The sequence below is a fragment of the Sceloporus occidentalis genome, unplaced genomic scaffold, assembly GCF_023333645.1.
Source record: "Sceloporus occidentalis isolate IW3139 unplaced genomic scaffold, rSceOcc1.0.p SCAF_1, whole genome shotgun sequence".
In the NCBI taxonomy this organism is placed as follows: Eukaryota; Metazoa; Chordata; class Lepidosauria; order Squamata; family Phrynosomatidae; genus Sceloporus; species Sceloporus occidentalis.
Window position 1 is genome coordinate 286863023 of NW_028316981.1, and position 288358 is coordinate 287151380.

The 288358-nt window shown below is 40.0% G+C and overlaps 4 protein-coding genes and 1 long non-coding RNA gene across 13 annotated transcripts; 1 reads left to right on the plus strand and 4 right to left on the minus strand.

The window, feature by feature from the left end:
- Positions 1-13432: 13432 nt before the first annotated feature.
- On the minus strand, positions 13433-52571 carry GPBP1 (GC-rich promoter binding protein 1). 2 transcript variants are annotated; one of them, XM_089495465.1, is made up of 13 exons: positions 52482-52571; positions 51119-52039; positions 48922-48976; positions 31108-31227; positions 24245-24368; positions 23732-23955; positions 21650-21716; positions 20780-20964; positions 20281-20418; positions 19902-20063; positions 19204-19400; positions 15076-15178; positions 13433-14328 (listed from the first exon to the last, which is right to left on the minus strand). In XM_089495465.1, exons 4-13 carry the CDS (start codon positions 31168-31170, stop codon positions 14170-14172), a joined length of 1422 nt encoding a protein of 473 aa, XP_089351591.1. In that variant the 5' UTR covers positions 31171-31227; positions 48922-48976; positions 51119-52039; positions 52482-52571; the 3' UTR covers positions 13433-14169. The 2 variants fall into 2 exon arrangements, with proteins under 2 accessions (XP_089351591.1, XP_089351600.1); XM_089495474.1 differs by lacking the exon at positions 48922-48976.
- Positions 52572-76782: 24211 nt separating this feature from the next.
- Positions 76783-78596, minus strand: LOC149324018 (uncharacterized). Its single transcript, XR_016280291.1, has 3 exons — positions 78174-78596; positions 76987-77093; positions 76783-76858 (listed from the first exon to the last, which is right to left on the minus strand). It is a non-coding gene; the product is annotated as an uncharacterized LOC149324018 (long non-coding RNA).
- A 1075-nt stretch (positions 78597-79671) lies between these two features.
- On the plus strand, positions 79672-103519 carry MIER3 (MIER family member 3). 4 transcript variants are annotated; one of them, XM_089495503.1, is made up of 13 exons: positions 79672-79732; positions 81817-81894; positions 85281-85426; positions 86293-86427; positions 87272-87392; positions 89022-89107; positions 89970-90042; positions 94270-94421; positions 95384-95465; positions 96495-96586; positions 99134-99261; positions 99427-99572; positions 99677-103519. In XM_089495503.1, the coding sequence occupies exons 3-13, from the start codon at positions 85328-85330 to the stop codon at positions 100132-100134; spliced, it is 1572 nt and encodes a 523-aa protein (XP_089351629.1). In that variant the 5' UTR covers positions 79672-79732; positions 81817-81894; positions 85281-85327; the 3' UTR covers positions 100135-103519. The 4 variants fall into 4 exon arrangements, with proteins under 4 accessions (XP_089351629.1, XP_089351624.1, XP_089351620.1 ...); XM_089495494.1 differs by lacking the exon at positions 79672-79732 and adding an exon at positions 80099-80106 and having other exon boundaries at positions 81817-81841; XM_089495498.1 differs by lacking the exon at positions 81817-81894 and having other exon boundaries at positions 79711-79732.
- Positions 103520-106074: 2555 nt separating this feature from the next.
- On the minus strand, positions 106075-119559 carry SETD9 (SET domain containing 9). Of its 5 annotated transcripts, none has more exons than XM_089495525.1 (7): positions 119323-119552; positions 111626-111990; positions 110600-110723; positions 108144-108259; positions 107249-107354; positions 106956-107083; positions 106075-106518 (listed from the first exon to the last, which is right to left on the minus strand). In XM_089495525.1, the coding sequence occupies exons 1-6, from the start codon at positions 119406-119408 to the stop codon at positions 106996-106998; spliced, it is 885 nt and encodes a 294-aa protein (XP_089351651.1). In that variant the 5' UTR covers positions 119409-119552; the 3' UTR covers positions 106075-106518; positions 106956-106995. The 5 variants fall into 5 exon arrangements, with proteins under 5 accessions (XP_089351651.1, XP_089351643.1, XP_089351635.1 ...); XM_089495517.1 differs by having other exon boundaries at positions 106084-106846; XM_089495509.1 differs by having other exon boundaries at positions 106086-106861; positions 119323-119551.
- Positions 119560-123289: 3730 nt separating this feature from the next.
- LOC149324021 (mitogen-activated protein kinase kinase kinase 1-like) lies at positions 123290-237705 on the minus strand. The gene is made up of 23 exons (XM_089485554.1): positions 237637-237705; positions 235783-235817; positions 233076-233256; positions 212817-213082; positions 158964-159114; positions 158096-158302; positions 157231-157431; positions 156656-156772; positions 155144-155292; positions 150561-150682; positions 148927-149008; positions 148210-148387; positions 145874-146164; positions 144205-144326; positions 140288-140379; positions 138228-138417; positions 136751-138038; positions 133975-134127; positions 132576-132738; positions 129928-130059; positions 127933-128075; positions 126486-126617; positions 123290-126221 (listed from the first exon to the last, which is right to left on the minus strand). Exons 1-23 carry the CDS (start codon positions 237703-237705, stop codon positions 126072-126074), a joined length of 4614 nt encoding a protein of 1537 aa, XP_089341680.1. The 3' UTR covers positions 123290-126071.
- Positions 237706-288358: the final 50653 nt, after the last annotated feature.

Consider the following 288358-nt stretch of genomic DNA (forward strand, 5'->3'; position numbering starts at 1 on the left):
TGCAGTTTAAGAGCCGTTTATAGAAATCTTGTATCTTTCAGTAGAAGGAACAGGAAATCCATCTGTGAGTATTCCTTGCCTAAGAAAACCCTGTCAAATCCATGGGGTCACTTGAAGATGCATACACAAACACACACATTTCAGCAAGGAATTAAAGAGGCAACTTCACTATCTGCTGGTAGGGATATCTTTGCAAAGCAGACTGTAGAGAAGGAGCACTACAAAAGAAAAAGCATTGGGCAGCTATCCTATCTTTTCCTCTTTAATGGGTTGTTTTTGGTGATAAAACAAGAAAGAAGCAACAACAGGAAAATCTGAGAGGGTTACCAATAAAAGGCTGCAACGTTTGGATCAGAACTTGGGAAAAGTCACTTTTCAGACACTACAGCCTCCCAAATCTACTGCTCATCATGCTATAGACCAAAAAGTAACTTTTCCAGATTCTGGCGGGTTACAGACCGCCATTTAGGACGCGCTCTGCACGTACTAGGGTTAGGAAGGGGCGTGCTAGGGTTAGGAAGGGTTGCCCCTTCCTAACTGGCCCCATTCCCAACACGCGAGGAGCGCATCCTAAATGGCAGCGCCCATCCACATGGGCGCTGCCATTTTTACGTCATGGACGCTGTGCATCCAGACATGGCGGGGCAGAAGTGACGCCGCGAGTGCATGCCTCGTGCCTCATGGCACCACTTCCGGGGGCCAAAAAGGAGCGCCATTTCAGCGCTCCTTTTTCACTGCAGCCGGAAGCCTCGCGGTCTGGCTGCTGGGGCTTCCCGCCGCAGCTAATGGCGGCGGCAGGAGAACGGCCGCTTGAGGGTGGTCTGTAAACGCACCTCTCATTCTGTAAAATTCCACATTAGAAGTAGAGTAACTACACAATAAAATCCTTCCTTGGAAGCACCCCTTAACTAGCATGAAAGGAGAACAGCAGTGGCAAGTTACCTCCCAAAAGCAAATGAAATGGATAATTTTTAAAATATTTCTTAGAATTTAGCCAAGATGTGGCATGGTACAGGGACTCCAGAACTGCTTTTAAGGTGTGTAAGAAGGGGATCAACATTGGTAAGCTGAGATTTTTTAAAATTTCCCCTGCTTGACAATATTTGAAGGGGGACGGCAAATTACTTTTCCCATTTATTATCACTGAAGCCTTCTTAGATATGAAGGTTTTTTTTCAAGTACAGTGTCACTTAGAAGTACTTTCCATATGTTCAGTGTAGCTTACTACCAAGTAAGGATGTACATGATAGATTGCAAGTTGCCTTGAAATTTTCAAGCTTTAACTTTTTCATCCCTGCTTGCACAGAAAAGAGAAATATACACTTTTTTTTACCATTCATATCGAGAAGCAGCAGGGGTGAGGAGGAGAGAGGTTCTGAATGTCTGCCAAGGGGAAAATATAAGTGATTGAGCATCCTGTGTTGCTTGGGCCCAACAGTGCCCTCCTGTGCATGCCTTCTCAAATGTAGGCCCTGCTGTGTTCAATGGGACTCACTCACAAAAAGAAGTATGCATTGGGTTGCAGCCTAAGTCAGCAGATTGGTTCTTTTCCTTTTAGTTAAAACACATCATTAAAATATATCCTTTTGGTCCAGTTAGTCTTTTGATGCATTCCTGCCTACAGGGTACTTTGTATCAGCATCCTGTTTGCCGAGAAAACTGGCTGCTTGATAATAAAAAGGGAAAACCTAGCCAACATGATATCATTTTTGGCTAGCTTCATGCTTATGTTGCCTTTTGAAGAGCTTTTGGCTGCAACATATTCCTTTGCTGTCAGATTAAGATTGTATAAATGCTATATAGAGCAACAGAAATATTCTCTAACCATGGTATGGTTCATAGCGGGATATTTTATTTCTGTCAGCCAGAAATGTGCTGCAGGTGAAATATGCTGCAGATTAACAGACCATGGTGTGAAAAACAGTCAAGAATGTTTCCAGATCATGAGCTGTTAATCTGCAACACATGTCATCTGCAGAATGGAACAGAGTGAATCAAGATAATCAAATCCAGGTAAAGTTAGTTCCACTGAACAAGTTAGCTGCAACTAACTTATCAAGTTTGCTGGATCAGAACTAAACATCTAACTGAATGCCCATTAATTCTAAGAAGCATGACTGAAAATATCTGGACAAGTCAAAAGGTGTTTAATACTCAGTTTTATGCAATGGATCCCATTCAATGGCAATGATAAGCACACTTCCAACACTTAAGTCTGGAGATTGATAATATCCCAGAGCATGGAATAATGGGTTGTTGTTTTTTGGAGGGAGTTGTTTTGTCTTTTGAGGGGAGTCCTACAATTCTCAGAATCCACAGTTGCCAAGGTCTTTGGGGATTTCTGGAACTATAATCCAAAAACACATCATTCCAGGCTCTGGCTGCCCTATTGAAATAAGTTTGGTAACAAATATGCTACTACTTATAAGTACACTATTATTACTAGTCTGCTACTATGTTAGACTGTGACTCTGGAGACCAGGGCTTGATCCCCCACTTGGCCATGAGACCCACTGGGTGACTTTGGGCAACTCTCAAACTCTCAGCCACAAAGGAAGTCAATGGCAAACCTCCTCTGAATAAATCTAGCCACCTTGAATCATATTATCAGGAGAAATGTGGGATAAAAATAAATACTGCTTATCATAACTTTGTACCTCTTTTAACTAGTACTACCAGTGGAGGTAAAATGGGGACATCTCCCCCAAAAGAAGAATTCTGCCCCTCCCCAATAATTTTCTTTCAATCCCCAAATTTCTAGCACTGCAGACAGTGAGACACTGGAAAATGTTCTCACCTGGAATTCTTCTATTTGCTCTGTTCACACTTTGATAACTTTGCCTGCCCCTTTTCTTTCACTGCCTAAACTTTGAATGCCTAAAAAGTTCAACTCATATTTTAAATTACTGCAATGCTAGGAATTTTGGGACTAAGGGAAAATTTCATTTGTGGGGACAGAATTTTTATTATTATTATTATTAAGGCAATTCCTTCACCCCTGAAGACAGATTATTTTTATTTCTGCTTCCATTGATTCTAATGAGAAAGAATCTGTGTGTCCAGGCAAAAAATGATCATCTATAATTTTAAGTTCCCAAATCAGTGCAGTATAGACTATCTGAAATAGTTTGTGCTCTCAGCCTCAGTGGATGGCAATGGCAAACCTCCTTTGAATAAATCTTGCCAAGAAAAATCCATGATAGGATTGCCACAAGTCGGAAATGACTTGAAGGCACACAACAACAACAACAACAACTCCCATTAGATTAGAACTTGCCCAGTAGATTTTACTAAAGAAGTCCACTAATTTATTAAAATCACATTGTCTCAAACTATTAACAGGAAAGCTGATGAAAGCAGATCATTGTGGAGAGATCAATGATATCCTTGAAGCCAGTATTTCCCAGCTCCTTAAACTCAGGCCTGTTACAGACTGCCAAAATAAAGCTGCTTCGGGTCTTTTTGGAGGTATGCTCTTTAAATGATGCATGGGTCCTAAGAGTCTGGAGGTTGCACCAAAGCCACACTCCAGTCCTAAGCACTGAAGTGCAGCTTTGGTGCAGCTTCCGGATTCTTCTGATGCATGCATCATTTAAACAGCATACCTCCAAAGAGACTCGAAGCAGCTTTATTTTGGCAGTCTGTAACAGGCCTTAGAATCCTTGCCATGGGGGTGACAATTTATTGTTACTGTTATTCAATTGAACTATCTATAGCATTAAAAACCATTCAAAAACATCATGAACAAATATAAACAATACAAAAATAAGTTTTAAAAAAAGCAGCACAACACACTGCTAAAGGCAGACAGTTCCCAACAGCCTGTGGCATTTTTGTTTCAAAGTCTCTGCTTGCCAAGATAGAAACAACAAAGAGGGTGGCAGTTTAATCTCCTTAAGAAAACGGTTCAAGACCCTAGGAGCAATCATTGAGGAGAATACTAGGCAGATCTCCCCTCCTATTAGCTTTAAATCTCGGCTATCCTTAATCCTTATTTTTGTTCTCCTAGTGTAGGGGCCACATCCCTTTCTGTGGACAGTGGCACTCATATGGGTTCATCTGGACCTTCAACACTAGGATACCTTCCATAAATCCTCTGAAATTGACTTAGCAGGGGGATGGGGGGAGATGCTTGAGATAGCATCCCCTAAAAGGCTAATTTAGCAAAGAGAAATTGGGCTTGCTGGACAGAGGACAAGATTTTGACCAAAGCTGCTACAGATCAGTCAGAAGTTTGTTAGAGCATTGGATTATGACTCTGGAGACTAGGGCCTGTTACAGACTGCCAAAATAAAGCTGCTTCGGGTCTCTTTGGAGGTATGCTATTTAAATGATGCATGGGTCCTAAGAGTCCGGAGGTCACACCAAGGCCACACTCCATTCCTAAGCACTGGAGTGCAGCTTTGGTGCCGCTTCCGGATTCTTAGGATCCATGCATCATTTAAACAGCATACCTCCAAAGAGACCTGAAGCAGCTTTATTTTTGCAGTCTGTAACAGGCCTAGGGTTCAAATCCCTGCTCAGCCATTGAAACCCACTGTTTCTTTCTGAACAAATCTTGCCAGGAAAACTCTGTGAAAGGCTTGCCTTAGGGTCACCGTAAGTCAGAACTTGAAGGCACACAACAACAACAGGCCAGAGATCATGATTTGCTCCTATATTGCATAAGAGTTTTCTTTCTTTCTCTTTTATTTTGCACTAAAAGAGCTCTCATCTGCGTCAAAGACCTGATTTCCAGGGAAGTTTATAACTGCAAGGGCAGATTGTGTCAACAACAGATTTGCCTAAACTAAACACACACCAGCAATACATAAGAGCTGTGTTGTAGGGTTATAGAAACTGCCACAGGATCATAAATGAATCACATTGCTTCAGAGTATAAACAGGACATAGCTGTTTCAACCACAACACTATTTACTAACATGCATATAAGTAAACTATGCAGTAGTTTAAGGTTATCTTAGGCAGCAGTGATAACTGTAGTTCTATCAGTCCTGAATTCGCTTACACCAAGTTCTCACCATTGATACCTACAGCTTCAGCTTTACCCATACATTTTTGTGCTAGAAAGAGCCATCTGCCATGTGACTTTCACTCAGTGAGACTCCTGCTGAATCTACATTGCAGAATTAATGTACTTTGATACCATTTTAAATGCCATAGCTAAATGATATGGAATTTTGGGATTTGTAGTTTTATGAGATATTTAGCCTTCTCTGTCAGAGAGCTGAGTGCCACAACAATCTACAAATCCCAGGGTTCCATAGAATGGAGCCATGACTGTTATAGCAGTGTCAAACTGCATTAACTACAGATGTTCCTTTCTTCATATTATTCGCAGACTCAAAATCTAAGTCCAGTTTCCTGGGCATGATACTTAAATCCTTAAATCCTTTGTTCACACACACCCAGTACTTGAAGATGCACTTCTCCCTGTACAGTAAGCAAAGGGATCTTGTAACACCTTTGAGACTCTGTGAGGAAGATGTTGACATTAAGCCTTTTTGTTTACCAAAGCTTTTAGAAACATTGAGTTGGAAGAAACTGCAAGAGTCATCCACTTGAACCCGGTGCCATGCAGGAATACACAATCAAAGCACCCCCAGCAGATGGCAATTCAGCCTCTGTTGAAAAACCTCCAAAAGGAGACTCTACCACTCTCTGATGTTCCACTGTCGAACCACTGTTACCATCTGGAAGTTCTTCATAATATTTATAATGAATTAGTTTTTCCTGAACCCATTGCTCCATGTCCTAGTCTTTGGATGTTATCCTAAAAGGTGGAGGGGCATTGGGGGTCCCTCATCAGTAGTGTCAATATCTCCTTGCAATTTTGGGGAAATTACACCTCAAAAAGAGGTCAGCTAGAGGAGGGTAACTTTGGTGATCTTTTCACCTAAATATACCAGTACTAACCGCAGAGAGATTCCACTTTGGTCCTAAACACACTGCAGAAGTAATCCTGTTTGAGACTACTTTAACTGCCCTGGCTCAGTGCTAGGGAATTCTGAGAACTGTAGTTTATTGTGGCACCAGAGCTCTCTGTCAGAGAAGGCTAAATGTCTCACAAAAATGGAGTTCCCCAAATTACCTAGCATTGAACCAGGGCAGTTAAAGCAGACTCAAACAGGATTATTTCCACCGTGTGTTTTGGACCTTTCAATGAATATGAGGGTTTTTATTTAGGAGTGTGCAAAGTTGCATGCACACATACAAAACTAGTGCAGCCTTCAGAACCATGCAAGGCTAACAGAAAGAAAAGTATGGAAAGTTGAATAGGATGGCCCTTGTGGTCTCTTCCAACTCTATTATTCTATGATTCTATGACAAATCTGGAGGGTGATAATTACCATCCTGAAGATAAGGTTCTATGGAAGATGGAAAGTGGCCCACACAACCTCTGAGGGCTACAGAGAGGGTGCACAGGACCTTCTGTGTACACAATTTGTGAGCAAAATAGACATGGTAGGGGCAGATATTTTTATCCTATTTGATACCCTCAAGGGGTGCTTGATGTACCACATGGTGTAACAAGGCTTTAATGGTTTTCTATGGACTTGGCAAAGAGTCCAGATTGGCTGATGGCTTTAACTCCAGAGGGGTCAAACATTGATTGGATTTGAAACAATCCCTGGATGGAACATAGAAACACAACATGGAAGATATGGTTTTTGACTGCTTTTGCAATGGCACTCTTTTTGTTTCCATTGTGAGAAGAAATGTGAAGAGCCTGGGAGAGGGACAGTGATCAGCACACCCACTTAGTGTTTATATTACTCCTATCTAGGTCTCCCACATAGCCTTAGATCAGCATGACTCCTTGCATGCATAGTGTCCTAGTTTTCCAGAGGTCATCATGACATCTCTAAAAAATGCTCAACGACAGATATTAATTCAGAAACCCCATATCCAGCAGGAAGGGTGTATTGTATGCTAACATGGAGCAGCAGAAATCAAGCTTGCTCCATCCTTTTTGAGATCTAATAGTTTATACTTAGGGCTGAAAATACTCTAAAGGCAATGAACAATGAATATCAGCTGCCATAGGATATTTTTCAAAGGAAGGAACTGGCAAAACCACCTCTGTTTCTTGCCTAAGAAAATCCTCAATCAACCCATGGTTGAAATACTTTTAAACTATTGCAACCAGTTTAGTCAGTCTTCCTTTAACATGTTACATTGTTTAATTCATTTTTAGACTTTGAGAATATTTTTATTGTTTACATCATTAAAATCAGTCAAGATGTTTTTATTGTGCTCTACCCTGAAACCTCTAAATCGTTGATGGGATAAAAACATTTCAGTAAATAAATATATAAGTAAATAGTGTGAATCTCACATATTTTAAAATAGCTCTATATCCCCGAAGTGTCTCATTTTTTAGCGCTCCAATGCATGAGGTATAAACCAGGTTAAGATTACTGCTTAAACACTGCAGAATAAGGGTGAGGGAAATAAAACTAGAGCTGAAGAAAAAAATTAATTGAGGACAAAGAAATAACTGTATAAAAATTGGTGGGGAGATCAGTTTTTCAAAATCTGATTTTCCATAGAGCATGTTGTCAAATACAACTAAAATTGTTCCTGTATTTTCATTCCTATGAAGAAGCTGTTATGCTTATTTCTATGGGTTGCTTTGTGGTCAGCTGGGGAGGGCCTATATTTATTAATCTGGTCAAATTAGCACATATTTAATCTTTTGTTGGAAAGACTGAAATGCAGCATCACACCCACAAAATGAAGACCTCATAGGATCTTTGTTTTACAGAAAACAGGGCTGAGGCATTACCAAAACTAACAATTTACCACTTAACGGATTCCGATCAATCTGCCTGCACTGGCTCACAGTGTGTACCCAGTGCAGTCCTGTAATTAGTGAAAAAAATATAGCTGTTCAAAAAGTAGCATTAATAATGGCAGCAATTTTTGTACAGAAATACAACATCAGAACTGTCAGAGGAGATGTATTTTATAGAATAACATTAGTACCACCTAGTGGCTATTGGCACTCATTTACCAATTAATTGTCCTTGATTTTTCTGCCACGATGTCACAGTGGAAAGACATCATGCTAACACCTAGCACTGGGTAAGATCCTTTCTCTCAAGAGTTTGAACAGGAAAAAAAGGAGGCCATGCTGCCCTCACCATTTTTTTCTATCTTGCGTAGATGAAACTGTCTACTCTTGAACTTTCGATTTCAACTCATGTAGTGGGGGTGTACATACTGTACATATTGCAAGGAAAGCAGGCTTGGACATGGAAGAGGGAGGAGTGAAAATTGGAGGAGGAAATCTCAATAATCTGAGATATGCTGATGACACCATAATACTAGCAGAGAACTTCACAGACCTGGAACAACTACTAAGGAAGATCAAAGAAAAAAGTGCAAAGGCAGGCTTACTGCTGAACATAAAGAAAGCAAAAATAATGACCAATCTACCCAAATTCAATCTAGATAATGAAGAAATAGAAATAGTAAAAGAATTCTCATACCTTGGATCAAATATTGATAGAAACAGGGACTGCAGCCAGGAAATCAGAAGAAGATTAAGAATGGAGAGGGCAGCTATGAAAGAACTAGAAAAGGTTCTAAAATGCAAAAATTTACAACTGAGCACAAAAGCTAAAATCATATAAGCCATTGTATTCCCTATTACCATGTATGGATGTAAGAGCTGGACAGTCAAGAAAGAAGATAGGAGTAAAATCACCTCATTTGAAATGTGGTGCTGGAGAAGAGTGCTGAGGAATCCATGGACAGCCAAAAGGACAAACAAATGGGTCCTCGAACAGATCAAGCCAGAAATATCCCTAGAAGTCAAGATTACAAGACTTAAACTGTCATACTTCGGACACATCATGAAAAGGCATGAATCGTTGGAAAAAACAATAATGTTAGGAAAGATGGGGGGGAAGTAGAAAGAGAGGAAGGCCACATGATAGATGGGTGGACTTTATAAAAGAGACCACAAATGTGAGTTTGTAGGAGCTGGGCAGAACAGTAGGGGACAGGGGGGCCTGGAGAGGACTCATCCATAGGGTCGCCATAGGTTAAGACTGTCGCGAAGGCAGTTAACAACAAAGTGGGGTGTACTTTGGTATTTTAGCCATTTCCTTGCCACCAATGTCATAGCATCTTTGCACTGTGGCTCCTACCCAGTAGGGTGCTGCAGCTGAGAATGAGCTTCTCAGACTGGGGCTGCTTCTGCCATTGTGATGTCTTCCAAATCCCCCTTTACCCTACTTCCCTACCCTATGCCCTACCCAGCCTTTGGATTTTTTGGTTTTTGGTTGTTGTTTGTTTGTTTTACTTTTTAATACAGTTCCAGAGTTCTGGTAACATTATTTAAGTTTCAAAAAAAAAATAGAAATAGGGGGGAAGTAAGTGAATCAGGCTGCTTGGAAATAATGAGGGGGAAGGGGAACAGGTGGAGAGGAGGAAATACTGACACCACAACTGCCACTATTGCAACTGTTCCAGCAGCCATATTTCGCACCTAAGATCTAATGAGACAGCAGTGTGATTGGGAACTTATTGACAAGTTTCCCCCAATAGTGAAAAAGGGACCCCTAACCATGCTTTGCAGACACGGCAGCTATGGGTCAGAGGCAATGTTGTGTGGTAAGTATCAAACAGTGAGGAGACAAGCTCTACGTGCTCCAGGATGGTCAACTCTTTATTCAGTGTTTAAAAAGCCCAACAATTTTTATGAATTGAATGGAGTTGGAAACACTCTCCGAAATATGTCCTACAACTGAAACACAATTTTCTCATGAAGAGGAATTTAAGGTGGAATCTGACTTGCTGTCCAAATAACTAAGAGAAAACAGTTATCCACAACATGTGATATCCAAAGGGTTGGTAAAAGCGGCGGACAAAACTAGACAGCAGCTGCTACAAAAGCCTCAAACTAATTGCCTACACTGTCCTCTGAGGTTTAATCATAACACTAAAAATATACAAAATGTCATACACAAACTCTGATACTTGTTAGAGAATATTCCAAGTTGTAAACAAAAACCAATGATTTTCATTCAAAAGAACAAAAAACATCAGGGACTTAGTAATGCATGCCAATTGCAAAGTCAAAACAAACTGCTGAGAACACTATGATGGGCCTGTCTAAACCAATAAGACACCATCCATGTGGTCATTGCACATATTGCACCTAAAAAACTAAATGACAGAATTTATAAATTGTATTGTCCAATGATATAAACTATCCCACTTTAGCACATGTAATACTAGTCATGTGGTCTATGCTATTCAATGCACATGTAAGAAACTTTATGTGGGAAAGAATTCAAGAGCCATAAAATGCAGAATAGGAGAACATCTCTCCCATCTAAAGAATATAAGGGTGCTCCTTTTAGTTGGTTATTTTGTAGAAATGCAACATTCTACAGCAGATTTCCAATTCAGGGTAACAGAAAGAATTTACAATAACAAAGACCATATTATAAAGAAAAAAGGTGGAATGGATTCTAGAACTGAAATTCCTGGTGCCTTCAGGACTAAATGAAAATTTTGACCTACGATCTTTAATTTGAATGCAACAGAGAAAGATTGTAATAGAACATAGGTGTATATATTATTGAAATACAGTGCGGGTGCATTATACGCTGCTTTCAGCATACACTGAAAGCAGTACCGGAAGAAGGGCGCCATGCGCCAGAAAGAGTAATGATGTGGCCATTGTGCTGCCGCTGCCGCAAACATGAGCCCCATTACTTCTAATGGGGCCCAAGCGTACACAGAATTTCTTTTACGCGGGGGGAAGGTCCGGAACACATCCCACACATAAAAGAAGGGACCACCGTATAATGATGTGAATGGCCTGAGTAATCACCTGGAGAGATTGCATCAGATGTCTGTGTCTCATTCCAAGACCCATCATTGGTTATGCCTTTTCAAGGTCTATCTGGAAAATCTGTATCTAAAGAAATGCTGTAGATTCTGATCTCTTTAAGCTTTATGGTCCTGTATTTTGGTGTTTACAACTCCAGGTATGTATAATTTTGATATGAATAATACGGGTATTTTTATAATACATTGAGTGTTCTCCTGTCTTTTTAATATTTATAATGTATATGTATTTGTATTTGTTTCCAGCCTCTGAAGGTGGTCTTTTCTGTGGCTGAAACACGCTGAGCTTTTTTAACACTGAATAAACCATCCTAGACCACGTGCAGCTTGTCTCCTGTTTTCTGCTTTATGACATGCTTTTCAGTACTCTTTTAATTAGTGTCCTAAGTATCACCAAAGGTACTATTTTATAATTATAATTGTGGTTTAAAAGCCCTGTGTGATCATCTCCATAAAGGGAGAAAGTATTTGAATGACTTTTGAGTTCTTAACTTACGTATACATTGAGCTGGAACTTGGCATTTTCAGGGGAGAAGACAAGCAAGTTATGAGCAGCTGGAAAAGAAATTCAGGCCTGATTGAATGTGGCACAACCCAAATGTTACACAGCAGGAAAAGAAACTTGAGCTAGAGGCCCATTTTGAATGTTGTGCAGCTTAAAAGGGGAAGGTAGATCCTTGGTCCATGTGGGAAAGGCTGCTTCATCCAATTGCATTTCAGAGTGGAAAACCAGGAAAGTAAAGATATACAGGGAGCCCCCTTGGTATCCACTGGAGTTGCTTCCAAGACCCCGCGTGAATACTCAAATCCGATTAAATACAAAGTCATAGTAAAATGGTGTCCCTTTTATAAATTGACAAAATCAAGGTTTCCTTTTTTGGAATATATGTATTTTCAAGCCATGGATGGTTGAATCCATGGATACGAAGGGCCAACTGTATTGTAACAGAAACATATCAAGACAGTGGCTAGGCACAACCTAAATGTTATGTGAAGAAAGGGGCAGTGTGAACCACTCTTGGTCAGGGTCAGGAAGGATGACCACAAATCACATTGCTGTCCAGTGAACAGAAAGGGTATTATGTATTAAACTTCACATGTAAACAACCCGGGCCTGTGTACACATCCTCAGCATGTCTACAACTTTGTTTCATATTAGACAGAAAAAGAACAAATCTGCTCAACTTTTTTTTCCTGTCAAAGGAGTCTTCTTTCTACTCATTGGCATCTTTCTGTGTTAAATGCTGCAGCGTTTTCAGAGTCTTACGGTATATACTCATGTATAAGTCATGAAATTTAATGAAAAAATTGACCCAAAAACCTGAGTCAACTTATCCATAGGTCAATGTAAATACTGTACTTTAAGTCTTATTTAAAAAGGAACCCTCCCCTGGTGATAGGCAAGAGTGTAATCTGTCTTGGAAGCACTGATCCTCCTCTACTCTCTCATCTATCCAGCCTTTAGTGTGAGCATAGTTATGCCTGCTGGAATTTTGTAAATTGGGATTGTTTTCCTTTGCTTCATTCTTTAGATCCTTTGTTACACGCAGCTAGGTTTTACCCTCAACTTATCCACGGGTCATATCAAAATCCATAATTTTGGCCCAAAACCTACCCTCAACTTACACTTGAGGTTGACTTATATAGTCGAATATATATGGTAGTTCTCAAGAGAAGCTGTGTGGTTTCTAGAAAACTGTGCGGTTAACTGGGCAAACTGTGCAGCTTCTTGTCATTGCAGGAGGGGAATAATCTCAACTGTCTCAACAGCTACAAAATTAAAAAAAACTTGTTATTGTTCTCCTTGTCTGTCAAAAACTGGGAAAACTAAATTTTAACATCACTATATATCAATGACTTTTTGAGCAAAATAGCAACTGCGTATTTTTTTCAGCTCCAGAATCCAGAAGAGATCCAGAAACTTTATTTTCTTGGTCCAAAATTGTCTTCAATTTTCATGGCTGTAAGAACATGTTAAGTGGCAAGATAGCCACTTTAGTCTGTGTGAAAGCAAATGTTTAGTTAGACATTCATACTGATTTATCTGTACAAAAATCATAGAGCTGTCTGTTCCAAAAATCTTGTTCCTCTCAAGTATTTATTAGTCAGCTATAAAGTAAGGTTTCTAAAGACTATACTTGCTTCCAATTTAAAGCTGATTCTGGGATAGTATAGAGGTAATGAATAATATAGGAAGCAAGGCATACAATTCTGACATCTGTGCATGTCTATACTGACTCTACAACTGCTTTGGTGGGAATAGGCCATTATTGTGAACAAGGAATACCTTTATGAACTACCATACTTGTGGTCATTGCCAAATTCCTTTTCATTTTATCTTCCGTAATACATTGAATAACATTTCAGATTCAACAGTGAAATTCTTGTGTAGTAGCAGAAGCCAACTATAAGGATTCATTCTCAGAAGTGTAAATGCAGCAATCTTAGCTAATTAAGGAAATATATCTTCACAGCTCAATGTTTCAAGGTATTATTTAAAGACATTTTATTTTGCATGTGCCATATGGCAGTCAATCAGAGAAATAAGCTCTCTGCATCTGAATAATTTATCAAAATAATGTTTATTTTCCCACAAGAATCAGTGCCCATTGGGGAGGATCCAGATTCCTGGGTCTTGCAGCATCCAAATAAAGCTTTTCATTTACACCATTTCTGTGAGTTTTGGAATTGAAGCAAGTATTTTCCATAATTACTGTAGTACAAACTGCTGGATAATTACTGGTATGTTTCAAGAAGTGGAACAATTATAACAGTTCAGGAAATGGATGTTTTAGTGCACTTTTGTCATATTTGCCAACATGCTACACTGTCTATTGTCTGTGCACAAAGTGAACATTGGAGAATTCCACTGTAAAATAAATTGGTTTCAGTAAGTAACAAACTGTGTCAGTAAGTAACAAACTTTTCTCCTGTAGACCTGCACAGTTTTTAGACAAAAATTTTGCCAAACATTACATAATCTTTTTTTATTATTAAATGAGAAAATCTCATTCTCTTACATTGTGACATTGCTAGTCAGAGAAATGCTGCAGTGATGAAGAAAGTCTATGTTGGAGCAAAGTCCTCATTTTCTATAACATCCACTTACAAAGAAAAGGTCATGTTTAGAAAACAGTTCATCAGCACAACATTCTTAGGTTCCTTCACGAAGAGTCCCAAAGATCCTTCCTCTAATGGGGCATATCACTATGAAAAATTATAGTTCTCCCCTCTTCTGAACAATTCATTCTCAAATTGTATGAGATGCAAGATAGAAATCCTTAAGTTCTCAAGCAATTTTCACACATCATCATCGTCTGATGTGTCACTGCTGCTAGTCTCCGTGTCTTCATTTTCAAGCGTTGGTTGGAAAGTGCTGTTTTTCCATGGACTAAATTTGAAGTCACAGATGAGGCCATTTTTTAGAATACCATTTTTCCTAAGGCCATTCTTTTGTAGCTGAAATTTTAAACACAGAGTTAGCAGTGTGAATATTACAACCAAAATCATTTAGTTTAGACGGAGCCCTGGTGGCGCAGTGGTTAAATGCCTATACTGCAGCCATTCACTCAAAACCACAAGGTTGCGAGTTCAAGACCAGCAAAAGGGCCCAAGCTCGACTCAGGCTTGCATCCTTCCAAGGTCGCTAAAATGAGTACCCAGACTGTTGGGGGCAAATTAGCTTACTTGCTAATTAGCTTACTTGCTGTTCACCGCTATGATCTTTGGAATAGCGGTATATAAATAAAACAAATTATTATTAATTATTATTAGTTTACCACAAAATATCATGTTTATTTGACAACAGAAGTATTTTGCACTTTGTTTAGCAAGTGAATTGCACACAATGGCAAACCAGGAATTGGGCCAAATGAAACTGAATCCATTTATTCTTCCTCCCAGTTACACAAGAGAAAGAGGGATAGATGGGCACATGTGAGACCTTGTCACCTAGCCTTTGCTTTGGTTCCTTTCTGCTTGGTACTGGTTAAATTCTGGTGTAGCTATATTCTCACCAATACACCACTTATAGCTTCTAACTAAAAAAGAAAAATAAAGGATTCAAGTATCTGAATTTTGCATCACTTAAATTTTATGGAGCCATTAGAACATTGAAATCCTTTTCCTTAGTTTGAAGCATAAGATGTTCCTTCTCTTTTTTTGATCAAAAGAAAACATACACTTTGTTATAGGTTTGTCTCTTACCTGTTCGCTAATGACCTGAAATTCCCTCATTTCATCCTCAGTTAGTGGAGCACACGTTTCATCATTTTCACTGTCTTCCTGCCAACCCATTTCTTTTAGCAATCTGTATTAAAAAGAGAAATATGGATTGTCATTTATTTGTCAATACATCTCTTGAAAAATCATCAGCCAATAAAATCTGGTATCTCTGAAGGGGGTCATTTCAGTCAACTACTTCACAGCTTTCTCTGCTCAACACCCTTCAATTCTTCTTAAAACTGCTTGGAGAAACTTAAAGAAATAACAAAATACTAATGAATGTATTTCTTTTTCTTGATGGGCTATTTTCCCTCCTTCATGCCATTCCTTTTTTCCAGGTAAGAGACACCAAAGCATCCACAAGAAGTACCTTTGTAAGCATATTTAATTCTCTACAAACTATTTCTATTTTATTCATAGCTTCACTACAAAATATGAAGCTTTGTTTGGTTCTCTTTTTGCACTGTATATAATTTCAGACAAAGAAAATACAGATTAAACAATTAAAATGAAAAACAGTACTCTAACAACTGCTCATCCCAGAGCAGATCTGTTCAATCCATGGAAAATCAACACATACTGTATATACTCTATATAAGCCAGCCTTTCTCAAATAGTGGGGCGGGCCCCCCAGGGGGGGCGCGAGGCTCCGTAAAGGGGGGCGCGAGGCTCTGTTATGCAGAGGTGTACTTATAACAATTTTATAGACAAATGATACTATTTACAGTCGTGCGGGGGGCGCGAAATGTTTTCTTCTTCCTAGGGGGGGCATGACAGAAAATAATTGAGAAGCACTGATATAAGCCAACCTCATGTATAAGTAGAGGGCAGTTTTTGGGGCCAAAATCATGGATTTTGATATGACCCATGGATAAGTCGAGGGTCAAACACTGGGGCATGTTACAAAAGATCTAAATGGGAAAACAAAGCACCACTTTTCTCCCTACTTCTCCTTCTCTGGATCTCTTCCAAGGGTCACAATCTCAGCATGGAAAATGGGAAAACAAACCTTGGCGCACGCACACACATTCTCTCCCTCCCTTTACCACCAGGTTTTCTAAGACTCATGGCTTGCAAAATGAGGTACAACTCCCCCTCTCTCTTCACCCCCAGGATTTCCAAGGCTCATGGCTTGCAAAACAGGGTACAAGCCTTGACATTCTCTCTCTCTCTCTCTCTCTCCTCTTTGCCTCAGCAGCTGTTTGTGAGCTCTAGCTATGAAGGAAGGCTGAGGGGTAACACACACACAGAGGAGAGCATGTGTGGGGGACTCAAATGGGGAGATGTTTAAAGATCCCTGACTATGAAGAATGGGTGCGCACTTCTTTAGGAACTTTATAAGCAGTATTAACTTAATGCCCTATATATAAGTTGACCCATAATTTTGGAGTCCATTTTGGGGCATAATTTTCCCGACTTGTTGTCAAGTATCTATGGTATATTAGTTCCATTTACTTAGAAGATCTGCTTTGAGACAAACAATTGAACTTAGCCCATCTATATTAATCCTTCTGTAAATGGGACAAATATGGCTTAGGGGTTGTCTGCACGAGCCAAAAGAAGTCGTTTTCTCCCAGCTTCATGCTACTACCCTGGCCCAATTTAGGAAGGACCTTAAAACCTTCCTATTCCAACAGGCATTCCCCGAATAAATATCCTGTGGGCCTCCCTCCTCTTTCGTGGCCAAGAGGTTGGGCTATGGGGCTTTTTACTGTTGGTTTATGTGTATTTTAATCTGTTGTTTTTAACATGTTGTAAGCCGCCCTGATCGAAGGAAGGGCGGCATATAAATAAAAAGTTTATTATTATTATTATTATGTTGTCTAATTCAGAATCCCAGGATAAAATATCTGTTTTTATGCTTTTTCCTAGAAACTCTGTGGGAAAGCCTGGCTGTTTACACCATCACCCACACTCCTTACCTTGCCATGCTATTGTTTTCATTCAGAAGCCCCATCACCGTGTCCGATGTGGAAACAGGGTGCCTGGCTGCACCCACATGGCCAGGTGCCCCATTTCCGTATCAAACAAAGTGATGGGGAGTTTCTGAGTGACAGTGATGGCATGGCAAAGTAAAACATGCGGTGTTCATGGGGAAGGGCTGGATGTGTGAACACCTGCCCATTTCCACACCAACTCAGGGACCGATCTGGCCCATGTGCTCAACCCCTTAGTTGGCTTAAGACAGACAAAAGAACACTGAAGAGACCAGACCAGAATGCAGTTATCTTTTAGACCCATTAAAATTGAGAAAACAAGCACATTTTCTTCATCCGAGTCTGGCTCATCTTTGTTCAATGTTCAAAGTAATGTATATCCTAAAAATATCTAAGTATACATACGAAACTTTTAAGGCCAATATTTTGTTCTTGCTGATTTACTTTTGTTCTGTGGGCTCATTAACCTGCCATATTTATAAGCCTAACACAGTTGTGAATATGGCAATGCATGTATAATACAGCAATGCATTTAAGAGTGGCCTAGCAAACTACATTTTCTGTGCAGTCATGCATTAAAAAAAAAAGCAATAGGCACATTTGTTAGAAAGATGAGTAATCAAACTATGCCCTAGACTATGGAAATGAAATATGCAATAGCAATCACTTGAAAGTCACAGCTGTAAATGGTGAGGTTCTCCCACTGAGTAGCAAAAAGACTGAAATGGAAGAGTTCTCCTTTATCAGTTTCCCCCACCTGGTACCCTAGAGATATTTTGAACAGCAATTCATCAGCCTGAACTCACATAGCCACTAGTGAAGGAAGTAAGTCTAAAATATCTTGAAAACAGGTAACAGAAACAGACTGTCCTAGACCCTACAGTCCCTTCCAACATTCAATTCTTCTCCATTTCTTTGCTGAATTTATAAACACACTAAAGAAAAAATTGTTAGCCATGTTGACATCTACCTGCACAATAGGATTTCCCTCTCACCCACAAATATCACCCATAATCTATTTTGTATGAACTCACCATCTTCTGGATTAAATTTCAGAACATATAGAGACAAGAAGGTTAGGCTCTCATCTACCAACAGAATCCATACCACTGATAAAATACAACTGGATTTCCTCATTTATGTAGAACAATAGAATCATAGAATTGTAGAGTTGGAAGAGACCACAAGAGCCATCCAAGTCCAACCTCCTGCCATGCAGGAAATCACAATCAAAGCATCCCCTACAAATGGCCATCCAGCCTCTGTTTAAAGACCTCCAAGGAAGGAGATCCCACCAAGCTCCAAGTGAGTGTGTTCCACTGTTGAACAGCTCTTACTGTCAAAAAGTTCCTCCTAATGTTGAGGTAGAATCTTTGTTCCTGGAGATTGCATCCTTTGTTCTGTGTTCTAGTCTCTGGAGCAGCAGAAAACAAGCTTGCTCCATCCTCAATGTGACACCCCTTCAAATACTTAAACAGGGCTATCATATCACCCCTTAACTGTCTCTTTTCCAGGTTATAACCAGTCTTTCCTCATAAGGCATGGTTTCCAGAGCCTTTACCATTTTAATTGCCCTCCTCTGGACACGCTCCAATTTGTTAACATCCCCTTTGAACTGCCGTGCCCAGAACTGGACACAGTATTCTAGGTGAGGCCTGACCAAGGCAGAATAGAGTGGCACTATTACTTCCCTTGATCCAGACACTATACTTCTATTGATGCTGCCTAGAATCACACTGGCCTTTTTAGCTGCCGCATCACACTGCTGACTCATGTTCAACTTGTGGTCTATTAGGACTCCTAGATCCTTTTCATATGCAGTCTTTAAGCCAGGTGTCCCCCAACCTATATTTATGCATTTCATTTTTTTCCCCTAAGTGCAGTATCTTAAATTTCTGTGTTGAGAATTGACCTATTAAGGTCATTTTGAATTTTGATCCTGTCCTCTGGGGTATTAGCTATTCCTGTAATTAAAATGTAGGTATGTTCTCTGCTATAAATATATGCAAGCCTTCTGAATATTCCAGTGAGACACATAAATTCTAAAACCAAAATGATAATGGTTATCTATATTGGAAAACAACATAATATTATGTATCAACTCATATATATAAATTAATCTTTATTCCAACAAGATTTTTTTTAAAGGCAAGAACAATTTTAAAGTACATACCGATGCTCTGCTTCAAGCGAGCTTGAAAGGACATCAGTCTCAGGAAATGCTGAAGATTGGATGAGCTGCTGAGACATCATTGCAGCATTTCTATTCTCTTGGGGAATTTCATTTTCAAAATTCCGGTTTATGTCCCTCTCTTGGTGACCATTGTTGCTGTTATGTAAATTAAAGTCATCATCATCATCATCATCATCCTGTTAAAGAAGTCACATATCTGAGTAAATTCCAAACAAGATTTATACATAAAACTCATGTATGCAGAAATGATGCAACAAACTGTAATGTATTTCATTAGAAATTAACAATAATAGTCCCTGCTGAACTAGAACAGAAGCCCATCTAATTCACCCTTACCGCTTCCCGCCACACCAGTTTACTGATACCTCTGGGAGGCAGGGCATGAGGGTGAAAGCCGTCTTTCCCTATTATTCCTCAACAGTTAGAATTCAGAGACACAATGCCTGTGTAGCCACCAGTACTAGCTAAGAAAATTATCTTTGAAGTATGAAGTCAAAAATTCTTTTGCTAACTTCTAGCATGTGGCACAAGGCTGATTTAAAATTAAACCCCATAGGCTAAGATTGATAGATATAATAAAAATCTATGAACAACCATAATACATTGGGTTTCTCTGAGCAAGAGCTGGGACAGAAATAAGCTATTAATTAAAAAAAAACTGTGCAAACACACAGTACCTTCTCTTGCCCTACACAGTTCTCATCGTGTTCCTCTTCCACTCGATCACGTTTCAGCGTCTTCAAAAATTCACTCTTCTTATCTGTGCGCATTCGTGTCAATTTGGTTAAGCGAGGCTGGCCAAGTTTATCAACAGGGGATGAAGAATTTGACCGATTATACTAAGAAAAAGAGAAAATATACACTAAGATGGAGAAAAGTTTTATTTGAGGGACGTTTTCACTTTTTTTCAACTAGTGAGGCTCTTGTTTTATTTCAACCATACAGTGTCAGATTTCCATTTACTTAAAAAGTTAGCAGGCACACAACATGCCCCAATTAGAAATACCCAAAATGAAAGTTGAAAAGGAAAAAAAAAAAACCCCAAATTTATGATACCTCTTTCACTGAACTCTGTGATCCAACAGCCTTTGAAGTAGATTTGAAAGCACTAAAGTTTCCAATACCATACGGGGAATCATGAGGAAAAGGAGGCCCATGTTTGTTTTCTTTTGTTTGGCTTTTCCACTGAGTAGTCTAAATAAAATGGAAGAGTATTTTTAATACAGGAATATTAACCAGTTTGCAAAATTAATAGTTCTACAAATGACCGTAACATTTATGATGTACCATCCATCTACACAACATTATAGGCTGATAAAGAAATAATGAGTGGTTCCCTGTCCAAAGGAGCTTACAATACAAATTTTGACAGGTGACGACAAAAACAAAGATAAGGTACAAGAGAAACTCCATTAAGGGATAAATATGATCAAATGGATTCATATCTTTTTCATATGCAATGTTGTAGGTAACTTTTTCACTTTCAACAAAAATGAAATGAAAAAGAAAAATTATGGAATTCCAACATCTCAAACACATTATTTTCACGATTTACCTTTGCTGATGGAATGACAGGTTTAGGGACTAAACCTTTGTACACACTTGCACCAGTTCCATTCTTGACTGACTGTGAATGAATATTTCCTCCCACAGGGAATCCAGATATCTGTAAATCTTTTGTACTGCCCTTTTTAATAACTAGCATTCGTGGAGATCTAGATTTAGGATTCAGAGGATATTCTGTAAAAAAAAAAAAAAAAAAAGGGGGGGGGGTTCATCATGGATTGCATGGCTATATTCAAGTCAGAAGTAAAACACCTGAGAATCAAATAATACAGTTCTCGTTATAAATTTCTAGATCATATCAAAGCATTTGTAGCACCATGAAGAGTGTCAGAAAATAAAAATGAAATAGGGAGGGAAATGGGATGGGTTGGCTTATCTTGGAAGGTAGCATAATGGCATCTGAACAGAAGCACTCTTCTTAGGGCATGAAAAAAAGACTGCAATATTTTGCTGCACGTCTCACTTGTATAAGGAATTTCCCACATCAATGGATAGCCATCTTAGCTTCAGGTCAGGGTGGGAATCATGTGGCTCTCTAGATGTTGGACTGCAACTTCCATAAAGTTTTAACCAGCACAGCCAATGATGATGACTGCTAGGAGCTTCAACCCATCATTATCAGGATGGTCACATGATTCTCACCTCTACTTTAGGCAAATACTGTACATGGCAGTTGTTTTCAGTGGGGGCAAGTACATATAATAATATATCCTCACTATGGTTGTCTTCTGTCCCACAGAGGTGAACATCTAATCTCTCTCTCTCTCTCTCACACACACACACACACACAAATCATGCTATGAGGAATACAAGTACTTGTACAACAATGCTGTTGTACATTCACATCCAATGCACTTACCCCAAACACCTGCAGTTAATGATTTATTCTGGTTTGGTTCTCTCTCATATTCAGGGTTCAGGGATGGCTAAAAAGAGATAAACATAGTACATCATTTGATTACTGCTAGAAATCATTTAAAGTTTAAAATCTCAACATGCAAGACAGTAAAAGTGATTTGCTAAGAGACATTTCAGAAGTTATGTGAGAACAAATGGGAAAATCAGCAGTTTGGAGAGGAGAATTGAAGAGACATGATCACTCTACTCATTATCTGGTATATAAATACAAAGCCAATGGGAGGTATCATCTAGGGATTTGGAATTCACTGTAATCTGTGTAGAAATGATACCCAATTCTATGCTTCCAGGCAAATATCTGGAAGCAAATAATGGACTGGTTATGGGAAAACTGAATCCAGAAAAGGCAGAGTAGCTGAGCAACCAGTGTTAGATTGGAAAATGCAGGTTCACAGTTTGGAGGATCTTCAAAACCCAGCTATGACCCTCCAAACAGGTGTGACCAGGGCGGGATACAAACCGCCATATAGTACGTCTTCTATACGTACTAGGGTTAGGAAGGGGCGGTGCTTCCGCACCCCCCTAACCCTAGTACGTATAGAATACGTACAACATGGCGGCGCCCCTTCCACACGGGGGGCCGCCATGTTTACGTACTGGACGCATAGCGTCCAGGCGTGTCGCGGCGCCTATGACGTCGCGAATGCGCCAGAGGCGCCTCGCGACATCATAAAGGCGCCGCAAAAAGAAGCTCCGAAATGGAGCTTCTTTTTTGCTCTGCGCGGGAGCCGTGCGGTTTGGCTGCTGCGGCTCCCTCGCAGAGCAAATGGCGCCGGCGGGAGACCGCTGCAAAGCGGCAGTCTATATCCCACCCAGGACTGTCTATCCACCTTAGTTTGGGGCACCAAGACATTGATTTCTGGAGACTACAGACTTGGGCCACAGATATATCACATCTGGATCACCACCATCTGCTCCGTACAAAGCTGCAGTACATCTACAATTCATCTAGAATGCAGCAGCCAGACTATTAACAAAGGCCAGGTCCAGGAAAAAAATTCTCTTCACAACAGCTACATTAGTTACAAAGCCTGATTCGAATAGTGTTGTATGATGATGATCCTTAATGCCCTTTAATGACAGTTTTATAGTAACTGCTATCCGGTACAGGACCAGGTTTATCTGGAGGACTGTTCTCTCCTGTATGAATCCACCCATTCATTGAGATAATTATGGGCCTTCATGAACATCCCCTGAAACATGTGAAGTTGCACGAGAGAGGGTTCTTCTCCTGTGGGTGCACTTGGGCTCATCAACTGACTCCTGATGGAGGTTCATCTGATCCCTTCTCTAAGGTGATCAACATTTCTTTCCCTTTTGGATAGCTTTTCAATCATAAAATAACTACTTCCTTTTTGAAGTCACTTTAATTGCTATGCTTGAATTATTTTTATGCTTATTTGTCTGTTTTATCTATTTTGCTTTGGTTTTCTTACTTAATGGCATCTTGTCATCATCCATCTGTTTTTAAAATTACTAAACTATTCTTTTAACTTAGGGCTAAAATAGATTACATGACATGGCTTCTTGTATGCAAGATTTTTCTTCCAAATAGCCAGCACACAAGCCATGATCTGAATTCTGATGCAAGGATAGTTAGACCACAACCCCTGCATGCATACATCTGCTACTAGAACTCTGATAGAGAAGATGCTTGTGAAACAAGGCAAGTGGAAACCACGTGATTAACATAACATGGAGTTTTGCCTTATATTCTTAACCACCTTGGGTAAGCAGAGGCAGGACAGGGCATAAATATTTTAAATAAATAAATATTAAACTGAGCAGAAATAACAGTAGTACCCATTCAGGTCAGAAAAATGAGCTTTGAACTAAATATACAGAGATATCACATAGCAACAATAATTCCCAAACATTAACATTTATGTTACAGTGGATTTTCACAATAATCCTGCATATGAAAGAATGAACACTTGAAAAGCCCAACGGCTTTTTCTCAAAATAACTGAAGTGGTAAATTGTTCCCTTCTGCAAGTGCTTGAATATACTGTAGCTAACTTACAAAGTCTTCAGCTTCAAATTGTTTGGGCTCTCCCTTGTCTTCTTTTTTCATAATCTCACATTCAGATGCATTGCTTTCATGCAAACCTTGGCTTTTTCCAGACTGAAAGCTGCTGGTTCGAGCACGTGAACTTCCACTATGGTATCCCACTCTGTGGTTTGTATTTTCAGTGCCATTTCTACCTTGGAAACGCCAACCATTTCTCTCTTTTCTTCCTAAATGACCTTGGATCATAAAAGATTAAACACAAAATTACAAGCAGTTTTGTATTTTACTTTGCAGGACTACAAAAGCAAGAACAGTGTGCTCCCGTTTGCCAAAAAATAGTTCTATAACTGAACTGAACAGATTTTAGATCTTTACTCAATATAATGTATTAAGACTCTTTCAGTGAAACATTCAAAACGCTCACACAATGTCTAAGAGCAGATGGGTTAAAATTATAGGTACTTAAATTCTAAAATCAAATTTAAAAAGATCAACACTTTATCTGGAGACTAAATATATACAAACCTCCATTTGAACGGCCACTACTAGGATCAAATCCATCAGAAGAGTTGTGCCGCCTACGATTAACTTCGTAACGATTCTCTGTCCATGAAAAGCTTTCAGAATGCTTTTCAAAATTCAGTGATGACTAAACAGGAAAACAAACAATAAGTGAGGACAACAGGAACTCTAAACCATTCATTAATTTATAAATACTGTAATCCAAGAGTAAAAAGACCTGATGCACTCTTCAAAGTTTTCTAAATTTGAAATGAAGGCCCTAAAATTCTGCAAGCCTCTTTTCAAAAAATGAATTCTGCTCAAGAGGAAGGCAATGGAGAAGGCCTGGCCAACAACTAACTGCAACTCCCTTACCCATCATAATTGGTTGTGCTGGCTAGACCTGATGAGAGTTAGTTTAATAACATCTTGAGGACAAAATTTTCTGCCTCCCTGGATTAAAGTAATTAAGAGCACAACTCACTTATAGTTAAATCTCTAGTAGTTCCCACATAAACATTCAAAGGAGCCACAGCTACTGCTTATTTCTGGTTTTATCTATACAGATAGGCTGCCTTAAAAGCAGAGTGTATATAGCACATATTCCATTAACACAATACATACATTAAAAAATTGAGCATCAAAAACAGAGCTTCACCTATAATTTACACACACATTTCTCTAAATTACTGCTTCATGTGCAATCATACGCTCTACCTTTTCAGCACATGGTGGAGCTAGAGTTCTACTAAGCTTGATAGTGTAGCAACCAATGAGTTGTTAAAACTTTCACTGATTCATTACATTTCAAGATATTATTAATCTCTCCATTACTGTGAGATGGAAAGCAACTTGATACTGTACTCAAAAGAACAAAAGCAGGTAAGTATTATTACTTATTAACAGAATCGTCTTCACCTGAAAAAAATTTTTTACAGCCAACAAACCATACATCACTCTTATTACGAGTGAAGGCTTCCAGCTCCAAAAGAGCAATTTAAAATTAGACTGGTTCACAACTTTCTTTCATCTTACTTCTTCCATCTCCATCCAGTACAATTTTAGGTTACCGGTAATGTTTAACAAAATTAGTGAAAAATATTAATATGCCCATTACAAAGACATTTATACTGAACATATTTACTTAAATGATAATAAAAATGTAGCTCACGATCAGAAGCTGTTTAAGAGACAAATTGAAAACAGTCAATGTCAAATATATAAGAGGCTAAATAGCCTATTCAAATCATAGTGATTTACATCAAAATTAACCTTACCACAAAAAGACAAATTAAGCAAAACATAGCTTCTCATTATGAAATTCTTATACAGATGTTAGCTAATTGCTATAATAATAAAAGCATCTTTAATGGTTATTTTATGCTTCTTAGGTTTTACAATTGATAGTAATATTTTTATTGGGTTGGATTAGCATTTAACTCAGTAATTCCCAAACTTTTTGCCCTCAAGGTATTTTAGACTTCAACTCCCAGAAGCCCTATCCAGCTTGATCAACACTCAAGAGTTCTGGGAGCTGAAGTCCAAAACATCTGAGGAACAAAGTTTAGGAACCACTGATTAACAGAATCTTCGACATTTCTCTTTGCCCTGCAGGCAACTGTGTCTCCTGAAAACCTGCTCTAGAATGTAAGCCTCACTGGGTTTCTGATCGGAATCGGTTCAGCAGCAGAGCATGGTTCACAGTACATTTGTAGTGATCAAAGCAGCTACTTCTCCCCCAGTCAAACCCCGACTCTCCCAGTACAGGACAAGGGGTCAGGGAAGGGGCAAGAGGCTGCAGCGGCAAAGGTTCCCTCCTTGCGCCTGATCCTCCATGGCGCAGGCGAGACATGCAGCTGCAGAAGGTGGCAACGCAGCAGCTCGACAAAGGGGGACCACCAGCCTTCTCCAGAGGGAGGCTGGACCATCGGTGCCACGCCACCACCTGTCCCTTGGGAGTGTTCAGGGGGCTCCCCAGTGAGTACAGAGGGGAACCCTGGGAGGAAGAAATGGGGGTTAGGGAAGCGGAGGTGGCAGCCATGGCCAGAAAGCTTGGGAAGAGGGGCAAGCCACATCACAGGGAGTGGATTCGAATCTGCACTTGGTTCACACGGGCTGAATCATGTTATTGCAAAATAAATCGATTCATCAAAAAACAAGCGGAAAAATGAGTGTCAAAATAACACAATTTAAATGGGTCTAGAGCATGCCCCCCCCCCCCCCGGAATCGCTTCAGCAATTCAAATTAAGTGGGAACCAGGGTCTTTTGAACCGGTTCCAACCGATTCGTGATCTGGTTCAAAAGGTAGTGGAAATGAGGCCATAAAGGGTACCCTCCATATCATTATGGGTGCTGACACAGGCCTTTTCGGGGGGGAAACAAGAACAAAAGATGAAGACCACCACCCCACCTCCTTGTACAGTAAGTCTTGAGGGGAAGGAAACCCTGCTTCTAATACTAACTATCTTGGCTTTTTTCAAAAGGAAAATAGATGTGTTATATAAAAACAACATTTTGCAACTATATGAAGCCCTGATATTATTTATCAGCACCACCTGAAATCTCTAATCTATTCTAGCAGTTCCCAAACTGTGTGCTCCAATGGCCCAGAAATATCAAGGGCACTATGGAAATATTTTGAATTTTCACTTCCTGGAGGCACTAAACCAAGAGGTAGACTCCAAGACGAGTGGCTTGGTTGAAGCTGTTCCCACTCCCAGGTCCCAAATGAAGGTGGTAACAGCACAGCACTGGAACATACGTGTACATTTCAGATAAAGTAAAGTGGGATGGAGCATGCACTCATGGGGAGTGGGAACAGTGGTTGGGGGAAAAGGGCAACATATTAAATTACAGCAATTGTTTTAATGTTTTGTTTCAAGCCTCCTAGCCTGTGGAAACTCCACCACCTCATTCAAAGCCCCCTGAGCCCAAGGGACATCAGCACTGTCTCTTGCAGCATGCTGAATGTATGACATGATTTGTTTGACACAGAAACTTTCTCTTCCCATCCCATTGGTTCACTGTTCACTTGTGCTTTTTTCTTCTAACTGCAAAAACTCTATTAAACTCCCATACACATCATTTTTCTTTCTCTTGCCTCCACCATAAAAATGTTGCTGCTTTCTCTTTCTCTTCATCTCATTCCCAGACTCTCTGTGCATTGCCTCTCTGCTTATCTTCCCTCTCCTCCTCTCTTTCTATGATTTTGTTTCCCCTCCTCCACCATATATTCCAAGTTTCCCAAGGGGTTTCCTCTTCTCATGTGATTCTCTGTTTATATTCCTTCGTCTCAGACCCACTCCCCCACCCAATGATAGCACACTCAGGAACTAGACTGTGAATGCAAGTTAGAAAAACCCAGACCGCTACAAAGTGATCACGAGAAATGAAGAATGAAAGAAAGACAGGAAAGAAGGAAGAGCAAGATGAGAAAAGAGAGAAGGCAAGATGAAAAAATGCAGATTGGTACATGGGGCGTAGGGAGGAAGGGATGTCCCCCTCCTCTTCTGTCAAACCATGAGCCCAGCTACTGGACTGTTTCCTTGAGTGAATCAATCACACCTCCTAGACAGGCAGCGTCTATACTCTGTGGCTGATGGACTATCAGTCCACCAAGGAATAAAAAATGCCATAGTGTGCCTGCTGCTATGAAATTAAATCCAACAATTAAATCAGAAGTTAGAGATTCAATTGAAACTAAAATTAATTAAGTGGCTACTGTTAGTAAGAAAAGGATTTGTTTGTATTTTGGAGTAGAATTCCATTTCCTTTCTGCTATCTCCTCCCCCCACCCCCCACCCCCCACCAGGCCATCTATGCAGATTTGAGGGAAGTGGGAGAACGCCGTTCCAAAATAAAATAGGGTTAACATGAATTAGAATTAGTAGACTAGCTTTCCAACAGTTCTGGGTACTCTCATTCATTAATGGAATCTTCCTTTCTCAAAGAGCTTTTGTACATGCAAAGCTTGAGGTGCATGCCTCAAAAATGTTTTAAGTGGGCTTCTGAAAACAGAAAGTGCAGTTGGGACAGACATGTATACAAACATAGATATGCTGATCATACAGCTGTGATGTACTGTAGTTTCTGTTGAGGATAAGTGTAGTGTAATGTGTGGTGCTGGAGAAGAGTTATACAGCTATGAGGAAGGGCAAAAAGACTATCATGTTAGTAGAAAAAAAAGGTGATGCCCACCACCATCAGGGAGTGGGGAAAGAGGAAGACTGCATTACAGATTGATTTATTCAATAAAAGAAACCATAGCACAGAGCTTGAAAGACCTGGCTATTAACAACAGGATCTCTTGGAAGTCTCTCATAGGGTTACCATAATTGAAGCCAATTTGACAGCATATAACAACCAATCTTGAGAAGCAGGGACAGATGCTTAATTCTTTTCAATTGCAACTGCTTTCCACACTAAAAACCAAATCTTAAATATTAAGTTGTTTGGACTTCACTAAATATGAAGAGTGGTGACACTCTTTATCAGTTGTAATGACAGCAAAAAGATACTGGTTATTACTGATGGAGTGCTACAGTCATAGTTTTGAATATATCATTTCTATCCTTTTGCAATGTATAGGATTGTTTAATTTTGTCCTGGCTTGTTGACGGAATAAACTATGCAATGCAATTCTCAGAAATAAGGGAAAAAAATTCTGTTTGACTTTCTAAACATAAAAGGATACCAAGCGCTAGAATCCCATACATATTTATTTAGAAAGAGCTAAGTGAAAGATTTATCTAGAAAACAGACTGACAATCAAAGTGTAAGTAGTAATAAGAATATTTTCAAAAGTGAGGATCCATAGTTACTGGTCAAGCTAACATTTCACTGCTTACTGATTAGTGCCCATATTAATAGTCATGAACACTCACAGTTTCAAAAACAAAATATTCCAAGGCTCAAGCAGCACAGAATAAAATTATATAATGAGTAGACATGATATGGCAAAGATCCATCTATTATAGAGATGCAAAAGATGGAATCCTCTAGTCCAGAGAAAGGAAACATGCAGCCCTTGAGATGCTGTACCACAACTTTCAACATTCCTTCTCATTATGTCTGCTGTCAACAGTTGGAGACCAGCAACCTATGGAAAGTTGCATGATTTCCCTTCCTTTCTAGATCTTCAAAGGTCCACTAACCCTTATCTCCAGTACAATACAAAGTATTCTTTATTTATGCTTACTCAACAACAAAATATATTTCTAATGTTAAATGTCCCATTTCTACAACTTTGTAATATTAATTGCTGTCTAAATCCAGAAGCCTTTGGTCATAATTTTTTAAAAGAAATACATTATACGATGATCAACAGATCTGACATACGCCAATGACAAAAATAAATTAGATCACTGTTACCATAAAACAGAAACATTAGCTTTTGAAAAAGAACAATTCATGGGTTTATATTCTATAACTATTGTTTTAACTTGCACCTTTCCCCCAAGGAACTTAGGGTGGCATCCACACTCCCTCCATTTTAATCTCATAAGCAAAGGAGTGTGTTCATTCCTTTGCTTATGAGCTTTATGACTAAATAAGGATTTCAATCTGGGTTGCTTTGGTCTTAGTCCTACAACTCTGTCACTAATGATACCTTGTATTCTTGTTTGAAGATGCCTGAAGTTACAACAGGCAAGCACTGGCAGAAGCAATGCTATGATCCTTACTGTTGCTGCGTTAATGGGACTGTTACTTTAATTTCCAATGAACAACAAACTGCTGTTTATTGTCCATAAACAGCAGTACAATATAGTCTGTCAAAGATACTGTGGCATTTTTAAAATAATATTTGGTCACAGTAAAATAATGAACAGTCAACTGCAAAGTCTGCCTTATTTAAAAATCATAGGCCTGTTACAGACTGCCAAAATAAAGCTGCTTTGGGTCTCTTTGGAGGCATGCTGTTTAAATGATGCATGGGTCCTAAGAGTCCGGAGGTCGTGCCAAAGCCACACTCCATTCCTAAGCACTGGAGTGCAGCTTTAGTGCAGCTTCCAGATTCTTAGGATGCATGCATCATTTAAACAGCATACCTCCAAAGAGACCCGAAGCAGCTTTATTTTGGCAGTCTGTAACGGGCCATAGTTACAGGCTTTAGTATGTTTATTTAGACTTCCTTTCTTTAAAAAAAACACACCTATCTTAAAGAGATGCTTAATGTAATGGACATTTCTGAGCATCCAATTTAAAAGCCCTTCCCCCCTAAAATCTATGTTCAAAAAATACTCAAACTTTTTAGTTAACACTATTACCTCACTTAACAAAGCCTCATGCAAAGAAATTTCTTTTTACAAAAGGCTTTTTATGCGCCCCCCCCCCCTTTTTTCTTCCTTGTCTCTCTCTAGCTGGAAGTTTCTTAGCAGCATTAGTGGTGGGAGGCTGGTGAAAGAAGCTGGGCATGAACTTGAGTGTTGGAATCCCTTACTAAGCATGCATGAACAATAAAACAAGAGAGAAAAAGGGAGAGCTGATAAGCCTGTGTCACCTGCTATCCCCAGCATTTTAGCAACAGAAAAAACATAGATCTATAATGTTAGCCACCAAAATGGAAATCATAAGAAGCTGATGCAAAGTCATTCCTGCACGCATTTTTGGAAGCATATGTGTTTCACATGTGTTTCAAAGTTTGCTGAAACACTAGCTTTTTATTTTGATCTTTTGGTGGTATAGGAACGTATCCGTATTCTTTCTATGTTATTTCTGCCTCTGGTACTAAATTTTCTGTTAAAGTAATGCTCAGGAACACATCTATTTCATTGTGAGGTATACCTGTATTAGTAACTATAGAATGGTTATGTAGCTTGTGCTAATCTGAAAAGGAAATGGCAAGATGTTTCTGGTACTTGGCATTTATTGAGAATTAAAGACACACCTTTGATGATGATGGTGGAGTAGGAAAATTAAGCCAGGCTGGAGCAAAGTCATGCTGCGCCATTTAGGTCCAATCTCTCCAAACCAGTGAAACAAGGCTTCAACACCTCATGGCAAATACCTGTCAGGGAAATAACACATATCATTTGGTAGGAGAAATGTGTGTATCTTGTATTTATACTTCAATGGCACACAAGGTAATTAAGAAGTGAAAAGAACAATTATAATACAATTCAATAATCACAGCTAAAACAGAACACCAAGTGCTATAAATAGGCTGTCACCAAAGTGCTCTCTTGCCCTGGTAGAACAGAAACAAAACTGGAAGCTCTTGAAAATTTTTAACCAATCCTGATTTTAGTGCCCAACTTGCCTTTAAATTATATTTATTTGTATCCCATCTTTCTTCCTAAGTTAATGTTTCCCTGCTTAAAATATTACCATGCATTGATATCAAAGGGAGGGGTTTTTTTGAGGGGGGGAGTAATCTCTACAAATGAGAAGGCACATGAATGGCTTAACTTTCTGTCCCTATATGGAGGTTTCTATGCAAAGATCACATAGTTGTTGTTGTTATGTGCCTTCAAGCAGTTTCCAACTTACGGCGCCTCTAAGATGAGCCTATCATGGGGTTTTCTTGGCAAGACTAGTTCTCCACTGTAATCCGGAGGCTGAAAGAGTGTGATTTACCCAAGGTCACCCAGTGGGTTTCATGGCCAATTTGAACCCTGGTCTCTGGAGTTGCAGTTCAACACACAAACAGCTACACTACACTGGCTCTCTAAAGATTACATTATGAAAGTGAAAACTGCCCAAAATTTTGCTTGGGTCTTCAACACACACATGACACAAAATATAGCTGCCTTAAAACATGTTAGAATTAAGAAAATATGCAATCCAATGCACCCTTTCCAAGACTAAGGCCCAATGAATTCAGCCAGACTAAAAAGTCAGGAAGGACTGTTCTATGTGAATGATTGCAGAAAGCTGAGCACAAACATCCTACTCACAATGAAGGTTAGTATGGTGCAGTGGTTTGAGCATTGGACTAGAACTCTGGAGATAGCCTCAAAGGAAGGCAAAGGCAAAACTCTCTGAACAAACCTTGTCAAGAATACTCCTCGATAGCAAACGGATATGCAAATGGACTTTAAATTTCCTGGTCTTTGCCCAACTGCCACATAGCCAGAAGAGGAGGGGCCAGCCTGCTAAAGATACCCTCCCCATACCATCTTGACTAAGGAGAGAAACAACAAAATGCAGGCATGTTACTAACATCTCTAATTTTTCTCCGGTTTGGTATGTAACAACTTTCCTGCTGAAGAAGTGGAGCTTCGAAAGCTTGCAACAAGTATATTGTGCATTTCAGTTGGCCAATAAAGGTTCCGTGGGTTTTTGTTTGAACTTCCCTATAGGTTCACCTCAGGGTAGCCATAAGCCAGAAATGACTTGAAGGCACACAACAGCAAAAACATTAGAAAAGAAATCTTGGGCAGTACCAGAAGAACCAAACACTATTCTTAGAAGAAACAGTCCAAATGGTGTATACCTACAAAAACTATTCACATCAAAGCCTTTAGGTTTTTTTAACATTCTTTGAGGTTTGCAGCATATTATAAATTGCCTAGGCATGGAGGTTTCTCATTCATAGGGTTGCCTTAAGTCAAACTCAACCTGATGGCAGTTAAAAGGAAGACATCAAAACTGCTCCCTTCTGACATCCAATTTCTTGAATGTCTCGGAGAAAATGATTCTTAACCTGGTGGAAAAAACATCTTTGTGACGCCAGACCGGCCTTGCAGAGAACATGCCACAAACAAGTGCCCCAACAAAAAAGACCCTTGCTTTTTCCACTCTGAGGAAAATCTCTACTGGTGTGGGTAGGTTCATGACAGGAATTCCAACAAGTATTGAGGCCCTGAGTCATATAACGCACATAAATAAGCAGCTCTCTGAATTTTTCCAGAAATATATCAGCAGCAGTGCAGCTGGGATAGAATAGCTTTTTTATGATCAACTCTTCTGGCCCCTGTCATCAATCTGGTTGCTACATTCTGTGCCGGCTGTATTTTCAAAAGCAACCTGACATATAGTGCACTGCAGTAATTTAACCAAGAGGCTACCAAGGCACAGGGTACTGATGCTAGATAATCATGCTTCAGATGCAGGAGCCAGACATCAAAGCTGGAGGAAATTACTCCATGCCACTGAGGGCTGTGTGACAAGAATGGATCCAGCAGGTCCTCCAAACCACAAACTGCTCCTTTAAGGGGTGTGCAACGCTGTCTAAAGCAGACTGAAAAACAACCAGTCTGATCAGGTCAAAAGAACAATTTACTAACTCTCAAATTTCTTCTGGATTAAGCCTCTTTACTGGTCCTCATGCAATTCACTGTCATGACCAGAACCCTATTCAGCACATTCACTCCATCACCTGTTGAGAATGTAAAGGAGAAATAGAGCTGTGGTGTCATGGGTGTAGTAACAATCCACTGAAAAATTCTGCATCACTCCACATGACAGTTCTATGTAGACTTTAAATACAAAGATAGACAATTCTTGACTCCTACAGAAACCCTAACTGAACAGTCCATGAGGCCAAGAACACATTAACACATTGTTCTTTTTAAGGGCCATACCTGTACAACATGCTGGATTTTCAATCTGTTAATCTGTTGCATTTTTTATGGCTTATGTTCTTAATACATACAGTGTGCCCTTGTTTTATGCAGGGGGGTCCGTTCCGGATCCCTCCCCACGTAAAACAAAAAACGCATATGCTTGAGCCCCATTACAAGTAATGTGGCTCGTGCTTGCAATGGCACGTGGCAGTGGCGGTGTGTGCGTGTGCCATTGTTTCTTCTGGTGCACAGCACTAGAAGAAGCGTCGCGTATGCTGAAAGCAGTGTATAATGCGCCCATGTATGACGCGGGCGCACTGTAGTTTAAAAACTTAACTTTTGTATGTTGTGAATTCTTAACTATTTTAAAAAAAAAACTACTGTAAGCCACTTTGACTCTCGAATTGGGTTAAATGCACAACATAACTAAATGTTGTTGTAGTCAAAGTAAAGCAGTACCCCTTGCCTAGTCCCAGTTTGAACAATCATTCCAACTAGGAGGACATCACTTTTGACAATACTGAAAGCTACTAGGAGAACAAGGAGAACCAAAAAGGACATCCTCCCCCATGTATCCCCTGAAATAAGTTATAGAATGAATAAAACAGTTTCTATACAAAAACAAGAGAGAAACTCAGACTGACACAGATCTAAACGTTGGTTTCATCTAAAAGTGCCTGGAGGTGACTGGCAATCATCTAGCCTAAAGTTACTAAACTGTTCCAGGTCTAGGAACTGTTTCTTCAGAAACTGTTTTAATCACTGTTCATTAAAATAGTCCAGGATATCTCTCTCTCCCTCTCTTTCTGTGCTCATGTGTATGCATGAATGAATGAGAGAGAGCACCAAAAAGTATTTATTAATCACCTCCTTGACCCACTCTACATATTTTAAGAAACCATGGGGTACAGATCCAGAACATAAGTAAGTACACACAGGTGACTGAACACCATTACACATATCATTAGGTCTCACCAACTCAAATATCATCAACAAATTTGGAGAAGACAGCACTGTGGAAGCATGACTCAATTCACCTGCTATAATAACAGAGCACAAATCCCAGCAAATGCAAATGTTTTGCCCTAAAAATGATGCTGCAAGCAAGTCACAGTAAGCATAATGTCCTTTGGGGACAGGCATGCAACAGACCCTAGAACACCTGGAAAAGCTCTGAAACGGATGCAAGTGAGGTAGCTTTGTTTGTAGGATTTGTTTGTAACATTAATCAATTTGTCAAATTCAAACTGTGATTAAAGCACACATTTTCAAACAACTCTTTGTTGTGACACCAGAAAAAGGAAGAGTGGAGGCATCTATAACTCAATACAGTTCATCATCATCATGCTTATCATAGTTTACTATGCACAAAAATCTAGAAAACAAAGCTGATCATATTCACATTTTTATTTATATTTTCACGTTTCACAAGTCACAGTTCACTACAAATATGAGCCCATACAGCTGGCCAACACACACTTTCATTACTCTGGCAATTTTTTCTGCCATATAAGTGTGAAGATACAAAGCTGTCCAGCTAACATGTTTTCCTTAGCAAAAAGTAATAATAATTGTGAAGCAACTGTTAACTGACATTTGAGGACAATTAAATCATTCAAATTAACCCTCTTAATGGATTGATGCTGTGTCTTTTCTTTTTGCTATGATTTTAGCTGCTTTTAAATTCAATTCGGTAGTTCTGACAGCATACAGTTGGCCCTTCTTATACACTGATTTTTTATACACGAATTCAAGCATAAACGGTTTGAAAATGTTCCAAAAAAGTATAAATTTCAAATATCAAACCTTGATTTTCCATTTTTTATAAGAGACACCATTTTGCTATGTCATTATATTTAATGCATACACGAATTTTGTTATACACGGGGGATCTTGGAACCAAACCCCAGCGTATAACAAGGGTCCACTGTATTTCATTTTTAATGTTACAACCTTTGTGTAATTTTACCTATGCCTGTTTCTCTAGTTTCATCTCTATCTGCTTCAATCTTATGGTGAGCTGCCCTTGGCTTCAGTTCTGGAGCAAAGGATATAAATTAAATAAGTAAACTGTAATGGAACAGCAGATGCATCTCAGCCATTCCAAGAAAAGAAATTCAGCAAGCGTTTCACTATTGTCTACATACAATGAGAACTCTACTGACCTGAAGTGAATGGTCTACAGTACTCCAATTCAGACTAACACCAGATAGAGCCTCATGTGCACATTTTGCTACACAGGCATAGAACACCCTATTTCAGGCTGAATTTATAACATAAAAACCATACCTACACTATCTAGTTGGACTACAGTGTGAGAAATTACTAGACTGTTAAACATTATATGCAATAACTATCATTATAGGCTCAATACAATTTGAGCCACAGAATTAGAGCCCACATGATCAGAGCAATACAACAGAAAGGCATACAGCAAAAAAAAAAAAGGGGGGGGCATACTCTGAAAGCATACTGTGCAGTTCTGCTGCTGAACCAAAGTGCTTTTGGGTGGGGTTTCTTTTGGAAACCCTATGCAAGCTGCATGAGGCAGTTCAAAGAAAGAGTATACTATGAATATAATAAAGTAATTAAATAAATCAGCAACATATAAAAGGAAGCCCTGGTTTTCTACATCCCTAATGAATTTCTTGTGGGCATTCCAAGAAGAAAGCCTCTACAGCCATTTCTATTCCCTGGACATACTTTTTGCCATTTAAAAAAGACATGCTACTATTTGCTAAGAAATTAGTACTTTCTGAGTAAACAAAATAATACTACTAGTTTGTCTAAGGATCCCCATCACTTCTTAGATTAGGAATCCCTAAGACTGCATGCTGTATAATAGGTAAATTGACAACATTAAAATGTTTAAATTCAGAAGGTCTACACATCTTACTGATGGGGAAAGGGACAGCAACCTAACTTAAGACATCTCTATATCATGTGATGTCTGACAAATATGTGAGCCCAGTTTTAACCAGGTGTTCCAACACATTTATTTTGTTTTTAATTACTTAACACATTTATATAGCATTCTTCAAGCACTGCTTAAAAGGCAGTTTAAAAAAATAAGACAAAATATGTAAGTCAAGACAAAGCAAGTAAAACAGAAACACATTAAAAGCCTTAAAAAAATTCAACTGATGTCAAAGGGATGGTGAGTTTAGTGCCAGGCAAAATTAACAGGGAAGTAAACACCACAAACAGGGTGCCACAGCTTAGTTGGCCTTCTGTGATTGCCACCCCTTTTGCTTGACGTGTTAGAGGAAGCAAGAAGAGCAAAACCAGCAGAAATGACCAATAAATGCACAGGTTGCAAAGAGATCCTTAAAAATATAGTGCCAAAAACAAACCCTGCAAGAGGAAATGGTGATGAAGGTATTCAGGCCACATTTCTAAAGGCAATTATAATTCTCCAAAGAACAAAGGATTTTCAAAAGCCAATACCAGTTCCTGGCTATCACAGGTTATAAGAGAATACATTGTATCTATGATTTATACCATGACACCATCTCCTGAACAGTGCAAATTTGACCGATTAACCATGACTTGTATCAATCTGTTCTATGGAGTGAACCCACATGAACCAAGGATCTGCAGCAACCCTGATCTATTCATGTATAAGTTGGATTCTTGGTTTGTTGTGCTGTACAGCGCGCCTGTGCCAACCACAGGTTTGCCATCCACATTTTGATCTTCTGGAGACAGCAAACGCCAGCTTTTTCAATGGGTGTGTGCGCACACAGTGGCACAAACTGTAGTGTGTACCCATTGAAAAGAATGGGACTTAAGGTCTCACATTTTTTGCTATCAGGGGGGAGGGTGTCCAGAATGGATCCCCTGCAGATAGCAAGGGTGCACTGTACTAACATTTTGTAACCTTCCATTTTAGCCATAACCATCATTTAAAAAATATCCCCAATTAAGGTTTCATATGATGAGAGACTATGACCATCTGTCGGGATGGCACAAAAATAAAGGAATGTGTACATTAGAAAAATTCATCTTTTTTTAGCAATGTTCTATTATCGTTTTGCCTTGACAAAATCCCAGCCACACAAAAAAAAAAACAAAATGTTCACAACAGGTAAGTCACAAGGACTTACAGTTACTGAATAAAACAGAATAGTCTATTGTCATGATGTAAAAATTAAATGCCTACATTAGAAATGACTTGAGGGCACATAAGAACACACATTTACTAGGTCAAGTATACATTTTCAGAGTTGTGAAAACTATTCAATTTGGTCTTCATTTAAAGAAATTGTTTTATTGACTGTATATGATAAAAGGCATGAACTCTTAACACAACTGTAGCTGGATTATTTACTACTAATCAAATTATTATTTAAGATAAACTATTTGCCATTTGAAAAAAAAACTTAAAATGGATTTAACCATTAGCACAGCTTGTTGAGTCCTAATTATGTGTGATGTTCAACAGTGAACAAGCTGCTTAGCCCTATCACAATCTTCTATCTCACTACCATGTCACAAAAATGTTTTTATTCAATGTACAGTGTTTGATATTAGACTCCAACCAGGAGTCTTTATCACTTTAGCACTACAGATTTCATATTTAATATGTGTTCTGCATTCAAGTGATAGAAGCTTTACTAATTTTCACTAGACCACATCTCTCTAGTTTATAACCTCCCAAGAACAAACTTATGTTGTAGCTGAAGCATATCCAAGCCAAACACTCATACCTACTACATATTCTTAGTTCTCACCTCCATACACATCAGCATTAAAGTCAGAGGACTGAATGCTGATGCCATGTGAATGGGACTACATTCATGACACTCCCATCACAAGAAATGAGAATAGGCAATTTGCAATTATTCCTCCCACGCCATTTAGCCTCCTGTACCTCCTGAAAACATGTTCTGGAAGTAAACAAAGGAAAATTTGGGAGGGTAAAAATAAGCTTCCTTGACTTTCCTGAGCAGGGACATCAGCTGAATCCTAAATTTCTTGAACAAAGTAACCAAGTATAAATGACATCTATCACAAACTAATTTGTTGCTTTTATTCCTGGTTTAACAGATCTTGGCACTTTCACAGCTGTCTTATCTTCTTTGCTTTCCACATTGTCATTATGCCTTTTTGCATCCTAGGGTGCATCTTACACTGTAGAAATAATGCATTTTGGCACCACTTTAACTGCCATGGCTCCATCTTAGAGAATCCTGGGATTTATAGTTTTGTGAAGCACCAGCACTCTTCAGCAGAGAAGGCTAAAGACCTTGTAAATCTGCAAATCTCAGGATTCTATAGGCTAAGACTACAACACTTAAAATGGTGTCAAACTGCATTATTTCTATGGTGTAGATGCACCCCAATCGCACAAGCAAAGTTTTCCTTCAATTTTCTCCACTCAGAGCGTTAATCCCAGCATCATTTTAAAAAAATAATCCAAAGAGGGTTGCAGTATTTTCGTATGGCCTGAAATACCAATTTTAAGAGATTATAACTATACAAAACTCAGAAGTAAGTGCCTAAACAGTGTACAATCGCAGCAGCAGCAATATATGACAGCATTTGTAAAATGGTTTATATGTGAAGAATTCTGGGCAAATGATATGTAAAGCTGGAGTGGCAACTATACTTTTTATCTTTAAGTGACATTTTTTCTATTAGGCAATTCCTTCACTTACAAAGAAAGACCAACTCCTTGATATCTAAGGCTTTGGTCTTATGACATGAACAAAAATCTCTCATACAAGGCACCCACCCCACAGACCTGAGACCTTCAAGAAATACAGAGTAATAAAAGCAACAGGAAGAGCAACTGACAAAAATGAAAGGGGAACATGCTCATGTGAACAGAAGTGCCTTCTTTTTGCCCAGTTCTGATGGCATCTCCTGTGCCTTCACAAAATACGTTTGGAGTCTTCTAGAGCAGAGTGGTGGCTTTTGGCATGAGCCATGAGCTGTGCCCCCGAGCCGCCCATGCACACCTAATGGTACCTTCCATAGTCCCTGAGTTTTATCATCTCCCACTGCATCACTTTGAACATTTGTTGCCAGGATGTCTAACTGAGCAAAGATATTTTGACAATTGTTTCATTCTATCTATTCTCTTAGTTAATCCAGTTGTTGTTGCCATGTGCCTTCAAGTCGTTTCTGATTTATGGAGTCCCTAAGGTCCAAACTATCATGAGATTTTCTTGTTCCTTCAGAGGGAATTTGCCACTGCCATCCTCTGAGGCTGAGAAAGTGTGACTTGCCCAAAGCTACCAGTATACCACAATTAATGAAGTAGATGTCTTCCTGGGCATTACTTCTTTAACAGAAAATTTGCTACCAGAGGCTGAAATAACATGGAAAGAATAAGGACAGGTTTTCACACCACAAAGAAAGAGTAGTTTTCAATGTTTTCCAATAGTTTTTTCCCAACCATCCTTCCAATAGTGATGCTGCTATAAAGAAAAACTTCCAGCTGAGCAGGGAATGAGGAAAAGGGGCTGGATGGATAAAAAGACTCTAAAAACATTGAGAGAGCCTTTTTTAACAGAGGTCTGCCTTGTTTTCAGGGTCAGCTTTTGGCATTATCCTATTTTTAAAGTGTGTGCCACCTTCAAATCCAAGCATTACATTTATGGACTTGATCTCTGTGGCAGCATTTACAAACAGGTACTTTTTAAAAAAAACGGTACAAAAAGAGTATCAAACAACAATAAAGAGTCAAGAAGGAGTCAGGAAGGCAAGTTTACATTAGCTATTCACCTGGTCTCCCATAGTTAATCTAAATGCTACTAGACAACGATCTCTGCACAAAACTGCCATCTTATTTGCACAGGACTATGTGCTGCACATACGAGTTCTTGTTATTCTTGATAGCAGTAAAAAACAAATGCCTCTAGGGACAAAAGACAAGGATCTTATATCAGCTTCCCTTAAAACAAACCTGTGTGAACAGAGAACAGCACGATTCTAATCAGTAAGAATGTTTTAGCACCCACATCAGAATAAATCCTCCAGAGAAGACAGTATGAACATCCCAGCAAGCAAAGAGTCTCTCTACATCCTTATCCTTCCAAATTCCTGCTCAGCAGAAGCCCTCTGGAAAACTTAGCAGGAAGAAATTCAGCTATAAGGTCCAAAACACATATCAGTAATAATTCAGTTTCAAACCGCTCTAAATGCCTTAACTCACACTAGGGAACCCTGGGAATAGCAGTTTATTGTGGCACCAGAGCTCTCTGACAGAGAAGGCTAAATAATAATAATAATAATAATAGGTTTTATTTATATACCGCCCAATCACTGGGAATCTGAGCGGTTTACAACAGAGGGGATAACAGACAGTTCCCTGCCCACAGGCTTACAATCTAAAAGACACGACACAAAAGGAGAAGGGAATGGTGAGGGAGGGAGGGAATCAGGTCCAGCATTCTTCTCTCCCTGAGTCCTGGACCAAGGCAGATGGAACGGAGGGAGGGCTCTTCTTCTTCAGGCTAACCTGATGGTACTGGGCCAGCCTTCTCTCTCCCCCAGAGGCCGAAAGATGACAGTTAGGGAGGGAGGAGCCTCTTTCTTCAGGCTAGCCCCTGGTGGTACTGGGCCAGCCTTCTTTCTCCCTCAGAGGCCGAAAGATGACAGTTAGGGAGGGAGGAGCCTCTTTCTTCAGGCTAGCCTCTGGTGGTACTGGGCCAGCCTTCTCTCTCCCTCAGAGGCCAAAAGATGACAGTTAGGGAGGGAGGAGCCTCTTTCTTCAGGCTAGCCCCTGGTGGTACTGGGCCAGCCTTCTCTCTCCCCCAGAGGTCGAAAGATGACAGTTAGGGAGGGAGGAGCCTCTTTCTTCAGGCTAGCCTCTGGTGGTACTGGGCCAGCCTTCTCTCTCCCCCAGAGGTCGAAAGATGACAGTTAGGGAGGGAGGAGCCTCTTTCTTCAGGCTAGCCCCTGATGGTACTGGGCCAGCCTTCTCTCTCCCTCAGAGGCCGAAAGATGACAGTTAGGGAGGGAGGAGCCTCTTTCTTCAGGCTAGCCCCTGGTGGAACTGGGCCAGCCTACTCTCTCCCTCAGAGGCCGAAAGATGACATTTAGGGAGGGAGGAGCCTCTTTCTTCAGGCTAGCCCCTGGTGGTACTGGGCCAGCCTTCTCTCTCCCTCAGAGGCCGAAAGATGACAGTTAGGGAGGGAGGAGCCTCTTTCTTCAGGCTAGCCCCTGGTGGAACTGGGCCAGCCTACTCTCTCCCTCAGAGGCCGAAAGATGACAGTTAGGGAGGGAGGAGCCTCTTTCTTCAGGCTAGCCCCTGGTGGAATTGGGCCAGCCTTCTCTCTCCCTCAGAGGCCGAAAGATGACAGTTAGGGAGGGAGGAGCCTCTTTCTTCAGGCTAGCCCCTGGTGGAACTGGGCCAGCCTACTCTCTCCCTCAGAGGCCGAAAGATGACAGTTAGGGAGGGAGGAGCCTCTTTCTTCAGGCTAGCCCATGGTGGTACTGGGCCAGCCTTCTCTCTCCCTCAGAGGCCGAAAGATGACAATGGCTCACAAAACTACTGTTCTCAGAATTCCCTAGCATTGAGCCAGGGCAGTTAAAGCAGTCTCAAACTGGATAATTCTGCAGTGTGTTTTGGATCTAAGCTGCACAAGAATGAGAAAGCAGTCACTTTGCTTCAAACATAGCCAGTTTCTTCAACACAAGTTCCAATAAGAGCAAACTGGGGTAGTAACAAACGTGCTGAAATGGGTTCACATACAAGTCGGTTTCAACTTCAAGTCTTCAAGTGTTGCTAATTGAATGACAGAAAGATGTCAGAAGAGATTTTCTCAGTTATTTTGAAACGGTATGTTGTTATTCTTCATAATTGTGCTTCCCAAATATTTGATCCCCTTTTCCTCCATTTTGAAATTAGATAAAGCAATTCATTTATTCTCTTCTTCCAAAGACATATTTCTAGTCAACAATTTTGTTTTCTCACAGTTCACTTCAAATCCAGCCAAAAAAGCTTCCACTGAGTATAGTGGGTTTCTTTAAAAAAAATCATTATCACAAGATCATCTGCATAAGGCCTCAATTAACAAGTTTTTTTATTCTTACTCCACTTGTTCAATCATCTTGTCTAATATTTCTCAATAAAGCCTCCAAACAATGCCAAAATAAAAATAAAAAGGTCAAAGGAGATATCCTTGTCTAACTCCTTTTTGTATCTGAATCTGTGATGTAACATTGCTATTTACTTCAATCTGGAAACAAATTTTAAAGATTTAGAAAAATTGGGAAGTTAAATTTATCCTTTATGGGGAAAACTGCAGTGATAAATGCAACTGTCTTCCAATCCCATAACGGATCCTCAAAATGGAATACCATTTGTGAAATCGCAGAAAGACATTTCCAGATTTGTTTGGTAGAGAAAGAAACCAGAATCAAATTTTAGATACTGTGTAATGTTTTTTTAAAAAGGGGTGATCTAGGACTACCTACAGCTATGATGTAGTGGTCTGAGTGTTGGACTATGTTTCAAATCCCGACTCAGCCATGAAAACCCACTAGTTGACCTTGGGCAAGTCACATGCTTTCAGCCTAAGGGAAGGCAATGGCAAACTTCCACTGAACAAATCTTGCCAAGTAAACTCCATGTCAGGTTTGCCTTAGGGTCACCATATGTTGGAAGGCACAACTAGGATTACCTAATATTAAACTGTATTATGAGGCCTATTTTGTATGGTTGAAAGAATGGATTTGCTTAGAGATGTTACACTTTTGGATCTTAAAGGTCATGATTTAAGATTTGTCTGGCAAAATCATCTTTGGTAAAGTTAAAGTGCATGCTGGATTTGAAAATCATGTATTAATAAGGCTCCTCTGAAAGTTATGTATAAATATAAGCCAAGGGTTTTCTCTCAAGATAATAATAATGTAGTATATATATTTATTTCATACCCACCTCTCCCCACAAAGTGAAGGCAGGGAAGAACAATTGACAGACACACCACATCAATTAAAACATATCAGTTAAAACATACTACTAGTTACCTCATCACAGGAAGTTTTCTTTATGAAAACGTTAAAAAATGGAAATGGTTCTAAGATCTTTTGTTTTTGAACCAAGGTAACTGGAAAATAAAGTCAAGAGAGGCACTTTTTAAGGTGGATATTGATCTTAACTGTTCTGGTAATTCACAATTTTGGGAAAGATTTAAGATGATAAGAAAGAATGAGGCCGAAAACATATGGGCCAAATTAGGTGGATTCCAGCTGCTTTAGGGGTGTGTTGCTTATATGACGCATGCTCCCAAAGCAGCCAGAAGCTGCTACAAAGTTGTGCTAAATGGGGAAAAGCCAGCCCAAAAAGGAGCAGATATAATAATAAGACGGCTTGCTTGGGACAGTTCCCCCCCCCCCCCCCCCGGTCTTTCCCTTTCTATATATTAAGCATTTTGTTGTGATTTACTTTGTATCTTTTAAAATTAAAAAATATGAACTTATGGGGGTGGGGAAGAAAGATGACAGAAGAGGAAACATTCAGTCAAGTAAATACAAAGATGAGCATAATGAAGAAGGTCAAAGGAATGGTACAAGTAGACTGTGTCCTCACTCCTAATTAAATACAAGGCCTCACATTATGTGCAGCATTTTGAGTAATACTTGTAACGCCTGTGTGCATCTGGTCTAACCTGATTATAATTAAAATAAATGATAATGTAATTAAATACGAAAGTTAAACATGAACCCTCTAGAACTGCACTCAAAAGTCTACCAAGTATTCTACAGTGGACCCTTGTTATACGCTGGGGTTTGGTTCCAAGTTCTCCCGTGTAAAACAAAATCCGTGTATGCTCAAGTCCCATTGCATATAATGACATAGCAAAATGGTGTCCCTTATAAAAAATGGAAAATCAAGGTAAATTTATACTTTTTTGTAACATTTTCAAACCGTGTATGCTTAAATCCGTGTATAAAAAATCCGTGTATAAGAAGGGCCTACTGTACATGCAATCTAAAGCAAGTGATTCTTTTACATAATGCAAATAGTTTTATCCCACAAAGGAACATTGATCCAGCCATCAGCCCATTATTGATAAATTGTTTAAACAGTACTGAAATAATACTAAAGCAGTAGCAACAGCAAGTACATTTCTACACCACTTATCAGTGCACAGAAGTGCTCCCTAAGCAGTTTACACTGTGTTAGCTACTGGTAATTGCCCCTAACAAGATGAGTACTCAGTAGTTGTTTAAATCAAGAAAAGAGACCCTTTGGCTCTCTCTGTGTTTTTGAACTTCAATTTCCCCAAAGTCCTAGCTGGCATAGTCAGTGACAAGAAATAATGCCATAGACCATAACAACTAGACATGAAAGTTTCACTAATTCTACTTCAGTCAAAAATCAATGTATAAGATACATATTTGAAATGTTAAGTTTTGAAGCAATTCTAAAAATTAACATGAAATAGATATGGTTTTAATTTTCAGATGTTAAACTTGTTAAATATCAGATTTGAGCCTCTGCACCAAAGTGTGCAATTTGTGGCTCTCAATTTTGCAAGACTGCATCTCCATCAGCCCTATCTAGCTTGAGGTTGCAGTCCAGTAAGAACTATGGTCAGAAGCCAAGAACATAATCAAGGAAGAATGCAGGAAGACACTATCAGTGGCCAAAAAGAAAGAAAAGAAACAATGGACAATAGATTAAATGCTTCAAGCAGTAAAGGAAAAATGAGAAGCAAAAGAAACCGCTGCAAGGATAAAGAGAATGATTACAATGGTCAATGCAGAGGGGGGAAAGATGATAAAGAGAATGATTACAATGGTCAATGCAGAGGGGAAAAAGACGATAACAACAACAACAAAAGAAAAACAGACACTGCTTCCACATGATCCAGGAACTCAAAGGAAAGTTCAAACCAAGGGCCATAAAAGGAACAAACTACAGGATCATGAAGAAATAAAAAGATGTTGGAAATAATACATAGAAGAACTATATAAAAGAGATGAAAAAGTGAATGACACATGGAATGGTAACTCCATGGATAAGACATGTCCAAGCATCCTTATCCCCTGCTGCTCTGCTTAGGTTCTGCAAACTCAGACTTGTGACCTCCTTGTTGAATCTATCCATGTGAGGTGTCCTCTCCTTCTATTATCCTCTACCTTTCCCAGTATTATTATCTTATCTAATGGGTTGTGCCTTCTCATGATGTAGCCAAAGTATGACAGCCTCAATTTAATCATCTTAGGGAAGGTACAGACTGGCATGAAAAACTGGCATCCACAGCACATGCCCCCAAGATGCCCAGAAGCCAGCTTCATGCCGCATGGCAGCCAGTTTCAGGGCACTCCAGCAGTGCAGTGATTAGACAGCGCACACTGCCAGAGTGCCACAAAGCCACGGTGGGGCAGGAAGTCAGCTTTCTGCTGGCTTTTGGGTCAGCAAAAAGGCAAATTGGGGCTGCGGCATGGGGTTGCCACGGCCCCAATCCAGCTTCAAGCCACCTTCAGGGTGGTCTGTTTCACCTCCAAGAAGAGTTCAGGCTTTATCTGTTCAAGGACCCATTTGTTTGTCTTCTTGGCCATCCACAGTATCTTCAGCACTCTTCTCCCATACCAAATCTTAAGTGAGTTAATTTTCCTCCTATCCACCTTCTTCACTGTGCAGCTATCACATCCATACATGGTAATGGGGAATAAAATGGCTTAGATGATTCTAACTTTATTGCTTAGGTCCACTCTTAGATTGTTGATGTTTGTTCCTCCTACCTTCACTCCTCCTCCTTCTGAATCTAAACCTGATCTTCGTACATTTTCTGCATACAAGTTAAATAAGTAGCATAACAAAATGAATCCTCGCCTGACCCCTTTACTAATTAGGAACCATTCTGTTTCTCCATTTCTATGTAAAGAAGGCTAATATTTCACAAAAATTACAAATCCCAGATTTCTTTAGCATTGAGCCATGGCAGTTAAACTGCATTATTTCTGCAGTGCAGATGCAGCCCTGCAAACTGTTACAGCCTGGTAGTCAATGGCTTGCACGACAGCACCAGTCTACAGATCACCACTCCAAGTAACACTGCTGTATGGAGTTTCACATAAAAGCTACCCATTACTTACTCTTCTGAAATAATAGAGGAGGAATAATACATTAATACCTTGCCTTAAAACATTTTTTCATTCTAAAAGAAAACATTCCATAATGCTTTTCTTCAATTTTCCCAGAAAAATAAAGGTTGGCTTTTCTTTCTGAATTTTTCCATTTTTCTCCCAAGCGTTCACATCTCTACCCTTATTCACAAAGGAGTAAATCTCTTATGCTTTAATAACTGAACAGAAGAAGGCAACCTACTGGATAAAGTTTGTCATGTGGGGTTAAGTGAGCCTTCACCTGCTGCAATTCTATTTTATATAACTACTCAAAAGTACAGTATGCTGAAGTTATATCCAAAAAAAATGGGGGCCTCATGACATCAGACACACCTAAATTAGGTCATAATTGAATTGATGGCCAGTTGTGTAGAAGACTGACTACTATTGAAGATATCCAAGGTGGAATACTTTCCTAACAATAAAGATTACACAGAAGGGGCTTTGGAAAATAACTTTTTCCCCAACTAATGCATTGCATAGTGCTGCTGTGAAGTTGAGTTGAGATGATATGGTAAACCAGGATGGACAAATTGTAGCCTATGCCCCTTCGACTCTCACACTCACCATATATTGGGATTCTTTTTGAACCAGAAATACTTGCCTATGTCTGCTATGGTACATAGCAGCTGGACACAGCCTCTGAATGGTTCAGGAGGTCTGTCACACAAACATCCAGGTCACCTACCTGACCATAAACAATGCCATACGTTTCTCAGGAAGAAAGGAAGGATATAAATGTGATAAAAAATATTAAGAATAATAGTTATAAGAATATATGTGAAAGGCAGCTTGTGAGAAAAATACCACCTGACTTTTAAAGATTGCTGGGTAGGCCCAGAACAGTTAGAAACAATTGTTAATTTTTATGTAGAGGATGCTAAAGAAGGTAGAGACTTCTTCCCACAAACCGTCAAGAATTCAGTGAACTGAATTATCCCTAGCAAAAGGATAATTCATTCTCAGTGAAATTCCTCATTGCATTTATTTTTATATATTTATATCTGTTTTCTCCCAAAAATGAGGTTGAAGACGGCTCACTCCTTATCACCCACATTCAACTCTACCTTAGTTCCTGTGATTTGTGTGCATGTGTGTGTGTGTGTGCACGCAAGACCTGTTCTACTCCTTAGTGCATGATATTCTGACTTATAATGAATGAATTCACAGGCTACCATTTTTGGAGAATGGTATGTTTCTGTTTCAACATATAATTTGTCATCATACTGAAATGCAGAACACCTTCCCTCCTAAGAACATCCAATCAACATTTTATGAGCAGTTGAGGTGTACTTTCTAATGCTTACTCAGACAGAAAACAACATACATGATTGTTTGGTTCTGGCCTCCACCTATATATTTGAATCTACTTCAAGGTGCAATTAAAACTGAAGTTCATGTGCCTTTTTCCTGAGCATGTAATTCACATCTTACCAACTCTTTCTAATTACTTCACCCTGTCTCAGATGTTCAAGTATGACACAGAGAAAAAAGACATACTTTTAAGACATTTGGACACCCATCCAGAAATCTACAAGATCAGTTGGAAATCTTACAGAAGGAAAGGACAAATTGTGGCACTCCAGATGTTGCTAGGTTGCACCTCCTATCATCCCTCTCCATTAGGTGTACTGCCTAAAGGGGACATGGGTTACAGTCCAGCAACATCTGAAGGTGAAAGGTTGCACACTCCTGCCTTACAAGTAGTGATGGGAAGGGAGCAAAATGCATGAATTCAACAATCATTCTTCCAACACACAAGACAAGGAAAATGGAGATTCACTTTCACAGGTCCACAAAGAAGCAGCTATATGTAAATCAATGATAGAAAGCTAAATGTGGACAGAACTTTTGCAAGATAAGCGCTTCAATTCAAAACATCAACATTACCAAAACCACATTTTATTTACTAAAGAGGCTTGCCTACTTATTTCCTAAGTTAAGGATTTTAAACAGGCTGAGCATGGGATCAGTGGTGGAGGGGGAGACTATTATCATATGTAAAAACATCAAAGGTTAAATGATTCATATTACAATTATATTGTTAAAGCCAACACAATCTTTATGAAGAAAACATGTAAAAGTTCAGACAACTTGTTACTTACTTCTGAACTAGGTTGTTTTGTCCATCTTACATATTCTTTGAGGCAGCACTGGATTCTGTTCAAAACAAACATGCCAGCAGATTTTAGACCTTATATTTTACTAGTTAGTCCACCACATTTGCAGTGTTGACTTTTGCAGATCTGATTATTTGCAGTTTTGATTAATATGTTCCCTTTAGGAATCTCTAGGTCCTCCAGTGCAACTCTGCCAGAAATTGAGCGTAGAGTCATGCTGGAGAAACTAGAAGTTCCTAGAGAAAACATTTCTCTAGACATATGTAGGTCCTCCAGCATGATTCTATGATCAACTTCTGGTAGATGTTTACCATAGAGTTGCACTGGAAGACCTGGAGATCCCTAGAGAGGTGTTCTCTCAAGTAAAAAGAATAGTGTTGTTGTTGTTTATTTGTGGTTTTTCCAACCCTAACCCCAGCAAATGTGGAGGGACCATTGTACAATTAGAGCAAAGAGGAGCTCGCTGTCTTAATAAAATAACTCCATTTTCCCTTAGAATGAAGCAGGGAACAAGGCAATCCATCTATTTTTCTGCATGTACCACTCTTCTGAAGAGAAAACTTTTTAAAGGCTGTTCTAAAGACCAACTAAAACTCTGGGCCCGAACAGACAGGCCAAAATAAAGATGCTTCAGATCACTTAGGAGGTATGCTGTTTAAATGACACACGCAACTTAAGAGGCCAGAAGCTACGCCAAAGCTGAACTCCAGTCCTTAAGACTGGAGCATGGCTTTAGCAGTTTCTGGCCTCTTAGGATGCATGCATCATTTAAACAGCATACCTTCAAAGTGACCCGAAGCAGCTTTATTTTGGCCTGTCTGTTCAGGCCCTAAGTCACCCAATTCTAAGGTACAAGGCTCCAAGAACAGACATGGTGAGAATCCCTGCTAGTGTTCAAATGAAACATCAAACATCAACAATATTGCACAAGTATTACGAAAACCTACTTCACCAATGAAACTCAAGTATATCTCAAACAGGCTTTTTCAGGGCAAGGCCAAAATGGAGAGGGACAGAGATCTCCACATTTTTTCTGCATAAATACACTAGCAAAAAAAGTGAAAGATTTCAATGAACATCTGAAAGCAAGTGGAACAAAGCCCTGTGTATCTGCAGCACCTGCTGTGGATCAGGTTGGTGTTAGTCTCTTGTACAGCAACTACTGATACTAAGTGAAAGCAGGAACAAAAGTTTCATTCTAGGACTGTTGTCACACTACAGAAATATTGCAGTTAGATGCCACTTTATTAGTTATGGCTCCATCTTATGGAATCCTGGGATTTGTAGTTTGTTGTGCCATCAGAGTTAAATAGATCCCAGAACTGCAAATCCCAGAATTCCATAGCATTGAGCCATGGCAGCCAAAACTGTGCCAAACTGCTTTACTTCTGCAGTGGAGATGCAGCCTGATAATCTGAAATTGTTCTCTGTGACCTATTACTAGCATGTTTCATGTCCACAAAAACCTTTCCATGCTATTACAACATCTAACAGCTTATCACTACGTGCAGATGAGATACTGAGCAGAACAAAGTCCCTACCTAGAAGGTTTATAGGCAAAATTTGTTCTCAAAAGCCAGGTTCATACGTTATGGTCAACTAGACTGAAAAAAGGGGCCTGTGCCTGCACAAAAGGCTTGGCTCACACAACCAGTTTCAAACCTCCTATCACAGCTTGTTAAACCTGCTCCCGAAAAACACAGGAAATTGTGGTTTAACAACCCAGGACAGAAGCAATAAAGCCAAGTGGGAGAAGGGGTAAAACAAGGCAAAGAAATGGCACAAAAGGAAAAAGGTTGCTCCTGGTCCAATAAACCAGAGCTTATAGGAGTAGAACTATGTCAGATGGATCTGACCAACCAGGATCACTTTTACTTTTCCACTTTACAGTTGCTGAAATTCCAGGGATGATGTAAATTCATCTGGAGTGCAATAAGTTTTAAATTATGGAAGTAATGCATCAAATCAACCTATAAATTAAGTACACTGTCAAGTACAACTTTATAGAATTCAAACTAATACAAATATGAATGTTGGAAGCAATTTTCAAATGTTAAAATACTATTCCCTTTACATGCAGCATCAAGAATACCCATGATATTATAACTCAAGTAAAAAACTAAACATCTTGAACCTTTACCAAACACATATTTAGACCAAAAGAATGTTATGTTATACTTACAAAATCCAAGAGAACTGCACAGATTGGCATTAATTCTCTTTGATTTGTGTTTTCCAGTTTGTTTCCTTTGTAATATATCCCGAGTTCCTTAAAGATACTACATCCGTAGTTATGCAGTATGAGACTGACTCTCGGAAATCAGCTACCCATTCTTCACATTGAAGGACTCCACAAAGTTATTTCCAGAAATCAAACAAATCTAATTTTAACAACTTTTCTTATCTTCTGAAACGTTGTCACTTTCCTATTCCATGTATATCTCACTGTCACGAACATCAGTTTTAGAAGAAATACTTTTTATGACACAAAGAACAGAACTCAAAAGTCAGATGCTGAATTTGAATTGAAGTACATTTCTATGAGTCAATTCAGTCATCTGCACATTGCAGCTATCTTGATATTCCCATATTGCTTCTTTACAAGGTGAAAAAAAATCCAAAAATGTAAATGAGAAATAAAGACCTCAATCTCTTCATTTAGAAATCAGTTTTCATTGAAGGGGGAAAACAGGTTTCCTAAAAATGAAAATAGTAAAAGTTGTCAGGAACTCTCAGTCACTACAATCTTGTAGTTGGCAAATTAAGTAAATCCCCCTAGAAATTCTTGAACTAAAAAGTAAAAATACTTTTTGAAAGCAACATGCAATGCCTAATACGTTTACGCGATTATCCATTCCATATGGGCAAAATTAGTCCAAGTCGGAAGAAGGCAGTTTCAAAAGTTCATGAGTTGTTCAACCTGGTTTTGAAGGCTTCAAAACTGTTTGAAGTGAAAAGTCACCAAATAGGTTTGAATCTCAATTCCGCTTTTTTTAGTCAACAATCTTCTGTTTGACCAAATCAGAAGCTGCGCATAAACATAACCCCAAGTTGAGGCAATGGGCTGCGAGTTGTCCAGGCTCACATTCAGAATACAAATCACCTAGAAGTGAGGAACAGAGAGAAAACACATAGCAATCAGTTCTCTTCTCTATATATTGTATTTGTTCTCACCCAATTAAATTTATATCTGTTTTTTTTCCAACACAGAACCCCAAGTTTTCCCTAAAACCTAATTTTTATTCTTTAAAAAATTTAACTAAACACTCCCATTTAAAACACTAGTAAGAACTAAAGAGAAATGCTAGGTTACTTATTCCTAGAATAGCACCCAAACTGCGTTCTCCCTGCTGAAAAGACTTGGGGGGGGGCCTACACTCTTGGGTGCAACCCTAACTGAATGTAACAACACTGTACAACTGAAACGCCAATGCTAGGTGCCTCTATGCAGTTTACTACAAAAAAGTGACACTGAAACCAAACAAACAAAAGGAACAGCTGGAAAAACAAGAAGAGGTACTGAAAGCAATCTTCTCCATGTTTACCTGGGAGTAAGTGACATTGCAGCGACTTTCTTAAGCCGTCAGGATCAGCAACTCTAAGGAGTTCAGATCACCCAGTGAGAAGAAGCAAGACTGGCAAAGAAAGAAAGAAAGAAAAAGAAAAAGTGACTTTGTTTTTCTATGCACCTTCAGGGACCTGAGAGCGTTTCCTGCAAAGGTTTCACTCTTCCCCTCCCATCCTACAACCAGTTAAGGCCTCCTTTGATCAAGATGCTGAACAAAGGGGGCTATATTCTCTCTCCTTCGCAGTTAAACCCAAAGCTACCTCCAACTGAAGCTGGGCCAAAAAAGCCTTGTGCCTGTTAATTTATATAGGCACGTGAATTGAGGGGTGTGTGTGTGTGTGTGTGTGTGTGTATGTATGTATGTATTTACACAAAGACAAATATATATATAGAAAGAGAGAGAGAGAGGCAGGCTTTAGGGAAGGAAGGAGCAGCTGCCAGGCTGGAAGCCTTCAGTCTTGGAAAGAGTGCTTCACCTCAAAGCAGCTTCTTTAGTCACAACCTTTTCCTCAGTCCTGCCAGTCTCCAGTCCAGAATGTGTGGCCCATTTAACTCCCCCATACAGATATATTCCCTATATAAACGTATATGAATGTGCACAAACATACGCACATCTTTATATTTCCCTATGTATTCTCTCTCTCTCCATATATATATATATATTTCTACACACACAAAACACACGTGTGTGTATATTTACTTTATATTAAATATAGATTAACTTTCCCATGTAAAAAGAGAGAAAGAGAGGGAATATTTACACATATATGCATCCCTATATATTGTCTCTCTATATATTCCCCCCTCTAAGTATGTGTGTGTGTATATATATTGAATATATACATATGCACATACACGTGTATATGCATGTGATATATATATATATATATATATATACACACACACACACACTTTGCATTAAATATATATTATAGATTAACTCCCCCATATATATAGAGCGAGAGAAAGAAATATATATACATTTCCCTGTGTCTCTTCTCTTTATATTTCCCCTCTCTATATATGCACACACACATGTGTGTACGTATATATAGAGAATGTGTATGTATATAACACATATGGAATATATATATATACACACACACATGCATATTTGTATACACTTTATATTAATTATAGACTACCTCCCCCATATGTACTGTTTATATGGAGACAGAGAAAGGGAGGGAATATATCCTTATGGGTTGCCATAATTGTCCACTAAAACCTGGGACAAAATGTAGGACAAAATCTAGACCAAACTGTAGGAGAACTGTAGGACAAAACTCAGCCCAAAATGTAGGGCATTTAAGGCCCTCCATTTTTCTTAAATGTCCTACATTTTGGGCTGAGTTTTGACCTACAGTTTGTTCTAGATTTTGTTCCACATTTTGTCCCTGGTAATAGTGGACAATCTTCTCTGTATACATCCCCCTGTCTGTATACAGCTATAGAAACACACACACGTGTGTAGGTTTGTGTGCAAGTGTGTGTATATACATACATACATACATATATATATATATATATAGAGAGAGAGAGAGAGAGAGAGAAATGAATATATACACATATATATAGGGAACATAAAGGTTAATATATATATATATATATATGCACAGTCATGTGTGTATACAAATTATATACACGTGTGTGTGTATATATATATATACACACATATACGCTATATACACACACACACTTTATATTAAACGCATATTTTAAATTAACTCCCCCATATATATAGAGAGAGAGGGGGGATATATATATATATATACATATATATATGTGGATGCTATCTGTCTGGAGGGTGCAGTTGCAGAGGCCAGGCGCTCTGGGGAAAGGAAGGAGGCGCCGCTCTGAGGCGGCGAAGGGCTCTTTCCCAGAGCGAGGGCCCCTCAACACCTTCAAGGCGTCGGCGTCGTCATCGTCGTGCCCCCTCCACCATCACAGCTGTAGACCTAGACCCGCTCCACCTGGGCTCCTTCCGTACCTCTCTCTCTCTCTCTCTCCGCTCGCCCTTTCCGTCCCACGAAGAGCGGCAGGAACAACAAAAGCAAAAGCGCGCGCACAAACTGCCGCTGGAGTCCCGGGAAAAACAAAACGCTCCCGAGTCCGAAAGCCGCCCTTCCCTCCTTTCCTTCTTCTCTTCTTTCGCCGCCTCCGCCGCGCGAACAAACTCCTCTCTCGCTGAGTCGCTCCGCTCAGTCAGTCCGTCCCAAAATGGCGCCGCTCCGAGCCGCAGAAGCGATATGCTGCCCCGCGCCCAAGCCTCGCGAGACTTCCCCTGAGAACGGGAAGGAAGGGAGCCAGCGCGAGCTCGACCACAACGCTGGCTTAAGCACGCACGCACGCGCGCGAGGGAGGGAGGGAGGGAGGGGGTATGCTACGTGGGAGTCAGCCGAGGGATCTCAAACAAAACCAGCGGAAGACACCAGATACAGTACACAGAGCTGCGCAGCGGTTTCAAGGAACCCCCTCCCCTCCTCCAACAGAAAGAGCGGTTTCAAGTAACCCTCGCATCTCCCGTGGTCCTAAAACCCGCCGGTTTCTCACGCTCCCTTTTTGACTCGGCGTGACGTCACTCGGAACAATCCCGAACGTTCTGAGAGTGGTGGAAAAAAGGGGAATCCCCCGTGAACGAGAGCAAGCGAGCAAGCGCCAGCGGCGGGCGCATGCGCACTCAGATTTCCCTATTGGGAATCCCCCCGCCTTCTCTTACTGGAGCCTGGAGAGGGAGGGAGGGAGGCTGGGGTTGAAAGTTGCAATAAAGGACGGGAAGGGAGAACGTCTGCCTGGTTTTCATTGCTCCCAGGAACTTTGGCTGTTGCCATCAGAGAGAGAGATATATATATGGATAGAGAGTGTGTGTGTGTATTTTATATATATATATATATATATATATATATACACACAAACATATATATAAACAGAGATGTATATATAACATATATACGCGCATGCATGTATATATATGGGTATATGTTTATATAACGTAGCGATGTGTGTGTATATATATATACAGAGAGAGAGAGATGCATTTATATATACACACATGCATGTGTGTGTGTGTGTACACTCCCCTCCCTCTATATTCGAGGCTTTGAATTTTGTGGATTTGATTATTCAGGGATTTTATATTTATTTATTTACGTTATTTATGCCCCTCCCTTCAGCCCTAATGGCTCTCAGAGCTTATTATTTTTAAGACGGTTCCCTGCCCTCAGGCTTACTATCTAAAAGACAGGACACAAAAGGAGAAGGGAATGGTGGTGGGGAAGGGGATGAAGTCCAGTGGTTGTTCTCTCCCTCTGAGGCCTGGACCAAGGCAGATGGACCGGAGATTCGGCTGTATTGTTTATGATGCTGCTTTTCGTCAGCATGCAACCCAAAACTCCAAGGAGTGCTGGGACCAACTTCACTCATCCTATGTGACCAACTCCCAGTTTTTGCTGCTTTCATTATTGCCTTTTCTGGAGCTTTTACTTTGGGAGAATTGGTCTCTTCTTCTAAGAGTGATGTGTCTCTTAGAGCGTTACAAGCAGATGATTTTATTTTGCTAACTATGCTGTTTCAGTAGTTATCTGCAGGTCCACATGTGATCGGCTTGGTCGTGCGAAACCATTGTGATCAGGCAGCTGAGGGGTTCCCAGATATGCCCAGTCTGGGCCCTTCGCGGATTCTGGGATCACTGACCTGTGTGGTTGATGGCTATCTGTTTATCCATCTTGATGGAGCCCCTTTGACATGTCACCAGATTGTGCTGGTGCTACAAATGGCTGTCAGTCGTTTGGGACTGCCTCCTGCAGACTTGGTGATCATTTTGGTGCAGGGCAGCTGCAGCGGCGTCTCAGGCCAGTCTTGCGGATGACTCTATCAAGAGAGTTGGCAGGTGGAAGTTGAATACCTTTGCTGGATACATGTGGCCACACTTGGACTCTTGTGCTGGACATTAGTTTGCTTGGTTAGGGTTGGCGGAAGGCGTTCCGGGGGGAACGGCCTTTTGTGGTGGCAGCATAGGTCATGGATCTGGTTGGTGGGGTTACCAGGGCTACGGAGCACTGGTGTGAGAGTCATTTGGTACCCGGGGGCGATGGGGGCATACGTTGTGGCCATTGCGGGGGCCACAACGCAGTAGCGCCTCCCGGTGACTAGGGGCTTAGAGAACTTGTGAGCGGCTGGTGGCATGGCTGCGAGATGGCGTTCCTTAGCCCCTACGTCATCCCATTGCCTGGTGGTCACCAGGCAGGCAGCTTATCGAACAACCGGGGGGTTGTTCAATGCTACAGATCCTGACCTCATGCTTTGGGCCAACCCTACCAATTTTATTTGCTTGCTGAATAAAGTTGTGGTCTTTCCTCCAGCTTTGTCTCATGTGTTCACTTGCGGCGGCCTCCTAGGCAACAAGCGGCTGCCCGACTCACCAGGCAGGCCGCTTTGCCGCCGGGAGCCGCACGACAAGGCTCCTAGGCTCGCCCTGGCATGCCTTACTGGGGCAAGCTGTGCTGCTATTGAGCTGGTGTGGGGAGGAAAAGTCCTTCCACCTCAGTGGACTGCTCTGGGAGGCAGGAGGTCCTCTCTATGGTGTGTCATGGTCCTCCAGGGCAGCCTATTGGCTGGGCTGCCTTGGGGGAGGGGCCACCATGCCTGCTATGCATGCTGGGGCCTGGTCTATATAACAGCTTTGTGCTTTGGCCCCAGTGCCATTTGCTGCTCAGAGCTGGGCCTGCATCTCTCACTCCATGACCAACTGGCACTCTATGGTCAAATTTAACTAAAAGTTGCACTGAAGGACCTAGGGGATGTTCCCATTAGGTGAAACCCCGTGTTCTGAATCGAATCCAAGGAGTGGCGTTCCTATTAGGATCCGATTTAAACCTAGAACGGTTCTAGAGCAACCCGCAATCGTCCCCACTACAAATCGAATCGTAGAGCGGTTTAAAATTTTGAATCGATTTTTCGTCATTTAACGCGCGTTAAAAAAGACGAAGGGTCTGACCTTTGTTTTTCCCTTGATTCGAGTTAGGAACCGGAGCATTTAAATAGGAACGACAACCTTTGAAATCGGGTTAGATGGATGGGAGGAACCGAGTGCGATGGGGCTGGCCTTGGGGGAGTTGCCCTTTCTGTCCCCATCCGTCATGGCTGTCGCCATTTTTGCTTCCCTCACCCCTTTGTCCGCTGTGGTCTTTCAATAAGAGATAAGGATTATTTTTATTTTTTATTTTAATGGTTTACAGGCGTTTAATCTCTTCAGCACTTTAAGCGCCTGAAGTCCCGGCTGCTCAAGCGCCTGCATCTGCCAGTGGATTGCAACCTCCCCTCTGTCTGGGGAGAGCCCATTTCTAACGGAGGAGAGGCAGGAAGGGAAGGCTCCTCTCGAAGAGGCATTCCCTGCCCGCTTGGGCTCTGATCTCACCCAGACAGGGAAGGGAAGGCTCCTCGGGAGGAGGCATCTGATCTCGCCCAGGCAAGGAAGGGCTCTGATCAATTGGGGGGGGGGGGGGAAATAGAGCCTTTCTCCCTCCCTTTCTCAAATGGAATCTGCCTTCTCCTCCAACCCTGGAAAGAGAATCTTTGGGAAGAGTGCTCCCTCCCTGCTTTTCCAGCAGCCTCCTTCATTGATCTCTGTGCTCTCTGAAGGGATTCTCCCTGGCTGTCTTTTGGGAGACATGAAGAGGGGATGCTGTCATGGAAAACCTATCCCATAGTTCCTCTGGAAAGAGCTTGGGTTTCTTAAATTCGCTTTCCTAAATTTGCTAAATTCACAAACAGTCAATGAAATGGAAACGATGCCAAAAGATAAATCGCTTCCAAATATTCCGGATTAACGTTACGTCATTCTGACGTACTATTGATTGACAGCTCCAAATAAGGTATGGAGGAGAAGAATCGCTTTATTTAAACACCGATTTCATGCCAAGTAGGAACGCTTGCAGGTAAAAACTTCGATTTAAAAAACCAGATGGGAACGAAGAATAAAAGCGATTCGGAACGCGGGATAAGACCAGGGTTATTTTGAATTGGATCTATTAAAAACGTTATATTTTAAATCGTTTCAAATCTTAAGTGGGAACATCCCCCTAGAGATTCCTAGAGAGGTGTTCTCTCAGGTAAAAACATAAGTGTTTTTGTTATTTGCGGTTTTTCCATATTTGTGGGGTTCTTGTGCCCCTAACCCTAGCAAATATGGAGGAACAAGTGTATAACATATATATATATATATATATATATATATATATATATATAACGTAGATATAGATAAAAAGGCACACATATATATGTGTATATATTATACACACACACACACACACACATAGTACAGTATATGGATTGGTTTGATTTGCAGTTTGCTTTCTTAATAATTACACTTTGGTGGGTTTGCTGTTCTCTTAGGAATCCTCCTGGAATTTTCTATTAAGTTATATCCTGCCTTTTTCCCAACAGAGGAACCCAAGGTGGCAAATAGCAGATTTAAAACAATACAGATTTTGAAATTATTTTCAGGAGGAATCCTTGTAATAATGCATTGTAGCAATCCAGATGGAAGGTTTCAAGGGCACTGGATCACTGACTGTCTGGAATTTACTATCACTGTCAAACCAACCAAACTTCTAAAGGTGCTCCCAGAGGATGAGCACACCTGAACATCTAATAACAACACTGAATCTACAAACATTTCCCAAACTGTGAAGCAGTTCTTCCAGCAAAGTGTAACCCCACCCAGAATAAACATGAGAACCATTTATTCAGAACGCTTTCAGATTCCCGCTGTTCTAAGTTTATTGGCTCTTATACAGGCAATTGACAAGTCCAGACACTGATTCAGCAACTCCACAGCCTCACCCAGCTCAGATGATAAATGGAAGTACATCTAAGTTTCATCAGCATCTCTCATTCCATATCCCTAGCTCACCTTGCCAAGAGGTTTCTTTTAGATATTACACAATCTTTAGAGATATGTCTTGAGGAGGGGGGGGGTCTTTATGCCTCCATCACCCTCTCCATTTCACAGGGTCAAAAACAGTGGATTGTTCCTACTAAAATTTGCCTTGTGCTGAACATCATGGTCGATCCTTGTTCTAGATAAGTGATTCTGACATTCCTCATTTGCAGCGTTATTGTTGTTGTGTACCTTCAAGTTGTTTCTAGGATTTGTAGTGGCTGAACACCTCAGCAAACTACAAATCCCAGAATTCCACAGGATAGAATCATTTTTCTTTGGATTTATTTATATAAACTTTCCTGATAACATTTCTTTTTAATACTATTTAATACTATATTTAGAAACTTAAATCTTAAGGATAAACTTAATTGTCTCATTAAATTTATATCTTAAACTGTAATGTCCAATTTTACCCAGTTTTGAGATATGTACTCTAACACAATTTCCCAGTCCTCTAAGTATTTATTTGATAATTATTTTGAAGATTTTGCATCGATTTGTCCATTTCTAGAATTTTCAATAACCATTCTTCCATTGAGGGTATGTTTTGTTGTTTCCAGTATCTCACATATGCCATTTTGCTACCGAGAGCATTTTTTCTTCCAGTTGGAGGACAGTCATGACAGTTAAAGCTGTGTCAAATGGCGATATTTCTGCAGTGCTGTGTGTAAGCCAGGAAGGATATTCTCTAGAGAGTGTGAGGGGAAGTGGCCATGCTAGATAGGGAATTCTGAAATGTGCAGTCCAAAAAGTTACATCTCAAAGCACTATCCTTTAGGAGCCCTGGTGGCACAATGGTTAAATGCTGGTACTGAGTTCGATCCCAGGACTCCAAGGTCCACTCAGCCTTCCATCCTTTCATAGGTTGATAAAATACACAGCTTGTTGGGGACAATTGGCTTACACATTGCGAAACACTCAAGAGTGCTGAGTTCACTGATAAGTGGTATAGAAATGTACTTGCTATTGCTATAGATAATGCCCCCCCCCCCCCATTGAATGGGATTACATTACTTTTACGGTCCTTTCCAGCTCTATGATTCTCTGAAAGTGCTTCCAGACAGACTCAGACTACATCATCTTGCTTTCCTAGAAAGCACTGGGTAAGCTGTTTTGATATGGAAATACAGGATACAAGGCTAGACTTCCTTGCATGCCTTGCACTGAACATTGCCATAGCAACAGTGGCGCTCAACAAACGGTGTAGTATCACAGCTATTTCTGAGCACTATGATGGGAGGAAGGTCCAGAGACGTCTCTCAGCTTTTCTTGCCAATTAGTTTGCATAGTGAGAATCTGATGTGTAATCATCGCTCTTTTTGTTTTGTTTTGCTCAGCTTATTAAGGCACATGATCTTTCTATCATGCTTTGCATTCTTGTTGAACAAGAATTCCTTCATCACCTTGCATGCTGTACAAACATGACACATGCTTCCTTGACATCTGATTTTCCTAAAAGCAGAACAGTTGCACCTGTCTCTGAAGTCAATCACTGTCAACTACTACAAAGACAACAACGTTCTTTGCCAACTATGAAAGCCAACTATTAGTCATACCATGGCCAAATATGGCCCCATTGTTTAATTCTAGTGTGCCAAATGAAATCATTGTCATGTACAAAAGTGTGGATGGATGTTGTGGATTATTAAAAAGAGGTGCATACAGCAGTTTTTGACAGTCACAATCACAACTACATTAGTCATCCAGAGGACCCAAAATTGGATGTACTGTATTATACCTTTTTTCCTGCAAACAACAGGACTACTGTGGCCTTCTTTCTCAGAAGAGACCCTTCTGCCACCATAAAAGCAGCTCTGTAAATAGAATATACAGTAATCTTAAGAGTTGGATGGGACCACAAGGGCCATCTGTTGTAACCCCCTATCATGCAGGAATTTACAAAGAAAGGAGTCTTGAACAAGACTGCTTCTAAAGTATGGCAATATAGGTGCATTCTAGCAGCACCAAATTGGGATACACCTGCCATTTTCTGTTATTTCCCAAATCTCAATAAGCCATCATGAGGGCATAGGTATGACAGTGTTATTGAAAGAACAGGCAATAGTCTTTCTTAAGAATTACTGAAGGATAAAAGTTTAAGATAACACTGCTCGGTTCAACCATGAAAGAATGAGTAGAATCATATTCTATACACATTCTCTAAAAAGTTCACAGTGTCACATTTTATCCTACACTCCTGCAACTGTCAAATGTAACAAAAACTAACACAGTAAAAGAATATTACTGCAGATCTGGTGTAGATACAAAAGTATTTGGGGATATGCAATGAAATCTTCAGATATAGTCAAATTTTACATTATTCTCTTCTGCGTATCTGGAGAGCAGCAAGACTTACAATGGGTCTAACAATGTATGTAAAGTACTGTCATGTCTGTGTTTGTAGGAAAGCTGGATTCTCAGGAACAGGACCAGCTAGCACATTGTTTCTCTCCTATTTCAGACACAAAATGAAATTTAGTGATTGTCAATCATTCAGTGGGCCCTTTAGTTTATTTTTCTAAGAAACTAATTGGATTCTTCATGGTCTCACATGAATCTATGCAAATGCAGGGTTCACTTTGTACCATGCTGCCTTAACAACAGTTTGTGCAATCACAAGTAGTGTAATGTTGAGGAAGCTGGACTGTACCATTTCAAGCTGCAGGTTTCTGAAGTGTGTGTTATGACAAATAGGCTCCATCATTAGGCAAAGTGAGGTGGTTTCTTCAGGCTGATTTTGATTATCATGGAAGGGTAGCAAATAGCCAGTTACTGAATTCATTCCTTTATTTTTACTGATAAGGAGGACTGGTGTGTGTGTGTTAAAAAACAAAACAAAAAAATGTGTCCATTCCCACTTTGGCTATTGGGAGTTTCATTTAACACTACCAGGAGCAACAAAACATTTTGCACGGGCTCTGGTGTTATGTCTCTGGCATTATGTCTTTGAATGTCTAATGATGACAAAGACCCTACACTTTTGAAAACTTATGCTGAGATATGAATTGGGAGACATACATGCTTCACACAGAAATTATTGTTGTTAACTACCTTCAAGTCAACCCCGACTCATAGCAACCCTGTTAATGAGACATCTCCAAGACACCCCACTCTCAACCACTAGGCTCAGGTCCTGCAGACTCAGGGATGTGTTCTCCTTGATTAAGTCTGTCTATCTGGTTATGTACAGGGTGACCAGATGTTCTAACCACAAAAGAGGACAAGACATCACAAAATGTAGAACACGCAAAAAATGTAAGGAATTACCAATTAAATCTAAAAACACTAATATAAATATAAATTCATTTCATATGGGTTTATTTATGGCTATATTACATATAGGTAAAGGTAAAGATTTCCCTTGACATGAATGTCTAGTCGCGTCCGACACTAGGGGCGATGCTCATCTCTTTTACTAAGCCGAAGAGCCAGCATTGTCTGAGGACTGCTCTGGTGGGCATGACTTCAAAGAATACCTTCCCAACAAAGTGGTACCTATTTATTTACTTGCACTTTTACATGCTTTCAAACTGCTAAGTTTGCAGAAGCTGGGACTAATGATGGGAACTCACCCTCAACCATCTTTTTTCTGATGAGCTTATCTTTGTTAAAATGCCCTGTGAACTTGCAATATACTTATAGAACTCTTTGTAAAACAATCACTTAAAATTGTACTTTACTAGCAACAAAGCCTTGACTGAATCTACATTTAAATTATTACTTTTATTTGCAGTTTTCCCATTTGCTCTCTCATCCCACCTGCTTGTTCCTCAACCCAAACTTCACACTTTTGACCCCCCTCCCTGATCTGCTTCAACCACCCAGATCATCTGTTAATTTCCACACCTCTGTCAGAAAAAAAAAAAACACACCACATGGTTGGTGACAAGTCACAGCCCCTTACAGCAGCCAAGGCAGTAATAAATCTGTTCAGCTAGAGGCATCAGCAGACACAATACAATAATATTTTAATAAGTAAGAAAGTTGGAACTGGAAACAGTGGTAATCAGGTAAAGGCATGGAATACCTCTTTTCAAAAGTAACTAATTACACTACTTGTTGAGGAACATGGGTACACCTTGTTATTGTTCTTTAACTTATTACATTGGAGTATGTTACATTCATTAACAATTTAATTACAGAGATATACCACAGTTAACAAAGCCTCTGACAAAGAAGTTCCTTTTTACAAAGCCTGTTTATACTTGCCCACCCCCTCTCTTCCTTGTCCTCTGTCGAGGTAAAAGGGTTTTTTTAGCACTGGGAAGATGGTAAATGAGGGCAACAGAAACACAGACTTTCTTTTCTGGGTTGCAGCAGCACACATGCAATAAACAATACAATAAAGCTTGAGCTGAGGAAGAATGGGATGCTACTCTACTTCTTATAGCTGTGCCTGCCTTCCTACAACAGGCAACATAGACAGCATCTGCAGAATCCCACACTGAGCACGAAGAGCAAAACAGAGAGAAAAGGAGGGAACAAGTAAGTCTGACTCACCAGCTATGGTTAAAAACCCATAAATCTATAAATCTGGCCACTAAAATAGTCATCCTAAGAAAAATGAAAGCTGGTAAAAGAAAATTTCATTCTGGGTGTATTTTGGAAGAATTTTTTAAGTAGTTTCTGGAACATTCAACTTTTTAAATTTTTTACTTATATAAGGCTGTATTGATGGTTGTTTAATTTCATGTGTGCACACCATTACTGATCTTGAATAAATAGTTTGCTGTAACATGTTGCTTTTCTTTTTTCTTCTTTTTTCTTTTTTGTTTTTATTTTTGTTTGTTTTTGTTTTTTGTGGTGTAGGAGTCTAACCATGTTCTTCCTATGTCACTTCTGTCTCTGGTACCAACATGTCTGTCAAAGGAATAATCTGCTTCACTAGCTGAGGTATACCTGTGTAATATCTCCAATATTCCATTTTTATACAAGGTCCTGGACATGGGGCAGCCTCCCAGCTCCAGGGTTTTCCTGGATGAAACAGTCTCTAGAGCCATTTCAATCTGGATTCGGGCTTGGCTATGGGATAGAGATAGTTTTGGCTGTCTTAATGGATGATCTGTGCAAGGAACTGGAAAGGGGGGGTATGTCCCTGTTGGTTCTGCTGGATCTTTCAGTGTCTTTCAGTACTATTTGTCTGAGCTGCCTCTCTGTGATGGGACTTATTCCATGCTCAAATAAACATGGAACTGATCATGCAAATGTATTTGAAATACGTTCAAGGCATGCAGAGTTTAATCTTGGGTCTATTTGCATCCGTTATTCGCACTGTCAATGATATGAATCTTTTTTAAAACTGCTATTGAGTACCCTGGGTTAAGTAAATTTTTTGGCAGTGCCATCCCCCAAACTTAATTGAGTGTTTTTAGGATGCACATGAACAATGGAGATTCAATCTGAATTCATCCTGGATTATTTTCATCATCTGAATAACCCCTAGGAGAAGTTATCTGGAGGTTTGGAGTTAGATGTCACCAGTATACATGACACCCAACATTATCTCTCCTTTTCATCCAATTCCAAGAGAGCTGTCTCTGTAACAAACCAATGTCTTCTGTCAGTAATGGACTGGATGAGGACAAACAAATTGAAATTTAACCCAGACAAGCAGAGGTGCTCCTGGTAAGATGAAAAACAGAGGGAATAGGGATACAGCCTATGGGGCAAAGCAGACTTCAAGGCATCTTGAAGAGAGGCCCAATCTGCCTTTTTGCCAGTCCAAAAAGAAGCAGAAAATGCAGCTACTTTTTGAGCTGGCAAAAAGCTGGCTTTTCTGCCCCACCGCAGCTTTACAGCGCTCCTGTGGTGTGCAGTGTGTAAACGCCGTGCTGCCAGAGCACCCTGAAGCTGGCTGCCAAATAGGCAGCCAGGCGGCGTAAAGCTGGCTTCTGGGCATCTTGAGGGCATGCATCATGCGTATGCCATGCCCTCAAGCCAGCTGGAAGCTGGTTTTTCATGCCGGTCTGTTGAAGATGCCTTGAAGTCTGCTTGGCATATTTTGAAGGCCCTGGCTGGCTGAAGGCCTTGGTCTCCTACTAAGCAAATAAATTGTCCCCTCCCAACTCTATCCCCATTCTATTCCAGGTCTCACATTTTTCTTCTTTGTCAATTCTTTTTTCTTTTTCCTGCCAACCCAGCTGTCCCCTCCTAAAAGTTCTCTCTCACCCACTCTCTTCCTATCTTCCTAAAGAAATTGCATAGATTATGAAAATCTAGCCTATCAAACAACAGATCCATGTGATGCAGCATGGAATGGGGACAGAGAGATTTTAATCCTTTTCTTGTTTCGATTGGGAACCTGCAGCTGCTACTCACCCTGGAAAAACCGTCATTTTAAATATGGATGGCAGCATCAGGTGTCATGGGATGCAGCCCATGCTGCTAAAGAAATGAAGATGCCTAAAAAGATGAAGAAAGGTTAAATAATGTATTTGTTGTGCTTAGATTTTTTCCCCAGCTGTCTTATTTTTCCAGAAGCAGCATATGTATTTAAATTCCTTAGGCAAAATTCAAACTCACATAAGGTAACTTGAAGTAGGAAGAAGGAAAACTAATAATTCAGCATTACTGTTGCCAGATGAAGAGCCACAGGTTATTAGGAATGGAAGTCATAGGGAACAGGATGTACAAGGCTATTGAATAGAACAGTAGAAATCTCAATATTCCATGTGTGTTTGAAATGTACCCACTTCTTTTCTACTGTGCATTTTAACCAGGGAGCTGTTTTATAATACACAATTATATCATTATGGTTCCACTTCAACTGCCATGGCAATGTCCCTAAACTGCACATCTCAACCCAAAGAAACTGTACTTGTTCTGTTGTCAGGGCAGTTAAAATGAAATCATACTCTGTAACTATGAAGTGTGAAAGTGCCTTTAGTTTGGATTCTATAGTTTTTGATGGTAAACTACTTAGCATACCTTATTACTATATAGCTTTTAAAACTATGGCTTAGATAAAGGTGACAATCTCTGTATACAAAGCAGGGGCAAAAAAAAAAAAAATCCAAAACATGGTTTGGCAACTCAGGCTGGGTAGCTAATGTAGGTGCCATCCGAACAGTGTAACAATAATGATTTATTACAGTCCAGCAAAGGACCCAAAAGTATATTTTCTTCCAAGTTAAAGTGAAATCTTAGCACTACAATTGTGTTGTGTGAATGAGCCCAAGTATTTTAAATAATAATTTGTTTCAAAGCCATCTCTGGCTCTTCCTGATCCACCCATTTCGCTCCCTGTTTAGCTCATTGGAGATTTAAAGAACCGGTTTTTAAAATGACATTCAGTGTCACCTAAACACTGAACAAGTTTGGTTATGAAATGAAACTGAACCTTAACATCCTACAGATGTTACAATACGTTCTGCTGCTGGCAAATCAGAGGCTCTGCCAAGGTGTAGGCAGCAAAGAAATCATGGCACTGACCTATTTTTGCCATTGTAAAGTAAGACAAGTGACAAGCAAGCTCTCAAACTTTACTGATTATCTATATCTACTGTCAACAATTTAGTATGCCAGCTCTAAATAAGCATTTGTTATTTTTAATGCCATGATCTGTGTGCTTTCATTAAAAAGCTTTATTTATAATAATGAGTATTAAGGTTTACACCATGTTATGAAAGAGCTCTGCAGTTGCTCAGATTCTTGGTTGTATTTTTAAAAGTTCCTTCAAGTTTCCTCATTGAACAGGAACCTATAACATAGGATAGTACAGATAGAGAGGATTGAGCCTGGAGTACATAACTCAACATGCATCATACTCCAAGGTGACCAGAGCTTGGAAATTTTTCCTTTTTGTGGACTACAGCTCCCAAAACCATGGCTAGTAAGGCTGGGAAACTGAAACATTCTGATAGCTGTTATCCCCAAAATAGATTTTTCCAAGTTCTGCAGGTGTCAGACTGGAATTACCATTATTTGTCAGACCAAAAACTGAATTTGAAGGCCCATAGATATATATCCATATTTGAGACAGCAGATATTTAGGGAAGGGGAGAAAATAGTGATTTTTTTAAAAGTTGTTTTTATTGCTGCTGTTCTTGTTATTTCTTAAATATATCTTTCATTTTGCCACATAAATGCAAGTTCCAGGGAGAAAGTAGTTTAAATTACCCAGTAACTATGTGATTTTGAAGGAAGATATATTTATGATACATTCTAAGTACAGAGTAATATTAATTCAAATTTGACACATTCAGTCTGAGGAAAGAATTCATGGCCAGTTATAGGGCCCATTATTCCACTTTAACTGCTATCCCTGTGGAATTTGGATTCTGTGCAAACTGTTTCGGTCCTATAGAATTTGGGGACTGAAAGTTTAAGGAGGGGCAAGCATTGGACTAAAGACACTAGGGAACCAGAGTCTAAATCAGCCATGTAAACCCACTGGGTGACCTTGGGCAAGTCACTCTCTCAGCCTCAGAGGATGGCAATGACAAACTCCTTCTGAAGAAACTTGCCAAGAAAGAAACCATGATTGGGATCACCTTAAGTCAGAAATGACCTCAAGGCATACAACAGCAGCAGCAGCAACAATTAAATTTCTTAGCCACAGCACTCTAGCAGCTCACCGGACTACAAATCCCAGGATTCCCTAGGATGCAGCAATAGCAAATGAAATGAAAAAGCATCTTTATTAATGGCCTCTATAGTTTTTGATGGCAGAATACTTATCATATCTTATTATCAAATAACTTTTTAATTGTCGCTCAGATAAAAGTGAATTCCCTTGCAGAGCAGTGGCAAAAAATTATTGTTGCCTTGTTTTTAAAAAATGGACTGGTCAGTTTTCCAGAAGATTGCCTTTTAACAAGGAGATCAAGAATTTGCAAACAACTGTTGCTTTCTTAAGGGCACTAAGCCAAGATTTTATAAGGCAGTTATAAAAGACTGCATTGGAAAAGCTTGAGTGCAAATAACATAGATTTTATCCTTGCGTGGTTTATCCTTGGTTGTTTAATAGCCTCTTATCCAACTGGAAACAAGTATTATAGATTTTTTTTACATTTGGATTGAATTTGGTACTCTTGGATTTATTAAATTATTTATTATTCATTTATGTACTATCTGTTTTTGTGATGTATTGAGGGGGGTGATGTTGTAATGACAATAAAGCTAAATGTGATTCAATAGAAAGTATGTGACATCTTTACAAACAATTATAATACAAACCATAGGTGCTGCTTACTGTTCAGCAAACAGGAAGTTCACACCCTGCTTAAATGTCAAAAATATTCCACCCACATGAAGCGTCTTTGTTTAGCCTCTATAGAAATGGAATATAAAGCACACCCTCCAACTGTCCTGATTTGGCAAGACAGTCCCAATAATCCTCTGTCCTCCCATATTTCCAGTTGTTTTATTATAACAACAACAACAACTTATTTATTTATAGCCCAACCAATCACGAGGAATCCAGGTGGGTTACAACAGTAAAAATACATGGACTGTATAAAATCCAAATTTAGTCCCTTCCCAACCCCCCTCCCAATACTAAAATTACAATTAAACTATCACAATTTAAAAACAGCTAAATACAATAACTTAAAAAACGCGAATAGGCAACCGACGTAGATCATAGTATGCAGTTGTTGGGAAGGCCTGCCAGAAGAGATTCGTCTTAAGAGCCTTCTTAAAGGCTGCAAGAGTGGAAATATGACGGATCTCCTCCAGCAGGTCACTTCATAGCTTTGGAGCAGCAGTAGAGAAGGCCCTCTGGGTTACTGAAATCAGCCTAGATTTTTTCGGCTGAACTAGGTTCTTTCCCGAGGACCTTAGTGTGCAGGACGGACAGTACAGAAGAAGGCGATCCCTTAAGTATTCTGGTTCCAAGCCATGTAGGGCTTTAAAGGTAATCACCAACACCTTGTACTTTGTCCAGAAATTAATTGGCAGCCAGTGAAGGGACTTCAAGACTGGCGTTATATGGTCATTACGAGAAGTACCTGTAATCAACTTGGCTGCCATGTTTTGTACCAGATGAAGTTTCCGAACTTGGCAGGAGGGTAGCCCCAAGTAGAGCGCATTACAGAAGTCCAATCGAGAGGTTACCATTGTATGTACTACTGTCTCAAGGTCTCCCAGTTCCCGGAAGGGGTGCAGCTGGCGTATCAGCTGAAGCTGATAGCAGGTGCTCCTGACTGTCGCATCCACCTGAGCAGTCAAGTGAAGCGACTAAGGCAACAATGGCGGTCTCCACGTCCTGAATCCAGTTTGAGATGGATCCATTTCGTCCCCATTTCGCTGTTCCTCCCACTCCCACCGCCTTTGTCCTCAGCTTACTTCAATTGCTGCAAATTGAGTTCAAAGTACAAAAGAAGTCTATACTCAATTAATTGAGTGAGAGGAGAGGAGGGAGCAGAATCTTGCCCTTCTCTCTAGGCTGAGGAAAAAGCAAACCAGTGCCGCCTCTCCTAACTTGTGTGTTCTTTCCCATTAATAACTTTTAACATCTTGACCACACTCTGATGATGCTTGTGTAATTGCGTAAGTATTGTGTAATGTGACTTTATTCCTCTATAGTCAGTGCTATGCATCTTACCGTATATACTCATGTCCAACATGACCTCATGTATAAGACGAGGGAAGGTTTCAGGGTCAAAATCATGGATTTTGATATGACCCATGGGTAAGTCAAGGGTAAAATCCAGGGGGCTATAATGAAGGATGAAAAGAGGGACATATCACTTTTGTCCCTCCTCCTTTCCTGGACTTCTCCTGACCACCTAACACTGATTCCCAATGTGCTGCAGGAGAGGTTTTAAAATCGAATTGAGAAGGGAAGTGGTGTTCAATGGGGAGTTCTTCCCTGGGAAGAGAAGCCTTGCAGATCAGACTGGGGAGAGAAGCAAGTGGTTGTAAATAGGGTGTTTTTTTCCATGGGAAGAGAAGGCTTGCAAATTGGATTGGGGAGGGAAGCAAGTGGTGTTAAATGGGGAGTTTTTTTCCATGGGAAGAGAAGGCTTGCAAACCAGACCTGGAAACTCTTTCACGCAGAGAGAGAAAAACACGGGCATCAGGCTTGCTTGTTTTAGGACCTTTCTAAGCAGTACTAGTGTATTGACCTGTAAATCGACCCAGGATTTTAGGGACAATTTTGGGGCATAAATTTATCAACTTATAGTCAAGTATATATATATGGTAGTTCATAAATCAGATTGCATGTTAGGTGTCCATCGGGTGTTCAAATACTAGGACCAGGTGTCCATTTGGGCTCACAGTTATTATTTTAAAACATATTAACTGCTTTCTAGGAAACTGTCACCATTATCCCAGATGAAGAGACAGGCAAATTCCATGAGCCAGACAGATATTCTGCTGTCTGAAGGAAAGGACAAGATAGTCCCATTGTGATAATGACCCTGGAAATGTGATTGGGAATGCCATACATGACTGATGTATTTAGCTGTCTACATGTCTTTACATCATACCAGGCCATTCTCCAGGGGTCTTTATCAGATGAGCAAAGACAAATATCTATAAGAGAGATGATATTTTTGGTGGTAGAACCTCATCTGTAGAATCCCCTCATGAGAGAAACTCTTATGACACCTGTGTTATGATCTATTTTATTTAAAGTGGTAATTGTTTTATTTTTCTATGCATTTATAGAACTATTTTTACACTTTCAAATTTTAGCACTCCTGTTTTATTGATCATTTTATTTTATTTTTTATGCTTTAGTGTTTTCACTCTTTGTTACTGGTTTTTTCTTGGCTTTATTTTGTACTCTGTCTAATCTCTATTTTAATATATTTGTATTCTATACTTTTAATGTTTTGTGCACAGAATTTGAAAGTAATTATTTGTAAATAAGTTATTTTGTGACAAATAAATTATATTACAGATGCAACATATCAAGGGATATCCTTTTGCAATCCAAGTTTTAGTTAACTGTATAGTTATGGATGATGATTTTTGTACAGCTAGCCAGAAGCCTAATAGTTTTCTGATACTTCAAAAAGTAATTATCAGTAACATGTGAAAAACAAAAGATAATAAATAAATAAAAATCTCAATTACATGAAAATGAAGGGTTACTTGTTAACATTTTAACAATGGCAACTAATTTAATGGGAGAGCCATTAAAGTTGACTTTCTAAGCCCCATACATCTGAACTCCATAGAATCATAGAGTTGGAAGACTACAAGAGCCATCCAGTCCAACCCCCTCCACTTACTTAGCAGTCTTAAAAAATGCAATAAATAAAGTAGGCCTTCTTTGCCTTAGGATCTGCATTCAAGAATCCCTCCTCCTACATATCTGCCTGGGACTCACTTCACCAGTAATATGTTTTATATACATACTTGCATGTTTCATTATTGTCATTATTGGGTTGTTTTTTCTTTTCAGTTTTGTGTTTTGATATTTGGATGTGTTTTGATGCTGCAGTTTTGGATTATTGCTGCTCTGTTTTCATTTGTATACATGAATCATTTATATGGAGGAGGCACACAGCTTGCCTAAATAAAGTTATTTTGTGTCATGTCAGAGACAATATTCAGTCCTTTCCTTTCCAATTTATAATGCCAGCCATAAGGTCATAGTGTGAGATGTTCTGTAATGATAAAAACAGTTAGAATAATAAGGAGTAAATTGTTATGTAGAAGGTATTTGCATATGGATGGTGATTAGTTAATACAGAGTGGAGAATGCTGTTGAACTGTGGGATAAAAATAAGCATGGAGGCAGATATGATTAAGATTTAGATTTTGGTGGAGGACAAGAGAGCAGGCCTCAGTTCTGTGGAGGGAATGAAAAACAGATAGGGAAGGTTGTATTAGGTAAAGATTTACTTTTGTCAGGTTGTTGTTGTTGTTGCCGTGTGCCTTCAAGTTGTTTCCAACTTACAGCGATCCTAAGACAAACCTATCACAGGGCTTTCTTGGCAAGTCTCTAAAGAGGCGGTTTGCCATTGCCATCCTCTGAGGCAGAGCAGGTGACTTGTCCAAGATCACCCCATGGGTTTACATGGCTGAGCAGGAATCAAACTCTGGTCTCCAGAGCTCAAACCATTATACCACACTGGCTCCCACTTTAGTATATAACTATAATATTATTAAAGAAACTGCAACTACAAGTGTTTACATGATAGAAAATAAAAAGTAACATAATATCTATGTAACTTAAATTATATATTTTTCTTTAGCATAATGATTCCTATTGCTTTCAGGGGTATAGCTACTGGGGGAGAGGGATTCAGAGCGTTCGCCCCAAGTAATAATTCTCCCTTCCCCATGAAATTTTCCTTCAGTTCCCAAATGTCTAGCATTGCAGTAACTGAGAACTTCAGCTGAGCATTTAGAAATACAGTTTAGGCAAAGAAAATGTGCAGGCACAACAAATCAAATAGTTCTAGGTGTGAACAATTCTCAGTGTCTCACAGTCTACAATGCTAGAAATTTGGAGACTGAGTGAAACTTTAATGGGGGCAGAGTTCTTTTTTTGGAGGTGCAATAATACCCTTATTTTGCCTTCCCTATAGCAAAATCATGAAGCACCTGATCACTATTACCAGTGGTAGAGAGAACAGCCTTATACAAAGGTTGTTTGGAAATGAATCCAGAGGGGATTCCAATAGCAGAAACACCCTAGAGTGTGTGAAAGAGAGCTGGAGGTACAACAGGTGAGTGTTAGAAGTGTAACTCCCATGGTAGAATTATCACAATCAGTTTGTTTGGTTATTTGTTTTAGTGCTTGTAATTCTGGACTTTGTAAGTAAAACTAATGACAGGCCAGTAGATCATCTGGTACATTACAATCAGAACAGCAAGTGAGTACAACATTCAGTGTGCAATGTTGACATAAGGATTCCCTTCCTTGCTCAGGGCAAGGTTCATCAAGCCTAGTGTCCCATTGCCAGTTAGCAAGCAGGCAGATACTGTAGCTTTCCTGCACCACATTGTATCACACTGAAATTTGTATGAGCAACTATAAAGCTAAGTTTTAATGGTAACTTACAAAAATAATAAAAATAAACTGCAAAGCCACTCTCCTAAATATAAAAAGACAGCATGGTGTCTGAGCCTAGGACTAGGACTCTGGAGAACAGGGTTTGATTCCCCTTTTGTCCATGGAAGCCCTCTGGTTGACCTTGGGCAAAGCACATACCCTCAGCCCCAGAAAACCCCTTAGGGTTGCCATAAGTCAGAAGTGACTAAAAGGCATACAACAATTAACAAATACAATAAAACCATAGCAATAAAGTGTGTGATCTTTAAAAGCATTTTTGCAAGGTTTTGAAAAGATAGCAAAGTTGGCACAAGTCAAGGGTCGCTGGGGAGGTAATTCTGCTAATTTAGTGCTATTATGAAGAAGTCTCTCCCCCTTGTCTCCCCCTGCATTACCTCAGAGAGTCGGGCTTTCTAGAAGAGAACCTCTACACTTATCTCTATACACAGACATGCTGAAATGAGAGCAGGGAATTCTTCCAGGTACCTGGGTCCCTCCCAAAAGGTTTCTGATTAGATGCTAATGCAGAACACTTTTCCTGGCAGTATGTATATAGTAAGCATGTATAGTAGAAATGGAATGCATTTTATATCTGTTATTTATTGTTTCTAATATATTTATATGTTTGTAAAGCCTGCTGTTAAGCAATATCATTATATTGCTCTTAAAGGTGTGCCAAGGCATAGCTAAACCACTCTGATATGTCACATTATCTCTGTGTGACCTGAATTATAGTCATAATTTGGTGAAGGCAAAAAGTGACGAATGACTGACTTGCATTGTAGCATTTGCAACCATTATAAAGGCAAGCAATTGTACATTAAGTAGCTTTAATTCACAGTACTCCAGAAGTAATTTAGGTAGAACAATTTTAACATGTCGGTGGAAAACATTCTAGAGAAATAGCTATTCTTAAGTCAGTATACTCAATGTACTCATTATATACAGAAATATACTCGATGTTTTTAATATATACATAGAAATATGAGAAATACAGCCCTATATTTTAAATCTACCTATATATATGTACACAAAGAGAGAGATTCCAGCTATATGAACTGTGGTCTGACATTCTGGCTATATGAAATGCAATTTGCTCTGTCCTATCTCCAGCAGTGGCTAGCAACATGCTTCCAAGACAGCCACAATTAGTTAACAAAGGCAACAACATAGCTGGTTGCTGTCCAGCACATGGAATTAAAAAGCATACTGCCTTTGAACATGGAGCCTGGATACTTCTACCTTTCCTGGCTAATAGGATCAATGGCGGGGTACAGACCGTCCCTTTTTATTTTTTATTTTTTTTGCTGGGTTGGAGGCAGGGCTGCCTCACCAGCAGCCCCTGTGGCTCCAACCCGGCACTTTTCCAGGCCATGGAGAAGCGGCAAAATGCCGCTTCCCCATGGCCTGGAAAAGGGGTGTCCTTGGGGCTTCATGCCCCTGGACACCCCAGGAGCCACAGCTAGAGAAGAAAGGGGCCACTCGGCCCCTTTCTCCCTGGCATCGTTCCCACAGCTGTTTGGTGGCTGCAGGAAGAAGGCTCCCTTCCAGAAGGAGCTCCGTTTCGGAGCTCCTTGTAGCACCACAGCCAGGCTGCCATAAGTGGCCTGGGGCGGTGCGAACACGTCACGCTCGCGCCATGCTGTTTGGACGCGGCGCATGCATGATGTCATAGTGGTGCCACCATTATGCCGCCATCGACACGTATTAGGGTTAGGGAGCGTGTACACCACTTTTTGGTGGTCTGTACCACATCAATAATACCAATTCTGTATCAATTTGTTTAATCCATCTTTAAAGCCACCAAAACCCATGCTCATCACTACATCTTCTGGCAGCAAATTCAAGCTACAGGAAAAGAGATTCCACCTCCACATTAGGAGGAACTTCTTGAAAGTAAGAGCTATTTGACAGTGGAGCACACTCCTTCAGAGAGTGGAGTCTCCTTCTTTGGAGGTCTTTAAACAGAGGCTGGATGGCCATCTGTCAGGGATGCTTTGATTGTGAGTTCCTGCATGGCAGGGGGTAGACTGGATGACCCTTGGAGTCTCTGCCAACTCTATGATTCCAAGAATTAGATGTTGTGTGAAAATTTAGTTTGTCAGCTCAGATTTTGTCAGGGGATGATACCAAATTTCAATAAGAAAGAGGAAGCAGTTTCTCTTGCCACTAACCTTTTGATAAGCCTCTATCAAAGTATCCTTTAACTAAAAAGCCCCTAAGACTCTGTTCTTCCTACTGGAACATATTCCAATGTCATCATTTCCATCACTATTTTCCTACTGTCTCTCTCTCACACACACACACACATGTCATGATACATTTATTAAAAGCATGCATTGCATTACTGTCCTTTCCTAATAAGTTAGCGCTGAGTGGAACTTACAATAGCACTGACAAGCCTACTGTCATATTGAGTTATATACCTTTATCTGTCAGGATCTTGTCTAGTTCCTTCATAGCTGCTGAACTCTTCCATGTTCTAGTCATCTTGACTGCAGACTCCATTCTGATTCTTGAACTATTTCAATGTCTTAATCGTATACTTAAAGTATCTAAAATAATGACATCTGTGGTTTTTAATGTTCAACTGTGAACCAACCTTTTCATTTTCCTCCTTGACTTTCTTCAGTAATTGTTCCAAGGCTTTGCTATTTTCTGCTAGTGGTATGGTGTCATCTGCATATCGTAAACTGTTGATGTTCCTTCCTCCAATATTCATACTTCCCTCCTCCAAGTCTAATTCTGCTTTATGTGTGACATGTTCATAGTAGAAGTTAAGCAAATAGGATAATAAAATGCAGGCTTGCCCCACCTTGCCAATTAAAATTGGATCCCTAGTGCCTCTTCTTTTGCAGAACCCAGCTTGGACAATTGGCATTTCTCAATCCATATATGGTGAAAGTCTTCGTTGCAGAATTTTGAGATCAAGCCTGTTGCCACATTTCAGAATGAGTATAGTGAGATTTGCAGGAAAACAGCATTTATAATTCCCCTATGTACCGATCTCCAGAAGCTTTGGAGGGGTGGTGGTGTTAGGAAAATCCCTGTTTGTTAAGAAACATGTAGTCTATAGTGTTGGATAAAAAAACTGCAGAAACAGGGGATGAACGATTCACTCCACTTAACACTATCTTGCATGAAGTATGCACACAAATACAATTTGTATGAAAAGGGCATGTCATGGGTGCCCCTAGGCAAGAAACCTTCAAACTTGCTGAAGGATAGGTGGAAGGTGGTAGGTTACGATGAATGAAAACAAGTGGGACATTTGTTTTCTGCTTAATAAGAAAAAAAAACCAGAAAAAACAGAGAGGAATCAAGAATGATTACAGATGAAAATGGCATCATGTTGGATCTCTCCTAGAATTCTGTGAGGGAAGATGGATGATAAAAAACCTCCTTGATAAAAGCCTCATCTGTAAATTCCTGTTCCAATCTTTCCTTCCTACAACTTTGTGGAAAAAAGATAGAAGAAACAGCAAGAAGACACAGGAGGGTTAAAAGTGGAAAACATCATCATCTCGACACCTCATGAAACTTAATTAGTGAGACAGGGTAACTGTATCAAAAAGAACTGACCTGAAAACAGTGAACATCTTCTTTAAGCAGTGAGAAGGCATTGTGCAGCTATTCCAACTTCATTTCTTTAATAGATTTTCCTTGGTAAGAAAAAGATGAAAGAGACACTGGGGGAAACAATAAAGGGTTACAAGTTAAGATGTCTGAAGGCCTTATAAAATTCAGACAGGGCAATGATGCGATTTTTCAAAAAATCTTACAAACTACTAGAAGGAAAGATAATAGTTTCACAGTGCCTTTCCAATGGCAATGTCCATCTAGAAGAACTTTTACTCCTAAGAAGATGTGAATAATAATAATAATAATAATAATTGTATTTTCCCGCCTCTCCCAGGTGGAATTCACCTGTTAGCCTTCAATTTGTGAGAAACTCAGTTTCAAGTAATCAGAATAATTTATGATCGTTGTAATAATTATATCCGAATTTTACTGCTGATTTCAGGAAAGGATTTAATTTACTGAACTATGGCAAAGATATAGAAACTTTGTTTGGCAACAAGAGGCTGAGGAAATATTTCAGCATAGGAAATAACCCTTCTTACCTTTATACTAGAAGTGGGGAAACTGTGGCTCTTTGGATGGTACCAGACTTCCAAAAACCCCAAACACTGATCACAGTGACAGGAGTTGGCAGTGATGTAGACTTGACTCATCCTCAAGTCACTTCAATAACTTGGCTTGGACTTGACTCAGCAATACATGATTTATTGACTAAATTAAACACTTGTATACTTTTAGCAACTGAATGGCTGGGCCAACTTCATCCAGAAACAGCAAAAGCATTAGGCAATGGGCTTGAGACAAGGGCTGGGTTCTACTCCCTGCTACACATTGGAGGAGTCTTCTGAAGCTTTTGATAAGCTTTAGAAGGATCCCTCCACCTCAAGCTTATTGCCTAACACATTTACTATTCCCCTCCCCTAACTTTGTGTATGTCTTCTTGATTTTCTAGTTACTGCACCCACACCACTGCCTCTTTTCTGTTAAAAGTTGGCTCCAATACTTGAGTCTCAACTTGAGATTTGACATGAATATACATTTAAAGGACTTGAGACCCAACTTGACACTTGAAGGTACAGATTTGAGATTCGACTTGAGACTTCACTTAAAAGCACCGTGTAAGGACTTGAGACTCAAGACTGAAGATACAGACTTGAAACTCAACCTGAAACTCACTTTGAATGTACCTTTTAAGGACTTGAGACTTGGAGGTAGATTTGAGACTTGGAGTAAAAGGCATGAATACATCACCGGGAGTTGGAGTCCAACAACATTTTGGAAAAGACAAGCAGTCCCCACCATGGATGTATCCACACTTCAGGAGTAAAGCATTTTTGAAAACACTTATTGTCATGGCTCCCTTCTGTGAAATCCTGGGACCTGCAGTATGGTGAATTATGGCACCCTATCCTCTGTCAGAGAGCACTGGTGCTTCACCAAACTACAAAGCCCAGGATTCCTGAGGATGGAGTCAGGGCAGTTAAAGTAGCGTTAAACTGCTTCATTTCTGCTGTCTGGATAAACTCCATGTTCAGCTATGTGACGAGGCTGCTATATAGGGGGAGATGATACAGTTCTCTATTAATCTTGGTCACCCCGCTGTTATCTAAAGTGCCCCCCCCCCCATTAGCCTGTCTCCCTTGAAGGGAGTGATGACAAGCAAGCCCAGACTCCTTTCAGGCCTTAACAGTGAAGCGAGGGAATTCATATCAAATGCCCGAGACAGTCTGTTGTTGCTCCGGTTGTTGTGTGCTTTCAAGTCATTTCCAACTTATGACAACCCTATCATAAAAGAAACTTGCCATGAAAACCCTGGGCTAGGCTCACTGTCTCAAGGACGCCATAAGTCAGCATCATCTTGAAGGCACACAACATCCTTTCAAAAAACCCACAAGTCACACTCTCTCAGCCTCAGAGGATGGCCATGGCCAAAACAAACCAACCCTCTGAAAAAACCTGCTAAGAAAACCCCAGGAGAGGTTCCCTGTCTTAGGGTCAGCACTGTCTTGAAGGCACACAGCACAACATTCTGAGACCCCTCAGGTGACACTCTCTCAGCCTCAGAGGAGGGAGGGCCATGGCCAAAACAAACCAACCTTCAGAAGCAACTTGCCCAGAAAACCCCAAAGCAGGTTCATTGTCCTAAGTTGACACCGTCTTGAGGGCACACAACAACATTTCAAAAAGCCCATGAGTCACACTCTCTCAGCCTCAGGGGGCGGCCATGGCCAAATAAACCCCAAACAAACTCCTCTGAAGAAACTTGCTAAGAAAACCCCAGGAGAGGTTCCCTGCCTTAGGGTTAGCACCACCTTGAAGGCAAGAACTTGCTTTCAGGTCACACTCTCTCAGCCTCAGAGGAGGGCCATGGCCAAAAGAGACCCAAACCCTCTGAAGAAAGAGGGTCATTGCCCTGAGTCTGAAAGGCCTTGGAGGCACCCAAAGCCCCTCTAGTCACACTCTCTCAGCCTCAGAGGAGGGCCATGGCCAAAACAGACCCAAACCCTGGTTCTGAGGAGCCTTGCTGAGATTGCCCTGAGCAGAAGGGCCTTGGAGGCACCCAGGAGCGGCTCCTGCCAGGGGTCCTCCTGGGGCCTGGCTGAGGGAGAAGCAGAGCCCAGCCACAACTTCTCCTTCCCTCTCCTCCTCCTCCTCCTCCTCCTCCTCCGCCGCCATTGGCTTAGCGGCCCCATCCGGGCACTTTGCGCATCGCTCGCTCGGCCCCAGCGCTCCCAATATGGCGGAGGTGAGCGGGGAAAGCGGGCAGGGGCGCTGGGGTCCGCCGGGCTCCGGCTCCGGAGGGGCTTCGGGCGTCGCCTAGGGAGGCCCGGGGCCCCTCTCCGCGGGATGGAGACCCGGCGAGGGGGCTCTGGGGCCTGGCCGGGGGCCTCCCCGAGGCAAGGGAGGCCGGGGAGGGCCGCTCGGGCGACTAGGCCGCGGCGGGCTGGAGCCTCCTGAGCGCCGGCCGGTGCCCGTCCAGAGCCCCTCCGCTGGGAGCCCCGGAGGGAGAGGCGGCAGGGAGGGCCCCGGCGGTGGTCCCTCTCTGGTCGCCTCCCGGGATGGAGAGGGAGAGAGGGCCAGGGCCCTGCGCTTCGGGGCAGGAGAGGCAGGCAGGGAAGGGTATGAGATGAAGGGAGCGGGTCCGGGGGAGGAAGGGGAGGGCGCCCTTGCTGCCCCATCGGACCCTAAGGCAGGGGACCTGTCCTCAGCTCTTCTTCGGAGGGAGGCTTTGGAAGTGTGTTGCTGTTGTTGTAGTTTTGGAGCCATCCTCTGAGGCTGAGAGAGTGTGACTTGTAGTCCCCTCCAGAAGGATGCTGTGTGCCTTCAAGATGCTGCCTCCTTAGGCCGACCCTCAAGCAGTGGGCCTCTCCTGGGGCTTTCATGGCAGTTTCTTCGGAGGGTCTTTCTTTGGCCATGGCCGTCCTCTGAGGCTGAGAGAGTGTGACTGCTGAGGTTTTTGAAAGGATGCCGTGTGTCTTCAAGACGTTGCCGACTTACGGTGATCCTCTGGCCATGGACCTGTTCTCAGGTTTTCATGGCAAGTTTCTTCAGAGGGTGGTTGGACTGGAGGCCTGTGGTCTCTTCCAGCTCTGTGATTCTGTGATTCCTTTCTCTCTTTTTGGCCATGGCCATCCTCTGAAGCTGAGAGAGTGTGACTCAAGGGCTTCTGAAATGGTGTGTGCCTTGAAGACGTTGCCGACTTAGGGTGACCCTCTCCTAGGTTAGACATCCTCTCCTAGGGTTTTCATAGCAAGTTTCTTCAGAGGTTTGTGTGTCCTTTTTCTTTAGGGTTTTGCTTTTGTTTTTGTTTTGCCATGGCCACCCTGTGAGGCTGAGAGAGTGTGACTTGAAGGTTTTTGAAAGGATGCTGTGTGCCTTCAAGATGTTGCCGACTTAGGCCAAAGCTAAGGCAGTGGACCTACCCTCAAGGTTTCATGGCATTTTCTTTAGAAGGTGGGTTTTTTTGGTTGCCATGACTATCCTCTGAAGCTGAGAGAGTGTGACTTAAGGGTTTCCGAAAGGGTGCTTTGTGTCTTCAAGTCATTTCCAACGTATGGTGACCCTCAGGCAGTGAACCTATACTCAGGGTTTCATGACAGGTTTCTTCGGAGGGTTTTTCTTCCCCTTTCTTTGGCATTGCCATCCTCTGAGGCTGAGAGAGTGTGACTGGAGAGGTTTTTGAAAGGATGCTGTGTGTCATCAAGACATTGCGGACTTAGGGTGACCCTCAGGCAGTGGACCTATCCTCAGGGTTTCATGGCATCTTCTTTAGAAGGATTTTGTTGTTGTTGTTGCTGCTGCTGCTGCTGCGAAGGCCATCCTCTGAGGCTGAAAGAGATTGACTTGTGAGGTTTTTAAAGGATGTTGGGTGCCTTCAAGACGTTGCCGACTTATGGCAACTCTCAGGCAGTGAACCTCTCCTGAGGTTTTCTTGGCAAGTTTCTTCAGAAGGTGGTATGTTTGGTTTTTGGCATTGCCATCCTCTGAGGCCGAGAGGGTGAGTGACTTGTCCAAACTTACCCAGTGGGTTCTTATGGTGACCCTGGGATTCAAATCCTGGTCTCCAGAGTCATAGTCCAATGCTCAAACTGTGTTGGCTCCTCAGGGAAGGGATGCGGAGAGACAATTTTTATAGAAAGGGGAAGGAAAGACAGAGATACGAAGGGAAGTTAGGAGGAGAAAAGAAAGATGGGAGGATGTGTGCACTTGAGGGGGAAACCTGGAAGGGTGGGAAGAGTTTCCTTTTTGAAGTCTTCTCTTAGACTCCTGTAAAGCTGTTACTGAAGTGTTTTGTTTTCCCTTCTCCCCCTCTCCTGTTGCTTGTTTCAGGCTTCCTTTGGGAGTTCGAGCCCAGGTTTGTCCTGTTCAGTTCCTTCTTCTGTGATTCCGGCAGTGGGAAGCTTTTGGGTACGGTTAAGGGCCAGGTTACAGGCGCATCTGTCAAAGATGCTTTATGTTTTTATTTTCACTATTAACATGTTAAAATGATCTTCTCCTCTCCCCCATCCTCCTATTTCATGCTCAGTTTTTTTCATTTTAAAGTGACTTGTTTGGTTCTTTCCTATGGAATCTAGAGTTCAGTGTAAATGATATATTTCTCTGGCTTCTGAATAAGGCTGCTGTCACATGCATATTTACTTAGAAGTAAATTTCATCAACTATTATGCAGATTGCCAGCCAACTACCAATAGCTAGGATGAAAATGCTGATGAACATAGGATTGCAGCCATGAAGTCTGATTCTGTGCATGTTTACTTGGAGGAAAGTCTAGGCTGCCTTATCTGAGATAAAACTTTGATCCAAAAGACACTGCCACTGCAGAAATTATCCAGTTTGAGCCCACTCTATGGCTGCCCTGGCTCAATGCTAGGGGATCCTGGGAACTGTAGTATTGTGAGACATTTAGCCTTCTCTGTCAGAGAGCTCTGGTGCCAGAATAAACTACAGTCCCCTGGATTCCCTATCACTGAGCCAGGGCAGTTAAAGCAGTCTCAAATTGGATTATTTCTGCAATGTGTTTTGGACCTTTGATTCCTATGTTTCTGTTGCTTTTGATTGTTAATATGTTCATAGAATCTACTTAACCTCTAAAAGAAACAGAAGTGGAATTCTGGCTTCCTTTGGTCCAAACCACAGTGCAGAAACAATCCAGTTTGAGATCGGTTTAACTGCCGTGGTTCAGTGCTAGGGAATCCTGGGCATTGTAGTTTATTGTGGCACCAGAGTACTCTGACAGAGAAGGCTACATCTCTCACAGAACTACAATTCATTGAATTTCCCTAGCATTGAGCCAGGGAAGTTAAAGCATCATCTCAAACTGGGTTATGTCTGCAGTGTGTTTTGGACCTTTGTTAAAAAGGAAGATGCGTAACTTTGTAAAAGTTACAAGTACAGAATCATAAGCGTTCAAAGGGACTGCAAGGGCTATCTGGTCCAACTCCCTGCCATGAAAAAAAATATACAGCTGAAGCACTCCTGAAAGTTGGCCAACGAATCCTAGGTTTAATTTATCTAATATTGAAATCAAAAGTAAAACCATACAAATCAAGTAATTGTAAAATTACTGAAACTTATACGTTTTGTTGTTCTTGATAAAAGTTGCATTAAGAAGTGTCAACTAAATTATTTGGCTGGTAAGGCTTAGAGTCTGGTGAGATTTAATTATCAATAGATAAGTATAGGGTTGTGTGCTGTTTGTTAAATATGAATGCTTAAAGCCACAGCCTGCATATGGAATGTACGTCTTTGACATATAAAAGACTAAAGCAGCCCTTGGCAAGCACAGTTTTCAGAACAAGTAACATTCCTCATTTGATATTTTAAATGCACTCTTATTCTACAGATCTGACAGTGCAGTCCTAATCTACAGATCTTGCTGTAAGGGGGTTGGATGGAATAGGTGTGTACACCCATTGGCAAAGAGGAAGATTGTGGGTAGTAGAGCATGGTTCCCATTATAGCTGTGGAAGAACTCTATGGGCATAGATTTGCTGCGGCCCCTCCAGGCACTTGGTAGACTTGAGAAGTAGAATTCAGAAGTAGACTTAGTAGACTTCAGAGTGGAAATTTTGTGGGAGTATGTCAGCTAGCTGCCACTATGCTGCTAGCTGATATACTCCCACAACATTGGGAGTCCCGTTTATTTCCTAAGAGGTCACCAAGGATTTGGCATAATTAATTTCCCTTCCATTATTTTTAGTGGAGTGGAAATTCAAAACAAGAAAGATCCACTGGGTATGTCTTTGGAAAAGCCCATCCTATCCACCTGCCGTGACGTATATCAGCCAGCAGGGCTTCAGGAGCGGTGGATCATCTGCCCTTTTACTCCCTCTCCACCACTTTAGGTTTTCTCTGACCAGCAACATTTCTATAGGTTCTTTCAGAAGTAGTCTCCATTTAAAAACCATGAGGCCTAACTGTGAGTAAACATACCTAAAATGTAAATATATATAACTAATTTTCTATATAATCAAGCCAAATATGCATCTGTATAAGATTTTGGATCACTATAAACCACACATTTAGTTTAATGGGAGTAGGGATGCATACAGTCCATGCAAAACAAAACATTTTAGATACAACTGATTTCAAAATCAGTTTTTATACATAATTAAAAATTTCCCCTAGAATCCTTGGGACTTCATAGTACAGCTGGATTTTGCCTCAAGTTATTTTATAATGTTATCTATTTAGATTGTTTTATAATAAGTTATCTATTCAGATCCATGGCTTATATATAATGTTATGGGCATGAATAATTCTACTTAATTCTACTTATTGTTGATTACATAAGTAATTGTTATTTTAATCTAACATCATATGCAGTAGTTATTAAACTGAATGTAGTATCTTTATTTTCATTATTTGAGAATTACAGCTTGGTAATGTGTTTCTCCATTTGAACTAAATCCGGTAAACCGCACATAAATGAAATATCTTATTCCAGTCTAAATTGTCCTGACATGGATACTTCGTAGTTAGAAGGAAATGTACTGTTTGAGATGGCTTTAAATTTTAAAAAAAATGAGAGACAGGGAGGGAGAAAAGGAGATTCGTGAACATAATAAATGGACAGTCGCCGTCCAGATGGCTTACTGTAGATCTCTTGATTTTGCTTATATGCCTGTCTGAGATTTCATGATATAGGGCAGAATATAAATATTTAAACAACATAAATACACCTGCACAGTAACTCTATGCTATCCTGAGACATCTGAAAACAAAAAGTTCCCTTTGAGCCTAGCCTATACTGAATTTTGTTTCAATGGCTTTTCTTCTTCCTCCAGCCTGTGGCTGTTTTAAATTATCTTCGGAGTCAGTTAATTAATGCAGCCTATTTGTTCAGCGTGTACTTTCATACCAATGGTATTTTTTGCGAGCTGTGATCCAAATTTTATTACATTTCCTTCATATGCACCATTGTTCATGCGTTGGTTTGTGCTCATTCACTGATTCATGATACCTACATTTAGGAATCAGGAAAGCTATTATCAAATAAAGATAAGTTATACTGGCATGCGTATTTGGTATTCATGCAAATATACATAGCTTACAGTACTTGCAATGAAGGCTGTAATTAATACCATAATGGCAGTAGGACTTCTGTTCCAGAGCAGTCCTATCAAATTGCAGGACATGCAATTATGCTTCCAACTTTTGGATCATAAAAATGGATGTTGATGCTTGTTTGTCTGGAACATTGACATTTAATTTACATTAATATATAACATTGTTTTTTATAGTGGTTATCATTTTGTGTGTTGCTAAAGAGATTCACATTGTTTTTTTTATAGTTGGTTCTTTATCTTCTGAAGATCATGACTTTGACCCTACAGCTGAAATGTTGGTACATGACTATGATGATGAGCGAACTCTTGAAGAGGAGGAAATGATGGATGAAGGAAAGAATTTCAGTTCTGAGATTGAAGACTTAGAAAAGGTAATGGACTTTCTTCCTAGACATGTTGGACACACAGTATATTTTCTGTTGGCTAGACTTTTTTTAATCTTTAAAACCCTACTCAGTTTTTTTAAAAGATTCTAATTTGAGACGTTTGAGAGCTTCATTCTTCTTAAGAATATAGTTACGTCTTATTTCAACATGTGATTGTTAAACTGCAATCTGGTTTATAGTGGGAAAGTGTAAATGAGATATATTGTTTCTTTTGAATCTCTGCTGAATAGATGCCTCCGTCAAAACATTATTTGCTTGGGCATGTGGCCATCAGCATTATTGAACCTGTATCTTGAGTGTGCCCCCAAATATTGTAGCTATATTGTATATGTGGCTGTTAAGCAACTACAGTAGAACCATAAGGACATATTACAAAACCATATGACCATCTCATTAGGTGGTAATTAATCTGTTGAAGCTAAAGTGATAGCATGGGGTAGAATTCAAAGATATAGCCATGTTAGTCTAGAATCAGTACGTAGAGCGATCTTGTAGCACCTTTAAGACTAACTGAAAGAAAGATGTTGGCAGCATGAGCTTTCGTACACTTAAGTCTACTTCCAAATGCATCTGAAGAAGTAGACTTTAGTCTACAAAAACTCATGATGCCAACATTTTTATTTAAGTTAGTCTCAAAGGTGCTGCAAGATTTCTCTACATAGTGATAGCATAGGATTTGATTGCAAATGTAATCTCTTTATTTAAACTGTGTACTTAAGTCCTGTTCTATTAAGATAAATTTTTGTATATTTTGTGTCTAAATAGTCCTTTCCATTTTATTTCTCAGTACATGTGTAAAAACCAGTTGGTTTCTACAAATGGTAATCTCCTTTTTCCTTCTTAAAAATCAGGAAGGAAGCATGCCTTTAGAAGACTTACTGGCATTTTATGGCTATGAGTCTGCAGTTCCTGTCGTAGCAAGTTCCAGTGCAGACAGTTCCCCAAGTGAACTTGCTGATGAGCTGCCAGACATGACTTTGGATAAAGTAAGTTGAAAAGAGCTTCTTGTGTACAAGATTAAAGCAGGAGTATCTTAGGTTCTTTGTTTGTTATGATCCTATCCCAGTGATGGTGAACCTTTTTGAGGCCAAGTGCCCAAACTGCAACTCAAAACCCACTTATTTATTGCAAAGTGCCATGTCCCTATGGCTTTCTAGTAACAAACTCTGGCAGACTCTGTGCTGGGACAATGGCACATGTGCCCACAGAGAGGGCTCTGAGTGCCACCTCTGGCACACGTGCCATAGGTTCGCCATCACTGCCCTATCCCATTTAGTGCACAGAGATTAAATTCCTTCCATACATTAAGTGCTGGCATCGGTTTTTATGTCTCAAATAATCCTTATGCATTTCCCATTGGTTTTTCCTTAGCTTCTAAGAAATGAATACAAATAGACTCTAAAAAATTCTTAACTATCAAAACTCAGTAAAATGTGATTCCAGTAAAACAACATGCATTATGGACAGGTATACCTCCTGTATCAATAGCTACTTTGTATTGTTTCTCTGGAACACAATTATTTTTTTGCAGTACTGTATTTATCTTTCTGGTGGTAGAATATGAAACTTCATATATACACAGTCCAGATGTATTATGTTATTAGTGAAACCTAAAACTACTGGATGCTGTAATGTTTCCCTTTTCTCCAGCACTTTCTTAAGTATGACTCAAATTGGGTCTGACGTAAGTAGTAAATGATATTTTAATGGAAAGTCTTGTCCTATTTCTTCAAGATTCCTCATAAAGTATACTGATATAAGATGAATTTCAGGATACAGTTACTTTTTCCATACCTGAATGATACTAATCCTCAACTCTTCTGGTTACAGGAGGAAATAGCCAAAGACCTATTGTCAGGGGATGATGAAGAAACACAGTCTTCTGCTGATGATTTGACGCCATCAGTCACTTCACATGAAACTACAGACTTTTTTCCTCGACCTTTAAGATGTAGGGAGATTAATGTTAATATTACTGTATAAATACTCATGTGTCACATTTCTAATTCAGAGTGTTGGATTAGCTGGGTTTGCATTGCTTTCTGTCCCCAAAACACATTCTGAATAGACTTGCTGATCTTGCCTCATTCAAATGTAGATATGGCAGCACCTCCTAGACCTAGAACATGCTTTTGGACTTTCTCTGCTCACTTTTACACTAGTAAACCATATGTGTCTGGAAACAAAGAATAAATTGAACTTTTGGTGCTCTAACATGGTATTAGTGCTAACTGCACTCCCAGTAATGACTGCATTCAAAGCTCAGTCAGCGGACTGCCATCAGTCTGCAAAACTTTAGTTGCATAGTGTAATTTACCCAAATGTGTATTCTATGGTGCACTTGGTGAACAAATCCACATGTGATACTGTTTCATTGTCAGGGGCAAAATCCTGCATGTTAGAAAGTATAATGGAACTTTTCCCTGGTGTGAGTTAGAAACTTACTATTTCTGAACAAAATGTATAAAATCATATTAACCTGAAATTCATTGTGACATTCTAAGTAGTTGAGGAAACTTACTACTGAAATTTCTTTGCTCATAATCAGTTCAGACCATCACTGTGTTTGCTTCTCTTTCTCATTCTCCCTCTTTCCACTTGTTTTGTGTCTCTCTTGAGATGAATCTGAGGCAGGGATTTGTTCCAATTCCCATTTGAAAACCATTTACAGTGCAGTTTAATTTATTGGAATAGTGGTTGGAAGTAGGGCTGGGACTATAGAAAATATTAACACAGTAAACGTTTTTGCTAAACAGTAGTGTAGTTTGTATTAATTTACACTGAAGTGTAGTGTTATTAGTTCTAGAATGCCCATGTTAGGAAGTTACTATATGTAAAGCAGTGTAAAAGGCACATGCACTTCCTTCAGGTTAACAGTGTAAGTAAGAGGAGAGAAACAAGGTTAAAGGTGAAACAGGTGAAAGGTTTTAGTAGAATTACACATATATCAACAGAAATATTCAAATTAGTATCAAGAAATAGAGGAGTCTTGTGTCAGGGCACAAATGGGAAATGTAATTTGAGGTTCACAGTTCTGCAGAATCTAGTACATGTCCATAGCTGTTGTTCAGAAAATTGTAACACCCTAAGATTTGTTGATCTTGGTTGTGGACTCAGATTGAATTTACCTGTTTTTAATTTGTACTGAACTCAGTGGGAATTACTACTACCTAGACATGGCTGCTGCCACACTGCAGAAATATAGCGGTTTGGAACAACTTTAACTGCCATGACTCGATGCCATGGAATTCTGGGATTTGTAGTTTTGTGAGTTATTCAGCCTTCTCTGTCAGAGAGGTCTGGTGCCACAACAAACTACAAAACCCAGAATTCCATAGCATTGAGCCATGGAAGCTAGTGATGTCAAACTGCTTTATCTTGGCAGTGTGGCAGCAGCCATGGATAGGATATCACTGTTAACCACTGATTGTTACTCTTGTGTAGCTTAAAGTAGCAAAGGGCTAAAAAGATTGATTTCATTGTCTCCCCCCTACCCAGTAGTTAAGTTGTTATGTTAGAGTATATGATCTTAACATTTTAAAGTAATTCTGAATTATTTTTATTTTTCTATTATAAAAAGCAAACACTATATGTGAAGGTGATAAAGAATCAGATGGTGAAGATGTTGAGGTGGACACTGGTAATTCATCTGAAGATTTACGGAAAGTAAGTTACCTAAGAATGGAACAATCCACTCTAATGGATGCACGTTCCTTTATATCAAGGGTGGACAAAGTGTGGGCTACAGGCAAACATTTGCTTTATAACTCACCAAAATTATCTCTAGATTGTGTGGAGGACATTTTCACGACTTTTGCAGACCTCCCCCACCATCATTTTTTCCCCCAAAATGTTTTTTTAACATTGTTTTGCCCCAAATGTCCTTTATGCAGTGCAGGTTGCATTTCCACCATGTTTGGGGGTAGTGGGTCAATTTAGGCCCAGGGGAAACAGGAGGTAAACAGGAATGGACTTTTGCTCACTTTCTGTTGTTAACAAAGGTTTTCCCTGGGCCTAAAATGGCCTTGGGAACCCCCAAAACATGGTGAAAATGCCTGCATGTCTCCTAGATGGTGTTTGCAGGCTATATAGGAATGGATTTGATGGGGGTGTGCAGCCTGCCATGGTCTGCAGGAGGCTAATGCAGTTCCCCTATCTTTTTATGGTTGCCCACTTGGGCTTTAAATAATTACACTAGTAAATCTTAGATTTATAATAATGTGAAGTTAAAATATTGAAAAATGTCTTGGAAATACATATTAGTGTTTGGCAGGACTTAAACCATTATGGACAGCATTTGAATTGTCAGCAGTTCAGTCACTTGGAGGATCCCCTGGGGCAGAACTGGGTAATATATGGCTCTCTGGATGTTGATTGAGCTTCCCTAAGTCCTCATTGTCATAGCCGGAGGAGCAGAAGCATGCAGCCAAACAACTTTCCTCATTTCCAAGCCAGAGATAAACAATACTGCTCTAGTATTTATGTATATATAAATGTAAACCTAAAATGCTGTTTTAAATATCTTCAGGAAATAATGATTGGTTCGCAGTATCAAGCAGAAATTCCACCTTATTTGGGTAAAAACTGTGATGATGAAAAGGGTGAGTATTATTTTTTGGATGATGGATTAAATCAAACAGAGAATAGCATCAGGACTGTCTTCTTTTTTCTCCAGACCCCTTTACAGTGACCAAAAAAAAAAAAAAATGCCACAGAGGGTTTCATGGACCTGCTGACCAGGTTTTTAGGGAAAGAGAGGGGTCTGCAAGGGCAAAGAGGGATTGTTTTGCTCCTGCAGGCACAGTCATTTCAATCACCTGAAGCAGATACTGGCCTAAAAGTTTAGTTTTTCATTTCAGGATTTGAACCAGACCTCTATGCAGCCCCAAAAATCTGCTCTCAAGGGCTGAGGAAACCCCCTGGAGAGTTTTTGGGCAATTCCAAGAGCTTCAGGATGGAGAGGGGACACAACAAAGTGCTGCCATCTTGTTCCACTATAGCCAACACTGTAAAGTTTTGTGTGCTCCTCTGTCATCACAGGCAAGGAAAAGTTGGGGCTTTTGGCATTCATGCAGCATAGTATCCTGTAGGCAAAAATGTTGTTACTCCCAGCCTTATCAATCACATCAAATTTTGTGGTGCCAGAAAAATTGAAGCCACAGTAATGAAGGCTTTATAACCTCTCTTATTTCATGCAACAATATAATGAGACTTGAAGCAGGGTTTTCCACCTGTACCCTGTATTTTTAAAACTACCTAATACATCATTTTGAATTGTGGTTGTGAGACAATGAGTAGACAGTGAGGATGTTCTGAACTATTTTTATTTTAATGGCAGCAGGTATCATAGAACTGGAACCCTAAAGACTACCTAGTCCAACCTTCTGATCTCTGGGCATCCACAGCTAAAGTGCAAAGCATTGTGTCTTACTCAGTAATAAAAATTCTGCAGAATGTTGAACTACAACATTTTATGGAAAAAAAATTATACAGTGTGGCCGCATTATACGCGGCCGTGTTTTACGCAGCTTCCAGCATACCCAGAAGGAAGGGAGGAGCGTGCCAGGAAAAAAAATGACACATACTCCCGTGGCATGCGCCCCGTGCACTATTGCCATGTTGCTGCAGGCACAAGCCCCATTCATTTGAATGGGGCTTGAACATCTACGTTTTTTCCCTTACACGAAGGGGTCTGGAACGGATCCTCCACATAAGGGGATGACTGTAGTCCCAAATGAAAGAATTACACAAGCTTACATCAGTGTCTCCACTACTGTTAAATTGTACAGATCACTTAATACTATCTAGTGATATCAAAAGCTATTGAGAGACAGATGGATTCATGATTTAAACACAGTGTTGTTTATCTGTAAGTCAGTAGAACTGAACTAAATGTAAGGTTTTTTAAAAAGGCAATTGCCTTTTTTCGCCTTAATGTCTTAAATGTATCAAAAATGTAATACTTCACCTGGATATATGAATCTTTGAGTCATATTGATAACTTCCAAAGACACAAGCAGGAATTTGGCCTTTTATTTGACCGTGCCCTTACTTTAAGGTAGAAAACTAATTGGATTTTTTTTTCTTTACATATAATCAATTTTTCATGTTTATGTTACTGTTCAAACATGTTTAGCCTAGTTAATTATCTAGGGCTGAGTTGTCTTTTGGAAATTAACATGGTTAAAATAAAACATGTTGATTGCAAGGGAATGTATCTATTAGCATAGGGTCTCCTAGCCAAGCCAAAAATACAACAACCTGTAGTTGACAAGGTCCTACTCCTAGCCAGCTGAGGCTGCATCTGCATTGTAAAATTGATGCAGTTTGACCACTTTAACTGCTATGGCTCAATGTTATGGAACTCTGGGATAAGAAGTTTTATGAAGTATTTAGTCTTCTCTGTCAAAGAGAACAACAAACTGCAAATCCCAGGATCCCATAGGATGGAGCCATGACCATTAAAGCATGTCAGACTGCATTAATTCTGTAGTGTGACATTAGCCTGAGTGAAGGCAAGCACCTCCATCCAGTAACAAAGCAGTCCTCTTATACATGGGTATAGCTATACATGTTCATGGTTAAAGCAGAAGGGAGAGCATTCTGGCTTCAGCTGCTGCATGGGGGTGGGGCTCAGAGACTCTTTCTAGTCATCATCAGCTGATGTAAGAGCCTTCTCCCTTCCCAGCCCCTAGAGGGAGTCAGATGGCATGTTTCTATCCCACCCTCCCATAACATTGGGGTGGGTATGGAAAGCTGTAGGAATTGAACCCAGCTTTGCAATCTCAAAATTCAAGTGGAAATCTTGTCATTTTCTTTTTAATGAAATAATTGTCTGTAGGTGGTATGGCAAACATAATTGTTACAGCCTGTGTAATTAGATAGGCTTGTTTAGGTTCATACAGTAAAAATCCCATGTCCTCACGGGATGCTTAAAACTGCGGATAGCACTGAATCTATATATACTACCATATATATAGCCCCCAAAAAGACAGATGAGTTAGTTACCTACAGATGGGAGATAAAGGCCAGTGTTGCAATAGGGGATGATGGTGGCTGAGATCCTCTCCTCACAGAAGCCAAACGCTAGGATTAGTGAGATGAAAGGAAGTTCTGTATTCACTGCCCTGTTTTGCCTCTGCCCACCAGTTGCCCACCCCATTGAATGGAAAAACTCTAACTGCCCATCTATAGATGATTGGATAGTAAAACTATACGATGCTATTATGATGGATAGACTAACCCAAGCAATTAGTAATAAAGAAACCAAACAAAGGAAAGACGAATGGACTAAAGTAATTGATTTTTTAGAAGCAAACTGGGGAGAGATAGCAGTAACAGTATTCAAATAAGGGATTCAGTCTCGGCCAGCACTAAAAAACCAACTACAACAGGTGAAACTTCGTTATTGGAAGGGAGATGGGATTCACTAAAAAGATTAGAATACGGAAAGTCAACGAGTATGAAGTAATTGGAAATAGATAGGAGGAAGTCATTGTATGTATGCAAGTTTAGAATGTATGATAAGTGAGAAGAAGAGGTGGAATAACAGGAGAATGAAAGCAGAAGATAAGGATAGGGTAGTAGGGAAGTAGTTGAAGGGATAAGTAGGTGCAGAAGGTAAGAGTAGGTAGTTAAGTTAAACAGTTGTAGGATAAGGAAATTACTGAAGGATAGAAGGTTAAGGAAGATGGGGAAAGGAGAAAGAAGAGAAGAAGGGAATAAGAAAGGAAAGTTAAGATAAGGATAAAGCTAGGGACTAAGTTGGAAGAGGGAAAATGAAAGGGTCATGTAGAGAAGGCTTGTTGGATTTGTAGGTAGGGTATTCGTTGTATTGTATTAATCAACATTAGTTCGTGTTACTAATACTCGATTTATGTATGGAGAAGCTGAGTGCATGTGTTTGTATTTGTGTATGTCAAAGTGTCTTTTTTTAATAATAAAGATTTTTTTAAAAAAAGAGACTGTCTCACAAATGGAAGCCTACTACTGAAGCCTCTGAGGCTGGACAATAGTGAAGGAAAAAGGAAGGATTTGGAGAGCATTTAGGAGCTAGTTTGTGTTGGTGGAGGCAGGCAGGTATGGGTGGGAACTTCTCAGTATTCCTGGCTACCACTATTTTGTTTACTGACATTTCTGGCTTTCTGTTGGACCTGGATGCAGCCTCAACTGACCCCTTTTATGGCAGCACAGTTCTTATGTGTTCACCTATTATGTGGGGACCCAAGCAGTTTTTACGCAGTAGAAAAAGTGCAAATAACTATAAATATTTTTGGACCACTGAAAGCATGGAAAGTGAACTCTCAGATAAGTAGTTCTTACTATATTCCATTTATCCAATTTATTGAAAAACGTGTTGGTAGATGTAATGAGGATGACTTGGGAAGCTTTTGCTTCAAGTTTCTTGATGAGGCAGCCTTAAAATGCTCACTGACTTCTGGACTGAAAAATGAAAATGATTTCAGAAAGCTACTCTCTTCCATTCCAACTCTATGATTCTTTTATTTTTGTTATAGTGCTCTGACCCTTTTTAATCCTAAACTGTAGGTCTATTGCAGTTTTAAGAAAATTTGTATGAAATTATTTTATTTCTTTATTTGGAACAGGGCTATCCCATTACTTAGGCTTTGGTGAAAGGAAAGCTCATGGCTTTCAAGTTGCTTGATCTTGATTAACTTTACTTTACTTGGTATGGGAAAGTTTGTTATTACTTTATTTTTATGGCCACCTTATTAAGTAGACCCTGTAATTTCATATTTCTTTGCCTTATTTTGTTGTCATTGGGAAGTCTGATCCATAACTTTTGCTTTAATTATTTTTCTTAACAGCATATGAAAATGATGATCAGCTACTTTGGCAACCAGGTGTGATTTCAGAGAATAAAGTTAGAGAGTACCTATTTGAGACCTCATTAAGAACTGGAAATGAAAAAGTTATTGGTAGAATTCCTGAGGGAATACATACACGAGATAATGAGCAGGTATGTTGGTGAGCTTACCTGTGTATAGTGATTTTTTTATGCTTACATACAAGAAAAGTCTTCATTTGATTTAATTTTGAAATGATCACAATGCCTGGTGACTTATGGCAACCCCATGAATTTCATAGGGTTTCCTTAGAGAAGGAATACTTAGAGGTGGTTGTGCCAGTTCCTTCCTCTAAAATATAGACTGCAGAACCGGGTATTCATTGGCAGTTCCATTATGATAAATGTATATGGTAAGCAGTGGTAAAGCTATCTCAACTTCATTTAAATGTACATCATGCTTTATCTTATGCGATAACAATATTTTCAAAAGGCTTTTTTGAACAGAATAAATACTAAACCCAGTCTTACCCTCTTGTTCTTGGAAAGTTCAAAGCAATTTCCCACCAGAGCAAACAGTATGTGGGTATAATATTGCTGATTCCCCTTTCACCTGTGCTGCCTCCCATGCTGTCCCCAAGAGTCTTCTGACTTTCCAGAGGTGATTTTTGAAAGATTCCAGTGGTTGCAGGAGAAGGATTGGGGGAAATTTCCTTCTTTCTGCATTGTTGGAGGTGCATCATGAGTTCTTCCCATGAGAAGTCTGATTCAGGCCAGTCATGTGACTTCCAAAAAATCTCTTTTTTGGGGGGGGGGGCTGTGGGATGTAGGGAAAGGAAGGAATTGGCAAAAGTAACTTATTCCCTACCCTGGTTCTACCAGCAAGAATGGCTGGAATTTTTCTGTGGATAAAAATCCTATTTTTTTGATAGAAGGAATCCTAAATCTGGAAGATGAAGTTTAGATTCTGCACACATTATATTCTGGTATTGTTTTGATGTGAATAAACCCCATTTTATGTTTCCTTTTTCATGAATGGAGTAATCAAAGTATAATAAAAATATTTAATTGGTATAAAATCATAACATTCCTTTCTGTTTAGTTCGTTTACAAAGAAACATTTCTCTCTCTTCTAGGCACTCTATGAGCTTTTCAAATGTAACCACAACATAAAAGAAGCAATTGAGAGATATTGCTCAAATGGAAAAGCATCTCATGGTAAGAAATTCCTAGTAAGATTAAGGCTGTAGTTCTCTTCCAGTGTGTATGGGAGTAAACCCACTACACCAGTAATATTTCTTTCTGAATAGACACCTATAGGGTTGCAGTTAAGAATGTTGTAAGGAGGTGCAGAAATGACGTGAGATGTTAAGTAAGGTCCAAAACATACTGTGCAAATAATCCAGTTTCAGACCACTTTAACTACCCTGGCTCAGTACTAGAAAATCCTGGGAACTGAAGTTTGTTGTAGCCTCAGAGCTCTCTGACAGAAAAGGCTATATGTCTCACAAAACTACAATTCCCAGAATTCCCTAGCATTGAGCCAGGGCTGTTAAAGTGCTCTCAAACTGGATTATTTCTGCAGTGCATTTTGGACCTTAGTCGCTTTAGTTCTTCATTCCTTATAGATTGGGAGAGATTGACATAAAAAAGATAGAGTACCAACTAAATATAATTAGGAAAGTCTCTTAGAGATTTTGTTATGGAAGATTTCAGCTTTATTCTGCAATATTAGTTCAATATTAGTTGCTAAGCATTTGATGTAGTTTTTAGAGATAGAACACCACCTGATGTAACTGTGGCAGGATTGTGGGATTTTACACAAAGTAGGTAGGTAATACAACTATACTATTGAATGATAGAAACTTTTTTGTGCAAACCTTAAGTTAAATTACTTTCAGTTCTTTTGAATAATAAAAACAGCCACTTCAATTTTAAAACAAATTTCCGTAAGTAGAAAATCAGATATCTACTAGATTTATTTTATATAGTGGAAATTTCTGCAATTTTAAGTCAAAATTAAGAAACATTCTTCTGAAGTAATACCGTTTAGGATTGTTGTACAGTGCCTTAAGTTCTGACTAATAATAATTATAATTATGATAGCAATAAAGTTGTTCCCCTGAATAAATGCAGTAGAGCTGAATAGTTGGGTGGACATAAGCATTAATTGTTGAGCATTTTATATGAAGTTAAGTCTAGAATAAGATGGCTGAATTGTTCTCTTTCTTCTTCTCCCATCTCAAGAGATGACAGCTTGGACAGAAGAAGAATGTAGAAACTTTGAACATGCACTTCTGATTTATGGGAAAGATTTTCATCTCATACAAAAAAATAAGGTAAATAAATGGTATTTAGTCATTTTAAAATCTGAGAAGAAGCCTGTTAAATCAGATAAAGCAAATATAGCAATTTAAACATTACTTTGTTGCTGACTGGCTATTTGCATGTTAATTTTGCAACGAACATTGTAAACCTGCTCATGAAGTAAACGAATCAGCCTGTTTATGCCTGAAATAGTCTTCTGTGGAACATCATTGACTTGGAAGTTTATACTTTTGTTTCCTTTTTAAAAACTAGTTATCCACAAAAATATCATTTGAGGCTAAAACAGGAAAATGACCAGTTCAGTGCAGTCCTTCCCTATTTGCAGTCCTTGTATGTCACATAATGAATAACTTCTTCTACTTCTGTTATGAAATTACATAATTGATAGATACTGATTCCAGCAGCCACATAAAATGTACCTAACACAGTGAGATGGTTTATGTCACATTAAATTCATTAGTTTTTACTACAGTACATACTTGCTACAGATCAAGGATGTATAACTTTCAGGAGTATGGGGGCTACACCTTCCATGGATCTAAGAGAACTGCACCTCCCAACATTTTTTTTTACTTGAAGAAGCCTTTCCTAACCTCTAGGGGGCGAGGAAGTACAATTTTACCAGATTTTTCCCCTCTCCCGCCCAGCTGTATTAAGCCAGAGGCGTGTGTGGGAAAAGGCTGCTTTCCAAAAAGTAAATGACTTCCAGTACTGGAAAGGTGGAATCAATATAAATTACCTCCCCCCGCCCCCCATTCTACCAGTGTGATTCTATTGCCAGATTTGAGGTCTGCTGTAGACAGCAGAGAGCTTATCATCTGCAGGAAGCAAATTCTGTAACCAGCCCAATATCTAAGTAGAAACTTTTAGTCTAACATTTTCCACTTATTTTAATTCAATTTACTGCATATTTTATTTAACTTTAACTTTTTGGGGGGGTGGGTGGGGAGAAACAGATAATTGGAATAGATATGAGCCTGAACAGTGAAGAGTATTCAAGATTGTCTTCAAGTAGAAGGTGTGTGAGAGAACATAAAGTTGTACAGAAGATGCAAAAAGATAATAAAAGCATAATTGAATTATTGATATGGATTTACCTAAAAGAGTCCTAAAAATGAAGGCAGAACTTGGGAGGATGAAAGATACCTTAACCCATTCCTCTAGCCCAGGGATGGGAATAATGTGGCTTTCTGGATCTTCTTGGACTGTAGCGCTATCCCAGCAGCCCTATCCAGCATATCCAGTGATGAGGAAAGGTAGGAGTTTCAATCCAATAACATGTGGACATCTGCATGATTCCTTCTGTACTTTATTCCTATAGTAAAAATAAGTTTTCCTACTATTTAAAAATAATAATAAGCTTCTACAATATACCTTTCTGAAGCAGGCCTATGAGATATGAATAGATTCCCTTGTTGAATAAAGCACTTATGCAACCAGAGGAGAAGCTGTGAATGACTTATACTTTCAGTTGGTGGGAATATTCTCTTTGGTCTTGTAGTAATGAGTCTACCTAGAAAGTCTTTTCTCAGTACAAATGAATTTGGCATCTATCATTTTTGGGTTTTTCTCAGGATGCTTGCCAACAGCCACACCTTTCTTTTCTGACAGACAACATGGCATAGTGGTTTGAGCATTGGACTATGACTAACGACAAGGATTTGAGTCCCAGCTTGGCCATAACTTTGGGCAAGTCATGCTCTTCCAGCTTCAGAGGAAGGCAATGGCAAAACTCCTCAGAACATAAGTCAAAAATGGTTTGAAGCCACTCAGCAACGAATGTTTTCTAGAATATCAGGGGCCAGCTTCTTGGATTTAATAACTCTTTGTACATTGTTTCCTGTCACTTAATGAGCATCAGCAATACAATGGGTTACACCAATTTGTCAGGGAGTCAGCACACTCTTTGTCAAGTGGTAGATCATCAGTCTTCCTTGGAGGAGGCATACAACCAACGATGATGGTAAAAAGCTACAGTGGGTATCTAAAATATACATAGATTTGTCACTATTGTGTAATTCTAGTCTAACTGAGAAAGATGCCTAGTATAGTGGCGACCTTTGTATACACAGGGCACCTGTAGAAATAGTGCTCTCTGCTTTTTTTGTCACAATTCCAATAGTAAACAGCTAGTTTGTCTTTGTCTAGAAGGGGGGAAATCCATGCATTTGGTTCCCCTAATACCATCTTGTGTAAATATATGAAAGCATGATGATGGTTCTTTGCATAGCTCTGTCCTTTTTCATCTAGCCTTCAAGCAGCTTGGCACAGTCTGTAGAATGGCTTAATTGCAAACTTCATTCCAAGTAATACAGATTTTTTTTAAAAAAAACAATGGGTAGAATGTCAGTAGAATAGAAAATATATCCATATTATATAGGCATGGAACTTCCCATGTCTTTAACACTCTCTGATTAAGAAAACAATGGCTTTCTTTGCATATGCTAAATGGCAAACAACATTGAATTGTATGTAAATACTGCATTTCAGGTAATAAGCCCTCTCCTCTGCTTCTTTTCTCAAAGGTTTGATATGTTTTTTTTTTCCCCTTTTTAAAGGTGAGGAGCAGAACAGTTGCTGAATGTGTAGCATTTTATTACATGTGGAAAAAATCAGAACGATATGACTACTTTGCTCAGCAAACAAGATTTGGAAAAAAGAGGTACAACCACCATCCAGGAGTAACGTAAGTTGGAAGTTCTTCTCTAACCCTCCCAGCTCTCTCTCTCTCTCTCTCCTTCTTTTTTTCTCTTCTATATTTCCCATTATCTGCATTATAATATTACGTTACTTTAAATACCTGTCTTCCAATCAGAGACAAGTAAATTTTCAAATGACCATGTTCTTACAGGGACTATATGGATAGATTGGTAGATGAAGCAGAAGCTCTTGGTGGAGCTGTACATTCTTCAGCCATAACCTCAAACAACAGACCAGAGCCTATTCCTGACCAACAGCTAAGCATCCTGAATTCTATCACTGCCAATGATTTGACAGGTGAGTTAAAGTATATAGGAAATAAGTTATTAGTCCAGCTTGCTTTTTCTGTGTATCAGGGTAATGGCGGCATCTTGAGTAAAAATCTTTTCTTTTTCTTCCAGCACTGACCAACAGTGTAGCCACAGTCTGCCACTCTGCAGATGTGAACTGCTTAGACGATGGCTTCCCACCACTGGAGAGCCTTCCCCGAACAGCAGTTAATCATGTGCCTGTTGTAACGGAAGATTTGCTTAATTTGCCTAGTAATGGCGAAAGTGATTGTTTTAATTTATTTGAGACTGGATTTTATCACTCAGAGTTAAACCCAATGAACATGTGCAACGAGGAATCTGAAAGACCTGCCAAGAGACTAAAAATGGGAATTGCAGTCCCAGAATCCTTCATGAATGATGTATCTGTAAACAATTTGGGTGTTGATTTTGAAAATCATACGCATCACATTACCAGTGCCAAAATGGCAGTCTCAGTGGCTGACTTCAGCAGTTTATCTGCAAATGAGACAAATGGCTTTATCAGTGCCCATGCGTTACACCAGCACACTGCCCTCCATTCAGAATAAATGTACCTGGAAACTGAAGATACAGTGGACCTTGTTGGCAGTTTATAGTAAACTTGATGAGTATGATCAGGTTTGCTTAGTCTTTCACTGGAAGTTTGAACTATATGACATCAGTGATGTCTTTATGTACAGAACTATATCTTGATTTATCAAGAGTAATTTCACTTTTTTCCAGTTCATAAATGTGGAAACTTCATACAATGTTTAGCAGAGTTTGGGGACTAAGAGAACTCTGTGATGCAGCTTTAAGCTCTGCTTCCTCTTTCTTTTTAAACCTGTAGACAGAGACTGCTGTCTTAAAACCAGCACAGAAGTTCAGAACTGACTGGAGTGGCTTTTTAGTCTAAGTTACTTCTGCTTAATGGATGCAGTGGAATAGTGATTGTTTACAGGTACCAGTCCTGATTCCTGCTCAATGTAGCATTTTTTTTAAAAGCAGGGAAAGGTTTCCTTAATTTAAACTGCACAAACATACAAGGATATTTTTAAATGGAACCTTCTCTCATCCGATACTAAGCCAGAGTACTTCAGTTTACAAAACCACAGGTTGATGATGGCACAAGGGAATGTAGGAGCAAAGTCTGAAGACACGTTTGGATCCTCTTACCAAATTACAGGCCATGGCTACCTTACACAGAAAATGGTTATGCTGTCCAAAGTTTTTTGTGTACTTCAATCTGTTTGCTCACATGATGGTATATTGTTGGTGAGGGTAAGGACAGGGTTGCCTATACTTCTGAGGAGTTTAATATGGGGACAGAACCATCAAACATTATGTAACTTTTTCTAAGGCCACTGAAAGATAATGGTACGGTCTGCACAGTTTAGGATTGACCACTGATGATTTCTATCTAAGGACTCGCCTTAAGTTCAGAGCACTGCAGTTCAAATTGTTAAATGTATGAGGGACCCTAGACTCACAGATGGTGATAATGCAGTAGTACCTTGAAATTATAGTTGCATTTTGAAGCATGGAGATATGTATACACATATATGTGTATGTATATATTCTTCCGGCATAGGTAAATGGTCAAGTGCATTTTATGTTCCAGAAAGGAAACCTGGCTAGGGATATTCTTGTGTTTGTGATAACCTTCACAGACAAAGATTTGGGATAGGCTACTAGAGCATTGGCTATCAGTTACAATATTAATTGAAAGGTATTAGTTATATGTCCTGAATGACTCATATTTATAAAAAAAAGTTGAACTTTCTTACAGTAGAATTGAAATGCAGTAAAACTTGTCTAGTTTTGCACTTGGCATTATACATACTTTTCTTTAAATATATTGATTTTTTAGAAAAAGAGAAGGGTAAACTTTGCAGTGTTGTATAATGATTTCATGGTTGCACTGCATAAATAGAAAGCAGATGCCTTAGTTAATACTTCAAAGGGAGAGTATTTATTCGACATACTGTGAACTGCATTGACATCCTGAGTTTGAGATGCCACATATAGTGCCGTGTGCTCCTCGCAGCACTATAAGATGGCTTTGAAGAATTCCACACACTAGCACATTTCACCATGGTAGCAACAAAATTTAGCACAGTGGGCAAAAGTTGTTGGCGATCTTTTCCAAATCATACAGCTAAAATCTGTCATTTTAACAAGTACACAGCCAGTCAGTAATGGGTAGCCTTGGCCCTATGTCGTGTTCTGACACTTTTAGCCAAATTGTCAGCTTCTTTTCTTGTTGCTGTGATTTGTGCTGAACTCTGTACCTTTTATATTACTCTTATTTTTGTCCTCGAATCAACACATCTTAAGTAATTTTGTAAGATACTGGCCATATTCTTTCTCTTTGTTGATACATTCACATTTATGGGTTTACAGTGGCTGGTCTGTATAAAAATCATTACACACAAATGTCTGAATGCTTATACCAGTTGCACTTAAATGAACACACCCATTCTCATTAGCTGATGCAGTACTATGTTCAGTTTATCTATGCATTGCTGGGGTCTTAATGAAGACCGAGACAGTCTAGTTTCTCGTCTAAAGTTTTGATTGTCAGCAAGTTGAATGGACACTTTAGTTATTTAATAAAGACTTTTGACCAAAATTCTGAAAATGGTATGAGAGAACAATGAATTCTGGCTAGTTTTAATAGATTTTTAATTGCTGATCTAAGCCTGTTGGCTAGCTAGCTGGTAATGTTTACTTTTAATTCCTTGTTAAAATGAGGCAATAATTTGCAAGATTATGTAAATATGTACATTCTGAATATCTTTTTAGATATCTATTTCAATATTTTCTGACTACTTCTGTGTATAGTAACATTTTGTGCATGCTTGATGTGACATTCATAAATTTGTACCACTATGACTTTATTCATGTAAAATAGCTATTTATTGATTTTTTTTTCTTTTAAAAGCTGGACTTAACCTGTTTTTCTCTACTTTAAACATTTTATGGAGAAATTGTTACTGTTTATTAAAAGAATTGCGTTGGAGGGTCAATATGAAGGTGGCAGAATTGAAAGTATATGAAGAAATCTGAATTGCCTTGTTTCTTAGTGGGTAAAGCACAATTCTTCTAACAGACTGTGATGACTTCTTTGTTCATTGCTTGATATTTCCCCACCCCTCCATAAAAGCAAACCAAAAATCCATTGTGGGCAATTGCAGTTTTGTAGATGTATCACTTAACTACAGGGACTCTGAAAAGAATAGCTGATTCACTTAGAAGTGTAACTGGTGCTGTGCTTAGAGCAATACTTCCACTTTTGTTAGCCGTTTCATCCTCTTACTGGTAGCTTTTTAAGTGCTTATTTTTCCTCTTGTTATGTTTCTTCTTGCTGAATTTACTTGAAGGCTGTACAATACCGTCTGAAGTATACTAAATTGTGTACAAGTAGGCTGATTTCTGCAGTTTTCCTTTTAAAGCTGAGTCAAAGCATATGTTAATTTCAGATCTGGTAGTGTATTAGTGATGCTATTTAATTTAACCAAAGTCTTTAGTGAATATTTCAAGTTTGAATGTAAGCTAGTGGATAAACTGACCATTAGAAGACTGTTTGCCCAGTGTTATAAGCACATTGTCTATAAATGGGAACTAAATTTACATAGTATCATGGCTATGATTTTTCCATGGGTACGGAAGAAATTTCCAGTTATTGCTTAAAACCTATGGAGGATTGCACTCCTCCCTGAAGCAACCAGTAATTCCAGCCATTCCTAGATTCAGTTGGTATCCCCTGCGCATAATGACAAGTTGGTGACAATCGCAACATTTTAGTATCTGATACCCAAGAGGAAGTTGCTATTGTTGCATTGGTTTTAATATTTGTAACATAAACACTGATTTTCTTTTAAACATTATTTTGTATTTGTTGTACTTTAATACCTGGTGTACAGTTCCAGAAATAAATGTCTGGAAACCTTTTTTTCCTTCTGTGAAAGTGTTCATGTTTCTACCATACACTAGTATTTTAGGATGCTTCTAGGTGAAGCTTTTATTGTGCATTCCTCCTGCCTTACAGCCTTTTAGCAGTGATTCAGATATTCTTTTCCATCTGTAACCTGCCATGTTTTTCTAGCACTTCAGCCTTCTTCATATAAAAAGATATTTTAAGGAGGAAAAGCACAATGAACTGCTCCATGTCCGTAGACTGGTAGAACTAGAAGCTATCCATCTGAACACCCTTAAATGCATAAATTTTTATAGGCATTTTCAGATGTTTGGTCTCCAATAAGATGTGCAAACAGACCGGTGGCACAGAATTGTCTTAGCACCACTGTACCTGAGATGTAGATTTAGAGTAAGAGATCTGGGATAAAGGAACAGACAAGAGCTACAGTTGGCCCTCTGTATCCATGGATTCTTTATCCATGGATGCAAGCATCCATGGCGTGAAAATATTTCAAAATATATTTTAAAACCTTGATTTTTCCATTTTATATAAGGGATACCATTTTACTATGCCATTATATTTAGGGGGACTTGAACAGCCACAAATTTTTGTATCTACCGGAACTCCTGGAACCAAACCCCAGGGGATACCAAGCATCCTCTGTATTTTGTTCCCAAAAGGCCCTAATTATGTAGCCCAGATTCACAGGAAACAGGTATCTCAATAGATTGACTGTATAAGTGTATAAGTAGTTTGTACCAAAATACAATAGAGTATACCATCTGGGCCAAGTTTGTTTTATTTTACTGTTTCTTGATTATCTGCTATTTCAGCTGATAACTGATTTCCAACAGCATTCACCCTTTTAATACTATATTTTCCCTTCTGTGTCTTGTGACTGTTCAGTCCCACTAAACCTGGGAGTTAAGAATTGATAAAGATTCTGCACTATTCTCATGCATGCTTAGTCCCTGTGTATAACATATGGTGTTCTTATGTTTTTAATGGAGGCCTAGCTAAATGCCAGAAATACATTGTAGGAAATCTTCATAATATGGCCAGTATTTTTTAAAAAACAACAACACATGTTTGTAGTCATTATAAGTGCAATTTTGAAATTGTTTGCAATAGGTTTGCAGCACATGGTGTCCAGTAACTTCCCAAAATTCTCTCCAGTGCCTCAACATCTACCTGCTGCTAATCCCAATTATGAAACAATATTTTGGATCTGTGTGTTTCATTTTTACCAGCTATATACTGGATTCTAATTTTTGTGGAGGTATACTTACCTCTTACTACTTAATACGTACAACTCAGAACCTTTACATTATCTGAACCATATCATAAATGCCTCAAGAGTTAAACTATCCTGACAGGCAAATCTGGTGCTTTTGTCATTGCTCTTGCCTTGCCATCTATTCTTATATTCTTAAGAGCGTAAAAGCTAAGTTGAATCAGTCCAAAGGCATACCTGTTCCAACAGTCTGCTGGACTATAAAATCAATTTCTGCCAGCAGGACATGGATACAGTTGCACCCTCCATTTTATACTCCCTCCTACTGATCTACACTAACCACTTGACTGCCTATTTGGCTCGATAATGATGGGAGGCACTTCTTATTTGTGCAGAGGTAAAAATATTGCAAAGGCATATTTTGCATATATCTTGTCCATTATAGTTAAAGCTGTTATACCTTTCTACCTATAAACTGATTTAGACAATATTGAAATCTCTTTGTTTTAGAGGCTGAATGCACAGGCAAAAATGCCCATATACCCCTTGGCCTGGCATCATCTTGTACGGGCAATGCAGGCCAATAGCCCTGGACTGGTATCAGTCAGACTGTACCCCAGTTTGGTTGTTCTGGACTGATCCAGGCCCAAAAGGTCCTTAGTGTGGTCTAAAAAGACTGGCTGTTTGCAGCAGTTTCCTGGAAACTCCTCTGGGACAGCCAGCAGACTACATGGGTTCAATTCCCTCCTTACCTGTCATTGTCACCACTTCCATGGTTCCTCTGAAGGGCCCAGTTGTAGCCAGTGACATTGGGAGGGGATGCCTGGTCATGTGGGTGCCTCATTCCTGCCCTGGCAGCCCATGGCATGGGCATTCAGAGGGAATGTGGTGGCAGTTCCACAATAGCAGACAGGGATGTGAACACCCTCCTATCGCCATACCAGCTCAGGGATGAAAACTGGTTGGAACTGTGGGTGGGATACCACAGGGTTGGCCCATGGTATCTTGCCCATGTGTATATGCCCTTATTCCTAGCTATAATGATTTATGAGGAAACATTATAATTGGTATATGCAGCTATAATACTAAAAATAGTAGTATTGTTTGAGATTCTGTTATTTATGTTTCCTTTAAGGAATTTTTTATAAAGTAGGTAGTGTGGGAGATGGAACAGGTGAATCTGTAGAAGAGTTGTTCAGGCTTGGTCACTAGACAGGAAGCTTATTCGGTTGCCTTGATCAATCAATTCAATTCTATTTATTTATTTAAACCTCTCTCGTGGACTTAACAGATCAATAATGGAAAATAAGTTAAAATAAATTACTTTCAAGGATACTGCAAAAATCTCTCATCCCCCCCCTTCCATGGGTGCATCTTGAAAGAAAAAGAAACAGACACACTGCTTTGTAAATCATTTTTTAAATTGGCAGCATCATCTCAGGACAATAACTATAAGAATATATTCAAAAGTTTGTTACATTGTGTAATTCTGCATCATAAAGCTCGCTTGGGACATAGTGAGGGAGTGGTATGTATTACTACTGTTGCCATAGTATACTAACGTTGGTACAGTTCTGAAAATGAATTTGACCACACTGTTGTCTTCTCATACCTCTTGTAAGGTTATGTATGGCTGCATTCAGCTGAGTTTCATCAGACGATGGCCATAGCCAGAAGTACGTTGTGAGAGAAAAACCTGCTGCCACTCAAAGACGCAAACTTCAGTGCTAAGAGAGATGTTAACCATGTCTTATTTCCTGGTGAGTTCAGCCACTGGTTTCTGGAAGTTCTCTGCCCCTGGAAACCATATATCAAAGTCATGATTCTCTGGTGTGATTCAAGATGCCTGCAGCACCATGGAAGAGGAAAGGTTAAGTAGGTCTGCAGTTGTTGGGTGCCTTTGATTTGTTTCCAACTTATGGCGAATCTAAGGCAAACCTATCATGGGGTCTTCTGAGGCCGAGTGTGTGTAACTTGCTTAATGTCACCCTGTAGGTTTCCATGGCCAAGTGGAGATTCAAATCCTTGTTTGCAGAGTTGCACAGTCCAAAATTATCCTTAATTCTTACTAGCTGTATAGTTAACTCTTACGGTGTAGCAAAGACTGGAAGCCATGCTGGTTCTCCTAAATAGTTAATAACTGGAAGTGAAAATGGAAATTGCTAAATCTTGACAGTTAATGAGTTGCATTAAATAGCCCCAATCACAACCAAGTGTGCATTCAATATAAATACCTTAGGATGCCAAAGGTATCCATTTAATGGTTCCCCGGGCTCAGCTGATAATTGTGTAATAGTTTGAGAAAAGTTCTTCTCCTGGCCCAATATTTTGTAGAGCCACCAGAACTACACATCTCAAGGGTCTGCAGATCATGCATGGGAGAGAGGTGGATTTTGGAGAGATTATTATCCACATTTTTCTTTCATTATTACAATTCTGAAAAATTAATGTTGAAATGCTTTAATTATTTGATGATGTTAACTGAATTCTCAGTCTTAGCAACATCATACAGTATTAACATTCTCACCTCTGGACTTCATGACTGTACTTGATATTTGGAAGATACTGTCTAAATTCTACAGGAAAACATTCAGGTACATCAAACTCCTGGTAACATACATTGGCTGATTTGTCTAATGGGGAAAAAATAAGGAAAAAACCCCTTAAATATGGAATGCATTACCGTATATACTCGACTATAAGCTGACCTCATGTATAAGTTCAGGGCAGGTTTTGGGGCCAAAATTATGGATTTTGCTATGACCCGTGGATAAGTCAAGGATAAAATTTAGGGGCATATAGCAAAGGATCTAAAAGATGAAGCAAAGCAAAACAATGTCAAAGAACTTACAAAAGTTCAGCAGACATAACTCTTTGTGCTTACTCTTAAGACTGGATGAATGAGAGAGTAAAGGGGGTCGGGAGCTTCACATATTATACTTTTGCTTTTCATAAGGAGATGGTTCCTTCTTTTACATAAGAGTTAAGATACAATACTTACATTGACCCATGGATAAGTCAACTCAGGTTTTTGGGGTCAATTTTTTAACCTAAATTTCTAGACTTATACATGAGTTTATATAGTAACTAAGAGTTACTTTGATATTAATATTTCTGTTGGAATTACTCAACAAAATCATGGATGCCATTGTTTTTTCACTCGTACCAAGAGGCTGAGATGCTCTAAAACATTTCCTGTGGAGTTTTTAGACACTATGGACTGGTTCTATTCCTTCTACAAACAGAAATGAACCTAACACTCACAAAATCTGCAGCTGATAAGCATCCATATCCACCATGATAGCACTGAGTCCAAAATCAGTCTTTCACATGCACATGGTTGAATCAATGGAGACTTTGACAATCACATCTTATGTAGGGAAAATATTCTATATAGGGGGAAAATATTTTATAGTATTTACCTGTTGAACAATTGTTGACATACTGCCCCACTGCCAGTGGATTCTGCACACTATTTGTAAGCCAAAAGGCATCACTCATCTTTAAAGGACCAAGCTGGTCTCTTTTGCTACATGACCTGGAAAAAAGTTGTGGAATGCACATCCATATTTTGATTGCTATTGATTTGATTTGATTGATTTGATGTTCAAAATGAACACATGTAGGTACAGGCCTCTGTAAGCTGAATTCATTTGCTAAGGCTATATTACTCAACACTCACAAATCCTATTCAATACTCTTAAGTAGCAAATAGGAACTGAGCCCTTCCAAACATGTTTCACATTAACTGAACTATACAACATGCAACTGTATGCACCTCTGTCATCCATGTTCCCACACACCCTTCCCTACCACTCCAGGGCCATCTCTAACCATCTGCTCAGGGTGACTAGATGTCCTAACCACAAAGGAGGGCAAGGCACCACAAAATGTATGACGTTTAAGGAAAATGTAGGATGTTACAAAATGAAAGCTAAAAACACCAATATAAAAGTAAATTTATGCTTCTTAGTCATGCGCCAAATGAATATTTTGAATTTTCTCCTGGACAGAAGGCTGGAATGTAGGACATGTCCTGGAAAAGAAGGACATCTGGTCACCCTGCATCTCCTTGCTGAGAGATCAGCTCCATTTTGTCCTCCTCCTCCTGAACTGCCCTGGCTCAATGCTAGGGAATCCTGGGAACTGTAGTTTTGTGAGACATTGAGCCTTATTTGTCAGAGAGAACCCTTGGTGCCACAATAAACTACAGCTCCCAGAATTCCCTAGCATTGAGCCAGGGCAGTTAAAGCAGTCTCAAACTGGATTATTTCTGCAGTGTGTTTGGGACCTTAAGGGCAGTAAAGACAGGCGGCTAGTAGCTGCTCCTGTAAGCCCTGCGTCTGTGCTGCAGCATCAGTATGCTACAGCACAGACACACTCTCCAAAAGGAGCTGCTCTAGGAGGCTCCTTTTTTGTAACATCATAAGGGCTGTGATGCAGCCCTATGATGCCTCTTCCGTCCAGAAGTGTGTGGGCGCTTGGGCACCTGTACATTACGAGGCCGCGCCCCACGTGGAAAGGGCCACAGCCTTGTGACATAGGCATGGCAATATTAGGGCTCAGTGCATATGGACACTGAGCGCCATCGAGCCCTAATATTGCCGTTAATGGCTCGTCTGTACCAGGCCTTAGTTTGTTTTTAAAATGAGAGTGGGAGAGAAGGGCAAGAGAGGTTGAAACTTCAAGTGATATCTTTTCACTTCTGGTTCTGCCAGGAGGTGAATGTGGCATGCTTTGGTCTGGGTTTTTAAAAAAGGGCACTGACCCTTCTGCTGGAAATTGCAAGTCTGAGGGCAAAGATCATCTGGTTTGTTATTGATCTTTCATGTAAGCAATGGTGGGAGTATTATCAAAGAAAAAATTAATGTAGATAGGTAGCTAGGTAAATAGGTAAAATGTGAACTGCTGACAAATGACTTGCATCATGTATTACACCCATGAATCTGTGGAGCTCTTTTGAAAGCATGGAGCTAACCATGGGATGTGTTAGGCATGTTCTGCAACGCATGTTCATATTGCTAAAATTTTTGTAGAGATGAGTTTTTACATTTCTAATTACTGTACTGTGCATGTGTGTATGTACCCTTCAAGATGTCTGTTGACTTATGGCAATCCCATAAATTTCCTAGGGTTTTCTCAGTCAAGGAATATTCAAGCGTGGTCTGCCACTGCATTCCTCTGAAATATAGCCTGCAGAACCTGATATTCCTTGATGGTTCCCCCATCCAAGTACTATCCAAGTACTATGCAGGCCTAGCTTTGATCAGCATCCAAAGTGAGATGGGATCTGGTTCTTTCATGGTTTTTATGCCCTCTCCAATTAATACCAACTATAAGATAATGTTTAGTTAATATAATATTGCTGTTGTTGTGGGCCTTCAAGTAATTTCTGACTTATGGCCACTGTAATGCAAACCTATCATGGGGTTTTCTCAGCAAGATTCAGAGGAGGTTTGCCATTGCCCTCCCCTGAGGTTGAAAGCATGTGAAATTATCCTATGGCAAAAACCCATGGCAAAACTATTATTAGCTTCAAATACTGTTTTCTATCACCTGCATATCAACCTGTGCTAAACACTTTTTAAAAGCCAAATGGAAATGTATATCTTTTTGCACATTCTCATTTCTAAACAGTCTAACTACAAAGCACATGTTCTAGGTGTCCAGTACTTTTCAAGAAAAAGAAAATCCACCCACAAAAATCAAACACAAGATAGACTTATCTACAAATCTGCAACTAAAATTTTATTCCTGATTTAAAGGAAAAATAAATGACTTCCATATTTAGTTGGTTCCAGATAACATTATTAGAGAGTAAGCAGAGTTGTTGTTGTTTTTAATCTGTGGGATTGATTTTTCCCCATCAAGTACGTACCTGTATATAGCCTTTGAGATGCCCTTGTCATTCCCATCAATCAGCACCCCATCTATACATCTAAATATAAATGAATTGCCAATGGACTGGAAAAATATGGGCTCATACTTTTCATAGACTGTACCTGTTTGTGGCAAAAATACCTATGTTAGATTTTAGCAGCAGAACATCTTTATAATTATGCAGAAAAGATAGCCGAATTAATCTATTAAGCAGATATCAACATTTTCTTAAGAAACATGCAGTCACCAAATTTGCTGCAAAGCAATTGTTTGGAAAAAAATCATAGTCATATATGTCTGCAGAATCAATGCCCTTTTACAATAAGACTTTAATATCTGCAAGGGGGAAAATCTTACCATTGCCTTGTCAAGTAAGCACATCTAATTAATGTTTGCAATATGATAACCTCTGTATCTGACTCTGCTCCAAGGAGCATAAGGTAGCATGTAATGAGGCTAGTCTTGCTGAGCATTAAAATAGGCCTGAGAGACAGTCAGGGTGAAAGATAGCAGCTGAACCAAAATTGCCTAGGAATCTCATAGCTGAATAACAATTTAAAATCGGATTCACAAAAAGGTACAGCAGTATCAACAGTTAAGAAAAAAATAAAACAACCCAGCCTTACAAACATCCCCCTCATTTCTCACTTGTCATATCTCCCTAAAATTTAAGGGTTTGGTATTGATTTACAATCATAGCAATAGTGCCACAACTTCAAGTATGAAGAGTCATTATGGATCTGTAACTTCAGATTACAAAGCCTTAACTGCAGTGCTGGATGCCAGTAATGCTAGACCCTATCAAGCAGAGGGACCATAGTTCAGGAAGAACACATGCAGTACAAGCAGAAGGCCTATTCAATCCCTGGCATCTGCAAGTAAGATTTTTCAAAACCTTGGAAAGCAGCTGAGCGTTTTTGTTGATAAAATTGAGCTAGACAGACCAACAGTTTGACTCAGCATATGACTCAGCATAAGACAGATTCATACGTTCACCTAATTGAAAATACAATTATTTTCATACCAGGATACATAGATACAACTGTTCCCTTTGGAATAAAACCTTTGCTTACAAAAACTCCCGTGCCAGCAGAAATCAATGAACTGCGGCTTCGTGTAATACTAAATCCTAATGTATTAAACAAAATTTCTTCTGGATTAAAGAAGATTTGACTCTGCAGGTTGTCATCTTTGGCTTTGGATATCATAGAATGAACTGTCTGAAGCTCTGGGTATTTAGATTTAACTTCTGGAAGGAAGTTCAGAAGAAACATTTGCCTGCCCAAGTCATTTATAAATAAAGCTCTAAAGGTTTTCAGTAGTGTTTTAAGGACATCTTCATCAGAGACTATTTTGTCTTTTGATTCTTCTGGTACAAATCGTAGGGTTCTGCAATGAGAAAAAAAACAGTGAAACAGACTTTTTGGAAGATGATAAATGGTCCTTGTCTCTACAACAAATATTATTTATTTGCTTCTGAAATAAGAGTTTTATTCAGATGGTAAAGATAATCACAATCTCAAAAACATCATCATATCTTTCAAAAATATAACTGGCTGTCATTTGTTGTTGCTGTGTGCCTTCAAGTTATTTCCGACTTATGGAGACCTTAAGGCAAACCTATCATGGGGTTTTCTTGGCAAGATTTATTCATAGGAGGTTTGCCATTGCCTTCCCCTGAGGATGAGAGCATGTGACTTGCCCAAGTGGGTTTCAAGACCGAGCTGGAAATTGAACCCTAGTCTTCCGAGTTGTAGTCCAACACTCAGACCATTACACCATGCTGGCTCCCCTGGCTGTTATCCTGTTAGTGAATTATGATGGTTAAATCATACTTAAGTTGCTGCAGCTCACTTTTTGGTCATTGCAGAGGCCAGTATTCTATTTTTACCTTGCAAAAATCACCCCACACATGAACACTAAAAAAACAAGTTCCCTCATCACTTCATGGCCACTTTCATGTTGTTGGAGAGCAGGGAGAGCAGTGGTGATGCATCAAGCCACTTTCTTTTAGCTGGAAGCACTGCAAGGACATAATCTACAGGGACATCCCTAAGGAGTTCCCTGTCGATGCTTAATGCAGCAAGTCCATCTATAGGAAAATAGCCGCATACATTTTCCGACCCCATGGTAAAGGCTATATTGTGAGGAGGGGGCTAGGCTATTTATAAGGTCGGTTTGCAGGGGTATCATTAGGAGGAGGATCTTGGTCTATATTTTTCATTCAACAGGCTAATCATGACATTCAAACCTATGTATTACTTGGGACAGGGATATTGGAGGAGGCATGTGTTCTGCCAGATTTTTCTGGACTGCAACTCCCATCAGCACAATGGAGTTCAACAGCATCAAGGGGATATACATTTCCTGTTCTCACCTAAGATAATACAAATAGTTAAGGTACCTTTGCCTATCAAATGCTTGCCAGTGACATGTGGCCATTTTTTCCTGGCTCAGCAAACATAAAAATATATAGCAGTCTTTCTATGGCATGCAGGAACAGAGCTTAGGAAAGTTACTCTTTTGGACTACAACGTTCAAAATCCCCCAGCCTGAATAGCCACAGGGAATTCTGGAAGTCACAGTTCCAAATTCTGAGAGTTGCAACTTTCCCAACCTCTCAGCAAAAAGCAATGTACAACTCTGCTTTTTGGCAGTGCAACTCTGATGGTAAAAGGTAGAAACAGTTGTAGCCAATGGGCAGAAATATAGCACCAGTCCCTGGCATATGGGGGGGGAGGGGTTGCCATCCCTGCCCACATCATACAACCTGAAAAGCACTGCCTTATGGCAGTATATTTCTATACAGGTTGTGTGTATGTACACCATTCTCTGTATTCACCTGCTTGACACTACTGCTCGCTTTTGAACCAAAAGCCTCTTTGTCTAAGGAAAATGGCAGCAGAGAGAACTGGTCCTACTAACACAGTGGTTCCCAACCTGTGGGTCGGGACCCCTTTGGGGGTCGAATGACCCTTTCATGGGGGTTGCCTAAGACCATTGGAAAACATCTATTTAACTACAGTTATGAAGTAGCAATGAAAATAATTTCATGGTTGGGGGTCACCACAACATAAGGAACTGTATTAAAGGGTCACAGCATTAGAAAGGTTGGGAACCACTGTACTAACAGTACAACTGAAATGGGTTGAGAGAAGAAAAAACCAACTGATAACATTTATTTCTACAACTCTACTGAGGCCTGAATGAAAGGAAAGAGTCTATCGGCAAAGACCCCGACAGAATTGATTTCTGTAACGAGTCACCAGCAGGATTTTTTTTTTTACAAACAATGAAATCTTTTCTAAATTAAGACAAGCAGCATAAACATACTAACTGAGAATAATAAATGATCCTTGAGAGAATACAAGGCTGTAATTCATTAGAAGAACTATGCTGAGATCATTAACCCAAAAGTAAATGGCTTGGGATATTTAATGGTTTCCCCCAGCGAACCAAGAATCAATTTAAACTTGTATTCATTCCAGGCATCTGTTTATTGTTACAGAAATTAGAGATGGGGAAAAGGCCAATTAGACCTAATCCACACTTCAGCCAATGCCGAATGGGCCCCTATACAATGTATTCACAAATACCTCACTGCGAGCTTTAATGATTTAGGCCTCTGGAGAAGCTATTTCACAGTCCCTCTGAAAGTGAGATGCCATCATCCATTGTATGTACGAGAATTTAGGGGCAAGATTAGTAACAAAGAAATTTATATAAGACACAATAGTTGATTAAAATAATTACTATACGCCAAGAACTTGTCTCACTGGGAAAATCATATCCTGACAAATTAAGGTTTATCGAGTCAATCCAGCTATTAAAAACTGATGTCAGACCATCACATCATATTCTTTGAAATGTGGTTGATAAGATGTGCTGTTTGAATTGCTGACCGATGAACTATAGATAAAACCTATTTTTTTACACTTATATCTTTGCTTTCCCCTAATGAGTTCAAGGAGGTCTATGTTGCTCCCCTCCTCCCCACTTTTGTTTTATTTGCCATTAATTCAGCTTTCAGCTATGATGAGCCTATGAATGAAAGATTGCCAAGAAACCCTAGCACTAACAGCCCTGCTCAGATCTTGCAAACCCAAGGCTGTGGCTTCCCGAATCCCATCAATCTAGCTCTAATGTAACCCTCCTCTTTTTCTACCATCTTCCAATTTATGATATGTTATTATCTTTCTCAGTAAGTCATATCTCCTGCTATGTCCAAAGTTTGAAAACCTCATTTTGTTGTTGTGTGCCTTCAAGTTGATTCTGACTTATAGTGACCGTAAGGCGAAGCTATAATGGGGTCAGGTATGTAGCCGGGGGGGGGGGGTTCTTGGGGTCCGGACCCCCCCCCCATTAGAAAAATGAATGGTGTGTGCTGCTGCGCTGCCGCACCCAAGCCCCATTATAATGGTGACACTTAGTCTGGACCCCCCCCCCCCTTCCTAAAATCCTGGCTACGTCCCTGATGGGGTTTTCTTGGCAAGATTTGTCCAGAGGAGGTTTGCCATGACCTTCCCCTGGGGCACTGTGACTTGCCCAAGGTCAGTTGGTTTCATGGAGGAGCTGGGAATCAAACCCTGAAAGCCTCGATTTAGTCATTTTGGCTTCTAGGAGAGTTCAGGCTTGATTTCCTCTTGGACCCGTTTATCTAATTTGGCAGACCATGGCATCCGCTGAACTCTACTCCAGCACCACATTTGAGCTGATTTTCGTCCTGTCAGCTTTCACAGAAATCAGAAATAATATGGAATGGATGATTCGGAGTTTGAATTGGTGTTCAATGATATAGCTTTACACTTAAGGATCTTATGTAGTCCATTCCTAGATGCGCTTCCAAATCTTAGTTGTCTTCCAGTGTCTTGACTGCAGTCTTCATTCTGATTGATGTCTGATATAGGAAAGCTACAGCATCCGCTATCATATGTTTCCCTACTTTATCCTCCAAATAACCTTGTGAGGTAGACGGAAAAAGAATAACTGGCCCACACTTGTGTACTGAATTCCATAGCTCAATAGAGACTAGCACCTGGAGCCTGTCAAAGCTCAAGGCTCTATAACAATTCTGTCTCATTGGCTTACCCTGCCAGTGGACAGCACCTGCAGAACCTGTATTAACCACATATATACATATGTGTGGGTGGGTGGGTGTTATTGTGTGCCTTCAAGTAAAGAGGTAGTACAGGAATACCTGGTTAATCTAAATTAATTTAAGTCTCCAGGACCAGATGAACTACATCCAAGGGTATTTTACAAATTGGCAAATGTAATCTCAGAGCCATTGACAATAATCTTTGAGAACTACTAGAGAACAGGAGAAGTCCCAGCAGACTGGAGGAGAGCAAACGTTGTCCCCATCTTCAAAGAAAGAAAGAAAAAAAAAAAAAGGGGGGGGGGGAAGGATCCCAACAATTATAGTCCAGTTAATTGACATCAATCCCAGGAAAGATTCTAGAGAAAATCCTTAAACAAAGAGTCTGTGCACATTTAGAAGGGAATGCCATAATCACCAAAAATCAATATAGGTTTCTGAGAAAAAAGTCATGTCCGACTAATCTGATCTCTTTTTTTGATAAAATAACCAGCATGGTAGATGAAGGAAACTGTAGATATAGCATATCGTGATTTCAGTAAAGCCTTTGACAAGGTTCCCCATGACATTATTGCAAACAAGCTGGTAAAATGTGGGCTGGACAATGCAACTGTTAGGTAGATTTGTAACTGGTTGACCAGGCGAACCCAAAGGGTGCTCAGCAATGATTCCTCTTCATCTTGGAGAGAAATGACCAGTGAGGTGCCACAAGATACTGTCCTCGGCCCAGTGCTATTCAACATCTTTATCAACGACTTGGATGAAAGAATAGAGGGGATCCTTATCAAATTTGCGGATGACACAAAATTAGGAGGACTAGTTTTTTGTGGGTTTTTTGAGCTACGAGGCCATGTTCTGGAAGAGTTTATTCCTGATCCAGTCTGCAGTGTCTCTCATGGTCCTTGATTCATGTTTGAACACTGCATTTGGTGATCCCTGTGTGGACTTGTCCCTATGTAGACTAGATACCTACACAAGAATGCCACGCATCACCCAGGACAAAAAAAAGCACAGTAAAAACACTGGTAGACCAGGCAAAAAGGATCTGTGAACCCCACTTCTTGGAAGATGAATTGAAGCACCTAGACTAGGCTCTACAGGCTAATGGTTACTCCAGCTCAGACACCAAAAGGGCTGCCAGACCCAGAAAAACCCAGAGGAGTGAAGACAAACAACCACCCAAAGGGAAGGTATTATTACCACACATCAAAGGAATCACAGACAGAATAGGGAATGTGGTGAGGAAACACAACCTCCAATGGTCTACAAACTGACAAAGAAAATCCAGTAAATGCTGTGCTCAGCAAAGGACAGGAGACCCTCTCATGGCCGCAGGAGTTCATTGCCTACCGTGCAGCTGCAGACAAGTCTACATAGGGACCACCAAACCAAGTGTTGAAACACAAATCAAGGAACACAAGAGACACTGCAGACTGGGTCAGCCAGAAAAATCAGCACTAGCAGAACATGCTATAAGCCACCCTGGGCATAAAATGCTTTTTGAAAACACTAAAATTCTGGACCATGCCAACAACTATCAGGTCAGAATTCACAGGGAAGCCACTGAAATCCATAAACACCTGGACAACTTCAACAGGAAAGAAGAAACGCTTAATATAAACTTTGGGGCCATTCCCACTGGGCATATAACGCAACATATATTGCTGCGATTCTGACTCGGATTTTTTCTCCAAGTCGTAATCGAATCTGACCCATCGTTCCCATTAAAAACGGGCCAAGGGCCATACAGTATATTTACCCTACTCACTTCCATTGCAACATTCTCTGAAAATGCCAGCTACAGATGCTGGTGAAACGTCAGGAATAAACTCTTTCAGATCACAGCCATAGAGCCCAAAAACCCCAGAAAAACTATGGATGCCAGCCATGAAGGCAGAAAAAAACGAAATGCACAGATACAGGCTGGAGAATACCTGGCTTATCCCCATTTGGCCATCCATCATCATGTAGTGCTTTAGAAACTGGAGACTTAAAAGGGGGAAAGCACCTGATATGAATAGGATCCCACCTTTTTATTAGAGTAAACTGACTGGTGGATAACAGCATAAGCCACCTTGTTTATGCTTATTTACATAACTGGAAATTTCCCCAATGATCGGCCAATAATAGTGATTCCTATACAATAGTGATTCGATCCTAAGAACTATCAGCCATTTTGTCTTTTTAATGTGATTAGAAGCAGCATGGCATCGTGGTTTGGGCACTGGGCTATAACTCTGTAGATCAGGGTTGGATTCCTACCTCAGTCATGAAACCCACTGGGTGACCTTGGACAAGTCATACTCTCTCAGCCTCAGGGGAGGGCAAAGGCAAACCCCTCCAGACAAATCTTGCCAAGAAAACCCCACGATAAATCTCATGCCAAAAGTGGGGAGGAGGAGAGCCACATAGGCCTTCTTGAACTCACTGGCAGAAAATAAAGATATAAGTGTAACAAAAAATGGCTTTGTCTATAGTTCATCTGTCAGCAGCCTTAGGGTCACTGTAATTTCACACGCTCTCAGCCTCAGGGGAAGAAGGCAATGGCAAGCCTCCTCTGAACAAATCTTGCCAAGAAAACCCCATGGTAGGGTTAGGGTCTCCATATGTCAGAAATGACTTGAAGGCACACAATAACTGTTAGAGTCAGCCCTCCATATCCACTGATTCCTTATCCACAGAGTCAACTATCCATGTTTTGAAATTATTATTATTATTAATAATAATAATAAAAGCAAACCTTGGTTTTATAATTTTATACAAGGGGCACCATTTCTATGCCATTGTACTTGATGGGTCTTGAGCATCCATGGATTTTGTTATCCACTGAGATGTTGGAACCAAACCCCAGCAGATACTGTACCAAGAAATAAATTATTTATTTATTTATTTATTTATTTATTTATTTATTTATTTCAGTAAAACATGAACTTGTTGATAGCAACTTCCTGATTGCCAACCCTCATGAATGTCAACTGTCCCCAGGGCGACCAGATGCCCTCCTTTTCCTGGACATGTCCTCCATTTCAGCCTTTTGTCCAGGAGAGATTCCAAAGGCCCTCCCTTTTAAGGATGGCCAAGAAGCATGAATTCACATTTACATGAGTGGCTGCAGCTATTCTTTTGTAAAGTCCTGCATTTTTCCTTGAAGTTTTGCAGTGCCTTGTCCTTAGGGTGACCAGATGTCCTAACCGTAAAGGCAGCAGACAAGTTACAGCAAAATGTAGGACAGCTCACAAAAAATGTAGGCCATTACCAACCAACCAACAAACAAAAAGTCAAAAACACTCCTAATAAAATCTAAGTCCATGCTTCTTGGTCGTGCTCCAAATGGAGGACCTTTGGGAATCCCTCCTGGGCAGAAGGCTGAAAATGGAGGACATGTCCTGGGAAAGGAGGACCTCTAGTAACCCTGAAATTAAAAAAAACACCACTCATATAAAAGTAAAGTCATGCTCAAAATGGAGGACACTTTGGAATCCCTCCTGGATTAGAAAGCTGAGGGACCTCATGTCCTGCCAAAGGAGGACATCTGTGGATGCCAGGCCTCTCGTTTGTCCTGGGCGGCTGTTCCTCAAGGAGCCGGCGGATGGAAGCGGGACGAAAGCGGTTCTGTGGCGCACCTGCGCTTGTGGCGGAGGTTGAAGGCGATCCAGGGGACGAAGCGGTACTTGTAGGCCTCCCAGCGGCTCCAGAGAGCCCTCAGCATGGCCCTCTCCCAGCAGGGAAGGCAGGGAAGCGGAGGCTCCTCCTCGGCAGCAGCTCCTTCCCTCTGGAAAGAGTCCAGTGGGCCCCAGACTGTGGCCTTTAAGGGCTTTTGGACTTCAGCTCCCAGAAGCCTCAGCCATGTTGGCCGATAGCCTGGGATTCTGGGAGATGGAGTCCAAAATGTCTTCAAGGGCACAGTTTGGCGTCTACTACAACAACATTGTAGGGCTAGGCCCTTTACACCAGTGGTTCCCATACTGTGCTCATAAGGAATCATTGGGGGATATATGCCCCATAGGAAATCATTGGGGAATATTTGCCCATAAGGAAACATTGGGGGATATTTGCCCATAGGGAATCATTGGGGAATATTTGCCCATAAGGAAACATTGGGGGATATTTGCCCATAGGGAATCATTGGGGTATACATACACATGGGGAAAATATTGAGGAATACAGTACTTGCCCATAGGGAAACATAGAATACCTGCCCTATATTTCTCTAAGGGCAAGTATTGTCCAATGATTCCCTATAGGCAACTACTGTCATTTGTTTTAGTACTCCTGATCGGAATTGGAGAAGTTGCGTCGCGGAACCAAAGTGCCAGAGATGCAGTTTCGCGGGGGAAGGTTTAGAAGGCCGGACCCCGGTGCGACGCGCTTCTGGTTCCGGGTGGAGTCTTGACTCTAAGGAGCACCGCTTAATCAGGAACATCATCCAAAATGCAGGAAAACAGCGATACCTTTATGTTACCAACCAAAATGCACAAAATACCCTTTATGAGCTTTCGAAGCTCCACTGCTTCTTCAGGCAAAGGTGTCACAGGAGAAATATATATATATATATAACGTTATAAAAATAATATAATGTTAAGTCACATTTTTTTCCTGGCGTCCTCCTTTTCCAGGACATGTCCTACATTTCAACCTTTTGTCCAGGAAGAATTCAATCCTGCCCTCCATCCTGAGCATGACTAAAGTCCAAAACACACTGCAGAAATAATGTGGTTTGAGACCGCTTTAAATGCCCTGACTCAGTGCTAGGGACTCCTGGGAACTGTAGTTTATTGTGGCACCAGAGCAACTAAATGTCTCACGAAACTACAGTGCCCAGAATCCCCTAGCATTGAGCCAGGGCAGTTAAAGTGGCCTCAAACTATTATTAATTTGATTATTATTATTATTATTATTATTTCAAGGGGGGATTGTATATATTGCTGTATCATTTTAATGTTGTACGCTGCTTTGATTGTTTTAACAGAAAGCAGGATATAAATAAAAGTTTTATATTTTTATATTATTTCTGCAGTGAGTTTTGGACCTGATATATATACACATACACAGATACATACATACACCTGTCCCTCTACATTCGCTGTGATTAGGGGCGCAGGACTCTCGTCAATGTGGATAAACCGCAAATAACAAAAAACTATGTTTTTACTTGAGGATACTCTCTAGGAATCTCTAGGTCCTCCTGTCCAACTCTGTGGTCAATATCTGCCAGACACTGACCATAGAACTGCCCTGGAGGAGTTACAAGTGCCTAGCAGTGTTCTTTCTAGGAATCTCTAGGTCCTTTTGGTTAAAGTTGACCACAGAGTTGCGCTGGAGGACCTAGATATTCCTAGAGAGAACATATTAATAAAATCCATGAATAATCAAATCTGCAAAAGACAAGGCTGCAAATGTGGAGGGATGAGAGTGTGTGTGTGTGTGTGTATTAGCTATTATATGGTCACGTCCTACTTTATTTCATGAATGCCCAACATTTTGCAGTGCCTTATCCTCCTTTGTGGTCAGGACATCTGGTCACCCTGTCTGTGTAATTCTTAACCCCCTTTGCCTGATGAAGAAGCCAGTGGAGCTTTGAAATCATGCATTTTGTGCATTTTGTTTGGACAGTTATAGGTATCACTATTTTGTGGATTTTGGATGTTGTTATACTTTGCTACATGGCTACTTCTGAAAATGGTATCTCTTAATATGTTGCCAAAGTGGTGTTTTGGACCAGTGGCAGGGGCTGGTGACAGTCCATGATGGAGTTTCTAGAAAGGAAAGAAAGAATTGTATGAGCATGAATACGCTACCGGCCCTGAAACAACGAAGAATAAAAATCCCTGGCCCCCATGTCAAATTGCATGAAGACCACTCTTTTAGACACCTGGAAGTCAGATACAATGTGTGCTTACACCTCTATAGTAATTATTGGTCATCATGGGAAAGATCTACAATGTAGAAATAATGCAGCATGACACCACTTTTAAGTGCTGTAGCTCATCCTATGGAATACTGGGATTTGCAGTTTTACAAGCTGTTTAGCCTTCTCTGCCAAAGGGTGTTGGTACCTCATAAACTTGAAGCCACAAGCCACAAGTGAGATGAAACTGCATTATTTCTACACTATAGATGCATCCATAAGAGAGCCAGCATGGTGTAGTGGTTTGAGTGTTGGACTACGACTCTGGAGACCAGAGTTTGAATTCCCGCTCAACCATGAAAACCCACTGGATGACTTGGGCAAAACACAATCTCTCAACCTGAGAGGAAGGCAAAGTCAACCCCCTCTTTGATCAAATCTTGACAAGAAAACCTTGTGATAGGGCCGCTTTAGGTTGGAAACTACTTGAAAGTATAAATCAACAATCTGTGTCCTGGTAATTTATCCCCACAGCCATGTGAATGGTTTAAAAAATCTTCCTAGATTTTATGTATTGATTTCTGATAAATAGGCCTGCCATCCTGGTTTGTAAAAGACTGAAGTCAGCAGACAAAACTGGCTAACATTTAAAAAATATCAAGGAGCCATAGTATTTATAAAGAATTGCTGGATATCAGTAGAGCAATCACCTTATGAAGATAAAATGTATGTCAGAGAGATAATGCCCACATTTTCTCCAAACAGACTGTATGGTAAACTAAACACAATGCCAACATGAGGTACAGTGCTGGGAGATGTTTATGAAGATCACAGATGGGTTAAACCTCCCCTCTGAAACATTTTTATTGTGTGGAAAATCACGCTGAAATAAAAGGTGGGAAAGAAAAAAGTGGGAGGAAAGGCAAACTGAAAATACATCAGTGGCCATTTTTGTCAGCCACATACATCTTCTACATATGTACTTCAAGTAAAAATTATTTAACATCCAAATAGATATCCATAAAATGTCTATGCATATCTCCAAATGTTGAGGGTGTTGTGAGGTTCTCAGTCCACCGAATAATAGAGCAAGACATTTTGCCTCCAGTGCTGTTTCAATTTCTTGTTTTTCAAAATTTAATAAGGCTGTAACCCACATGGGTCACTTGTAAGCAGGGAGAATTCATTTATTTTTACCAAATTCTCACATGAAACCACACATGATAAGACACCAGGGAAATTGATGGGTATTGTAGTGCAATGAGATATTATACATAGGAAGATATACAGAAATTTATATATACAAGACATCACAAAAGAAAGATTACTGTATATTTAATGACAAATCACTCACAAAGCAGGGTGGGGGAACATATTTGCTGGATATAGTTGAACTCACAGCTTCGGAATTATCAGTGTGTTCGAGTGTATGTGGTGTTTAGCAAAAAAAGATAGCATGACACTCACTCCAGGAGGATTTAGATCTTCAATCAATGACATTCTAAATGGATTACTAAACTGGTTTCCTTTCTTTTTTATCACAGTGTGCCTGTGAATATCACTTCCCAGAACTGAAGCTTGTAACTGTGAACTATTCTGCAAATAGTGTTCTTAAAGTCTGCTGAACCACTGCTTCAAATTTTAGTTGGCTAACATGACTTTTATTACTTTTATGAACAAATATGGTCAAATCTGAAGTAGTGTCAAAACTAAGCAAGAAAGATTCTGTGTCTTTATCTAATTGTAGATTAATAAAAATAATAATTTATATTTCCCACCTCTCCCTGTGGATTGTAAATAGGAAGTGTTGAGGCAACCAAGAAAGAAAATAAAGGGATAAAAGAGAAACATATGGAGACTGTTACGTAGTATGAAAAATGTTTTCATAGCTCACCAAACCTGGTCCTCAAACCTTGTGTGATATTAGTGATATTTTAGGAAAAACAGAAGAATACAAAAAATGTTAAACTCAGTTCACTGCCATAAAATAAGTACAACTTTTGTCCAAAATCGTTTATTTACTATAAAGACAAAACCACCAAAATAGGTACAAATTATACTATAAAATTGGTTCAAAGGGGTAAAAACTTTTAATTAAAATATCTTGATATATTTAAAACAACAAGGGTATAATGAAGCCAAATTTTCTTAACCCAGAGATCTTTAAAATTTACTTGCACAGTAAGGTGCTAATAGAAGTTAGCCCTTAAGCCCTGGAAGTCTTAGGAATCAGTCACATAGCAAATATAATTTCAATGTGAACGTGAACTTTGGTAGAAGAAAATCTATAGGACACCTGAGGTAGTAGAAACTGGAATAAACAGCAGTAGACGTTATTTACAACTTAGGTACCAAATAACATTAAGAACACAAAAATAATTACACAATACAATTTTCAGTCCAGCTTTGATCCAAAGAAAATAAGATTACAACACATTTGCATTTTAAAAAACACCACAATTACCAGCAAGCTGAGGGAAATGCGAACAAACTCAAACAATGCTTTTAGACAACTAGAGGCATTCTGAGTTTGATATGTGGTAGGCATGGTGATCTAAAAAGGTAATACTGATTAGCTGAGGTTCATCAGTTTAAACAATTTACATTTTTTAAGAAACGGCATTAATCCAACAACAGATCTTCCAGTATATGAACTGGCAAGAGTGCATCCTTTAAAGCTTGCGCACAAGAAAGAGACTTGGAAACAATCTGATTAGAATAATGAGAAATGCTAAATGGTCAAGAAACTGAAGTCAAATACAAAAACAGAGCTACCAAACTTCACATTTCAATTGTTTAACTCTTCAAAGTCTGCCAAACTTCAACAAAGCAACGGAATGTAACATTTCAAAAAGAAATACACATCCACAGTTTATGACATTGCTTTTAGTGAATGCTAGCATAATCATTGCTGTAAACCTCTTACTTGTTTTATTTCCAATTTATGAGTTGTACATTATTTAAAAATGTACAGTACAATAGCTTATTTAGTTTGTCCTGAGTCTTTGAGCATAACCAATTTCCGGTCAACAATTCAACTGGCTTCTGAAGAGTTAAAACTTTAACAGTTATTTAACAGAAGTTGATTAAACACAATCAGTACTTTATTTCAAAAAGACTCAGCAAAAAGCAAAAGAACTGCCATTTTCCTTCACTATTCCATTCATCAGAATCTAAAAGGCTGCCCTTAAAAGCATGGAGCAATTGAATATTTGATAAAAGTAGTTCTGCACTCTTTGTGAAGCATTTCTTCACATTATGTATAAGGGTTGCTGTTTATTCAAGTTCATTTTTCTGTAAAACATTTTTAAAGAGATGAAATGATTCTCTTTTCCTTTTAAAAAATACTGCCCAATTATATAGTGATCAATTATAATTGTAAACAGATGATGTATGGCAGAAGGAAAACAGCAGGTAAAAACAACAGTGAACATGAATACAGTGCTAAATGGAGAGTAAGACAGGATTTAAAGCTTTGGCTCCCATTTCAGATTGAATAGAATGGAAGCTGGGTGGCAGCAGGTATGATGCATTAACACATTTCTACACAGTTTTACCATGAAAACGTTGACAATTAAAAGGCTCTAAACCCTAACAGTTCATTTGATCCTTGGTTACAGAGGTTTTGTTGTTCAAAACAACTGCATATTCTCTCCTCCAACAAGTCTTCAAAACACTGCCTCAAGGGAAGCATTTTATTCCAGATTTCAAACCAATCTGTATATCACAGTCTCTTAAAATATCAAACTATCCAGCAACATTTAGCTTGAACATAGTTCTAGCTATTCTGGGTATATTTTTAAAAATTATTTTCCCTGAATACGAAACAAAAGATAAAAAGAAAGCACACATCTGACACTTCCAAAGGGAAGTTGCAAGAGTAGCAATCATTTGCACAGTGAACCACAAGTGCCATAGTCAGTGACTCTTAGGAAGGCATAATGTGGTTTTTAAAACTATCCATGATTTCTTTCTCCACTTAAAGAACAAGCTTCGTGAAAATACAACGCACAGACACTGAAGGTTTTTTTTCTATTATAAATGAGGAAAACAAATTAAATTGGGTTGTAGAGCCCAAACTGCTGAAGTTTGCATGGCATGAAATGGAACAGTGATTGCAGTTTTTAAATGGCTCCCGAGCCCCTCAGCTGCTAATATTGCTGAAAAAGTGCTCCAAAATAAAAAAATTAAATTAAATTAAAAATCACTTCTTCCACTAAATAATCATGCAGATTTAAAAGATGAATTGCTTTTCTGTTCACAAAGAACCAGATCTTTGAGAAAGGCACAGTTTACATATTTCTGCACAATTTGTGAAATGTTGCATACTGAGCTTAGGTAAAGATCTCGATTTGTCAGTCACATATTTTAAGTACAGGTCCCCTACTGACCTTAAGTCCTCAAAATGTATAATTAAGGCCAGCAGAGCAATTAATACATATTGCCGTGCAAATCTGCACAGGAAGACCAGCAGTGTTCTATATTCAGTAGCATCATGTTCAGTGTATCCCCACTTTTACAGAACTACCAAGTAGTGCGGAAGACAGGGTGTTTCAGTAACTCCCTTGCTGGGGGTCTGTCCTGAGGTTGAAGCTCCAAACATCGAAGTGCCACATCCCTTAATCCTGGAGACAGATGTGGTGGGATTGATGGAGCTGTAGTTGCACTGGCAATCTGTGAACAAAACAGAAAGTATCAATTACCCAAGAGTATCTCTCTCACAGGAAGACCACCCTAAGTCTAGCTTTTTAAAGAACACAGGGCCCAATGCTGTAAAATTGCTATGGCTTAGCAGTCTATTGTGAATTCCTCTCCTCCCATCTTACATAAGCTTCCTTGGGTAGCTTTCATTTATTTTAATGGTGCTTGTGTGATAGAAGCTCCTAGTAAATTAGTCCAATTACAGGTTTGGATATTTTCATTCACATATTATCTTACCTTAAATATCAAAGCAAGATGATTGGAATGTTTCTCAGCGTTCCAGGGAGGTTTAGCACAAGCCATTTCTATAACAGCACAACCAACGCTCCATACATCACAGCTCCTACCATACTGCTGACCTCTCAACACCTGAAGAAGAAAATATCAAACAAGTTTAGCTGTTTTTGATCTTCTACCACCATCACAGCATACGTTTTAATGATCCATTCTCTGTTAATGGTGGTTTAACAAATATTTTATTCATGAGACATATTCAAAATGTTAGGACATGCTAGGAACTGTTCAGCATAATTCCATGTAAAAATGCTATTGACATGAGGGTGCAAATCTTTATACGTACACACACACACACACACAAAATATGTTCCAGAAGATGTCTATGAACAATATCCTCAAACTACAAATGTTAAATATGAGGGGGAGGTTAGTGCTTAAGAATTTCAGAAACCAATTTTAAACTTATCAATTAATTTATTTTTCACTGCAATGTTATTTCCCCTACACATGCTTAAAGCTATATTCACATTCCTTAAAATTAAATATTATTTACTATGAATGCTGGCATTTTTTAGAAGATCATACTGATTCAACTAAAAATTTATTGAAAGGAGAACCACTTATGCTCCATTCTCAAAACACATTAAATCTCACATCACAGAACAATACTGTTCACTTGTAACTGTTCTCCTTACAGCTTGGCCCATATAATATCACACATGGTTGGCCAGCTACCTTAGGCCTTCAGTAGAAGTATTAGTATTATAACCTTTGGGGAAGTTTAAATCTGTCATCTGCATGAGGCACCACTGGGAGTGGTGAGGAGGAGATGGACCAGATGCACAACTGAAGACAGAGGGAACAAAGCATCACATAGATTTGGGGCATTGTGGTCCAGAGCACACTGCAGAAATAATCCAGTTTGAAACTGTTTTAACTGCCCTGGCTCAATGCTAGGGAATTCTGGGAACTGTAGTTTTGTGAGACATCTAGCCTTCTCTATCAGAGAGCTCTCGTCCCACAATAATCTAAAGTTCCCAGGATTCCCTAGCACTGAACCAAGGCAGCTAAAGCAGTCTCAAACTGGATTATTTCTTTGTCACACTATCAAAGCAAGTCTGCAAGTATAAGACAAATTCATGGAGATCGGTCCTATCAATGGCTGTAAGTTCAGAAGGGGTATGACAGCCGTTGCTGAAGAATCACAGTCAGAAACAACTGCTTCCTTTATTTTCTGATGGTGATCTTCTTAGGCTGGGTGACTACTGCTAGAAACAAGATACTGGACTTGATGGGCCTTTGGTCTGATCTAGCAAGGCTCTTCTCACATCGAAATTTGCCATATGATTAATATAGCAAGGGGACAAATAAACCTTTACATGCAGCAGTCATTAAAGCCTAGGATATATAAATGATATGATACATTCTCTCACAAGCAAATTCATACCTCAGGTGCCATAAATGCAATGGTCCCCAACAACTGTCCTTGAAACTCGCCAGCACCAGTTCCTTTAGATGCCAACCTAGCTGCAGCTCCAAAATCAGCAATTCTTAGTCTATGACCTGTACTGTCAATGAGCAAGTTGGCACCTATCAACATCATAAGAAAACAAATCAGAGACACATACAAGAACATTAAAAATTAAATAAATAGTGACAATTTGGATATTTTCCTTCAAGTTACACTAATGATTTCAAGTTTAGATAATACAGGGGCCTGAACAGACAGGCCAAAATAAAGCTGCTTCAGGTCACTTTGCAGGTATGCTGTTTAAATACTGCATGCATCCTAACAGGCCAGAAGCTGTGCCAAAGCCATGTTCCAGTCCTAAGGACTGGAGTGCAGCTTTAGTGCAGCTTCTAGCCTCTTAATATGCATGTGTCATTTAAACAGCATACCTCCAAAGTGACCCGAAGCAGCTTTATTTTGGCCTATCTCTTCAGGCCTGCAGAAACTGAAGCCAGGTAAAGAGAAATTAAGCCTTCAAATAAAAGGGAATGTTAGCCATTTGCTGTTAAGTTTCATTCTAATATTGTGTGAAGCAAACATCCAAGAATGGATTAAGTCTCTCCTCTGCCCAGGGATTAAACCATCAAGATTTTTTTATCTTGATGCTAACTTCCATGACTCCTCCTTCTAGTTTTGCCCAACGCAAGATAATAGCGCATAATAAAGGGAAGTTAAAGAACAGGCAACTCTTTAGGGAAAAAGCAACTCTTCATCCCAAAGACACCACAGGTTTGGTTTAAGATGAAGAACTCAGCAACTATACTGTATTGTTTTGGATGCTTCATCACAGTAAAGTGGAATGAAAATTCACAGTAAGTGACCAGTGTTCATTCTCTGTTTCGTGTTAGATGGCATCCAAAAATAGGATGCTGACAAGCCTGATACAATAGCTATAATGTGAAGTAGGAAGAAGGACCATTTGATTTAACACCGTTGACACAACATGTGCTTCAGTTGACGTACAAGTGCCCTACCTATAGTATTAGGCAAAACTGCAACCCACATCTGTTTAGAGTGAAGGAGAGCAGAACAAGTTCATGAGATTTATGAAAGGCAAAATTAACTCTACATGCTTGCTGTTGCATTTCCTAATAAGAACCATGTTCAAAGGCATATGGTGAAAGGAGAAACAGGCATGAAAGAAACAGAAGACAAGAATCTTAAAACAAACAAGCAAACCAGAACCTAAAATAGGAAAGAAAACTTCCAGATTTTTAAATGAATGAGGAAATATGAGCTTGTGCATAGTAAACCCACAAGTTCCGTCCTGTGTGAAGCTAGGCAATAAATGGCAAGGGAGGAGCTATAATGGCTAATACCAAGGCTTGATCCCTGCCTTCCTAGGTAGTAAAGAATTTCAGACCGTGTGTGTGTGTGTGTGCGCGCGCGCACGCGCGTGCGTGCGCACACCTTGTAGTCATCTATCTACTTATGGTGACCCCATTCATTTCATGGGGTTTTCTTAGGCAAGGAACACTCAGAGGTGGGTTTGCCAGTTCCTTTCTCTGAAATATAGTCTACAGCATCTGATCTTCATTGGTAGTCTCCCATCCAAGTATTAACCTGCTTAGCTTGCATACTCACACCAAATGTGGAAATGCATTTCTTCTCTAAATATGGAGGAAAAAATACTAGCAAAAGACTTCTGGCCTTGTAAAACAAAGCAAAACTGTTTTTCTCTGTTTAAACAAAACTGTTTTTCTGTCTTTAAAGAAGTTTCTTTCTCACATGATATACCTGTACACTACAATGTCACTTCCATGTTCCTTTCAACCATTTGTATCTTAATTTACTCTGTGAGCTGCCTTGTTGCCTTGGGTCCCTCCAGGGAGAAAGGTGGCATATAAACAAAATAAATAAATAAATATGTGAAAACAGGTAGTTTCTAGACATATGTCTAGTATACAGTGTCTGTAGAAACACTGTTCTTACCTTTAACATCTCTGTGAATTATCTGATTCTCATGAAGGTAAGCAAGGCCACGAAGCAACTGTTCTGTGTAGTTTGCAACAACAGATTCTTTAAAGGCTCCATATTTACTTAACAAGTGAGCAACAGATCCCCCTGGAAAAACAAGAGTATATTTTAACTAATATTAACACTCCTGAGGAAGAGAAACTAAATTTGATTGCTGGTTGAAAAAATTGCAAAATCTGATATATAATGACAATAGATGAAAATTTCAAAGTGGATAAATTCACTTTTATGGATTTTTTATGATGCATTCATCACGTACACCACTTTTCATTTGCATGCTATCACATTGATATTTTGCTAACATATTTCTATTTATGGGTGTGGCGGTAAAGAGCTTGTAGCCCAATATTCATGTTAGAAGTTTTAAACAGACTTCTATATTATATTGTCAACTACCTAGTTCCATGATAATTAAACTTCTCTCAGATGTTTCCAATTACAGTCTACATTCCACTTACATTCATTATGTACACCACTTTTCATTCCCATGCTATCACAGTGATATTTTACTAACATAATGCAATGCAGTGGACTTAAAGAAGCCAATTTTCTTGCAACCTCCTTCCTCTCCACTCCCATCAGCCTCATAAGCTTTCCTGTTCAAATGCACTCATGAGGGGTGGGGGTCCCTGATGAGTAAAGTGCATTAATGTGCAGGAGTCGAGAGAGAAAGGGAAGAGTGTAGAAAACTATAATAATAATAAATAATAATTTGTTTTATTTATATACTGCTATACCAAAGATCATAGTGGTGAACAGCAAGTAAGTTAATTTGCCCCCAACAGTCTGAGTACTCATTTTAGCGACAAAGCATCTTTGTAAAAGTGTACATTCATGTATCATATATGGTAATCAAATCTATTTTTAACATTGTCCTTCACTGCTTCCATTTATATAGTATACTTTGTATACTTTGAATGTGAACAACAGAGGATTTCCCCATTGGATGCATCCTCATTGGATGCAAACTGCTCATTTACACATGGAAGCATCTTAGTGTGTGGTGGTGCTTCACTGCCAGCCTGAGAGATGAACAAGGTCTATTTTTAGTTTCTCCTCTACTTAATCTTTTCATATAGCTGTCTGATGCAGTGTCGTCGTCGTCTTCTTCTTCTTCTTCTTCTTCTTCTTCTTCTTCTTCTTATTATTATTATTATTATTATTATTCCCATTCTTTAGAAATGCTCTCAGAGCAGCTTACAAATTGCTAATTAGACAATTTGTTTGGAGTGCATGTGTTTATACTTTAGCCACCTCTGCAGCAAAGATATGAATATGTACAGAAACATAATTGTTCACTTTCCACTTAATTGCTTTTCACATTTTGGGTCAGAATCTCTAATATTCACACTTTGTTCTTATTATTTTTTTACACGTGTGCCTCTTAATGTCTTACAAAATTCACCATAAATCTCTCATTTGTGTTGTTAATTTCAATTAGCATAGGAACAATGCCTAACAAAAAGCTATTAAAGGAACAGGGCAGACTTTGCCTGGTACTCTAAAAGTAAATAAGGAGATTAACAACACGTTGGTGTCACAGTACATGCTTTGTATGCAGACGATTCTGGGTTCAATCCCAGCATTTCTAAACATATCTAAATTGGTAGATAGGCAGGTTCATGTGGGAAGAGGTCATCTTTGAACAATTCCAGTAGTAACCTCCAATTCCCAGGTAACCTAGGTCTTTAATGGTTAAGAACAGGACACTCAAGTAAACCCCTGAACAACAAATAGACAGAAAAGTTGTATTTGGTGCTGGTATGATACGATTACTGTAGCTGATCCCATTTAACAGTCTGGCTGATTCTGTACAGACTTCTATTTTCAAAAGCTCTTTAAAAGGATGTATGTTTGTAGAGTAAATCAGAATAATCATGTAAATCAACGTGAAGAGAAGCAGACGACTGATGTAACAGATTCACAGAAATATTCTGTTATCATCCCCTACTTTTAAAATTCGTGGTAGTATACAAACCTTTGAACATGTGGCAGCTAAGATGCTTTTAGAAATCATAGTACACAAATTATGTAATATGTAATACCTGCAGTGTTTGCATTATTTTTGGGACTCAAGTCAAGGTATTTGCTTTAACCTTTCCAGCCTTTAACTTTTTTGAATGGCTTTGGATCTGGTGACACAAGGCAATGTGTGTCTCATTATGAACCTGTCTAATTATTAGGATCTGTAAAAGCAGTCCTGCTGGGGATACTGGCCTACAAGGGTTGTTTCTCAGGCACAGGCAATTTATTTTGTGCCATTCCCAAATTACAAATACTGGTAAGACATATTTTTCCAAGCTAGTATTTTAAATTCTCAAATTACTGGTTTATCATACTGTTTTACTTTTTTTCATTTTTAAATATTTCATTAATAGTTTTGATGGTTTCATTTTGTTTCAAATTTATTACACACCAGGTCCATGCCTTTTTAGCAAAAAGGTGATTTATTTATTTTTTATGAAAACACAACATGGTTCTAGACTTCAGTGAAAAGATATACAAAGAGTCTTATAAAAGTGAATAGGAGAAAGAAAGAAAGAAAGAAAGAAAGAGAAAGAGAGAGAGAGAGAGAGAGAGAGAGAGTATGGAAGAACTCATACCTGCCATCCATTCTATAAAGAGATTGTAGTTGCTCTTTTCACATGTAGCTCCCAGCATTCGAATTATATTGGGGTGATTCAGATGACTCATCATCCTTATCTCTTCCCTCAATGCTTCCACCACCTCTTCCTGTTCAGATGATGTATTCCTGACATATGTCACCTGTTTCACACACAAAATTGGATGAGACTTTGCTTCAACAATTCTCAAATTACAGAGAAGCAGGCTGATCTGACTGACTTTCCTATATCAGTACAAACTGCTACTCACATATGTAGACACATTTGGTCACACTAAGGACACATGCATTGAAATCAGTGGGACTTAGTTACAACTGAAGTTTCATTGATTTCAAAGTATGAAAGTATGTCTATCCCTGGAACCAACTTGGTATGTTGGCTATACTTTACCCTCTGCATTATGTTTATTTCCAGGCAGAAGAAAAAAAAACAATAAAAAACACCAACAATAGTGGGCTGGGTGCAGTATTTGCCTCTCAAAGAGAGAAGATTTTAAAAGGCTTCTAATAAATCTTGTGAAACATTTCCTACAGCAGAATAGAGAATACTACCTTTATTCATTTGTCTAGCTTTCCCAAAAAATCTGCTCTGGAAATTTGAGGTGGAAGTTTTGCTAGTAGGAATATTCTCAGAAGAAAGGGGACATTCATACTCATAAAACAAAACAGTGGATCCAAGCAAACATATGAAGCCGCCCCCCAAAATAAGTTAGTTTTGTTTATACCTTTTTCTACAGTCCACAGTGCTTTTACGTATTAAGATGGCCAGAGTTTGCTAGGTAATACACATGTATGTTATGGACAATCTTTTACATCATAGGCACACACAACAAATACATTTGACAAAACTGCATAAAACAGGCACACTACAGTCACATTGGAATCCACTTCTCTGAAGACAAAGGAGAAACTGGATTGCACAACCATACTCATCGATAAAACTATCACTTTTAAATGCTGTGTTAAACAATTTTCCAGAAGGGAAAGCCAGGAGTGTTTTGAGGGGAAGAAATCTTCTGCCTTTTTCAAGATACCCCCTCAGACATTTAAAATCAATGGAAGTGAGGCCATGATTAGATCCCGGTACAGTCGGCCCTTCTTATACACGGATTTTTTATACACAGATTCAAGCATACACGGTCTGAAAATGTTCCAAAAAAGTATAAATTTACCTTGCTTTTCCATTTTTTATAACGGACACCATTTTGCTATGTCATTATTTTTAATGGGACTTGAGCATACACGGATTTTGTTATACACGGGGGATCTTGGAACCAAACACCAGCGTATAACAAGGGTCCACTGTACTATGCTTTCATACTTCGATTCCATGTTCCAGCTAATGCTTGAAAAAAATTCCATGAAAATGGACCATTTACCTGTTTCACTGCCATTAATGTCCCAGTTCCAACATCCTGAGCTTGATAACATGAAGAAAATGCGCCAAGGCCAATCTGTTGGCCTTTAAGCCATTCTACATCTTCCCTGTAATGGTGCTTTGCTTTGGTATGCCCAGGCAAGGTCTCTGGTGTCTGCAAATTAAACAAAATTTAGTGGTCTATGAATCATCATCATCATCATATATTTATATAGCTCCATTAGGGTATATGGTGCTTTAAAAGTAAAAGAACAACAACAACAACAAAAAACCCAAAAAATAAACCAACAAAAAAAGATGTACACTAAAACACACACACACACACACACGGGAAAGGAGGAATAATAATAAAAAAACTGTGCATTGCTGTTGAAGACAAGGATAAAAATGTTTTAAAAGAAAGTGTCTGAAGCTAGTAATTTTAAAGCATACAAATTACATGAAAAATTTCTAAGACGTCCATATCAGACATGCCATTTGAAGAAAAATTAACTTTTAGTACCTGTTTTTAGTATTCTAGATCAAAAATAGTGCTATTGTAGAAAAATTTTGCGCAGGATTTTTTTTAAAAGCAAGCTACCCATTTTGATCATTTTATTTTCAAACAGTGCACGAAATAAAAATTTTCATGTTTAGAAAGGTTTTTCTGTTTTCTACACCATTCTTCTATGTCTGTGTTCAGGGGCAAAACTCACACACACACAAACACAACATATTTTATATTAAATAAATATATTGTTAAATATATTAAATAAATTAATACATTAATTAAATATATATCATATTTATATATCTGATATTTACAAAAATAAAAACAGCCCCACCTCAAAATTTTGGAAGCCTAAGGAAATTTCTAGAGAAATCAATTTGAAGTAAGAACATAACAGTTCTGCAAGAACAGACCAAGGGTATATCCTAGTTCTATACTGAGTCCAATAGCAGGATAAGGGCAGGGTATAAATCAAATCAAATCAAATCAATTGTATAACATTTTGTTCCCAGAACAGTCAACAAGAGGCCGACAGGAAACCCATAAACTATATATAAGTTCAGTAGCGCTCTCCTAAGTATTGGTGTATGGAGGCAAAATGACTCTGAAACTGGAGATAATACACAGCCAGCAGTACTAGTTGCCATGAACTATAGTATCCCAGTAAAAGCAAATTCAAGCCTGACTAACCTGTCATTATGCAGTTTAAAACTGATTTGTTGTTGTTGGGTGCCTTCAAATCAATTCTGTCTTATGGTGACTCTAAGGTGAACCTATCATGGGGTTTTCTTGGCAAGATTTGTTCAGAGGTGGTTTGTCATTACCCTCCCCTGAGGCTGAGAGCATGTGACTTGCTCAAGGTCACCCAGTGGATTTCATCGCTGAGCTGGAATCAAACTCTGGTCTCCATAGTCATAGTTCAACACTCAAACCACAACACCACAGAGGCGTGTGTGTGTGTGTGTGTGTGTGTGTGTGTGTGTGTGTGTAGTTTCAATAGCTGTGGTATTGCCATTCTTCACGATTGGCTTCTAGTGGTAAATGTTTGCACTCTGTCAATTGGTGTATACTCTTGTCAGGAGATTCTATGATTCTATATAAGAACTTTCTAATCTCTCTCCAAATTCAGTACCATCTACAACTAAGCACGGTCCCATCTAGTGACCAAATCATATCACACAATCCACATAAAGATAAATAAATTATAATAGGATACTACATTCCTGGGCCTAAACACCCTAAAGGTACCATATCCTGTCTGATCATGGAAAGTAAGCAGGGTCAGCTCTGGTTAGTGCTTAAATGGGAGACTGCCAATGAATACCAGGAGTTGTAGGCTATTTTTCGTAAGAAGAAACTAGCAAAAGCTCCTGAGTATTCCTTGCCTAAGAAAACCATATGAAATTTATGGTATCTCTGTAAGTCAACAGGTGACTTGAAGGCACATATACATACACACATTACATTCCTGTACTGAAGCAGCCTAATTCCATTGAGTGGGAGGTGGGGGCACGAATAAAAGTTGCAGTTCTTAACAAGGCTGTAGCTTAACTTTAGATATACCTGAGGTTATTACTAAACTCTCTTTTCTAACTTCATATGTAGATAATAAATTATTTCATTATGTTTTCCAATTCTGCGCCCAAAGGAAAATGTGCCTAATTAAATTTTGACATGTAGATTTAACAGACATTACTTTTGTTTCTAATAACAACAACAAGAAGAAAAATTCTCACTCAGAGATCAGGGTGACTATGTTCCCCCTCACCTTGCCATAAATGGCTTGGAGGAAAGTGACACACAACATTTTTCTTGTTTCCATTCTAATTTTGCTGGCCCCATTAACATTTGCAGTTGGTGAGCTCATTCCTAGTCCTTCAGTTCCTTTCCTTATTCAGCTTTTGATCAGGTTTCTCAGCCTCACCAAGGTCATAAGCAAATTGCTGCAGTTTACAATCCCTTCCCCCGCATTTTACACAATCGCTTTAACTATAAAATTAATGTATGTGTATGTATATGCTTTAACCATACACTTGTGTAAGGAAAACTGTTGTGTTAATGTTTTAAGTCCTTATATACTTCCTACATTTTCCCCTAGTGTTCCAAATACTCCCTGAATACGATATGCATTTTTTGTTACTTCTATAAGATCCTTGCACTCATAGTTGTTTTCCTCTGTCTGAACAAAATTACATTTGATGATAAATGAAAAAGGCACATAGCAACTATGTATGTAGTTTTAGACTATGTATGTAACTGAAGAAAGCACAAAAGCCAATGTACTCACATCCTGCTGAATAATGATGATATCTTCACCATTTTCAACCTGGAGCTGAGGAACTACTGGAAGGGCATCCTGAGATGCTGACATTGCCATGGCAATAGCTAAAGCTTCTTCTTCTTCAGCTTCCATCTTTTCCTTGCATTTCTGATTATGATTTACATCATCTTTGTATGTGTTGTCATTTTCTGCACGTTCAGGTGACAAAACTGCCACTTCAGACTTGAAAGTGACTGTCCCATCACTGGTTGGCATTGATGCCTCAAGTAAGTCCTCCATACTGGAATTGAGCTCGGTATTAATATCCAGTTGATCACGCTTTTCTTCTACTGGTGTGAAAACAGTCTCTTCACTTGGTATTACTGCATTACTACTACTACTACTACTACTACCACCACCACCACCATCACAATGTGATATATCATTTAAATTAAGTGTCATGTTATTTTTAGAGGTTTCTCCCTGTTTGTTCATGTCACAAGGATTAGGTCGAGATGGCTTTGGCCGATGTATATGACTGAATGGCAGAGGTCTGGCCTGTGTAAAAACTGGGGAAAGTTTTTCTGATTCTTTATGGTCAGCACAGTTTTTCTGAATTTGGAGAGAAAGCTTCCGCTGCATTTGAGGAGAAGCAAAGGGTATTTTGCAGGGAACAAATCCCTGAGGTCTATGTTTAGCTATATCCGCTCCTGTGGGTGCAGATGGTGTAGTGGGGGAAGGCAAAATTGGGAATACCGACTGGGAATGACAAGATGAGAGGGAAGAGTTCAAGCATTGACTATGGGATCTGCCTTTTGTTTGAATGGCTGACTTTGGTTGCTCCGTTGATCCGGAAGAAACAGGAAGTCCCAAGGAAATGCCAGCCACTGCATCAGAAATGTCTTCAGAACTGGCAGTTAGTTTTTTATTACCCACATCTTTCCCATTTTTCCCTGATAACTGAATTGTGTTATTTGGAGTACTGTTCTCTGTTGACTCTGGAGAGTTATCAGGAACTAGAGGCTGCAAAAATTCATGTCTGCATTCACTGGAATGCATCTCTTCCATCCCTAACTGGATGGCTTCTGCAATTTCCATTTCATCTGCTATAGTCATCAACCGTCGACGCATTCTTGTATGGTGTGTTGAACTTGTAATGCTCAACATTTCTAACAGTTTTACAAACACATGCGGCACTCTTGCAACCATTCTGGCAGCACTTAAAAATACTCTCCGCGACAGCTTGCCAACCATTGAGTGGGAGTTGTCAATTGACCGCAGAGCAAAGCTCAATAGTGACAGCAGCTTTTTGTACCTACAAGTAAATAAAAAGTACAGTTTATGTTGCTTTATTCCAGCAAATGTTAACAAAAAAATAAAAATAAATAGCAAGTCAACATTGTAAGTAAAGTATACTGAAGCACATTTTTAAAGATTTTCATTATCACAACAGATTGATTCAGGAGTAATAAAAACATTCAACTAAGATGTTCTAAAGTAGTACCTGTCTACTATGGAGTCTGCCTGCAAAACATCCCCACTGACAATGTGGGGATAAAATTCACCAGGAAATTCCAACAGCAGTCTATCTATAAGACAAAGACGTCCAAGCAGTGCTTGCCAGTTGTTTGACTCATGTTGTGTTCCAAGGATGCAACTTAAGACGAAATCAATGCCACCAATGCCAATAGATCCTACAAAGGGGGTTAAACAGAGAATTAAACACATGAAACCAAATTAGATTCTAGATGTTTTTCCTTCGCCCACCAACTTCCTATGATGAAGTCATTACTTCTGGTGTTGCAAACTTATTCAAAATGCTCAATTACTCCAGCATTCCACTGGTGCTACTTCCACTTGACACTGAAGTGAAGCTATGTCAGATTCTTTGAAAATTTGTTATAAACAGAATTCCCACAAAGAATGACTTTGGATAGATAGGACATTCAGCAACACTCTGTTTAAAGCGAAATGTGAACATTTCCTATTAGAAACATCAACAATGAGGGGGAAAACATTTTCTGCCATTTTTTTAAAAAAACTTTTCTGAAAAAATTAAGGAGGAGGAGGAGGAGGAGATGATGATGGAATATTTTCCTTTGGACTGATGTATGGATTATTGGTGTTCCTCTGTTTAGTCCCTTCATATTTTTATAAAATATATAGCAGACAGACTTTTATGTAAGACTTTACACAGTATCCTACTTCATTTCTATTCCTGGTTTTGATTTCCTTTTCTTGATTCTTTTTAAGGGAATGTGTTTTATATCTGTTTGGAACTATGGAGAACAAGAGGAGAAAAAACTAATTTTCCTTGCTCTACTAATGTTCTACTAATGTTGATTTCTTTCCCCCTGTTTTTATGGGGGGGGGGCATACTCCCTTTTCCTCATAAACTGGCAAAACCAAAGTGGTTTCTTACAGTTCAGGTGTACCTTACAGTTCAGGATCTTGTAGCTTCATTTGTAACAAAAAATAAGATTTAGAAAAGTAAGTTAAATTTGTGATTATTTTCTTAATAAACTATACTTTTAATATATCAATCATGATAAATTTATGCCAAACCAAGTTTATATATATATATATATATATATATATATATATATAATGCACTGTATGCTCCTGAAGTAACAAAAGGATTTTCAACCCCTAAAGTCTAATATTACATTTTCCCAACACACACTCCCCCAGAAAAAAGGGGGAAATCTTTTATGGCTTCAAAATTTTTACCATTTTTTCAATTCTGTTCCACACATAATGGTTACAAACACCTTGCTATGAGGTAATGTGATCATACATTTATTAAAGACTGGGAAGTATTCTGTGTTCAAAATATTTTCAGAGTCTTCTGAGTCAAGTATAGTGAAATGATTCAGAAATCTAACATTTGTTTATTGTCTCAGGTCCCCCCATGACCACAGCATTATTGCACTAATGATTATTTTAATATCTCACTTATGGATCTTTCAGCTTCCCACCACATTTTTTTTACTTGTACTTTGAACACTTCTCTTAAAGACCTGTATTTTGACTCTCTAAACATTACTCAAAATCTTTTAAATAATTTTTCTGTCCCTACTATGTATCTCCTTCCTTCCACCTCTGCCTGATTTCTTCTATCTATCCAAAATCAGTTTACATGTAATATGATTTATTTCTAATAGAATTTTTTGGTCATATCCTCAATTCTGCTTACTAAACTCCCTCCCCATTGCAGCCCACTGTGCTCCCTGGATCTTGGTTTTGAAGATACACCTCCCATCCCTTCCGATTCTCATGTCAGAAGCCATTCTATTAGTGAAATGACAGTACTGGATCCAACCTTAGATATATGATTCTGAATAGTCATTTGTATTCTTGTATTTCTGCTCTTAAAAAACACCTCACCTCAATCTTTAGTTTTAGTTAGGTCTGCTTCTTCTTTTAATTTAACCCTGTGCTCATTATGATGGCTTAGTAATATACTTCTACTTCTTCCCTTCATATCTTATTTTTATGTCAGACTGTTACTTTGTGAGCTGAACTGATGATGTTATGAAATTAAGTATAAAATTAAATTTTTACCAGATTTAAGTATTTCTCTGCCAACTGCCAGTTCTCCTGCCTGGCCTTTGCACATCTCCAGAAGTGTTGAAACAGAGAGTTGGCTTGTACGGCTATAAAATGTCAAAAACAACATCTTCGTTAGCTGAATCTTGCAACAACAGCATATATAGTTTTATTATTTATAAGCAGAAAAATCATGACAGCACTTTTATCAATTTCCACAATACCATGACAAAAGTTAGAAACAATTTTCATAATTTACTACAACTTTTTCACTCATGTTTACACCTGTATCTTTTAATAGACAGTTGAGAAAGTAAAACACTTGTTCTGGTGAGAAGTGAAACACAGTGGGAAGTGTCCAGTGTTTTCTTTTTTCTTGATTTTTATTGTTACGTTTTCACACATATACAAAAGACAAAAAGACATTTTGCAAAATGACACACCCCTTTCCCCACAATAACAGTACTTCTAACAATATACAAACAACTACTAAATAGGGCCTACCTCTAACTGTACTTAAACTAAAAAAAAAATAACATACAAATGCAAACTTCCAACTACCTGAGTTTTTTCTCTTTGTTCCTTTGGTATTATTAATCATTGTTTTATCTCTATATTATTCTCATTGCTGACTTTAAACTTTCTGATCCAGTTTATGATTATAAAATTCTCATTGCATTTAAATTTAATTGCTTAACCTACTTTTGAGCATACCTTTTGAGTAAAGTCGGTTTTTTCCCAATTTACATTATTAATTGTATGCACTCTTTTTTGTTCTGATTTCCTGTGACTAAGCTATTTCATCCTCTTATAATTACATTCTTTTCTTACATTATACAGAAATTCTGATTACACACTTATTTCTTAATTTTTATCTCTTTCCATCTTCTTTCTAAATAGTTATAGAATGACTCCCATTCTCTCTTTGCTTTGTCTTCATATTTGTCCTTCATCTAACTTATCATAATATCCATTTCTGCCATCTCATATATATTGAGCAGCCATTAATCTGTACTTGGTGCTTTGTCTGTTTTCCAGTATTTGGCATAAATAATTCTAGCACATATTAACAAGTAGAATAGCATTTCCCCATATTTCTTCTCTATCACTTTTTCTACCATTCCCAACAAAAAGGCTTCTGGGCAAAATGATATTTATATGTTCAGCTCTATTGTTAATATATTATAGATTTCTAACCAATACTTTTTTGCTGTCTTACACAACCACCACATATGGTAGTATGAACCTGTATTACGCTCATATTTCCAACAGTTTGGCTTTGGTTTTTTATACATTAAGGAATTTTTTTGTGGCGACAAATGCCATCTGTAAACCATTTTATATACATTTTCTTTTAGTTCTTGACAAACAGTATGTTTCATTTTTCTTCCCCATATCTCTTCACACCTCTGATAATTAATATTATGTCCTACATTTTGGGCCCATCTTATCATGCTATGTCTAATTATTTCTTCTTCAGAGTCCCATTTCAACAGCATCTTATAGCATCTAGCAATCATTTTTCCCTTTCCTTTATTTAATATTTCGTCCCATTCTGATTTCTCACTTTGAATACCTTCAAGTTTTTTATCAATCCTAAATCTTTCTCTTAGCTGCCTATACACATACCAATGACAGTCTACTCCAGATTCTCTCAATTCTTCCTGTAATTTCATCACTATTTCTCCTTGTATCATTTTCAATATGTCAGAGTATCTTAACCATTTAATTTTTGGAATCCCTTCTCTTCCAAACAACACTTCATGGGGGGAGAACCATTGCAGTATTTTCATACATAATCTGGTTTTATATTTCCCCCATACATTAAGTAAATCCTTTCTCACTAAGTGGTTTTTACTTTCTTTATAGATTTTATCTTTACAATATACCAAATAACTGTGCCACCCAAATCTCAACTGGTCTCCTTCTAAACTTAACATTTTTATCATCCTCTAATGTAATCCATTCTGAAATCCAAACTAAATAACAAGCAAAAAATAAAGCTTTAAATTTGGTAATCCCATTCCCCCTCTTCTTTTATCATTGCATAGGATTTTTGATTTTATTCTAGCTTTTTTCTTCTTCCAGATAAAATTAACGATTTCTTTTTGCCATATATTTAGAGGTTTAACGTTGTGTATTATTGGCAGTGTCTTAAACAGAAACAGAAATTTTGAAAGCCCCTTCATTTGAATTACTGATATTTTGCCAAGTAGTGAGAGCTGCATTTTGTCCCACTGTTCTACGTCTTTTTTTATGTCTCTCCATACTTTTTCATAATTGTTGTGATACAAATCTGAATTTTTATTTGTTAAGATTATACCTAAGTACTTGACTTTTTTCTCCACTTTATATCCACTTATTTCCTTTAAATTCTGTTCTTCTCTCCTTGACATATTTTTAGTTATTATTGTTGTTTTTTCTCTATTCACGTTAAGACCTGAAACATTCTCAAAGTCTATTAGCATATCTGTTACTAATTTCATACTCTGTTGTGGGTTTTCTAAAGTGTAAACAATGTCATCAGCAAACATTCTCATCTTAAATTCGAATTTTTTTATTTTTATCCCCTAAATGTTTTCTTCTTGTCTTATTCTATTATTCAAGGTTTCTAGGGCTAGGATGAATAGAAGGGGGGGACAATGGGAAGCCCTGGCGAGTTCCTTTGGTTATTTTAATTTCTTCTGTTTTTCCCTGATTTACAATTATCTTTGCTGTCTGATCTCTGTATCTATGATCTCTGTATATTGCTTTGATCCAGCTTAAATATAGGGGTCCCACCTCTAGCTTTTCCAAATAACATATCCCAACTTAAATTATCGAATGCCTTTTCCAGATCTACAAAAATAAGTGCAAGTTTTTTCTCGTTGTGTTTTTCAAAGTATTCTATTATGTTCAAAATGTTTCTTATATTATCTCTAAATTGTCTCTTCGGTAGAAATCCTACTTGGTCTTCGTATATCCATTCTTTAAGTATTTTTTTCATTCTTTCTGCCAAAATCATAGTGAACAACTTATAGTCCAGTTCAACAACGAGATAGGTCTGTAGTTCTTTACATCTGTGACATCTCTGTTTTCCTTTGGTATCAGTATTATGTTAACATGTTTCCATGTCTCAGGAAAATGATCTTCTCTGATTGCATTCATTGTCAATTTAAGTGGTATAAGTAGTTGTTCTTCAAATTTCTTATACAGTAATAGTCTGTAGGGAATCCGTCTGGACCTGGTGCTTTGCTTTTTTAAATTTTTTATTACTTTTATTATTTCCACTGTTGTAATCGGACCATTGAGCACATTTCTTTGTTGTTCTGAAAAGGGTTTTAGTTTAGCTTTTCCCCAAAACTCTGTTATTTTTTGCTTAGAGATATGAGTTCCCTTATACAGTCTAGAATTTAGTGTTTTCTTCACTGATTGTCTGCTGCTGAAGCAGAGGAAAGGTGGTGTGTTATTTTGCAATCATAAGACTCTAAAGAATATTTTGGTAGAAGTTGGGAAGATCAGGGAAGACACTACAACTATCTTCTTAAAAAGTTGCTGTTGTTATATATTGTGCACTTACTATGCAATCGTTATGATATGACTGATAATAAGCATATGAAAGTGCTACTAATTCTATCAAAACCTTCCTCAACAAATAAGATTTGCAAAATCTGAGCATCCACACAGCTTTCTTGGCCCAGAAATATTCTTAAAAATAAATTCCAATGCATCAGTACATATTATCTAGATGAGTACTGGTAAAGACTATTTGGTGATTATTTTGTTTTGTTACCTATTTCACATTTCTAGGGCAAACACAATCCCATCTACAGATCAGCATGTGAATGAACCAAGTTTTTCCATCCTACTGCAACATACTTTCATATGAATTGTCTCTAATACACACACAAAATATAAGTTTAGAAAGACTTCGAAAAGATTGAATACTATACCTATTGGCATCTGCACATTTCACCAATATAGTCTCCACAACTGGCTTTAGAAGTTGCTGCAATTTTGTCCTCTCTGCTAGGCTATGACAGGGTGTATATACCACCATGGCTCTTAGTGTTTTCTTTAAAAAAGAAGAAGAAGGGGAGTTAAAAAAAGAAAAGAAAAGAAAAATCTACTAAACAAAAATTCTAGAATAGTAGGAATAGTTTGTCTATTTCAGCAAAACTAAAGTCTAATGGCAACCAAGTTTAATAAATGCATTGTACAATATACTTTCATAGACAAGATGCTATTTTTGAAGGTAAATAATCTGATTAAGTAAATTCTTATATATAAATCTCTTAGCTTGCATACTGAACAGTACTCTGACTGAGCAAGAAGCAATACATCTTAATGGGGAAGACCAAACTATGCTTCTCCTTTATAACACGGGCCTTTTTGTTGATACTCCAAAGAAAAATACCAAGTGGTCACTTATAAAAACAAACAATCAAACTCTGCTAAAGGCAAGGTTACCAAGTTCCATTAAGAAGATATAAAACTATTCCCAGAGTCTATTTTATGGAGTCGCTGTAGACAGGCAACTTGAAGGAACATACACAGTTTTTAAAAGTAATTTCCCCCTACCGCCAACCTTGGAATAACATCCAATGGTAGGATGATACCAGAGGTGGAAAAAAAATTGGATTTTGAGTCATCTTCAGAGACTTTCTAGATTTGAAGACCAGATTATACCAATACTCCAAAGCATAAAATCCTTGAAATAATCCAAAAGGAATCAGAAGCAGATAACCTATGCTCTAATATTTTTACAAAACTAAGCTGCAATATACACATACACTGGCAGAATGAGATGGAGTATCTTGAACCTGTAGTTTGAACATAAAAACTCCTGCAGGTGCCAAGATTTCCATGCGGAGGTTCACATAATTTATCTCCCGCCAGAGAGGGAACAACAAAATCACAAATGCATACTATTTGTGTTCTGTTTATTGGTATAAGAACTTGGATTAGCTATATTCAAATTATGGGGGAAATTATGGGGGATCTGCCAGACGAGATCCGTCAAATTGCCAGCTTAGACAGCTTTAAAAAAAGCTGTCAAGACAGATCTCTTCCGGCAGGCCTTTCCTGAATAAAGTGCCCGGCCACAGAATGACAGCCCCTCACATCATGTATTAGCCCACCACTCTGTCCCCGCTGTATTTTATTGTGCTTTTAATAAATGTTTTAATTGTACATGTTTAATCCTGTTTTAATGGGGGGAATTTGGGACATAATTTTGTAAAAGTGGATTTTAATATATTGTGAGCCGCTTTGATAGTCTTGTAAAAGAAAAGCGGGATATAAATGAAAGTTTTATTTATTTATTTATTATTTTATTATTTTATTTGCCCATATATTCTTTGGGGTGCACACAATAGCCTTGAGTCACAAATGCTTGATCAGATTTCTTCATCTGGTTGCTTTCCAGGCTGTTGAACTCCAACTGCCAAATGAACATGCTGCCTGGGAATGATGGGATTCACGTTTCAACACATCAGGAGTATGTGCCAGATTGGGGAAGTCTACTCAAGATCTCTTTTGACTGCTTAAATAGTGTCTTCCTTCTATAAACTATAAAGGTGCTTTAAGAAACTCAGCATTAGAAAATAGTAAGCTACTTACTAAAGCAGCAACATACACTTTGTAGACAGGATCAGCACAAACCATGGAAAGTACACTGCAGCAGGACTCCACAACAACTTCTCCTGAGATAATGGTCTGTGATGACCCACTAGCTGCTCCTAGAGTTCCAGCACTTGTGGTATTTCCACTATTGCTTCCAGAATTTCCAGTGCTTTCACCATTAGCCAGTAACAGAGCACCACTAACATCATGGGAGAGACGTCTAAGGGCCATCTCACGTATATTCCAGTTTCTTGAAAACAAGCAGCCAACTAATTCCATTCCAAATACCTAAAAGGCAGATATTACAACATTTAAGCTGATTATAAGTATACACCTGAAATTAAATATACAATGCCACATTTGAACTATGAGATAGTACAACTTAGAAAAGAGAGCACTGCATTCTTGAATTGATTAAAAGGTTATTTTTAAATGTTTAGAGTGTGTTTTAGACTCCAAACAGGTCTAGAACCAAATGGCCAGGGTGCGGATAAATTTATGAGATGTTCAAATTGAACCAAGATTAATCTAAAACAATTGCTTTTGAAAATTTTCTAGCAATTTTGATTAGATGAGAACATGGACTGTGTCTTCATAAATGGATAAATATTCCCACCATCTCTTCATGTAAGGGAAACAACTGGGTTAGGAGTGTTGTGACTGGCAGCACCAGTTTCTAATCACATTGAATGGTTTTACCAGGAATCTCCGATCATAATGCATTGGATAAGGGATGATGAAATAATACAGGATTTTCAGTATACTATTCAGTATACTTATTCAGAATTCAGCAGTGTCTCTTAAAGGAAAAGGAATATATATGAGTTGGTTGAGACTTTGAGACTTGGAAGAGCGTAGCACCAAATGCTTGTTTAAAAAATGCTGATTGGTTCAAGTCCCCCTGATTGTACTACTGTATTTTCCAAATCTATCATCTGTTCTGTGAAATGCTGCCTGTCTCTTAAGAAGAATTCAAAGACATAGCCATGTTAGTCGGAAAAATCAGTATGCAAAGGGATATTGTAGCACATTTGAAATTAACTGAAAGAAAGAACCTGGCACAAGTCTACAAAAGCTCATGCTACCAGCTTCTTTCTTTCAGTTAGTCTCAAAGGTGCTACAAAATCCCTTTGCATACTGTTTCTTAAGTAGGGGAGCCTGTATTCAGAAGCATAGCCAAGTTGGTCTGGAATATCAGTATGCAAAGTGATCTTGCAGCATCTTTGAAACTATGCTGTGTGCTATGTGTAATTTTCATAACAACTGATTACAAAAGTCCTAGAAGATAAGCATCCCCCTCTTTTGAACCTTCTCAAGCTGTAAAAGTTATTGTTGCATAAAACTCCTAGTAACTGAATCCTGGCAGGCTTGATCTCCATGAAGGAGAAAATTATCTGTGCATATTTCATCCAATTCTGACAAAACATAAGGAACTTACCTGTTCTCTTCTTTTAAAAAAATAAAAATGTAAAGAAGCATAGCACAACAAATTAAGACAACTATAAAATTCCAAGAGCAGACATACTAAAACTCAAAACATTTTTTTTTGGGGGGGGGAGGGTAACACAAACATATGACAGGCTGTAGGTTGCCAAAATTGAACAGAAGGTCCAGTATCGACAAACAGAAATATATGGTGCTAGTTCAACTGTAACTGATTGTGATTTGGAACTGCTACAATTTAATGAAAATATAAAAACATCCTTTTACAACATAATAACTTTCAAGGTAGTATGACACAGTTTAACACAATTTGTAACCAGAATACAGAGGCAAATAAGAAAACAGTTCAAATACTGCAAAATGTTTGGACACATAAAGATGAAATGTTTGGACAAGCAATATAGGAATCTGAGAAAAGTGGCTGCGAAGGATATTACCAAAGTCTGACTGTCACTAGCTAGGGGGAGGAAAGCCACTTTGTCACAGCCATTCTGATTTCCAAAGGTAGAGGCACCCAGATCAGGACCTCAGCAGAGGATTCTTAACAAGATCTTAACTGTACTGACTGCTTCAAAGAGAGATATATGCTGCCCATATCTCAGATAGAATTTAAGGGCTTCCTAATTATGGCAGTCAACAAAACCATTTACCTTGTGGGCACAAAATAAAAATAGACACACATGCCCTTATTTATTGGTAAGGTGATATCTTACAAGTTAACTAGTAGCAGTCCAAGTCTATGTCTGTTGTTTGAATAAAACAGAAGTAAAAGAAAAATCCAAACAAAGTAGCAGCTAGGGACACTTTGGCATGTGTTTTCTGTGTATTTTAGTGAATCTCCCAGATGGATTGAGGCAGGGAAATATAAATAAACTATATTATTATTATACCTGAATCCATGGCTCAGCTAAATCTTTATAGGCTGATGGGATTTGTTGAACTCCATAATGAGTGAGGTTAAAATTACTATCTTGACTCCTTCTTGGTGAGCCAGGTGTAGGCTGCTGTGTTTGCTGCTGGACCGCACGAAGAACAGAAGGAGAATCAACTGGGCTTGGCAACTCATGACTGTAATCAAATATAGGAACAAAATTTGTCATGAATATAACATAGATTAGGGATGTCCCAAGGTATTGTTTGGTCTATATTTTAAAGCAATTGAACTCAATTCAAATATTTCAGACCGATACACTCTTTGGGACAGTTATCACTCAGTTTTTGGACTTCAGTGAATTCCACAATACAGTTTTTAGGATAAGATAATATTCTTGCAAAAATGCACTAAAAATAATGTTTTTGTGCATTTTAATTAACTCAACCAGAGCAGTACATTGTATCAATGTGATTTAATCATTCAAAAATTAATTCAATGACTCTAATCTTTTTTTGTTACTACCAATAGAATTCAGGCCAAAATAGTAAATTGATGTGGATACAGGATGGAATGTTCTATGAATGAAAATATGCTAAATGGACAGAAACAGACTTATTCATTGTCCCCAGTACACAAGCAGTCACTAGAAAGTGCAACAAAAAAGAAGACATTCAACTGTGTGTCCACAAATGGAAATACAGTATCAGTAAAATGAAATGAAACAAATTCTTACCTATAGAAATCATGAGATCTCCATTTAGATCTACAAAGGGGACATATAAGAGGTTCCCTGTTTCTTCTACATTCCTCTGCCCCTAAAATTCCAGCAATACAATAATAACAAGATAGGGAAGTTAATCACAATCAGAAATTGCTGCAAAGATAAAACAGTCCAATTCTAGGGAAAGTATGAATTTATAAAAAGGTAAAGGCAAAGGTTTCCCCTTTGACAAGGTTGCTAAGTCATGTCTGACTGTAGGGGTGGTGCTCATCTCCATTACTAAGCCAAAGAGCCAGCATTGTCAAAAACAGCTTTGTGATCATGTGGCCAGCATGACTGCACAGAACGCTCTGTTACATTCCCACTGAAGTGATGACGCGGGTGCGCTATATGCGGCTTTGACTATATGCGGAAAGCCATGTGGGAATGCATGGGGTGGCGTGTGTGCGCCGCCGCATGCACGAGTCCAATTCATGCGAATGGGGCTTGAGCATGCGTGGAATTCAGCTTACGCCCGGGGGGGGGGGGGGTCCGGGACAGATTCCCCGCATAAGTCAAGGGCGCGCTGTATTTATCTACTTGCACTTTTACATGCTTTTGAACTGCTAGGTTGGCAGAAGCCAGGACTAGTGACAGAAGTTCACTCTGTCACACTGCACTTGGGCCACAAACTGCCGACCTGCTGATCTTGCAATCATCACAGAGTTGGCGTCTTAACTGCTGAGCCACTGTGATCTTATTTAACTTATAAGATCATGGTAAATTAGGAACACATACAGAAAATTATACATTTTATTTTGATGTAACTTGAAGCACTAGCACTGTCATTGTCTTCTATAAAAGATGGATTGTATTGCACACTTCATGCATAGTATACCAGCTCTGTCATCTGTTGACTTAAATAATACTGTATATACTCATGTATAAGTCTAGAAATTTTTGTCAAAAATTGACCCCCCCAAAAAAAACCACTGGGTTGACTTATCCACAGGTTGATGTAAGTACTATACTTTAACTCTTATAAAAACCATCCCCTTTTTCTAAAGTGAGTGGTAAAAGGCGAGAGCTTAGTCCATCCTGGGAGCACCAAAAAGAAGTGTGGGTCCTCTCTACTCTCTCATCTATCCAGTCTTTAGGATTAGCACAAACAGTTAATGTCTGCTGGAAGTTCTTTGGCATCATTTCCCTCTGCATCATCCTTTACATCTTTTGTTGCATGCCACTAAGTTTTACCCTCGACTTATCCATGGGTCATAACAAAATTCATAATTTTGGCCCCCAAACCTGCCCTTGATTTATACATGAGGTCGACTTATAGTTGAGTATATACGGTACAATATATTTTCATGACCAGCACATATATACTTTATATTTCATGGTCAGGGAAATATCAAAAAAGGCTTTCATACTACACATTATATATTATACAACACCAAGATTTCTGGGCAGGTATCATAAAATTACCTGAATCGTAATATTATCTATGGACTTGGCAAACATGTTCAATTAAAGGTACATTTTATAAATATTAGCCTTTGCAACTATTTCCTTTAGACTTATGGCTTATTATTTTGCCAGTGTCTTAGAGGGCATTACTCCTTTATTTTGCAACTGCAAGAGCATGTTTAGTATAATCTCAGACGTACATATTGACATGCAGTGGTGGTGAAGTTTATTTCTGCAGCCATCTTCACACACAGTCAAGCTCTCTTCATCCAACATGCCCAGCAAACAAATGGGACACATCTGTTCTTCCTCATCCTTGATACTATTCAGAAAAAAATATTTTAAAAGTAATACTTCTTAATTAATTATAGTAATAGCAAGTACATTTCTATACCACTTATCAGTGAACTAGCACCCCCTAAGCAGTTTACAATCTGTAAGCCAATTTCCCCCAACAAGCTGGGTACTCATTTTACCAACCTATGAAAGGATGGAAGGCTGAGTGGATCTTGGAGCCCTGCCTGGGGTCGAACTCACAACCTTGTGGCTGCAGTACTGGCATTTAAACACTGCACCACCAGGATTCCTTTACATTTTTATCCCTTTACCAAGCCAAAACATTGCCCATCCAATATATTTAATCAGTACATTTTATCACGCCATGAATAACAGAACACTACCTGGTAATTATACTGAACTTAATGTATTTTATTTTCCATAGATTTCAGCTAGAAACAGCCTCCATCTTTGAACATAACACTATAATGTTCAGCATTTGGACTATGGGGTCCATCAGATGATCCATCCATACCAGTAGACTTTAGTACTAGTGCAGTACTGGTATGGAACACCAGAAGCTGCAGTTATGTGTTACAGCAGTGATATAGAAAAGCTATAACACTGAAACTAGCGCTGTGCAGAAGCAATTTGAGTATTTTCATATATCCAAACAGATACATTTACATTTCTGCTTTCAAACACATCTTAAGAAAATCACTGATGCATCCCTCCCTCCGGTCCATCTGCCTTGGTCCAGGCCTCAGAGGGAGAGAAGAATGCTGGACCTGATTCCCTCCCCCCCTCACCACTCCCTTCTCCTTTTGTGTCGTGTCTTTTAGATTGTAAGCCTGTGGGCAGGGAACTGTCTGTTATCCCCTCTATTGTAAACCGCTCGGATTCCCAGTGATCGGGCGGTATATAAATAAAACCTATTATTATTATTATTATTATTATTATTATTATTATTATTATTATTTTCTTCCCACAATAGAATCTAATATGACACTCATTTCCACATTCATAATTTTCAGTGTATTGATAGTGTATTGGCTATATCAGTGTATTGCTACAGTGTATTGGCTATGGGAAATAAATCCCACTACGGGATTGCATAGTATAGTATGAAGCAAGCCTCATAAGGAGAGAAGTTTACTGCAAGAAACCGTGAAGGAGTGGTAGAGATTAAAAGCTCTGGGTTGTTTTTGTTTTGTTTTCAATCAAATGCATATATTAACCATAAACGTGTATGTGACTGCAATAGTGTCTAAGTGGTATTCCTCTTGTTTCTCCTCACAGTGTTCTATTAATATCTAGATGGAACAGACACATTAGCAAGGCAAATTATATGGTTCTTCCTTTCTAAAACTTAATGGACTGGCATGGGAAGAAGTTATCCCACGCTAATGTTATGAACTGTTACCACATTAATATCAATCAATGGCTGATTTGCCATTTAGGCACTGGATTCTGTTTTTCTTAGTCTTTGCAAATGAAGATGTCAGAGAAACTCACAATTTAATTATAATACAGACACTGAAGCCCACCAATGAGTCAGATCCCATCCTACTACAGAATAAGATCCTACATACCCAGTTGATCAAATTCAGTATTTTAAATGAGCAAAAAGATTAACAGAGCTATACATCTGTTTAGTGTTTCTTCTTTTCTATAATACAACAACTGAATTTCATCTGATGTACACTAAATCTCTGTATCTACAGGTCACAATTAGAAAATACTCCAAAGCTAGACATTAAGTAAGAAATGATAACGCAAAATTAAGAAGTGTGATATGAGAAGAAGAGGCAAACACAATGCCATCACGCGGAGGCATAGATGCACATGAAAGGCCCTCTTTCCATCCCAAATGCCATTACGTTGGCCTCAGAGGGAGAGAAGAAGAAGCAGTTTCTGCTGGACTTAATCCCCTCCTCACTGCCATTCCCTTTCCTTGTTTGTTGTGCCTTTAGGACTGTAAGCCAGAGGGCAGGAAACTTATTCTTGTTTCTTTTCTTGCAAAGCTCTATGTAAAGTGATAGCACTAAACAAATGAACAAATATTGCTACAAATCTTTGTTCTCCAAATCACTGTTCAGGAGGTATTTATGTAAATATCTGTTGTTGTGTGCTTCTAAATCATTTTTACTGGTTACCCTAAGGTGAACCTATCATAGGGTTTTTCTTGGCAAGTTTCTTCAGAGGGAGTTTGACTTCATATACACACTTTAAAATTCAGCCATCATATAAAGTGAATATATCAAAATGATACTATTATTCTCCGTCCTCCAGCAGCCAGCCAGCCACCCACCCTATGGAGTGATGGAGAAGAATTTGAGGGGGCATGGGAGAAGGAGACTGGTGGAAATACCTAACGTGGGAATTGAAGTCTGTTCAAGTGGTATTAAATTTCACCTTAAATGTCTTGGAACTAGGGACCTGTCTTTTGCTTATGGTACTCTTGTTAAGTTTTATGTACAATGAAGATGAGAAGAAAATAGCAGCTGCCACGTAACTATATCCTGTGGTCCCAACACTCAACTGAAAATTTTCCTCAGATTTTTTTATTCATTACTTATTATTATTATTATTATCTCTATAGCACGCTGTTGCCATAAAATCTACCAAAGTGGTTTTCAAAATAAAAGAGTAAATCCATTAAAGCAGGAGCACTTCACATCCAAAGAAATGAAAGAAAGTCAGTGGTCTTCAAGAGCACTTACAGGAAGCACTGTCTCTCCCTTTGCAAGTAGCAAGTAGTTAGGCAAAGCCAAGTTCTACATTCTCAGCATCTCTAGAAAACTGCACTAGTGCCAGAATTGTATTTCTGCATAGAAAAAAATACAGCCTCACAACTCATTAGGTAGCAAATGAAAACGAATGCCAAGAGTAATAGCTTCACAGGAATACCATACATGCACTGAGGCATAATATTACACATATATATTATTCCTGTAGCATACGTGAACCAAAATAGATAAGAGTGGAATTGACTGTAATCCAAAGATGCCTAGCATGAATGGAAAGGCATTTCTGCTTCTATTTGTCCACATTCTCACTTTCCATTCCTTCCCCACAGAAATGGAGAAGGAAGCATAGCAGGGGTGGGTTTAAACTGGGCTACAGTGAGGAAGTGTCCAAGTGTTTATCTTTCACAACTTTAAAACATTTTAAAATTTTTACTTATGAGTCCACTCAAAGGAGTGGAAAACTCAAAAGGCAAGGGAATCCACTCCAAAATGCCTGAAAGCATAGCAAGATGATTAACAGCCATATGTGGGTAAATATCCCCCCCCCCCCATGCACAATAATATGAGAACTCTGAGAGAGGCTGCAAAAATGCACTTTGGGGCCACATGTGAACATGAGTTGCACTTTGTCTATCCATGACTGTCCTAGGCTATACCTTGTCTAAAATTTGGTTATGCTGCTTGAGCCATGAAAATTCCCCTATAAGTCAGATGCAGCTCACAAGTAGACAATTCTTCACATAGTTCATTATTATGATATTACATAACATGTAAATAGTTTAAAATAAAATATACTTTAAAATCTATTATCATTCCCTTCACATAAAGAGCCCTCCCCCCCGACCTCCATCTTGAGGGTAGAGAAGCAGGCAAGAAACAACAGGCCTCTGCCTGCCAAGTGGAAGAGCCCTCCCCCCGACCTCCATCTTGAGGGGGGAGAAGCAGAGTGGTTTTTTTTGTTACTTGCTTTGTTTTGTATATGCATATGTATGCTGTAAACCGCTTTGATCGTAGGAAAAGCGGTATACAAATAAGTCATATTATTATTATTATTATTATTATTATTATTATAAGATCCACTAGATTTCAAGAGTGTTTCTTGCATTCATAGACCACCTGATGTATGTATATTTGGTTGTTTACGGAAAAGAACAGGCAGACAATAAACTAGAGATATGTTGCTTTGACACATGATCTATCCAGAAATGAATAAAACAAAAATTTTACTTAATGTAATCAAAGTAAAAACAACCACAAAAACGTTTGTAATTTAGGTCAGATAGTTATAAACATGTAACATGTCAACTTCTCTGAAACTTGCATAAAACAGAAAAATGAAACCAAATCTTATCTTTAAAGGGGTGGGAGATTTAGAATAATACTACAGTTGTCCCTCCATATTCGTTAGGGTTAGGGGAACAAGACCCCCATGAATATGGAAAAACCGCAAATAACAAAAACACCATGTTTTTACTGAGAGGACATCTCTCTAGGTATCTCTGGGTCCTCCAGTGCAACTCTGTGGTTGATGTCCGACAGACACTGACCACAGAACTGCCCTGGAGGAGCTACAAAGGCCTAGTAGAGCATTCTCTCTTTAACTTTTAGTTAAAGTTGACCATAGAGTTGCGCTGGAGGACCTAGATATTCCTAGAGAGAACATATTAATCAAATCCGTGAATGATCAAAGCCGCAAATATCAAAGCCGCAAATATGGAGAGATGACTGTATTTATTTTCTTTACAAGAATTACTAACCTGTTTTCTGAACTAGATGTAGAAGTACTAGATGATGACAATGTATGAGAATTTGAAATGCGTGAAACAAACTTCTGGATGGTGTTACGAGATGGGGCTTTGATTCTTGAGCTACGCCTACTGTGATATTTCTGGAACAAACTCTCAACCTAACATTGAAAGAAAATATTAACAGTAGCTATTATGCTATGCATTCTTCAAAGTTGATTATTTGAAATGAAAATTTAATTGCAACCAGCATATATAATGTAATTATACAAAAATAATATCAGTATTTATTTATATAAATAAAATAACAGTACAAAAGATTTGTAACCATGAGTAACTGTAAAGGATGGATAAATTTTAAAGGTTACTTTTTATTTATACACTTCACATTCAAAGGGTAAAACGTCTAACATGTGGACATTCATTTTGAGTTCTGGCCAGATCATTATGGAAAACAACTTTGTGGCAAAACAGGTACAATCTCACATTAACCAATGATGTTTCTCCACTTATCTATACTGCTGAGAGAGAGCGAAAGCAGGAGAAAGAATAACACAAGTATGCTAATGTGATGTTTTCCTAAACTGTGTTCCTGACACATTATTTTCATGTGTCCACCCTTAAAGTAGTGCATGGGTAACAAAAAAACTGTAAGTGGACTCCTGTGTATTAGTCACAATTAGATTAGACCCACTGAATCAATTGTTGAATTGTGAATTAACACCTAAGTAAACCCAACTTATTTAATGGGTCTATTTTATTTGGGAGTAACAACTGGATTTAGAACCATGTTTTAATTAAGAGATTATGACGTCACTTTCTGCCCCACTCCTTGTCATGTTAAAGACATATACCACTATATATACTGTTATGTCTAAGACTAAACAGTTTAAGAATTGAGGCATATGATTATCTCTCACCACAATTAACCTTCACTGCTATAACAGTTAAGGTAACAAGGGAGGAACTTTTGGAAGGCACACAACACCCTGTTTTCTTTTCCCAATCTTTACCCATTATTAGTGATCAAACCCACTAAGAATGTCCTAACTTTCTGCTACTTGCATTAAGGAGTACTGATGGAGAATTATTCATTACACTATATAATCTAGTTGCTGTTGATTTGTAGTAGCAGTTTTTTTGGTATTAACATTGTTGCTGCAGTGTGCCTTCAAGTTATTTCCAACTCATGACAACACTAAAGTTACCCTATTACAGGATTTTCTTTGCAAGATTTATTCAGAGGGAAGTTTGCCTTTGTCTCCTGCTGAGGCTGAGAGTGTGTGACTTGTTCAGGCAGTGTCCATGACAGAGCAGGGATTCTTTTTTTTTAAAGAAACATGAATTTAAAAAAGAAAATGCAGTTGTTTAAAAACAAGAGTGGTTTAAAATAAGAGATTTTAAAAAAATCAAAGCACTAAGTTGCAATCAGTAAAACTTTAAAATGCTGCACATTTGAACTTTTGAACAATGAATTTCACAACCATGAATGCCTATCACATAAAAAAGGCAGGATGGCACTACCTCAAAGTTCTTCAAGGTCTTTCGCCAGAGCATTGGATCTGAAGATTCAAGTTGAAACACTCGAAGCATTACAAACAGCAGATGAATGCAAAATGTTCCACGTCCACAGCTGCAGGTCTATGAACAGAAAGATATTTAAAGGTTTTTCATGGCTGTTTTTGCATACTCCTCTCAAGAACATGGGGTTAGGGTTATGCCTCTGTTTCTGTTTTAGAAGTATAATTCTGTGATTAATAATGATTTATTTCTAATAACTACTATTCAATTGATGGATGATGACTTGGGGAAGAGGAAATAATACCCATACTTGTATGCAACCAACAGGAAGCTAATTGGGCAATTTATAATTAACTGACTGATTGCCAATGCCAATACTCATGCCGATTGGAATTAAATAAAATATGCCAGACAAATCATAGAAAGCCATACTATTTCAGTACTTTCCAAGAAATAAAACATTTCATATCATAAAACTTTAGTGACTAGATTCTTAAATATGATTATCTAGTAATTTAATCCACTGAAATTAGTTCAATTCATAATTAAAAATAAAACTGGGTGCACTGTATGCATACCTGAGGACCAATGAATACCCTATATTTATTATCTGGGCTGTCTCCTCCAATCAAGAAAGAATTGGGTCCTATCTGTTGTAAGAGGTACAATCTGGCTCTCATGACTTTGTTGACTCGCCGACTTGTTTCTTCTGGACTATAAGGTGAGAAACCATCTGGTGAAGGCGCTCTTCGTGGTGGTGTTATTCGTCCACTCTGAAACTTAAACCAATTTATTTCTATTTATTTCCAAGAATTCTGACAGTTTCCCAACTTCCTCTCCACCTCCTCTTCACACAGCTTATTTACATTGTTCATTTTCTTAATCACTGAAAAGAAACATATCCTCATGAATTAGCACTTCTACACTGTATTCCCACAGTACAGAAATGCTGCCACCTTTTTCAGTAAAGAATTTTCTGTGCTCGTTTTTATCAGAATACTTCCTCAACAACATATTAACAACTACTGCTCCTGTTCCTCCTCCTCCTCCATCATTTAAACATTCTGTCATTTTACTTCTATTTCTACAACATTTATATACCTTCCACTTCACATTTGAAGCCACTTAGGTCGGCTTACATAAAAACAACAACAGTGAACACAACAAAAAGCAGCACAAGATAGCATGTAAATATAGTCTCCAGCTCAAATATCCAGCATGTCAAAGACTTGATGGGAAAAAATGGTTTTCAAAAAGCACACAACAAGTCATCACCAGGATTGCTAAAACAGCAACAGCTCCTTCAATATTTTGCCATGATTTGAGCCTTGAAGGTTGGACCTCTCATCAGATTGCATGGATAAGCTATTGAGGTGGAAGACATACTTTTAACTTTCATGATCATAGCATACAACAAAAGCTATATAACAGCTTTTAACTTACAGGGACAGGAGACACCCTCTTCCTTCTTACACCAGGTGATTCAGATTTAACAGTCCTAGAAGAAGATGAAGAGGTACTACTAGGAGAAGGGCTCCGTCTCCCCTTCTGAGTAGGTGAAGTAGCATTTGTATGTCCTTCAAGAGGAGGTTCTGCTGCTGGTTTGTTTGCTTCACAGCCATCTCCTTTTATTGGTATTGGCTTTACCACCTTATCAAGAAAGATATGAAGTGATTTACAGTTACCTAAAGATCTTTTTAAAAGAAAAAAAAATGATAGTAAGTTCTTAGTAAGCCATTATGTCTTGGATTCCCACTGGAAAGAATCTTATATTTATCAAAATGTATTTTTGTGGAAAGATATGGTTATCCCCTCTTCCATGCTAATTTCTACCTGACTCTCTTTCTGTCTTGTGTCTCTATTCTAAAACTTGCAGACAGGACTATATCTTTGCTTTTCTCATTGCACAGTACTCTAAATATCAATTTTTGTTGTCTAATATTGTTGTCTAACATCAAATGCAGTAGCATTTGACCCTTTATTACTTCCTTTTAGCTATGAATATAAATGTGGTTCTTTATTCCAAGATAACCTGAATTTAAAATGCTACCAATAGAGGGCAGTATTGTAGTATTCTTAACAATACAATTTAAAATGGGTTTTAATTCCATTCTGGTAAATCCGTACATCATTTAGAATGTGAAGCTTCACACTCACCATCTTACAGAAATAAAGGAAGAGAAACTATAAAGCACTGAGACCACACACATTAAGTATATGGTCATGTAATATTAGAAAGCAATATCTGTCCTTTGAGCAACTCTTCTTTGGAAAAGCTTAATTTCAGCATTTTCCCCTGGGTGTTACTTACCACAGGGCCTCTCCTACTCCTCCTTTCCAGCCATTCATGCTTCCAGGCAGGCATACATGTTGCTTTGAGTTTCTCCCTGATCATGCGCTCTTCTGGGCGGTCATCCATTTTCTGCAACCCCCTAAGGGTTTCTTTATTCTCCATGTCACGCCTACAATAAAAAAATAAGCAAAAATCATAAATGTGACTGCCAATTAACACAGTGGTATGCATAACATTTGAACCAACATATTTTAATATTCTCCAACAACACATTAAGCAGCACGTTATCCTACTATTTAACAAAAAGATAATAGTTTTTTTTTTTGGGGGGGGGGGGAATTACATTTAAAAATAAGGTCCTTGAGTTACTAATGTACCAAAGCCTATACATACATGTTTGTAATAGGTCTGTAGTCACAGGGACTTTCTGATTAGCCTTCAACATGAGCAGCACTTGAAGATAAATGCAATTTCATTTTCTCAAATAAGAGTGGGAAAGTACTGCAGTGGAATGTGTTATTTTCCAAAAAGTCTTTTGTTTGAGGGTTATTTTTAAGATTGCAAAATTAGAAAGAAATGTGTGGAAAAAAGCTGGCTGTAGTAAGGACTGACTTTGAATGCTATGGATTTATGACAATTTATAGAAAGCTAGAACTGTGAATCTTTAAAAAATAATCACAACCCATCCAATTTAAAATCCAAACCTACAGAAAGCATGTCCAAGATTAATTTATAAGTCATTAACTAAATCCATTAACAAACCAATAGCTTTCTCCCCACACTGAAAACAGAAAGTTCTCGCCAACCATTAACAGACCTGGGCATCATACTTAATTTACAATTAAATAGTTGCATGCAGCCAAATTATTTCCCCCCAAAATCCAGTTACTTCTTTCCCCATTATAATATCAATTTATATTCCACACTGTTTATCTGTACTACTAACATAATCATGATGGAAGTTGCCCTCTCTGTAGTCTACATCAGCTAAACTAAGTTATACATGCCAATAATGAGCCACAACAGCAATCATTATTGTCAGCATCCATTATCATCAATGATGCTTTGTAGCTTTGAGATTAATGACTCCCATAAGTACTCCAAATGGGATGCCCATAAATCAGCCTTGAACCCTGCCCTCACCATTAATATATAAATTTTATTTATATGTACCTAGATACCTAGCCCAGTGGCAAGAGGACAGAACTGGCATTATTATTGCTACTTCACAACTCTGAAATTCCATTGTTTTTAAGGTCTGCCAAGAGAATGGCACATGATTTTAAAGTTTTAGTAAGTGTTTAGTGGCTGGTAAAAAGTATTAAATTATTTAGCAGTACAGACAAAATAATGCATCACCCTTTGCCTATACAATAGGCTCAGGATATCATTGTTCTGTGTCTGTCCTATCTCTTTTGCTTTTTCCCACTATTTGTTTGTGTTGTTTTTAAATTTTACATTAATATAGCATGCTCTTTATTTTAAATATTATACAAGGATCAAAAAATTTAAAGACAGGAAAGAACGTCCCTCCTCTTTTTGCCTGCCTCATGACCCTAATGAATGCTTCTTTATCCTGACTAAGGTAAAGAAATGCATGCATAGAATCTACATTCATCATGTGTTCATGTTTATCATGTGTAAACAAGGCTCAAGAACTATAAAAGAGCTGTCACTCAAATGGCTCCTGAATATGAATACTGTGGAAGCACAACTGTATTAAGTTGACCGGTATGCATCTCTCAGTGCACAGTCTTGGCACAGAGAAGTCCTAAGCAATTCCAAAAGCCTAGGCAAAAAAATCATACAATTTGCTTATCTCTTATCTGAAATGCTTGGGACCAGAACAGTATTTTGGATTTTCGATTCCTGTATTTGCATATACATAAGGAGACATAATGAGGCTAGAGAGAGACTGAGGATCTGTGAATTGATGAGAATCCAAGCATAGTGCTCTGAAGGAAGCCATGTCTCCCATCATTTCACAGATCCTTATGTCTCCCTCCAGCCACATCCCTCTCCAGTCTTGTACATGCAGTAGAGGTACACAGCTCAAAAAGTTTTGGATTTTGCAGTATTCTGGATTTTGGAATTTCAAATAATGTTTCTACTCAACCTGTATATTTTAATTGCCATTTCACAGGATGGAAGCTAATCACGCTTCATCAGGAACAACCATCTCAAATTACTCCACAATGGACTAGTCCCACAGGCGAGAACACAAAAGGAGAGCTTCCCGGAATGATTGTAATGCATCCCAATTGATACTGGGAAGGCACTCTTTTGGAGTTTGAATCCTAAATAATTAAATATCCATTTTTTTAGCTGATTTGCTTCCCTTCAGATTGACTCCCAAAGCTAATAACCCAGAGAAAATCACAAACACATGGATGGAGTCTTACACACAGACACAAATATTCTTGTGCATACCTCAAAGGTATTACTCCAATTTTTTCCAAGGGCGTGTTTTAGCAGCAAGTGCACAGCATTTTCACTGTATAAAGGGAATATTACTGAACTATTAAGATGAGCAGGATGTACAATTTTTAAAAACTATCCTAAACTTTCATCCATTCAAATCTAAAACAAACTGTAGATGCATTTCCATGAGACTAACTATAGTACCAAATATATTATGGTGTGAAACTCTTTTGCACAAAGGACATCAAACAACTGAAGAATCAAGCATGGCCATCTGTGTATTACAGTATCAAGGGTTAGTTTTTCAGTAGATTAAAAAAAAAAAACCCTTTCTGTCACTTTTGGAGAAGAATTAATTAATTATGTAGTACAGTAATAAAGATTTTACAGTCTTCATTTCTTCTCTAAAATAGCAGAAGCAAGTAGCTTCCTGCCATGTGACTGTAAAACTAATATATTTTTGTTACAACAAAAGAAGAGTTATTTAAATGCAGATTGGAACAATCAGCAGAGACTGAAATGTATTCTGTCTCAGATAAAGAAAAGCTGTAAAAGTAACTTCACTTATATGGAACTAAAGATCAATTTCAAATTTAGAGTTATATCTTCAAAAGATTCAGATTCAAAGCGTATGTGCATCAAAGATGTATAAAAATGTATATGCGATTAAAATTAAAGGCCTTACTTGCTTCAGTTCTAGTGATTAGATTGTTGTTGCTATTAACTGCCCTTGATGACTTACGACAACCCTATGGATGAGCCAACCCCAAGACCCCCTGTCCTCCACTGCTTTGCTCAGGCCTGTGGCCTCTCTGATTGAATCAATCCATCTGGCATATGGATGTCTTTTCTCTTTCTGCTGCCTTCTACTTTTCCTAGTATTATCGTCTTCTCTAGTGATTCATGCTTTATCATGATGTGGCCAAAATATGACAGCATCTTGCAACGCTGAAAAAAGCCCGTAGAAGTCTAGTGAGAACGGAGAACTGAGCTGTCTGATACACAAAGTACAGAGTGACGAAATTTCAAGTGAGACATGTAGGAAGCAAATTACAGTATAAGGGCTGCAGAAGGAGAAAAAAAAATCACACTCTGTTCATAGACCTCAGGGAGTTGCTGCCTGAATATTTAAACTTTAGTCCCAAAATAAAGGCACAGGCAAAAAGTAGAAAGCCGTGTCACTGAAACAAACGCATTGGATAAAAAAAGAAAGCTATCCAAAGAAGGAACACATTTAAATTAAAAATATGGCAATAAAAAAGTTCTCGCATTATCCACATCATCTTTGGTAGTGTTTCAAAATGGGCCACTTTAAATAAACCAGACACACATGATAGTCAGCATGGTGTAGTGGTTTGAGCATTGGACTATGACTCTGGAGACCAGAGTCTCTGCTTGGCCAAGGAAACTCATTGGGTGATCTTCTGTGAGTCACACACTCCCAGAAAACCCTGTGATAAGTCTGTCTTATGGTCATCATAACTGGAAAATGATTTGAAGGCCAACAACAACACAAGAAGCACACTTGCAACATGACAGCTTCTCTATACCTTTTGGACTTAACTTGCGCAGGAATGCTGATTTCTACAATATTTACTCACAACAGAAGATAAATACTTAAAGATCAAATCAAATAAATAGAACAAACTCAAGTCAAAAACGTCTTTGGAGAAAGTCCAAACAGTGGGCTGATTTTATTCATTACAAATTTGTTCTTTCTTCCTTCTCACGTGCCCTGTCTATGGCTAAACAAACTTATTACAAATTATTGATCTCCACCAATGAGAGGCGCCCGCAGTGTTTGTTCTCCATCTTCAACTCGTTGCTTAAACCTCCCTCTCCTCCTGTCTCTTCATCATTCTCTCCTAATGACTTTGCTAATTATTTTGTCTCAAAGATTACCACTATTCGCTCTAAGATAGTCCCTCCTGATTCTTCTTCTGCTCTTAATCTTCTATCGCCTTCGCCTAACAAATTTTCTGTCTTTCCTCCTGCTTCTTTGGATGAACTATCTACACTTCTGAACTCTTCCAAACCTGCAACCTGTTCTCTTGATCCAATTCCTACTCATCTTCTAATTTCCATAGCTCCCTCTTTTCTGCCCTCTCTTCTCCATATCTTCAATCTCTCTCTCTCTACAGGCTCCTTCCCGTCGGACTTCGAACATGCTCTCATTTCCCCAATTCTGAAAAAACCTTCTCTTGACCTCTCCTCTTTGTCTAGCTATCGTCCGATTTCTCTTCTCCCCTTTCTTTCTAAGGTTTTGGAACGGGTTGTTTATTCTCGCTGTCTTGAGTTTCTTGAAGCCAACTCCATCCTCGATCCCTTTCAGTCTGGTTTCCGCCCACGGCATTCTACAGAGACAGCTCTCACTAAGATCTCGAGTGACATTTTACAGGCCAAGGCTAATGGCCTTTACTCTGTTCTCATCCTTCTCGATTTGTCTGCAGCCTTTGACACCGTTGATCACTGTCTTCTAGTTGATATACTTTCTAACCTTGGGTTCTCAGACTCTGTTCTTGACTGGTTTAGATCTTATTTGTCAGACAGATCTTTTGCAGTAGTTGCAGGAGGTCAGACTTCATCTCCTGTTCCCTTATCTGTTGGAGTTCCCCAGGGCTCTGTTCTGGGTCCCCTTCTGTTTTCTCTCTACACACTGTCCTTAGGTAAGCTCATCAGCTCTTTTGGTTTTTCCTACCATCTGTATGCCGATGATATCCAGTTGTATCTTTCCACCCCTGACCTTTCTCCAAGGCTTGAACAGCAAGTCTCGCCTTGCCTCACAGCTGTCTCGCAGTGGATGCGCCATCAGCGTTTGAAGCTCAACATGTCCAAGACAGAGATGTTTATCACACTATACTCTTAAAGTGCTACTATTCCACTTTGACTCCTCTAGCTGCCTCCTGTTGCATTCTGCGATTGGCAGTTTTAAGGAGGGGTATTTAGAATTCTCAGGCAGAGAAGTTCTCTGCCTGAGAATTCTAAATACCCCTCCTTAAAACTGCTAATACCAGAATGCAACAGGAGGCAGCTAGAGGAGTCAAAGTGGAATAGTAGCACTTTAAGAGTATAGTGTGATAAACATCAGAGCTTCTTGTCCTTCCTCCTAAGTCCACCCTTCAACACTCCTTTTCTGTCTCTGTGGACAACATTTCCATTCAACCAGTCCAGCAACCCCGCAGTCTTGGTTTTATCTTTGATTCTTCTCTGTCGTGTATCCCTCAGATCCAGACCACAGCCAAGGCTTGCAGATTCTTTTTATACAATATTGCCAAAATCCGACCATATCTCTCTGCCTCTACTGCCAAGATCCTGGTCCATGCCCTAGTGGTCTCACGACTTGATTACTGTAACGTCCTCCCAGCTGGGCTTCCTCTTTCTCACCTCCGTCCTTTAATCTCGGTCCAGCATTCAGCTGCACGTACTATCACATCCGCCCACCGCTGTGACCATATCTCTCCTGTGTTGGCATCCCTTCACTGGCTCCCCCTCCCTTTCCGCATTCAGTATAAGCTCCTGCTGTCGACGTTTAAAGCCCTCCATGGGCTGGCCCCTCCTTACTTATCAGACCTTATTTCTCCTCACCTTCCCACTCGGGCCCTCCGTTCTGGTAGTCAAGGTCTGCTGTCCCAGCCCAGGATTTCCTCTGCCCCATCTCGGATTCGCCCCTTTTCACTCACTGCCCCTCACTCCTGGAACCTTCTTCCCCTGCGAGCAAGAGCCATCACTTCTTTAACCAGCTTCAAAACGGAGTTGAAGACCATCCTGTTCAGGGCAGCGTTCCCAGGCATTGCATAATTGTCACTTGCTATTTGATGTTCTTTTGTTGTCTGTTTTATTGAATCATTTCCTGTATTGCTATGTATTTTATATGTATTATCCTACTAGAAAGGCCCCTTCCCCACCACCACTCCCTTTGTGTCGTGTCTTTTTAGACTGTAAGCCTGAGGGCAGGGAACTGTCCAATTAAAAAGATTGTATGTACAGCACTGTGTAATTTTACAGCACTTTATAAATAAAGGTTGATAATAATAATAATAATACATCCTTTTGCCTAGTCTGACTTTGGCCACACTGTGCCATATGCCACAAGCTGAACAACTTTCTAAAAATCCATCTCCTCCTACATGAATTTGCAATTTTCTCTATAGTCTCTTTTCTGAGATTTCCCATTCTACAGCATGTAATTAGAAAGGGGTTGTTGTGCCCAGTTTGTGGAACACTTTCCCCAGAGATGCATGCCTGACCCCAAATCCAATATCTGTCTTTTTTGTGATTTTTCCCCATACAGTTTTATTGGATATACATTATTTGTTACATCATTTTATGAGACAGCTGCTAGATGGTGGCATGTAAATATTTGTTAAAGCAAAATAAATTAATATTTAAAAGTGGCCAATTCTCAAAGCACTTTCCTCATACTCCTCTAGAAATCACTTTCCAGGTTGGAATGTGTTCACACATCATGAAATCTACCTGTCTCACAGTACTGATTTTAAGATAATTGGGGGGGGGGGGGAGGTCAAAAAGCAGAAGATTTTAACAAGAGTATAAGTTACTGTTCTGCCTTCACTTTGTTGCTGTCACATGCCCTTGGTCAGGGGTAGGCAACCTATGGCCCGTGGGCCTGATCAGGCCCACCGAGGCCTTCGGACCGGCCCCAGGCCAGTCCTGCCGCCGCCGCCACCACCGCCACAACTGCAGCGGCGCCTTTGGTTGCTTATGTGGCTGGCTGGCTGGCCGGCCGGCCGGCCAGCCAACCAACTATCCATCCATCCACCCACCTCTTCTGCCTCTTCCTCCGCCTCTGTGTGGCCGCACAGCCCCCGGGGAGTTCCTTGCCTTGGGCCGGAGGCAGCTGGCGCGCGCCCAGCTTGTGTGCGCACACACGCACAGGGCTCACAAAGAGCAGCTTCTTCCCTTGAGGCTAGCTGGCCAATAGGAAAAGGCCGGGGGCGGGGCTGTTTCCAGCCCCAGTCAACCATTGGCCAGCCTCAATGGGAAGGTGAGGCTTCCCAGGAGGAGGAGGAGGAGAAAGAGGAGGAGCACTGAGCTCAAGCCTCTCCTGGGCGAGCAGGAGGGAAAAGGGCCATTTCCGGGTGCTGTTTGGGGCCAAAAATGAAAAGGAAAAGAAGGAGGAGGAGGTAGGTAGCCATTTCCAACATGTATTTTCCTCCCCTGTATTGTTGAGTGGGTTCTTGGTCCCATCTGTGTGTGCCTTTTTATTTTCCTGCCCTGTGTTGTTGTTGTTGTTGTTGTTGTTGTTGTTGTTGTTGTTGAGTGGGTTCTTGGCCCCATCTCTATGTGCCTTTTTATTTTCCTGCCCTGTGTGTTGTTGTTGTTGAGTGGGTTCTTGGCCCCATCTGTGTGTGCCTTCTTATTTTCCTGCCCTGTGTATTGTTGTTGTTGTTGTTGAGTGGATTCTTGGCCCCATCTGTGTGCATTTATTTTCCCTTTTCTGTATTTTTATTAACCGAGGGCAAATCCACTTCTTGTTAAACCACCTTGACATGTTCAATATGCATAGCCATGTGAACCCATGTTAAGTATTAAACTCAAAGGGTTTGGTTATGCAATAAGCCTCTCTGTCAGGGATGCTTTGATTGAGAGTTCCTGCATGGCAGGGGGTTGGACTGGATGGCCCTTGCGTCTCTTCCGACTCTATGATTTTATGATTCTATGAAATCTGCAAGAACCCATGGTAAATAAAGCCATGTGAAATGCTCAAATGTGCTGTCATGTGTGTTTTGGAATGGGGGAGGGGGGGGTGGCCAGAAAGGGAAGTACATTTCTGCCATCTGTCTAGGAATAATGTCAAAATGTCCTCCATTTTGATCATGCCTAAGAAACATGCATTTATATTAACATTTTATAAAAAGCAGCAACTTTTTTCGCATGTCTTCCATTTTAAAAATATACCCTACATTTGGAAAAATGTCCTACATCTGTCCCAGTTTGCAGACAATTTTTTTGGCTTCGGCCCCCCAGTTGTCTGAGGGACAGCAACCTGGCCCCCGGCTCAAAAAGGTTGCCTACCCCTGCCTTTGGTGGTCAACTCCAATTTATGGGAATCCTATCAATGGGTTTTCTTGGCAAGATTTGTTCAGATGAGGTTTGTTATTGCCTTCCTCTAACTTTATTCTTATACCCCGCCTTTCTGTTGTGGCAATCAAGATGGTTTACATGACTAGAATATGTTGGAATAATACATATTTTCAATAAATAAATTGATATCCCCCCCACTGGAAACAGGATTAACTACAATACAGTTTAAAAATTAAACCTGTTCAAATGACAGTAATTTTCTAGTAGAGGCAGTGGTTACATAAAGTAGGGAGAGTAGAGAAATTAGATTGAACTAAAGCTGAGAGCCTGGGACTTGCCCAAGATCACCCGGTGGGTTTCCATGGCTGAATGGGGATTTGAATGCTAGTCTCCCAGAGGTCTAGTCTCAAACAGCTAGACCATGCTGGTTCCTTACCCTCAGTACTCCACAATGTATTTGTTTTTCTAGTGTTTTGAAAGTGGGTCATACTCCTTATCCTGAGGGAAACATGAATGAGTACGCTCATGGCAAGTAAGCATCATCACCAAGGGAACGGGCAGAGAAAAGCTTGATTAAACGTCTCTGTTTAAACTAGATTAAACATTTGTCACCAGGTCATCAATGTGCCGCAAAAGACCAGCACATGCAACAAAGCCTATGTATAACTTCATGTGTGCTTTATAGTGTTGCAACTTGTTTATTAAACACATTTTTATTTATCTATTCACATGTTACAACAATATAGTTAAAACATCTGTAATACAAAAATTAACAAGCGTTAAACAACCATCTACTTAAAAACCTTTTACATATTAAGAAGCAGTACATCCTTTGCAATACTCCAACTACCTAAAAGCTAATAAAGATTAGACTTAAAGATTTCCATCAGGGCTAGCCTGAAGAAAGAGGCTCCTCCCTCCATACCTGCCATCTTCCGGTCTGCGAGGGAGTTGACCAGGCAGGCCCAGCTCCATCAGGGCTAGCCTGAAGAAAGAGGCTCCTCCCTCCATGATTGTCATCCTTCGGCCTGCGAGGGAGTGATCAGGCAGGCCCAGCAACATCAGGGCTAGTCTGAAGAAGCCCTCCCTCCAGTCCATCTGCCTTAGTCCAGGCCTCAGAGGGAGAGAAGAACCACTGGACCTCATCCCCTTTCCCACCACCATTCCCTTCTCCTTTTATGTCATGTCTTTTAGCTTGTAAGCCTGAGGGCAGGGAACCGTCTAATTAAAAATAATAATTGTAAGCCACTCTGATAGCTATTAGGGCTGAAGGGCGGGGTATAAATACCACAAATAACTAAATAAATAAATAAAGGCCTGTTTAAAGTCTTTGCCTGCCAGTGGGGAAAAAAAATCAGCGTGGGTCAACTCAACCGCTCTTGGAAGAGAATTTCATAAGACTTTTAGGCTACCTATCCTCAGTAGGGATAGGGAAAAACTCCTCTTGCACCCCGGAAGAAGTAATGGGGAGCGTCGCGTGCATGAGCCCCATTACTTCTAATGGGGCTTGAGCATACACTTTTTTTCCCTTATGGGGGGGGGGGGGGAAACGGATCCCTGTGTAAGGGAAGGGTGCGCTGTAGCCTTGCTCAGGAGCTGCAGACTCTTGGCCATGTCTTCCCTGATTGAGTGTATCCATCTGGAATGCAGTCTTCCTCTCTTCCTACTGACTCCATCTTACCAAGCTTTATTATCTTTTTTAGTGAGTTCTGTCTTCTCATTGTACAATAGCCTCAGTTTAGTCATCCTGGCTTCTAGGGAGAGTTCAGGCTTGCTTTGTTCTAGGGCCTATTTATCTTTTCAGAGTCCACGGTATCTGGTCCATTACTGGCAACAAACTCTGGCTTAGTAGTGAAACAATTTTCTTGGAGTTAGATGGAAAGGACAGACAGAACTGAGTGTCATCAGTGTACCAGTGACACTGAATCCGAAATTTCCAGGCAACCTCTCCCAGAAGTTTCATGTAGATCAGTGATTCCCAAACTCTGATCATCCGGTTGTTTTGAACTTCAGCTCCCAGAATCCCTGACTGTTGCCCAAGTTGCCTAGGGCTTCTGGGAGCTGAAGTCCAAAACAAGAGGAAGACCAAATTTTGGGAATCATTGATGTAGATGTTAAAACAGCATGGGGGACAAAACTGAACCCCAAGAGACACTACAGATTAATGGCCAGAGTCTTAAATAGGAGTGCAATACCTTCAAGTCCCATCCCAGAAAGGCAGACCAGAACATCACGGTTGATGTTATTGAAAGCCGCTCCCCCTGTCCAGTTCCTAGCTTAGGTCATCCACCAAGGTGACCACAGCAGTCTCTGTCCCATAACCAGGCCTGGAGCCAAACTGAAATAGATCATGGATCATTATGCCATGTGTTTACATGAACTCAAGAAAGAATTTTGAAACACAATACTGAATCTAAAATTTACACACAGTCATGGTCATTGTCACCACTCTATAGTTTTCTTTTTCAAAAGCTTCACAGGATGTGTGTTTGGTAAAATAAGGAGTAAGGAAATATGGTAATTCTTGCAGTTCATCCACCATTTGATAAAGAAGGCTTCCATCACAACCACCTGCCCTGCCCTGTGGAACCCTCAATTGGGAAGAGGTTTTCTGAAATATTTGCTGCAGATTAGTGGTCCCTAAACGTTTTCAGGTTACTGTCCCCTTTCCTCTTGAGCCTATAGCCTTACCCGATGCATACTTTTTGAAATTAGGTCTCCTGTTTGTGCAGTCAGTGGAATCTACCTCAGCCACACACAGCTCACCACTGTGTACTTCTGTGTCTCAACCTTTCATGTGCAAATAGAGCAGTCTCAGTGGCAGTGGCTCAGGCCTGCTCCTTCCTCTCGCCTGTACCAGTCTTACAGCAAAAGAAAGGCTGAATGCTTGGTTGCTGCTCCCAGGGTGATCGGGTGTAAAGGAAGTAGAGACCACGCAGCCTATGAAGCAGTGACTGAGAAACCTCTCGCCCACGCCAGCTGCTCAACTGGCTGCTCAGTCACTAGTCCCTTTGCACCCAGTCACTCTGGGAACAGCTGGCTGGGCAGTAACCAAGAAGTATCTCACTCGTGCTGATCTTGTGACAAAAGCCTGAGCAGGTGAGAGGCTTCTCAGTCACTGTTTGACTGGTTCCTCAACTGCTACTCCCACGGTGACTGGGTGCAAAGGGAAAAGCTTCTCCCCAGTAAAGAAAGACTCTCAATCATTCTTCGCCAGGGGGAAGAGAAGCATACCCAGTTTCCCACCAGCAAGGAAGGACTCTCAATCTGAGTGAGACGAAGGACTCTTTCAAAAAACTGACCCTAGATACCCCTCCCCCAGAGATGTGCCTTCCCCACACAGCTTCAAGTGGATCCCTCCCCAAATACTGGGGGTTTTTTTGCTACCTCTTCTCTCAGCCTATCAAAAGCTCAGAAAGCTTAAGGAGGTTCCCAAATGTAAAAGTTCCATTTTGCCACTGCTTTTCCCCTTGCTGCCACTGGGTCCCCTTGTCTTTCTTGTGCACTAATACTTTGACCGAAGGCCTCCCTCCTGCCCCCTTTTCCCTCATTGTTCCCTGCCATCCCCCCTCTTTGGGAGTCGTTGCTGTAGATATTCAAAAATGTAAACTCAGTGCACCTCACTATACTGGGATTTGAAATACATTCTTTACTGGTATCTTTGTTTCTGTAAAATATTTTTTAAAAAAAACTAATAAAAATGAAATAACTACTGTGGTTTCAAAGAGTAAAAAGCAGTTATACATAACTTGTATCTATCTTAACTGCTGCTCCTGAATTGCCAAGCACTCCAATGAACATTTCCTTCTGTAACATCCCCCTAACAGAAATCCAAAACACCTATTATGCACAGCACCTCCAGTGTATAGCACATGTTCACTCCAGTAATACTTCTCTCATTATCCCATACAATCTTGCTTATTAAGGCCTCTCTGGCCCTACCAAGGCTAGTCTCAAGAAGAAGAAGAGCCCTCCCTCCATGGCAACTGTCATCTTCTGGCCTGGGAGGGAGTGAAAAGGCTGGTCTCAAGAAGAAGAGTGTATTTTTATTTTTATTTATTTTATATTTATGTATTTTTACTGCTGTAACCCGCTCAGATTCCTTGTGATTGGGCAGGCTATAAATAAATCATTTATTATTATGTATTATTATTATTACCACCTCTAATACAGAGAGACACAAGCAGAAAGGAAGTACAGTATAAAAGATAAAAGCAGAATACAGAGAAGCTGCTCAGACTGCTGTAATATGACCAACCAGTCATATGACCAACTTTAATTGTCACTCTGTCATCTACAACACAAATAGTAATTAATTAGTACACTTAGGCAAATGAGACTCTTGTACCTATTGCTTAAAATTATTATTCATCTATTTGATAATATTCAAGAACTCAATCTTTTGCATAACCATCTAGTGCAAAGTTTAACACTAGTAGTAAATACCAGAAGAAAGTAATCAGCAATGTAAAACGAGAGAACTTACTGCCCCTTCAAGCTTGGAGAATCTTTTTTTTTAAATCAAGCAGATTATTGTAATAATAAAATACTGTAAAACATGACAGACTGGAACAAAAATAAGTTCCTAGAACACATTACCAAATTAATGCTACCACATTAATGCTATCACAGAAGGGAAAACAATCTATAGGAACCAGTAAAATAAACAACTTTAAAAGTTACACTTGATGTTCAGTCTGATAGATTTTTGATGTTGCATTATAAAAGTGTTAACATGCAACTATAAGGCCAGAAGAAAAAAATGCAGGACTACTGAAACCCATAAGCCATCCTTACAAAGTTGTTAATCTAAATGCAAGTAATTATAATAGTGATGTTATGTTAGAGATTTTTCACACATGCCTGGAACTCCAAAGTTACACTTCCCATAGCAATAGTTCAGTCAACCTGCATAATTATAATTTCAAATAATGCATGTGTCATGGAGGCATTACAGCTAACATAACATTTAGCAATAGAAGTGGGGGCCCTTTATGGCAGCTGTGGGAACTTCCTGGTTTGAGCATACATTTAGAAATTACTAATACAAATATTTCAACAAGAATTCTATATATCTTAATTATTGGTTTTAAACAGTACTAATACAAGAACACAATATTCTAATGACCGGCCATTATCCAAAATAACTAATTCCATGAGCACACAGACACTTTTGACTTATTTTTCCACAATCAACACCTCTTCATGCTGCATGACAAACTACCCTTGAACTGAGAGTAGCTGTCTAAAGCACTCTGTATTACTATGTGGTAGTCAACTATTAAAGATCAGGCAAATACCAAATAAAAATAAATAAAAATAAAACATACAATACAACGTCATAGTGTTGGAAATCTAAAACTCAAATATTATGATACTGTAATTTTAATCTCCAAAATTCTGCAGCAAAGACATTACATTATACCTGTGATGTCCTGCCAGGACTGATTGACTTCCCCCTGCATTTTCTTTCGTGTTGGTTCAGGCCATAGATTATTTTAGTATAGAAAAGTTTATTGTATTAGTTTGTGGGAGGAGCTGTAGGTTTCCCCTGCATTATTTCCAGGTTTGGTTTGCCCTTTCCCAGCATGCTCTGCTGTAGCTAGAGGTTTTTAGTGGGGGAGCAGTCTTTTGCTGAGAGCAAGTAGAGAGCTGTCTTTTGGTGGCAAGCAGGCCCAGACAGCCGGAAAGGGCATTTCTTACACCTCAGCCGAATTAGTTACCATCAGCAAGAAAATAGAGGAATTCAGGAGCTGAAAGACCCTGCACCAGCTCCATTGAGTGAGGAGAGCAAACCATCAGACCCAGAAAGATGACAACCTGAAGATTGCTGCAACTGTAAAGTACCTTTTGTTTAGAGCTGGGGAGGAGAAAACTCTTTATTTTGTCCTTTAAATTAAATTTCCCCCCTTTTTAAACTTTACATTCAGTTTCAGAGCCTTTTTTGGGTAAAGAGTTTGATCTCACCAGGGTACCGGCGTTGCACACCCAAACCTGCCACCACCTTTAGTTGGGTGTGTCTTCACAATACATGTAATGAGAAATCCCAGAGAAGCAGCTGGTTTCAGGAAAGGAAGAGGCACAAGGGATCACACTGCAAACATATGTTAGATAATGGAGCACACTAGGGAATTCCAAAAGAAAATCTGCATGTGATTTATTGACTGACCACAGTAAAGCCTTTGACTGAGACCATGAAAAACTATGGAATGTTCTCAAAGAAGTGGGAGTACCAGTACATTTGATCATCCTAATGCATAATCTCAATGCAGGACAAGAGGTTGCCGTCAGAACTATGTACAGAGAAACAGAATGGGTCCCAATGGGAAAAGGGGTCAGGCAAGACTGCATACTATCACTCTATTTATTCAACTCGTATGCAGAAAACATTGTACACAGAGCAGGTTTAGACTCAGAGGCAAGAGGAGTGAAGATAGTAAGAAGGAACATTAACAACCTAAGATACGCAGACAACATAATACTACTAGCAGAAACCATGAATATATGAAAGAAAATATGCACACTTACGCAGGAGATCTGTTCCGGATCTCCCCCCCCCCCCCCGCATAAGGTGAATTCCGCCTATGTTGCAGAATGGGGCTCTTGCGCACGGCAGCGCAGCAGCACGGTAGCACGTGGGGTACCATGGGCATGCTCCCCATTAATCTGAATGGGACGTGCCGTCCCAAGTGCCCCGTGGCTTGAGCACATATGTTCAAAGCTGCGTATAGCGCGCTCGCGTATAACACGGGTGCACTGTAGTATATCAACGGGGGGGGGGGGGGGTTATGACATCCACATATAGATGTAAAGGAGGCCACAAGGGTAAACAGATTCGGACTACCAGATTTGTCCCAATTTAATTCCCCCTGAAACAGGCAAATGGATATAAAATAAAAAAATATGGGTGCAGCTCGAACAACCTCTCTCTGATCCTGTGGTTGCTCCAGCAACCCATTAACAAAACATTAAATAAAACAAAAGTACTGAACACTTGAAGACAAAGCACCCAAAATTTTAAGCTGAGTGCTCTGAACAGAAATCAGACCCTAGTGACCTTGGGCAAGTCACATGCTCTCAGTCTCAGGGGAAGGCAATAGCAAACCTCTGAACAAATCTTGCCAAGAAAACCCCATGATAGGTTTGCCTTAGGGTTAACATAAATCAGAAATGACTTGAAGGTACACCACCACCACTATCATTGCAACATTAGTATTAATTAATTTTTTAAAACATAATATCTTTTCCTAGTGTCATTTACTATACAGTAATTTTATGGTTTATATTATTCTCAGTATGCTTAACATTCCTTAAAATTGATGACAACTGAAATCTTCTTCTGAAATTTTCTTTTGAGAACAACTCCTCTCACACCCATGTAAACACCTGCACACGCAGACATAGATGTGTGTACATGTGCATGCATGCACACACAGGAAACTACAGGAAAGGAGGGGAAGTGAAAGCCTTCTTGCCCAAGGGGAAGTGTGCTTCTGCAATACTGGTTGCAGCTGTAAGCAGGTTACACGCAATGTCTAAAAAGCCTAAACTTGACAGAGTCTCTCTTCTCAATATCTTGCATTCTATTTCCCACTTTCAGAGGAGAGTACAGTTAAAATGGCAGTATTTGTGCAGAAGAGGGGGGAAGAGGTATCAGTAGACTTTAGGGATTCTGAGAATACGTAAGTACAAAAAATGCTAACTGGTTGGGGGGGGGGGGGTTGATCCAAGAAAACCAGGTGGGAGGTAAAATAAAATGGCCACAAAAGAAGAAAAAAGAGATACAGAGAGAATCATTTCATTGTCCAAATAGGCCATTTCCTGCTTCCCACCAAGAAGCTATTGTTAAATGTTCCCAGGCATGGAAAAGAGAGCTGTCCACAGGAATCAATGGGAAAAGGCAAAATTCTGATGAAGCCAAGACCGGGCACCTCTGGGCTCACTGCCACCTCAAAAAACAAAACAAGAACCCTTAACATTCTTGTTAAAGGTGAAACATTGTAAAAATGACCCTGATGATGCAGACACCAAAGCAAATACAGTTCACTGGACATATTCCAAGTTGTAAGGGGTTGTGGCTAAAAGAGAGGCAGCCCTGCAGTGCAGTTCTCATTGAATGCAAGAGATCTGGCTTTGTGGCCTTAATGCTGTGAAGTTGTCCACTGATTTTAGAGTGCAATTGCAGATTGATCTGAACATACAACAACCATACAATATTTTCCAGTGTTATCCCTGCCATTGCAAGTTGGGTTGACAGTATAAAACAATCCTATAGTTTAGTGCAGTTTTATACCCCTATTGCAGGCTGAATGACAGTACTAAGTGGCAGTAGTTTTCAGCAGACCCCTGCAGTGTAGCCTGCAGTTATTACTGTGGATCAGGCAAAAGTGAAGTTCTGAATTCCAAGTCAATTCTTCCCTTGCCAACATCCCTCAGCTTGGCAAAGATAAACTGCCCCCTACCCCAACCCAAATCAAATCAAATCCCAAAACTGGATTACTTGGTTTATTATTATTATAGTTTATTTCTATAGCGCTGTAAATACAGATAATTGATCAATAAAAATATAAAACCTGCCAATGGTATACAATCTACAAAATACATATAAACTGTAGGTAGTAACATAAAAGAGAATTAGTTAAAAAAGCAGCCAACAATTAAAACATCAACATCCACTATCTAATCAAATATCAGATAAATATTCACACAGTGCCTGGGAACGCTTCCATGAACAGGGTGGTCTTCAACTCAGATTTAAAAGTCAGTTTGTATCCAAACTAGCATGCATACACATTAATTGTACTTTTAAAATATGCAAGCACTTTAAAAAGCACATACAAAACCAGACCCAAGCTGGGACAAGGCTTCATATTTGAAGTCAGTTTTCTGTGTTTAATCTGCTTGGTAGCACTGTTGCAAGGTCCCAGCTATCATAATAATAATAATAATAATAATAATAATAATAATAATAATAATAATAAAATTTTATTTCTATACCGCTGTTCCAAAGATCACAGCGGTGTACAGCAAGATAAAAACAGATAAAAACATCACAACCCCCTTCCCCAACAATATCACAAATAGCAATAAAAACATTTACAAACAATACAATACAATAATAACCATACAAGTAGCTGTGTAGAATGGAATACAACGAAAAAATGCAAGGGGGAGCATAACAACAAGGCTCACGGTGGGAAAGCCTGGCGGAACAAATAAGCTAATATGCAGATACTAATTTTGCTTCTCTCCCTCAGAACCTCCACATAACAGGCTTTGACAATTTCTGTATGGTGAATCTCCCTATAGAAATACTGTTTTGCTCATGGACTGTGTTCTTTCAGTGTTTAAGACACGGCATGGGCAACTGTAGCAAGTAGGGGACGCAGTCTTCTGCCTCTGGACCCTTCAGGGGCTACATTACATATAAGTGTAACATACAAATTAGTGCACATTTTCACATATTCACAGTGGTTAAATTGTCTTCACTTTCCTGTGCAAACTTGCATCTATTCATAACTAATTTGCCCTCCTTATACCAAAAATGTGTAGCCTTCCAAACGCATGTAAAGCAGACAGACGGCCACATATGTAATAATGGATTTCAGTGGATACTCTGGTAAAAACTGCAAAGCCTTTTCCCGCAGAGTTTAAGGAGGTTTTTTTTTTTTGGGGGGGGGGGGACCACAAACTCCTGTGAATCATGTGTGGCTGGATCACATTCTGTTCAACCGAAATGAGGAATATGTTAACCTTGTAGCTTGTGATTGTCCACAATGCCAAAAATGGGGGATGGGGCAATCATAATCAGAATTGGCCAGGAGGTCTTCTGGTTTGGAAAGATGGGCATTTTGAAAAGTTAAGCAGTGCAGTAGACCCATTCAATCCATTTGAAAGGTGAACTGCTATTCTCTGGATAGAAGCAATCCACAAAAACAGTGGGTCTTCCCCACACAGCAGCTAGCTAGGTAGGAGACTTCCAGGAGGGCAATTCATGCATTCTTATTTGACTTTTCTTTGGAATGGGGGGCAGAAAGATAATGTCCAGAGAGTCTGGAGGGATTGAGGACTGCCAAAACAGCCTTGGATGGCTGCCTGTTACATACTAAAAGTGACGATCTGGCCCATGAGGTGCAGAATGGCCCTCAGCCCTCTACAGTTGCCCATCTGTCAGAGATTTATGCAATTTAATAACAAAAAATAAAAATATATTAATTATACCAAAATCCTTTTATACGTTTATACAATATATGACCACTGCATCAAGCAATATGACAAAAAAGGTCTGTAAACTCAACTAGTCAGTATTAACAGGATAACAGACAAAATAGGGACACTGGGGACGGAGGGATCAACATGCTTAGGAGAATACTTGAGGGTTTTTTTTAGAATATGTTCAGTGGTCTCATAAAGCAACTACTTGTTGTAAATAAAAAGGGAAACGGGGGTATAGAACTGAATGGAGTACCCAGAGGACAGGATCAACATTCAAAATGACCTGAACAGTCTAGAAAGCTGGGCCAAAGCTAACAAAATGAAATTCAACACAGAGAAATGTAAGGTACTGCACTTAGGGTGGAAAAATGAAATGCACAGATATAGGACTCCTGGCTGAATGACACTACAAGTGAAAGAGATCTAGGAGCCCAAGTAGATGACAAGTTGAACATGAGTCAACAGTGCAATGTGGCAGCTAACAAGGCCAATGCAATTTTAGGCTGCATCAATAAAAGTATAGTGTCTGGATCAAGGGAAGTAATAGTGCCTCTCTATTCTGCTTTGGTCAGGCCCCACTTGGAATATTGTGTCCAGTTCTGGACACAATTCAAAAAGGATGTTGAGAAACTGGAGCGTGTCCAAAGGAGGGCGACTAAATTAGTGAAGGGTCTGGAAACCATGCCCTATGAGGAACGACTTAGGGAGCTAGGTATGTTTAGTCTGGAGAAGAGAAGGTTAAGAAGTGATATAATAGCCCTGTTTAAATATTTGAAGGGATATCATACTGAGGAGGGAGCAAGCTTGTTTTCTGCTTCTCCAGAGACTAGGACCTGGAGCAATGGATGAAAGCTACAGGAAAAGAGATTCCAGCTCAACATTAGGAGGAACCTCCTGACAATAAGGCTTGTTTGACAGTGGAACACACTCCCTTGAAGTGTGGTGGAGTCTCCCTCCTTAGAGGCCTTTAAACAGAGGCTGGATGGCAATGTGTTGGGGATGCTTTGATTGTGATTTTCTGCATGGCAGGGGGTTGGACTGGATGGCCCTTGTGGTCTCTTCCTACTCTCTGATTCTATCCTGGAAGAAAGCATAATGGGATGGCACACTGAAAAGAATCACTTTACACTGGAATATTTTATTTTGTTTATTGCCTCACTTGTATAAACGTTGAATAAAACATAATTTTCAGGGCAAGAGCTAAACTGGAACACACTGTACATGACAGGCATCTGTATTACTTACTGGTGAATAGGCATGCTCATCTAGCAATACAAAACCATAGAAGACAGGATCTATGGTGGTCCTATGTATGCCTACAACAATCAATGCAGAGAAACATAAGCTGACAATAAAAAAGGAAGAACAAGAGACCTCTTCCACAAAACCCGTGAATTCAAACCAAAGGTGGGAGCAATCTACAATCAGAAGAGGAACATAATACATGACCATGATGAAATTTTTTTAAAAAGAAGAAGAAAACCATATACAGAAGAGCTATGCAAAAATGTGAAAGTTTGAGTGAAGAAACTTATGTAGATGAACCTCAAATTTTGGAAAGTGAAGTGAAAGTTGCTCTCACATCAATTGGAAACAACCAATCACCAGAAATAGACCAACCGAATTGCTGCAATTCATATATAGAATCAAGCTTAGCTTTAATTAAAATCTGCCAACAAATATGGAAAACAAAGCAGTGGTCCACTGACTGGAAGCTATCAATATATATACATATTCATAAAAAAAAGGATAGAAAACACTGCAGAAACATCACGTAATTTCCCATGCAAGCAAAGTCATGCTTAAAATTTTGCAGCAATAACTCCTACCATATATGGAGAGTGAAATCCCAGAGGTGCAAGCTAGATTCAGACTGCAAAAGAAAATCTGCTTGTGTTTTATTGACTACAGCAAAGCCTTTGACTGCATAGATCATAAAAAGCTATGGCTTGCACTAAGTGGAATGAGAGTGCCACAACATTTCACTGTCCTGATAAGCAACCTATACTCAAGACAAGAGGCATCCATTAGAAAAAAATCAAGAAACAGAATTGTTCCCAACTGGAAAAGGGGTCAGGCAAGGCTGTATACTATCATGCTATTGATTCAACCTGTACGCACAAAACATTGTATTCAGAACAGGCTTAGACACAGAGGCAGGAGAACTGAAGATAGAAGGAAGGAACATGAACAACCTAAGATATACAGATGATACAATACTATTAAAAGAAATAAACAACTGAAGCAACTACTGAAGAAGGTCAATGAGGAAAGTACCAAGGCAGGCTTGATGCTGACCATTAAGAAGACAAAAATAATGACAATGGAAGATCTACAAAAATTGATCCTAGATTAGGAGAAAATTGAAATAGTCAGAACGGTCACATACCTTGGTTCAAATATTGATCAGAACGGGGATTGCAGTCAAGAAATCAGAAGAAAACTAGGATTAGGAAGGGCAGCTATGAAAGAACAAGACAAGATCCTACTAAAATGTAAGGACATAACTCAGAACACTAAAGTGAAGATAGTCCAAGCTATTGTATACCACATCACCATGTACGGATGTGAGAGCTGCACAGTGAAGAAAAACAACAGGAAGAAAATCAATTCATTTGAGATGAGGTGCTGGACAAGAGTGCTGAAGATACCATGGGCAGCCAAGAAAATAAACAAATGAGTTCTACAACAGATCAAGCCAGAATTCGCTCTAGAAGCCAAGATGACTAAATTGAGGCTGTTGTACTTTAGCCTCATCACGAGGAAAAATGAATCATTAGAAAAGACAATGATGCTAGGAAAGGTGGAAGGTAGGAAGAGTACATATCAGATGGTTAGACGTGATCAGGGAAGACACAGGCCTGGTCCTGCAGGACCTGAGCAGAGAAGCTAAGGACAGGAGGGCTTGGAGATGTCTCATTCACAGGATTGTCATGAGTCAACTTGAGGGCAGCTAACAACAATCAGTTGCTACCTGGAAAATTTTGCATTGGGGCAGGGGGAATTATGCACAGCTTGTGGAGTTCCCATATGTATCTGGCTGACCACAGCTGGGACAATTATGCTGGTTTAGAATACGTTTGAATCATAAAGCCCTCCAAATGTTGGGCACAACTCCCAGCAGCCATTTCTAGACCAGCCAAGAGTGAACAGTGATGGCAGTTGTAGTCTAACAACATCTGGAAGACTATGATTCTACTTCTAGAATAGAACAATAATTTAGTGGGCTTCTGTTTATGTTTTTGATCCTTTACAGTAGTGATTCTCAATCTTTGGTCCACCAGCTGTTTCAGACCTCAAACCCTAGATACCTCTTCCAGCATGGCAAATTGTCATGGGTACTGGGAGCTGAAGTCCAAAACAGCTGGAGGACCAAAATTTGAGAATAACTAGTTCACAGAATCATGTGGTATTGCAAGTAGGAGTTGGGAAAGGAAAAAGAGAGAGAAAACTGCTAATTATAGCCACAGCTCAGCTCAATTTATTTAAATTCTCTAACATAGAAGGAAGAAAGATCTTGTGGCCAATCATCCATTTCAATGTTCAAAGAAATCTAGCTCTACACAGGTGTTTGTTACTTGTAATTGGAAAGCTGGTGTAACATGTTTATCAAGTGGTGAGATGCTAACCTGTACATCTTAAAAGTATTTGGTTCTGCCACTTAGAAGTCATCTAACTCTTTTGGTGATTTCTATCTAATCTCATTTCTTCCCTCTCAAACGATTTAAAAACATCTGCAAGACCACAGTGAAAACATTCAGCTAGAATATAGACAGAAGAGGAAGACAATCTGCACCCCACAGGCTTGCCTTCAAGTTACTTCCCTACTTATGGTGACTTTAAGACACACCTATTATAGGATTTTCTTAGAAAGATTTGTTCAAAGTGGGCTTTGATACTGCCTTCCTGAGGCTGAGAAACTGTAACTTGTCCAAGGTCCCCAATAGTTTTCCACCACGGCTGAGAAGGGATTCAGATATTGGTCTTCCAGAGTCTACAACACAAAAAATTGCTATAATCACACTGGCTTTCTCATCCCACAAGCCTATTTACACCCAATGACTTTCCTGCAGCCTATTATGGGGTGCTCACCCAACCACCAGGCTTGCCTACACTACTAATGAGACTTTTGTCCTTGTGAAGTTCTGAAGCCACTCTATTCTAAGTAGGAGCAATCACTGCTTGCTCCATCTCTGTTGCAATAATACAACACAGGGAACTTTTTAGCTGCCACTCAGAGCAATCCCTGCTGCCACTTACTCTCCTCCCAGTGATGGAAACTGTGTAACTGCAGCTGTGGTAACTCTGATACCTGTTCTTCATACTATCAATCCCCAATTTACTGCAGTCTCTAGTGCTGTTATAACTGGTCCCTCCCCCTCCCCCCCAGCTCCCAATACTTGCCCAATTGCAGCAGCTGAGATTATTAGTGCTGTTGTTGAGATGCTGCTATGAAGCTAGAGTGTTCCCAGCTACAGGGCTTCATCCTTAATATTCTCTGCATGTAGAAGCCAGAACATATTTTCTCAAGCCATCGGATACAGGGGACTGGCAATTACTATTTTTTCCATTGTGCCAGGGACTGGCACCAATTTGTATCCAGTGACTACAATTGCTTTTTTCTTTTCTGGAAACCCATCAGGGATCAGCAGCCAATGGCTCAAGGAACAGAAGCACTGTTCTAAGAGACATTATTCTGCGTCAATTCAAAGATGCTGCTGCTTCTTTCAGGTGGTGTCAAGGTTTACAAATCTAAAAGTGTACTTTCTATCAGTGGAATTGTGAATTGAAGGAAAAAAGCAAATTTTAAAAAGCAAATGAATGGGAAATTAAAACAGTTTAAAAAGCAAGCTATTTTTTTAAAGGTAAAAGTATATGCTGTTTGCTTTCAGTGAGTGAAAAAAGGGAAGGGGTATTCCTAACCCGGGGGGTGGGGGAGGGGGAGGGGTATTGTTTCAAGGAAAAGAAAATGAAAAAAAAAACCATTTGAATCTCCTAATTTTTGATATATGTCTATTAACAGGCCACCTAAATGTACACAGTGGTTGTCAATCTCAAAAAGATTGCTCACCCTGATATAGAAAATTGCTCCACTATTTTCAACAGGCAAAAATTTTCTGGTTTAATTTCAGAACATTCTTGATACTTCCAATCTACTATGAATGTAGGCCATGTGGCATGAACTCCTATTTCTTTTCAAGCGTCTCCAAGAACATTCAGAGAAAGATGTCAGGACATATTTCTTTCCCCTTTAACCCAAAGTAAGTCCTTCTATTTCATTTTTAAAGCTGTGTACAAAAGAGAAATATAATTCTTTAAGTACTCTCTAAATAATTTCTTTAGATGAATTATTTAAAAGAAAGCAGTCTGCCAGAAAATACTTAACAGATTTCAGAAATTCTGCCATTCTTAAATATGTTCCAGTATTTTCATGCTAATCCTGTCTGATTTTGGAAGCAAAGGCCCAAACACATTGCAGAAATAATCTGGTTTGAGACAGCTTTAACCCCCTGGCCCAATGCTAGGAAATTCTGGTAACAGTGGTTCTGTGAGACACTGAGCCTTCTCTGTCAGAGAGCTCTTTGGCCACAATGAACTACAGTTCCTAGGATTCCCTAGCACTGAGCCAGGGCAGTTGAAGCAGTCTCAAACCGGATTATTTCTCCAGTGTGTTTTGGACCTAAGCAGGGTTAGCCCTACTCAATACTTGGATGGGAGACTGCCAAGGAATACCAGATGCTGTAAACTACATTTCAGAGGAAAGAAGGAAAGGTTGCATACCTGTAACCGTAGGTCATCTGTGCACTCACACAAATGGGTTCCCCTGCACTTGAACAATGACTATTTCAGAAACCTCTGGAGTGATATATAACTGTTTTGGTGATATCCCTGCCCACATCTAGCAGCCATATATTGGGGGCTTCTCACCAAAACAGCCAGTTCCATTTTGTCCACTGCTGCAGCAGCATCAGAAAGAACCACACTCTTCAGTCTATTTGTCCATCTCATCAGAGCCCAATGAGCTTCATAGATGAGTCAGAATTACATTATCTTCTCTCTCTCTCTCTCTCTCTCTCTCTATATATATATATATATATATATATATATATATATATCCATGTCATCACACTGGTTCTCTGTAACACTTTGCATTTAACAGATCTATGTAGGACCATGTAAAACATTTTCATATGTGGCTTCATACAATGGTGTAGTAAAATGGTGTCCCCCATATAAAATGGTAATATCAATGTTTGCCTTTTGGCATTTATATACAGTCCGCCCTTGCCTTACGCGGGGGATCCGTTCCGGACCCCCCCCCCTCGCATAAGGCAAAAAACGTGTATGCTTGAGCCCCATTAGATATAATGGGGCTCGTGTGTGCACGCCATGGGCGTGCATGCCATTCTCCCATTCTCCTGGTGGCTTCCGTGTAAGCTGGAAGCCACCTATAACGAGCCCACATATGGTGCAGGCTCACTGTACTGTAGTATTTTCAAGCTGTGGATGGTTGAATCCATGGATAAGGAAGCTATAGATAAGAATGGCAGACTGTACTTCCACAGCAGTTGATAACAAATTGTTTGGAAAATTCACAGTGCAAAGCACTACCTGAATAAGTGTACCATTTTGCACATTTTTCAACATATACTAATATTTAGCATAATATTAAGCTGTGCACCTTCATGATAAGGACATTGTTTATCCACCAGAAGTGAACAGACCTCAAACTTTTTTAAAAAACTAAAACCTGAAGTCCACCAAACTGATCCAGATATAAAACAGTGCCTTGAGAAGCTAGACAAAAAGTTAACTGTCATGTTCTGGCCAGCGAGGGAGTGATCAGGCAGGCCCAGCTCCATCAGGGCTAGCTGAAGAAAGAGGCTCCTCCCTCCATAACTGTCATCTTCCGGCCTGCGAGGGAGTGATCAGGCAGGCCCAGCTCCATCAGGGCTAGCTGAAGAATGAGACTCCTCCCTCCATAACTGTTATCCTCTGGCCTGCGAGGGAGTGAACAGGCAGGCCCAGCTCCATCAGGGCTAGCCTTAAGAAAGAGGTTCCTCCCTCCATAACTGTCATCTTCCAGCCTGTGAGGGAGTGATCAGGCAGGCCCAGCTCCATCAGGGCTAGCCTGAAGAAAGAGACTCCTCCCTCCATTACTGTCATCTTCCGGCCTGCGAGAGAGTGAACAGGCAACATCAGGGCTAGTCTGAAGAAGAAGAGCCCTCCCTCCAGTCCATCGGCCTTGGTCCAGGCCTCAGAGGGAGAGAAGAACCACTGGACCTCATCCCCTTCCCCACCACCATTCCCTTCTCCTTTTGTGTTGTGTCTTTTAGATTGTAAGCCTGAGGGTAGGGAACCGTCTAATTAAAAATAATAATTGTAAGCCACTCTGATAGCCATTAGGGCTGAAGGGCAGGGTATAAATACCATAAAGAAAATAAATAAATAGAAAGAAAGAAAGAAAGAAGGTGCCATTGAGCATTTGCTCAACCTTGGAATTTGTTTTCAGTGTGTGTGTATATGTGCCTACAAGTCACCTATCAAGTTGTGGTGACTCCATGAATATCATAGGATACCAGAGTCTAAATCAGACCCTATAGTGGGATACAGCTTCTTTCCTTTCCCCCCTTCAGAGCCCCCAGAGATACTAAAACCCAGAGGGCTTCCTATCCCTCCACAACAGGCTTTTGGGGTGCACAAGTGCACTACAGTGAAAAGAAAGTGCCTTGCCTCACAATTGCATTGCATTCCATGCCAATGAAATATGCTTCTTTCTACCCATTCACCTCTCAGCTTTCTTAGTTTTGACTGCTTAATTTAAGAAAAATGGGTTTTTTTTTGTTTTACTATTATTAAGCCATCAAAATAAGGAAATCCTTGCTGATCACCAAAAGATCTACTTAGTAAATCCTGCTCTCCCTTCTACCTGCCTCTGTACTGTAGTTAAACCAAGGGCCCATACAGACAGGCCAAAACAAAGCTGCTTTGGGTCACTTTGGAAGTATGCTGTTTAAATAATGCCTGCATCTTAAGAGTCCAGAAGCCATGCCAAAGCCACACTCCAGTCCTAAGGACCGGATCGCAGCTTTGGCACAGCTTCTGGCCTCTTCAGATGCATATGTCATTTAAACAGCATACCTCCAAAGTGACCCAAAGCAGCTTTATTTTGCCCTGTCTGTACAGGCTCCAAGTATGCTTTTAAAAAAGATTAGGCTTTCAATACTTACCATGTACAGTCAATCCTCCGTATTCACAGATTCAAGCATCTACGGCTTGAAAATATTTTAAAAATGTATACATTCCAAAAAGCGAACCTTGATTTTTTTCTCCCTTTTTACCATATATACTCGTCTATAAGACAAGAAATTGATGCCCAAAAATTGAACCCAAAATCCCAGGTCAACTTATTCACAGGTCAGTATGATAATGTGATAGCAGCTCTTTCAGATTTCCCTATGCAGTCAGCAGAGCAGTTTATTTCTATCTTGCAAAGCAAAAAGAGTCCTGGGTGATTGATTGCTGTCTGAGGAATGAAGGACGAAAGGAAAGCTGAAACAATGAAGCAAAAACTCTCAATTAGAGTCTCTTTTGCTGCATGCACACATACACACACTGAAGGAACCTCCAAGTTTTACCCTTGACTTATCCATGGGACCTGGCAAAATCTATAATTTTGGCCCCAAAACCTGCCCTCGACTTATACATGAGGTTGACTTATAGTCAAGTATATACAGTATATAAGGGGCACAATATTACTATAAATCTATTTAATGGGACTTGAAGATCCACATATTTTAGTGTCTGGGCGGGGGGGGGGGGTCCTAGAACCAAATCCAGTGGATACCAGGGCCCACTAAAATAACAAACTCTATAATAGTGAACTAGTCATATGCAAAGTCATAGCCTGAGGTATTAGACTTGGTTTAGTCTTGTCTATTTGGACTGCTTTCTGTTTGACAATGTTTATTGGTGCTACAGGTATGCAAGGGCCCACTTATCAGGTGAGCCCATGTCAAGGCGATTAAAATGGTGAAAGGTCTGGAAACCATGCCCTATGAGGAACGACTCAGGGAGCCTGGAGAAGAGAAGGTTAAGAGGTGATATGATAGCCCTGTTTAAGTATTTGAAAGGATGTCATATTGAGGAGGGAGCAAGCTTGTTTTCTGCTGCTCCAGAAAACAGGACCCGAAACAATTATTGCAAGCTACAGGAAAAGAGATTCCACCTCAACATTAGGAAGAACTTCCTGACAGTAAGGGCTGTTCGACAGTGGAACAAACTCCCTCGGAGTGTAGTGGAGTCTCCTTCCTTGGAGGTCTTTAAGCAGAGGCTAGATGGCCATTTGTCGGGGATGCTTTGATTTGGATTTCCTGCATGGCAGGGGGTTGGACAGGATGGCCTGTGCGGTCTCTTCCAACTCTATGATTCTATGATTCTAAGTCAAACTGATTTTATTAAGGGAAACCGGGTTCTCTATGGTAATCTGTGGCTCTTTGCCTGGGACCGCACCCTGGGGTGCAACAGAGTCCCACTTTGCCTACTGAATCCAGATAGAAAGGACAGCAAAGCAAGACAAGCTACTACGCATTAGCTTTAGGAAGCTTTTGCCAGAAAAGCATGTTTGTTCTCTAAATAAGAAAATGGAGCACCTGTTGAGTAGAATTCCACGAAGCCAGCTTTGGCTCTGTATTGGGAGTTCTTCAGGCTAAACTGACCAGTGTGTTTGTTTATGATAGTCTGTTTGTTCTGTATTTATGGTCAGACAAATATATGTTCAGAAAATACAAGGGGTGCTGCCATTTCAGTCATAATGGACAAGAGGATGTATGCTATGGAGGCAGAACAAGCCAACGGAGAACTGAGGAAAGCCATCTTGTGGCTCTTTCCTCCTGGTTCATCATCCAACCAACAGATTCCTGGCTACTTTAGTAGAACCCCATCAAATCACAAAATACTGCTGCTGGACGCCAAGTTAGTGCCTGGGAAGAGCTGAATGATCCAGATTCTATCCTGGACAAGCAAGATGACCTTGCAAGTACAACTGAAACCTGGTAAACTGAAGCAGGGGAGGAGTCAGCTTGACCCAGTTGTGCCCACCGGGTTTCCAGGTGCAGCAGCAAGCAAGATCTGATGGACAGAGAAGACTGATAGTGATCTATCTTGAGTCCATTCCTCTATTGAGGTACCTGGTCTGACAATCCCCAAGGTTCGAGTGTATACACCTCACAACAGGGTAATAAAGCAGGATAGGGATCCTGCTGGTGTATTATCCACCCCACAGCCCAACTATCTCCCTGCCAGAGCGGCTGGAGATTATCTCAGAAGTGGTGTTAATCCCTCTCAAATTTATTGTGTTCCATGCCAAGGTATCCTCATCAGGACCAGCTCAGGATTTCACAGACTCATGGGTCTGCCTTATTTATTTATTTATTTATTTATTTATTTATGGTTTTTATACCCCGCTTACAATTATGAGCAGGTCATACTCCTGATCTTGTCTTTGCTGATCAGGATAGTGGTGATTTCAGGGTAATGGGGTTTGAAAGACCCATATTGTCATGGACAGATCACTCCCTAATAAGGTTTAGCTTTGCTGGGACTCCTAACCTCTGCAGAGGCAGTGAACCTGTTAAAATGGACTGACTGCAGAGGCAAATGGATCCAAAAGGATTCCTGAATGTTTTGGGGAATTTTCCAGCTGCTACAGTTGGTGATTCTGTTCATGCCCTATAGAGGTATGGTTTAAAATGCTATGGAAACATTATATGGTGAAAAGTTCATTTCTATCTTGAAAGCATCCTTAAAGAGCTCATTTAATTGGTTTTTTTTAAAATAATCATCCAGGTTAAGGCTAGCTCATGCTGGTTCATACTCAAGAGTTAATAAACTGGAAGCTAAATCTGATGCCTTAAGGGGCATGCCACATGATCAGAAAATATGTGACATGTCTTTAGCTGTGCTTACACCTTTGCAACTTTGCAAGTCTTTCAGACCCAAATTCAGGGATCTGATACTGATCATCCTTCTATCTGATTGCTTCTCTTAGATTACAGCAAAGATAGTTTCTTTGCAGCAGCAACTCCATGTCACTGTAGCATGTTAACATAATATTTAAAGTATTATTATTTTTTCATTCTTTATCTTTTCATATTGTAAATATTTTATATTTAACACTGTATTTTATTTTTTCTGGCCATTGACCAAAACAAACATATTCATTCATTATATAAATGGAGTTGAACGTATGTTGACTAAGAACACAACAATAATTTGATAAAAGTAGGAAAACAAGATACTTGTCATTTACTTGTAGCACATTCTAGTGCAACATCTTCACTGTGAAGTGTCACAACTTTTAATGCCTTACAGACATCTTTATCTGTGGTTTGCACATGAAGCAAAAACTAACCAATGTAATAACTAAAAAGTAAAGTGTTCTTGTACATGAATTCTGAACCAATCTAAAAGCAACAAAAATGCAAACACAGCATGCATCCTAGACAATGCATGGCAGAGCTGCCAACACAAGTTAAAATCAAGGTATAAGTTAGGCATTCATCTGGAAGCTGCTGCAGTAATTTTTTTATTTTGCACTAGTGCCACATTAGAAGTAGTCTTAATTTTTGAAATGACATTTCTCTCATTTTTTCACATTATAACATAATAATAAGACTGAAATGTATCTGAAATGCAGCACTGCACAACAGGCAGGGAAAAGCAAATAATAATGAAACAGGGAAAGGGAAAAACAGCAGAGTTCAGGATCATATCGGAAACATGTTTGACAATCTACATCAAAATACAGTGTGCCCACGTCATATGCAGCTTTCAGCATATGCTGAAAGCTGCGTGGGGAGGAAGGGGCGGCACATCCCATAGAGATTAATGGGGTGCGTGCCCGTGGTCCGCACGCACAGCCATGCCACCACATGCACAAGCCCCATTCTTTTAAGTGGGGCTCGAGCATGTGCAGAATTTGCTTTATGCGGGGGAGTCCAGAATGGAGCCCCCGCGTAAAGCAAGGACGCACTGTATGTAAGCTGCATTCTCTAGGAATATGCTCTTATGAATAAGCATGGAATTTTACAGTAATTTACATCTGCAATTTCTTTTGTGCAATCTTAAATTGTGTAAAAGATTAACATTGACTATCTTTAGAAATCTTTTTGCCTTTAATAAAGGATCTACAGTCCTTTATTAAAGGCACTATCCAGGTGCAAATAGACTTTGGGTGGAGGATTTAATCTGGAAAAAGGAATGGGAAGAGTGTTGAGCATTATAGCACTGTTTCCTTGATGAAAAGATAAACTCACACATAATTGCACTTAGTAAGCACAGACCCAAACACAGTGAAGAGACTGATCTCCCTGTAGAGCATGCAGTTTGTCAATTAAGGAAGTTACCAACTAACATACACGGGAGAAGGTAATCTCTAATATATTTTGTCTACGCTATTTTCAAATTAAGATAACTGCAGAATAGGAAACAGAAACACACAAAGCTTCTTCATACTGAGTCAGATCACTGTTCCATCTAGCAAATATTGTTAATGGACTAGCAGAGGGTCTCCAGCTTTCAGACAGGACAACCTACAAAGTAATCTCCTTATAGCAGATGAAAATAATAAATCAGGCCTGAAATCAGGTATTTTCAAGGTGTTAGGATGGTTATTGACAATCACATCACTACAAATATGGTGAACTGCAGTATGTGTATATGTATAACTCGTAAGAGCTGTCAAATGAGAGTATAACTATAACATTCAGTGGTGTGGTTCACTACTGCAAATCAAAATTGTCTGTACAACTGGCTATGAAAGCTACGAACCCAATTTCATTACTTTGGGGTTATTTCGGGTATAACTGAGTCCTATTATCACTGAGCTTAGGTGATACATAACATTTCCAACCAGCAGAATAAGTTCAGCACAACCATAAATAAATCAGACAATTACTCAGATGATTGTTTCCAGCCTTTTAGTCTGCCTGCACTGTACCCTAAGCTCTTTCCTTTCCTCACCACCACTGCATTTATCTCCCTCTTCTCTGTCCCTTTTCCTTTTAAAAGAAAGCCTGAATAGGTCATATGTCTCCCTCTGGTTTCTCATACAAGCACTGACCTACTTCACATCTGCTTTGCTTAATAATCCTATACAGTATCAAAGGACCATCTATATTTACAGGGTTCAAAAACTGCATACCAATATGTCGTCCCATCACAAAAGTGGTTTCTAACCATACCAATAAGTACAGCTGTATTTTCTAAGCATGTGAAGTTTGCCTTCCGTACTCCAAGGAGATTTTTTAACCATGGGGCTGGGGAGGGGTGCAGAAGCATGCAGAAGAAGTGTTTTAAATATGCATGTCCACAAGACAAAGTCCTGTCAGAAAGGATTTAGAAACATGTAGAAGAAATTTTGTTGTGCATATAATATTTTGTGACAAAAAAATTTATACACAGAAACAAAAGAAATGTCAACATACTGTATTTATTCACTACACTATACACACTTACTTTAGGATAGGATACACAATTTGACAAAAATATCCACGGCATCTCTCTATGCTTCTTGGAAGACATACCTTGTTATTGCTTTAGTAACATTATTCCAGAAGAGGACCAGAACCATTACTATCCCATCTTCTCCCTTATCATTCCGATAACCCCCCCAAAAGTTTTAACACATATAAAAAATTAGAAAGTAAAAAATACAATGAGCTATGCAAAGATAGCATTTAACACTTGTATTCTTAATTAATGTAAAATACCACCAAATGGTGTATTACAGAAAGACTCCATCCTGACCATTACCCAAACATAACTTCCTGAAGCATTTAGATTTGGTTAACAAATCAAACAACCAAGTATTATCTAATTCTTGCTTCAAGAATGTTTAAGCTGTAATCAGTTGTCTAAGCATGCACCACAACTCTTTTATATATTACAAAGGCCACAAATGGGGGGGGGGGACTAAAAACCATAACTAAAAGACCAGGTATCATTGTTTGGATGTTATTGGATTTGCTATATGGCCACCACAGCTACCACTACATTTATTTTTTAAAAAAACACCAGAATGTTTCATTCATTTTATCTGCTTTGAAAACTTGTAATTATTATTGGGCCAAAGTTTCCAAAGATGCACAGCCCTTTTAGGTCAAATTATACCATGAAAAGCTGAAGCCCACCAAGTAGTTTATTCATTATACTGGTCAGAATGCTTTGTTCCTAAAATCACAGGATGCACTTATTTTCTACTGATGATGTGGACTTATAACCAGCCTAGGCATTCCAATGTTTCCAATGTTCTGGCCGAGATGGTCACTAATGGCTGGTGTCAAAATAATAATAATAATTTGTTTTATTCATATACCGCTATTCCAAAGATCATAGCAGTGAACAGCAAGTAAGCTAATTAGCAAGTAAGCTAATTTGCCCCCAACAGTCTGGGTCCTCATTTTAGCGACCTCGGAAGGATGCAAGCCTGAATCGAGCTTGGGCCCTTTTGCTGGTCTTGAACTCGCAACCTTGTGGTTTTGAGTGAATGGCTGCAGTACAGACATTTAACCACTGCGCCACCAGGGCATGATCCTATGAGCCAACTGACAACAAACAGAGAAGTACAAGGGTGGTGTTGCATAAAAAGGCACCAACACCAGTGAATACACCATACAGTGTCCTCAGTAACTCCTATCACCCAGACACCAAGTGGCTTGTTGACACTCCAACATTAGTCATACACAGAAGGAAAGAATCCACATGTGAATCATAGAGTTGGAAGAGACCAAAAGGGCCATCCAGTCCAACCCCCTGCCATGCAGGAAATCTAAATCAAAGCATCCCCAACAGATGGCCATCTAGCCTCTGCTTAAAGACCCCTAAGGAAGGAGACTCCACCACACTCCGAGGGAGTTTGTTCCACTGTCTAACAGCCTTTACTGTCAGGAAGTTCCTCTTAATGTTGAGGTGGAATCTCTTTTCCTGTAGCTTGCAATAATTGTTCCGGGTCCTGTTTTCTGGAGCAGCAGAAAACATGCTTGCTCCATCCTCAATGAGACATCCCTTCAAGTATTTAAACAGGGCTCTTAACCTTCTCTTCTCCAAGCTAAACATCCCCAGCTCCCTAAGTCGTTCCTCATAGGGCATAGTTTCCAGACCCTTCACCATTTTAGTTGCCCTCCTTTGGACACACTCCAGTTTCTCAACATCCTTTTGAAACTGTGGTGCCCAGAACTGGACACAATATTCCAGGTGGGGCCTGACCAGAGCAGAATAGAGTGGCACTATTACTTCCCTTGATCTAGACACTATACTTCTATTGATGCAGCCTAAAATCGCATTGGCCTTGTTAGCTGCCACATTGCACTGTTGACTCATGTTCAATTTGTGGTCTACTTGGACTCCCAGATCCCGTTCACACGTAGTCTCGTTCAACCAGGTGTCCCCCATCCCGTATCTGTGTATTTCATTTTTCCACCCTAAGTGCAGTACCTTACATTTCTCCGTGTTGAAATTCATTTTGTTAGCTTTGGCCAGCTTTCTAATCTATTAAGGTCATTTTGAATTTTGATCCTGTCCTCTGGGGTATTAGCTAGTCCTCCTAGTTTGGTGTCATCTGCAAATTTGGAAAGTATGCCCCCAATTCTGTCATCCAAGTCATTGATAAAGATGTTGAATAGCACTGGGCCAGGACAGAACCCTGTGGCACCCCGCTGGTCACTTCTCTCCAGGATGAAAAGGAGCCATTTACTGACACAGATTGACATAATAATAAGTCAGAAAGGCATCAATCAACACCTGAAACTTCCAACCTTAGCATTCATAAACACAAGAAATACTTCTCATGGAGTCACAGCTGTAGTTTTATGGCTACACTTAATTTACAGTCAAGTTTGCTGCATTAGTCCTGACTTTGAAATGTTCACAGCTCACACTGCCACAGTAACCCTTACAAACAGCTGCATCATCTAAGGAAGTAGACTAAGGCTGCTGCCACATTGCAGAATTAATTAAGTTTGACACCACTGTAACTGCCATGGCTCAGTGCTATGGAATTTTTGAGATTTGTAGTTTGTTGTAGCAGCAGAGCTCTCTGACATAGAAGACTAAATATCTCACAAATCCCTAAGGTCTGTAGCATTGAGCCATGGCAGTTAAAGTGGTGTCAAACTACACTAATCCTGGAGTGTAGATGCAGCCAGAGTCTATGAAAGCTTATGCTACCAGCTTCTTTCTTTCAGTTAGTCTCAAAGGTGCAACAAGATTCCTTTGAATACTGATATTCCAAACTAACATTTCTATGTCTTGAACAGCTACATAATGAAACACTAAATGTACTTATTCTTTATAATGGCATGGAGTAAAGCTACCCAGAGATAAAAAGGATGTGCTAAATCAGTACAAATGTTGAAGACATAATTTTAAAGAAAACTATTGAAATTTGACAAAGTTAACTGCAATGCAAAGAATGTATTAACATAATCAAGATGATGGTGATTTTGCTTTAAATCACCATAAATTAAACCAATCCATCCAACTGATACTTTTTAAACGTGTGTGTGTGTGTGTGTGTGTGTGTGTGTGTGTGTGTGTGTCTTTGAGTACCCTGTTAATTTATGATGATCTGGATAGTGCACAAGAAAACACTATTTTTATCACACCATATTTTAAATCTAGTTTTACAAGTAAGCTAAGCCCAAATTTAAAATGCACAAATTCAAAATGTAAACTACTTTGTAATGTGTCATAACAGTAAGCCAGAGAACCTCCCTGTAAGACATTCCCTTATATGTTGTGGGGGCTGAAACACTACACCCTTCATAGAGACTGCCCTAAAGTCCATCCACACAAGGACATCAAGTCAGTTTCATGCAGCACCTTTATCACTGCTGCAAAACCCTGACAGAAGTGATATTGGAAATATTATCTGCACTTGAAAATCATCACTGGAAAGGTTTTAAACATGAAGTGCATAGAGAACTCACAGCAATTAAGTGGTTGTCCAAAACCAGTAATAAATAAAATTGCATATATTTTATTATCAAGTGACTGACAGAATAGATTGAGATAATAATGCAAATATTTTTATTTGTCCACATCATTTCCCTTTTTTCTTCTCCTCCTGCCACTGCCCCATCCCATATTTATACAGGGAACTGGGTCAGATGCTTTGCATTTGTAAATATTGAAATAAACGTAACAACCTATAAAGCCCTAAATGGCTTGGGCCCAGAGTACTTGGAGGACCACCTCTCCCCATATAATCCGCCCCGCACTCTTAGGTCAGGAGGGAGACAACTTCTGCGAGTTCCTGTGACGAGATTGGTAATAACAGCGCAGAGGGCTTTTTCAGTCGCTGCCCCCCAGTCCTGGAACTCTCTCCCTATCGAGCTCCGCTCAGCCCTCTCCCTTGAGTCCTTTAAGAAGAATTTGAAGACCCATTTGTTTCGGCAAGCTTTCCCTACCATGTCCTGAATTATCTGCTCCTGTAATGATGTTTGATCGTGTTTTAGCTAGGGGGTTTTATTGATGTTTTTATTGGTCTTAAGTTAGGAATGAATGATGGCTTTTATGATGTTGTATGGTTTTATCTTGGGGGGGTTCCTATGTTACATAATGCATTGTTATTGTTTTGTTATTATTGTTAACCGCCGTGATCATTGGAACGGCGGTATATAAATAAACCTTCATTCATTCATTCATTCAACTGTCACAGCAGAATTCAGAGCTCAGTTCCTGGCACCACTGCACTATTGGTAAGTACAGGTTGAATCTCCCTTATCTGAAATGCTTGTGACCAGAAGTGTCTTAGATTTTGGAGTTTTTCAGACTTTGGTATATATGTAACTACAGAATGAGATACCAGCAGACAACAGGATCTTGTATCACCATTGAGGATAACTGAAAGAAAGAACTAAAGACTAAAATAGTGAAGGCTCTGGAAATCAGGCCTTATGAGGAACGACTTAGGGAACTTGGTATGTTTAGCCTGGAGTAGAGACGGTTAAGGGGTGATATGATAGCCCTCTTGAAGTATTTGAAGGGGTGTCACACTGAGGATGGAGCAAGCTTGTTTTCTGCTGCTCCAGAGACTAGAACATGGAACAATGGATGCAAGCTAAAGAAAAAGAGATTCCACCTCAAAATTAGGAGGAACTTCTTGACAGTAAAAGCTGTTCGACAGTGGAACACACTCCCTTGGAGTGTGGTGGAGTTGTCGTCCTTGAAGGTCTTTAAACAGAGGCTGGATGGCCATTTGTCAGAGATGCTTTATGATTTCCTGCATGGCAGGGGGTTGGACTGGATGGCCCTTGTGGTCTCTTCCAACTCTAGGATTCTATGACAGTTAATTTGATAAAGCGAGTAGTTCATGCCCACAGTAACATTGGTGCTCAAGGATCCAATCTGAACAGCAATCCAGTAAAATAGCCCTTGTTTCCCACGGAGTTTCTAAGAAGCTCCAGAGCAAAACTGGGCTGTTCAGACAGCCCCCCGCCCCACTGACCTTTCTGGGCAAAGCTACCCCCAATCTCCCCATCTGATGCAGAAATGGGTCACCTGACCACATGGGTGCAGCCAGATGCCCATTTCCATGTCAGACAGGGAGACTGGGGGAGGGTTTTTTTTTTCCAGGTGGAGCCACTGCTGGAAAGATAAGGAGCACAGGGGGAGGGGCTCCAGAGTTGGTGATGGGTGCGTGGAAACACTAGCCCCTTCGCCGGGAACTAACCTGGGTGAGCACCGGGACCAAAATAGCATGGGCTAAGCCTTACTATCCTGGTCTCTCTGCTCAGACCTTGGTGTGCCTTCATTGCACTTTTCTGCCCTTTTTGGAGCTGCCTCAAATCTCATTCTGCAAGAAAGTTGGAATATAAATACATTGATGGATGGACAGAAAATTTCATTGACAGTTTAATTCTGTAAGCATACATCAGTCAGAAGAGCTTTTGGCAAACTTCCCTTTTACTGCATCTCTTCACAACCACCTAGCCCACTATTCTTCCTTGTCCTTTATCTAGATGGACATTTTGCAGCACTGGCATTGGAAGGATAATGTGGGTAGGGCTGGAAAAACACAAATTTTCAGGGTTAGTTTGCCGTAGCATGTCTGCAGTAAGCCATGCAATAAGCTGAGAAAGAATCACTTGCTATTTGATGTTCTTTTGTTGCCTGTTTTATTGAATCATTTCCTGTATTGCTATGTATTTTATATATATTATCCTACTAGAGAGGCAGGCTAGTTCCAACAGGCCTCCTTGGAAGAAGATTAACTAACCATCCATTAAGAAGCCAAGCCCTCCCTCCAGTCCATCTCCCCTGATCCAGGCCTTGGAGGTAGAGAAGAACTGCTGGCCCTCATCCCCTTCCCCACCACCACTCCCTTCTCCTTTTGTGTCGTTTCTTTTTAGACTGTAAGCCTGAGGGCAGGGAACCATCCAATTAAAAAGATTGTATGTACAGCGCTGTGTAAATTTACAGCGCTTTATAAATAAAGGTTAATAATAATAATAATAATAATAATAATAATAATAATGGGGTACTACACTAGCTGATCCTATTATAGTTGTGTGTGCCTACCTCACCAGGCAATGTAAGCAGCAACTGACTCCAGAATCACTTACTGAGCTTCCACAAACAGCAAACCGAGAGAGAAAAGGGGAAAAAAGATAAGCCTATCTCACCAGCATGTTGTGTTAAAAAAGATAAAATCTAGTTTGGCCACCAAAACAGAAATGATAACTGGAGTGGTGAAAGAAAACACCCCCGAATATATTTTGGGGTGGGGGGAATTAAAGTAGTCCCTAGAAGAGTCAAAATGGTTTTGTTTATTTAAGCAAGGTTTACTTGACCTGATAGTTCCATTTCACATATCCATATTGTTAGTTTTGGATAAAGATTTGCTGAAACATGATGAACTGCTTTTCTTATTTATGGTTTTGGTACTTAATCCTATGCTTTCCATGCTATTTTTGCCTCTGGAACCAAATTTTCCATTAAAAAAGTAATGTTCAGGAACACTTCTACTTTGTTTACTGAGATTTACCTGCATTTTAATTTTGACATTTTGTATGTTTTAATTATATTGCACTTCTTTTAACTTGTAAGCTGCCTTTGGGTGAAAGGCTGGATATAAATGATGATGATGATGATGATGATTATGATGTGTCTATTTGTAGCCATTTATATTTTAAAATTTATGCTTTCCTTTGTAGGCCTTGCAAACCTGCAGGAATGGGGCAAAATACATTTCATCTTGTAATAAATCTCAGGAAGTTGAGAGATGTCTACTTTCATCAAGACTGTCAAGTCTAATGACATTCTTTCCCTTCCCTAAGAATTACTATGAATGAGGCCCTGCCTTTTTTCAGCATATGCCTTTCTCACAAAAGAACACTATGCAAGGGAGGGAAGGGAATTAAGACAGGAAAACCCTTTATCCTTTCCAGGAATAACTAACCTAAGCAAATTTCTGTTAACTCCCATGATTTCTCCTCCCCTGCCTAAACAATCTACAGAAAAATATGGAAATGTTAGTCTTTGAAATGGAGTATTCCTCAATACATAAATAAAAAATGATGGAAGACTTGACTATTAATTAGACTTTGTTCTAACATTAAGCAGGGCTCCAATTGTAAATCCGACATGAGGTAATAAAATTTAAATTTAATAAATATGATCATTGCGGAATAGCGGTCTATAAATAAAACATATTATTATTATTATTATTATTATTATTATTATTATTAAAGGCAAAAACAGGGTGAATTGTTTTTTTATAAAGCATCCATTTTGTTTCACTTTTCGGGATTGTACCTTTATGGTACTAAAGTTAATACTTCCATTTGGAAATAGAGATGGTGACCATGGAGGAAAGAGGCGAAGCTAAGATATTAAAACATTGCTTTAAAAATCTGTTCACTATATTATTATACAAGAAGAAATATTTCTCTGGTGGAGCAGTGGTTAAATGCTGGTACTGCAACCACTCACTCACAGCCACAAGGTTGTGAGCAGGGCTGGGGAGTAGTGGTGATTTTGCGATTACCCCTTGTCCTACTCTGGAGTAAGATATTTTTTCTTAATGTTACTCCTACTTCTATTATACTCCTCAATAAAAATATTTTGTCATTGCCACATAACACATCAGGCTACTTTTTGGAATTCTGATTATATGGTAAATGATAAGTGTCTGTCTTTGTCTCTCAGTCCCTTCCCCAGTGCAATACAGTCGGCCCTCTCCTTACGCGGGGGATCCGTTCCGGATCCCGCCACGTAAGGCGAATTCCGGCTATGCTCAAGCCCCATTGGAAACAATGGGGCTCGTGGACGGCGGTGCGGCAGCGCGCCAGGGGCGCCCCCCATTCAATTGAATGGGACGCGCCGCCCCTTCCGCCCCGCGCGCTCCCTGCGGCTTGAGCGCATACGCTCAAGACCGCGTATGGTGTACCCGCGTATGGCACAGTGTATAATAAAATAAAAGCCCGATTATCTTTTAGTGGAATTTGAGTTGGCTATTTTTTTTAATATAATTTTATTATTAAAAGTATAAATTCACATACAATAACATTGTGACATACATATACATTTACCAACAACACACAACGCTACTGTACTATAGTAGCATTAACATAAACTGCCTTATGCATTATTTTTATTAGATATTCTTCACTACTTCCGAAATAAATTCTCAAACCTTCCTTTGAAGTTTTATATTATTTCCCATACCATAATGTAAGCTTTATATCAGCATGCTTCCAAATTGCCTAGTAAAGATAGCAGAACATTTCATATACATTTTAGCGGAAAATTTTAACTCAAAGATATCTATGTAATTATAAGCTTCTTTGAGTTGGCTATTTTTATTTGTTAATGTTGCTTTTTGTTTTGTGATTGTGATGTGTATTAAGTGATGTATTTGGATGTTAAGCTTATTTTTATATTTATACTAGTAATCAATAAAGATAGTAAGATTCAAATTAAATAATAATAATAATAATAATAACAAAATTGTTTTTGGTGTTTGCATGTACAATATAATAACAGGAGTAGGAGTAGGAATAAGAATAACAAAATATATTTGTTAGTCCTTATTCCTACTCCTACTCCTGTAAAAACCGCTTACTCCTTTACTCCTTACTCCTACTTCCCAGCCCTGGTTGCAAGTTCAATTCCAGCCAGGGCTCCAGGGTCAACTCAGCTTGGCAACCTTCCAAGGTCGCTAAAATGAGTACCCAGCTTGTTGGGGACAATTAGCTTACACGTTGTAAACTGCTTAGACTGCTTAGTTCAGTAAGAAGCTGTAAGTAGCTGCTATTGCTATTGTTCATCTTTGAACTTGCACCACTTATTTCTGAAATTTCCAAAATTTTAATCACCATCCACAAGCTCTTAAAAACTGGTAACTGAGACTTAACTCAGTTTGCAACTTTGCACACACCACAATTTTTAAAGGTGGGGATTCCCCTCCCCCAACAACACACACCGTGAAAGTTAATTTTCTATCACCATTTTTAATAAAGTTGTGGAAAAAATAAGGACAAAAGCAAAAATATCAATATTAAGCTGTTTTAGTTCATGGCATCTTCACTATTGTTGTTGTGTCCTTTCAAGTTGTTTCCGACTTATAGAGACCCTAAGGCGAACCTATCATGGGGTTTTCTTGGCAGGGTTTGTTCAGAGAAGGAATGTTCAGAATAAACAGAAACAAAGCTGATAGCCTGTGATTATTATATACCACTGAATCCATGATAATATTTAGGACAGAGTAGCAGCAAGAAGGCAAAAGTATCACTAGGATCCTACCTAGAAGACAAACAGCTCTTCAAGAGAGTAGGAACACTTGTGGTTAACACAACAAGCTGAAAGAAATTGGTCAAGATCAGGGTCCCCTCCTTCCTAAGGACAACTCATCTCTTACGTTTACTATAGCCTGTATTAAAGGGTCATGTAGCTCACAAATAGGATCTCATGGGCAACTGGCAACAATGCATTTCTTATATTTTTAAACAAACAAACAAACAAAAGAAATGCACATTGTATTATGTGCCAAAAGCCATATTTGAGGTTTTTTAAAAATCCAAATTCCCCTTGGCTAGGAAAGAAATTTGCCATGAAGGGATGCTATCTGAGCATTGTGGCCCTATGCAGTCTATACAGTAAAACAAGGCAGTTTGCATATACAGAATATTATCTAAGCCAGTAAAACTCAACATGGCACAGTATGTTGAAGTTTATATAGAAACACCAATAGTTAAACCAAAAACAGTGCATGTATTTCTAGGAAACTATTTGCATAACTGCTCATAACACTGGAATCATTCCACACAGTCCTTCATCCAAATTACTAATCAACAGCTGCACTGGAAAAATTATGCAAATGACCTTGATTTTTGTTCCTAATTCAAAGTAAGATATTTCTGTGACAAAACAAACAACAACCCAACAACATGCATCAATATATGCATGGAATAGTAATATTCTCCTCCCTCTTGATCTTCTAAAGTCTTTTTTTTTACTATTTAAGAAACCAAACAAAAAGTAAGCAAGAAGTCTTTTTAAGGGGAGAGTGGGGGAATGTTGTTGTTGTATGTTATTAAATATTATATGCTTATATGGTTGTATGTCTAGGTGTACTTTAGTTTATATCTTTGTTATGAAATATTAATAAAAATTATTTTATATAAAAAAGTGTCCTTTTCATTTTATCAAAAAGGAATCATAGAATCATAGAATCATAGAGTTGGAAGAGACCACTAGGGCCATCCAGTCCAACCCCCTGCCATGCAGGAAATCCAATTCAAAGCATCCCTGACAGATGGCCATCCAGCCTCTGTTTAAAGACCTCCAAGGAAGGAGACTCTATCACCCTCCGAGGGAGTGCATTCCACTGTCGAACAGCCCTTACTGTCAGGAAGTTCCTCCTAATGTTCAGGTGGAATCTCTTTTCCTGTAGCTTGCATCCATTGTTCCGGGTCCTGTTCTCTGGAGCAGCAGAGAACAAGCTTGCTCCCTCTTCAATATGACATCCTTTCAAATATTTAAACAGGGCTATCATATCACCTCTTAACCTTCTTTTCTCCAGTATACATTCCAATACACCTACTCACCCAATGGATAAAAGCATAAACTGCTTAAATGCACATGACCCCACTTTTCATCCCAATCTATATTATTCAATCCCTACAAAAAAGTTCCCTCATTTCATAATTACTTTATCCTCCCTTGTTGTTGTTGTTGTTTGGCTTCAAGTCCTTTCTGACTTATGGCAACCCTAAGGTGAACCTATCACAGAATTTTTTGGCAGGAGATTTGTCATTGCCATCCTCTAAGGCTAAGAGAGTGTGACTTTCCTGACGTCACTCATTGGGTTTCAATATCCAAGCCAGGATTCAAACTCTGTTCTCCAGTCATAGTCCAATGCTCAAACCACTCCACCATGCTGGCTCCTTTATCCTCCCTACTTAGTCAATATTTGGCTTATTTGTTTCACATCAATTGTTACTGCTTAATATCTACAGCATCCATTACTGAAATTCTATTTTGAGCCCCTGCAGCACATTTTCCCAAGGATATAATGGTTCTCAGCTAGTCTGTCATTAGTGGAACTACTGTTTCAAACCTATGTAAAAGACTGTAGGTAGGATTTTTCCAGGAGAAAACTGTGTCCCAATTGTAGCCCTTGGCAGATACTTCTTGAATCTTTCTGATAGCCTCTGAAGCAAAACCTGGCTCGGGAGGGGAAGCAAAAGACTCCAGATTTGCTATAGGGATATATCCTTGCTATCTATGCCGACACAACATAAAAAGGAGATATAGCAGAGGTTCCCAGCCTGTGGGTCGGGACCCCTTTGGGGGTCGAATGACCCTTTCATGGGGGTCGCCTAAGGCCATTGGAAAACACCTATTTAATTACAGTTATGAAGTAGCAATGAAAATAATTTCATGGGTTTGGGTCACCACAACATGAGGAACTATATTAAAGGGTTGCGGCATTAGGAAGGTTGGGAACCACTGAGATATAGGCACACCTGGCAACAAACTTCCTACTGTTTAGCTTTGTTGTTTTTGTTATGTGCCTTCAAGTCATTTCTGGCTTATAGTGAACCTATAATGTGGTTTTCTTGAACTGAAAAGAAATAAATTCTTGGTAAGTTTTTTCAGAGGGGGTCTGCCATTGCCATCTGATGAGGCTGAGAGAGTGTGGCTTGTCCAAGGTCACCCAGCAGGTTTACATGGACAATCAAATCACTACAACACACTGGCTCTTGTTTACACATCCTAGAAATGTAAGAGTCATCAAATGACCTATGGCAATAGTGGGCAGAAGGTAGATTGGGATCTACTGCAGGTGATTTGGATTATATCAGCAAAGATAAACTTTTAACTGATTAACAAATTAAGAACAATAATAGGGGGTGGGAGTCCTGCTGCAGAAATGACAAAAGCTCTGGGAGGAACTGTGAGCTCACTTCAGTTCTGGTACTGTACTTACATTTTGCAGTTCAGAATTCTAAGGCCTGTTACAGACTGCCAAAATAAAGCTGCTTCGGGTCTCATTGGAGGTATGCTATTTAAATGATGCATGGGTCCTAAGAGTCCGGAGGTCGCGCCAAAGCCACACTCCATTCCTAAGCACTGGAGTGCAGCTTTGGCGCAGCTTCCGGATTCTTAGGACCCATGCATCATTTAAACAGCATACCTCCAAAGAGACCCGAAGCAGCTTTATTTTGGCAGTCTGTAACAGGCCTAAGTGTATATCTTTTGTATCAGTTCCAATTAAAGGACACAATGTTTTATTGAAAACATACCCACACACAAAAGATCCCACAGTCTATCAACCCTTGATTTATGGAAAATAACAAGTGCCTCCCAGAATACAAGCTCCTAAAGCCAGAAATTTAGAGCACTATGCAAAGCCCCTGGACTGTGCTGTCACCTGTACAGTCTCTACAGGGCTAGAAATGAAGATGAAGTCCTATATGTGCAGTCACCACAAAAAGTGCCAAAATAACAGTTTTGTCTCTCTTTCAGATGGGAACTACATTAAATCTAAAACTTAGGTTTAAGCAAATGAATGTTAGATCCACGTTTGCCACAGTCAAAGAAAGGGAAAGGTGGGGGAAAGGCATTTGCAATTGATAATGAACAGGTGAGAAGGGGTATCTGCTGGGTTTTGGTTCCAGGACCCTCTGTGGACACCAAACTCTGTGGCTCCTCAAGTCTCATTATATATAATTGTATAATAAATTAGTGTCTCTTAGATGCTTGAATCTGTGGAGAAACAACCTGTGAATATGGTGGGCTGACTGTACCTCTTTCTTGTTGGCCACCCATTTGCTAGCTTAGTATCTAAGCTAGCTAAAGGGGATGATGGTTACAATTGCCAGTAAGTAGCTGCAAGAGATGATTAACAGGTTAGAAAGTGATGATTTGCCATTCCTTATTAGCCTAATCAGTAATGTAAATTAGCTGTCCCACAGGCTAGAAGGGACAACAAAAGCTTAATGCATTCATTCCAAATAATACACTCCAATAATACATTCCAGATAATAGGGAACACAACCTGCTTCAGTAGGGACAGCAAATAAACAAACAAACAAACAAACAAATAAATAAATAATCATTCATTTTTTGGTGGGGAAATATAAGTACAGCTCATTCCGAGGGCTAATTGCACTCCCAAAAGCACTACTTGTCTTGAAAAAGGTGCATATGCCCCATGAGACTGGACTCTATTGAAAGCAACAATCCCAGAGAGTCTATTTTTAAGTTATTTTTGCCACCACTATGACAAATTAAGTGATAATAATAATATTTATTATTATTATTATTATTATTATTATTACCCCGCTCTTCAGCCAAAAGGCTATCAGAATGGCTTACAGTTTGTTAATTAGACATTTCCCTGGAAACAAAACTGGTCAGGGATACACATGGACCATTTTATCTCTATTATGTTAAAGAAGATGGCACCCCAGAATCTGATTCATGTGTGCTCTATCCCCATTATCACTCCCCGGCTTCAAATGTTTCTACAGAATCGGGAGGAAAATATTAATCTGCAAGCATGCCCAAAGCAAAGGATGGATTATGACTCTCTTCCAAATAGTTTTTCCAATACTGTGCTACAGCTTCAAAGTAAATATTGGCCCCCAAAACACTAAATTATAGCAGTCAGACTTGGAAGCTTCACAGGAGGAAGTGGGAATGTGTGGCTCTCCGTATTTTGTTGTACTGCAACATAGACAAGGGGCCAAGCGAGATGCAGTCCAGTAACATCTGCAAGTTCACATGCTCTTCCTCCCTGTCATACCACAATGAATGAGAAATCCTAGGTGTATCTCAAAAAGACTGCCAACTTTTAACAGGACAGCCTAAGTCTTAAAAGCAGCCCCATGAGATCTGACTTTGGTGTCAATTTAGTCTAGCACCCTGCTTCCAACTGCAGGCAAGCAAATGTTTCTCCATGAATCTCAAAAGTAAAAGCAACAGCCTTCCCCTATCCCATCTTGTCCAATTAGTATTCACTGGTGATTATTTTCATGCTTTCAGTATCAATGGAGGCTTTCTTCATGAACCTGAACACTAACCAACTGAACTGTTTCCCTATTCCCATAATAAGCGTATCTTGGATGGGTCTGTGACTGCTGTAGAAGTCATAAAATTCTAATTGCATTGTTTCTTCAGGGCTGAACTTAAAATGACCTCATGTTCATCTTTAAATGTATATTGAGAAATTCATTTTTCAACATTTCAGGCTAACAAAACTAGAACTTGGTCATATGAAGTAGCTGTAAATCTCAACTAAACGAATAAAAATTTGCCAAGTTAAAACTGCCAACAAGTCAAGTAAAATCCATGTCTTGTTTTCACAGGGAAAACCCCTACTAACCTTTGCTGCCAAAGCAGCAGAGGTGAGGGATGACCCTTGTAGGGCCACAAATATGCAGGGCTGATATGCATGCCCTATCCTAAAACAAAGAAAGCTTATACCAAGTAAGATAATTTCTCTTACCAGGATAATCTACTTTAACTAGCACTGAATTTCAAGAAGTTCACAAAGGTCTTTCATGTTCCCTCATAACTGATCCTGCTAATCTGACATATGCTACGGACTATACCTGGTAAAATCTGTATTTAAACCACTGAGATCTCATTTCTCAAGGCATATGTCTAGCAACTGGTTGATATAACTAAAGCAAACTGGTTTGCAACTAAACAAAGTATACCACCCAGGAGCAGAATCAGAAACATTTAGCCACTGAGCCTAAACCCCTTTAAAATATAAGATTAGGCCTACTTAGAGATTTCCACTTACAAGGATATTGTTCTTGTGTTGTTGTTAGGTACTTTCAAGGCACCTTCAACTTAGGTTAACCCTAAAGATACCTTACCAATGGGTTTCCTCGACAAGTTTAATTGAGGAGGTTGGCCACTGCCGTCCTCTAATAGTGTGACATGCTCAACGTCATCCAGTGGGTTTCCATGGATGAGCAGTGACTCAAACTCTGGTCCCAAGTCTCAATGTCCTGAAACCACTCCCATCAGGACATTAAAGGTCATTTATTTGAAAGATAAAGTGGTAGTACAGCTCATGCTTATTAAAAGTATTGTATATACTCATGTATAAGTCTAGAAATTTAGATTAAAAAATTGACTCAAAAACCTTGAGTCAACTTATCCACGCATCAATGTAAGTCCTGTACTTTACCTCACACACACATACACATCCACCCACTGGAGTAAGAAAAAAGTTTAATCTGCCCTGGAAGCACAGATCCCCTTCTACTCTCTCATCCACCCAGCCTTTAGTATGAGCACAAATAGTTATGCCTGCTGGGATTTTGTAAGTTGTTTGGCATTATTTTCCTTTGTTTCGTCCTTTATATCCTTCATTACATGCCCCTAAGTTTTACCCTTGACTTATTACGGTCATATCAAAATCCATAATTTTGGCCCCAAAACCTGCCCTCGACTTGTACATGAGGTCGACTTATAGCTGAGTATATACGGTAAGCTCCACCAAACAGAGTGGAATACACTGCCAACTAAACCTGCAGAATATCAGGCTATAAGAAGTATCCAGGACTGCCCAGAAAATAGGCAAAATAATATTCTTCATCAGATAAATATAAATACTGTATCCATAATGTCTGATTGTAATTTTAAAAGAAAATGGAATGGCCCCGGTGTTTGGAGACATAAAACATAGCACAAGATCATCCATATGGATTTAATAAATTAAAACTTTTAAGTTTCTGGATTTGTTTCCTGGATCCTTATGTCTTTCATGTCCTGCTTGATCCTGAATTCAGCAACAAAGCCCACAGTAACAGAAGAAACTGGCCATTTATAAAACTTAGGTCGAAGTCATATTTTCTCCAACATTCTCTCATACATCTGGAAAAGCAGCCCACAACACAAAAGTGTCATCTTACACTGTGGTTTAGTTTTAAATTAATGAGCGCTGTATCCATCTGTCCTCTTCCCACACAACCCCAGCCATGCTTAGTGGTAAAAAAAAAAAAGATGCGTACATAATTTCTCCAGACCAGTATTGCAACCAAAGTTTGATGCTGATTTGGAGAGGGTCATACAAAGTACAGTTTGGATACAAGAGCAAACCATGGTTTCCCATGCAGACAATATTAAAACAGAGCACACAGGAAGAGCCTGCAGCACTTCAGTCCAGGCTTTAACTCCAGCCTGTAATTATATTTGAATCAATCCAAACCAATTCATCTAGAAAATACTTTTAGTCAGTCCTCTGTATCAACAATATGCATCCACAGATTTTACCAAAATTAACCTTCCAGTTCCATTTTAACCAGTAATGTGAGGAAACCTATATTTAAACTGTTGCATAATATACATTAATCAGGCAGACAAGTATGTTTTCTTCCATTCATGATTTGTAGGTGAGTTGGCTATATTCACATTTCAGGATAGTTTTGATAAATGTTTAAGAGAATTCACATACGAAAAATTCATTACACTAACATCAAATATATAAGGACTTTGAAACATATGTGCTGTTTTTGTGTGCTTTCAAGTCATTTGTGATTTATGGTGACCTGAAGGGAAACCTATTATGGGGTTTTCTTGGCAAAATGTGTTCAGAGGTGGTTTTGCTTTGCAAGAGTGGCTTGCCCAAGGTCACCCAGTGGGTTACCATGGCCAAGTGGTGATTTGAACCCTGATCTCCACAGTCACAGTCCAACATTCAAACTACTACACCACACTGGGTCTCTTGAAATTGATATATTGCTCGCTTATTTCAAAGAAAGAGGACAATAGAAATCAATCTTTCCCACTGCACATATAGTATTACTATAATAAGATATATTACATACAAGTATTTAATAAATGTATATTGAAACTGCATGTTGTACTATATTGCTGCTTTTAAGTGAAACTTATTCCAGTGGAAATGTGATGAGCTGTTGACAGGACTGAAGCACACAGCTCCCTTGTGAGCAACATAAGGAAAAATACCAAAGCTTTAGCAGAGGCAAAATGTTTGAGCCACCTTATTTCTTCAATATTAAAAAATTCCCACTACAGTTAATTTCAAGTTAGCAGTCCACTGTAAAAAAGGACATTGCCTATTCTCTCACAAAGGAAATATATATTACTATTGTACATATATAGAAATCAAGCTGCTTTTTAAAAGGTTACATCTCAGCTCAAGATTCAAAAATATGAGTAACTGCTGTATAACCCACGTATCAATGGCTGTTTTCCTGCCCACAGTAATATAATTGATATTTAACCTTATAGTTCTGGGCATTATTTGCTATATAAAGGACCTCATCAATCATTTGAAAAATCACTACAACAAATACTCTTGGAAGCCATCTACTATTTTCTGGCTAATGCATACAAGCTTGCAGGAACTTGAAGACGTAGGTGAAATTCATATACCTCTGCTAAAAAAGGTAACAAAAGGGATCCCAAGAAAGTCCTCATATGTGTGAAGAGTAGATATTTTTGCAAAAGACAGTATTGTTCGGTGTAGTTGCTGACTTTCTTGAGCTCATAAAATACACCACTGAAAAATCTGAAAATCCCATTTGAAAAGCATGTTTCTGCCAATCTCAAATCCTGTTGTTATTCCCTATTGCAGCAAAGGTCTACTGATAAAATAGCCAATAGTAATGTCACATACAGTGCTGCACAATAAATTATGACCATTTTCTAGAAAATTCCCTTTTCTCTATTTCAGCACAGATTCTCCCCAACAGGCCATTTCCACAGTTAAGGTATTTCAATTAAAGTTCACTGATAACCCATTAGAATGCAACATTTATTTTTGCAAGGCACACAACAGCAACATGAATAGCATTGCTATAGTTCAATATCCTGAACACTGTATTATGATTTTTCTTGTTAATAATATTACTATTATTTACACTATTCTATTCTATTTTCAGCCTGTGGTAATGAGATGTTAATTATTACAATGGTTAGCTGTAAAGTTTCAGCAGCCACTAGGCATGAGTTAAACCTACAGAGGACAATTACTAGCTGCACAAAGCTACATTTAGTTACACTGTAATTTCAAAAACAGCATAGTCATTAATGCTAACAGCACAATCCTAAACACACCTCTGATGAAATATGTTTGGGACTGAGTTACAAGGTTGTTGTTTGAGCACTGCAATTTGCAGCTCTGGCATGATACTCCTCTCCAGTGTGCAAGGACTGCAAGATGTGCACCACTAAAACACAGCAGGGACTTACTGAGAGCAAATGCACAAATCCAAAAGCAGCAGGGCTACTTAAAAACGGAAACAGGAAATGTGGGTGGTTTCAGATATGTATCACAGGACAGATCAACTACCTGACAGTTGAACTTACTTCTTTTCTTTTAACCCTTAAAGCAGCGTGTCCTATTTGAAGAACAAGATCAGGTATAACTTTCCCTCTTAATACGTTCAAGCAAAGCATGCCACGCTGGTGTTTGAAAAGGTGAGCCATCTGAAATCCTCTTATCCACCCTGAACAGAACTGCCTGAAGAATTAACATGTTTAAACACAATACAACTAAATGGCTGAGGCTGGAACTGCACTGTAGAAATAATCCAGTTTGACACTATTTTCATTGCCACAGCTCAATGCTATTGAATTCTGGGGATTGTAGTCTTGTCAGACATTTAGCTTTATCTGTCAGAGAGCTCTGGTGCCATAACAAACTACAATTCCCAGAATTCCAGAGCACTGAGCCATGGCACTGAAAGTGGTGTCAACCTGGATTACTTCTGCAGTGAGGATGCAGCCTGAGGCATCCAGTCCTGGGTCTTCCTCCTTCTCCACTTCTACCAACCATGCCAAATTCAAAACTTGAAAAGCGTTGCTCTGCAGTCTCTGGGCAGATTCTCAAGCAGTCTCCTGAGCCTCCATTAAAACATGGACATTCCTTCTTATACATTTGCAAGACGGCGACTCTCCCAAGACTCAAAAGAGGGGAAGAGAGGTGGGGGAAATCCCATAAATAAATCAAAGAGGGTGGGAAGGGGCCGGAGAAACACAGGGAAAGAGGGAGACAGGGAGACTCAACAAGGTAGGTCAATACCACATTACACTGTTGTTGCTGCTGCTGTTGTGTGCTTTCATGTTGTTTCTGACTTATGGCAACTCTAAGGCAAACCTATCACAGGGTTTTCTTGGCAAGGTTCTTCAGAAGGCAGTTGCCATTGCCATCCTCTCAACCTGAGAGAGTGTGACTTGCCCAGGGCCACCAAGTGGATGTATATGGCTTTGTCAGGATTCAAATCCTGGTCTCCAGAGTCACAGTCCAACACTCAAACCACTACACTGCATCAGATCACTGTTACAGCACTACTGCTATGGCTGCTTCCTGGGGCATGCTGGGATTTGTAGTTTAGTGAGGCCTAAAATCTCTCCAGCTGAGAAGGCTAAATGCCCCTTCTTTCAACTGCAAATCCCAGGAGACAGTCGTAGCAATAAAAGTGGAATAATAGGGATATAATGGGGCCATGCTGATTTGAGAGTTGGACTATCACTCTGGAGACCAGAACTTGATTCCTCACTCAAGCATAAAAGCCCACTGGGTGACCCTGAGCAAGTCACACTCTCTCAGCCTCAGAGGATGACGATGTCTAACCCCCTCTGAAGAAATCTTGCTAAGAAAACCCTCTGCTAGGTTTAGCCTTAGGGTCACCGTAAGTCGGAAAGGACCTGAACCACAACAAGAATATAAAAGATCCTGCTGAAGAAACCTGCCAAGAAAGTGCAATAATAGGGTCCCCTTAGGGTCACCCTAAAAGTAAGAAACGACTTGAAGGCACACAACAATAACAATAACAGTGCTAAAAAACCCTCTGAGGAAACCTGCCAAGGAAACCTTCTGATAGGGCTGCCTTAAGTTGGCCCTTAAAGTAAAAAAATGACTTCGAGGCACACGACAACAGTTTTTTAAAAAACAAACCCTCTGAAGAAACCTACCAAGAAAACCCTATGCCTTGTGTGTGTGTTGTGCGCCTTCAAGTCATTCCCAACTTATGGTGACTCTATCCTGGACCTTAGGGTTTTCCTAAAAGGTCCAGGATTTCAGTAACAACAAAAGTGTAAAAAAAAAAAACCCTAATAAAAAAGCGCCAAGGAAACTCTGTGGTAGGGTTGCCTTGTGTGTTTGTGTGTGTGTCATGAGCCTTCGAGTCATTTCCGACTGATGGCGACAATAAGGCGACCCTATCATGGGCTTTAGGGTCGTCCTAAGTCAAAAAGGACTTGAAAGCACACCAGTCCACCAACAAACTGCGACAACAGTGCAGTGCGGTACTGAGGGAGGAAGAGGAGGGCGGCGGCGGCGGTGGCAGCAGCAAAGAGCAACCTGGGTGCCAAAACAATGCTGAGAAAGGGAGGAAAGAAAGCAGTGCATTGACCTGAACTACATAGCAGCCCCTTTGAGGCAGGCTTCCCTCCCCAATCTCACCCCAATCCAGGCAGCTCCCACTGCCTTTGTTGTTGCCCCTTACATCCAATGGTAAAATCAAGCTTTGCCTTTTAGAAATACAGTACATCTCTCTTTCTATGTGTCTCTGTGTGTGTTGTTCTGTGACTGTTTGGAAAGTAGCTGCAAGAAAATGAAACCTGCCTAAAATGTAGGATAAAAGACCCTAAAGACATATTTAATGCTAACATATATTCACATCTACATATGTGTGTGTGTATATGTGTGTGTCTGTTAGCATGAAAAAATGCCTTTAGGATCTTTTATCCTACATTTTATCCTACACATCTACATGAGTAGGATAACACACACACAGACACACACACACACACAAATACACACACTCACATATTTCATACACGCACATCTATGCACACACACACATTTCATGCTAACATATTTCAGCCTAACATACATACATATCTATATGTGTGTATATATATATATGCACACACACACAAACATATATACATCTATACAGATATATATTCCATGCTAACATATTTCATGCTAACATACATACATATCTAATATGTGTGTGTACACACACACACACACACACACACATATGTATACATACATACATTTCATGCTAACATCGATCTATACACACATAACATACATACCTACATGCGTGTGTGTATATATGTACAGTATATAGACACACAGATATACATATACACACCTATATCCCATGCTAAGATATATACATACTGTAGTTGTGTGTGTGTGGATACATATATGTATCCATACACACATAACATACATACCTATACACACACACACACATATATACATACATATACTTATATACACACATATATTTCATGCTAACACACACACACACACACACACACACACACACAATGTATATACACTATTTGTTGTTGTTGTTGCTGTTGTGTGCCTCCATGCCTTTCCGGACTCAGGGGGCCCCTAAGGCTGCCTTATCCTTATATCTTCAGAGGAGGCTGAGAGAGCGTGACTTAAGGAGATGCGTCCATTGCGGTGCTTTCCTCCTCCTTACAACGGGAGCTGCGTGTAAACGATGCGTCTCGGCGCCGCTTTCGGCTCCGTGACCGGGAATTCTGGGCTCCTCCGGTGCCACAACCAACTCCCCTTCCCAGAATTCCCGAGCACGGAGCCGAAAGCGGCGCCGAGACGCATCGTTTATACAGTGCGGATGCAACCAGAGACAACCCGGCTCTCACCCATGGGCTGAATGGAGGGCCGCCGCGTTGCCGGTGTTGTCCATGGTGCCCTCGGGGTCCGGGAGCGGGAGGAAGCCTGGAGCCTGGGCGGCGTTGCCCGAGAGGGACGCCGGGTCAGCAGAAGCCGCCGCCGCCGCCGCCGCCGCCGCCGCCTTCTCCTCCTCCTCGTCGCCGGCGCTGGGCTCCTGGTGCAGCGCGGCGGCGTCCAGCTCGACGCTGCGGACTTTGCGGAGCTGCCTCCGCCTCCAGTCCGAGGAGGAGCGAGGCTCCCGGGACAGCAGAGCCCCGAGGACAACGCCGCTGTTTCCGCCGCCGTGGTTCCTCAGCAGCTTGGGGCTCCGGGCGGAGGAGGCGGCGGCGGCGGCGGCGGCGGTTGGTCCCTCTCCTCCTCCTCCTCCTCCTCCTCCTGCTGCTGCTGCTGCTGCTGCTGCCGCCGCCATTTTCTGTGTCGGGTCACATCACACTCGCATCCCTCACACTTCTTCGTCGCCCCTCAGTTACAGAGACAGAGTCCCCACTGCGGAAACAGCGTGGGCTGCGCTGGTTGCGTAGCGCGCGAGGCGGAGTGGGCGGAGCCAGGTTTGAAGGAGGGCGCTATAGGTAACCTGCGGAGGGAGATAGAGGAGGAGAAAGGCGGGTTTTTTCAAGCTCCCTCAGCGCCTCTTCTGGCCGCTCGGGTGTATAGCGCCTCTCTCTCTCTCTCTCTCTCTCTCTCTCTCTCTCTCTGTGTAGATGGCTTCCCGTTGCATTCTGGGGCTTGTAGTTCAGCCAGGCCTAACCGCTCCCTGTCTGACAATTCTAAACGCCTCCTCTTTAAACTGCAAATCCCACAATGCAACGGGAGGCAGTCAAAGTATAACAGCAGCCCTGTCAACAGTGTAGTAAATAATAAATAAAACTTTTATTTTTATCCCGCTTTTCTCTGACGAGACAAAGCTGCTCGCAACACATTAAAATATCCACACTCGATGTTGTGTCTCAAATTTCCCACCCCCCTTTTAAACAGGATTAAACATGATACAATTAAAATTGCAGACTAAAATATCTGTTAATAACACGATAAAAATATAATAATACATGGTGCAAGGGGCAATCATTCTGTGGTAGTGTGGCGGCGCAGGGGTTAATTGTAATTTTAGGTACAATGTTGTATATGGGTGTTCTAGTTCTTAGCCACTTTCATTGTCTTGCTACAGAAAACAGGGTTAGAAATAAAAGCTTTATTATTGTTATTATTACTTATTATTTATTAAAATGCCTGAACTGTGGCCGCTCACTCACAAAGCACAAAGTTGCGAGTTCAATACCAGCCAAGGGCTCCAAGTTTGACTCAGGCTTGCATCCTTCTGAGGTGGCTAAAATGAGTATCCAGCTTGTTGTGGGCAATTACCTTACACAATTTCCAAAACTATTATTATTATTAATAGTTGTAGTAAGCTTTATTTATATAGCGCTGTAAATTTACACAGCACCATGCATACAATCAATTAAAATAGGTAAAATAAACCTGCCTACGGCGTACGTTCTATGAAAATAATTACATATTAGTACATGTTAATGTTCAAACAATAACGAACTTCAACAGGAAGAAATGTAAGATATTGCACTTAGGTAGAAAAATGAAATAGATATAGGATGGGGGGTACCTAGCTGAACATGACTACATGTGAAAGGGATCCAGGAGTCCAAGTAGACCACAAATTGAACATGAGTCAACAATGCGATGCGGCAGCTAAAAAGGTCAATGTGATTCCAGGCTGCATCAACAGAAGTATAGTGTCTAGATCAGTGATGGCGAACCTATGGCACGTGTGCCAGAGGTGGCACTCGGAGCCCTCTCTGTGGGCACATGTGTCATTGCCCCAGGACAGAGTTTGCCAGGGTTTGTTACTAGAAAGCCAGAGGGACATAGCACTTTGCAATAAATAAGTGAGTTTTGGGTTGCAGTCTGGGCACTGTGCTTCTAAAAGGTTCTCCATCACTGATCTAGATCAAGGGAAGTAATAGTGTCACTGTATTCTGCTTTGGTCAGACCTCACCTAGAATATTGTGTCCAGTTCTGGGCACCACAGTTTCAAAAGGATGTTGAGAAACTGGAGCGTGTCCAAAGGAGGGTGACTAAAATGGTGAAGGGTCTGGAAACCATGCCCTATGAGGAACGACTTAGGGATCTGGGGATGTTTAGCCTGGAGAAGAGAAGGTTAAGAGGTGATATGATAGCCCTGTTTAACTATTTGAAGGGATGTCATATTGAGGAGGGAGCAAGCTTGTTTTCTGCTGCTCCAGAGACTAGAACATGGAACAATGGATGCAAGCTAAATGAAAAGAGATTCCACCTCAATATTAGGAGGAACTTCTTGACAGTAAAAGCTGTTCGACAATGGAACACACTCCCTTGGAGTGTGGTGGGAGATTACCGCACTAGGGTAAAAGCGTTCCCCAATGCGTTCTCACGGGCGCGAGCCTGGAGCGTGATGAGAACCAGAACGCTAGTTTACCGCACGGCGGAACGCCGCCGTCGCCGCCGGACGTTCCAAATGTGTTCCCAATGTGTTCCAGGGACGCCATTTCTGGGAACGGTTCAAAACCGTTCCCAGAAATGGCCTCCCTGGAACACATTGGGAACACATTTGGAACACATTTGGAACGCCCGGCGGTGACGGCGGCGTTCCGCCGTGCAGTAAACTAGCGTTCTGGTTCTCATCACGCTCCAGGCTCGCGCCCGTGAGAACGCATTGGGGAACGCTTTTACCCTAGTGCGGTAATCTCCGTTGAGTTGTCGTCCTTGAAGAGATGGGCAGTTCTTCCTCCTTCTTGATGCTTTCCAACTGCCAAAGCTGGCTATTCCATCCTTTGTTGTTGTTGTTTTAATTATTATTTTTATTGTGCATCAAACATCTATAAACAATAAAGAGATGAAATAGTAACCTCAGTTGCAAACAATTATAAAAAACAGAGTTATATATGAGAGAAAATATACAGTGTGGTGAGACACATTCCCCCTCCCCTTAGGTTGTTTTACACCAGTTCATTTGAATTTTATCATTGCTTTGTCTCAACATTTGTATTTTTATTGTTATATACCAATACGTGATCTTTAATATCATGGTTCCCTTCTTGTGTTCGTGATTATTGTATTCACTAAATTTGATGTTACTGGACTGCATCTTGCTTGGTCCCTTGTCTTTGTTGCAGTACAACAAAATAGGGAGAGCCACACATTCCCCCTTCCTCCTGCGGAGCTTCCAAGTGTGACTCCTTAAATTAAGTTAATCCCTATAGTCTGCCTTAAGTCCCTATATTGGGAGAAAGGTGGGATATAAATAATAATAATAATAATAATAATAATAATAAACAACTAGAAATAATATTTTATGAGTGTTGCTTTCAATAGAGTCCAATCTCATGGGGCACATGCATCTTTCTTTGTCAAGGCAAGTAGGGCTTTTAGGAGTTCCATTAGCCCTCAGAATGAGCTGTATTCATCTTTCCCCTCCAAAGAATGAATTTCTGTTTGTTTGTTTGTTTGCTGTCCCTACTGCAGCAAGTTGTGGTCCCTATTGTTTTCTGGAACAATAGTTTTGTTAAACATTTAGCCTTCTCTTGTCAGAGAGCTCTGGTGCCACAATAAACTACAATTCCTTGGATTCCCTATCACTGAGCCAGGGCAGTTAAAGAGGTCTCAGACTGGATTATTTCTGCACTGTGTTTTGGACCTTAGAAATGAAATAAAAACAAAATAAAATAACCAACAAACACAAGCAAAACAAGCTGTGGGAAAATGATTACTTTTGTTTGAGAGAAGCCCATTTGGGAAACAGTGGGGCAGGGGGACAGTATTACTGACTGCCAGCCCCCACTGGACCAGAGCTGGCCCTGCCATTAGGTAGAATGAGGCAAATACCTGGCAACTCCAGCAGCTCCTGCATCACTCAGGGCAGCTGCCTGGTCATTCTGCTGCTCGAGTTGGAAGAACAGCAAATTAAGGAGGAAAGTGCTCAGTTATTTTGGCAATGGAGGTAAAAAAGTCCCACACGTACTCCCTGCAAAGGCAGGCCTCCTACTAAACATAAAGAAAAAAATAATAATGACCAAGGAAGATTTACATAATTCAACCTAGATAATGAGTCAACTGAAATAGTTAAAGAGTTCCAGTACCTTGAATCAAACACTGATCAGAAGGGAGACTGGAGTCAAGGACTCAGAAGAAGGCTAGGATTGGAAAGGCCAGCCATGAAAGAACTGGAAAAGATCCTGAAGTGTAAAGACATAACTTGGAACAATAAAGTTAGCATCTTCCAAGCCCCATCACCATGTACGGCTATGAAAGCTGGATGATGAAGGAAGCAGACAGGGGAAAAAAAAAACGCATTTGAGATGTGGTGCTGGACAAGAGTGCTAAGGATACCATGGACACCCAAAAGACAAACAGATGGGTTCTAGAACAAATCAAGCCTGAATTCTCCCCGGAAGCCAAGATGAAGAAGCTGAGACTGTTGTACTTTGAATTCAAAGATATAGCCATGTTAGTCTGCAGAATCAGTACGTAAAAAGATCTTATAGTCTCAAAGGTGCTACAACATGATCGGTCGTACTTTGAGTCATTGGAAAAGACAATGATGCTAGAAAAGGTGTGAGGCAGTAGAAAGAGAGGAAGATCGCATGCCAGGAGGCTAGACTCAATCACAGGTCTGAACCTGCAAGATCTGAACAGAATGGAGATGTCTCATTCACAGTGCTGCCATGAATTGAAGTCCACTTCAAGGCAGCTAACAGCCACTACAAATCCCCTGCCACTCCCACTCTCTGGCTGCAGGAGCATGATAATAACACAGGAAAAAGCATTTACTGCCCTTCATAACACCCCCAAACTGCTTCCTGAAGTGGAGGTGTTTGGGAACTGCATTAATTCTGCAGTGTGTCAGCAGCCCATATTTCTAAATTATTATTTCATTTAAATGTTATAAGCAGTTTATCATTTTAATCTCAATTTTCTATTATTTTTTTAGCCATCTGTGGTTTTAATTTAACTCTTTTTATTCTATAGACCATTTGAGTGCCGCTTTTGTGAGAAAGGATGTAAAAAAAATGATTTGATTGATTGCCTCATTCTGTCTAAAAGTAGGACTGGCCCTATCCCCACATTTAGAGCCGCATATGCCCCTTAAACCAGCCCTCTGCTTCTTGTGTCACAGAGGATACAGCCCCATCTTCAGTACTGAGATGAGATTTCACTAGTGGAGAAGAGTGGAGAAGGAGGTTCAGGTTGAATGGGTGAGAGAGGAGGTAGACAGGTGGGAGGACCCTGAGGAGGAGCGGCAGACAGAAGAAGCAGGAGGAAGAAGATAGGCACAGGTGGAAGTCCAAGTGGGAGACACAACCACTCCCCAGAAGGAGAAGGAGGAGCCGAGAGGCCATTTAAGGAGTGAGGGTGAGGCATTCGGAAGGAGGAGACTACACGGAAGAAGGGGGCGCGGTGAGGCAGTTGGGAAAGGGAAAGAAGTAACCAGAACCCCTCTCCTGTCAGGCTGCCCCATTAGCCTCCAGGTGTCATATGGATGCCTCCGCATAGGGCCCCACCAAGCGGTGCGCCTAGTGGACCCGCATTGGGAAGGGGTCCTCGGCGGCGAGCCTTGCAACTCGGGATTAGGACGGGTGGCCCAAGGCCCACACAATCTCAAAGGGACTTGGTGGGACTGCAAGGGAGAGTGTTGGGAACACGGTCTGCAACCGTTGGAAAGAGAGAAGGCGGAATTAGAATACGCCGAGATGGCTTTCAAATAGACCCAGGCCGGAGGCAAGGAAGAGTGAGGCCGGGAGCCCATCCATGATATACTATAAAGACCGAGAACTGAGCGTTCCAGTGACTTAACTGGGACACCAGTTGTGGATCTGTATTGTTTGGTTTATGCTGGGGAAATTACTACCTCATTAAAGTTTTGTTTATTCTTGCTGCATCAACGTTGGTCTCACGTGTGCCCTCAGTTCGTCTGCCTCATCATGGATCCTCAGGGAGGCCTCCCTATCCCTGGGGCACAGGCCCTGGCCACAACTAGGTTTCTGCACATTAAGTAGGGAGAGCCTCATCCTGTCCTTTGCTTGAGGCAGGAAAATGGCTTTGGTGGGCCTTCAATTGCCTACCAAAGACCATTAAAATACTTTATCTAATCAAGAGGAGGAAATTAGTGTTGTCCTGAAGTAGCAGAATGAATGCTACTGTTTGGAAGTGCACTGAGTGTCTATTTTTAAACCCTTTTCACAGGAAAAGAGTAATGCTTCCTAGTAAATAGAAAACTAACATGGCAGCATTTCCTATCTGCCATATTCAGTACTACCACTTTTTCCCCATTTTTCAGCATAGCTGTTTTACTCTGTAAAGTTTTTTCGTGTGGCCATTCTGCTCTGTAACATCTCATTTTTACTCACGTGGATGGTAAATGTGCAGTGAGGTCGTGAAAATTTAAAACTGCAATTCTATATCCACTTTCCTACACATCTTTACTAGATAATAAGTGCACTTCATTCAAGAAACACATCTGAGTAAACATGGAAAAGAAATTATTATTATTATTATTATTATTATTATTATTATTATTAACCTTTATTTATGAAGCGCTGTAAATTTACACAGCGCTGTACATTCAATCTTTTTAGTTAGACGGTTCCCTGCCCACAGGCTTACAATCTAAAAAGACATGACACAGAAGGAGAAGGGAGTGGTGGCGGGAAAGGGTAAGAGGTCCAGCAGTTCCTCTCTACCTCCGAGGCCTGGACCAAGGCAGATGGACTGGAGGGTGGGCTTGGCTTCATAATGGATGGTTAATCATTTTCCAGGGAAAATACATACTCTCAAGTAGGATAATGCATATACAGTACATAGCAATACAGGAAATGGTTTGATAAACAGGCACCAAAAGAACATCAAATAGCAAGCGACAATTATGCAATGCCTGGGAAGGCTTCTCTGAACAGGACGGTTTTCAACTCCGTTTTGAAGCTGGTTAAAGAAGTGATGGCTCTTGCTTGTGGGGGAAGAAGGTTCCAGGAGTGAGGGGCAGTGAGTGAAAAGGGGCGAATCCGAGATGGGGCAGAGGAAATCCTGGGCTGAGACAGGAACCCTTGACTACCAGAATGGAGGGCCCGAGTGGGAAGGCGAGGAGAAAGAAGGTCTGATAAGTAAGGAGGGGCCAGTCTATGGAGGGCTTTGAATGTCGACAGCAGGAGCTTATACTGAATGTGGAAAGGGAGAGGGAGCCAGTGAAGGGATGCCAACAGAGAGATGTGGTCAGAGCGGTGGGTGGAAGTGATAATGCATGCAGCTGAATGCTGGACAGAGATTAAAGGACGGAGGTGAGAAAGAGGAAGCCCAGCCAGGAGGACGTTACAGTAATCCAGTCGTGAGATCACTAGGGCATGGACCAGGATCTTGGCAGTAGAGGCGGAGAGATATGGTCGGATTTTGGCAATATTGTACAAAAAGAATCTACAAGCCTTGGCTGTGGTCTGGATCTGAGGGATACACGACAGAAAAGAATCAAAGATAAAACCAAGACTGCGGGCTTGCTGGACTGGTTGAATAGAAATGTTGTCCACAGAGACAGAAAAGGAGAGTTGAAGGGTGGACTTAGGAGGAAAGACAAGAAGCTCCGTCTTGGACATGTTGAGCTTCAAACGCCGATGGCGCATCCACTGCGAGACAGCTGTGAGGCAAGACGAGACTTGCTGTTCAAGCCTTGGAGAAAGGTCAGGGGTGGAAAGATACAAATGGGTGTCATCGGCATACAGATGGTAGGAAAAACCAAAAGAGCTAATGAGTTTTCCTAAGACAGTGTGTAGAGAGAAAACAGAAGGGGACCCAGAACAGAGCCCTGGGGAACTCCAACAGATAAGGGAACAGGAGAAGAAGTCTGACCCCCTGCAACTACTGCAAAAGATCTGCCAGACAAGTAAGATCTAAACCAGTCGAGAACAGAGTCTGAGAACCCAAGGTCAGAGAGTATGTCAATTAGGAGACAATGATCAACAGTGTCAAAGGCTGCAGACAAATCGAGAAGAATGAGAACAGAGTAAAGGCCATTAGCTTTGGCCTGTAAAAGGTCATTCGAGATCTTAGTGAGAGCTGTCTCTGTGGAATGCCTTGGGGGGAAACCAGACTGAAAGGGATCAAGGATGGAGTTGGTTTCAAGAAACTTAAGACAGCGCGAATAAACAACCCGTTCCAAAACCTTAGAAAGAAAGGGGAGAAGAGAAATCGGACGATAGCTAGACAAAGAGGAGGGGTCAAGAGAAGGTTTTTTCAGAATTGGGGAAATGAGAGCATGTTTGAAGTCCGACGGGAAGGAGCCTGTAGAGAGAGAGAGTGAAGATATGGAGAAGCGAGGGCAGAAAGGAGGGAGCTATAGAGATTAGAAGACGAGTAGGAATTGGATCAAGAGGACAGGTTGTAGGTTTGGAAGAGTTCAGAAGTGTAGAGAGTTCATCCAAAGAGGCAGGAGGAAAGACAGAAAATTTGTTAGGCGAAGGCGATAGAAGATTAAGAGCAGAAGAAGAATCAGGAGGGACTATCTCAGAGCGAATAGTGATAATCTTAGAGATGAAATAGTTAGCAAAGTCATTAGGAGAGAATGATGAAGAGACAGGAGGAGAGGGAGGTTTAAGCAACGAGTTGAAGATGGAGAACAAACGCTGCGGGCACCTCTCATTGGCGGAGATCAATGATTTGTAATAATAATTCTGTTTTGCTATAGACAGGGCGCGTGAGAAGGAAGAAAGAACAAATTTGAAATGGATAAAATCAGCCCACTCTTTGGACTTTCTCCAAAAACGTTCGGCCGCTCTAGAGCAGGACCGGAGAAACTTAATGTTGGGGGTAAGCCAGGGCTGAGGTCTAGTCTTAGAGGAAGAAGTGGGTACAGAGACAGGGGCAAAATGGTCAAGAGTCAAGGAAAGAGTGGAGTTAAATAAAGACATTGCTGAATCAGCAGAATCCCCGAGATTTAGGGAAGAGAGAGATGAATCCAGGGTCAGACCAAGATGGTTAGAGTCAACAGACTGAAGATCACAAAAATGGCGTTGAATAGTATGGCGAGGAGAAGTATAAGTGAGAGCAAAGGAGATTAAATGATGATCAGATAGTGAAAAGTCAAGTGCCAGGTAGTCAGAAATGGTGCAGTTTGCAGCAAGAACTAGGTCAAGACAGTGACCAAGAGAATGAGTTGAAGAGTTGGAGTGTGGTTGGAGGCCAAAAGAAGCTAGAAATGAGTCATTGTTATTCTTACAGTATGAAAGACTTCAGTGTCCATCAAAGGTAAGAAATCTTCAGATACAACCTTTCGAGGGCTTTATGATTTTTCAGCCATCTTCGCACATCAAAGGACTCACACTTTTTAATTATTAGATTTGCATCCTTGAACTTTGCTGAGCTACTGTCATTGACAAGACCTGCCCAAATCCATGAATAGGCAGAGTGGCATCCTGACATTGCAACTTAGCAATCATGTAATGCAACATTAGAGTGTTGTGCATGCCAATCCCATTCTTAGTTTCTTTCGGGAATGTCATTCGATAGTCCCCTCTGGCCTTTTCTCCCATCTGCTTAGAGAATAGTGATGAGGTGTGTTACATTTGTCCTTAGCCATATTATATGGAAAAATAGGGACCACATAATCTCCAGACAATTTGTTCAGTGTATTTGTACATCTAACAAATGAAAGACTTGCTTTCCTGATTAAAGTGATCAGCGGTTTTTATCAGTTCAACAGCATAATGAATGTGTATCTTTTTACAAGTTTTTAAACAGGCTTTTTTACTGTGGATAGTTACAACATGAAACTAATATTTCATAGATCAGGACAGATCTAATATATAACCTAGAGGCATATCCTGAGTATCTTCTCTCATAATCTCAAATATAATATAATTTGAGAAACAATCCTTGAAATAAGAAACCTATCTTCTTATGGTGTTGTTTTCCTTCACTGCCTTTGAAAAATATTGTTTTAAATGGTAAAGACAGATATATCCAAAATAATTTAGCTATTATAGAAATTTATCTGTTTACCCAATGTCAATCACAAGACATTTGCTGACAATGTGGATATATACAGGAAACAGACAAAGGCAAATGCTGAAAACAGATTGCTCAAGAAGAAAATAGTGTATGAACCGCAGTCTTTATGTGAAAGATTTAACTTCATACATTTGTTTAAGCAATATGCGTGCCTTGTATATTACCTCTTCAGTATGTATTTATTTCTGTTAAAACATTAAAACAGTAGTTTGGAAGTGAAGGCAAAACAACACAGTACAATAAACTCAGGAGCTTGCTGGCAGAAATGGAATATATCTAGCTGAAAAGAATGTAAAACATTGTTTTAAAAACCTTGGTTGCAATTTTTTACTTTTCCTTTTATGATTTTTTTTATCCTAAGATAATTTTGGTTGTGAACATAAAATACCCTAACTTGGGTCACAATGTTATACCCACTTTCTTCAACATTAGAGTCCACAGATGTCAATGGGATTTACTTCTTCCAAGTAGATACACCTAGGACTGAAGAGTTAAGGAGTTCAATGGAAAATATGTTGTACATCCCTTTCCCTCCTGCTGCTGTCTATATCCCTGAAAAGCCTCTCTTGAAGGTTGGGGAAGGCTCCTGAAGAATGGGGGTTAAAGGAGAGTCGGGTATTTTTCAGAATTAGACTTGGATTTAAAGATATTAAATGTTAATGGAAAGTACATTTCCTATTGTGATGTTGAAGGCTTTCATGGCCGGCATCCATATTTTTTGTGGGTTTGTGGAGCTATGTGGCCATGTTCTATAAGAATTTATTCCTGATGTTTCGCCAGCATCTGGCGAAACGTCAGGAATAAACTCTTATAGAATATGGCCACATAGCTTGACAAACCCACAAGAAACTACATTTCCCATTGTTTTTTCCCTCCCCTCATCATTGCCTCCACAAGATTCAGGAGAGGCAGAAGGCCGAGGTGGCTACAGGGCCTGGATGTGTGTTAGGGTCACCATGCCATTCTTAACACTCTTCATCTCAGATGGTGTTGGAAGCTAAGCAGGATTGGACCTTGTTAATATTTAGATGGGAGACCACCTGGGAATATCCTAACCAGGTAGGGTTAGGAAAGAATTTTGTTTGATACCCTGAAAAGCTGACAGTATTGGACTTGAGGGACTAATGTAATAAACTTAGTATAAGGAAGCTTTATTGACCTGTCACTTAATTAAATGGGGAGCTGAAGTATAACTAAACTAACCCCCCCTCAAAAGAGTGAGAATATATAGTATAACTTAGTTTGCTGTCTGTATGTGGCATGTCTACCTTCTCCTAACAGTAGTAGCTAATAATGTGGGACTGGGGCAGGGAAATACATAGGGGTTAGATTGTACTACATGCTGCAATAACTTGACAAGGGCTTGCCTTTTTTATGGCAGCAGCATGTTTTTTTTTAATATTGGTGTAACTTACTTGTGAGCTAATGTGCTTAAAATTGCAGCACACATCTGCTAAGCATCTGGAAGTCCAATTCTAGTAAACAACCATCTTTGTTTTTTTTATTTGTAATGAAAGATCTTACTTTGTGATATTACACTCCAGAATTATAGTGTTGTTCCTATCAGTTTGTCTAAGTATTGATAATAGGAAAATATTGTAAATTAGTTGGATGCTACTATCACAGCCTCTTATCTAGATTACAGATGAGAATGATGGTGAGATGAATAGTTTTATGCATCATAGAACTTTCTTGAAATAACTTGGAAAGGCTCCAGAAATGGTGCCACTGCAACCTAGCTTGTATTCATAGATCCTCAATAAGACCTTTCAATTGTGTCCACCAACACCCTCAGGAAAAAACAATAGGTGTAGAGGCCATGCCTTTAATTGTCTGCAATATCTACCCTGTCGGGGAAATCTACCAGATTTATCACTCAGCTGGCCACACCTCTGCACAACCTGAATGACTGCTTAGACTGAAGCAGAAATAGACTACTCCCATACAAGCACACACACTGTGCAATACAACACTCTGTTACCTATCTCCCTTTGTGGGATATTAACCATTAAATACTGTTGTCCTTTGGGAAGGAAACTTTCCAGACAATGGCTTTTCATCCTAATAGATGAAACTATCAGCTAGATAGAAGGTTGGAACATCTGAAGGGCATTCCTTTGCAACCTTTTCTGGTTCCCACTGTGTGATTCATAAGACATTACAGCCTTCTCTCAGCAGGCAAAACACATGGTATATAAATTGTGTAAGTCTAATGCATATCACATTGCCAGGATAATGATCTGTCTTTGCCCTATCACATTTTTGCTTATTCCTTCATTTGATAGTGCTCGTTCTCACAAGAGCCCAACCTACATATCAGCACTATTAAAATCACAAAGTATATCTAATAAAATGCAATAAAACAATACAAGAAATACAAGAAAGCCAATAAAATCAACAGCAAAACAAGTAACAAAACAAATGGAAGACATGCTTACACTCTGAAAGCCTGCACAAATAAATAGGTTTATATGCCATGCTTGAATGACAGCCAAATGTCTACTGGAAGAGTGCTGAGACAACATAATCAAGAAGAATTGATTGAATGATTGCTTTTAGATTTGTATATTGTATTTAGTGCTCTTGATTTTATCTATTTTATGATGTGTTTTGTAATTGGTTTTAAACTCTATTTAAACCGCTTTGATCTTTTGGAAAAGCGGTATATAAATAAAAAATTTTATTTTTATTATTATTATTATTATTATTATTATTAAGGCAATTTAAGTTTGTCATAGGTAAGTAGATGGTTCGGTGGCTTAAGTATGCCCGGTAACTGATTGGGTACTTCTGGAGACTGGCCTGCCTAACACTAGTTTGTTATCTTGCACATCACAAAAGTAACTTTTAAAGAGCCTGAACTATCAGCAGCACTGGATCCATCTCCATAATATATGGGAAATTCATGGAGTCCAGAAGCCCTTAAACAGTGTATTCCTAAACAAGGTAGTCACAAGGGGATCTTAGTTCCTTGATCTCCAGCTGGTTGTTTTAAACTTCAAATATAGTACCTTGGTGTAACATGAAACTTTAAACAGTTTCCAGCATGTAACTTCCCTCTGAATTAGAAGTGGCGACACCCAGGGCTGTTTGAGTAACATAAGCCTCTGGCCTGCACCCTCAGCTTGGTGTCATGCAACATTTGGAATGTAGCGGCGGTTGCAGAGAGATATTCAGAAGCACGCTAACATTGCAGTCTGACATACATTTACTGGGTAGCAAGTCGCATGGGTTTCAACAACACAGAAGTTGGGCGAGGGGGAATAGGATTGCAAGTCAGAACACTATTGCTCAAAATATATGTGGGTTAAAATGTGTATAAATTTATTTGCATATTTTATATTATTTATGCATTGCCCCTTTTCTAAGCAATTATCAACAAAAATGAAAACAAATAAAATAAATTTCTTTCAGTTTATATCAAAAACACTAAAACACACATAAAACAACAATGCACTGTTGTTAATTGCTGTCATGCTAACTTTGACTTATGACAACCCTATGAATGAGAGACCTCAAGACACCATGGTGTTAATGCCTTTGCTAAGGTCTTCCTTGACTAAGTCCACCTACCTGTCTTTCTCTATTTCTACTGACTTCAATTTTGCTTCATATTACAAATTAATCTTGTTGTCTCATGATGTGTCCAAAGTAAAATAGCCTCAATTTAATAATTTTGGCTTCTGAGAAGAGCTGGGCTTGAATTTCAGACCCATTTATAGCAGGGCCTTGATATCCACTGGGGTTTGGTTCCAGGGTCCCGAATATATATATATATATATATATATATATATATATATATATATGAGAATATTTTCAAGCACTGGATGTTTGAATCCATGGATAAGGAATCTATGGATATGGTGGGCTGGTTGTATATATCTTTTCAGTGATCCACTGTATCCATCGAACTCCCCTCCAACACTACATTTTGAATAAATTTATTGTCTTCCTGCCAGCTTTTTTTTTATCATACATAGAATGTATTAGCAATACAGTATTTAAACTATTCAGAAATCAGACAGAGATAAAAGCAAGAAGTTAAAAATCACACACCAAAATGCCTTCTTAAATGGAAAAGATGTTAACCAGCTTCTGGAAAATCACCAATGAGATAAATAGTTGCAGTATATATTTGAAGCCACTCAAAAGGCTCTCTCCTATTTTACCCCAAATAATCACATTTTGGGAGTTGTTGAAACACACAGTGGAGCCCCTGATAAAGGCATAGAAGAGGCCCATCAGATATCCTGGTTCCAAGCCATTTAGGGCTATAAAAATGATTACCACAGTCATAATAATAATCATCAGAACTGTATCTGGAAACACAGAGAAAGCCAGTGCAGCCTTTTCAGCAAAGGAGCCATATATTCCCTGTTCATGGCTGCAGAGTAGAACCACAAGTAAAATATATCACATTGTAACATGACTTACAATTCCAGCAATGGCATATATATGTGATTCAGTGCCAGTCCTCTGGATACAAAACATACCTCAATCCTACAGGAGAGGCAGGATAGAAATAAATTATTATTATTATTATTATTACCATGAGGGAAAACACATTAACAATCTGTCCACAAGATTCAGGAATTGTAAGTCTGCAATCACCACCAAAACGCTGGAACACCTTGTTGGTAAGCATGTTAACTCTTAGGAACACAGCCTTTGCATAAATGCCTCAATCCAACCATGTTTGAAAAAAACAGAAAACTTCTGCATCTACAGATTTGGCAAGTTGATGACATACAGGCTTAATACACCCTCCCTCCATAACTGTCATCTTTCGGCCTGTGAGGGAGAGAACAGGCTGGCCCAGAGTCATCAGGGGCTAGCCTGAAGATAGAGCGCCCTCCCTCCATAACTGTCATCTTTTGGCCTGTGAGGGAGAGAACAGGCTGGCCCAGAGTCATCAGGGGCTAGCCTGAAGATAGAGCGCCCTCCCTCCATAACTGTCATCTTTTGGCCTGTGAGGGAGAGAACAGGCTGGCCCAGAGTCATCAGGGGCTAGCCTGAAGATAGAGCACCCTCCCTCCATAACTGTCATCTTTCGGCCTGTGAGGGAGAGAACAGGCTGGCCCAGAGTCATCAGGGGCTAGCCTGAAGATAGAGCGCCCTCCCTCCATAACTGTCATCTTTCGGCCTGTGAGGGAGAGAACAGGCTGGCCCAGAGTCATCAGGGGCTAGCCTGAAGATAGAGCGCCCTCCCTCCATAACTGTCATCTTTTGGCCTGTGAGGGAGAGAACAGGCTGGCCCAGAGTCATCAGGGGCTAGCCTGAAGATAGAGCGCCCTCCCTCCATAACTGTCATCTTTCGGCCTGTGAGGGAGAGAACAGGCTGGCCCAGAGTCATCAGGGGCTAGCCTGAAGATAGAGCGCCCTCCCTCCATAACTGTCATCTTTCGGCCTGTGAGGGAGAGAACAGGCTGGCCCAGAGTCATCAGGGGCTAGCCTGAAGATAGAGCGCCCTCCCTCCATAACTGTCATCTTTCGGCCTGTGAGGGAGAGAACAGGCTGGCCCAGAGTCATCAGGGGCTAGCCTGAAGATAGAGCGCCCTCCCTCCATAACTGTCATCTTTCAGCCTGTGAGGGAGAGAACAGGCTGGCCCAGAGTCATCAGGGGCTAGCCTGAAGATAGAGCGCCCTCCCTCCATAACTGTCATCTTTCGGCCTGTGAGGGAGAGAACAGGCTGGCCCAGAGTCATCAGGGGCTAGCCTGAAGATAGAGCGCCCTCCCTCCATAACTGTCATCTTTCGGCCTGTGAGGGAAAGAATAGGCTGGCCCAGAGTCATCAGGGGCTAGCCTGAAGATAGAGCACCCTCCCTCCATAACTGTCATCTTTCGGCCTGTGAGGGAGAGAATAGGCTGGCCCAGAGTCATCAGGGGCTGGCCTGAAGATAGAGCACCCTCCCTCCATAACTGTCATCTTTAGGCCTGTGAGGGAGAGAATAGGCTGGCCCAGAGTCATCAGGGGCTGGCCTGAAGATAGAGCACCCTCCCTCCATAACTGTCATCTTTCGGCCTATGAGGGAGAGAGTAGGCTGGCCCAGCTCCATCTGGGCTAGCCTGAAGATAGAGCACCCTCCCTCCATAACTGTCATCTTTCGGCCTGTGAAGGAGAGAATAGGCTGGCCCAGCTCCATCAGGGCTAGCCTGAAAAAGAGGCTCCTCCTTCCATAACTGTCATTTTCCAGCCTGTGAGGGAGTTGACCAGGCAGGCCCAGCTCCATCAGGGCTAGCCTGAAGAAGAAGAGCCCTCCCTCCGGTCCATCTGCCTTGGTCCAGGCCTCAGAGGGAGAGAAGAATGCTGGACCTGATCCCCTCCCCCCTCACCATTCCCTTCTCCTTTTGTGTCGTGTCTTTTAGATTGTAAGCCTGAGGGCAGGGAACTGTCTATTATTCCCTCTGTTGTAAACCGCTCGGATTCCCAGTGATTGGGCGGTATATAAATAAAACCTATTATTATTATTATTATTTTAGAATGAAACATCACTCTTCCCTCCAGCACCAGTCACTAAATCCCATTCGTATAACTTGGAAATTCAGTAACAAAGCTAGAGAATCCCCTGCATCCATTCCTCAAGTCTGACCTAGCTACATAATATATACCTTTGTTACCTCTGATATGGATTATAGTCAGCCCTCTTTATCCACAGATTCTTTTCCCACAAATTCAACCACCCACGGCTTGAAAATATTTTTTTTTAAATATTTAAAAATATATTCATTCCAAAAAGCAAACATTGATTTTATCGTTAGATGTATAGGTTTGGTTGCTCCATGAGATTCATACAGAACAGCAAAAGACTGTGAATGGATTGTAGGGAGTACTTTCTTGTTCCTGAGGATACTTCTGCTTTGTTGATATTTAGCACCCGAGAGCTCTGTTTGTTAAATTCTGGTATTTGTTGTAATATCATCATCATCATCATCATCATCATCATCATCATCATCATCATCATCATCATCTCATCTTTTCCCCATTTGAAGACCCAAGATAGTTTACAAAGATTAAAGCATTTACAGTTTTAACATTAACGTCATATAATTTTTTAAAAAAACATAATTAAATAATAGCATTAAAAGCAGTTAAAAGCATGTCAATTAAAAAGAAAAACAACCAACCAAACACTAATAATGATAGTTATAAAAATACAGCACACTCCCATTAAAATACAGTGGATCCTTGTTACGCATTGGGGTTTGGTTCCACGATCACCTGTGGATAACAAAATCCGTGGATGCTCAAGTCCCATTAAATATAATGACATAACAAAATAGTGTCCCTTATAAAAAAATGGAAAATCAAGGTTCGATATTTGAAATTTATACTTTTTTTTAACATTTTCAAACCGTGGATGCTTGAATCCATGTATAAAAAGGGCCAACTGTACATTCTTTATTAGCCAGTTAACAATCAAAGGCTTGATTAAACAAAAAGTCCTGCTGAGAACCAGCATGGAGGTATGGTTTGAATGTTGGACTATGACTCTTAAGACCAAGGTTCGAATGTCCGCTTTAGCAGAAAAAACACACTGGGTGACATTGGGCAAGTCACACTCCTTCAGCCTCAGAGAAGGGCAATGGCAAACCTCCTCTGAATAAATCTTGCCAAGAAGACTGTATGATAGGGTTGCCAAAAATGACTTGGAGGCACACAACAACAACAACTTGGGCTTTTCTGCCAATGGAAAGAGACATGAGCAGGTACCAAATATGTCACATATGGGAGAGAATTCTCTAGCCTTGGAGCAGCTGGCAAGAAAGCTCTCTCCATGTTCTCACAAAATATGTGATGGTGGTAAGACTGATAGAAAGCCCTTCTCTGAGGATCTTAAAATTCAAATAGGCTCTTAATGGGAGATACACTTTTTCAGATAATCTGTATCGAAGCCATATAGGGCTTTATACATCATAACCAGTACTTTGGATTGTGCCTAGAAATAAACCAGTTACCATTAAAGTGGACAACAAGAGTGTGATATAATCCCTGTAAACAGCCCTGGTCAACAGCCTGGATGCAGCATTTTGGAGTTTTATAACAGTTTCCAAAGGCAGCCCATGTATATAGTGTGTTAGTTAGAAATAAGATTCAAACATGATGCAAGCAATGCATGTGTCACCATGGTCATTCTGACATATCCAGAATGGGTGCAGCTGGTGCACTAGTTTGAGTTATTTTGGGCACCATATTGAAAGAAAGGTGGAATATAAATTAAATGCATTCCTGATCACTGATGAGACCTGGGCCTGCATGCTCAGAGATGAGTTCGGGAGTATGCCCAAACTGCAAACCTACGATTTCAGGGGGAGTGTAATCCCTTCAACACAGGATTAATAAAATTTCCCTGATCTTCCCCTTAGACTGACCAGAAGCACCTCTGGCTTGTCTGGATTCAGCTTCAGTTTGTTTGCCCTTGTCAACTGACAGCAGACACTGGTTTAGCACTGAGACAACTTCCTCGAGATTAGATGAAAGGAAGAGATAGAGTTGGGTGTCATCAACATATGGATTACACCTTAATTTAAAATAACAGCTGAGAGGTGCTGTTGAACCAAAAGAAATGCATTCCTCCATCCAATTCCCAGTGTAGGTCATTCATGAAGGCAACCAACGCCATCTTTATTCCATAATCAAGCATTATTATTATTATTATTATTATTGAACCAATTGAAGCTTCCGAATTTGGTACAAGGGTAGCCCCAAGTAGAGGGCATTGCAGAAATCTAACCGAGAGATTACCAGTGCAAGTACTACTGCTTCAAGGTCCTTTCGGTCCAGGTAGGGACACAGTTGGCGTATCAACTGAAACTGATACCAAGCACTCTTGGCCGTCGCATCTATTTGGGATGTCAATTGTAAGGACGGATCCAGGAGTACTTCCAAACTGCGAACCTCGTCCTTTAGAGGAAGTGTGACCCCATCCAGGACTGGGTGACAAAACTCCATCCCTGGACTTGGGGTACCTATCGCAAGTACCTCCGTTTTCTCTGGATTTAGTCTGAGTTTGTTTTCCCTCATCCAGCCCATTACCGATCCAAGACAGGCATCCAGAGGAGAGATGCCATCCTTAGTCACTGCAACAGTTGGGGACATAGAGAAATAAATTTGGGTGTCACCAGCGTACTGATGACACCATGCCCCATGTCTCCGAATGATCTCTCCCAGCAGCTTCATGTAAATGTTGAAAAGCATGGGGGACAGAATGGCACCCTGAGGGACGCCAGATGTCAGCTCTCTCTTGGAAGAGCAGCTGTCCCCCAGCATCACCATCTGGAATCTGCCTGAGAGTCAGATTCAAGTGAATCTAAATATTCCATTTCATCCAGGACTCCCTGGATCTGATCCAGAACCTTGCCCCAAAAAGGAATTTATGAAACTGGCTGCTAATTATCTAATGTGGAAGGATGAATCAGCTTCCTGGGACCACAAGCAGGAACAAGCCACTGTATGAAGCACTCATAATGATGCTATTTCTCCCTCTATTCCCCACAATAAAGACTTGAGCTTCTTAGAAGAACAGTAAAATTCAAAAGATTCAAAAGAAACAAATCAGATTATGGAATTTGAGAATGATTGTCCTGTTTTTAGTGCAGAAATGAGCTGCCCTTGCCTTCATATGCTGTTGGATTACAAGAGCCATCATCCCTAGCTAGCATAGTCAACCCAAAATCCCTGTTAGGGCCACCTCTGCCCACTCCATGTTTTGGAAGCTGAATGTCATTAGGCTGCAATTAGTTTCTATTTGGGTCGAGGAGGTAGCAGACAGAGCACACGGAAAAATGTCTATTTATAAAGACCTTTTATTATTCTTTTCTGAAGTTTAGCCCCGGTACTAGCAGAAGGCATCCAGGACACAGACTTAATTAACATGCCAGGTACAACCATGAGTAGATGCTTTAGCAACCACTCAGAAGCTATAGGTTCTCTTTAACTTCAGCTCTCCGTATAAAGTGAAAGGAGTTCTCTTCAGCTAAGTGCTATGTTGCTGCATATTTGTGTTTCTTCATGCTTTGCCTACCCTTCTGTTTGGACTCAGTTTCAGAAGCTCTTGTTCACATACAGGTGTCAGCTTAGTGCTCATTTTGGATAACTGTTTCTGCACCTGTTTGGCTTCTGCTCCAAGCTTTCTCTGATCTGCCTCAGTCTCTCACCCTACTTTCTTAGACACTGATTTCATTTTATTACCTGGCCATGATAATTGTTCCATTCCTTAGAAACAGACATGCCAGGTTGTCTTAACTGAGATCCTGGCCTCAAATCTATACCTGACAGTGCAGACCAATGCCTGCTTTCATACGTGTGAGCCAGAATGACAGCATGATTCTCCTCTCCTTCTACTGAATATGTATTCGTAGGATCTACCAAACTGTCAAGAGGAATAAGCAAACCCAACAGTGATGTTACTGCCTAGTCCATCATGGAATGCTTTCATGCCAAGACCATCCAGTTCCCTCTTGCTCCACTGCACTAGTAATTCACTGCCTGTGAAGATTATGGAAACTGAATCAGCAAGCTTTTTAAATAGATGAAAGCCAAAGGCGATTTCTGGAATAATTTACACACTGGCTGCTAGGTCCACATGGTAATCACCTTTCTTCCAAACAAAGACCTAATTTCAATTGTTTTTACTTGTTTAATAGGCAGTATGATTTATTGATATTTTCCCAACAGTAGTTCATTGTTTTTGTTCCTTTAGCAACCTGCATTTGGATTTTGTCTTCAGTGATGTGATTCTCTTCCATACCCAAATCACCTTTGAAGGAATTCTTACAGACTAATGTACAAAAAGAGGCAAAAATTACATGGTAGAATGGACTCAAAAATTTTAACTGTAAGCTGAGGATCATATTTTTGAATAGTCAGCTAGGTAAAGCAAAAAGACTTTTTAGGTGTCTTTGGGCCTGAACAGACAGGCCAAAATAAAGCTGCTTTGGGCCACTTTGGAGGTATGCTGTTTAAATGACACATGCATCTTAAGAGTCCAGAAGCTGCGCCAAAGCTGTACTCCAGTCCTTAGGACTGGAACATGGCTTTGGCGTGGCTTCCGGACTCTTAGGATACATGCATCATTTAAACAGCATACCTCCAAAATGACCTAAAGCAGCTTTATTTTGGCCTGTCTGTTTAGGCCCTTAAATATCCTAAAAGCACCAGACCCTGTTTGATCTTTGAAGGTAAGCAAGAACAACCCTGGTTAATATTTGCATGGGAAACCACCAACGAACACTAGGAACCTTATCGCACTCACAGTTTTCCCGTTCTGTTCCTGTTGACAAGGCGGACAGATCAGGAAACGGGCTGACGACGAACGCTATTGCATTAAGTCTTCTTAGCGTTATGTGAACACGAAAAGAACGATCGCTATCGCACCCCGCTAACGGAGAAAACGACCTGTTGTCGTTTTTGGACCTCGCTGTGAACGGATATCACCGCACAGCCAGCTCCCATCCCAATGACGCCCCGACCATCCCCTGTCTTTGCGCATGCGCAGTTTACAAAGAAAATTGTGCGCGGTTTTCAAAGGGAGCTTGGGGTATTCTCGTTCCCTGTGTGTTCTATCCTAAGATGGATTCTTATGTTTTGGTCCTTCTCCATACCATCTCCCGTTACCTGATAATGGAGCAGGAACAGAGAAGACACTTATGTACCGCTTGTTTTTTAAAAAAGTTGCTCTCAGACATGCCCTTGCTGGGCTCATGGATGTAGAGGACGCACCCCCCACAGATCTCCTTGAATGGCTATCCACATTTCCATCACCTCAGAGATGGTGGTTACGTCCAATTCTTAGGAAGAATTGGTGGCGTGAAGAGGTGATGACTTTGTGGGATGACGACATGTGGGAGACACATTTCCGCATTTGTCCTACAGTATGGTCTAAAATTTGTCCTACATTTTCTCAATGGTAAAAGAGGACAATTATTCCAAACCTACCATACCTACCTGAAATCTTTTTCTGGTATCAAACACTGTTTCCTGCTTTATTTTTCATATAGAGACATGTCTAGATGTTCTATAATTTTGAGGAATGAAAGTCATTAAAACATCTTGCAAGGGAACCTGGTAAAGGAAAGATATCATGATGGCCCGTCATAACTGTAGGGATCGGACGGGGATGCAATTGGAACACCTAGGATATCGCACACAGAGGATTTTCCGTTCTCATAACGTTTACTGGTGAGGGAGGACGGAAGAGAATCCTTGGGAACATTTTATGTGAACGGAATGGAACGGGAACCCATTGCAAACGTCTCGGTAACGAGGCTATGCGATAAAATCCGTTCCATTCCATTACCATTGAGACCTTGGAACGTTTACAAACATGTATGCCATAAACTCCTAGGTGTTGTAGGCTATATTTCAGAAGACAGAACTGGAAAAACCTCCTCTAAGTATTCTTTGCCTAAGAAGACCCTATGAAATTCATGGGGACAACATAGGTACACAGGCAAACTGAAGGCATATAGAGACATACAGAAGCAGAAACCTAAGACAACATAGAACAAAATCAAATAAGATATACCTTTCCCCCCTAATGTTTTCATTTTTGCCATATGGAGGAGTGTTTATTGAAAGAAGTTAAATATTAATTTAAAGAAAGCAATTCCTGAGGGGAACAAACTGGTCCAAGGATTTCAGCCTCAGACTATGATTCTGACAAGGCAGGCCTAAGCATCATTATTCCAAAGGGAATCACCATATATTATTCTTATCAGAGCTTGGAAAAAGTTACTATTTTGGATTACCACTCCCAGAGTCTCTCCAAAAAGTCATCAAGCTAGGTGAAAGATTCTGGAAGAAATTGTACTTGAAAATGCAACTTTTCTCATCTCTGCTCCCCTAATCTATTACCTATGACTTGGGAGGAATTCCAGTTGAACCGAATGAGACTTACCTTCTGAGAAGATAGAGCTCAGCTATAATTAATATCTGGAAGAAAAGAATTGTTACAACAGATTGTAGTTACTTCTAAGTTGAGGACTGGGATGTACAGTAAATCAAGCAACCATTTGGTTTCTTACTGTATGAATGCTGACCCCACTATGACCTGAAGCCAGTCCCTTTATGACATCAAAAAATACTCTTTGCCTTCCAGGCATTTTCTATTTGAAGAATACAGATTTTTTGCCTTTCTCAGCTAAGAATTTCCAGTTTATCTCTACTATGTCTTATTATCGTTTATGTCAGTATTCCTCCTCTGTCTGGCAGTGAAATTTTAAATAGTTGTCATAGTTTGCAAAGATTTTCTTATTTGGATGTTGTGTTTCATTGAAGAATGGCCTGATTAGCATGAAATCACATGATGCCACTTTGTCTTTATTGCAAAATTCCCTTCATAACTTGCTATAAACTCTTATTGCAGAGTCTATTTGCCTCTAGATTTAAATCTACTGTTCAACAGTGAACAAGTTAGCTCTTAGTTCTGAAAAAAAACCTTCTCATTACACTATTTTCATGTCGTATCCCCTTCAGTCAGAAGACATTGCATCTCTTGGCATTTTAAGATCTTTTTATTTCAGTAGCATAATAAAAAATAGAGGGGTATGTTGGTACAGTGGTTGACAGATGGCCATCCAGCCTATGGACTTTATCACACAGGCAAAAAAGATCGGAACATAGCAGGATGATCCCATCAATATTGCACAATAGCACAAAGATTATCACACAACATTGTGTGATATTGCGATTATCCCGCTATTATCCCGTAAATAAAGAGAATTCTAGCACTGCTCTTTATTCATGGGATTTTCCCATGAATAAAAAATGACACTATAATTCCTTTTAATTCACGTGATAATCATGGGATAACAATAATATCGCACAGTGTTGTGTGATAATCTTCACACTATTGTGCGATATTGACAGGAGCATCCCACTATGCTCTCGGTTTTTTTTGCCTGTGTGATTAAGTCCTATGCTTAAAAACCTTCAAAGAAGGAGATTCCACCATGCTCCAAGGGAGTGTGTTCTGCTGTCAAACAGCTCCTACAGTCAGGAAGATCTTCCTAATGTTGAGCTGGATTCTCTTTTCCTGTAGTTTGAATCCACTGGTCCAGATTGTATTCTCTGGAGCTGCAGAAAACAAACTTGACATCCCTTCAAATATTTAAACAAGGTTACCATATCACTTCTTAACATTTCTTCTCCTGGCTAACCATACCCAGCTCCCTAAGTTGTTCCTCAAAGGGTATGGTTTCCAGATCTTTTACCATTTATGTCGCCCTCTCTAGACCTGCTGCAACTTCTCAACGTCCATTTTTAATGGTGGTGCCCAGAACTGGATGCAGCATTCCAGGTGAGACCTGGATAAAGCAGAAAAGAGTGGTACTATTACTTCTCTTAATCTAGACACTATACTTTAAAAGACAGCAGAGAACCCAGAAATTAAGCAATAAAATAGCAAAAGAATAATGCGGTGGGATCAACAGAAGAAGGTAGCAACACACTTCAGAATAATGCAGTTTGACACTGCTTTAACTATCATGGCTCCATTCTATGGAATGCTGGGATGTATAGTTTGTTATGGAACCAGAACCCTCTACCAGAGAAGGCTAGCTATCTCAGAAAACTACAAATGCCATAATTTCATAGTATTCAGCCGTGGCTGTTAAGGCCATGTCAAACTGCATTATATCTGCTGCCTAAGCTAATTTGTTGGGGTTGTTACTGAAAGTGTAAGGGTCCTCCCAGGAGGAAGGATGGCCAGAGATGTGTGGACATGGCAAGACAATCAATGCAAATGTCTTACACAAAGAGGTGTCATCTCCAGAAGAAAAAGCTCTTTGATTTTCAACCTTCTGGTAAGTACCCAGTACATCGCCTACAATCACACTCCTATGTGAAGAGATTATGTAGATTCCAGCTCAATGGACCTATCTTGTCTATGCATGCACTAGCACTTCCAAACTGAGCCCAATGGATCTCTTTATTTGGCCAACTATTTCCTCGCATTGGGTGCCCTCCGTGGCTACATGATCAAAACATCCCTTTTTAATATTAAGCTGATATCAGAAGTTGACTAGAGGAGAAGGAGGGCTAGTGTGTGCAGTAACAAGGTGAATGAAGGTCCAGGCTTTGAAAATAGGCCAGCTGAATTCGGATTCTAGCCGGATGATACCTGAAATGCACCCACCTGGCAGCAGTGGTGGCAAAAACATGTGCAATAAAATCCAAATGTATCCCGAATTCGAATTGAATTCAGCAATGGTAATTTGGATTTTTAAACTGTGTGATAATCTGCTTTGTCTTGAACAGAAAAGAGCCATATAAATAATGAACTAAACTAGCCCAGAAAAAAGTGTGGTCAATTGTTTTGAAATGGTTAAGCAGTGAATGTTAAAAGCATCTATCCCTGGAGGCTGCTGTTCCACTTATATTTGGCCTCACACTCCAGTTCACTGATTGGAAATGTATATAGCTGGTCCCTTGGGCAGAGTTAAACTTAATGCTTTAGTACTGCATACTTCTTCTTCTTCTTCTTCTTCTTATTATTATTATTATTAACCTTTATTTATGAAGCGCTGGAAATTTACACAGCGCTGTACATACAATCTTTTTAATTAGATGGTTCCCTGCCCTCGGGCTTACAATCTAAAAAGACATGACACAAAAGGAGAAGGGAGTGGTGGCGAGAAAGGGGATGAGGTCCAGCAGTTCCTCTCTACCTCTGAGGCCTGGACCAAGGCAGATGGACTGGAGGGAGGGCTTGGCTTCATAATGGATGGTTAATCTTCTTCCAGGGAAAATACATACTCTCAAGTAGGATAATACATATACAGTACATAGCAATACAGGAAATAGTTCGATAAACAGGCACCAAAAGAACATCAAATAGCAAGCGACAATTATGCAATGCCTGGGAAGGCTTCTCTGAACAGGACGGTTTTCAACTCCGTTTTGAAGCTGGTTAAAGAAGTGATGGCTCTTGCTTGTGGAGGAAGAAGGTTCCAGGAGTGAGAGGCAGCAAGTGAAAAGGGGCGAATCTGGGATGGGGCAGAGGAAATCCTGGGCTGAGACAGCAGACCTTGACTACCAGAACGGAGGGCCCAAGTGGGAAGGTGAGGAGAAAGAAGGTCTGATAAGTAAGGAGGGGCCAGTCCATGGAGGGCTTTAAATGTGGACAGCAAGAGCTTATACTGAATACAGAAAGGGAGGGGGAGCCAGTGAAGAGATGCCCAGACAGGAGAGATATGGTCAGAGCGCTGGGCAGTAGTGATAATGCGTGCAGCTGAATGCTGGACCGAGATTAAAGGACGGAGGTGAGAAAGAGGAAGCCCAGCCAGGAGGACGTTACAGTAATCAAGTCGTGAGATCACTAGGGCATGGACCAGGATCTTGGCAGTGCAGGCGGAGAGATAAGGTCGAATTTTGGCAATATTGTACAAAAAGAATCTACAAGCCTTGGCTGTGGTCTGGATCTGAGGGATACACGACAGAGAAGAATCAAAGATAAAACCAAGACTGCGGGCTTGCTAGACTGGTTGAATAGAAAGTGTTGTCCACAGAGACAGAAAAGGAGTGTTGAAGGGTGGGCTTAGGAGGAAAGACAAGAAGCTCCGTCTTGGACATGTTGAGCTTCAAACGCCGATGGCGCATCCACTGCGAGACAGCTGTGAGACAAGATGAGACTTGCTGTTCAAGCCTTAGAGAAAGGTCAGGGGCGGAAATATACAACTGGGTGTCATCGGCATACAGGTGGTAGGAAAAACCAAAAGAGCTCATGAGTTTTCCTAAGGACAGTGTGTAGAGAGAAAACAGAAGGGGACCCAGAACAGAGCCCTGGGGAACTCCAACAGATAAGGGAACAGGAGAAGAAGTCTGACCTCCTGCAACTACTGCAAAAGATCTGCCAGAGAAATAAGATCTAAACCAGTCAAGAACAGAGTCTGAGAACCCAAGGTCAGAAAGTATATCAACTAGAAGACAGTGATCGACGGTGTCAAAGGCTGCAGACAAATCGGGAAGGATGAGAACAGAGCCAAGGCCATTAGCCTTGGCCCGTAACAGGTCATTCGAGATCTTAGTGAGAGCTGTCTCTGTAGAATGCCTTGGGCGGAAACCAGACTGAAAGGGATTGAGGATGGAGTTGGCTTCAAGAAACTCAAGACAGAGTGAATAAACAACCTGTTCCAAAACTTTAGAAAGAAAGGGAAGAAGAGAAATCGGACGATAGCTAGACAAAGAGGAGGGGTCAAGAGAAGGTTTTTTCAGAATTGGGGAAATGAGAGCATGTTTGAAGTCCAACGGGGAGAGCCTGTAGAGAGAGAGAGAGAGATTGAAGATATGGAGAAGCGAGGGCAGAAAAGAGGGAGCTATAGAAATTAGAAGACGAGTAGGAATTGGATAAAGAGCACAAGTTGCAGGTTTGGAAGAGTTCAGAAGTGTAGAGAGTTCATCCAAAGAAGCAGGAGGAAGCACAGAAAATTTGTTAGGCGAGAGCAATAGAAGATTAAGAGGAGAAGAAGAATCGGGAGGGACTATCTCAGAGCAAATAGTGGTAATCTCAGAGATGAAATAATTAGCAAAGTCATTAGGAGAGAATGATGAAGAGACAAGAGGAGAGGGAGGTTTAAGCAAAGTGTTGAAGGTGGAGAACAAACGCTGCAGATGCCTCTCATTGGCGGAGATCAATGATTTGTAATAATTTTGTTTTGCCATAGAGAGGGTGCGTGAGAAGGAAGAAAGAACAAATTTGAAGTGGATAAAATCAGCCCACTGTTTTGACTTTCTCCAAAGACGTTCAGCTGCTCTAGAGCAGGACTGGAAACTCAAACTACCAGTGAACACTTCTTACCATCTTACGTCACTGCTATTTAAATTGGTTCACAAGCATTGATTGGTGCTATCAAAACACACACACACACACACACAGTGTATAAAAATCAAGATCCAAAGAACTGTACAAATAATTCCTCCATACCTCAAGGTATTTGAATTTTTTTTGCTCAATCAGCAATGTATCTCTGACCCTTATTAGTTATTGGTTTGGCACAGTGGGTGAAGAAATCTAAAGGAGGGCAGTACTTGCTGGTTGAATTCAGAAAGAGAGGGAGAACTAGAGCTGAAGAGTTGGCAGGGCTATGAAATAGGTCCTTTTCACCTAAAGTAGTGCCCACAAATTTCATATAGGCGGGATACAGACGGGCAAAAAGGGGTGTGTTCATGACGTCATGAAGGTAGAGCCTTCAGACGGCCCTTACCTGAATGCCGCCATGAACACGCCGCCCGTACGCCCCAAGCGGGAAGAAGCGGCATTAAAAAGGTGCTGCTTTTCCCCGCTTCTTTTCTGTATGATGCGCAGCTGTGCAGCTCCGTCTGTAAGCTGCTGCACCGGTACGCCAGAATTGTTACGCTGCTAATTTAAGTTGCCCATTTAAAAGCTCCGTGTCTGCTGCGTCACATAATGAGTCGGGGTCCTGGAACATGCACAGTTTGCAGTCAGGCTTTAATTGCAACGTCAGCTGCCATGCAGGTGTGGAAGCTGCAGCACAGCTGCAGCGCATTTTAAGACTCGTAACCCTAACCCTAACCCTAACCCTAACCCTAGAGCAACATGTACGCATGCGCTGCTAGAATCGGGGAAAGTTTGGAATTTAAAGTGAACCCCTACACACATTCCTGTGCCATTTTCACCTAACAATAAAAACCCCTAAAACTTTAAATATTTACATATGTACAAGGGAGGTGATGGGGGATGGCAGGGGGACAGCGGTGGCAGCGGCGACAGCTGTGGCTGTGCATTGCAGATTCAGCAAGAGCGCGGGGACCAAAGGAGAGGAGGCATCCATGATGCTGGTGACATTGGCAACGTGCAAGCGGACAAGGATGCCAACACCAGCTGATCACCAGCTGGCAGGAGACCACTATTGTTCTTGGGCAGGGCGAGGGAAAAAGTTTTAAAGGGGCTTGGGCACTTTAAATGTGCACATAAGCTTTCTGCCGCCGCTGCTGAGCGCCGCAGCTGCGCAGCTGCGCATCCGCCAGCTGGCAAAAGGAAAAAAAAGCCCCGTTTTTGGCCGCCCGTGCAGAAGCTGCCTCTCTCTTTGCAGCGTCCTCCGAGGTGGCGGTTTGGAAACTGCGGGTCAGAAACGGCCCCAGGTGAGGCGTCTTCACTACCCCCCATGTGGAAGCTCCATCACCTGAGCCACACCCCCGGGGCGGGCGGTCTGGAGGCTCCGTATTCAGCAGAATACACCTCCAAGACGTCTTCCCCTGCCCGTCTGTATCCCGCCTCAGTTTTCTTAGTCAAGGAATACTCAGAAGTAATTTTGTCAGTTCTTAAATATAGCCTACGACACCTGCCATTCATTGGCAGTCTCCCATCCAAGTACTAAGCGGACCTAACCCTGCTTAGGTTCCAAGATCAAACAGGATCTAGAAAGAACAAAAATGTAAATTCTTTGTACTGTAATTTTTATACAGTGGACCCTTCCCTTACGTGGGGATCCATTCCCCGCGTAAGGGAAAAAACGTGCCACAGGAACACATGCCATTGTTTCCTCTCAGGCACAGCTTCAGTGTAAGCTGAAAGGCGCATACGGTGCGCCCACATATGGCATTTGCACACTTTATTGCATTTACTTCTATTATGTTTTTTTTTTAATGTAGAGTTTTTAAGTTTGCTCCAAAATGTTACAGCACAAGTAGAAGAGTCCCACAATCAAATCCTGCACTGGCTTTTCACTGGATGCTTGGAACTTTTGGGACAGTGCATATGTGTCAAAGTTAATACATAATTTGATATATATATATATATATATACACACACACACACACACACACACACACACACACACAGAGAGAGAGAGAGAGAGAGAGAGAGAGACAGACAGACAGACAGACAGACAGACAGACAGAGAGACAGACACAGAGAGAGAGAGAGAAATTTAAACTGCAATTGTGTTTGCAATATTCAGTTATAGTTGGCCCCATAGAACCCAAAAAGAGGTCCATGTGCACATACACATTTTTTCCATAGAGAAGGCCAATGAAGGCAAAGACATACCCCAACATGACTTCTTTTGCTGTCGAAAGAAAAGTACTCATATAACCCCTATGAATTATTGGATTTGCCCAATCGGTGGGGAAATCTCAAGAAATTGAGTTCAGAAAAAGGAAGAGCAGGAGCTGCAGTGGAGCTGCAGTTACCAGGACTAAGGAGTAGGATTTTTTTGGGCTTAAAAAAGGGCTTTAAGGTTGCATCCAAATGCTGCAGTACTACTGAGTAGCACAGACAGAAGAGTTCTGTGATCACGCCCTTCACTGACACCTCACTGCAGGGACGTAGCTAGGATTTTAGGAAGGGGGGGGTCCAGACTAAGTGCCACCATTATAATGGGGCTTGGGTGCGGCGGCACAGCAGCACACACCATTCATTTTTCTAATGGAAGGGGGGGGTCCGGACCCCAAGAACCCCCCCCCCCCGGCTACGTCCCTGCTCACTGGATGCATGGAACTTTTGGGACAATGTATATGTGTTAAATTTAGAATAGAATTTATAGTATTATTGATAAAAATGTTGTTGTCAGCTGCCTTCTTTGACATCAACTCTTGGCAGCCTCATAAATGAGACACTTACAAGCCCCTCTCTTCTCAACCCTGTTGCTCAGGTTCTGCAGGTTCATTGCCATGCTTTCCTTGATTGAGTCTATCCATCTGACCCCTTGATTGATTGATGTTACTGTTTTTAGATTCTTATGTTTTTATGTTTTTATTTTTTACTGTGGTTTTAATGGTGCTGTAATTTTAACTTTGTTGTGATCCCGCTATGATCCATTGGGAGAGGTGGGAAGATAGAAATAAAAATTATTATTATTATTATTATTATTATTATTATTATTATTATTATCTGGTGTACAGTCTACCTCTCTTTCTACTTTCTTCCACCTTCCTTAACATTATTATCTTTTCCAGTGAGTCATTTCTTCTCATGATTGTACACCATAGGCAGGTTTACACTTTTTTATTTATTGTTTTTATGTACAGCGCTGTGCAAATCTACAGTGCTATATAAATAAATAAATAAATAAAGATGTGTCTGAAGTATGACAGCCTCAATTTAATTATTTTGTTTTACAGGGAGAGTTCAGGTTTGATCTGTTCTAAGACCCATTTGTTTGTCTTTTTGGTTATCAACAGTATCCTTAGCTCTCTTCACCAGCATCATATCTCAAATTAGTTGATTTTCTTTCTAGAGGTTTTCTTCACTGTCCAGCTCTCACATCTGTACATAGTGACAGAGAATACAATGACTTCGATGATCCTAACTTTAGTATTCAGTTTTATATCTTTGACCTTTAAAATCTGCCCTTCCCAATCCTAGTCTTCTTTTGATTTCTTGACTGCAGTCCCCAATCTGATCTATGTTTGAACCAAGACATGGGAAATTCTTAACTATTTCAATTTTTTTATTGTCTAGATAGAATTTCTGTAACTCCTCTGTGGTCATTATTTTTTATTTCTTAATGTCCAACAGTAAACCTGCTAAAATATATTGGGACTTATATTGTGATTGTGTTTGCAGTATTCAATTACAGCTGGCCTCATGAACCAAGAAAGAGATATGCTCATATGATGTTGCAGACCAATTTTGAAATGGAGCTTTCAAAGCCATTTTTAAATCAATTTGTCAAAAATCCTGCTGGCCTGGCTTAAGACCTGTCATTTGGATCATGATCACTCCAGGATATTGGCATGAAGAGGGAGGAAAATCTAGTAAAATTTCAATGACATCACAGAGAAAGCCAGCATCAAGGGATCTCCTATAACAATCATTTTGTAATAAAGGCAAAAGTACTATTTTGAACATTAATATGTCAGTCCAGGAAATACTAACAATTATAAAATGATAGAAGGTGTGTCCTTAAGTCCTAAAGAAATTAGAGTGGGATAAGGAAACTATTCACACTTGGACTTGTTACATATATCTGAAACAGATTACTTGTTTAAGCCCAAACAGAAAATATGAATAGACAATTGGTTCTGAAAAGCAGAAGCACTAAAGATTAATTTTGATTTTATGCAATGTTTTACTTGTGCAAAGGTCATTTGGGTAGTGAGAGGCAAGAAGAAATTGACATATTAATAGTGCCCTGGCAGATCTGACAAAACACTTATGCATTCATATGGTATGAAAGAAAGCTGACATTGTGAAAGCTCAGAGCCACTATATATGCTATGTAGGGCATAGCTAATGTGAATGCTGTGGTTTCTATATGTTATGGCTAATGGAATGCATTGAAGTCTTGTAAAGTGCAGTATATGGAACTGAAGTTTTTCAGAACACAGCTGATGCTTGGGCGTTTTTCTTAAAAATCTAAAAGATATATCAGTTTAGCCTGAGAAGAAGAAGAAGAAGAAGAAGAAGAAGAAGAAGAAGAAGAAGAAGAAGAAGAAGAAGAAGAAGAAGACACTGCCCACCTTCTTCTTCATCTAACAAGTTCTGGTAACAAAGGTGCTTTTTAAAAAGCTCATAGTTATTTCAGAAATATGAAGGTACAGGGAAGAAAAAATGTGGATACATCCTTTAAATCAGGGCTCCAGCCATTTAAAAAGCACCAAGTTGCCTACCCCTTGCTTAGATTGTCAGTGTGGTTACATCAGATCTGTGTTTGTATGCATTTTTGAACATTCAGTGACCTTGGGTAAGGCACACTCTCTTAGCCTCAGAGAAAGGGAAAGGTAACCACTCTGAACAAATGCCACCAAGAAAGGTAAGAGGTATTGAACTTGCTACATTCATACTTATTTGAAAGATATGGGGAGAAATAAAATACAGGCGGCCCTTCTTATACATGGATTCAAGCATCCACAGTTTGAAAATATTCAAAAAAAGTATAAATTTCAAATATCAAACCTTGATTTTCCATTTTTTATAAGGGGCACCATTTAGCTGTGTCATTATATCTAATGGGACTTGAGCATACATGAATTTTGTTATCCACGGGGGATCTTGGAACCAAACCCCAGTGTATAACAAGGGTCCACTGTACACCAGTTTTAGGACTTAAAAAACTGCTACTCTGCACTGGGTCCATGTGGCAGAATGGTACTCTAGCAATTCAAAGCCATCTCCCCCTATTCCTATCTCAGCCAAACAGTGCCCATTTCAAGACATCCAGCCAGCTTCCACTCATGGCAGAAATTTCTATCCACCAAGGGCTTTTGCCTCCGTTGTGCTTCCTCAGAATCATTGCTTTTTGCTAACAGACCCCAATATGTCATTCTAACCCCAACTCCAGCTATCAGCACTGAGACGTTAAGAGGAAGAATCTTGTGGGAAGAGCGCTGCCTTGAAAATTGTGTGTGTGTGTTTAACTTATTTGTTAGATTGTTGTTATTTTATTTGAATGTGATATTCTATGCAACTGTGGTTAATGCTTAAGGACATTCTCAGGGGTTGATCTTTGTGACATCATTTTTGTAACATCCCCAGGATCGATTTGCTAGGATGTCAGGCAGGATCATCCCTATGTCTCAGGTTTTGACTCTGAAATCTCAGGGCCAGGATAATCCTATGCTGACAAAATGAACAAACAAGCAAACCAAACAATAACAGAAGCATGCAGATTGCTGTAAAAGTATATTGTGGTTGGATTTTAAGATTTACATTAGCATCTACTCACTTGACTAGAGCTAGAGAGCATGCAGTCTGAACAAGGATGCTAGGTGAATGTACTATATGGCCTATGGTGGACTTGTGAAGCACCAAAAATAGAAATGGGAGCAATGCGGGGTGGTCCCTGTGGTGGACAGTACATTAGAGCTGCAGGCTGGAACATCTTAGAGACCGAGGCCCTGTACAGATGGTCAGGAAAAGGCTGCAAGATGCCACCCCTTTCTCCCCTGGATCATTGCCACAGTAAGCGCACCGGTGCGGCAATGATCTGCTCCAAAAAGGAGCTACGAAATGCAGCTCCTTTCCGCGGATGCCAAGGTGTCATTAGCATGCTGGAGCAGCATGGTGACGTCTCTTGTGCGCCACTCTGTATGGATGCAGCGCGCAAGGCACGTCATCAGCGCATGTGCTGTGTGAACACACAAGCTCCAATATGGCGCCTGGAAAGTGTGGAGCATGTGGATGCTCCGCTCTCCCGAGCCCTAATTTTGGCCCCAGGATGGCACTTTTTGCCAGTCTGTATTGGGCCTGAGCCTCTTTATTACTCCTGCCCACCCAGGTTTACCCCGGGCTCCACTAGACTAAAAAAGCTATAAAAGCCTTCCTTTTTGACCTCAATTTTTGCCAAAGGGATTATGGTCTTCCTGACTGTGGTGTGTTTCTCAGTGTTCCTTGGCTCCAACTCCCAACTTTATTCCTTAGCTCTTGGTTTCTGGTTTTCTTCTCACACTTACCTACTTTTTAACTTAATACCGAGACAGTTCATTTCCCCCTCAAAATTATCTTTGTACATCTGGAAAATATACATGAGAAATGCAAATTGACCTACATACAGAAGCATAGTAGATTATCTTTACAAGTCCAAGGACATATTAAAGTAAAATTTCAAGAAGTCAGTTCAGGTCACAGTAGTAATGTCGAGCGCATGCATTTTGTGTTGCTGGAGGGCATATGAACTGCTGATGAATTCAATCAGGAATATGGAGTTTGCAGCAGATGTGCCCAAGCCAAATCACCCCTTCACCCTCATTAGCCAGGACTATGATCTATATACCATATGAGTACATAATTTGGTGCTGTTTCTTCTTCGTAGATAGCAAAAGAGAAATAGTAATAGCTCCATCGATCTTTAGCCTGTATTACTAATTAATTGTATTTTCAGGCAGTTCCATATTGTCTATAGATAGGGTTGCCATACGTCAGGACCGCCAAACCGGGACAAATGTAGGACAACATTTTCAAATGTAGGACTTTTAAAAAAAATGGAGGACACCCCACACCCCTTCCCGGCCTCTAAGGAGACCGAGGCCTCCTTAGAGGCCAGGAAGGGGCACGGGGCGTCCTCCATTTAATAAAAAAAGTGTCCTACAAAAAAAGTGTCCCTCCTTCCTGGCCTCTGAAGAGACCGAGGCCTCCTTAGAAGCCAGGAAGGAGAGCAGGGGTCGGCCGCGATCGCCGTGATCCCAGCCAGCCTCCTCCCTCTTCCCTGGCTTCTAAGGAGGCTGAGGCCCAGGCGGCGCGCACTGAGGAGCCCATCCCCTTTGGCCAGCTGTGCGGGTGGGAAAGCCCTGGCGCAGGAGGCACGGCAGCGGCGGCGCTGCTGCCGCCGAGAAAGAGGAGGAAGGCGGAGCCGGAGGAGGAGGTGGTTTGGCGCTGCCCACCACTCCAGGAAGGGAAGGAGGAGGTGGGTTGGCGCCGCGGCCAGCCGCATTAGTGGCAGCAGCAATGGCCGCAGGAGTGGGCCCCGGACCGGGACAAATGCATGGCTGGGGGCCAAACCGGATCGGGACCAGGAGGGGCCCCCAAAAGCGGGATTTTCCCGGCGGCCACCAGGATATGGCATCCCTATCTATAGAGTTCTCTTGACAGTGTACAAAATCTTTAAAAATATATAATACAAACAATGAGCAATGACTCTAGACATCATATCATAAAACCAAGATAACACTAGCAGCAAATTTTTTTAAAATGCAACATAAAAGTAAAACAGCCAGCAAAACAAACAGCACTAAGATGTAAAACCAACCAAACAGTCCTTAAATTGCATTAAGCAGACTGATCTTTATGCAAAAGGATCATGTGATCTGTGTTGGAGTCAACACTATATCTTATCTAACCAGGTCTCCACACAGTGGCTTGCCTTAGGGCCTCCATCAGACGGCCAAGACATTAGGAACCAAATCCACTACTCTGAGAGAGCAATAGTTTCTGGGTGGAAACAGGAAGAAGGTTTTTTTAAAAGCAGAGATGCTAAAATGCCATTAAAGAGAGTTTTGCAACAGAAAGAAGGAAGGCTGGGCCATTCTTGATAATTTATAAGAATCCCAACTTAATTATTGTCTGTTTACATCAACTGTTGTAATCCTACCTTCAGTGTTTATTCAGTACCTGTATTGACTTGTGTAAAGCATATCAGATATTCACATCAGTGGCTGGTAAACAACTTACAGCATAACCGAGAACAGACTGAAAAACAGTGTCCTATCATTGCTTTCCTTGAGCCATTGAAAAAAAGGAGAATTTGCTTGTTTTAAGCAAACAAGGGTTTTTTTTAATACAGTTGTGAACAAGCCAGCAAGTCTCCAAGGTCTCATTGTATGCCGCACAAGTGTAAAAGTAAAAAGTAAGTATAGATATACAAGTGCATTTGCCAATTAAACAATTCCATTTTGTCTTAATGACTAGTTTCAAATTCTGTGGGCTAAATCTAGTTGTTAGGCTTAACTACCACAAACCCATAGAATTAATTAGAACTTAAGTCAACACTTATGTCAGTGATGGCGAACCTTTGGCACGCGTGCCAGAGGTGGCACTCAGAGCCCTCTCTGTGGTCACGTGTGCCATCACCCCAGCACAGAGTTTGCCAGAGTTTGTTACTAGAAAGCTAGAGGGACACAGCACTTTGCAATAAATAAATGGGTTTTGGGTTGCAGTTTGGGCACTTGGCCTCTAAAAGGTTCACCATCACTGACTTATGTCAATCTCATTGATTCACTGGGTCTGCTCTAGTTAAGACTAGGAATTGGATTTAACCCCTTTAAAATAAATGAACTCTGCCTGCTGCTGGAGCAATATGAGAATGACCGTGGTTTATTGTTGTATTTAACACTAATTGTGTAAGCCCTGATAGAACTTGGAAGTTCATAAATGAGGCAAAATGAGAGGTATTAATTCCCAGTAGTTTGTCCACATTATGGAGGATAGTCAGATGTTTGCATATTACTGTGGTACTCCAGATGTTGCTGAATTGCAACTTCATTGGCCAAGGCTGATGGAGCTGAAGCCTAAGAACATCTAGAGGGCCATAACTGCCTATTCTTGGCACTGGGTTTGCCACTGGTAGGATGTCAGAAGAGCCATGCTGGATTAGATCAAAGACTGATCTAATCTAACATTCTGTTCACTCTGTGACAAATCAGATGTTTATACCAAGACAGCAAGCAAGGCATGGGTGCAATGGCACCTTTCTTTTTCTGTATCCTAGAAACAGATATACAATGGCATACTGTTTCTGATACTGAACTTATAAGGCTATCATATAGCCACTAATAGCCTTATCATCCACAGATTTGTGCAGTTCCACCTTTAAAGCCATCCAAACAAGCTGCCATCATTCCATCTGGCTCTTCTCCCATTGTCCAGCTTCACTAGATTCTAGGATCTGTAGTTTTATAAGAGTGGAAGACAACTTCATTTTCTCCAACCACTGTAATTTAATTCTTTTAACATATTACATAGTGATCACTGTTAAATTTTGCATCACAGAAGAAGCATTCCCTTCTTTTGCATTTGATCTCCTTCTTCTAGTAACATAGGATGGCTTATAGGATGGCATACACATCCTTGCTCTTTCTTTGTTCACCTGGCACTTTATTCATACCACTTGTGATAACACCATTGCGTGACTAGACTTAGAAGCAGCACATTTCTTAAGTGTGTCAGCATATGCTATTCCCTTCATACGCTCCAGAAACCAACATTACATCCTTCTGTGTATCTACATGAATAATACAGGCACCTGTTTAACTTGGCAGAGCAGTCATTTTCCATTTCCTCCATGGCTTTAAAAGCATTAGAAATCATCTGACATGCTTACAGGTTTGCTGCTTAACAGCCAACACAGATATGCTATGAGAGACCACAGATAGGATCATTTAAACTTTCTTTTTCAAACTTTAAAACTGATGTAGGGAGCCCAATTTTGAGTAATGCAGGAAGGGGGTGTTTGAGATGGTTTTCACAAAGAGGAAAAGTTCCTACCCAGTTCCCACACCAACCTGTTTAGATGACATACAGGGCCAAAATGGGCAAAACATGGACCCAATCCACACTACAGGGTGATTCTCCAGAGTAAAAAGAGTCTCCTTTTGCTCTGGATCAGGTGGAAACTCTGGATAATTCCCCCGGGCGTGTGGACTGCACCTAGCCGGTGCCAGGATGTCGAGGAGCATGGGTGAATGGCTGAGCCACTGACCTCTTCCCACCTGGAACTTATACCTTCCTGCTACAGCACTTTCAGTTTCAAGCTTGTTCAATTCCACTCGTGCCCTTCCTTTTGCAGACATGCACATTTACCACACAAACACATATTAGCACAGTACCATCAGTCCAGCACACCAGTGCACAATAAGATGGCCATTGCCCCCATGAGCCATGGGAAAAGAGGGAGAGGAACCTCCTGGGGAGTGTGCGGACAGTGCTGACAGTATTGGCCCTTGTGGGTGCCAGATGTGTGGACAGCTCTTCTTCCCAGTGAACCCAGAAGCCTCGACAATAAGCCAGGTTGTCCCATCAGCGTGGACACAGCCTGAGACCTGTGGCTTGTGGTCTCATCATGGCTGCCCCTGCTGTTTAACTCTTTCACATCATGCTACCTACCACCCAGCTGTTATTAGAGGCACTGCAGGAAAATGAAAGTACTAAACAGGTACCTGTGTTTCCCATTAAGCAACTTCAGAAGGAATTCAGATTGAAAATCTCATATGATTTGGGATAAGAATTTGTGATTTAAAAAAAAAAATAAATACAAGAAAAACTGACATTGACAGTTTCATCCATCCAGGCCCAGCATGTTGAATTGCTTAACTTAGGCCTGGTATGCATGGGTGAAAAACTCAGTGTCCACCCCAATGCCATTGCTGTCTGCACAACGCAAAGCAACTTCCAGGGAGATATCATGGGCTTGATCCATTAACCCAAAGTTGCCATGGAATTGTCACAGGAAGACACAGAAAGCCCCGGGGCTTCCCGGAAATTCTGGGGTTAGCATGGGGGTTTGTGGTGCGTGAACAGCTGGATTGGGTCAGCCCACAGTTCACCATCCATCTTCCCCACACTGAACAGTATAGGGAAAGGTCATGGCCTGTACCTGGAGCTGTGTCTATTGATTCTGTAATTGCAGGAACTCTGTGCAGAGGCTACCTGGCATGCTGCTGCTTCTCCTGGCGGTGGACTCACCAGTGCAACTAATGAGAAGAGATGGTGGAGATCACTCTTTTTATTGGTCACAAGGGCAAAACCACTTTCAGAAATGCCAGTGCACTGGGTGCCCTGTCCACATAGCTCCTGGAGGTACAGAAGTGGTGGCCATGGCTCCAGGGACAGTGGTACAAGCCCAGCTAGTCCATAAGAACAACGTTGTGTCACCGCATTGAGTGTGGCCCGGTGCATATATCCAGCATGATAGCCAATCTGGGGCCAGTTCTGGAGCATTATGCTCTGGACTGGCCCCAGGACTACAGCAGTGTAAACAAGGCCTTAAGAGAAAATGTAGAGGTCTCCCACTCTTATAACTTAGAGGCTGTTTGAATCCCTATGTATTTAAACATGGCAGTATGGAATTAATATGGCAGTGTATAATTAAGGTTGCCTCCTCCTTTCCTGAGCTGCCACTCATCTTAAATACCTATGGGACAGGCAAGTGCAACATGTTCCTCTCTATATTGGAAATGGCTGTATCACTTGAATCTGGCCAGTGGAAATGGGGTAGATTTTTTTCCCTCTTCGGTTCTGTTGATGTTACCAGCATTTGCAAAATTTCTTCATATTCTGAATGGAAAGAACAATCTGATTTGGGGAGAAAGTTAAACTGTCAGACTTCTCCATCCCTATATTGTACAGAGAGACCAGTGTTTGAAGTCTCATCAAGTTTTTAAGTCTAGTTTTGTGAGCATTGGAAGGCCTTCCCTAGCCAAACATACCTTACAGTGTCCTTGAGAGAAGAAACTACATGTGCCACCTCAAACTCCTTGTAATATGAGTAGCTAACAAATATATATATATATATATATATATATATATATATATATATTATTTATTTTATATAATCAATAATTTCCTATACAGTTGCCTCACTGTCTCTAATGATAGACCTGGCCCGAATACTTCAAAGAAGCTGAAAGAAGTAGCTGAATTCATTCCTAATAATAAAAGCTTCGTTATATATTTACCAGATCAAAGAAAAACAAATATGGATCCCCCACGTAAGGCAAGGGTCCACTGTATAGCTTTGAGCACATTAGTAGACTGGAAAGCAGGATGATCTTGAGCATTAAAAAGACAGAAGAAAACATGAGAGAAAGAAAACCAGGAACATGACTTAGGCACTTTTCACACTGACAAGCCACATTTGTGTATTATTTATGAATGGACAGCTGTCCGCTTTATAATGTTGTCAGCTTCCTTATCTCTATTAACTGTGTACAATTACAGTGATTTTGCTTTTGTGGACTACAATACAACAAAATTACACATAATTTCCTTGTATTTACTGCTGTTGTATAGTATGAATATCTTGGCCTACCAAGAGAATTAGTCATAATATGCATTACTGTTTTCCAATGGTGGTCAGTGGTGGTGGGTTCCTCAGGCCATGGGCTATTGCAGAATTCAGAGACATAGCTGTGTTATACTGGGAAATATCACTATGCAAAGGGATCTTGTAGCACCTTTAAGACTAAGTGTGCAAAAGATGTTGTAGCTTAAGCTTTCATTGGCCTTGGCTGCTACAAAAATAAACCAATTTGACACTGCAAAAATAAACCAGTTTGACACTACTTTAACTGTCATGATACAATGCTATGGAATTTGGGGATTTGTAGTTTTGTGAGATATTTAGCCTTCCCTCTCAGAAAGCTCTGGTGCCCTAACAAACTGCATGTCCCAGAATTCCACAGCATTGAGTCATGGAAGTTAAAGAGGTGTCAAACTGCTTTATTTCTGTCGGATGGCAGCAGTCTTGGGGCTTTATCATACCATCCCCTTTCATGGTGTAGTCCTGTAGTAAAAATAAAAAGGAACAATACTGGCATAGAAGCCGCCACCATCATATTTCCTCCTTTAACAGGAGTGGATCTGCTGCTGGCATCCCATCCCTTTCCTCTCCTTTAGTCTCTTCCCTCCCTTGCCTTGCATGCCTTTCGGTTTTTTTGGGGGGGAAATTCCAACTTTCTCTCTTTCTGTCTTTCTTTCTTTCTTTCTTTCTTTCTTTCTTTTTTTGCACCATTTCAGAGATCTGTAGCCCGAATCTACTCTAAAAACAATTTCTGAAATTTCATTTGGGACTCTGGAGCTCTGAAATACTGCTAAAAAATGGTAAAAAAAATTTTTGAAAGGGAGAGGGAGGAGGGAAAGGGGAGAGGAAGGGCCAATGAGACCACGTCACTGTCAATCATGCTGACATAGTTTTGTGCATCCACAGATTAGTGTGATCGGCCTTTCATTCACGGGTTTTCCCTGTAAATGAAAAAAACACAGGCCAGAGACGGCGCACCTATGGGAGGGAAGTGGTGTTGTGTGATCATCATCACTGATGCCACTTTCTTCCCATGGGAATTGTGGTTTAAAAGCCATGTGTGATAAAGACTTTGGTCTACTTCCTCAGTAGAGGAAAAATTAGACCAAGTTGATGAAAGCTTATGTTATAACATCTTTCACACAGTTAGTCCCAAAGGCGTTGCAAGTCCTCTTTGCATATGGTACTACATGTGCTCCCTATAGACAAACTTCTAAAGTTTTCACACTTTTTATGTTGCATGTCAACAATTCAAAAATTCATGATCGGGGAGCTAGGCTGCAAAAACTTTCTGGTTTCACTCCACCCCCACCCAAGCTCCAGCACTTCTTACCAATTTATTGCTTCTGCAGACTGAGGGACAATCTAGGATTATCTGAGATGTGTTAACAGCAATACAGTTTCTTTAATTTCTACAAATACCATCTGTGTCTGTACTGGAGGACCATTTGGTTTGTGACCATGCAGAATGGTGTGGAGGAGGAATTTCAAGAGTTTTGCAGGATTTTCTTACAAGGACATATGGTGAACATTCCTTCCTTGCCCTGAACTCTAACTATGTGCCCAATTTGTTATCATGCCACCCCATAGCTGCCACTTGCAAATCTTAACACCTAATTATTTTCAATATCATGTCTAGAATGTTTAGATTGATTCAGAGTGATTACTGGTATGAACAATTAAGTGCTACTCTACTTTGTATTAGGTATTGCATGGAATTAATGCATTTAAAATAACATTGCCTTCATGCTTTACTTCTGTGGGGTGACCTATGTTAATGTTGTTATTTTTAAAAGGTAATTTATTCATTAGTAGCATTATTAACAGAATTACTCCTAAAATATTATAATTTGGGGGATCACTTCTGTATTGCAAGAGAGTTGTTTTTAAAATCCAAATATAATATATCAGCCATGTATTACGATCAAGCTAATTTGAGTAAAAAAAATGACAAGTACAGTTGGCCCTTCTTATACATTGATTTTTTTTACACGGATTCAAGCATAGACAGTTTGAAAATGTTCAAAAAAAAGTATAAATTTCAAATATCAAACCTTGATTTTCCATTTTTTTATAAGGGACACCATTTTGCTATGTCATTATATTTAATCAAATTTACACGGATTTTGTTATACACAGGGGATCTTGGAACCAAACCCCAGCATATAACAAGGGTCCACTGTAATGACACAAATTACATTATATTTCACGTATGGGAATACTATTGAAAAGTGACAGCCTAAACTCTCTTCATGTTGACAGTCATAATGAAATCCACAGAGATATTACTGTTAGTTGGTGGCAGATGGTGTCCCTATGTCAGTGTAGCAATGAATCTACTCTGGGGTTTACTCTGAAATTTAAGAGAGCGACCTAAGATGTCAGATCCAATTTCCAAAACAGGCAAAGTTTGGATTAAAATTTGGGCTGTTGTTACCCATCCTACACTGCTACAAAGTACACTAATGCAGTTTGGCACCTCTTTAAGTCTCATGGCTCCATCCCATGGAATCCTGGGATTTGTCATTTGTCATGGCACCAGAGCTCTCTGACAGAGAAGGCTAAATCCCTCACAAAACTACAAATCCCAGAATTTCATAACACTGAGCCATGGCAGTTAAACTGCTATCAAATTGTATTAATTCTGCACTGTTGATGCAGCCCTTGAGAGGATTCACTGCCCCACTGACACTGAAGAAACTAGATGCTATTGATGTTAGTATGTTTCATTATAAAAAGAAAGGGGAGGAATCAAAAAGGTCTCTTGTGGCATCTTTATGACTAACTTTTTTTTTTTGCTTGTCATTGAGTGAATCCTAAAACCGAATTACAGAGAACTGACTCCTCATTGCTTTGAGTAAAAAAGAAAAAAAAAGCTTCTGAACTGCTCCCTGCAAAAGGCCTTCTTTGGGTAATACATCATACATGGCTCATGGCCAATGCCAGAGGCAACGGGCTTCCTTCAAAATGCACATAGTTGCAGCTGAAACCAAAAGCAGCTTCTTTAAAGAAAACCCCTTTCCCCGCCGGGTTGGGGCCTCAGTGGTCAGAGCGGCAGCCACTGAGGCCCCGATCCACCGCTTTCCAGGCCGCGGGGAAGCGGCAAAAGGCCACTTCCCTGAGGCCTGGAAAGGGGTGTCCTTGGGGCTTGAAGCCCCAAGGACACCCCGCGGCGGCGGAGAGGAGGAGAAAGGGGCCCTTTCTCCTCTGTGTCGCTGGGCGTCACTGAGTGCAGCCATCTAAAGGCAGCACTAAGTGCCCTCGTGCGGCAGGACGGCGTCACATCCGTGCCACCTTGTTTGGAGGTGGCGCGTTCGTGACCCCATCATGGCGGCCCCCGTGTAGATGGGGCAGCGCCATCTTGTACGTCCTCAGGATGTATTAGGCTTGGGGGCGTCAAGAAGTGATGCCCCTTTTTAAACCTAGGACGTCCTGAGGACGTCCCTTATGGCAGTCTGTAACGCGCCACAGTCTATGAGAACTGAACTATGGCTATCAGGTCTTACAGTAGCTATTGTGCCCAACAGAACAGGGCAAGGAAAGGGTGCCCTAAATTTACTGTGCCAATTAACCCTGTAACCTCCCTCTTCGATTTCAGTTGTCCATCGTTTAGTCACTGTGTCACTGATTTGTGCCATTTGCACAATGATAATAACATCCTAGTTGTCTAGGACAATTGCCTCATTTCAGGTCAGTCTGTTTGACCTTGTAGCCTAGTCCTGTCTACTCCAGGAATGGGCAGATTTCAAATACACCTCTGCATGACAAAATCACTTAGAATAGACAAGTATAATTGAAGATGTACACATCACATTTTTGCAAATATCTTTCTGTGCGTGTGTATACACACACACACACGCATTTGAATATATGGGCAAAGTAAAAAAAATAAACAAATTTTCATACATATACATATATATTGTGTGTGTAGCATGAAAACTTGTATATTTTTTCACTGTATGCTCATAAGCAGATGAGTCTAAAACAGGCACAAATGCCTGAAATATACTGATTTAATTACAAGGATTCCTGTCCTAAGGACTAATTTACTGGACTAACAAATCCTATAGTATATTCTCACAAAATTGTTTCCATCATAAAAAAGAGAAGTGTCATGAACTCACGAAACAAAATTCTTTCAATTGCATAACAATGGGCAAATTTTACCCATACAACATTTGCTTCATGGCCAACATGGCTTCCCCTGAATATGTTTCCTGGGTATATATACACAACACTGAGCAAAACACTGGTAGCTCCTGTGTCAGTGCACCAGTGAGTGCGCTCTGGGTTTTGTCTAAACTTTGAATTCATTATTAAAGATGCTGACCAACTGAGGGGATTAGGGTTCACTGTCTTGTACTAAAACCCACAGCAGATTGACCATCACACTGACATGAGAGCTACCAATTTCCACTGGCATTCAGGATTACCATGGTCCTTTTCACACTACACAATTAAAGTGCTATGATTCCAATTTAGTTGCCATAACAACACCCTATGGAACCCTGGACTTTGAAGTTTAGGGAGGGGTATTTAACATTCCCAACCAGAGAGCTCCAGTGTCTCCTTAAACTAAAACCTCAGATTTCCATTGGATGTTGTCATGACAATTAAAGAGGAATCATAGCAGTACAATTTGTAGTGGTCCACATTATTATGTTGATATAAATAATTGTACACATGTCTAATATCAAGAAGAGTTATTACCACTTCAGATGTTACAAAATTCTTGTACAGGAAAAAAACATCCTATATGCACAGTTACATTTAAAAAGCACTCACAAATGCAAAAAGCAGCTCATAACTATCAGATATCATTATAATTGTTTGTTGTTATTAAATGAATACAGCTTTGTCTGGATTCAAAACCCATGAGTTAAGAATTTCAGCAGCTCTGGGGACTACGGTTTTACCAGAGGAATTTACTAGGGGCCACAGAAACTATCAAACATATCCCCTATGATGGGGAAGAAACTAAATTCTGATTTAGAATAAATTTTATTGTTGTTTAATGTTAAATGGTACACAGGGCACTTGTAAGCTATTTAAAAGATGAATTACCTCCACTGGAGGCTTTCTGGAGGGCAATTCATCTTCGTTTGCAATAGATTCATAGCATTGGAAGAGACCTAAAGGGCCATCCAGTCCAGCCCCCTGCCATGCACTCAAAGCACTCCCCAAAAATGGCCATTCAGCTTGTGTTCAAAAGTCTCCAAAGAAGGAGACTCCACTACTCACCAAGGCAGCATCTTCCATTGTTGAACAGCTCAACAGGGAGTTCTTCCTAATGTTTAGCTGGAATCATTTTTCTTATAGCTTGAATCCATTCCTCCATGTCTCTGGAGCAGTAGAAATCAAGCTTTCTCCATCTTCAATATGATATCCCTTCAAATATTTAAACATGGCTATCATGTCACCTCTTATCTCACATCACCTTTTATAGAGTTAGAGTGGTCGGGGAATCATGGGAGGAGGCACATACAGTTCCAATGTATCCCTTTGTCCACCTCAGCACTCCCATTCTCCAACTGAATGCTATTTCTAGTCCCCCCTTCTCTTCTTTTTCACTCTTCTTTCTTTTCTCTATTCTTCTGCTTTCCCTCATTTCCCCTCTTCTTTTCCAGTCTTCTTCCTTTCCATCCACCCTGGTGTTCCTTCAATCTTCCCTTCTCCATTATCAAGTACCAGGAGTGTTCTTTCCTTCCTTCCTTCTTTCTTTCTTTCTTTCTTTTCCTCAAAGTTCAGAATTCTGATTGAGGCATCTAAAATAATCCAAAAGTGCCTATGCTTGGCATCATTCTCACATCCAGGATACAAATGGATGAGATCAATCATACTAATGTGACCCAGGATTAAAGTTGCTGTAAGAATTACTGAGTTAATTTAAGAAGTGTGTAAGTGCCTTGATATCCTCATGAACCAGCTATATTTTGATATTGCATTGTTGGTTGCCACCATGGGCAAAAGAAGCTGCAATGACATGAAAAGGTAGTATTTTTAATATGGCACACAGACTCCAGATACATGGATGGCTTAGAACAAAGGATGAAAGGGCTTTCTAGAAGATGGAACTCTCCCATACTCTGCATTTCTTATGAAAACTGAAAGTCAAATATGAGTTCTTGCTAAAGGAGCAAACAAGGCTGGATTCCTTTTTATCCCCTACTGTGTTCCTAAATTTCCTTCCTGTCTACCCATTTCGGGGTATTTCAGATCTTGTCAGTGTGTTGTAAAGTCAATTAAGTTATCAAATTAGGTTTTTTTTATTGTGTTCTGGATATCAAGCAATCCACCACTTTGGAAACCTTTTGGTCCTTTTTGAAGGGCTATCAAGTATTTGTTTCCCACGAAATCATCTTAGCCTGGGGCTACTTTTAAAGTATAAGTATGACTAGGAGAACTTAGCTTACATGCTGTAGTTTACCGCCCCCCCCCCATGCCAAGTGGCTCTTTTGTTCTCCTTGTCATTATTAATTCCACCTTGTGTGTGTTGTAGCAATACTACCAATGACAGCAGTAATTCATACTTTTACTTTTACAGAAAAGTAAACATTTTTTAGTGTAAGGTCATAGTTCTATCTCCACTTCAGATTTAAAAATGTTGTCTCAGCTATAAGACATTTGGTTAAACACACATACACACATCCCTTCGATAATCTTTTCACATTTATGATACATTTTTAAAATGCATTCCCCAGAAGAGTAAATGGTGTAAGGGTCCCCCCCCCCCTTATATGATTATTAAGGTGCTTGGCAGGGTGGGGGCAGAGGAGAGAAAGGAAGGAAACAGAGAAGCAGACAGATTCAGCTTGAGTATTTCTTCCTCTTCATGTGACTCCATTTAAAAAAACTTGACAATTATTCTTAGCTAACTTCAAAGGTTTCCTTCTTTTCTATATTTGGTAGCAAAATATGAACTTGGCCGCGCATTATCCCTCCTCACCATTAATTCAGTCTCTGAAATAAGTTACGGCCTTTTTAAAGGAGCTAAACTTCCTTGCTGTGCTTGTGAATGTGATTTAAAAAAATTATACACACGTGACAGATCCATTTAACAATCAGCTTGTTATATTACTTACTGCAGCAGAATACATGAGGAAGATTTGGAGCTGGAGCTCAGTGATTAATTGTGTGTGCCATGAGGATTAGCCTGAAAGAAATTTGATAAAAGGCAAATTAGAACAGCAAAGATGACATGCTGCCTTATTGGTTTCCAGGACCTATTTATATTCCAGTCTGTATTTTAGAGTAAATGCACAGGAAAGACATTTGTTAACTGTAGTTGAACAGGCAATATTTCAAATTATTACAGCACTTTTGCTTAACCATTTTTAAAAAATGGTGTGTATTTTCATATTGGTTGGGATATACACTTTGGGTGTCCAAAAGTTATCTTTACAATTTCAGTTTTATATAAAATTGAAACTGTAAAAATAATTTTGGATACCCTGCAGTAAGGAAATATTCATACTAGGCTATAGTAAATTGGTGAAAGACTATGCAGGCTTTGAAGCTTAACAGAACACTTCATCAGGCATAATGGCACACTAACCACTAACCACTATGAATGGGGGGGGGGGGGGGGGGACTGAAGCTGAATGAAGACAAGACAGAGGTGCTTACTGTCAAGGCTCCTAACCTGGGTTTGGAGGTGTGACAACCACTTCTGGATGGGATTACACTCCACCTGAAAGACTGTGCGCATAGCTTGGGAATGCTTCTGGATCAGTTGCTTCAAATGACAGCTCAGATAGATGCAACAGCCAGGAGAGCTTACTATCAGCTTCAGCTGGTACACCACTTGCACCCCTACCTAGAGCTGGAGGACCTAAAAATAGCAGTTCATGTGCTGGTAACTTCAAGGCTTGACTTTTGCAATGGACTATACATTGGGCTATCTCTGTACCAAGTTCGGAAACTTCAGCTAGTTCAAAGCATGGCAGCTAGATTGATTACTGGGACATCCAGGAATGATCATATTACACCAATATTAAAATCACTCCACTGACTGCCAGTTAGTTGTTGTATAAGGTACAAAGTGTTGGTTATTATCTTTAAAGTCCTACGTGGGTTGGGTTCAGGTTACCTACAGGATTGTCTCCCCCTTCCATACAATCTGCTCCCTGAATTCAAGTTCTCTGACAGATGTTTACTCCTGTCAGCTGGGACTAGCTCAGAGGACCTTTTCTTCAGCCACCCCTAGACTATGGAATGACCTGCCAGAAGTCATCTGACAGCTGAATATGCTGTCCAAATTTCAAATAACATTAAACATCAGTCTCTTCCGATAAGCTTATCCAAATTATTTTTAAACTGTGATTTTAAATGTGGACTGTTTTAATATGTACATACAGAGATCTTGTAACATCTTTGAGACTAACTGAAAGAAATTGGCAGCATGAGCTTTCATAGACTTCAGTCTACTTCCTCAAATGCATTGTTTTAATATGTGTACATCTTATTTGTCCTTTTAAACTGATGTATGTTTTAACTGATGTCTTTTAAAGTGATGTTGTTTGCCTGTTAATTGTTGTTGTTCCTGGCCTCAATCCATGGGGAGAAGCAGAAGCAGCTAAGAAATAACAAGAACAACAGACAGTTTCGGATTGTCCCAGGCCCTGAGATATCTAGACCAAAACCTGAGACCTAGGGACAGTGCCTGGTGATGGCATTAAATGTTAGGGAAAATTTTCCTTCCCACTCACATTGGGAGACTGAAGAAGGAGCAGAGGGAGGCAAAATGAATGGGAGGGAAGGAGAAAACTAAGCAGGTGCTCAGCCTATCTGGAGATTCTATCTAAATTGCAGCAAGAAATCAATGAAGCCTTACAAATTCTAGCAGTCTGGTGCTCTACTAGGTGAGTGGAGATTTGCACAGAGCCCTTTTCTCTTGCCCAGAGCAGAATTCAACAAATCTGGAACATTTGTACCCTTGTCTTTCACCTAGAGATGACCTGTGAAAAGTGGAGACTCAGGATCAGGCCCTGAAATCTGACAAGCCTACTAAGCACCATTGTTATTTAGAGGGAAAGGGTTGTTATGTCTGCAATAGTATGCGTAGCTATCCTTAGAGATGTATTGAAACAATTCAACATTCTCACTGGAACAAATGGTAATGATGTTGCCCAAATACTGTGAGCTAAAACTTACAGAACATTCTGGTTTGGATCCAGGGAACTGAATGGTGTTCCCATTTTATAGGAAACTAGGCTGGTCCTTTCTCTTTTCTCCTTACTTGATATAGGTCAGGGCTCCCTACCACCAGGCAGAGTAGAGTGAGGCAACTGCATGACCTCCCAGATTTGGGGTGCCATTAAAAGGCAGCAAACTGATCACGATTAATGTTATTATTGTATTTTCCCTGTTAAGGATGGAGAGAGGGTTACAATTGTTGTTGTTGTGAACCTTCAAGTAGTTTCTGACTTATGGTGACCCTAAGGCAAACCTATCAAGGGGTTTTCTTGGCAAGGTTTGTTCAGGGGAGGTTTGCCATTGCCCTCCCCTGAGGCTGAGAGCATGTGACTTGCCCAAGGTCACCCAGTGGGTTTCATGGCTGAGCCCTGCTCTTCAGAGTCATAGCCCAACACTTAAACCACTATGCCATGCTGGCCATTCTCCTTTTCCTAAACATGTCTTCTTTTTCCACAGCTAAAATTACTATTCTTTTTTCAAATATTTTTATTATAGTTTTATATGCATACATTGTAAATTGTACATGTCAAACAATAAACACTAGAATAACTCACAATACTATAAGAATTTTATTTTAAAAAGAAAAACTTTTACACCTCATATCATATAACATATATAGTTATATTAACCTTACAAACAAAACATTTTTGATTTCTGGCTTTCCCCTCCTTGGCCTCTATCAAATCTTAAATTTACCTTCCACTTAACACCTTATACAAATATGACTAATTTCAGTGTTTTACTTTCTAGACCTGTAACTATCATCTCATGATTTCTCTCCCCAATAAATTGTAGGAAGGGCTTCCAATTTTCACAACAGTATCTATCAATTTCTCTCTCATTAGCTTGGCTAATTTATCCATCTGAACTAATTCAAACATTTTCAGCATCCAGTCTTCTATGGGCAGTATTTAATAATCTTCAGTTTTTCCATTTGTCAATTCTCCTTCCCTATGCAGTTCCAAGGAACCAGAGTGGCAGTTTGAGTGTTGGACTATGATTCTGGAGACCAGAGTTCAAATCCTTGCTTGACCATGGAAACTTCACTGGGTAACCTGGGCAAATCATACACTCAGCCTCAGAAAACGCCATGATAGATTCACCTTAGGGTTGTCATACTTTGAAAATAACGTGAAGGCACACAACAGCAACTGCAGTTCCAAGAGCCACCTCCCACACTATTCCTGTCTCCAGAGAATCCCACAACCCCTCTGAAGCAAAATTTGGGATGTTTACGTGGATGAGGAACTGCAGGGAAAGGGGAGGGAATTGACAAAGGTGATGTCCTGAACCATTCTATAAGTGGAACTGCTCTCTTGGATTGGAGCCTAAGCCATACATTTTAAAGTTTCTTGTGGGTTGCTAAAGTGTACACCAAACAGCTTACCCTTATGCACTTAGGTATACACATGTGAAGTACATTACTATATGTTATTTATCATTAGCTCATGCCAGGAAAATCTATCAGTGCTGTACTATAAGAAAGCATGTAAGCTGTCAGTGTGAACTATCTTTCTGATGTTCTCTCATGTATCTTCAGAAATCCAAAGGAAGTATTTCAGTTCATGCACTGGTGAATGGTTAAAGGAGTAACTAGAGACTGACTGTCATATTGACTGTCTTTCCAAGCTGAGGCTCATCCACTTGGCAGGATGAGGTGTTGATGGCAGGTGTTGGATTTGCTATAAATGGACAATTTATAAACAGAGCTGACAACTGGGAAAACAGAGCAGTGGGGAATGCTAGCATTCCGGACAGTGATGGTTGATTTCCTATCAGATGGCCCACAGCATGGAATTATTGATAGCTACTGTTCTGAAAGGGAGCCACTTGGCTTATACATAAATGAATTCCACCTCAGTTCATAGTCAAACTAGATTTAGATGTTTCCATCTAAATATGGAACCATAATATTCTTCACTTTTCATACAGCTGTGTTTCCTTAGAGGATATTGTGGAGGTTTGCTTTTTGTTTTTCATAGTTTTTTATGGGTTTTTCAGGATGTGTGGCCATGTTCTAGAAGATTTTCTTCCTGACATTTCACCAGCATCTGTGGCTGGCATCTTCAGAGAATGTTTTTGTTTTTCGTTGCTTCTTTTGAGTTTATCAGTGATAAACTTAAAAAATACAATTTCACAAATATTTTCTGAAAGAATAGTAGAGAACCAAGGCCCATTTATGTGTGCATTAGATCAATCAGTGTGTCTCCCTCAGTTGCTAGGCCTTGTCAGAAAAACTCCCTCACATTAGAAGGCATCTCACAATGATGTAACCACTGAAAACAATCAGAAAAGAGCCAATCATGCCACAAATTTTGTAACAGATATGCTTCTGAATTTAAGGAGCAGTCATACTGGATGACTGGGATCAAAGTTCATTATATCAATATGTAGCACCTCTCTAATGTTGTGTCTTCACTTTGTTTTAGAACAAAATACCTATAAAAAGAGAAGGATAGACTTCTACAAATGTATCTGTTTTGTCAGGGCTGATAGAATGATCCTGAAATAAAATGGCAGAAATTAAGAAAACTGTGGCTTTTAAAAATGGGTTTGATCTATATGAACCAGTGTGATCTCTTCTGAACCTTAAACCAACACTCAAACCATCACAGTATACTGGATCCTAGGTGTTTTATTAGGACCACTAAAATTTTACAAAGGTGGTAAGAGCATAGGTGCTGTACATTTCTGAGTTCTCCAGACCTCTTTGTTGGGCAGGTTGATAGCAAAACAAAAACAAAAAAACAAAGAAACTCTGGCCTAGTTCATCAGAAGCTATAAGGTTAGAGTTAGGGTTTCTCTTTAGATCGTATAATTTTTTCACCTTTTACTAAGGATTTCCATGGAAAAGCTATAAGGTGAATACATTAGGCTCAGTGAAAAAGTGACAAAGGCCCGGGACAGACAGGCGCAATGGGGCGCTGTCTTCATGTGCATGGGGCGGCGCTTCCAGATGCCCCTCGCCCCTCGCACATGACGAGGGCGTCAAAATGGCAGTGCCCTGTACAGATGGGTGCTGCTATTTTGACGCAATGGATGCTTAGCGTCCACACATCGTGACGCCATTGTGACATCACAAGTGCGCCATTGGCGCACTGCAGCATCACAATCGGGCTCTTTTTGCGGCACAATGAAGCTGCACGGTTTGTCCACTGCAACTTCCTCGCGCAGCAAAACAAGGCACAGGCAGACCGCCCTTTTTGGGCAGTCTGTTCCCAGCCAAAGTTATCAGCTTTCAGCCTGCTTAATATTTCCAGGCCTTAAAAGAGGGTTGATAGACAAGACCTCTTACTCTTTTAGTACACATACTCCTAAAGTGACTCAGAGCCTAGGCACAGAGTAACACTGCAGGCTTTGTTTCACCAAAGCTGAAGATTAAAGTGATGTACCAGTACAGATGCCATATCACACAGATAGCTGAGTTTTATCCAGATTGTGGGTATGCTACTTGGTATCTGTTTGAGCCATCATTTGGGCTGAATTCCAAGCTTTCTTTCTTCTCTTTAAAGTAAGTCTCTAGCCCTTGTAGAAGCCTAGACATAGGACATAGGGCAAAATGTGTAGGCACTCTTCTGTGAAATTGTTCTGTAAGAAAAAAGTCTACCTGAGAATTTCAAGTGTGAGGGAAGCAAGAGCAAGTGGTGCAAGTGGTGGAATGCAAGAAGAAAGCAAGTGGCACAATGTGAGAGCATGACAAGAGCTAAGGGAGAGATTAAGCGATATGGAGAGCAAGCAGCACAAGCAAGAGCCACATGGCAAGGGTGCAAGGTGAAGCACACGTACATACATGAGAGAAAGAATAGGAAAGATGGGAAAGTGAGTCGTGCAAGTGGTGGAATGCAATAAGCATCTGAGTAATGCAAGGCAAGGGTACAAGGTGAGCCGGGGGGGGGGGGGGGAGAACTTGATTGCAAAGAGTACTGGTCAGTGGTTTGAAGTAGTTGAAGTCCTCATGGTGCTGTCATCTCGCTAGGACGGGCTGAGCAAAATGCTGCACTAGAGCTGTGTGTAACAACCCCCAAGGGTGTGCTTGTGTATCTTACCCTTCCAGATTCCCTGGACTTCTCTTTCTATGATACTTTTTCAAAACCAGAAACCAATTTCTGGATACATTAACTTTCAGTTTTTTCCCCTCTCTAGTATGTTGGAAGTCTTCTCCCTCTACTGAAGAAGTCTTGAGTGGGCTAATATATAGTTCTCTATAAAAAGTACTTTCCCCTCCTCCTGTAAGTAGTTTCCTATGCTACTTATTCATGTGATTATTTTTTCTTCCAGCCTGAACAATGCAGAGCCTTTGAAGCGGCTGCATTCCCACTGTGACATGCTCTCAATTTCCTTCAGGGCACTGCTCTGAAGTGTCATTTTTCTGTCTTCAGGCACAGCCCACCAACTGCTATTTCTTTTGCACATGGCTAACTGAAATGAACAGGAATTGCAGGAGAGCAATGCTGAGTAGATTTTTATCTTTGACTCACTCATAGTCTTTGCTTTGCTTTGCTTTCGTTCTTTTGCCATATTCCAAGAAACCTACTTTTCACAGAACTTGGAATCTTACTTTTTGAAAACAATTTATTTCTCTTTACTTGGTGTAGTGCCCAGAGTAATAATTTATTGCCAATATTCCTTATATTATTTGCAGGAAATGATATATTGTATTGCTCATTGCGATTTTTATTTTCCAATTTAGGATCATAAAGTGGCATAAACTTGGAAAAAGTCCTGTCAAATGCCTCCAAAAGAGGAGAGGGAAAATTGAAGGAAATGGGTTGTATGCAACCCCTGAATCTGATCCCTTTTTAAAGTACTTGGTGTCCTCGAAATTCCTCTACAAGCTCTCAGACTTCCTCCAAATTTTTAATTTTTCCCCAAGCCATTATTGCCCCACAAACATAAAAAATACCCTCCAAACTGTTGCACAACACAGTGCTTTTGCTCCCTCCACCCTAATAACAACTTCCAAAACTCCATAAAAACAGCCATAAAATGGCCACAAATTAAACAGGAAGTGACATCATGGCTTCATGGTGCGGCCCACCAGATGCAGGGGACATGGCCACTACCCGCCAGTGCAGTTTCCAGCCCCTCTTCAAGATATACTTACTACACCTTTAAAATGTAACTTTAGAAAGTAACTTGAAACATTATTCAGCAATAAAATAAATCCTTATGTTATTTTGAAATGTAAGGTGCTCTTATCCCTTCTTTAGCCCTCCTCCCCTGCAAGTAATTCATTATGGTAACTTCGTTGCTGACAAAACTTGTTCCTTTCAAGCTATGTTTTTCATTCACTTCTGTGACTTTCCTGTTTTTCTTTTTGGTATCTCATAAAGCATCTCTGAAGCTTAATCACCTTTTCATAGAAAACCTGTCCTCTTATGTCTATCCTCTTGCAATGACTGAATCCCAGTATGTTCTCCTTCCTTGCTAGAACAACCTATTTTAACAGTTCAAAGTGTATGCCTGTCAGTTCAGAAGTAAACGCCACCAAATTGAATTGGACTTCTAGGAAAGTATTATAGAACTGCATCCTTGCAGCTCTAGCCTACATGTTTACTCAGGTATAAGCTCCACTGCATTCAATGAGGCTTTTGTTATTGTTGTTAAGTGCAACTTCAATTTATGGCGACCCTATAAATAAGACCTCCAAGTCATTCTATCTTCAACCGCCATGCTCAGGTCTTGTAAACTCAGGGCCGTGCCTCCTTTGATTGAGTCTATCCACCTGGAATGTAGCCTTCCTCTTTCTAACTCTATTTCTATTTCTGTCAATGTGGCTTACTCCCAGAGAAAGAAGTGTAGGATTCCAGCTTTCAGCTGCAATCCAATAGATGGGCAAGATTTTTTCATTTGGGAGCCACATGTCATTGATGGATGAGACTAAAGTCAGTGAGCATGTGGTGGCAAGTCAGTGGATTGGTAAATCTGAGCTGAGTTTGAGTTTTGGTCTTAACTGTAAGGAAATTTGAAAATAGGTTCAGCACCTTTGACAGTTCATGTGAAGTTCAGACTAAAATCTAGGACAGATTTGCCACCCCACTGTCATGGACACCACCACCCACTACTGAGGTAAGCCCACCCATTCTCTTTCTCTCTGACCATCCTTTTTCTCTCTCTCTGACATCCTTTCCCCTCTCCTCCTGTCTCTTTCCCCTTACTCCTTTCTCATCACCTAGCAGTTTATCAGAGAAAAGACAGGGAGCACTTGCAGAAACCTGAATAGATTGCAAAAAGCTTTTAAAAAACCTTTATTCATTTTTTAAAAAAAAGACAATAACAAACAGAACAAAACAGAAACAAAAACATTCACAATAAAGCCCACACTAAACAGACAGAACACTAAGTACATTATAAAAGACTTCCATCTTATACTTCTAAAAGTATATAGCTCTATATATCATTGTTATTGCCTGGTAAATAAACATATCCTTATCACCAAATTATTTCTAAACTCTAAAATCATTGCAAATGCCACTTAAATAGTTATATACATTAACAAAACAAAATGTAATAACTATTGTTTGTTATTGTTGTGTCTTCAAGTCATTTCCAACTTATGGAGACCCTAAAGCGACCCTATCACAGGGTTTACATCTATTCAATCCTTGTAATCAATTGTCTTAATTCTCACTCCTCAAACCCTATATATATATTCAATCACCTTCTGTTCTTTTCCAATATTCCACACATAAATTCCAATCTCTCTCTCTCAAAAAATTATCCAGTCTATCCTTTAATAAATATGTTAATTTATCAATTTCTGCCGCTTCCAAAAAGAGCTTTTGAAATGAGCTGGAAGATAGCATGAGATCAGCTCAAGGGTCACAGTTTGCCAGCCCATGGTCTACACTTACCAGGAAGATCCATTAAACACAGTTGTATGTATTTCTAAGTAAACATGCATGGGATTATTGTTTATTGTTGAATAGTCTTCTTTAACCAGGAACGCTCCAGATATTTTGTGCTATAGCTCCCAGTCCTAGCCCTAACAGCCAGTGGCAAGGTGTGATGAGAGTGCAATCCAAAATACCTGAAATGTACCAGAAGACATCTGTTCTAGAATGTTAGAATGTTAAATTAGAGTTCTTCATTATATTATGCATGGGGACTCATTTGGGAGAGAATCAGCTGAGTCTGACAGTGATCAGAAGTGATTCTGACATTTCTGAGTCTAAGAATAGGCAGCTTAAAATTAGGATGGCTGGAGTATGAATAATTAAAGTGGGTGTCTCCCTTGTGCTAGCAGGGACCAAATGTAAAATGGCAAATTATGAGGAAGACTGGGGGGAGAAAAAAGACAGCTCTCTTTGATAGGTGCTCTACACAAACCTGAAGAACTGATTTTGGTATACAGATCTGACCACAGGTGAAAGACACCTGTTAACAGTGCATTACATTTTATGAAAGGTGAGCAACTTCCTAAGGTCCTGGAGCCTTATGTGCCCCTGACAGACTGGAAGGGTTGCACCTCCTTCCAACCCCATCTACTAAATGTTTGACCTTCTGCATGTCAAGCATGTGCTCTAACAATGAACAGAACCCTGGCATTTTAAAAAGGCAACTAGATACAGGTATAGAGACTCTCGAAGTTCTTATTATTATAGTTACAATTTGGGGGGGGGGGGGAGGGAAAAAAAGAATTTACTACAAGAAATTAGGTATTGGAAAGTAGTCCTTTCTAAACGTTGTCACTGAAAGGCTTAGAAAGGCCATACGTAAAGACTTGGCATCAACTTCAATAGAATTTGAGCCTGTTCTCCCCACTCAGTAGATGTTCACTGTGCAACTGATGTTTGTCTTCAAAATTAGGACGAAATTAGAATAGTTTTTTCATATGACCAAGCTGTCATATGATCGTTGTGACACAGGCTGAGTTGTTTTACCCAGGCAGGCTGTGGATGCAATGGTCTGCCACATATGAATTGAGCACACCTTGTGCCTAGTCCGGGAACTTCAACTGGTACAGAATATGGCAGCCAGATTGATTACAGGAACAACTAGGAGTGACCATATTACACCAATATTGAAATCACTCCACTGGCTGCCTATTAGTTTCCGGGCATAGTACAAGGTGTTGTTGGTCATTACCTTTAAAGCCCTCCATGGCTTGGGCCCAACCTATTTAAGGGATCGCCTCCTTCTGTACAATCCGCCCCGTGCACTCAGATCCTCTGGGAGGAATTTGTTGCAGTCCACAAAGACCGGATTGACGGCGACCTCCCAGAGGACTTTTTCCGCGATCACTCCCACCCTATGGAATCGCCTGCTGGACGAGATCCATTAAATTACCAACTAAGAGAGCTTCAAGAAAGCTGTCAAGATGGATCTCTTCCGGCAGGCCTTCCCAGAACAGAACCCAGCCACGTAAAGATCCCCCCCCAAGACATATATAAGTGAAGATTCTGCCCACCGTTATTCTATTATTGTACTATTGTTTTTAGATTTTATTGTCTATAATTTTAATGGATAGAATTGCTTAATCCTTTTTTAAGGGGGGTGAAAATTGTATATATTGTTGTATTTTTTAAAGATTGTATGACGTTTTGATTGTGGTAACAAGAAGCGGGATATAAATAAAAGTTTTATTTATTTTTTTATTATAGTTTTCTGTAATGGTAGCTTTGGCTTCTAGTCACAAAATAATTTTAAGTGACTTAGCAATATGAAGCATGGAACACATTAGCCGCCAAGGTGAACTGTGATTTTTCCAACCCTTTCTATGTCAACATGCAGTTCTGTTGTCCTTATGAAGAGTGATCCTGCGGAATTAATTTTCAGGCTGGCATGCAGGAAGTAGATGTTCTCTGTTCATTATTGCTGAGTTGGAACTGAATATTTAATGCCTCACAATGCACAGCTGAAACAGATTTCAACAAATGCTTCAGTTCACACAAGAAGGAATAGGATATTTTGGTACAGTTTCACAAGGAAGTGTCTATGAATGCCACAGAGCTGCCCTTCCTTCAAGGGATGCTATTAAAACTCATTAAACTCTGGCCAGGCAATCTACACAATGATGCTCATTATGAAGAATCTGGAGACACTGGTAGAAGCTCCTCCTCTTCCTTAGCATTTCCAGCTAATGAATTTATAAAATATTTCAAGCAAAGAACTGCTTTTGCTTCTGAGAGATTAGCGCAGTACAGGCAGAATACGAAAAGAACAGTCTGGGTTCTTTATGAGGATACACTGTATGCTTAAAATCTAAAAAACAACAATACATAAATTAGCGTGCTATCAGATAATATAATTACACAGAAAATTTCCATTATAATGGATACCCAATTTCCTTCTCATCATTCTCTTCCTTCATGCTGACCCAACACACTCTGCACTTTTTAAGGCACTTTGTGGTTATAGAATGGAGATGAGTGAGAAGTCAAATTAAACATGAAAATCCCTCCCCCCGCGAATATCATAAAGACAAAGCTAAAGATAAATTCAGCATGTTATATTTGAGATATTTTTGACCACTGGATGAAACTACAGAAGCCTAGAGGCCAGTGGAAGAAGCTTTCCTATAATTAGATGGATTGTTGTGGTGCTATCAAGTTTCCATGAATATTCATGTGGCAAGGAGTTAAACTGTTGGGATATGTCATGGGGGATTTAAACTGTTGAAGGGCAGAGGAACAAAGAATCAGAACTCTGGCACCAGGATTGGGTGTAAAGTTGACTTTGTGAATGGAGCACGTGGTCTATATGTGAGAAAGGGATAATCAGATATGTGAGTGATCTATGGATGAAATGTGTGAAAATGCTTTCTATATTTGTTGTTGTTACGTGCCTTCAAGTCAACTCTGACTTATGGTGATCCTATCACAGGGTTTTCTTGGTATAATTTGTTCAGATGGGGTTTGTCATTGCTTTCTCTTAGATTGAGAAAGTATGACTTGCCCAAAGTCACCCAGAGAGTTACCATGGCTGAATATTCCATAGCTAAAATATCTAGATTTTCTGCTCAAATCCATCTAGAGTAAATCCTTATTTATCCCTTCCAGATTAAAGCACTGAGGTGAGGAAAAGTCTTGAATTTGGCCCAAATTCGTCCCTATGTTGTCTAGACAGTTTGCAATGAAGACGAGGTGAGACCATTTTATTTGGTCCATGTAACCCTTTGCTTCCTCTCTCTTAATATCAGAACTGAAGCTAAATGGTGGGAGATTCAGAACAGAAAGAAGAAAGCAGCATTTATTTCACACAGTGCATACGTAAAACTGATGAATTTGTTACTGTCGGATGCAGTCATCACTAGGTGCCCTCAAAGGAGATGGGACAGATTCAGAGGAGATGGGCTACACAAAGCTACCAGTTATGGTAAATATATATTCCCTCTAGTACCAGACAAAGTATGCTGGGGAACATGATAGGAAACCGATTTGACAATATTATCCAGATTGTGGGCTTCCCATGAACAATTAGTTGGCCACTGTGTGAACTGAATATAGGATCAGAGAGGCTTTTCGTCTAACTCAGCATGGCTCTTCATATGTTTTCTAAAGTTCCTACCTTGGTTCTGATCCAACTCATCCCCCTTTGTCCCCCTCCAGTCTTTTATGATAAAAGAATCAGTGACATAGAACCAAAAGAGTGGCCAATATCATATCTAGTTTGGTTCACAGTTTGTATTCACAACATGCCAAATAGAAAAGAGCAGAGTATGGAAAAGGTATTTTTGAGCACTACCTGTCAGGGGGATTCTGGGAGTTGTAGTCCAAAAGATAACATTTCCAAGTTCTGGGAAAGAAGCAGGCAGTAGATGTGGAAGGGTCATGTGAATCTGCCCTGACAGCCTATAATTTGTGATAGACGTAATTTTTGGAAAGAAAAGCACACATTCCTTTCTATGAGGGATGAGCATGACATTTCCCCCTCCATTCCCATAACTCTTATCTATACCTGAAAGTGGGGAAAATGCAGTTGATAGTACCACTGCCAAGCATATTATCTTTGGCAAGACGGAACCACCAATTTGGCAACCTTCCTTCAGTGATAATCATGGAGTTTTGTAACTCCCTGGCCTCTCCCTAGCTCTTCTGTGACCAAAAAGGATTTAAGCTAAACTTCACATTCACTCTTCTTTCCTGCCTTTCCCCCACTTTTTCTGCCCAGAGAATTTATAAAGAAAAGATAATGAATTTATAGAAAACATGCATCTGAAAAGGTATACTCATGTCTGTGAAAGCTCATACTACCAACTTCTCTTTCATTTAGTTTCAAACGTGCTACAAGATGCTTTTGAATAACACCCCCCCCCCCCCCGGTTCTTTGGATAAATTGTCATAAAGTCAAGTAGAAGGGAAATAATCTCTAATTTAATCTTGAGTATGATGTAAGATGTAAGATTTTAGAACTACTTAGGAAACAGAGTATGGTTGGCAGGGGTGGCAACCTCTTGGCAAGACTCTACTCTTTAGGAGATGGGGTATTCATACCTTCTAACATTTCACAGATGAAAATCAGGATGTTGCCAAGAAAAAATATAGTGTGATAAAAGATGACAAAACATATTAATGAGAAGGAGATTATCAGAGGCAGAAAAATTGGGGGGGGGGGTGTATTCCCAGCAAAGTAATGCATTTGTGCTGAAGATTTTCAGATGACATTGCACTTATACAGGAATTAATCCATGAAGAACCAGCAATGATCCAACAACATCCCATTCACGGGAAAGTCCCATGCATGGTTTATTGCTGGAGCATTACTGGTGCTTCATGGATTAAGTCTTGGATAAGTGCAATGTGTCTGAAAATCTTCAGCACAACTGCACTACTTTGCCAGGAGTACGCCTTTTACTCCTGGCCTTTTCCTCCATCTGATAATCTCTGAAGAATACACAAAGTAGGACATGCAGCAGCAGCTTGCTTTTGCCTAAGCCAGATGGGAAGGGCAAAATCCCTTTTCCATGCTGAGTTAATTGAGTGGAAATTATTATTGTATTTTGAATTGAGTCTGCAGCAATGGAAGGACAAATCAGGAAAGTTAGACAAAGAGGGATAAACTAGGAGTGTAACAACACTGTAGAATTAAAAGGGTGTGGCACCATTTTAAGTGCCTTGACTTTATCATACAGAATTCTGGGATCTGCAATTTGGTGAGGCACCAGAGTTTTCTGACAGACCAGATTGAATACTTCATCAAACTTCAAATTCTAGGGTTTTTTAGAATGGAATCATGGCAGTTAAAGGGTGCCAAATGGTTTTAATTCTGTCTTCTCTCGGAGCTTCTTGTCTTCCCTCCTAAGCCCACCCTTCAATATTCCTTTTCTATCTCTGTCAACAACATCTCTTAAGCCGGTTCAGGAAGCCCGCAGTCTTGGTTTCATTTCCAACTCCTCTCTGTCATTTATCCCTCAGATTCAGGCCACAGCCAAGGTCTGTAGATTTTTCCTCTATAATATTTCCAAAATCCATCCATACCTCTCTGCTTCTACTGCAAAGACTTTGGTCCATGCCCTAGTGGTCTCTCGACTCGACTACTGCAATCTTCTCTTGGCAGGGCTTCCTCTCTCTCACCTCCACCCATTGATCTCTGTTCAGCACTCAGCTGCTCGTATTATCTCACTCACTCGCCGATATGACCATGTCTCCCCTCTGTTGTCATCCCTTCACTGGCTCCCCTTTATCTTCTGCATTCAGTACAAGCTTCTCCTGCTCACCTTTAAAGCCCTCCATGGGCTGGGCCCTCCCTATCTCTCCGAACTACTTTCTCCCTACATCCCCACTCGTTCCCTCCGTTCTGGTAGCCAAGGTCACCTGTCCCAGCCCAGGATTTCCATTGCCCCGTCCTGGATTCGTCCCTTCTCGCTTGCCGCCCCTCACTCCTGGAACCTCCTCCCCTTACAAGCACGACTCAACACATCTCTAACCAGCTTCAAAGCCGAGTTAAAGACCATATTGTTTAGGGAAGCGTTCCCAGGGAGTCTGTAATTGTGTCCTGGTTGTTCAGATGCTTGACTCAATAGTGGATATTGCTGTTTTAACTTGTTTTATATGGTGTTTTTAATTTGTTGCTTTAACTTTTAGATTGTACACCATAGGCAGGCTTTTATATTCTTGATTTTACTTGGTTTTGTACAGCACCGTGTAGATTTATGGCACTTTATAAATAAAGCTAATAATAATAATAATAATAATAATAATAATAATAGTGCAGGTATACCCTGGGACATTTTAAAAACAGCTCGAAAATTGAGGTGACATTAATTGGAACCATCCATGCCAAATTGGAACACGGCTCACTTAACCCCCAACACTCTGCTCAAACAATAGCAGGGAGTACAAGGTGTATGTCAACCATACACCTTTTGGATCAGTTTGAGTTGGTAAGTACCAATGATGTGGACAAGATCCTCAGAAGTGTTCGGAAGACAACCTGCTCTCTCGATCCCTGTCCCTCGTGGCTAGCAGCCCAGGGGGGACCGGCAGTAACTTTGTTGCTGCGACGGATTATTAATACATCTCTGAGGGAAGGGCAATTTCCATCTGAGCTAAAATTGGCCATTGTAAAACCTTTATTAAAAAAGCCCTCCCTCGACCCCCTGGTATATAATAATTATCGGCCTGTTTCACTGCTGCCATTTTTGGGGAAGGTGATCGAGAGGGCGGTTGCAATCCAGCTTCAGGCGGTCTTGGAGGAAACGGATTATCTGGACCCATTTCAAACTGGCTTTCGGGCGGGTTACGGGGTTGAGACGGCCATGGTCGCCTTGGTCGATGATCTCCGTCTGGGCATTGACAGGGGAAGCGTGTCCCTGTTGGTGCTCTTGGACATCTCAGCGGCTTTCGATACCATAGACCATGGTATCCTTCTGGGGCGCCTGGCAGAGGTGGGAATCGGGGGCACTGCGCTCCAGTGGTTCCGATCCTACCTCTCTGGGAGGTCCCAGATGGTGCAGCTGGGAGACGTGTGCTCCGATGAGAGGGCCCTTAAAACTGGGGTCCTTCAAGGAGCCATTCTGTCTCCCACGCTATTTAACATTTACATGAAACCGCTGGGAGAGATCATCCGGAGACATGGGGCGCGGGGTTATCAGTACGCTTAATCTTCTCTATGTCTCCGACTGATGCAGTGACTGAGGATGGCGTCTCTCCTCTCGCGGCCTGTCTGGAGTCAGTAATGGGCTGGATGAGGGAAAACCGACTCAAGCTGAATCCAGAGAAAACGGAGGTACTCGTGATAGGTTCCCCTGGTCCAGGAATGGTGGTGGTTCCACCTGTCCTGAACGGGGTCACGCTCCCTGTGAAGGACTCCGTGCGCAGTCTTGGGGTGCTTCTTGACTCGTCCCTTCACCTGACTGCTCAGGTGAATGCGACGGTCAAGAGCACCTGTCATCAGCTTCGGCTTATTCGCCAGCTGCGCCCATACCTGGCCCAGAGGGACCTTGAAACTGTGGTACATGCTCTGGTAACCTCGAGACTGGATTTCTGCAATGCACTCTACATGGGGCAACCCTTATACCAAACCCGGAAGCTACAAATGGTACAAAACATGGCAGCCAGGCTGGTCACTGGTATCTCCAGGGCCAGCCACATTACACCGGTGCTAAAAGATCTGCATTGGCTGCCGATTCGCTTCCGGGCGCAATATAAGGTGTTGGTGATGACCTATAAAGCCCTAAATGGCTTGGGCCCAGGATACCTGAAGGACCGCCTCTCCCCGTATATTCCGTCCCGCACCCTCAGAACATCTGGGCAGCAACTACTTAGGGTTCCCGGGGCTAGGCTTGTCTCCACTTCTAGGAAGACATTCTCCATCGCCGCCCCGGCCCTTTGGAATACGCTGCCCATAGAGCTCCGCTCGGCCGCCTCCCTGGCCCAATTCAAAAAGGACCTGAAGACCTTCCTTTTTGGCAACGCATTCCCCGACTAAGAGTCCTATGGACCTCCTTCCTCCTCACTGGCAAAAGGACTGGCTAACTCGGGGCTTTTTTGTTTTTATGGTAATTGTTTTTAATGGTGTGATATGTTTTTAATGTGTATTGTATTGTGGTTTTGGAAAGATGTAAACCGCCCTGATCTGAGGAAGGGCGGTATATAAATAAAAATTTTATTTATTATTATTTATTAACCTTGCAAAGGAAGAGACTCAGTAATAAGATAGATATAATTAGTTGTGCCTCTAATGACACCTCTGTTGATTCCACCTTCCACCCCACCATCCCAAGGGGCATTAGCAGCCATCAGAGGAGAAGGGAATAACAATGTGACCTTGTCATATCCCCTACAGATCTCTCTCTTTCTGCATACACTCGTGCTGCTTTTCTTCAAATCAGGGGAAAGATCAGCACTTCCGGTTGTGATGGCGCCTCACTAGGACGCACTCCGAAGAGGCTGCGGAGACGTCCCAACTTAAGGCAGAGTCTCGGACCCAGAAAGGGATTTTTGGGGATCGGGAAATTCCCCTGATTGACGAGGGAATCAGAGGGGGCTCGATGGAAGACCCAACCCAAACTGGAACTGCTTTGCAGAGTAAGTTCTAGCCGCTACGTGGCAGGACGGAAAACCGGGACGGGGGGTCTGTAGAGCAATCCACGCTCTGCCTAAGTATAGCGACAGATTCGCACAGAGTCGCCTCCAATTTGAGATTATTTATTTAACCAAAGAAGTGGATAAAGGAAGAGGCTACTAAATCCTTCTAGGCTGATCACAGCTATAGAAATCGCATTGAATCAGAGGAAAAAGAAAGTGGTGTTGGAGCCGCAGCTTAAAGATTTAAAGTGGACTACAAGGGAAAAATTTCTCCCAGCGGAGTCATTCTCCCAATTTGTGAAGGACTGGGAGATACTCTCTTTTAAGTATTGATCCTTGGTCTTTTAAAGTCTTTCCTATAATTTGGACAGTGTTAAAGACTGGACCTTTCTCCCTGTTAGTTATCTACTCCCCCCCCCCTCTCGAAATTTAAAGTGGACTCCATAACGGGGAAGACTCTAAAGACAACACGATTAAGAAAATAAAGAGTTAATGGACTGACCTTGAGAAGCCACCTGGATTCAGAAGAGATAAGGAAAAGGAGGAGTGGAGGTGTGGAGGAGTCTGAGAGAAAGAGCTGGAGACGGGAGGGGTGGAGAGGAGTGTTGAGAGAGTGGAGACCGCGCGGCCCGGAAGAGGAAGAAATAGAGAGACGTGGGAAAGAGTGTCGACGGAAGGAGAATTGGAGGACTGACTTGAGGAAACGAGTTGTGGGATAGAGCGACGACGGAAGAAGGTCCGGAAGAAATAAAGGAAGGAAATAAAGGATAGAGTGTCAACGGAAGAAGGTCGGGAGGACTGGCAGAAAAGAAAAGAGTGGCGGGATAGAGTGACAACGGAAGAAGGTCCGAAGGGAAATAAAGGAAAGAAACTAAGGATAGAGTGTCAACGGAAGAAGGTCGGGAGGACTGGCAGAAAGGAAAAGAGTGGGGGGATAGAGTGACAACGGAAGAAGGTCACTAGGAAAGATAATAAAGCGACAGGGTGCTGACGGAAGAAGGTCGGGAGGACTGAAATAAAGAAAGAGAGGTGTAGGATAAAGTGACGACGGAAGAAGGTCAGAGGCAGATAAAGGGACAAAGCGGCGACAGAAGAAGGTCCGGAGGACTGTGGGAAGAGAAATAGGGATTGGGTATAAAGTGATAACGAAAGAAGGCCGGCAGGAGAAGGGAGGCAGTAGAAAGGTAGTTTTAAGGATTAAGCTGTAGCAAGGAAGAAGGGAGAACTCCTAATATTTCATTTCAAAAGGGGATAACCCAGAGAAAAATTATCACTATTAAGGACAAACTGAGAAGGGTAATTAATTGACGGGGGGGGGGGGTGGAAGAGTCTTGTAAAATTTAATTGCTCAGAGGAGGTTGAAGAAGAAAATAATTTGACAGTGTAAAAAAAAGGGGGAAAAAAGGAAAAGGAAAGGGGAAGGGAAGGGAAAGGGAAAGGGAAGGAAAGGAAGGAAAAAGGGAAGGAAAGGGGGGAAAGGAGGGGAAGGAAAAGAGAAAAGAGGGGGAAAGAAGAAAAAAAAAGAGAAAGGGGAAGGGAAGGAATAAACCAAGAAAAAAAAATATACAAATTATTTGTGAAAGTTAGGCTGTTATTCTGGGGGGATAAGCTATATTATTTACAAATTTATTATAGATGTACCTTTAATTCTAGGCTAATTAGATAATTGTTAAATTTCCTATTGCTGTGGTGTATAGGCTGTGGCTGTATTTTACCTTAACACAGCTGCGAAACTACATTGAACTGAAATCACTTGTAAGTCCATAATTTGCTATTGGTGCAGATAGGCGGTTTTTTTTTTTCTTTTTTCCTTTCTCTCTTTTTTGGTTCCCATTGCATCTTAAGAATACTGAAGATTTAAGTAAGGGCAGGTTCCCAATATTATTGTGAGGTTCTTGACTCTGATTTTTTTTATTCTGTCTTTTGATTAAAGGAAGGGGAAAGGTACTGTGTTTTTGGAAAGAAAAGATTTAGGAAGATAGAATGACAACTAGAAGTCAGACACAAAAAGCCATTCAACAGGCCCTGATGCAAAGGAAACTCTCAACTGATTTATCTAAAAGTTCTGATATGAATCAACTTATTTTGGAAAAATTAGAAAGTTTATCAAATAATTTGACTGCTAACTTAGCAAAAGAAATGAACAATTTTAAAAGAGAAATTAAACAGGAAATTCGAGCAGACCTAAGAGAAAAAAATCAGAAAGTGGATACTCTAATTGCTGAAAACCACAAAATTATACAAAGAGTCGAAATTGTGGAATTTAGGACCGAAAAATTGGAGACAGAGTTGGCAAAAATATCATTAAAAAAAGAAGAAGAACTCGATGAGAAAGCTGCATGGGAACAAAAATTAAGAGAAAAGTGTATTAAAATAAGAGGATTGGTGGAAGAACAGAACGAAAACTTAGTAGAAAATTTAATACCAGAAATTGCGAAATTTTTGAATAAAGATCCAGTTTTTTTTTATGACGAAGTGGACAAGATTTATCGAATAAACTCCCTAATAGCCAAACAGAAGGGCCTTCCGAGGGACGTGGCACTTTATTTTGTAAGGAAAAGAACGAGAGACCTCTTTTTGACCAAGCACAATGAAACACCCTTTTGTTATAAAAACCAAGAGTTAAAAATACTGAAGGATATCCCAGGAAGAATATTAAAGAAAAGGAAGGATTACACAGCGTTGACCCTATTCTTGAGAAGAGAAGATATCCCGTATCGTTGGGAGCTGCCGGAGGGACTCTCATTCTGGTGGAACAATAAAAGAACGAAGATTTCCTCACCGGAACAAAGCAGAGCATTCTTGAGAAAAGCTACAGAAAGGAATAAGGAGCAGAAGAAAGAAGAAAAAAATCAGACGAAATACAATAAAGGGAAGAAGAACCTGCAAGAAGGTGAGGAAAGTGATAAATTAGTGGTAGAACTAAGAGGAAGTGAAGAGGAAGAAACCACACCAGAAGAGGAGGAACCTGAAGGCAACCCAGTGAATGAACCGAATTTAGAGCTAGACTTGCAGGACCTTTTGTTGGAAGAAGAGAGAATAAGAAGGGAGGAAGAGAAGACCGAAACCGACCTACTGACTGAATGACAGAAAGAGAATTATAATTTTAAAAATTTGACCACGGATAGTGACTACTACCTTATTTTTTTTTAATTAATTTTTGTCCCTAATAAACATTAAATTCATATACCCACTTACAAGAGTGATCTGTGCATAGTTTAAGAGATACAGTCCGATCATGACAGAACATCTGAAACTACTATCTTGGAATGTTCAAGGGTTAAATACACCTCAGAAGAGGAAAAAAATATATCATTATTTACAAAAACTTAAATTAGATCTTATTTGCCTACAAGAGACTAGAATTAAGCAAAAAGACAAAAAATATCTGCGATGTGTAAAATTGGGTCAAGAGTTTATCGCGGCATCGAGAGTTAAAAGAAAAGGGGTGGTAATATATGTAAATCCAAAATTGGAGGCTAAAGAAATTTTCAGTGACCCAGAAGGTCACTTTATTTTGATAGAATTAAGGGAAAGAAATCAGAGAATGTTGGTGGCAGGAGTTTATGGCCCATTAGAAAATAAAAGTAAATTTTACAAAAGACTCAAGGGGAAATTACTGGAAGAAGAATATGATTCATTAGTCATGATGGGGGATTGGAATGGAGTAATTGATCCCAATGTAGATAGGTTTTCCGAAAAAAAAATCAAAAAGCAACAAGGTAAACTACCAAGGGAATTTTTTGATATGGTTGATATCTTGGTGTTAGAGGACACTTGGAGATGTAAAAATGGGAATAATAAAGATTTCACTTTCTTCTCCACTCCACACAAGACATGGTCAAGGATTGATATGATCCTGATATCTTCACATCTATTATCAAGGGTTCAAAAGGCAAGTATACTTCCTAGACTGTTGTCCGACCACAATCCCGTACAAATTAATCTGTTGGTAGGTAAAAAAGAATTTAATTGGAAACTGAATAATTTGTTGTTAAAAAGTGAAGAGTTGGCAAAACAATTGAAAATTAACATTAAGAATTATTTTAATGAAAATCTGGATAAAGGGACCAATTTGCAGGTAGTGTGGGATGCGCATAAAGCCGTGATTAGGGGTTGGCTGATTAAAAAAGCTGCTGAAATGAAAAGAATTAAAGAAGAAAAGTTAACTAAACTGAATGAAGAATTGATTAAAACAGAAAAAAAATTAAAAGAAAACCCTAAGAATGTAAATATTTTAAATGAGGTTAAGAACCTACAAAAACAGATATCTATTATTTTGGTTGAACAAATGGAAAAGAAAGCAAGATTTGTGAAACAAAAGTTTTTTGAATCAGCTAATAAACCAGGTAAATTATTAGCTTACCAAATTAAGAAGGAAAGGGCAAAACGTACAATAAAATTATTGAAGGTGGAAAAGAAATGTATTACGGATCAGAAACAAATTAAAGAGAGTTTTCTAAATTATTATAGGGAACTGTTCAAGAAACCAGTAGTGAAAAAGAATAAAATTGAGAATTATCTGAATTCGGTAAACATAATAGAAATCACGGAAGAATATAAAGATATATTGAATGCAGAAATAACATTAACAGAAGTAGAACATGCCATCCAAAAAGGGAAATCAGGTAAAACCCCTGGTCCGGATGGCTTTACAAACGAATACTTCAAGACTTGTGTGGAATGTCTCAAAGAACCCTTGATGCAGGTGATGAATGAGGTTCTAAAAGGTAAAATGCCCCAGACATGGTCCCAATCTATAACAGTACTAATCCCAAAAGAAGGGAAAGATCTGACAAACGTTAAAAATTACAGACCTATTGCTTTGTTAAATTCTGATTATAAAATTTTTGTATCCATTTTGGCTGAAAGATTAAAAAAAGTATTAACCAATTGGATTCATTCAGATCAAAGAGGCTTTCTCCCGGGAAGAATGATAAAAGATAATATTAGAGTAATATTAAATTTAATTGATATTCATGAAAAAAGGATAGATAAAAAATTGGCAATGTACTTTATTGACGCAGAGAAAGCTTTTGATAATATACATTGGGATTTTTTGTTCGGGGTACTAAAAAGGATGGGGATTGGAGAAGAATTTCAGAGAGCAATCGAAACAATTTATAAAGATCAAACAACTTCACTGGTAGTCAACGGACAAAGAACTCCTATCTGTAAAATATATAGAGGGGTAAGACAAGGATGTCCGCTTTCACCGCTTCTGTTTATATTAACGTTAGAGATATTATTAAGTCAAATAAGACAAGAAAAATTAATAGAAGGATATAAGCAAGGAGGGGAGGAGTATAAACTAAGAGCGTATGCGGACGATTTAGTTCTTCTAATTTCGAACCCGCTAGAAAGTATTGAGGTATTATTAAGGACTCTTAAGAGATTTGGGAAAGTAGCAGGATATAAAGTAAACATTGAAAAAACCAATATATTGACCATGAACTTGGAAAAAGAGGAAAACAAAGAATTACAACATAAATCAGGTTTTCAATTAGTTAAAACGGTGAAATACTTAGGAATTTACTTGACAAACAAAAATAGAGATTTATTCAAAAATAATTATGAAAAAATGTGGAAAAAGAATAAAGAGGATTTGAATAGGTGGAAGAAATTGAATACATCATGGATGGGGAAAATTGCAATTATCAAAATGGCATTATTACCAAAGTGTATTTTCTTGTTTCAGAATCTCCCGGTAATCACCAGTGACAAAGTATTTCAAGAATGGGAAAAAGAAATTAGTAAATTCATTTGGAATAACAAAAAAGCGAGAGTAAAACTAAGGATATTACAGGATTCTATAGACAGAGGGGGGTTAGCGGTGCCCAATCTGAAATGGTATTATCATGCGTGTGTTTTAGATTGGGTAACAGACTGGATCAACTTACAAAATAGACGTATAGTAAATCTAGAGAAATTTGAATTGAAATACGGAATTCATGGATATTTGTTTTATGATAAAATCAAATTAGATAAGAATTTCAACAGTCATATGATTAGAAGAAATATGTTAAAAATTTGGAATAGATATAAAAAGAAATGGTGTACCCAACTGCCACTTTCTGTCTCTCCAAATGAGGCATTATATAAAAGAGAGATCCTTAAAGAAAACTACTGGATAACATACAAAGATATAACCAAAACACGAGGAGAGGAAAGGTTGTTGAAAACGCAAGAAGAATTGATTGATGAAGGATACTCGTGCAACTGGTTTACATATAGGCAAATTAGAGAACGGTTTCTGTTGGACATTAAGACTAGTGGAATCGGATCAATGGATAAGGATTTAGAAAAGATAATGATAAACTCCAAAAAAAGAATTTCAAATATATATAATTTAATTAGAAAATTTGAAATGGAGCAAGAAATAGTAAAGGAATATATGGTAAAATGGGCGCAGGATTTAGGGGAACAAATAAATTTGGAGGATTGGGAAAAGCTATGGAAAACTAAAATTAAATATTCATCTAGTGTGATGTTGAAAGAAAATGTGTATAAAATAATGTATAGGTGGTATCTGACACCCTATAAGATGGCAAAAATGTTTAAAATGAAAAAAAACAGCTGTTGGAAGTGCAAAACGAAAACAGGTACCTTTTTGCATTGTTGGTGGTGGTGTAAAAAGGTAGAGACTTTTTGGAAAAGAATTCATAAAGAAATTAGCAAAATAATAAGGATCAAGGATAAGGTTAGACCCAGGCTGTATCTCTTAAACATGACAGATAACCTAAATTTAAACAAATTCCAAGATAAACTACTATATTTCCTCACCGTAGCCGCAAGAATAACCTTGGCCAAATATTGGAAGAAGGATACGATTCCGACTATGGAAGAATGGAGATTTAAAGTTATGGAAATATGCGAGATGGAGAAATTGTCCGCAATTGTTGGTAATAGAGATATGGACAGATTTTTTGAAGTGTGGAATATGTGGAAAGAATACCTTTGGAAACAGAAAGAGAGTATGACTTTACAGAATTTTGAATTATAAAAAGATACCTTTTTTCTTTCCCATTCTTTTACTTAAAGTAGATGAAAAAGGGATTATGATCCCAGGGAAGAATGACTTATAGTTGATTAATAGTATTCCTCCATCACTGATATTTTGTGATAAAGATTCGATGGTTTAGATTAAATAAGGATAAGAAAAAGTTAGTATAATGTATAGTGAGTGATTATTTGAAGGTTTTGGTAATAGCCTAAGGAAGAGGGAGGTTAGACTGTAACTTAAAGCTACAAATCGTACAAAACATGGCAGCCAGGCTGGTCACTGGTATCTCCAGGGCCAGCCACATTACACCGGTGCTAAAAGATCTGCATTGGCTGCCGATTTGCTTCCGGGTGCAATATAAGGTGTTGGTGATGACCTATAAAGCCCTAAATGGCTTGGGCCCAGGATACCTGAAGGACCGCCTCTCCCCGTATATTCCGTCCCGCACCCTCAGAACATCTGGGCAGCAACTACTTAGGGTTCCCGGGGCTAGGCTTGTCTCCACTTCTAGGAAGACATTCTCCATCGCCGCCCCGGCCCTTTGGAATACGCTGCCCATAGAGCTCCGCTCGGCCGCCTCCCTGGCCCAATTCAAAAAGGACCTGAAGACCTTCCTTTTTGGCAACGCATTCCCCGACTAAGAGTCCTATGGACCTCCTTCCTCCTCACTGGCAAAAGGACTGGCTAACTCGGGGCTTTTTTGTTTTTATGGTAATTGTTTTTAATGGTGTGATATGTTTTTAATGTGTATTGTATTGTGGTTTTGGAAAGATGTAAACCGCCCTGATCTGAGGAAGGGCGGTATATAAATAAAAATTTTATTTATTATTATTTATTAACCTTGCAAAGGAAGAGACTCAGTAATAAGATAGATATAATTAGTTGTGCCTCTAATGACACCTCTGTTGATTCCACCTTCCACCCCACCATCCCAAGGGGCATTAGCAGCCATCAGAGGAGAAGGGAATAACAATGTGACCTTGTCATATCCCCTACAGATCTCTCTCTTTCTGCATACACTCGTGCTGCTTTTCTTCAAATCAGGGGAAAGATCAAAGCAGTTTGGGCCTAATGGAACCTAGGGACGTTTACAAAATTATGTGCAATAGTTAAAACAGAGTAGTAGAAAGAAATTACAAAGGGTGTAATATGACCTTGAATGAGCCAGATTGTTTGGATCAGATTCAATATGAGTTTTCTGGTCTAGTTTTGGCACAGAAATTGCCTGGGTCACCTTGATGGATGACCCACTCCAGCAGAAGGAATGTGGATCTTCTATGAAATTGTTCTTCCTAGGAAAATAATTCCTTAGAACATGAGCCATTCTGGGAAAGATTTCTGCTGTTTATATAACAGTACCTATAATAAGATCTCCCATGTAGTTCTTTATATATATTGGCAATAGAAAATTTAAATTCCAGTATTTTCAATAGCATCTCTCTACCTTTGCTCATATAACCTGGGATTACACAAGCATTTGTCCTTTTTTGGATGTTGTAGAAGAAGATTATAATCCATAAATGGAGGATCTAGTTTCATAGGCAATATTATGATATCAGGTATCTAAGAATGTCATAACTGAGCATCAGTCAACACACCAAGAAGTCAAGATACATATAAACTTCTAGTAGTTAAGAGCAAAAGAGGTGGCATCTTTGTATGGACATTCGGCAGTTATTGTCAGATATTGGGCAGTTTGCAATAAATGAATTTTGGTGAATATCATTTTGTAGGTATTTGAACACTTTTAATTTCCAAGCTGAGAGTGGACAAAGCCTAAAAGGCATAGAAAGCTAGATTACAGATAGTGCTCTGATGCAGGGTGACACAACGTCACAATGCATCAGCAATTTAAAGAAGTAGCTTTTTCAATGGAAACGAGTACTTGGTTTTCTGCTGCCGACATCCATCTATCCTCGTCGTGTCAGATAAGAGTTAGGAAGCAAAATGTGCAAATAGGTGGTTTTAGGCACCAAATGAAGCACTGTCTTCCCAATAATTAAGATCTAAGTTAATATTACAAAATAAAAACCCTTCATAGAATCATAACTACTGCTATTTTGGGGATCAGTTACATTGGCCCAATCACACACCACACTTTAGAGAGATCACTGAAATCTTAGGTTTACATTCACAGAAAAATTTAATATTTGGATGTGACAAATGTCACTGCACAGTTATCAGAAACACAAAACTGGTTGCAGCTTCTTGTTGCGTTTATACTCACTGGGAGACCAGATCTATTAGCATTTTGTTTGGCTTACATGGATTAATATTATGCACTATGATAGATGCTATTTCTCTGCAATGGCCAGTCAGCCAAAGTGCTATTGTTGGGAAAAGTGTGATGAGAAATAATAATAATAATAATAATAATAATAATAATAATATATTTTATTTGTATACCGCTTTTCCACAGATCAAAGTGGTTTACAGCCGTAGAAAACCATTACAACCATAAAAAACCTTTACAAAACATCTCTAGATAAAAACCCAATTATACAAAATTTAAAACACAGTCATACAGCAAGGTAAGGCAGGGAATCAATGGCATCAGCATACACAACTTCATTTATCAGGGGGGAAGGCTTGACAAAAAAGGAAGGTTTTAAGCCTTTTTAAAAATGTTTCTAGGGGGGTCGTCAAACGGAGCTCCTTGGGAAGCCTATTCCAGATTTGTGGGGCCATCACTGAAAAGGCCATCTGGGATGTAGAAACATATTTAGAAGGTGGAATTTCCATAAGATTCTTCCTGGATGTTCTGAGTGTGCGAGGCAGATTATATGGGGAGATGCGGTCCCTCAAGTAACTCAGGCCCAAGCCATGTAGGGCTTTATAGGTAATAACCAACACCTTGTATTGTGCTCGGAAGCGAATAGGCAGCCAGTGAAGATCTTTTAAAATAGATGTTATATGGTCAAACCTAGATGTACCGGTGACCAGTCTGGCTGCCATATTTTGTACTAACTGAAGTTTCCGGGCTTGGTACAAGGGTAGCCCCATGTAGAGCGCATTACAGAAATCTAGACGAGAGGTTACCAGAGCATGTACCACAGTTTCAAGGTCCCTTTGGCCCAGGTAGGGTCGCAGTTGGCGTATCAACCGAAGCTGATAGCAAGCACTTCTGACCGTTGCATCTACTTGAGATGACAACTGCAGGGACGAGCCCAGAAGTACTCCTAGACTGCGAACTTCGTCCTTCAGGGGAAGTGTGACCCCGTTCAGGACAGGTGGACAAATTTCCTTCCCCAGGCCTGGGGGACCTATCACCAGTACTTCCGTTTTCTCTGGATTCAGACTGAGTTTGTTTTCCCTCATCCAGCCCATTACCAACTCCAGGCAGGCATTCAGAGGAGAGACGCCATCCTTAGTCACTGCATCAGTCAGGGACAA

Coding starts and splice junctions, on each gene's coding strand:
- GPBP1 (XM_089495474.1), bottom strand. CDS start 31,170: ATGGCGCAGCATGACTTTGCTCCAGCCTGGCTTAATTTTCCTACTCCA. Junction 24,369..31,107: donor CTCCACCATCATCATCAAAG/GTGTGTCTTTAA, acceptor TTTCCTGTTTAG/TCATCACTGAATTTTGAAAA. Junction 14,329..15,075: donor TTCAGGTCATTAGCGAACAG/GTAAGAGACAAA, acceptor TTAAAATTTCAG/CTACAAAAGAATGGCCTTAG.
- MIER3 (XM_089495488.1), top strand. Junction 87,393..89,021: donor TTTTCCTCGACCTTTAAGAT/GTAGGGAGATTA, acceptor TATTATAAAAAG/CAAACACTATATGTGAAGGT. Junction 95,466..96,494: donor AAATGGAAAAGCATCTCATG/GTAAGAAATTCC, acceptor TCCCATCTCAAG/AGATGACAGCTTGGACAGAA.
- SETD9 (XM_089495525.1), bottom strand. CDS start 119,408: ATGCTGAGGGCTCTCTGGAGCCGCTGGGAGGCCTACAAGTACCGCTTC. Junction 108,260..110,599: donor ATCTCAAAGGCTATATACAG/GTACGTACTTGA, acceptor ACTTTTTTCCAG/GTCATGTAGCAAAAGAGACC. Junction 107,084..107,248: donor TACAGTCATGAAGTCCAGAG/GTGAGAATGTTA, acceptor CATGATCTGCAG/ACCCTTGAGATGTGTAGTTC.
- LOC149324021 (XM_089485554.1), bottom strand. CDS start 237,705: ATGTACTGGGTACTTACCAGAAGGTTGAAAATCAAAGAGCTTTTTCTT. Junction 158,303..158,963: donor GGAGTAGGAGAGGCCCTGTG/GTAAGTAACACC, acceptor TTTCTTGATAAG/GTGGTAAAGCCAATACCAAT. Junction 144,327..145,873: donor AAGTGTATGTTGCTGCTTTA/GTAAGTAGCTTA, acceptor TCTTTTTTAAAG/AAAACACTAAGAGCCATGGT.